The following is a 288358-nucleotide window of genomic DNA, read 5'->3' as shown; positions in this document are numbered from 1 at the left end:
CCCATACACAAGATTGATTCTGTGCTCTCTATGAAAGAGTTGTCACCAGACTCTTCTGGCAGCTACTTTTCAACAGGGAGAGCTAAGGGATCAGATGTTGAAACTCATGATACTGAATTCTTCTCTTAAAAGACACTGTGCCCCCCGGCAGGTCCGCTGCGGTTACGGTACTGGTGCACGGCGGTTCTGAGTGTTGGTACGGTCCGATTGGGGACACACGCCAGTCTTTGTCAATTGTGAGAGGTTAATAATGAAATAACGAAAAGGTTTGTGACGCCAGTTGGAATGTTTGGCCTGGTGTGACCGGACACTGATGAGGGTCCCTGGGAGTTAGGTGGTGATGGACAATGCCAGATGATTATCTCCTTCCCAACTTGGACTGGCTCCCAGGGGAGTTGGAGCAGGAATGGTGTAGCACAGAATAGTCAGAATTAGACAAGGAAGTGATCAGTTTGTTCCTTTTACTGCAGTTACAAAAACTTGAAAACTTCCATAAAATTCACATACAGGGGGTTGGTCAGACCTGCCTGGTGAGGGTTCGGTTTCTCTGCTGTGGCGTAGTGTAGCCTTCCTGCTGCCAATTTTACTTCTGGTAAACGATTCTTTGGATCACCAGGGATCCAAGGTAAACAGTTACTGGATCCGTGATCCCTTCCAGCAAGCAGGCAACGTGAATCCTGTCAGAACACTTCTTACAACAGTGTCCCTGATTCCACGCAGTTGCTGAATTCCTGGACAAAAGCTCTCTTCTGCTAGATATATAAAGACTGAGCATTCTCACAGTTTAGCACAGACTCTTGAAGTCTCTGTATTCCAGGGACTGGTACTCTGCCTTATGCAGCTGTCCTTGCAGAGACCATGCTGCTTCTCTCTACCTACAGGACCTCCATCTTCCTTCTTTTTCCTCAAAAACTACCACTTCTGAAACCTCTCCTTCTCTCTGAGGGATCTACACACTTCCTGGTTCAGGCAAAGGTATACAATCTGCCAGTAAGGGATCGGCAGAGAACTTAGCCCTCCCCATAGCTGGCAATACATATAAAAGTTTATTACACAAGCAGCCATTTTGTGACGCTACAGACAAAGGCGCCACAACATCATCCGCTGGGGAGAATCAGAAGGTCCCCATAAATATTAGACAGTCAGCTGATTGTGCCAATTTTGGCAGGTTTGGACAACTTTCATGTGTAAGGGGGACTTAATAGCGCTCTGGCACCAACCACATGAGGGGCAACTGTGGAAGCCGCTGAGTGCAGCTGAGCTATCTTGCTTTTGCAGCACCCGTAGGAGTAAATAGAAGCTATGTGAACTTAGTAGTGCAGCTTGAAAAGTTAGAAAAAGAGGACCCCACTGACCATAAGAGCTTACACTCAACTACGAGAGAGAAAAGTAAAGAAAAAGAATGAGAGAGAAAGGAAGAACTACAGAGAAAGAAGGAACAAGAGAGAAAGAGAGCAAAAGAAAGAGAAAGGGAGAGGGAAAGGAATAAAGAAAGGAAAAAAAGAGAAAGGAAGAACAACAGCAAGAGAGAAAGAAAGAAGGAGGGAGAAATAAACAATAAAATGACGGAAATAAAGAGAGAAAGGAATAGAGAGATGTTTACGATGCATGAATCGAATCTCAAAATGTTACAATTTGCGTCAAAGTGTGAATTTCAGGAACGTCGGCACAAACTCAATTCTCCAGATATTGATCCGCTTATCTCTCTTGTACGCTCCAATAGACACGCACAGTGTGAGAAAGACTAAATGCAACATTAAGGGATGAGGAGAAGGAAGCCCAGAAACTAGGGAAAGGGTGAGTGGGGACGCCTATGCAGATCTGATAACACCCTACCTGCCTTACCATCCCTAAATTGGTTCCTCACCAATCCACGGAGCAGGAAACCTAGAGCTAAACCCTGGATAGGGAGGGGTGGGATGTGCACTGGTCAGTCGCCACTGCAAACTAAAGACAAAAAGGTAGACAGACAAGGGGAATTAACTTTGCATGAGCAGACTCAGAGAGGCCACATCAAACGTCCTCAAACAGCTCCAGAGAGGAAGTTAGCCAACTGCTATAGTTCTGAGCCTTCACAATGGAAAAATGTGAATATCATCGGTGACTCTCTGCAGCAGACTGGGGATTTATAAACACCCAGGTCAAGGTGTGTCAACTAGAGCCGGAGGAAGGTTGCCACTGGGTCCAAGAGTCAGAAAGATTAAGGAGGCGTCTGTAATGCCAAACGCAGAGACCTTCTGCAGCCAGATGCAGGGCGACTGTCTGTAGCATCTGACACACCCGTGACAGCAACATTTTGGTTCAAAAGTTATACCTGGATCCCCATCCTAATTGCAAGTCACTGTCATGCTCATCCCCAGAACAGATCCTATACACCTCTCTATACAATCTTCACCCTGCAGACTGTTTTCACCTGGTAATAATTGCCGATTTACTGCCGTTCTCCTCCTCCCCTTTAACTAAACATTGTGTTGATGCTTCTAGAGTCGCTTTAACGCCCCACCATTTAGTCATATTAATCTACTTCCTCTAATCTCCAAATGCAGTTTCTTAAATTTTAAGCAGCGCAATCTCTTTCCAGTCCATGAACAGTCTTTTCAGAAGCTGAAAAAATCTGTCAAGATATCCATATTATCAGATTAAAACTTAATAGAGGCTCGGCTTAAATATTTAGCAGCGTAAGGGAGGGAGACTAAATACAGAGAATCATAAATGAAACAAGTGGCGGAATAGTAAAGACATCCGTGTGTGCAAAAAAAAATCTTAAATGCAAAAAAATGGCCATATTAAAGGGACACCAAATGCAGACATTTAAGTGTAAATTGAGCCAGAAATACAGTCGTCCTCACTGGTTCTTAGTCTGCAGCAATTTTTTCCATATTTCTGCAACAGTCTTGTAGAAAATTCGGCAAAAAACACCGAGCTTTCCCCTTAACCTTTTTACTTCTACTTTAAGCTGGGCAAAGGGGAGAGGCTCCTGCTGCAGATAGTTATATTACAGCCACATACAGGACAGTGCGGCAGAAGAGAGGGTGATGGCTGAGCTTTTAAAACACACAGAATATATATATTTCTTACATATATTTTTCAGTCTCAATTGTGACATGTGAGGGCAGGATCAATGAAAATATGGAAATTAAAGGAGGAAATGCAAGAAATATTCTTAAACTTTTCGTTCCTTCTTTGGGTTTAGGAACGTAAAAAATGCAAATACTGCAATGAAATATTAATGAGATACAACCAGTCAGTTGCTGATTGGCTGGAGTGGTCACATAACACATCAATGTCACGTCACCTGCCGGGATGACATGTCACCTGGTAGAATGACATCTCTTCGAGAGGTGAGTATACATTGGGGGTTTTTCACTATGGGGCCCTGAATTGTGAATTGGTTGTTTAGTAATGGACAATCCCGTTAACAACCCTCATGTATAATTCCTTGAAAATCTACATATTTAGGCCAGTTTTACACTGCACAGTTACAGCTACATGCATGCCAATAGGCAGTCACCTGATGGCCTGTACAGATTGGTCGACCAAGCCGGTATGCTCACAGAACAATCATTCCAAACCTATAGAACGGCATATTATCAGCAGCACATTTTACGTTTACACAGGACAATGTGCTGCCGATGACATTAATTTTTACAAAAATTATACCACCAGAATGAGTGTTTTGATTGTCTATTGGATGCTTGGTGGCTTGTTTAGATAGACTGAGAGGAACGAGTGTTCCTTCGAATGCTCATTTCCCAATTCCCAGTTCATCTAAATAAGCCCTAAATGTACCCCCATGCATGTTCTGTTGGGTTTCACAAAACCAGCATTTCTTTTCGAAAAGGGCTTATTTGGTCCATTTTGTGAAGTTGCCAGATGAACATCCAATGAACCAACAGCTCAAGTAACCATCACATCTATGACTATGAGTGGCCATGATTCCACAGGCTGGAAAAGATTGACCTTTTGTAAAATTTTTCCTCCGTCTATGTTCCACTAGGTTTGAAAGAGCCAGAATTGCTTTAGCTGTAGCTAATATTTGAACCATATGGGTGCCCTGGAAGACGTGTCAATTTTTTTTGGTGGGAATGGAAAATCGAGTTCACTTATTAGATGCGTATACTTTTTATCTGTAGATTCTTTTCTCACTTAATCAAAGAGGGCACCAGTGCTCTTTGGGGGTCGTTTCCACATTTACCGAAACAATAAAAATTGCAAAAGAGTCTAAAATGAATAATGAAACCAAGGCGTTGAATGTCTGCCCTGCCGATTGCCCCATTATGACCTAGGTCACTTATTCCGAACATACTAGATATATTTGTTTACACTACTTTTATTATATATTTTTTTCTATTACACCATTTTTGCTCATCTTATTTCCACTGTGACCACAGTGTGTGGAATCTGTTTGCGATGTTTCAATGTGCTTTCTATGCTAAGGTGACTTTAATCATTTAGACGCCCCCCCCGATGATTGATGAGAAAACATTCTACATTCTAAAGCTAAAACATGAATTTTTACCTCTTTTATTAGCACATTATCATTATTTTTTATTTGAACCCAACATGTATATTTCAAACAGATGTTTAAAGCCCGTACGGCAGAACTTTTACGCATTACCCGTCACACTATGAAAAATAAGACCTTAAGATTTACTCTAGCCAAAGCACTTAATCAAACAAGCATTAAATATGAGATAATTATATTGAATTAATTAGATAGATGAGTTGATCCCGTGAATGCAAATAACATCAAACCTGGGAATTTGTAGGTAATTTTTTAAGCTAATTTATGTTTTCACAACTTACGTACAGAAAGGAAGAAAAAGTCTGGCCTTTGTCTCCGGCTAGAGTCCATCATACCATCAGCCAAATGATAGATCAGACAATCTATTGGCCGGCAGCTATCTTGCCCGACTGACCCATACAAAGGAAGGCTCATTCTGCCAAGCTGTCTTGTGTCCTCTGACATAGCTGCTGCCAAACATCTCCGAAGGCTAGTATAAACAAAAAGGTATCCAAAAAAAATTCTATGGTGCAAAAACATCTTTCATTGATATGCTCAAAAAATTGTAGTGTGGCCCACGCGTTTCGAGCATTTAAAGGTCATCGAGTATGATTAAAAGCTTGTAGTGCTCAAATCTCAAATATTCTACAATTTTTAAAGCATGTTCATAAAAGAGGCTTTGCTGTAAAAAAAAACTTGGCTGTAGCTGGTTACCTTTTCATTTATGCTAATTGCTTTACCTGGCATCCGAGCCAAGGACTTTTCCATCCACCGTACCCTCTGAGGATTACTCAATTGTCCATACTGGTGAACAGATGTGTTCCGCCTTTCCTCTTCTTCTAGATCTCTCGCAGGTACTTAACTTGGAAAACTAAAAGATTGGCAGTCCAAAATCGGTTATGCCAGATTCTTATCTCCCCCAAGATCATCTCTCGAGGGAGGGTTGGTGACACTCTACACATAAGACTGATGTAGGGGAGCTTGGCCAATGTTAGTCTTCTACCGAAAATGTCTTCTGGTTGGGTTTCTGAATAAGACCAGAGCTGGTATTTTTATTGAAAGTGGTATAACTGTGAAATATATAAAAATATTCAAATTGTATGAATTGGATTTAGTTTAAGATGGGAACTCCTCAAGCTTTGTCCACCTAAAGACAACCTATATAATTTCATCTTAGCTAGTACTCTATCTTCTAGTTATGTGTTGTAACTTCACATTCATATTTTTTAGTTGTTGTTGCATCTTGACAAATTGAAAAGAAAACTGTATAAAAAAAACCCCAAAAACTAAAATAAAGACATCAATACTGATTTACATATTTTAAGGCAAAGTAGAAAGTCATCAATTAAATTTATTTCCGAGGTAGAACTGAGAACATTTTGCCCTGTCCTACCACAACATCTATCTTACGATCTAATCAGACAACCACATATGATGAAATTGCTCTTAAAAGGAATCTGTCAGCAGTTTTTGCCTTGTAATTTGAGAGCAGAATGTTGTGGAGGCGGAGACCCTGATTTCAGTGATGTGTCACTTACTAGGATGTGTTTTGCTGTTTCAATAAAATCAGTATTTTAATCAGCAGGAGATTATCACTACAGGACTAGGTGGGTGTCTCATGCTTCCTGGTCCACCCACAACCCCACCATTGATTAACAGCTTTCTGTGACTATACAGTGTGACTATAAAGAAGCCAATCAGTGGTGTGGGTGGGGTTGTAGACAGCTCAGCATTCTGAGCTCTGCTAGATCTGCAGCAGAGAAAATTGTGATTGTAAGACAACACAACTGCTGCACCCACTAAACTAAATTATTTCTAAGAAGAATGAAAGGTTTGAATGTTGATATTTAACATGAGCCACTGGGCCCCAAACACATACCATATTTGACCATTCTCACCATAATTTTTGAGCTTGGCTGATTCTTCTCTAACGTGTATAGAAGCTTAAAGATCCAACTATTTAGAAAAGACTGTAATCGCTTGATTTTCTTCATAAAAATATCAAATTTTTGTATTTAAATTGGGTTGGAAATCTTGACATTTTTAAAGTGTAAACTAAGCCACCCTATTCTCATCACTGACATCATTTACCCGTGCATGCAATTAATGGGGTTGACCCAACTGGAAAATCTCTGTCTACTTGCCTAACAATAACACATGTATGTGATAAACTCTGGGATTCTAATTTTGGGGTTCTCAGAATGAAGAACCAGTGCAAAGAGCTTTGGACTACATTGGACCGTCACCCGTTCCTTTGATTGGGAACCATACAACATTACAGAAATTCGCGGATAACCCATGATCCTTGTTGATATGACCCAGCGATGTATAATTGCAGGAGTCATATCTGCAATAATTTTCTACAACATTACCAAAGAAAAAGGTTTTCCACTTGAAACGATTCGGCTAAACGTAGAAGATCCATGGCTCAGGTAGACCTTCTGTTTTGAAGGCAACATCCATGGAGATAGACGAGAAAATCAGACGACACTCTCTTTGGTGCTGGTTGATTTCCGATTAAATTAAGAAACATCAGTTTCTTTTATTATTTAATCCCAGATTTAGTCACAGTATGAAAAGGTCTCATACAACATCTAATACATCTTCAAGACGTCATTGGTCTACAAAGAATGCATTGGACTCCAGTGGTGGTCTTGGCAGAGAATCCTGGCACTGCAACCATCATGACCAATTTCTCTTTAGGTGTCCGTGTCGTAGACTTTTCAAAAATAAGCGTTTCTAACACGTCGATGAGAGACAACATTTTTTTTTTCTTGTTCAATACCTTCCCTAAACAGCAGGAGAGAAGGCAATTTACCAGATCGCTTAGTTTTCTTTTCTTTTCCCACTTAAAATATGACTGATCTCCACCATTATATATGTGTTCACAAGGTTTCTCGGTTCTTTGGACACAGTTGGATCTCTTTATAACACATTTTCCAGTTAATTAGACTACTATGCTTAAAGACAAAAGCATGAGCGGTCCAAAATGAAGTCATTTCGTTTCTTTTGCCAAAGAGCTTGAAATCACATAACTTACTCCAGGTATCTAAAATGTAAAAAAAAAATGGCATAAAGCAGTAACTTAAAATAAAAATAGTTAAAAACTATTAAAAAATTAAATTTCCATTTCCTAGAATAGTTTATGCACTTTAACCCCTTCACTACCTTTGATGAGCTTGTACCTGTTTCTTCCCAGACACTTGATGGCTGATTTAATCAACCATCATGTGCCTCCTACAGTCACGGGTGCCGCAGAGGTTCGCCCGCGGCTGTAAACCAGTTAAACACCTTGGCCAATCTCTGACACGACCAGTGGGGAGCGCGTCATTCCATGCTCCCATCACCGTGCCCATAACGTGATCGCGGGACACCAATGGGTCGTCACAACACCTGGGGATTTGCTGATGACCACCAAAGTCTTCTCCTACAGCCTCCTGTGAACACTGGCCTGTGGGAGGCGTTGTGATTTTCACTATATATAGCGATGTATACAGTATGGGCGATCGGACAATCGTAGCTTGAAGTCCCCAAAGGGGACTATTAAATATAGTAAAAAGTGAAAAATAAAAAGTTTTCACAAATATGTGAAAAATGAAAAAAAAACAAAAGTTCAAATCACCCACATTTTGCACCATTAAAAATGAAAAAATACACATTATTTGGTATCACTGCATTCAGAAATGTCCGATCTTTCAAAATATACAATAAATTAATTTGATTGGTGAAAAAAATAACAACGCCAGATTTACGTGTTTTTTGATCGCCGCAACATTGCGATAAAAGACAATAGGAGGCGATCAAAACATCGCACCTATTCCAAAATGGTATCAGTAAAAACTTCAGCTGTGGGCACAAATAATAAGACCTCATACAGACCCATATCCTGAAAAATGTAAACATTATGGGACTCGAAAAATGGAAACAAAAGCAAAATTATTTTTTTTGCAAATTTCGGAATTTTTGAAGTTAAAGAAAAAAACTATACATATTTGGTGTCTGCATACTCGTACTGACCTAGAGAATCATATTGCCTTGGGAATTTTACCATATAGTGGACATGGCAAATAAAATACCCAAAAAACATTATGGAATTGCACTTTTTTTGCAATTTAAAGACACTTGGAATTTTCTTCACCTTTTCCTGTACACTAGATGGTAAAATAAATGGAGTCTTTCAAAAGTACAAGTTGTCCGCAAAAATTAAACCTCAAATGACTGTATGGCCAGAAAACTAAAGACAAAGTTGGAAGAATGGGAGGAAAGAAACGAAAACTGAAAAAAAAATGGGAAATCGACAGGTAATGAGAGGGTTAAAGATATTTCTCAAGTGTTCTTCTAAATACTTTAATTAAATGTAAATTAATTGTGTTATTAGAGATGAGAGAATGTTTGGAAATTCAAAATCTACAGTTTCACTAAATGTTGCACGAAAAATTGATTTTCTGCAAATGGAAAGTACTCCAAAGTCTTCCATTGCCCCATAAAGACATGTGTAACACTCTGACGTATCCTAGGACTGCATTCAACTCCTCTCAATCTCTTTAGCGTAAACATAGGCTTAGTAATGTCATAACGATCTCCACATATCTGTTCTGGTTATGGGAAGGTATGAGTGGACCTGTGGAAGTTCGAGTTCTGATACCTGGCCGAACTTTAGTCCAAAGTTTGGCTTGGATACCAGAGTTATACCCGAACTCCATTGGGGACCAGAACTTTGGAGCTGGAAAATCTCTTTCTCTCTCTCTCGAACTGTGAAAGCGACTTCCAGGAGAAGTCCGTGTTCGGAGTTCAACACCAGGTACGAACCCTGAACTCTACAGTTTGGTTTCGCTCATCTCTAGTTATGGGTAAACAAATGGTAAATGTTCTTCACTGCTTTGCTGTCACACACTATCTGGACAATTTCTTATGTTTAACGGCTTTTTCTCTTTATCTCTATTGCTAAACTGTGACGTTTGTTCACTATCCAGATTAACCATAAAGTAGCAGCTGCATTCCTTCCCTCTGCTTTTATACAGGCTACAATAGTCCCTTTTGTAATGTTATAGCTGCAAAACTGCACCCGAGGTCATGGGAGCCTTCTCGGCATGATAAAATCTTCGCTAATTTGTAAAATGTTAGGCGATTTTCACCAGGAAAACAGCAATTTAATCAAAATAGCCAGATTTAGTGAATTCAAAGTTTAATTTGCATTGATTCAATTCTCTCATTATTCTACATTACTTCACTATTACATTACATATTATTTGTGTTTAAATATTTTATAGTCTTTATACATTTATTAGAAATTTTCAAATGTTCTGCTAAATATTTAAATTATTTGTTTTAATTATTACTACTTTTTAAAATTAATTTAAATATTTTAATTAAAATTAAAAAAAAAACAGTGTTGATATATATTATATAGTCTTTCTTGTTTTTGGTATTCTGCCTGATTCCACCAGGCATCTACCTTATTTTAAACACTGACAAAACAAATTCGCATCGGAGAAAACAGTTGCAAGTGAAAAATGTAAATGATTTTTTTCTGCCAATTTTTTCCTTGGCTGGTAGGCCAATGTAGTGTAAAGTGTTGGCTCTAATCTTTAGCTAGCTAAAACATGAATTCTCAAGTGTAAGTGTATTTTTTTTTTAGTAAGCTGAAAAAGGAAATTTCAGGGTGCAAGACAAATTTGATTTCAAGAGTCAATCAAGACAAAGGAGCAAACATGATCGCAGAAATTAATTAAAAACAGGAAGAATTAGGGGGAAGAAAAGCAAATGAATTCTAAAATAGAATTTTCTCACGTTTGGACATTGGCCGTAGAGTAAAGAAGAAGAAAAGAAATCAAGTAAATAAATAATTTCCTCTTCTGGGGCCGTCTGAGTGCTCATTTGAAGGAATGCATTACATCAAGTGTCTGATTTCCCACATGGTGTAATCTCATTAGAGGAGAAGATGATTAACGTACATCACACCCTTGTTCCGAAAATTACGTAAGATCAGGTCCTTATTTTTGTTTTTGTGGGATATTTGTTTCCTAATTGTTTTCGCACTTACGGGTTACATTGACATGATGCTTTCAGACCATTAACTGGTCTATTTCTATTTTGTATGACGGAGAGATTATATTATAATTCAAGCTGTAGACTACAATTATTGTTTGCCATGTGTAAATAAAAAGCGTCTTATCAAGACAATCCCGTTTTGCATCAAAGCCAGGTCAGTGATCAACTGAGGTCCTAAAAAATCCAAGATTCCGAGGCACCAATGAAGATAATGATAAAACATAACCTTTATTCCATCGTTTAAAAACCACATGGTGAAATACAATTGAGGCAGACAAGTGAAGCAACATTTGGACCCAAGAAGGCCTTTTTCAAGCCAGAAGTACAGTAGAAATTACAGTCACATGGCTTTGTTTTATACCTATTTTCTCTGGTTCCTCAAAATCTTGGATTTTCAATGGCTTTGGACCTTGAAGGGGGTCTAACCGAGACAGCATGGAGCTACCAGCGGTGCATGAGAATTTGGACCTTGTGGGGGTCTAACCGAGTCAGCATGGAGCTACCAGTGGTGCATGAGAATTTGGACCTTGTGGGGGTCTAACCGAGTCAGCATGGAGCTACCAGTGGTGCATGAGAATTTGGACCATGTGGGGGTCTAACCATGGGAGCAAGGAGTTACCAGTGGTACATGAGAATTTGGAACTTGTGGGGGTCTAAAAAAGTCAGCACGGAGCTATCAATGGTGCATGAGCATTTGGACCTTGTAGGGGATCTAACCGAGTCAGCATGGAGTCACCAGTGGTGCGTGAAAATTTGGATTTTGTGGGAGGTCTAACCAAGTCAGCACAGAGCCACCATTGGTGCATGAGTATCACTCTTGGACTAATCAACTGAATTCCTATCTCAGAAAAGTTGGAAATCAGCAGCTGGTACTTGGGAAAAGTTATATTAAATGCCAACCCTTTTGTTGAAGTACAGCAAGAGAGAACCACTCTCGGCAAATGCCTCTCCAGTTTGGCAAGTGGAATAGACTACTAAGCAAAATATTACCCTATTCGACCATCAAATGCCCTATAAAGAGGATGAAACAAATTCTTTAAGGCAAATTAAAAGAAATTTTCTTTTAATAAAAGGGAATGACATCTGAGAACAAGCCCTTTCAATAAATAAACAGTTAACTTTTTTGCTAGCCAAAATGAAGAGCAATGGAGAGCAAAGAGCTGATTTTACCACTGCTGGCAAGATAGACAAGTATCTTTTATTAGAGCTTGCAGGCAGTGGTTTTATGAAGCTGATGTACTAGTTTGGCATTTTTTTATTGAATGGGATGAGAGGTTGGACAAAAAAAACTCTGGAAAACAAAGTGTAATAGGCTGGGTGGAGGAACCTCTGTGTCAAAGCCCAAGAAGACCTTGAGGGATGTGACTAGGAGCCTCACAAAATCTGACCACGGATATGCAGCAGTGAACGACACTGAAATCCAAGGAGATACAAGGGAGGTGGTCCAGGTGCTACTCCAGTACTGACCTTGAGTAAATGGCAACTGACCCCCTAGGAACAGGTAGCTGGGGTGGCTGAGGGAATGTCCAACAGATGATAAATTCATAATCTGTGTAATACAACAGACATCCCGAAAACATGATCTGTTGGTGGCTCTCGAGGACACGAGTTGAGGAACACAGACCTAGAGGCTGGTTGGCAATTGGAGGAATGGTGGCTATACAGGAGGGACAGCAGGTGGTGGAATGTCAGCACTAATGTTAGTCAGTCCCGTTGATATTGGCAGGTTTAGCTTACTTTAATTTAATTTAATATTTGTGCCCCACTTTAAATCTTCCTCACATACCAATCAGACTTTGTCTTGATGGACAATGCAATCAATGTCTATTTTATTTGTAAGATTTTTTTTTTTTTTTTCAGAAACAGCAGCACCCTCATCCACAGTCCAATTCCGAAATTATGACTTGGTTCCATTGGAATGAATAGCCTACGCTACAATACCAGACACAACCTCTTCGCAACGATGGCGCTGTTTCTGGAAAAAATGCAGACCTCTATTTTTTCCAACTGTTGCTTGCTTTGGAGCCATGTCCGTAGAGAAGGTGATACACGTAGTTACCTCCGTCTTTGTTCAGTAGTACATAGGTTTTATTTCTGCAGCTCTAGCTGTTAAGTGCATTTTCTTTTTTCAATCAGTTCTCTCTGTTTTAAGTCATTGGAAAATCTCTCCGGTTTATTGGTCCCTTTGAAATTTCTGAAATCTTATGCTGTGTAGCATGATGGGAGCGAAACGCACTATCCACATTAAATTATGTCATACACTATTTATCTTGGCTATGAACAAAATTAATACCAGTCTCCCAGACACTTAGAAATGTCTCTCCGGAGTTGTAAAGTGGCTGAAAATTAACTTCTGGTTTTCTAGACGTATTGCCCTATTGTCTTTGTAAGGAAGAGTCTTGGAAATTCGGGTTTTAATACTGCAGGGATAAAATTAGACCACTCTGAAATAAATGCTCTCTCAACATATCAATAGTATTGTGTTTGTTCGGCTTTTGCCTTCTGTCCTTTACAAAATACATTTGCGGATTGTGCTTTCTACCACTTTACAAGGAAAAACAACTGAAGATTTAATATAACCGAATAATTAGAATTTCATCCGATATTAGTCATATAACCAATATGTTAGTGTACGAGACTCGTGGGATCGGGGATGCACTTAAAGGGAAGGTGAAAATGGTCTATTGATTGAAAAACAATTATGTTGAATGTATTTATAAAAATGTTTGATAGCTTCTCTTCAATTTTCCATATCAATATCATATCAAATTAATAAGGAAATTAAAAAAAACCTGAAATCTAGCAATTTTTCACAATGACCACTAAGCCTAATATTACAGTCACACTCCTTGTTGAGTATGACTTTTCAGTAGTCTCATTATCACCACAGATAGGAAAAGACAACTTTTCTAGATACAGTAAATAACACAATGATCCACCAAGTAGTGGATAGACCCTTCTTAAATACTATAGCCCACCCCTGTATAATATAAAAAATATACACAGTACACTTACCTCCCTGACAGACACAATTACAGTGATTTTGGTGCTGTGGCTACAAATGCTCATGTGATATTTGTCATACAAGGGTTGCAGCCTTTCAGCGGCCACTGATAGGCTTTGGTCTTCACAGTTCCTTCATACATAACTCTGCGGCCGATCAGTGGCTCCTGATAGGCTGCAGCACTGACATGACATAATAGTCACAGCACCAAAGTTGCTGGAGTGGCACTGGTCCATTATTTTGCATGGAAACTAAAGCATTCAAGAAGTGGTTCAATGACTGATACCACCTCTATGTACAGGAGATGACACAGGATTCAGCTTTTACAATAGATGAAGTCACAGCTCACCTTCTCCTGTACAATGATTGAGAACACCTCTATATACATTAGATAACACAGGATCCACCATTGAGAATAGGTGGTGTCATAGCTCACCTCCTCCTCATGTACAATGACTTAACAACTATATATACAGTAGACCAGGGGTCCCCAACCGCCGGTCCGCGGCCCAGCACCGGGCTGCTGCAGTGCCCTTGCCGGTCCGCGGACACAGGGGGAGCCAGGGGCGGTCAGTGGCGTAGCGGGGGCTGGGGCGGCGTGCAGCAGTTCTTAGCGGCGGCCAGGGAGCGATCCAAGCAGCTCCGCTGCCTGCAAGAGGGAATAGCAGGAGCGGAGCTGCAAGGACCCGTCCAGCTTCCTGCCCACCGCCCGTGCTTCCTGTCTCTGACTGAGACAGAGAGGAGAGCGCGGCCGCTGCTGTGTCAGAGCGAGGAAGCCCGGGCGATGCTGCGACAGGTGAGAGGAGAGAGGTGGTGTCTGTGTGTGTGTAGCCTGGCCGTGTGTGTGTGTGTGTGTGTGTGTGTGTGTAGCCTGGCCCTGGAGGAGATGGGGACATGAGGAGAAGGCCATGAGGGGAGTGATGGAGAGACGGGAGTGATGGGGTGAAGGCAATGATGGGGAGAAGGGAGTGATGGGGTGAAGGCAATGATGGGGAGAGGGGAGTGATGGGATGAAGGCAATGATGGGGAGACAGCAGTGATGGGGTGAAGGCAATGATGGGGAGAAGGGAGTGATGGGGTGAAGGCAATGATGGGGAGAGGGAAGTGATGGGGTGAAGGCAATGATGGGGAGAAGGGAGTGTTGGGTGAAGGCAATGATGGGGAGACAGCAGTGATGGAGTGAAGGCAATGATGGGGAGAGGGGAGTGATGGGGTGAAGGCAATGATGGGGAGACAGCAGTGATGGGGTGAAGGCAATGATGGGGAGACAGCAGTGATGGGGTGAAGGCAATGATGGGGAGACAGCAGTGATGGGGTGAAGGCAATGATGGAGAGACGGCAGTGATGGGGTGAAGGCAATGATGGAGAGACGGCAGTGATGGGGTGAAGGCAATGATGGGGTAAAGGCAATGATGGGGAGAGGGGAGTAATGGGGTGAAGGCAATGATGGGGAGAAGGGAGTGATGGGGTGAAGGCAATGATGGGGAGACAGCAGTGATGGATTGAAGGCAATGATGGAGAGATGGCAGTGATGGGGTGAAGGCAATGATGGGGAGAAGGGGGTGATGGAGCACTCATTCAAAACCTATGGTGAGTTGAGTCACATTATAAAAGTTATTTAATTATAAGTATGCACTGCTACACTACAACTGCGTCCATAGCCTCGCCCCCTTATGACCAAAGCCCCGCCCCTGCCACACCTCCATCCCCGCCCTGCCGGGCCATGGAAGAATGGTCTTGCTTGAAACCGGTCCCTGGTGCAAAAAAGGTTGGGGACCACTGCACTAGACAACACAGGATCCACCAATCACAATAGGAAGTGTCTTAGCTCACCTCCTACTCCTGTACAATAACTGATAACACCTGTATATACAGTAAATAACACAGGATCCTCCATTTACAATAGATAAAGTCACAACTCACCTCCTCCTCCTGTACAATGACTAATAACACCTGGATGTTCGGGTCCGGCGGGGACACCACACCATTTTTTTAAATTATTTATTCCAATAATTAAAAAAACAGTGAGGGGACTCCTCTATTTTTGATAACCAGCCTTGCTGAAGCTGACAGCTGAGGGTTGCAGCCCCCAGCTGTGAGTTTTGCCTGGCTGGTTATCAAAAATGCTAAGGGAACCCACGCCGTTTTTTTAAAAAATTATTTATTTACAGCGCAGGAGAAGCGGATGAATACTCCCATCCGCCGCTCCTGCTCTCACTGTTATTAGCGGCAGCAGGCGTCGGACGATGGGAACTGTAGTTCCATCAGCTGACACCAGTGACCGGAGGTAAACTTTATACCTCCGATCACTGTCTTTGGACAGCGTGGGAACCGCGGCTCGCTGACCGGCGGGGATGATTTCACCACCGATCAGAAGCAGTGTTTGCCGTGCTGCCATGCACATGAGAAACACCTGGTGTTCGAGCTGCTGAACCCGAACAGTAACACGGACTTCCTGGTGAAGTCCGTGTTCGTTGTCCATGCCCGAACAGAAGGTGTTCGATACGGACGCCGAACTTTAAAGTTCGGGTTCGCCCATCTCTACAGATAACACCTATATACAGTAGATAATACAGGATCCACCATTCATAATAGGTGATGTCATGACTTTTTTTTTTACATATGTTTATTATGTAGTCTTGGGAGGCCTTAAGGCGATGTTCTCCAACTCCAGTCCTCAAGAACCACCAACAGATCATGTTTTTGGAATTTCCTTAGTATTGCACTGGTGAGAAATCAATCACTTGAGCAACACTAAGGAGATCGTGAAAACATGATCTGTTGGTGGCTCTTTATGGACATTGGATGGTCCAAAATAATCAGCTGTAGACAAGTACTGCTCGCTATGGTCTTAAAGACACATCTTCTCATTGCACACATGGTCCATACCTTATTTTCACATTTCCATCAGATACTAGGTGCAATTTTTGAGATACATTATTTTGTCATTCAACAAAACCAACTGTGCGGAACATAAAACAATTTCTATGTGCGATACAAAGACATGAACATGTTGTATTCTTCCCGCTGTTCTCCCGTAAACAGGTTAGATGCAATGCAGTATTTTGTTTCTCCGGATTTACTGAAGTGCAAAAGCCATAAAATGAGACACCATTAATACTGCTGTCTCCAGTTAAGCACTGTGGGGTTTGACTCATAACTGTACAAAGGGTCATTCGAGAGTCATGGAGGTGTCATCTGTGCTCAATAAGCTGTGTCAGAATCATCAAACCTCGTTTAGGAAAACCTCCATTTCATGTCAGCCTTCCACCGATCCAAGGGTTAACCATGAACCATTTAGGCTTGATAGCAGGGGATGAGATGGCTGTCGAATCCTAAAGTCGGACGAACGTTTGAGATTGAAAAACACATTTTATTATACCGGTGTGAATTCTCCGGATGAAAGGAAATGCAGAGAAGAAGGAAAAATAAAGAGTTGGTTCACAGGTTCCCGCACAGTGTGTCGGCATACACAGAACCATTGTGGTGTTCAGAGGTGAACTTTCCTTTGTGCGGGCGCCATGTCCCTCCACGTATTCGGCCTTCAGAAATCTATTCAGTGAGAAACCTGTGCATAAAAAAAATCGCTGCTTAATATACAATAAGTTCACATATTATTTCATGATTCGGTATTTTGTTTAACTGCTCAGTCGATGCTTTGGTCGTCTTAAAAGAGAGAAAGAGGAATGGAGCTAATGGCATTTCTGACCCAAATCGGTCTATCTCCAAAAGGTTTCATGATCAATACAACGACTCTAAACTGTTCCACTTGATGACCCACATCTCCTTCTCTATCTAATGTCCTAAATACCCCAATTTTATAGAGATAAATATGTTGACAAAGACTATATATGGCCAAGAAGGTGCTCTGTAGGAGCTATGGGCTTCATGGTGAGAGGGACACATCTCGGGCAGACCATAGGCCTTGGACCTAAAATGTGTAACCCAAAGTTCTTAGTTCTAAACACACAATATTGAAAAGAGCTCCAACTATAAGCTGCAGCTTCATGATAAAAAAGACCACAACTTAGGTTGTCCCCCATCATGGTCACCCAAAAGCATAACTTAAACATCCAGGAACCCAATGTAAAATCTATTCCTGGTTCCCCAATCATCACACATGGCTCTTGAGGGTGCTATACGCGCTAGGGTGTGAAGGACTCTCTGTTTAACCCAGAGACTAATTTATCTTGGCTTAAGTGCAAAATCTGTAAAAGGATTCACCAACTATCATTTAAAATTTCAGTATTGGACATTTTCAGCCTCCAGAGGGCCTGGCTTTGGAGTTGTAGAAACTGCAGTCATGAGTCAGACTGGAACATGGTTGCGTAAGTAAGAAAGATAAAAGACCAAGACTTTACGGATTTAAACAGAACATGGTTAATGGGGGTTTTATGAGAGATTTTTCATTGGCGTCAAGAAATTTTAATCTACACGTTTGACCTCAGGTTTCATGGCCTAGGTGCAACCACAATCTTTGCATCTCCAATTTTACGATTTAACCAACCAGCGGTTATTTGAATGACTGTTCACACAGAAATACCACAGTAAAAAATGTGCACTGAGCGATGTATAGTAGATCACTCAGTGCGCATTGGCTGCCATAGTTCTCAGCAGTATGAGAAGTCCTGTTTACACAGGACAATGTACCACCAAGAATGTAATGATAGCACAGGCATCCCTGCACAATTCCCTTTCCTCCCTCCGGCAGGGACACCAATTTTCTCGCTGATTCACCCTCTCTGGCCCGTTCCTCACTGCATCTGCTGCCTCCCAGCACTTGCGCACGGCGCGCAGATCTCCTGGGACTGTGCATATGGCACTCACACCCTGTTTCTTAAAGGGGCAGTGAACACATGCTTCTGAAAATCCCCAAGCCAATAGCTGAGAGATGTCTGATATTCAAGGCACCCCTCCTTATAGACAAGTACCTTAGCAAAATTGTTGATTAGTGTGTTTTCCTGCTACTCAGTCATAAGGTTCCGATACCTGTGTTCACTGACTCTGATCCTGTCCATTGTATCTGAACTTGATCCTGGCTGTCCTGCTGTATCTGTTCCTGGATCCTTCCAGCTTATATCTAGTCCTCAATAGAGTTGAGTGAATATGTTCGGAACCGGTCGCCGAATCTGAATTTTCCATATTTGTGCAATATTGGTACCCTATTCATGCCAAATTTATGTTTAATGATCGGTTCCGAACATATTCGTCCATTTCTACTCCCATTGACTCCAATTACGTTCGGCTGAGTTGGGAGAATATTGTAAAAACAATATTCTTCATCGATCATAATAGGAACTAATTTTTGAAAAATTTGCTCAACTCTAGTCTTGAAGTCTGATCTGCCTAGTACACACCATTATCATTACCCTCACCTGTCCAGTGTGAACCTGCACCTGTGATCCTGCATCCGAGTCTTCCCTGTGTTCCTGAATCTATCCTGTCCATGCCTGATCCAGTAACCATCCTGTCTACCAGCCATGCAGTCCTATATTGAACCAGCTCTGTCTAACCTCCTGTTAACCAGCTCTCCAAATCCAGCCCTGCTTCCATGCCCGTTAGGGGTCAACTGCTGTGTCTCCGGGTTCTGTCCTGAAGTAGCACATGGGTTCTACCTGGGCTCAAGTCTAACCACACTATTAGGTGCTCTAGCAAAGAACCTTCTCTTCTGGTATCTTTCTCTCCTCATTTAAGCATGCCATCATACATCCACTACTTAAAAAACCATCCCTCCACCAAAACTGTGCCGCTAACTATAGACCTGTCTCTAATCTTCCCTTCATCTCTAAACTCCTGGAACGCCTGGTCCACTCCCGTCTTATCCGCTATCTCTCAGAAAACTCTGTTCTCGACCCTCTCCAATCCGGTTTCCGCTCTTTACACTCCACTGAAACTGCCCTCACTAAAGTCTCTAATCATCTGCTAACAGCTAAATCAAATGGTCATTACTCCATGCTAATTCTATTGGATCTCTCTGCAGCATTCGACACTGTAGATCATCAGCTCCTCCTCACTATGCTCCGTTCCATTGGCCTCAAGGACACCGTTCTCTCCTGTTCTCCTCCTATCTCTCTGACCGCTCCTTTACTGTATCTTTTGCTGGTTCCTCCTCCTCTCACCTTCCCCTTACTGTTGGGGTTCCTCAAGGATCGGTTCTAGGCCCCCTCCTGTTCTCCTTGTACACTGCCCCCTATTGGTCAAACAATCAGTAGATTTGGTTTCCAGTACCATCTCTATGCTGATGACACCCAATTATACGCTTCTTCTCCTGACATCACGCCAGCCTTTCTAGAAAACACGGGCGATTGTCTAAACGCTGTGTCTAACATCATGTCCTCACTATATCTGAAACTGAACCTGTCAAAGACTGAACTCCTGGTGTTTCCTCCCTCTACTAATGTACCTATACCCAACACTGCCATTTCCGTGTGTGGTTCCACTATTACTCCCCAGCAACAGGCCCGCTGTCTTGGGGTCATACTTGATTCCGAGCTTTCCTTTGCCCCCCACATTCGATCACTGGCTCGCTCTTGTCATCTGCACCTCAAAAACATTTCTAGAATTCGACCTTTTCTTACTTTTGACTCTGCAAAAACTCTTACTGTTTCTCTTATTCATTCTCGTCTCGACTATTGTAACTCTCTTCTAATCGGTCTCCCTCTTACCAAACTCTCCCCTCTCCAATCTGTCTTGAATGCTGCAGCCAGGATCATATTCCTCACCAATCGTTACACCGATGCCTCTACCTTGTGCCAGTCCTTACACTGGCTATCCATCCACTCCAGAATCCAGTACAAACTTATTACCCTCACCCACAAAGCTCTTCATGGCTCAGCACCACCCTACATCTCCTCCCTTGTTTCAGTATACCACCCTACCCGCGCCCTCCATTCTGCTGATGACCTGAGGTTAGTATCCTCAATAGTCAGAACCTCCCACTCCCGTCTCCAAGACTTTACACGTGCCTCGCCAATTCTTTGGAATGCACTTCCGAGGTCAATACGATTAGTCCCCAATCCCCACAATTTTAAGCGTGCCCTGAAAACACATTTATTCAGACTGGCCTATCACCTCAACATATTAACCTAATCTATCCCTGTGTGGCACAGCCAAAAGTTTTTTACCATAACCAGGTTCCCCGCATCATGTTCCCACATGCTTTATGCATCCATCAGCCCTCTGTGTCTGTACTGTTACACACTTAACATTATGACTGGTCCATACAATCAGGGCAACTGTTACCACCCACCTTTTGTGTCTCCCTCTTTCCTCATAGACTGTAAGCTTGCGAGCAGGGCCCTCATTCCTCTTGGTATCTGTTATGATCTATGTGATTATTGTTATGCTGTAATGTCTATTGTCTGTACAAATCCCCTCTGAAATGTAAAGTGCTGCGGAATATGTCGGCGCTATAGAAATAAAATTTATTATTATTATTAACCAGATGGTCACTTAGTTTTGCGGCTCCAGGCTCTTCTCGGTCCGTATCAAAGAAAAATTATCTTTGTACACATTCATTTGATGATCTGCAGCCTGTTTACATAGCTGAATGGAGTGAGGGTCCATCATGAGCATTACCGCTTGATTTATTCTTAATGAGAATGCTCCTACTGAAATAAATAGAGAGGCAGTGGAAATGATTGACTTCTTTCTGGAGTGTGGGAAGAAACTGGAGAACCCAGAGGAAACCCACGCAAACACAGGGACAACATACCAGCTTGTTACAAATGTTGTTCTTTGTGGGATTTGAACCCAGGACACCAGTGTTAACCACTGAGCCGTCACTCTGCCCAAAGACTTGAAATTTTGAAGATGCAGTGACCCAGTCATCTTACCATCATTATTTGAACCCTTGTGAAATTTGCTCAGATCCTCACACTTGCCTAATTTGTCTTTTTCTTTTTCCAGTACATCATGTTCAAGAACTGTCTACTCACTTGCTACCTAATATACATAGCATCATCAGCGTAAATATCTTTCAGGGATTGAAGGGAGCTGGGTGGTAATACTTAGTAACCCAATATCTTTAATGTGTTAGCCATGTAAGAGCCTAAAATAACTTTTTTTATTTTTTGAGGGAGATTTTCTCTTTCATTCCCTATAATAACAAAAACAATACGAGTGACTTTCACTGATCTTCCAGGATTGTCTCGAGGTGACACAATGTACCTAAAATATCCACAAAAGTTTTAATTCATGAAATTTATCCATCCGGTAAACCTCATTCCATGGAGGTACAAAGCAGTTCTCAGCAATATTCATCCAGGGTGATTAAAGGTTCACATGAGTGATTTGCTCTATTGCACAATCCTAAGTGATGGACTTCAAGGAGGTCTGAATCACTCCATGACTCCAAGGTAGGAGCTCATTAATGATATCACAGTTCACTGTTATTTTACAAAACAAGATAAAGACAGTGATTTATTGAAGGTGACTAGAGAGAGAGAGTAGAGTAAACACAACCAGGCATCTCCACACCAGGAATGCATATACTGTTTTCACCACTTCTCCTCCCCTGTTTCCCTTTATAGCCCAGACAATCTGAATCATGCTTCTGAAATCTGAGTCTATCACTCCTTGCTCTCCCTTTCAGTTTAATTAACTGGAAAGAGGCTGGTTTGAATCTAATGTATCTAAAGAACTTCCATAGTAAAAAATGTCTTTTTCGTGGCATTACATTTTTTTGGTTCTATGTACACTTTTAGGTGATCTTATTCCACTATCCTAGCTCATTGATCTAATGAAACGGTTCATAGACAAAGAAAGCCTTTTTGACTAGGGATGGGAGAAACCCAAACGTTAAAGTTCAAAGTCTGTGTCCATGAACGGACCCCGAACGTGGACTTCTCCAGCAAGTCCATGCTACGGTTTAGGTTTGGCAGCCGGAACAAAGTTCGTTGAAAGGCTGATGCACAGCTAATCAACAAGCTTTGCCGATGTGAACACTTCTTGCTCAATCACCGCCATGACAAATATTGGCATGGCTGTGATTAGCAGGGGGGGCACACTATATACAAAAACAAAATGACGTGTGGCCCACTCTATTTGTAGTAACCAGCGCAAGTAAAGCTGACAGCTGTCAGATTTATATTGGCTAGTTGGCAAAAATAGAGAGATCCCACACTGTTTTTTTTTTTACATTATTTAAAATAATAATTAAAAAAAGGCATAGGGTCCCCACCCTCATTTTTAATAAATAGCCAATATAAAGCTGACAGCTGCAGGTCGCAGCCCGCAGCTGTCAGCTTTACCTACTTTGGTTAGCAATAATAGAGGGATCCCCATGCCTTTTTTTATTTTATTTTTCTATTGGACAGGCGCCAGCTGGTGAATATTATCATCGTATGCCTGTTCTCGCTGCTATCAGTGAGACCAGGTGTACAATGATGACAGTAGTACTCTTAGCTGATTCCTGTGACAGGCGGTAACCTTTTTACCTCTGGTCACAACTGCTGGCTCAAATGCTGTCATCTGAGTGGCAGTGTGGGAACTACAGTGCTCTGATCAGCGGTAACAAAGTTACCGCCAATCAGAGATAGTGTTTCTCTTGCTGTCACACAGATGACAGCATGGGAAACACTGGATTTTCAGGCACCCCATTCATTTGAATGGGGTCCGGGTTCTGGTTTGAGTTCAAGTACCGTTTTGATACCCGAACCAAACTTTTAAAAATGTTTGGCCAAACCTGATGGATCCAAACATCCACGGGTCCACCCATCACTATTTGTGGCATCTGCATATTCAGAGTTACTTATCAATGTGCTCTCATGGCCAAACAGAAGAACCTTACTACTTCAGGCGTTATACAGTCTAAGTCATTTAGAAAGTAGAGATATACTGCTCAGGAGATTTTAAAATCGTAAATAACTGATCTGCCACTGGTCACATTCACCAATCAACTGGTCAATAGGATCACTCCAATGAGAGACCTTCTCTAGTACATGAGAACGGTCACTGCACAGTGTACAAATCTTTACACTGTATACCTCAGGTGGCTATCAAACTGATCAGTAAGTGGTAGGGGTTGAACCCCAAACAATTTTTAGGCATTCAATATTTAAGTCATGGACATCTCCTTTTGCTTCCTTAAAGGCCCATGGTGCTACCCTATTGCTGAAATGAAAGTACTGAGAGTGTTGGCATGTTAATGAAGTATAGACATCTTGGAACTTGTGGGTTTATAATTTGGAGGTCATTTTGTGGTTCAAAGGTACAGCTAACGGATTTTGTAGACCGTTGGTCCTAAAGGGTTGACATTCTGGAATTAAATGGTTTAAGAAAAGGTTATTAGTGATGATATCTTGGCACTTCTAGTTTGGAATTTTGGAAATCATCTTAAGGGTTCAAATAGACCAATCACACTATTAGAGCTTTCATTTGACTTTAAAGTAGATTTTTCACAATGGACATGTAGTTGACTGATATAGGACCAAACAGAGTAGGGTAGGATTACTTGCTGTGATCTCACACATGGACTGCTGTCATGCAACCAAAGTGCTCAAGCTTGGATACTTATGTATTGGTAAAAAATAACATGACCATTCATAGAAAAAACTTGTGGCTAAATTTAGTCCAGGATTAATTGTTTACTAACCAGGAATTTCTGAAGATATTTAACAGCTGTGTACTATGTCCAGGATTTGCCTTTGAGGGGACAGATATCTCCCTTGTCTTTCTTTAAGAGATCTACATTGAAGGGGCACCTGTTCTCTTGAAATAATGTTACTAGATGACTTATCCCACAAACTCTCCAATGTGATTCTGAGAGGAAGGCTGGGTCCCACATTTCATCGGGACTAGGTGGTGGAAATTAGTAAATGTTTTCAACTCAGATCCATGGGTATCTGATCTACACGTCACAATTATAATATATAATTTGTGTTCATAATGGAACTTGTATGACACAAATTCCCTACAGACCAATGGTCAATTATCTAGGGTCACTTGGTCTAACATTATGATATTTTAAAGTGATTGTCCCTTTTGAATGTGCCCGGTAAGTCCATATAAAGATAAGAAGCTGGGGTCTCCGTCTATTAACTAGGACAGGGAGCCATCATAAAGAGTGACTCTTAAGGCCCCCATACATATTAACGTCAGATGAACTTACTCATTCTGATTCGACCAGCCCTTCATCCGGGGACATAATCTCGGTCATAGAGGTCACGACCGGGATTGGGCCCATGAGGATGGGAGGCTCACCGATGTAGAACAAACTTCAACTGGATGTGCATCCTCGACAGCTCTGCAATACACATTGCCGGCCAATCAGTGGCCATCAGCTGACGTCACCGTGCAAGTGACTGGGGGCACACACTAGTGATGTCATGCTTTCCCATCGCTTGCACATTGAAGTCAGCTGCTGGCTTCAGAAGAGGACGTAGAGCGCCGAAGGATCGGAGTTAAGGTGAGAAAAATCTTTTTTTTTTCCTTAAAAGGAAAAAGAGTTTTTCAAGATTATAAAGTCAAACATTTATCCAGGGATCATAAAACAAGTGAATTAACTGGATAAATGGAAAAAGGGGTAGGGAAAATGTGAGGAGGGAAGGGAAAAAAAAACTTTATTGGGCAGGAAAGCAGGGAAGAGAGATGAAAAGAATTTTTATTTTTTTAAGAGATACCATTTGATTCTATGTTTTTTTTTATAGAGTGTCACTTCTAATTGCAGAGGATAGTTTGAATGTGTTATGGGATGATATTTTATCTCTTATATCTTCAATTGAACGAATATTGGATAACTTAAAAATTGGTTTCCATTCAACAGATGTTTCATAACGAAAAAGGTATGAATCTGGAATTAGTAGGAAAGTCATCTATGTCTTGTGAAAAATAATAAAATGGGGGCTTCCCTAGAAATCTAGAAATATTTTATGTTGGTAATTTTCTTCTAATGAGCAATATTTGTTGCTTCAGACATAAAATCATTCATTTCGACCAACGATTGGCCTACAGACATTCTTAAACGTTTTAACCACCTGTTGACTATGTTGAATTTTTCAGTGACGATCCTTACTCCATTCCCTTAATTGTTAATAGGTGAACACTTGCTCAATCTAAGCATGCATGTGAATGGGAGAGTCAGGAGAGACAGATCTTGGCCAAAAGCTCATCAAAACCTGACAATGGGGATTCCACCACCTTAGAGTTGGTTGTTGGACACCCTACTCAAAGGAATGGTGTAAGGGCTCACCAGGTGAGGTGGATCTGCTAAGCCTCTGATCTAGGGGGGCATATGGACCACAGACATAGGTGTGGCTTGCAGAGGGCATGTGGAAATGAACTAACTGGAAACTAAGGAGCAGGCAGACAGATGGAGGAGAACTGAGCAGAGATGGATACAAGTTGACACAAAAAATTACAGATAATGAGCATACCAAACAAGGAAGACTAGAGTCTTAAATCCCAAGGCACAGGGGTGTGCCAATGACTTTTAATTAGGTATAGGGAGATGGTGTGATTGATTCCCACTGGGCAACCTGCAAAACCCAAAGTGGAGCCCAAGAGAGGGCAGCGGATCCAGGAGAAGAGAACAAATCCCGGGATACCTGGGACAGGTGTATATTAAGGGGGTTCTGAGATAACAACCTCTTTGCAATACCCTAATTGTTGTTCTGGCATGAAGTATTCCAATATACTGGATGATCTCTGTCCAGCAAAATATTCAATTTTAATCCATAGTAGTTAAAAAGTCTAGAATTTTGGGAGGCACAAATATACCTCAGTGGTACATCTTATTCAGGTCTCCTGAGAATTCAGATATAATTTTTAGGTTTTAACCTTTTGACAATTTCTTTTTGCCAGTAGGGTCCCTCAATGACTAAAATGGAACATTAAGGGGGTGCAGTGGAAGCAAAGGTTCTGATGCCTCAAAGGATCCAAAGGCATCATAGCCACATACCAAGACCAATATTAAATGACACGTAAAGAAAGGGAACCTAGAGATTTTGCACTGAGACTGAGGAGCTTCAAAATATACATCTGACCAAGAATAAGTTTAAGTTTATGCTGTTGATAATCTCCAAAATCGACTTATGTAAAACCTGGCAGAAAGTGTCCAATTTAACTGCAGAGCCTCTACAGGAGAGATGAGGAATTACACAGTTCCTGTTAAAAACAATGGGCTGTCCATGTAATGCACTCTGAATAATGGATGAGGATCCTGAACAACAAAACCTCGGCTTTTGACTCAGAATCCCCTAAAGAAGTTAATCCATAGAAACGTCTTGACACCACATCTTTATTTACACCCACATTTGCATTTCTAAAATCTGAGAATATATATTTCCTTCAGTCTAAATGATTTCCCGAAGGTCGATATCTTGATTTTTTTTTTCTTCTCACTTTGACAAGCATGGGTCACATAAAATATGAAGGCAAATTCCGTCCCACCAATTCTATAGATCTGTAGGCGGCTCGGCGCACTGAGCCAAAGGTTGATGCAAGTCAATGACTAGGTCAAATGTTACCACACCAATTTGTTAACATGTCTGAAGAAAAGGATTAATGGAAGTCTTCATCAGGAATCAATATGTTCTTCAGCTATAGTGCTAATACAAATATGACTTTACATAGAGTATATGTTCCTGCAAGGCCTCGTGCTTATAAAACCAGTACAGAAAATGTAGACAGGGAGAAGCGAGAGAGGAGGTGGAAAATCAGCTATGGTCTCCATCATTAATGGCTCTTGGCTATGCATCTAAACACTTTATTCTAAAGCTGCCCACAAACATGGAAGAAAAGTCAGCTGGACCTGCTGACATCGGTGGGACTCCCCAATTATCCGATGAGTCTGATGGATCCCAACTCTCCTCCACCATAAAATGTTGGTCGAAAGAAGGTTGAGTATGAGCATGAGCACTGTTATGTAGGCAATGTATGTTGATAATATTAGAAATACCATACAGCATTATTTTTTAGACCAGGGGTCTCAAACTAAAATGGGGTCTGGGGCTACTTAGAAAAATCCCATTAGGGCGTGGGCTACAGTGTGAAATTTAGGCTAAGGTTACACGTCAAGGTTTGCCCTATCTAGCTACTACATTGTGGTGTCAAACCTCGTCAGATGTCGGACCCCTTCTATCCTGAGATAGGTCAAATATTTTCAGCCAGGATAGCCCTTAACATGCAAAATGGATTGACTGCATGGCAGAAACAAATGGAATCAGAATGGCCCCTTGATCATTATGGGATCCATCTGGGTTCCGTTATGGGTCTGTTTTTAGAACAGAAAAAACAACAAAAGCAGACATGTAACAGAAGCCAGATGGACCCCATAATGATCAAGGGGGTTTCTGTTGTACAGCAAATCTGTTTTGCACATTACTTCCAAGTGTTTTTTCCAAAAATGGAAAAGACAATTGGAATTCTTATACACAAATGTTAAAGGGACCCAAATTTACTAAATATGCCCCAAACATTCAAATATCTTTTCATACCCATATACTCTTCTACCTACACTCTATTCCATATGGACATACATCTTCGAAATACATATGCATGAATTCCACATACATGTGCTCACACATGGAGATACGAGGGACCTCTGTGGCCAGCCGCACTGCAGTAACTTGCTCCTCTGTGACTGTCCCACACTCAGCGATGAATGCTTTGTGTTGACATTTCAGCAGACATGGCTATGTACAGCATGCTACGCCGGCGCAAAAAGGTGACCAATGCCTTTATACACTACTCAACACTGAAGTTGAAAAACCAAGATGGAAAAATTAAAATATGGAAATCACAGGATTGACGTTTTTAAGATCTGCAAGAGATGAAACAATGATAAATAAATGTTTATAATATCTTGATTTCTCTTACATCGAGTTTGAGCAGTACCTTATGCAGAAATGCAGGCAGTTACATGCCTTATATGATAGCATTGAGGTTATTAATGGTCGTTTGGTTGGAGGAATGTTCTGCCGCTAAATGTTCTTCTCATGAAAATCATCTAGATCCGCTGCTGGCAGCTCCTTTGTGCAATTGGCGACCAATGATGTCCAAAATGAGCTCAATGAGAGACAAGTCCAGAGACGCTGGAGGCCACAGTGGCTCTTTTAGGCCACACAGTCTTCTCATAGTAGCACCGGCAACATGAGACTTGGTATTATCATGTAGAAAGCTGCTAATGGGACACTTTAAAGAAATCGTTGTGCCACTGGTTCCACCACCAAATTAATCTAATCCTGAGCTGTTCATACACCTGAAGTAAAGACTAGAGGTTTAGTCACTTTTTAGAAAGTTTAACAAGTCGTCACAGTGATCTGCTTTCTTCCTCCAGTGTTGGAGCATCACTGGTCCCATTAACCCTCTTCTTTACACTTCAGCTCTGTTTACCCCTAACACTACCTACAGCTAGCCCCTTTTACCCACACGACTATTAATATTCTAATCCTAAAGGTTCACAAACTTTTGCCAGTCAGTCATGGGATACTGGATAAATTTCCTTAATAAACAAAATTTAGAGTTTATCTTTTTTTTATCTATTTTTAGATCTTGTGTGAAAATCTGATGTATTTTAGGTCACATTTATGCAGATATATGGCAAATTTTGAAAGGTTCACAAACTGTCAAGCACCATTGTATATGGAAACCGGCGGCAGATCCCTATGATCCTTGAAAACTAGTAAAAGCACAGGATCAAGTGATTGCTCTTTTCTAAGTGATCAGAGCACTTTTCCTTTTAGAAACTAAGTGATTTACGTTGACATTATGGGAGAAATGATCAGTAATATTAGTAATTCCATAGAGTAACATTATTTAGGCGTGTAGGCCGCATTTTGGTCATGCTACTATAGGAATCCTGCGTGACCTCAGCGTGCCACAATGGCCTGTAGCGTCTCCAGACCTGTCTGCCATTGTGCACTTCTGGGATCTCATTGGTCGGCAATTGCAAAGGGACCTGCCAGAAGTGGATCTTGATGATTTAGATCCACTTGACTTCTCTAACTCCTTCCTACATGCATTGGACCATTGACAGACATTGGACAACTCTTTCAAAAATTTCCAAATATGATGAAAACTTAGAATGTTCTGCCAGATGTTTCCTTTTTACGTAAATTTCTATATGTTGTAGTAAAGCAAACACAAAGGTCTCTAATAGTCCAACACATGGGGTTCCTTATAGTTTCTATCCAAGGATCATCATTTTGATTGACTTCAATCTTCAATCTGACTTCATGGTCCATCCTTGGACCATGGATGGAAATTGGACATTTTTTTTCAAAACCCTTCAAATATGATGGAAACTTAGAATCTTCTTCCAGATGTTTCTATTTTATATAGGTTTCTATATGTTGTAGTGAGGCAAACACAATGGTCTCTAACAGTCCAAAACATGTGGATCCTTATGCTTTCTATCCTAGGGTCATCATTTAGATTGACTTCAATCTTCAATCTGACTTCAGGGTCCATCCTTGGACCATGGATGGACATTGGACAACTCTTTCAAAACCCTTCAAATATGATCCCTCTCTATTCCCAGGCCATCATTTAGATTGACTTCACGTGTGTCGCTGTGAAATGATCTGAAGAAGAACCTCTATCTTCTTTTAAAAGCTAATGCATCACAATGTCCTTCATTTCCAGCTGGACCGTCAATCCGTGAAAAGCGGCAAAGTATACTGCCGGGTAATGTCACGGTGTTCTTGGAGTTTCTTAGCTATAGTTCTATCTCTGAAGCCCGATAAACCAGCTTGTATCAAAAGGAACAAAAGGACATCTTTTGTTGACGGAGACAAAAAAAAGAGATCACATCCTAAAAAGAGCTGAAATTCATGGCATGAACTGAGCGAGCCGGTTACTGCGAAGCTTGAAACACATTTCTCTGATGTCATTTTAACCCACAAGGAAACTTTACAATCCAAACAAGCAATCAACACACTACGCTGCAAACTTCTTGAAGGTCACGTCACGCACCCGGTCAATACTTCAGATTTGGATTCTTCCTAAATGTACAAAAATATTTCGCGAGATATTGATTTATTTTTTCTCCCGTTTTCTTCTTTTTTTTAAGTTTAATCAGTATTTATTGCTTTCAGAAAATATAATAACAGATTGAAAATTATGAAAAAAAGACAAAAAAAAACCCAAGATAAAAACATAAGCAAATGCATTACTTTTTTAATAAAAAATTATGTTAACTAAGTACCGTATGTTATTTTCCTGAACTATTGCTGTTGATTCATTTACTACAGGGCATTTACTTATGTTTTTATCTTGGGATTTGTCTGTTTAGCAGGTCAGTATGAACAGGTGCCTATACGCTACATGCACACCAACTTACAGTCCAGTTCATCTCTTTAGGTTTTATGTTAAAATTTTGGTACAATTATTTGATACCGATGCGGATTACATCCCAGAGCTGCATTCACAATTCTGCTAACAATCCATCCATTTTCCTATTATCTACTCAAAATCTATCAGTACGATGGTTCCCTATCTATGTATCTATCTATATACAATATATTTATGGTTCAATAAAAGATGCAGCAATATTCCGATTCCAAAACTGAACTCTGCAAAGGTTAAAGTCATCTCTTATCTATTTACTATCTATCATTTCCCCATCTTCAATCTATATGCATCATCTATCTATATCTCCATCTATCCAACATATATCACACTGTCTATTATCTGCTCCCCATCACATGATCTACTGGACATCTCCAATCCATTGGTATTATCTATGTAGAGAATCTATCTCATGATCTATTTATCTCTAGATATATTGATTAGATCATGAATATGTTACATAGTGGGAGCCTAGCCTTTTGGACACATATTGAATTGGTACAGAATAGATTGTGCAAAAAGGATGATTTCTTTATTAGCCCAAGTGGGGCATTTTGGTGCCATCACAGAACCTTTTTGCTGGCTTTAGAGAGGTTCTGTGATGGAACCACAACTTTGTCAAATGGGCTAATAAAAAAAGTCCTTCTTTATTCACAGTGTGTTTTATTCTACAGTATCTGTTATACATTCATGTATATCTCCATCCTTCTATATCTCCTTCCATTTCCACTCACCAATCAATCTATATCTCCATCCACCCATCTATACATCTCTATCCACCCATCTATACATCTCCATCCACCCATCTATAAATCTCCATCCACCCATCTATAAATCTCCATCCACCCATCTATATATCTCCATCCACCCATCTATACATCTCCATCCACCCATCTATACATCTCCATCCACCCATCTATATATCTTCATCCACACATCTCATATAGACATCTCCATCCACCCATCTAGAAATCTCCATCCACCCATCTAGACATCTCCATCCACCCACTTTATTCACAGTGTGTTTTATTCTACAGTATCTGTTATACATTCATGTATATCTCCATCCATCTGTATCTCCTTCAATTTCCACTCACCAATCAATCTATATCTCCATCCACCCATCTATACATCTCCATCCACCCATCTATACATCTCCATCCACCCATCTATACATCTCCATCCACCCATCTATATATCTTCATCCACCCATCTCATCTAGACATCTCCATCCACCCATCTAGACATCTCCATCCACCCATCTATACATCTCCATCCACCCATCTATACATCTCCATCCACCCATCTATACATCTCCATCCACCCATCTATACATCTCCATCCACCCATCTATACATCTCCATCTACCCACTTTATTCACAGTGTGTTTTATTCTACAGTATCTGTTATACATTCATGTATATCTCCATCCATCTGTATCTCCTTCAATTTCCACTCGCCAATCATTCTATATCTCCATCCACCCATCTATACATCTCCATCCACCCATCTATACATCTCCATCCACCCATCTATATATCTTCATCCACCCATCTCATCTAGACATCTCCATCCACCCATCTAGACATCTCCATCCACCCATCTAGACATCTCCATCCACCCATCTAGACATCTCCATCCACCCATCTAGACATCTCCATCCACCCATCTAGACATCTCCATCCACCCATCTAGACATCTCCATCCACCCATCTATGCATCTCCATCCACCCATCTATGCATCTCCATCCACCCATCTATACATCTCCATCCACCCATCTATACATCTCCATCCACCCATCTATACATCTCCATCCACCCATCTATACATCTCCATCCACCCATCTATACATCTCCATCCACCCATCTATACATCTCCATCCACCCATCTATACATCTTCATCCACCCATCTATACATCTCCATCCACCCATCTATACATCTCCATCCACCCACTTTATTCACAGTGTGTTTTATTCTACAGTATCTGTTATACATTCATGTATATCTCCATCCATCTGTATCTCCTTCAATTTCCACTCACCAATCAATCTATATCTCCATCCACCCATCTATACATCTCCATCCACCCATCTAGACATCTCCATCCACCCATCTATACATCTCCATCCACCCATCTAGACATCTCCATCCACCCATCTATACATCTCCATCCACCCATCTATACATCTCCATCCACCCATCTAGACATCTCCATCCACCCATCTAGACATCTCCATCCACCCATCTACACATCTCCATCCACCCATCTACACATCTCCATCCACCCATCTATACATCTCCATCCACCCATCTATACATCTTCATCCACCCATCTATACATCTCCATCCACCCATCTATATATCTTCATCCACCCATCTCATCTAGAAATCTCCATCCACCCATCTATACATCTCCATCCACCCATCTATACATCTCCATCCACCCATCTATACATCTCCATCCACCCATCTATACATCTCCATCCACCCATCTATACATCTCCATCCACCCATCTATACATCTTCATCCACCCATCTATACATCTCCTTCCACCCATCTATACATCTTCATCCACCCATCTATACATCTCCATCCACCCATCTATACATCTCCATCCACCCATCTATGCATCTCCATCCACCCATCTATGCATCTTCATCCACCCATCTATACATCTCCATCCACCCATCTATACATCTCCATCCACCCATCTATACATCTCCATCCACCCATCTATACATCTCCATCCACCCATCTATACATCTCCATCCACCCATCTATACATCTCCATCCACCCATCTATACATCTTCATCCACCCATCTATACATCTCCATCCACCCATCTATACATCTCCATCCACCCACTTTATTCACAGTGTGTTTTATTCTACAGTATCTGTTATACATTCATGTATATCTCCATCCATCTGTATCTCCTTCAATTTCCACTCACCAATCAATCTATATCTCCATCCACCCATCTATACATCTCCATCCACCCATCTAGACATCTCCATCCACCCATCTATACATCTCCATCCACCCATCTAGACATCTCCATCCACCCATCTATACATCTCCATCCACCCATCTATACATCTCCATCCACCCATCTAGACATCTCCATCCACCCATCTACACATCTCCATCCACCCATCTACACATCTCCATCCACCCATCTATACATCTCCATCCACCCATCTATACATCTCCATCCACCCATCTATACATCTTCATCCACCCATCTATACATCTCCATCCACCCATCTATATATCTTCATCCACCCATCTCATCTAGACATCTCCATCCACCCATCTATACATCTCCATCCACCCATCTATACATCTCCATCCACCCATCTATACATCTCCATCCACCCATCTATACATCTCCATCCACCCATCTATACATCTCCATCCACCCATCTATACATCTTCATCCACCCATCTATACATCTCCTTCCACCCATCTATACATCTTCATCCACCCATCTATACATCTCCATCCACCCATCTATACATCTCCATTCACCCATCTATACATCTTCATCCACCCATCTATACATCTTCATCCACCCATCTATACATCTCCTTCCACCCATCTATACATCTTCATCCACCCATCTATACATCTTCATCCACCCATCTATACATCTTCATCCACCCATCTATACATCTCCATCCACCCATCTATACATCTTCATCCACCCATCTATACATCTCCATCCACCCATCTATACATCTCCATCCACCCATCTACATCTTCATCCACCCATCTATACATCTCCTTCCACCCATCTATACATCTTCATCCACCCATCTATACATCTCCATCCACCCATCTATACATCTCCATTCACCCATCTATACATCTTCATCCACCCATCTATACATCTTCATCCACCCATCTATACATCTCCTTCCACCCATCTATACATCTTCATCCACCCATCTATACATCTTCATCCACCCATCTATACATCTCCATCCACCCATCTATACATCTCCATCCACCCACTTTATTCACAGTGTGTTTTATTCTACAGTATCTGTTATACATTCATGTATATCTCCATCCATCTGTATCTCCTTCAATTTCCACTCACTAATCAATCTATATCTCCATCCACCCATCTATACATCTCCATCCACCCATCTAGACATCTCCATCCACCCATCTATACATCTCCATCCACCCATCTAGACATCTCCATCCACCCATCTATACATCTCCATCCACCCATCTATACATCTCCATCCACCCATCTAGACATCTCCATCCACCCATCTACACATCTCCATCCACCCATCTATACATCTCCATCCACCCATCTATACATCTCCATCCACCCATCTATACATCTCCATCCACCCATCTATATATCTTCATCCACCCATCTCATCTAGACATCTCCATCCACCCATCTATACATCTCCATCCACCCATCTATACATCTCCATCCACCCATCTATACATCTCCATCCACCCATCTATCTATCTCCATCCACCCATCTATACATCTTCATCCACCCATCTATACATCTCCTTCCACCCATCTATACATCTTCATCCACCCATCTATACATCTCCATCCACCCATCTATACATCTCCATTCACCCATCTATACATCTTCATCCACCCATCTATACATCTTCATCCACCCATCTATACATCTCCTTCCACCCATCTATACATCTTCATCCACCCATCTATACATCTCCATCCACCCATCTATATATCTTCATCCACCCATCTCATCTAGACATCTCCATCCACCCATCTATACATCTCCATCCACCCATCTATACATCTCCATCCACCCATCTATACATCTCCATCCACCCATCTATACATCTCCATCCACCCATCTATACATCTTCATCCACCCATCTATACATCTCCTTCCACCCATCTATACATCTTCATCCACCCATCTATACATCTCCATTCACCCATCTATACATCTTCATCCACCCATCTATACATCTTCATCCACCCATCTATACATCTCCTTCCACCCATCTATACATCTTCATCCACCCATCTATACATCTTCATCCACCCATCTATACATCTTCATCCACCCATCTATACATCTCCATCCACCCATCTATACATCTCCATCCACCCATCTATACATCTCCATCCACCCATCTATACATCTCCATCCACCCATCTATACATCTTCATCCACCCATCTATACATCTCCTTCCACCCATCTATACATCTTCATCCACCCATCTATACATCTCCATCCACCCATCTATACATCTCCATTCACCCATCTATACATCTTCATCCACCCATCTATACATCTTCATCCACCCATCTATACATCTCCTTCCACCCATCTATACATCTTCATCCACCCATCTATACATCTCCATCCACCCATCTATACATCTCCATCCACCCATCTATACATCTCCATCCACCCATCTATACATCTCCATCCACCCATCTATACATCTCCATCCACCCATCTATACATCTCCATTCACCCATCTATACATCTTCATCCACCCATCTATACATCTTCATCCACCCATCTATACATCTCCTTCCACCCATCTATACATCTTCATCCACCCATCTATACATCTCCATCCACCCATCTATATATCTTCATCCACCCATCTCATCTAGACATCTCCATCCACCCATCTATACATCTCCATCCACCCATCTATACATCTCCATCCACCCATCTATACATCTTCATCCACCCATCTATACATCTCCTTCCACCCATCTATACATCTTCATCCACCCATCTATACATCTCCATCCACCCATCTATACATCTCCATTCACCCATCTATACATCTTCATCCACCCATCTATACATCTTCATCCACCCATCTATACATCTCCTTCCACCCATCTATACATCTTCATCCACCCATCTATACATCGTCATCCACCCATCTATACATCTTCATCCACCCATCTATACATCTCCATCCACCCATCTATACATCTTCATCCACCCATCTATACATCTCCATCCACCCATCTATACAACTCCATCCACCCATCTATACATCTCCATCCACCAATCTATACATCGTCATCCACCCATCTATAACATCTCCTTCCACCCATCTATACATCTTCATCCACCCATCTATACATCTCCATCCACCCATCTATACATCTCCATTCACCCATCTATACATCTTCATCCACCCATCTATACATCTTCATCCACCCATCTATACATCTCCTTCCACCCATCTATACATCTTCATCCACCCATCTATACATCTCCATCCACCCATCTATACATCTCCATCCACCCATCTATACATCTCCATCCATCTGCATCTTCCCATCCATCCATTTCTCTATCCATCTATATCTCCATTCATCTCCACTCACCCAATCTATATCTCCATCCACCCATCTATAACTCCATCCATCCATCTATATCTCCATCCATCCATATCTCCATCTATCTCCACTCACCCATCATTCTATATCTCCATCCACCCACCCATCTGTATCTCCATCCACCCATATCTCTAACCATCCATACATATCTTCATCCGTCATCCTTCCATCTATATCTCCATCCATCCATCATCCATACTTCCATACATCTATCCAACTATATCTCCATCGACCCATCTATTTCTCCAATCTCCAATAATCCATATCCCCATCCATATTTCCATCCATGCATCCATCCATAACTCCATCCATTCGTCCATCCATCCATACCTCCATCCATCTATCCATCCATCCGCTGCTAAGTTAAAGGCAATCTGTCAACAGATTTTTGCTATCCCATCTGAGAGAAACACATTGTAGGGGCAGAGAACCTGATTCCAGTGATGTTTCACTTACTGGGCTTTTTGCTATACCCTTTAGTATAATTATAGTTTTATGAGCTGCAGGTCTACAAGTTCTCCACATTCTGAGCAAAACTGCCAGTCATAGTTGATACCCCCCAATACAGAGCTCAGGAATATGGAGGACTACCTGGCAGCAGGATTACTAGTCCCTAGTGATAATCTCCTGCTGATAAAACTGACTGTTTTTAACTGTAAAACAAGCAGCTCAGTAAGTGACACATCACAGGAATCATGGTCTCAACCTCTACATGGTGATTCTCTCTGATTACGTGGAAAATACCTGGTGACTGATTCCCTTTAAGACTCAACCAACAGTTAACAGAATTCTGACTTTTTCCATTTCAATTTTAAGCGTAACGTTAATTAAAAACAAGTAAGAAATCAGGTGCGGTGAAAGCCAAGAGTGCTAAATAGTGATGTGCGACCGTGGTCTTACCTGACTAACGCCTGGAGAATCTTGAATTCTTTGTGCTTCTAATTTGCCCTAATTAATCCATTAAGAGGTGTCACATTCCCAACACTCATTTGGTTTCTCTAATTAAGACCCGGTATATTCCTGTCGTATCGGGCGACATGGCACGCGGCATTATTTTCATTATCTAAAGAATGTCACTAAGTGCTCCAAGCCGCGCCATTTCCAGCATCTGCTCCGCATGACAATGCCTCTGCCAACTCGGCGTCCTTAATGGAGATGGTGGAGGAGGTGCCAGGCGGCGATCAGAAAAGGGCAAGTATGGAGCTGGCAAAGATATGGGAATTCAGGGGGGTTGTATGTCAAAAATCAAAGAAAAAAATACAAAAAGGAAAACATTTTAATTAAAAGTAATGAGAAAATGAAATATTATGAACCACGTGGAGCTATAATATATCGCCTCAGCCTCATCACCCAACGTTACTTCTGAGCGGATCATGCAAGAACGACGAAAGGGTGAAATTCACAATGTAGACATGGACGGTCGGCTAGGAAGAGCGGGAGGCGACGCTCCGCGCCGATACCAGGAGTTATATAAGGTCAATATAAGAAACATAAGAGCAAACAGCTGAGGGAAGACCAGTAAGAAGGGTGGACTCGCCCTTGAACCTTTTCCTATGAACTACGTTCAACCTTGCATATGGCCTTCCTTGCAAAAAAAGAAAAACAATGACAGAGGGGTAATTTTGCCCTATTATCCTACAATGATGGAAAGTGAGTAGGGAACTAAGTCATGAGCCAGTACCAACAAGGGGTACCATTTTGATTTTTGCTTTGGGTCCATAGGAGGCAGTAAAATGGGTCTTATAAGAAAGTTGGCCCCACCAACACGACGTTCGATGGCTACAGGGTAATGTTGCCTTTCCTACAAAAGGAGGTGAAAGGAGTGGGGCGAGGGCATGCTGTGCCAACGCGGCATGGTGATGTGGCACTGAACAGCATTAGTATAGGGTTTAATAGCTTTTTTGCTGTGCCTTTATTGACACGATGTCGTGCAAGGTCGCCACAGGAGGAATGGATCTGTTGGCTTAGCTCTATTTCCCTTTTCTAGGGGTTGCACCAGTTGAGACTTAGCTATATTTGCCCTTTTTATGAGCAGTAAAAGAACTGCCACAGGATTTCCCTTTCAAAAAAGTTTCAAAAAGTGAGTATGGGAAAAATATTCTGCACCAACATGGTAGGTTTAAACCAGACATGGTTTTCATTGCCAAAAAAAATGGGGAGAAAAGGCCCAGAGTTTGGTCTTTTGGACCCACTCTGGAGCATCTGGGTTAATCAGTGATCATTTATAATCTGTGAATTAACTTTACAGTGAGCGTTTGATTTTCCTGCAGCGCCTCCACAGGGGACATAAAGTATTACACAGCACCTATTCTCGTGAATATGTTTTCTGCGTAATATAGGTTAGGACAGGTAAGGGGAGTCAGGCTGCGGAGGGATGACTACAGTTATCTTCAATGCTACAACTAACAATAACTCTGCTCCTTAGGTGTCCATACACCTTAGATCAGGGTTCCCCAACTCCAGTCCTCAAGGCCCACCAACAGGTCATGTTTTCAGGATTTCCTTAGTATTGCCCAGGTGATAATTGCATCACCTGTACAATACAAGGGAAATCCTGAAAACATGACCTGTTGGTGGGCCCTGAGGACTGGAGTTGGGGAACCCTGCCTTAGATGACTCAATTGTCCGACACCTTCATTTGCATGAACGCTTGGCTTGGCTGAGCATCCTCGTGTTCACTTTTCTGAACTCCTCTCATCTGGTATCTTTTCTGCCTGCAGAACCAAAGGACCAGGCGATTAAATTCACGTTGTTCGGTCCTCATCTCCTCTGACATCATCGGTCAGGTCAGAGTTGGCTGACCCCACCTAAAGCTATAGGATTGCCCAACTTCTTTCTACTGTGGGTTAGGGCCTTCAAGAAGGCTATAGGCAAGATTGGTATTGACAGAGATCAGTGGGACAGCCCGACCATGTCACATATTTGGGAGCCTCTCAACTCATCCGTGGTGAAGCACTTCAAGGGAGTTAAGGATAGGATAGATTGATTTCACACGCCTGATCCTTTTGCTTACGAAACAAGCAAATCAGCTGCTACCAGACAAGTTTGGCATGGCTTTTCCCCGCTTTCTACTGGGAACACATGCACGCTTGGAGATTAGGGGTTGAGTGAACGTTTGGCTGTCTGCTGTGTATTCTACATGATCTTGTATTTTTGGACAAGGTCTCTTTAGAACAAGTCAATACCAGCACTGCATTCCTGGAGGTGCCGGGCAACTTCATGGACTAAGTTCTTGCTTCATTGTTATAAGAACTTCTTAGCCGCTGAGATGTGAATAAATGAGATCTGTTAAAGTCATCCGAGCCTCTCTTATTGCTGCGCACTATAAAATATGAGGAGCAGGAGACATGCTGGATATTGCAGAGCATTAGAGATTACATATGTGCTCTGTGCTCCAATGAAACTGTCGCCCCAAAAGTGCTCTGCCATGAATATCGAAGAACTAATGGGGGGGGAGTCATGCAGCAAATGTGGAGTGAGGCCAAGAGGGATTTCATCCAGTGCTTTCAGGGAGGTGCACAGGAGCTTATTCCAAATTCTGCCAAAAATGCCGTCATCTCTAGTTCCACCCAGTGAGCACATTAGGAACACACAGGACATAATAGAAGAATGAATGCAGTGAGGGGGCTATAGAAACTTAGCAAATACGATCCTGGGGGCCTAATATCCACCCGACCACATAAGCGAGAAGGACTATAAGAAGATGAAGCAATGACTTCATAAATGCTGAGGTCACTGTGGATGGATCTCACCGCTCCGGCCAGCCATGTTGGCATTAAGCCAATGGATAAGGCCAAACAGTAAGATTTGTAGTGGTGAAAAAAGGGAAAAGGATATGGTCCAACACCATAGAAAAATGGATAAAAAGTTACATTTTATTGGGTGGAGCAATCAGGTATATATTTGTTAGAAAAGACAAGGCACCATTGGTCGCACTGCAATACAAGGGAATAAGGTCACCTTGAGACCACGACAAGTAAGTCACAAAAAGCCCCACCTCGTTGGATTTTTTTGCGACTTGCATGTCCAAGACGCGGTATTCTCGAGGTTGCAGTATATTTTCTGTATCCCCATCTGTGAAGATGAAATGTATCACACTGTAGGTCCAACTGTTTCGAAGCAATGGATTGTGCACATCGGATCAAGTAGAAGTATTAGGTCTTTATAGCCTCTGGAGGTGACCAAGAATTCATTGTCCACAAGCAAAGATCTTAGAAATGGTGGAAAAAAAATTGAAGCACAAAGAATATTAGAATTTTCCATGTTACAAGAATTAAACTTTTTTTTTTTTTTTTTACAAAACCTGAAAATTATTACAAACCATGAACCAGATTCTTTTGGCTCTTTTAGGTCTTTGCTGTTTTTTTTTTTGCGATGTTCCTATCTCCGCAGCAGGAGTGTAAATGCAGAACATGTTTTTATTTTACACCATGGGATGTTGCCGGTTGCAGTTTAGCCAAAATCAATGGGGGGACGTGCAGATGAGAAAGTAGTTATGTTTATTCTCTGGCGCGGGCTCCAATAACTTACAGCCCCCACATTCGCAAAGCCAAACTATGCAGGTGCCACCGGCTTATACAGATCTGACACCAGCTCGCGTTACATACGCTCGGAGGACGGGGACGCCATGTTTATGTTACTGACATCATTTATATTATGGCTCCACTTATGGCCATGATTTCATTTTCCTCTTGTCATTGCATTAGCTTTATGAGCTGAAGGTCACGGCTTCCTTTATTAGGTTTCATAGGAACGGCCTGAACCCTACTGTGACTTGGGCGTCCATTTCTTGGACTCTTGCTGCTAAAAAGTCTTTTCTTTAAAGGAATATTCCCGTCTTGGTAATATATGCTATAGAATGCTGTTTAATGGTAGTTTGTCCACAAACAATTTGCAAATTATCTCTACACAAGAGAATCAGGTCAACTTGCAGTTCCGGAACAATACTTGAAAGAGGCAAAGATTAGGAAGGAGCCATTTTGCTCCATGGAGCGTCATGTATCCTTCAGTCTACCCTTAAGTTACAAGTATACTTGCCAGTAGTCACTGATTTTCCAGGACTGTCCTAATGTTTTTGAAAATTTGGAGGTGGGGTTTCTGAAACTGTCCTAATATTTTGGAATGAGTCCCGGCAAATTTCTACATATACTTCAAGGTGGGATTCACATAAAATCCACCAACAAACCAGCAGTACCAGGTGGAGTTAGGGTGGTCCCAGGCAAGCGATTGGCGGGTCTAAAAATTCTGCCATCGGCAACATTTTTCTTGGGGAAAAAGAAATAGACCACAATGCTCTCGGATGTAACTTTGAAGTTCTTAGACCCTAAAGCAAAATCTGAAACAAATCCACCTACTAGTTAAGTGGTACTACTTATGATGTTGGTGTCTTCTAAGGAGTCCAGTAGACTACTGGGGGTCCTGGGATTAACATTACCCCATACCATCTCTACTAATGCACATGCTACTAGCGAGCAATCGGCTTGAAAACCATCTGCTTCGTAAGAAGTACCAAAGAGAGTGGAGGACACCATATGATTTTCTTCATAAGCAAATATTCATGCCTACTTCTGTTGTAATTCTATAAGTCCGGTTAGAAAGTTATAAGCATTGGCTTAATATCTTTCAAATCCACTAATTTTGGCAAGACAGACCAACCATCAAATTTATATGGTGGAGACTTAACTCTGTCCCAACATGTGAAAAAAGATAGGGCTGTTGGACATCAGCATGTCTGATCCCTATGTTTTCATGGGAAATGAGGCAACTCTAGAGGACCATGGCAGCAGCTTATACATTTGTAGCAGATATATTGTCTGAAGACTCCTAAAATGTGTATGGGGACATTCCCCAGCATTCAAATTCCTATAGAAAATTCTGTACAGACACTGAACCAGCAGGGAAGGCTGAAAGCTATGCGGATTTATGAATGCAGTAAACATAACCATACACTAAAAATATACATTGGCCAAACCTAATGATTTCATTGGGACCAGTCAAATATCTAATGTGTATTAAATGTCAATGTGTATTATGTCTAAGACAAAGGGGATCAGGCATGTTAAATTTCAACATGCCCAATTCTTTGTTATCAAGGGAAATATGCCAACTACAGAGATGTATTTCAGCATATTTTTCCTCCCCAAAGAAAACACATGCACATGATATTAGATGTAATATACTTACTTGTATTTAACTATTAGGCTCATCTGGTGAGATGTATCCCTGAACCCAAGGTCCGGGTCGGCACATGGGCGTCAGTGCAGCAGCTATGCATGGCACGCGGAACACGGACAGATGAAGGACTGAAAACCGAAGGTAGATGGGTGGAATGCTGGAATCTGTAGGCAAGCAGGTAGTATGCTGGAAACCACTGGCAGGTGGGAAACGTCCAAGAGACCACAGGAAGGCAGGCACGTGGAATGCTGTAAACAGCAGGCAAGCAGGAGACATCTAGGTAGCATGGTGGCTCAGTGGTTAGTGCTGCAGCCTTGCAGCGCTGGGGTCCTGGGTTCGAATCCCACCAAGGACAACATCTGCAAGGAGTTTGTATGTTCTCCCCGTGTTTGCGTGGGTTTCCTCCGGGCACTCCGGTTTCCTCCCACATTCCAAAGACATACTGATAGGGAATTTAGATTGTGAGCCCCATCGGGGACAGTGATGAAAATGTGTGCAAACTGTAAAGTGCTGCGGAATATGTTAGCGCTATATAAAAATAAAGATTATTATTATTAGGTAACCACTGGCAATCAGGTAGGATGCTGGAAATCGCTGGCAGACAGAAGACATCCAGGGAACTGCTTTCCAGGGAAATGCAGGCTGGCCGGAGATGTCCTGGAGACAGCAGGGAGCACAGCTGAGCAGGACAAGGTATATGGAGCAAGCCAACATCTTACCAATATTGAAGTCTGTGAATACCAAGACACAGGTGGCTTTGCCATATGCAAAGCACGAAGTAGAATACCACAGAATTAATTGAGTCTGTCAGCTGAAATTGACTGTTCAAACCAAGCACCCAAGCAGTGCACCCTTGGCATGCCCGAACAACTCAGTGCATATTGTCACTTACTCGTTTCCATTTATCTCCACCTTCTTTTTCTTTGATTGACAGCTCTGGATTTACAAGAATCAGGGAAAGACGGAAATAAATGGAAAACAAACAGGTGGGAAGGTGCACTGAACTGCTCGGCCACGCCAAGGATGCACTGAGTGTGTGTGCTTGGTTTGCACAGTTATTTTCTACTGACAAACTTTCCTTCATTGAATATGCCCCAGATCACCTCGATTCCTTCCTTTTGCTAATAAAAGATGGATATTACAACATTTTTCAGCTGTACATATGGCACTAATCCACAGCAAATGTGGACATTTCCACCAGATTGCACATTATTAGAGCCTTTGAATGTTGTGTGAGGAGTGTTGTTTTGGAAGAAGAGAGATAACAGAACTTAATAGGTTGTTTGTTTTGGACTTAATATCAGCTTTGAGTCTTATGGAGCCATTAGCTCATGAGCTGAAGTTGATGTGAAAAATATTAAATTCTCTCCAACCTTTAAAACTGGAGAAAAAGAAACATAATAAATATAAAAATCAAATCAAATATTATAGTTAAAATAGTTATTAATCAAGAAATGCTGAAAATTAAGGGGTCGACCTACATAAGAAACAAAGGGCATGATTGTTATATTTGTTAAACAGCGCCACTCTTGTGTGTGCGATGGAACTGATATTGCAGCTCAGTCCCGTTCACCTGAATGAGGATGTGCGGTAATACCAGACAGTCCGTGAAAAACCTGGCGCTATTTTCTAGACAACTAATCAGTCAATTTCCAATGTGCCACAAGAGACGAACTTCCCGTTAGTAATTTCTGACCGTCTTCTCGTTACAGTTGACTAACAACTGAAAATTTTGGAAACAATTGTGTAAACGGTGGAAATTCACCATTTCATTTGACATTTCTCTTATATCTAGCAGAAGGTTTCAGATTAAGGTGACGTTCTGACCTGTAGGGTGGGCTAGCAATGTTTTCACAGGTGTATTTTTCTTTGGGGTTCAAAAACAATTCGTCTGTCGAGACACTCCTTGATCCTACCGACAGCTGTCATCGGGGGCTACATTGACAGCAGCTAGAACATCAGTCATGGGTCTTTGTACAGACAGCTGATATAGGGTCAAAGGAGAGGGTGGTCTCAGATTAAGTTGTCCATAACTTTTTTTCCTTCTTGGTACCCAATACTCCATATTTCCTATGCTTTTCGAATTATTACAACAAGTTCTTCAGGAGAACCATAGAGATCCTGATCCAGAGGTTCTATTGAAGAAGGACCACAGAGAATAAACTATATTGTTAATACTCTTGCTTGATAGTGTCTCCTTGATAGGATGTAAACGACCAGCGCAGGTCACCTGCTATCTCCAAACTGCCCATATTACTATGTTGGATTTGCCAACCTGTGGAGCTACAGCAGCTGGAACCTTGTTTGATCCCATTTTAGTGTTGTGTCTCACACAACCATATCAGGTAAGAAAACCGCCCAATTGTCATTAATGTAATCTGGTTAACACCTTATTGCACTATATTTTGTTCCCTTAGCCGTTTCTGTTACTGGCGTGTGAAAGGCAACTTTAGTATTTGGAAGAAAGACATCCAAACATGGTGAGAACATACACACTCCAAGCTGGTGTTTGACCTGGCTGGTTGGCTTTAAGCCCTCAACGTTACTGTATTTTAAGTAAGCTTTGGAAACCTTTGTGAGGGTCCAAGAGATAGATGTTCCATAAATATTTTACAAAGGTTGGATGGAATGTAAGGGGTAAGGTTTCATCTTGTGGACAGTGACACGTCAGTATGAGGAGACTTAAATGCCTTGCATGCTTTTCTGGGAAATTAATATGCAAACTGTCTCTTCAGAGAGGAAGAGGACTTGAACTCTAGTGCTACCTTTTAGAAGTAGTAATCCTAAAAGTCAATGTCAACCCTTTAACGAGCGTTGCATTATGACTGAGACTAAAAGTCAAATCAGAATCTCAATTTGGCAGACACGGTGTTTCGAGACATTGCCCCTAGTTAGTGCAAAGTATGAGATCTGATTTGGTTAGAAGAGAGGCAAAGGTTTTGATCAAAGTGGTAAGGTTTCTCCTTGTGGAGAGTCACATGCCAGGCCTGGCATGCCAGTATGAGGAGACTTAAATGCCTTGCAAGCTTCTCTGGGACATTAAATATGCAAAGTGTCTCTTCAGAGAGGAAGAGGACTTGAATTCTATAGCGCCACCTATTGGAAGCAGCAATCCTACAAGTCAATATTGACCAGATGGAGAAATAGTTCAATAGTGTAGAGGAGCAGTGAGTAATATCAGGAGGGAAAACCATTTTTGTTTTGATTTTGGATCCACCACTTCTTGATAAATTCTTCTGAAAATTTACAGTCGAACAAAGCAAGACATTATTTATTTGAGCTGGAAACTACAGTCAACATTTCAGAATGGCACCTTAAATGCAGAAATACAATGAGGTCCCTTTAATGTTAGTCTCCTGTGTTCCTGGCATCATTAGTCATCTGGTCAGAAAGTGGTCAATATCTTACAGTCTATTTTTTTTCCTCTTCTGTAAGAATTGACCAGGCCGGTTTTCACACGTTATTGGTGTCAGCTGAAGTTGCAGGACAAAGGTCGATATCGCTACTGAACACAATTGAAAAGTTTTAGACTGTGTTTAGAAAAGTCCATTTATCAGGCGGTGGTGCGCTTTACAGTCCGGGACACAAGTCTCATATGAGTCATTTTAGGTTATAGGTGTCCATTGTGAAAGGGTGATTGCCGAGGACGCAAAAATAATAATGTCAGGTTTAGTAATGTACCAGAAAAGAAGTTGTCAAATTATACTAAGAATAATAAAATCATAGAATTAACAACACACACTCAATAAACTTTGCAGATTTACTCTATGTTTTCAGATAATTTTTCCTAAATTTTTAGTCCTTCATAAAATACATATTTGTTTTTATGTCTGTAAGGGAGGAGCTTTCTCATATACTCACTTCAATAAGGCCAGCAATTTCATCATTACCTTTCTGCGAATATTGTTAAAGGGAACCTGTCAGCAGGATTACGCCATCCAAATGATTTATACACGTATGTAGCTCTTTCAAAGACCAGTCCAACAATACCTTTACATGGAGAGTCTGTTCCTCCGTTTGAATTTATATGAAAATGAAGCTGTAGAGCTATGATAGATCTGAAGCCTCTGTCACTCCAGCTCTATTCCCTGCACAGTACAGCATCCTCCTGCTTGACTGTCAGCCTCTATGCTGTGTGACTTTAGGCAGAGGAGTAGTCAGTCAAGCAGGAGGAGGCGGCGCTGGGCGGGGAGTAGAGCTGGAGTGACAGAGGTTTCAGATCTAAAATAGCTCTTCAGTCTCATTTGCACATCAATTCAAGCGCTGATTTGTCCATAATGGAAAAATTGACTGGCCATATAAAGATATTGTTGGCCTTGTCTATGAAAATGCTACATGCATGTATAAATAGTTTTGGGTGTGACAGCATTTAAAAATTCCTATTTTTCAACAAAAAGTTAAATTCATTAGCACAACATGCTAGCAAACCGCTCAACAGACTACAACTCACATCCCAACCACAAATACATCTGCCAAAAAGGTCATCTCATCTTGGGATATGTTGAGCTAAAATAACAACTAAGAAAGGGTGCATCAACAAGCATGCCAGCACATACTGTATACAGAGTCAGACTGGCCCATCAGAGTACCGCAGGATCCTCCAGGAGTAGGAAGAGGCTTTGGATGACTTCTAACAATGCTGATTTCTCAAAGGCAGGGTTTGTTATAAGTGATGGATGGATCTGCCAAAAATTTGGGCCGGAAATTTAACTTGCATCAAATGCAAATCGAATAAACATTATTATGCTCTTGAATCTCGTAAGACCCCAGAGCATAGCAAACATAGTGAGCTAAAAGAAATTAAAGAAAAAAAAATAGTATACGACATGTGTAGTATACCTGTCTAGATGCCTCTGCTTGCTCCGGTCTCTCCTGAGTTTTTAATTAAAGCCATATCTTCTTTGGCATCTTCTTTCATTCTTCCCCAGCCTTTACTGCGCTGATTATGCTTTAGCTGATGTGAATATACTATTTGTTTGTTTTACTATTTAATCCATTTACAGTCTTCGCTGGATTCACAAGAAGCAAATCACCAAAAATTAGATTTAGGAGAATTCAAACTTTTGTAAAAATGTGATTAGCCCTAGACTAGTTCACTCATGGCAGAAAACAGTTGAGAAGTTACAGTCATCAACTCTAACCCTTATGACTCCAACACCAGATGTTTTGACAGTGCCCGCCAGTTCAGAAATCGAAATTGACTCGTTCTTCAGTTACTTAAATATTTCACCAAATTTTTGATACCTCATCTGAAAGCAGCATGATGTAGAGGCTAAGACACTGATTCCAGCAATGTATCACTTTGTATCATAACTGCTGCATTCAGTGAACTATCAGTTTTCTCTGCTGCAGATCTAGCAGAGCTCGGAACGCTGAGCTGTAAATAACTCCGCCCACACCACTGATTGGTTGCTTTCTGTGTACAGTGCATATTGACAGATAATCAGTAGTGATGAGCGAGTATACTTGTTGCTCGGGTGATCTCTGAGTATTTTGGCGTGCTCGAGATTTAGAATTTGTCGTTTCTGCTGCATGATTTGTAGACAGGTTGAATACATGTGGGAATTCCCTAACAAACAGACATTCCACACATGTATTCAGGCTGTCTAGCAGTCCTAAATGATGCAGATGAGGTGACGAAAACTAAACCTCAGAGCACGTCACAATACTCGGAGACCACCCGAGCATGCTAGGGGAGACCCAAGCAACGAGTATACTCGCTCATCACTAATAATCAGTAATGGGGATGTGGTTGGACTAGGAGGCACAAGAAATCTAGTCCTGCAGTGATAATCTCCTGCTGATAAAACACTGATTTTATTGAAACAACAGCACACAGCCTAGTAAGTCACACATCACTTGAATCAGGGTCCCCTATACCATGCTGCTATCGAATTACATAACAAAAACCTGTTAACAGATGATCATGCCCCTTCCAGTCACCTAACGATTAGCATGGGTTCCAACAAATGTTGGCGTCAACTCCATGCCAACATGGTCCCACAATATTAGACATGTAAGGACATTACCACCCTTCCCACCTCAAGTAAGAGGACGGACAGGTGGGCAACTTCTATGTCCTCTACTTCAAAAATGGAAAGTTTGTTGGTACGGACCAGCACCATTTTTGACATCTTATCGCCCACCCAACGAATGCTCTTTTTCTTCTCATTATTATCGTTCAGTGACATCCTCCAATGTCTATTCCGCTGCACGTCTTATATAATCCATTATATCCTACTAATAAACCAAGTCTCAACATTCATCCAAATTACACCGAGAGATCTTTTTCATAAAAAAAAATAAAAAAAATAACAAGTTTGATTTTCCCAGAGGAACGAAAAAGATCTTTACAATTCCAGCACAACAGTCAGTTACGACGCGGCATCAGAAGAAGAAACTGAGAAAATCTTTAAGCAAACATCATTAACACAGGCGTATTATGAAGACAAATTCTCAGTAAATGGAAGGTTTTATTTATTTCGCTTTTTTCTTTTTTTTTTTTCCGCTCTCTCGTACTTGCCACCGCCATTTAACTTGCTTGCTTTCTGAAAGAATAGCTGATGACTGCCACACAGCCCCTGCGCGTATAATTGAATGGTTTAAGCGGCGCATTGTATTATATGTACATTAGCAGCATCTCACAATAAACGGCTCTATTAAGACGAAAGTGGCGAGATCCACGCGGAGAACCGGGGGGGGGGAAAAAAAAAAAAACTGTGAGCGACAACCTATTTTCCTACCGTCGTTAGAACGCGGAATATTTCTGTAGATTTCAATCAAGCCTCTCGGGAAATTAGATATTGTCAAATAACGTGAGGAGAGCATCAATTTTTATTATTTTTATCCGTGTCCAATCAAGAATGGCAGAAGGAAATTGTGAGCTGTTCTGATATCATCATCATAATTAATACGAGGAGTCAGGAGACGAAAGAAGACACCATAGCAAAAAGTAATGAGATGCGCTCCTCCATCGTAAGCTTGAAATTCAGTCTCGAATTAGCAACCATACCAAGTGTTCCTTCAAAAAGTCCCATATCATGGATGGTCCACCCACCACCCAATTTCAACAACACCCTTGAGGTTCTGTAATGCTTTTTAGCTCTCTACAGTGTTGTAGGCCTTGAAAGCCATAGGAGGACCAGAAATACAGAAAGAAGAGGACCACTGTTCAAGAAAATCCACAACTGGACCTTTCTTTGGGTCTTTGACAAAAGCTGTTTGCTACACCTCCTCTGCGGTTGCACACGTTGCACAAAAAGTTTGTCCGCCCCTGAGTTACCCAAATCACAAACTTGACTTTTAAAATCTACACCGAGAGAAAAATATTTTAAGACACTCTTCAGGTGTACCCCCATTGGTTGCAACCCACCTCCACCTTGTACATGCACGGTATCTTGGATAGTCACCATAGTCCCGTAATCAGGTTACATTATCTATAGGCACCCAATCTCAGGAACGCAACTAGGTTTGGAGATGTTTCAAAAGGATCCTATGCTTAGATGCCTTTACCCAAGATACAATTTTGCTCCGATGCATCCATTGTGGTAAAACAGCTCACTCGGCTGGACACAGAGGTATAACCGGAACACTGTCTCTTTAGGAAAATGCTTGGATTATTGAAAATGGCATAAACCAAGCTTGGGAAAGTAAACACGGCCCTCTGGGTAAAACAAAGAAACAAAATACACAGTCCTTTACCTAGCGGGGATCAGCCCGCGAACAGGCAGCAATGTCCACGGTTCAGATTTATCACATACCTTCCTGGAGTGCTCCCTCTCCAGGCACACACTGAACACTGAAATCTCTGGCCTTCAGCCATTTAAGCCCTGACCATGTGACTCCGCCATCATATGACTGATCACATGATCTTGACATCACACAGGTCCTGTAAGAACACTGCAGGTGGAGATACGGTGAACCCCCTCCCACCCGCTCTATGCAGGTTCACTAAAACCAGCCCATCATATAACTTTATATAACTCGTCCCAACACGTAGTGTCCTGGAGGAAACCATTCTGGTTTTACATCACTGATGCCATCATACGCAGTGACACGTATCTCGCCTCCATCACTTCACCAGTGACTTTGTCCCATCATATTGAGACATACAATTCCAAAAATAGACCAGAACTCCATCCTAATGATCTACGTTCATGTCTTTCTCCTGAGCTAGCTTGGATTTTAGGTATAGGGAAAAGTATGTTAAAGAGATCCATAAACCTAGACATGAAATGTCATGAATCATGAGTCAACCCATTCTTCCTCTAAAAGGAGTCCAACAAGAATTTAAGTATTCTTTATATGCCAAATACACAGATCTTTGCTCAACATATCCTGAATTGAGAGGCACAGGATGACCAGCTTTGAAAAAAAAAATGATTTTTTTGATACTCTGTTGGGAGATGTTTACACTATATGTGTTTCTTTGTGGCCACCTGTTGGTTATGATGGGAGTTACATCCTGACGATGATTTTTCTAGTATCTTGCAGTTATATTCATTTATTGTCTTGAGAAATGAGAATCCTTTTAAAATATAAGGAAAAGGTAAAGTTGGACACATCGGTACAACTGTGGAACATCATCGAGAAGAGAAAGGCTTCATAACGATCAATATAAACATCTGTTAAAGGGGTTGTCCAAAACACATAGTAATATATCCATAAGTCATCAGTATGAGATTGCTGGGGTCCGATGCAACCACTGCACTGCAGATAGATGCAGACGGTGTATGAGTGTATGGATCTGGAACAGCAGGCTTTATATATTCATGTGATGGGCGAAGGGGCTTGAATAAGGTGTCTCGCGCTGTTAGACAGCAGCAACACAGGTAGGAATTGAAGAACAAACAGGCAATTCCTGCTTTCTAACAGCCGCGAGACATGCAGCCGAGGGCACTCAAACATTTTTTGAGCACTCGACAGCAATTTATTCGAACATGTTTGCTCATCACTAATATACTTTGAAAATCCAGTGCCGGCGGGAGTTGCAAACATCTGATTGATTGGAGCACCGATCTGATATTGTGATAGGTCTTTAATACGTTACTCTAAGACAACCTCTTAAAAGGGAACTAAATGGGGTTCATATTTTAAGAAAAAAGGCACCTCAATCAGACATCATTAGAAATTCTCACCATTGGCCATTTTCTGTACTTGCGCACCTGGCGTCTCTGGCGCGTACCACAGGGGATCCCAAAACACATCTTAAGGGGGTTATTGTAACAGCAAATATCTATTTACAAGATATATAACAAATGTTTGATCACTGGGGGTTTGTGGAGATCACCAACAATTGCAAAAATAAGGCGCATAAAAATTCATGTGTAAATGGAGTGGTAGTGAGCATGTGCGACCACCCCTCCTATAGTCAGTAAATAGAGCAGTGGTCGCACATGCTCACAAGCACTCCACTCACACAAAGGATTTTAAAACCTCCGACTGTAACGTCTCGGCCGGTGGGTCCCATCTCCAAAGTGCTGGGAGATCGGGTCCCACCTGTTCATGGACATTCCCCGGGTTCCCCCAGTGCTTCTCACCTTGTCCACATTCATTCCGGCTGCAGCGTCGGCCCGGCATATCTCCTCTTCTCTCCTCCTTCCTGGTCACAGGGGAATGAGCATAGGGCATGCGCGCGCACTGCTGTCTGAACATTTAAAAGGCCAGAAGTGTCATCCCAGCCAATCACTGTGGAATCTGTGAGCATTTAAGGTCCGCACTTCCTTTGGGAGGTGCCTGGGCGATTATGTGTCTTGTTTTCCAAATTGCCGTCCCCAGGTCCCAGTCCCACGCTTGTGCTTGCCTGTGTCCTGTCCATCTGCCACCTTCGCTCAGAGTCTGGCAGGATCTTCTGGTCCTCCTGGTACCTCTCCTCCGGCTTCCGGGACCTCCCGCTCCCTACCACAGTGTCTCTCCATCCCACAAAGGTCTGATCCTCCGGTCTTGGAACCGTCGCACTCGAGCCTTCCTTGGCCGTCTCCGGTACTCCCTCGGAGGTGTTTGGTGTCTCAGTCTGGGGGGTCCTCCCTGTGGGTACTCCATTGTTGTTATCCCTAATAAAGTCCTGCATTGACCTTACATCTGTGTCCGGCTGGTTCCTAGGCTTTAGCTTCCACAGACTTCTCTGTGGTTCAGTGGGTCCACTAACCTTCTTCCATCTGCCTCGGCGTGACACCGATCTCGTGACCTGTCGAGCTCCCTTCAGTCAGGATCTTATCAATAGATGATATATGTTGTTTGTTTATGGGACATTCCTTTTATAAGAGGAAACAACTGTTGCTGGGCAGAACTAAAAGGGACAAGTAGCAAAAAACGGAAAAGTTGTGAGGTTGAAGAGGATGGACCAAGTCCTTTCCCTTATGGCCCGATCTAAGCCCAACTCTGTATACCAGCTTTGCCTGAAGCTTTCCTTTATGTCACAGGCATAAATAGAGACCCTCTTTAAAGGCACAGGTATTAAAAAATAATCTCGTCAACAGTTTCTGCACATTGCAGCTATGTTCCTTTAAAGTGATCCGGGCTTAGCTGCTACTGCTGGTGCCATTTAATAAACTCATTAGCCTAATATCTACTTACAATTTGCATTATCGTGAGCAGTGTACACGTCGTTATTATTCAGTGTTATATTTATTATGTATTTTTCATCCCCGCGGCATCAGAAAATGACATCAGATCTGGTACATCCTGGATATCTGCTGGCGGCTGATTAATGAAGGGAACCTGGAGTGTATCACTTCTTCCAGAAAGTGATAACTAATTGTCTATTAATTCATTGATCGATATTCACGCGGCTGTAATTAGCTGCAGGGTCGGTTCCGCCACCATTGGAGGACAGAAGACGATCGGTAACTGTCACACCTGTATGTAACAGCTGTAATGTGACACAGGCGAGAAATATAAATTACCTGCCGCGGTTAAGACAAGACAGGCAACATATGGGGGGAGCTTAATGACAGTCCTAATAAGAGACTAATAAGGGTTAAAGGAGTTATTCCCATCATTAAAAGTTATCACCTATTTAAAGAAAATGACTTGCAGGTGATGCTGGTCCAAACTCTTGCACCCCTACTGTTACGAAGACCGGGCTCTGAAATGCCAGGTCAGAATGCAGCAGTGCCGTCAGAATGGCACGGTGCCATCAGAATGGAGCGATGCCGTCAGAATGGAGCGATGCCGTCAGAATGGAGCGGTGCCGTCAGAATGGAGCGATGCCGTCAGAATGGAGCGATGCCGTCAGAATGGAGCGATGCCGTCAGAATGGAGCGGTGCCGTCAGAATGGAGCGATGCCGTCAGAATGGAGCGATGCCGTCAGAATGGAGCGATGCCGTCAGAATGGAGCGATGCCGTCAGAATGGAGCGGTGCCGTCAGAATGGAGCGGTGCCGTCAGAATGGAGCGATGCCGTCAGAATGGAGCGATGCCGTCAGAATGGAGCGATGCCGTCAGAATGGAGCGATGCCGTCAGAATGAAGCGATGCCGTCAGAATGGAGCGATGCCGTCAGAATGGAGCGATGCCGTCAGAATGGAGCGGTGCCGTCAGAATGGAGCGATGCCGTCAGAATGGAGCGATGCCGTCAGAATGGAGCGATGCCGTCAGAATGAAGCGATGCCGTCAGAATGGAGCGATGCCGTCAGAATGAAGCGATGCCGTCAGAATGAAGCGATGCCGTCAGAATAGAGCGTCCGGTACGAACCCCAAAGTTTGCAGTTCGGCTTCACTCATCTCTACTCGACACTATATATATATATATTTTTTTTTTTCAATGCCCTGCTGCGGCTTCTGTAGAAAATCCCAATAAAGGACAAGTGACATCATGCTTCTATTTAAAAAGATGTGATGCAGCATCCGAGTTATTCTACGAATCATATTAAAATTATATTCATAAAACTTCCACATAAAATCAATCTCTTGAGCCGACAAGGTTCCCTTTTAGCACAGGAGTCCCCCCCTCCTCCAATGCTGGCACATACTGTAGGTGAGGTTCCTGATGGACCACAGAGGATGGCTGCTTCCTGAGTGCAGCTGGATGGAGGTGCTCCTCGGTATCTCTCACCCTTCAGCTCATCAAGTACTGACCTCAGTGTAACATCAATACATATCAATCAGACAGAGACAGCGGGCCATGATTCCTGGCTGCCCTGCGCTGTGACAGCCATATCCTCTCCTTATTAACCAATCTGCTGGAGAAACCCAGTCCTTGATGAGCCAAGATGAGAACAGAGAGCCTTGTTTACGTGCGTGTATTTTTATGATAGCACAGAGAGATGAGATGATGGAAGCGAATGGGTAGCCGGGGGATGCCGGATCAGGCATCAACCTTTTCACTTCTGAGAAAAAAAAAAAAATGATGAATACATCGACTGCCTATTTCAAGGCTCCTGAGCATGGAGAAAGCATGTATGGAATGAAAGAAATACCATTCACTCAATATTCTAACTTAAACCTATCATGTGGGTAATGCGAGGGGAAACACCCCACCGGAGCAACAGCTCGCATCGACCATTAGTCCTACTGCAAATCAGTCTTGTTCGACCATGCAACAAAACAGGTCGGGTAATTTTGACCTAGAAAGAATTTACTTATGTGTGAAACTCACATTTTTCATATTACCACAATCAAAATAAAATGTGAAGAAGCCAGAGATGATTTTTTAGAGCATCACAGCTGAAACAATGTCAATAACGTAATACCGTGTAATGTACTGCAGTTGTATGGCTCTCCAATACCAAATCAAAAATATATACTTCATCCCATATTGAATGTCATTCTTTTCCCATCCATGATTCATTCCAAAGACAACCAGAGAGATCACATTCCATGGACCAATCCCTATAGCCTTAGACAGCTTCGACCAGGCATAGTAAGCTATAGCTGGCTTGTATGGTGGGCACAGCTTACAGTGAGTCTGTCAGTAGGATCAACCCTCCTAAGCCGTCTATATGGGCATGTAGGTCAAAGAAAGCGGAATAAAATGATACCTTGATATCTACAGTCTGATGTCTTATTCCAAAGAAATACAGCCCAAAAATGACCCAACTCTAGACCACGAGATCATGAGAAAAAGCTGTGGTCTTTCTTCAGCCATATATGTGTGACGTTTTCTCTCTTCATACTGTGAGCCTTTCCCCAGCCATAAGACATGAGCGAACCCAAACTGTAATGTTCAGAGTTTGTACCAGATACCTAGTTTCCGGTGTTGAACTCTGAACACAGATTTCTGATGGGAGTCTATGTTAGGGTCCGGTGTTCTGAAGGAGAGAGAGTGACAAAGAGAGAGAGAACTCGATGAACCCGAACTTCCACAAGTCCCGTGCCCTCCGTTCTGCTGATGACCTGAGGTTAGCATCCTCAATAATCAGAACCTTCCACTCCCGTCTCCAAGACTATACACGTGCTGCGCCAATGCTTTGGAATGCACTTCCCAGGTCAATACGATTAGTCCCCAATCTCCACAATTTTAAGTGTGCCCTGAAAACGCATTTATTCAGACTGGCCTACCATCTCAACACATTAACCTAATCTATCCCTGTATGGCACAACCAAAAGTTTTACCATAACCAGGTTACCCGCATCATGTTCCCACTTGCTTTATGCATCCATCAGCCCTCTGTGTCTGTACTGTTACACACTTAACATTATGGCTGGTCCAAACAATCAGGGCAATTGTTACCACCCACCTTTCATGTCTCCCCTTTTTCCCTCATAGACTGTAAGCTTGCGAGCAGGGCCCTCATTCCTCTTGGTATCTGTTATGATCTACTGTATGTGATTATTGTTATGCTGTAATGTCTATTGTCTGTACAAATCCCCTCTGAAATGTAAAGTGCTGCGGAATATGTCGGCGCTATAGAAATAAAATGTATTATTATTAAGTCTGCTCATCCGTACCAGCCATGAACATTCACAGTGCATAAAGAAGACGGGAGCATACCTATAATAGGTGCAGGGGCTGCAATTGCACCCAGGCACTGGAACCTACAGAGCTCAAAAAGTTCCTTTGGCCAATATGAAAAGACCAATATTATTAAAGTGGGTATCTTAGACTTTGCAAACAACAAAAACTGTACCTAAGCACTAACAGGCAGGTAATTACAGACTGCAACTTACCTGCCTGTTGTGCATGGCGCCGTTCTCCCCCGAAAAAGAGCAGTCACAAACCGCTCCTGCCAGGGATTCAGCTACCTCTGCTGACACGACCGAGTTGGACTTCTGGCATCATTCTGACGGACAGCCGGCTACCCCAGTTCGGTAGCAGGGATCTGGCTGTCATTCACAATGACACTGGAAGTTCTGCCCCGTCGACAGAGTGGAGAGGAAAATAAGCCTCCGCTGTGTAGATGTGATGTCAGCAGAGGGTTCTAAATCCACAGGAAGAGCAGTATGTGACCACTCTGTGCCGGAGGAGAACGGCGCCATGCACAACAGACAGGTAAGCTGCAGTCTGTAATTACCTGCCTGTTAGTGCTTAGGTACAGTTTTTGCAAAGTCCCAGATACCCCCTTTAAAGACTTACAATAATTGGGGGCCTGTCGGAGCTTTTGCATTGGGTTCCATGAGCTCCAAGTTATGGCACTGAATGTAGCTTACACTCTATAATCAGTGATTAACCAATATAGATGAGCACATTTGTATACGACACAATAATAATTCAGTCAGATGGCTGTATAAAGTTGGAAAGCAATGCACAGACTGGCCGGCGGCACTACCTACCCGAGCATGACAGCTACATTGAAATACATGAAGCGGTCATGTACAGGTGGGCAGAGCCGCCGACCAGTCCGTACACTGCGTTCCGATCTTGCTCCGATTTATACGGCCGTCTGACTGCGTTCTTGTTAAAAACAATAAATCAATTAACATCTGACAGATTTGATTGCAATAAAAAAAAATCAATAAAATTAATCAGTGAAATTCTATTTAATCATTAAAGGAGCAGCCTGCAATAAGTGTGGCCAGCTGTCATCATCGTCACCCTGCCGGTCTATGACTCGCGTACCCTTTATTACATATGATGTAATTTATGTTATTATTTTTTCTCCCGCAGGACAATAAATAACTAGCGAGGAATTCCATAAGTCCTCAAAGAAAAAAAATATAAGACAACCGCTGTGCTTCCTGCCTGGCAGAAATGGAGCAAAACTAAATGACCCCAAAAGGTGACATATGTGGTCCTTGGAGATACCTACAAAGAGTGCACGCAGCAAAACTCAAAGTTCATCCGCTCTCCCGGGAAAAAAACATCTTTACTTGGGGAAAGAAAAGTCGAAATGTGATTTTTACCCGAGGAAAGAAATATCCTTTTGTTAAAAAAAAAAAGTCGTGAAACGCGCTGTGCTTCTTAGAAGGGAGGTACAGTACACAGCCATTCATGCCCGCTGTACTGTAAGTAAGTGAGGCCCGTATTCTGCCATCATGTGCAGCCATTAATTGGGGCAAACCATCCAGGCCTGGGATCCGCAGAAGGTCTGTAAACAAAAGCAGAGGATTAATCCAGGAAAACACCCCGTAGCGCCAAGTTCTCTGTGCATTGCATCACTCATGCAGCTGGGACACATTGGTAAATATCTCCATTCATGCCAGTGCCTGCACCAAAGATTAATCTTGGAATGATTGCTCTGCATCAGGAAACCCAATAGAGTATACGCTATGCCAGCGATACAAGCCTGGTCCATTGTACCCAGCAGACAGCGCTGCTCCGAGACCCAACAGCTAGCAATCTAATGTGCAAATAGGTACAGAATAAAATCCCAGCGAACGCCTCCTGATGCTGGAGAGGCTCATATTCTTTAACGTCTAATAAGCTAATAAACAATATGCAGTTGTGTTGTGATTATACTGTATATATATAACCCAGACCCCATTCACATTAATGAGGGGCCTGAACATCCATTCTTTGCCACGCTGCCATCTGCTCTGCATGACAGCACAGCAAACACAGGCTCTGATTGGTAGTAAGATTATTACTGTCCGTCAGAGACCTGCATTTCCCATGCTGAAAGATGACAGCATGAGACAGCATCTGTTATCAGCGGTAAAGGTTTACCACAGGTCACAGACGTCAGCTGCTGAGAGAGTACTACTACTATCAGCCTACGCCTGCTGTCGCGGATTATCAGCCAGTGACTGTGCTATAAATACATTTTTTTTTTTTTTAAATGACGTGGGGTCACTTCTATATCTGATATCCAGCTCAGGCAAAACTGACAGCTGTGGGCTGCAACCCTCAGCTGTCGGTTTTATCATGGCTGGTTATAAAGAATAGAGAGGTCCCTCGCATTTTTTCAAATTATTTAAATAAATGGACATAAGGTGAATTTCATGGTTGTTTATTATTTTCAGTTTTTTACTGGGGACAATGGCTTCAATGGAATGGGTGTAAAGTGGGTATAACAATATTTTTTTTATTATTTCAAATAAAGGAGTCAGTGTCTTATTTCAAATTAAGGACTTTATTCTGGCTGTGTATTTTTTACAATCTAACTATGGGGTCAGTAATTGAGAGGCGTCTTATAGATGCCTCTCCATTACTAACTTATGGGCTTGATGTCAGCGGCCATAAAACAGCTGACATCAACTGCACAAATATTACCTCACATGCCACCACACCAGGGCAAGTGGGAAGAGCCGGGCAAAGTGCGATCTAATAGATGTGCCTTTTCTGGGGAAGCTGCAAGCTGCTATTTTTATGGCCCCTTACCAGCCAGAGAATACCAGCCGCCAGCTGTTTGTTTTAGCTTGGCTAGTTTTCCAAAACATAGGGGACCCCACATCTTTTTTTTAATTATGTATTTAAATAATTAAAAAAATGGCATGGGGACCCCTCTATTTTTGATAACCAGCCATGATGAAGCTGAAAACTGAGAGTTGCAGCGCAAAGCTGTCACTTTTATCTGCGCTGGTTATCAAAAACAGAAGAGACAGGCACCGGCTGATGAATACTTCTATCAGCAGAGCCTGCTCTCACTTATCAGCGACAGCAGATGTAGGCTGATGGGAGTAGTACTCTCTCATCATCCGACACTTGTGATCGGCGGTAAACTTTTTATCACTGCTTTTGGCTCCTGATGTTGTGGGAACCCCAGCACTCTGACTAGCAGTAATAATTTAACAACCTATCAGAGCTGCTTGTGTTTCTTGTGCCTTCATGTAGATGACGGTGCGAGAAACACCCGGTGTTTGGTGTGTGGAACCTAAACAGTAACACAGACTTTCTGGAGAAGTCTGTGTTCAGGGTCCATGCCCAAACACTAGGTGTTCGGTACGGACCCCAAACTTTATTGTTTGGGTTCGCCCATCTCTAATTAGAAGTACACTCCAGAGGTAAAATTAAAAAAATGCTGTAGTGGTGCTTTAACTCATTCTTCAGCTACCAATAGAGATTATGGAAGGCAAACGTTGCAAAAATTGAAATTGCGAAAATTATTTTTAACCTCAAAAATATGCATATAAAGAACACCTCCCATCAAAGTTTTTATCCTCTTAATATATTGCAGTCATATTATACAGTGCTGTGTACTTACAGTTGCTCCTTTGCCTTTCTACCCAGATAATTCTCTTTTCTCTGCTCTATGTAGAAACAGGATGTCTCTTTGTCTGACATGAATCATCACCCACTTTTCACCTCCAGACCTAGCTGCTCCCTCCTCCCCCCCTGCCATAGATTTTTACAGTGATGACTCATGCAGTGAAAATTGACCTCCTGTTTCTACATACAGCTTAGAAGGAATCAGCTAGTCCGTTTTTCCATCGGGTGATGCCATAGATCTAATGGAAAAGACAAGAAGTAGCTGGGTAGAATGGCAAAATGAGCAATTGTAAGTACACACTGCTATATAAGATGATGATTGGGATATATTAAGAGGATATTAACTTTTATGGGTGTGCTAAGCTTTAAATTAAAAAAATTGCACCCCTTTCCTTGTTCTGCCTAATCAAGGCGTGATTTATCCCTGGCATGAATGTGCATACAAATGCAATAAAATACCATTCAAATGCTTTCCTTTTCTGATTGTTTTGTGTGTTTATTACTACGTTTCCTTGTTTATTTTTTTACAATTTTCTGTGTTGTTACTCTTTATTTTTATTATTAGTGTCATTATTTGGTGTTGTGCTTCGCCAGCTCTTTTTTTTTTTATGAGAAGCACCACAATCAAGAGTGAAAAAAAAAAGAAAACAAAAAAAAAAAAACAGGCTTTTTCTGAAGCTCAGCACTAGAGCGGTCCCATTTTTATGAATGAGAAGAAGCCATGATTAGCATATCTTGGACAGCCAGTGTAAATCCACTAGCCCAAATCGTCTGCTTGTCTATTGATCTGTGCACAGGAGAGTCTCAACTCTGCACCTTCTCTTGGCTGCAGCCTCTTCTGCATCCTCTGTGGTGCTGACCCGCCAGCAATTCTTAAACTCAACACTTTTTTTTAGTTTATTTGGCACAAAGTCGCCCAATCCACCACCAATAATAAAAAAAGACCTCTTCTCCCACCACCCACACTACCTCCTCCCCAGTAGTCAATCCCTCCAAATGAATGCTCAATACATGCAAATCTAAATTCCCCCCTAACCTTGGATGTAATGAAAGCAAAACACACATCCCACACACAGTGTTATCCCTCTTGGAGAAAGAACTGACTCCCCGGAATGCCATAACTTACACCCCCCTACACTCTCCCCCCTTTCCACATTTGTGGTGTTGCTCACATCATGAGTGCTCCCCTTTTTCTTTTTCCTCCTCTATATGCTGCCCTTTATTTTGTTGCTGCATAATCTGCTTTGCATCAATTCCATCTTTTTTTGCCTCACTTTATCCATGAAAGCATCTCTCAGATGTGTCATCGTCGGTGAGGGAGATGCAGAGAAGGGGGCTGAGGGTCACCTCAGATGGACACCGCTCCTCATCTTCACAAGTCAGGAGAGAGGCTGTGAGACCCCTTGCCTCTTGCAATTATTCATGTGATTCTGTTCTCACTGCCCCCCTCTCCTTCCCTCCGTCAGCAGCTTGCTCTCAGCCCTAGCCTTCCCCCTCCTTCTCTGTCTCTCTCTCTCTTTCTCTCTGTTGCATTCCTTGCCAGAAGCTCCAAGCTTCACTAGGATCTCCTTGCTGGGGCTGGAGTGTACAGGACTTTTTAGGATGCTGTTGGGTCTCCACAACCTTTGCATGTGACTGGGACCTTACAAATTCTTCTCTAGGGTGTCATCAAGAAGAAACCACCAAGGTAAGGAACCTTCCAACACAGAAGGGATCTCTTGTCTGTCTCCTTGTCTATTTGCATCTCTTTTTTTTCCTCTTGGGAGTTGAGGGTTTCTTCAGGATGCCACCTGGGATCTGATGTGTCCACTCCTTGGAGGAACTTATGAGCCAGGTTTGGGCTAGGAGGAGCAACTGTTTGTCCACCAAAGCCATCTCCTTAGACCTACAGTGGAAGCCTTGGGTACCTACTTCTCAGAGAGGAGAGATCTTATGGCTGCTGTTGGGCATTTTGGTTTCTTCTGATCACAAATTATGGCATCTGGTTTATTTCATTTTTTTTTGTTTTTTTGAGCACATGGTGGGCTTATTTGGATCTTCTAAGGAGATGACTTAATGGTGTGAGATTTGCAGAAGAACACATAACGGGATATTCTGGAGTATAAGAAAAAGAAAAAAAAATCCCTTTACGATATATTTGGCTCAGTTTTAACCAGCCGCGTGCCAGGAGGCATTCCAGTACATGGTACCCAAATGATCCATCCTTTTTTCTGGCACAGGGTTAACAGCAATGGCAAAAAAAAATTAAATAATTAAATTGCTTTTTCCCCTCTGCCTCGAAAAGGATCAACATTGCTCCCCTGTGGGATATTTCTTGGAAAAAATAAACTCTGCCAACTGCTCTTACCCCATGAAATGGTTAATCAGAGTTCTGTACCAGCTCCTTATTTACCAGGCTGCTTCATTTAATATAGGTATGTTTTTTGAGACTGTATAGGATTTTACTTATGCAGGGGATAGGCATCTGCTGTGTACCCAGGGCCCTTAGTTAACCCTTGTCTTGCAGGCCTTGGCATCTTAAGTGTTAACCATTCAGAAAATTAAAAAAAATATATATATATAAGATGCAAATCAATTCCCTTCCCTATGTATAAATATATATATTTATTTATATATTTTTTTGCATATATAATCGACAAGACATCATTTTGGGATGATGCATCCTTAGGGGGGTTCTTATTAACTAACTCTCTGCAGTAAGGGGAGCATTTAATAAGAACAGAATGCCACGGAATTCGACGCATGTAATCCTGCTTATGTATCAGAGAGATGCAGGGATTAAATTAAAAAGGATCCGTCTACATGTTGAAGACCCCCTGAGGGGTGCAGGGTCCTGCGGATTCGGTGTCTGCCCCCCCCCCCCCCCCTTCTGATGGCATTACATACAGTCTAGCACATATCATTAGCAGGAGATTGGCAGACCTGCATTGTGACTGTAGTGCACACTCGCATAGCCTTTCATAGGATCAAGGCTAACTGTTGTGGACACTACATCTTCCATGGAGAATAGAAATTTCTTCTGAATTATTTAATCGTGGAACAGTCCAGTGAGAAAGAATAACAGACTGATGAAAGAGAAGAAGGGTCCACACTGCCCCTGGCTGTGGCATACATTTCCCTATATCCTAGAGCCAGAAGATCCATAGGCTCCCCATCCTCCTCCTATACCTTCTGCTGCTTCCACTTAGCTCCTGGGTATTTAATTAATGCGAGCCAACCTTCAGCCTCTGTGTCTAAATCAATTTTGTTTTTCCCATTCAACACAAGTGGATGATTGTCAAGTGTCTTCGAAGATCTGGAAGAAATATTAAGAGTGCAAAATTGTGCATCTGTAGCTACAAGGTGGCCTCAAAGAGTTAAAAAAAAACTCACTCAGCTCTGCTACATCTGCATTTTTTTATGTTGTATTCCCCAGCTATGGATAGACCATAGTTTCGGAGTCATGTTCCGTTTTTTTTTTAGATGTTTTGCATTCCGAATCTAGTATCCGGTAAAAGGCGACGCCATAGGCTGTGGCGTTGTACAACCCGTGTAAAATTCTTGCACAGTGCCTAAATTATACTCAGAAGATGAGGCTAAGCGTAGACCCCCTCCCAAACATTCCTGATTATGCAGCAGGAATTTTTATTAGCAAAAGTGATATAATAACAGATGCGGTGATACAATGTATCCATTTGTTTACAACTTCACAGTAAACACAGAATTCTAAAGCCCTTAAAGGGACAGTAACTCCAAAGTATGCAACTTTTTTTTTTTTTTTTTTTTGGAACAGGAGGGATTCGGGATAAGGGAGACATTTTTTTTTTAGGACCTCCATTAAAAAATGGCCGCTCCTCCATAATAGGTGAATGAGCTCTAAGAGTTAGTGTGTCTTTAAGAATATAGCCATGGCATTACCATCGATCATCTAACCTTATGAGACCTTATATCTCGCCTTGGTTTCCATCCTCTGTACTTGTGATATAGTGTGGAGAGGAAAGGGACAGGAAGGCAGCAGCTTAAGTAGGGACCCCCGCTATCAGTGCCAGACTCTGAATCTTCCTCTTTTTTTTTTTAATAAGGGTTTTCAAGAATTTATTTCCAACTTCCGGGCCTAAAACACTGCTGGAGCATTAAATATGAATCACTCGCTGTACTTGCGTGTTTGATCATTTTTTTTTTTTTTACACAGAAGAATTTAGCAGAATCCACTTAATATGGTTCTAGACGAAACTAAAGTCAGATTATTTTTCTTAAACCTTAAAAAAATTAAAAAAAATCCCTGTAAGTCATAGGCCTTGAATCATCCTCTTTGGACATTAAAAATACTCTTTTTTTTAAATCCGTATAGCCTCCATTACAGCTTCCTCTGGGGTGGGACCATCAAGGTTTCCCTGTCCCTCCCCCCCGGTACAGCAGACAAGCCCTATGTAGCAACAGACTGGAGTGTCTTTAAGAAGTTGCGGCCAATGGCTGCTGCTCTATTTTTCCCCAAATTTGCACCAATTTTTCTTCTGCCCCGTTGGTGCAAAAAGTGCATGAGCTGGTTATTGAAGTCATTGATTAGCTATAAAAGTTTATAATAACTTTTGAAAAGTATTGTTGGAAAAAAATATATATTTTACGCCGTGTACTTTAAGTGAAAAGTTGAAGAAAACTTTAAAAACAAAACCCCAAACTTCTTTGTCTGTGGCTGAAGAGAGCGTCTGTAGCCAATTACCGGGCTCAGCCAATGAGGGCGCAGGACAGGCCCCCTACACAACCATCAGGCTTAGGCCCCAGCACTGCTCCATGGGCCGTATGGACAATGTCGCCTGTGTATTATCTGGGACCAGACGTATGGGGAAGGTGAAAGGACGACGGCGTGCCACAAGGGGATATTACTGCAGCGTTATTTAATAAGTCTGTTAGGAAACAAAAACATTGTGTATTGGTGAAGGGACGAGGAGTCGTGGGGACGGCGAGGGGATGCGACTGGGCCCAAACAATGGGAAAAGGCCGACTTCTGTCCTATTAATAAGGCAACATCGTTATTGTTAGATTTCAGTCTTACCCTTTAGTTGGAATGTGATTGTGACTTTCTGGTTTATTACAGATGTGAACTCACAGCTACGTTATATCCTAGATCAGCAAAGTTTCTAAAATTATTGGTCTGTCAGAGACTCCAACAGTACTTGTAACACTTTACTAAACACTCCATGACTAAAAACTGCCACTGAAAATTGTTTGTTGTCATATTTCTATTTACTATCTATTAATCTATTATCTATCATCTTTCATCTATCTATCATCTATCTATTATCGATCATCTATCTATTAATATATTATCTATCATCTATCCATTATCTATTATCTATCACCTATCTATTAATCTGTTATCTATTATCTATAATCTATCAATCTATTATCTATCATCTATCCATTATCTATCATCTATCATCTATCCATTAATCTATTATCTATCATCTATCCATTATTATCTATCTATTATCTATCATCTATAATCTATCTATCTATCCATCCATTATCTCTCTATCTTTGAGACTTTTTTCAGAATTTCCGCTCCTATGTTGCTTTCTCCCAGTTTTGACTACAGGCCGCAATGTTTCATAAGCCACAATCGGTATACCATATTCTTGTGCCCTTTTTCCTTCCAGATAAATATTATTTATTCAGTGCTTTGCATTATATATGGTGCTTATTTCATTGTTCATTCCTTACTTTCTCTGACTTTTTTCTGTCACGTGTGTATATGTGTGAATATATATATGTACACGCTTTATTCTGCAGTCCGATGTTCCATTAACCTTTCTTGTTTTTAAAAATGCGATTTACAGGCCACAATGGTAAAAAGAAATAAAGTAAAGGAGAAGTCCTGAGCAGATGTAAATGGAAAGCCCGGGGTGCTGTAATCCCGATTTGGCGCTCCGTGAGGCGCCGTTAGCGATTTCTGCGCTCTGGCCTCATTTCCTCACTGGTTCCTTCACATTGATTCCTCCAATAGGCCAGATACAATGTCTTTTTCATCTGGAAATACTTCAGACCGAGCAGTAAAGACAAAATTCCTGCAAGGCATATTGTTTTCATGGCTGTCAGAGACCCTGGAAAATGCACAAGTCCCCCCAGATTTTGGGGGGAGGGGGGTGAGAGAGGGGGTAGGGGGATGGGGGGGATTACAGCTACAGTATTTGCACATCTGGAAGTGATTCCCCCTCTCAGGTCGTCTGGTGTTTTCATTCCTTTTCCATGCGCACATCTTTTCACAATCTTCATATGATCCCCCCTCATTCCGAGGCTTAATGAAGGCCTTGTGTTGTTCCTTGCAGAAAATCTGCAGACTTGCGGTATCGTTGGCCTTACGGAACGGTGCGGAAGCCAAAACTTTACTTCTAGATGACGTTGGTGCACTGCAACACCCAAATTCAATGCGTCCAAGATCCTATCCCAATATGTAGTAGGTGTAATAATAATAATATTAGCAAATACCTCCCGTTAGGAATGTAGTACAGTTCTTCTGATAAGCTATGTCACTTACTCGTTCGCAGGGCATTGCAGAACCTTAGGTATCCATGGTTATGACCACTGGCAACTGTCACTATATGAGCGCTGAACACCATTGCCCTTCACTTGGAGTAAGCGACGTAGCTAATCAGAAGAACTATACTACATTCCAAATTGGAGGCATTTGCTAATATTATTATTATTACACGCACTACATATTGGGATAGGATCTTGGAGATGGAAATATGACTTTAAAGCAGGACCTCAACCATTTTCCTGCTACTTGGAGATGTCCATCAAGATTTGGCTAATACAAAATCTCCATCAGTTCCCCCTACTATAATTTGGTTCCAGTGCCGGGTGCAACATCACCCCCTGCCCCCCTATAGATATGCTCCTATAACAGCCCTAGTCCCATATCCAGGGCTTCTGGCACAGATAGAAAGACTTGTTGGCGCCGCCTACGCCATGGCATCAAACATCAGAACCTATGCCCCAAAATTCCCCCACTAACTAGACAACTAAGACCCCAGAATTAAAATTTAAGAGGTTCTCTAATATTAGTAAAAGCATTCCTGTTTTTTTTTTTTTTTTACCAAAAACAGTGCCACTCCTGTTTACAGTCTGTGACTAGTATTGCAGCCCAGCTCACCTAAAATAAATGGCGCCGAGCTGCAATACCACAAGCAGCCTGAGAACAGGAGTGGTGCTGTTTTCAGAAGACACCAGTAAAAACCAGGATATCATAGACAACATGGGTGATCCAGCCGTTATCGTTCTCAGGGACTATAGCGGAAAATTGGTGCCACCCCCAAGACGTTCCTATCCCAAAAAAAAAAGGGGCCAGGCGTTATTATCCTGATCATTGCGGGATTTTAGGGTTTTTTCTTTGATGAGGGATTATCGGGACATTAAGCATCGGAAGTGTCCAGCTGCCGTGCAACTACAGCTCCCAGCGTGCCTTGACGGCTATTAGTTGGTGTGCCTGCTGGGACTTGTAGTTCTGACCCCAGCTGCTGATCGCCACTTGCGTTCTTCATTTCCTGGGTTTCGGCAGCTTTTTACGCTGTCAGCTCGATCTGCGTTGTTGAGATGCGCAGCTTTCGTCGCCTTTGTAGCCTTTCTATATCGGTGCCGTATGCCACGGTGATGGTAATCAGAGCTGCGGGAGCCGGTGAGGTGTTGAGCGCACAATTGGATTACAAGGAAAAGTAGATTAGGGATCTATGGAAATAACCCCCTCTGTGCCAGTAGGAAGAAAGGAGAGCATAGTGGGGGTTGTAGTTATAATTTCCGCAAAGGTTGGGAATGTTGACTATTGCAAAAAAAAAAAAACTAAAATAGCCAAGGGGTGTGAATATAATGGATGCAGGGATTGCAGTGGCACCCAAGTCCTGGAGAATAGGGGGCAAAAGAGGTCCCATTGGCCCATATGTGAAGACCAATACTAGAGTCGGGCCCCCTGGGTGTAAACATAATGGGTGCAGGGGTACCAGAGCCCTGGAGAATAGGGGACACAAGAGGTCCCTTTAGCCCATATGAGAAGACCATTACTATAGTTGGGGGTCTTCAGGGTGTAAATATAAAGGGTGCAGGGGTTGCAGTGGCACCCAAGTCCTGGAGACTAGTGGGTACAAGAGGTTTCATGGACCCCCTATGTGAAGACCATTACTATAGTTGAGGGCCAAAGGGTGTAAATATAATTTGTGCAGTAGTTGCAGTTTCACCCAAGTTCTTGAGTCCTGGAGAATAGGGGTCACAAGAAGTCCCACTGGCCCATATGTGAAGACCACAACTATAGTTGTAGGCCAAAGGGTGTAAATATAATTTGTGCAGTTAAAAAATAGGAGAGTCAAGAGGTCCTATTGGCCCATATTTAAAAGACAGTTACCATAGTTGAGTGTCCTGGGGTGTAAATGTAATGGGTGCAGGGGTTGCAGTTGTACCCAAGTGCTGGAGAATAGGGGACACAGCCATTAACCCATATTTGAAGACCATTACTATAGTTGGGTGCCCAGGGCTGTGAATATAATGGGAGCAGGGATTGCAGTTCCAACAGAACCCTGGAGAATAGGGGACACGTGAGGTCACATTCACCCATATGTGAAGACCATTACTATAGTTGGGTGCTCAGGCATGTAAATATAATGGGAGCAGGGATTGCAGTGGCACGCAAGTCCTGGGGAATAGTAGGCACATGAGGTCCCATTGGGCCATATGAATACATCAATACTTTAGCTGAGGACCAAGGGGTGTAAATATAATGGGTGCAGAGGTTGCAGTTGTACCCAAGTGCTGGAGAATAGGGGCCACAAGAGGACCCATTCACCCATATTTGAAGACCGTTACTATAGTTGAGGTCCTATTAGCCCATATGGGAACACCAATACTATAGCTGGGGACCCAGGGATCTAAATAAAATGGGTGCCATGCAGTACTTACAGTTTCACCCAAAGCGAATGGGAGGTCCAAGAGGTCCCATTGGCCTATATGTGAAGAACAATACTATAGTTGGGGGTCCTGCTGGAGAGTTTTCATCTGGCGCCCACACGGGTTCAAGTTTTGGCACTGCTGATGACCCGGATCTTTACCTGAAACTATGATGTGTAGTGCGTTATCTGCTCCGAAGCGCTCTGATTGGATGCTACTTGTGGGCAATTGTGTGTAGCACTCCATGTTTTTTTTTTTTTTTTGCCTAAAGAGGTTTCCCTCTAATCCAGATAATGGACATGCAACTGGAATGCTTGGCTCTACTATATCTCGAACCAGGACTAATATACATGATTATACATGTGCCGAAAACAGGGTCCTAATGTCCCAGTTCATGAGATCAGTCCTTTATGGCATTTCCGATCAGGCTATGGTGGCAGTTGTAGCTTTGATACAGCTGTGGTTTTCTGGATTACTCTGCTGGGTATATAGGGATATTTGCCCACTTACCTAAGTTGCATTTGAAAGACATTGATCGGAGCAGAAAGCTCTTCAAACTAGTCTTTACAATGGGGTTATTGATCCATACCTTCATCATATGGATGCTTCACACAGCTACTCTGAGTAATGCAGGAGAAATTCTTAAAGGAGTGGAGAAAGTGATGCAGCAGACAACAGAATTGGGTTTATAAAGAGAGCAGAGATAAGTTTATGTGGCCTAACTCATCACAAAGTGATTTTTTCTCTACTCATGAAAACTATTACATTTCTTAACTTAAAGGGGATATGTCACTTACCATAAATATGTCATTTTCTTAACCTGCTATAAATGCAGCTGTCTTCCTGAATCCGGCAATGTTTTTATTTTGTTTCTGTGCCTCTCCATTGCTGAGATATGGTCCTCTCTTCTCTGTATGTAAATCTAATCTTTTCAGTCATCTGTGTGTAGCACTGAAGCAGACCACACCCACAGAGAAGAGTTGATGACCACGCCCACTTTGCTTACAAGACCAGATTTACTCACAGGAAAGAGGAGGCCATATCTCAAGAACCGAGAGGCGCAGGAACAAAAGAAAGACATTGCTGGATTTAGGAGACCAGCACCATTTACCTCACATACAAAAATCATATACTTATGGAAAAAGACAAGTCCCCTTAAAATATAGTATGCTGCTTAATTTTCTTTCATGAGTGCAGTAAAGCTAAATTTGTTGTTTGTCATCTTAATACTGGACTGTTAAAGGATATTTTCACCTTCAAGACAGTAATATCACAACTACTACACACATCACTGCTGCAGCCAATCACTGAGCTCAGTGGCTCATGCGATCTGCATAAGCAAAGCTCAGTGATTGACTGCAGTTCTGATATCATTATGTCATTGTTACAGCCAATACACAAAGGCTGGAGCAGCGAGGAACTTGCACTGGACTGGAGGAGAAAAAGTGCTATCTGACGCCAATCGTTTATGGACCAATTTCTTGAAATTCAGCTCAGCTACATCGGTATGATTCTCCAGTTATTGCTCTTCTCTATGTGAACGACCCTATAATCAACGTAGGAATTGATGATGCTTCCATGAAAGCCTATTAGTCCTCCATTATATTGTCTTTAGTAGCAGCCGACTGAGCCGCAGTATAATAAGAGGGTCGACTTCAGCAGAATACCCGAAATTTCCATGGCAGAAGCAATTATTTTAGGTTTATGAGAAAAAGGCTTTATTTTTGGAGAGATTTCTAATTTTAGGTGGTGATGATGAAGCCCTTATGACTTTGTGACCCTTGGATTATTTTTCCTAGAACTTATGGGAATGGCTAAATGGAGAACGTGTGTGTCCTGGTCGTGCTGGGGGCAGAATGGAGACTGGGATGCGATGCTGTAGAAACTTTACTATCGACCACTTGTAAAAGCAGGCAGAGATGTAGCCCAGCATAGTAACAGTGTTCCCACAACTTTCTAAAGGACCATCTAATGGGTGAAAGTACTGGGCGACAATGGTGTCTAGTATTTTGGTGTAATCTATGGATCACTCAGCAGTTGTGTCGGACTGGGCTGCCAAGGGCCCACCGGTAATGATCTCCAGGGTCCCACTTTTCAGTTACATGTAAATGTGACATTATCCTCCATCACAAATGTAAATGAAGTAGGAAGATTGGGAAATGAATAAGATGCTGCTGTCTGTACATAGTGATATCAGTATATTGTGCCAAGTAATAATAATAATAATAATTTTATTTCTATAGCGCCAGCATATTCCGCAGCACTATACATTATAGAGGGGACTTCAACAGACAATAGACATTACAGTATATCAATAAACACAGATCAAAACAGATACCAAGAGGAGTGAGGGCCCTGCTCGCAAGCTTACAGTCTATGAGGTAAAAGGGAGACACAAAAGGTGGGTGGTAACAATTGCTTTTATTGTTTGGACCTTCCCTAGTCTAAGAATTGGGTGTTCCTGTTGCTGCATGAACCAGTTAACAGTCTAAATATGTAACAGTACAGACACAGAGGGCTATGAAATGCAAAAAGCATGTGAGAACATGATGCGAGGAACCTGGTTATGGTAAAAATTTTGAATGAACCACACAGGGATAGATTAGGGTAATGCATTGAGGCGATAGGCCAGTCTGAATAAATGCGTTTTTAAGGCACGCTTAAAACTGGGGGATTGGGGATTAATCGTATTAACCTGGGTAGTGCATTTCAAAGAGAAAAAGAAAAGTCTTGGAGACGGGAGTGGGAGGTTCTGACTATTGAGGATGCTAACCTCAGGTCATCAGCAGAACGGAGGGCGCAGGTAGGGTGGTAGGCTGAGACGAGGGAGGAGATGTAGGGTGATGCTGAGCCATAGAGGGCTTTGTGGGTGAGGGCAATAAGTTTATACTGAATTCTGGAGTGGATGGGTAGCCAGTGTAAGGACTGGCACAAGGTAGAGGCATCGGTGTAACGATTGACGAAGAATATGATCCTGGCTGCAGCATTCAAGACAGATTTGACAGGGGAGAGTTTGGTAAGAGGGAGACCGATTAGAAGAGAGTTACAATAGTCCAGACGAGAATGAATAAGAGAAACAGTAAGAGTTTTTGCAGAGTTGAAAGTAAGAAAAGGTCAAATACTAGAAATGTTTTTGAGGTGCAGATAAGAGCGAGCCAGTGATCGGATGTGGGGAGTGAATGAAAGCTCGGAATCAAGTATGACCCCAAGACAGCGGGCATGTTGCTGGTGAGTAATGGTGGAATCACACACGGAAATGGCAATGTCAGGTATAGGTAGGTAGGTAGAGGGAGGAAACACAAGGAGTTCAGCTTTTAACAGGTTCAGTTTCAGATATAGTGAGGACATGATGTTAGACACAGCGTTTAGACAAACGCCGGTGTTTTCTAGAAAGGCTGGCGGGATGTCAGGAGAAGAAGCGTATAATTGGGTGTCATCAGCATAGAGATGGTACTGGAAACCAAATCTACTGATTATACTGCCCCTATTGGTCAAGCAAAGAGAAGAGGAGGGGGCCTAGGACTTGATCCCAGCACTGCTCATATAGAGAGTGATGGCCCGTTCCTGCACAGGGGCCCAACGGAGGATTCTTCTCTTCTTCTGTGTGCCAGTCCAAGCCTGCCTAGTGGAGGTGAGGAGTGTGTAGTTCTAGTGTGATGTCATATCACACACGTGGCCATACATCATACGTACATGGTGACATTTTGGTTGGAAAAGGATACCTAGCAGCCCGGTTACTTTGAATTTTGAGACATTTAATGGGTACAATGACAAAGTAAATAATAGATTATAGATAGATAGATAGATAGATAGATAGATAGATAGATAGATAGATAATAGAAAGATGGATGGATGATAGATGGATAATAGAAAGATAGATGGATAATAGATATATAAATAAACAATAGATAGATAGATAGATAGATAGATAGATAGATAGATAGATAGATAGATAGATAATGGAGATATATATATATATATATATATATATATATATATACAGATAAATAAATAGATAAATAGATAGATAATATATAGATAGATAGATGATAATAGATAATAAATAGATAATAGATAGATGATAGATAATAGATAGAAAATAGATAGATAGATAATAGATAGATAGATGGATAATAGATAGATAATAGATAGCTAGATAGAGATAGATACATAGATAGATAGATAATAGATAGATAGATGATAAATAGATGATAGATAAATAGATAGATAGATGATAAATAGATGATAGATAAATAGATAGATAAGACTTGTGTCTTAGACTTTATCTTTACATATCAATAGATAATAAAGACTGATAGATTTATGCACAAATGAACAGAGAGATAAATGGATAATCAGACAGACAGGTCAGCAGATTATAGATGATGGGTCAATAGATACTATAAGATCTAGAGATAATGTGTAGTTATGATACATTAATCTGTAAATATCGGATTATTTCTTGCACAGAGCCGTCACACTCCGCTTCCCATGATTACATCCGTCATTTATTAATGGCCTTGGCTTTTCATTAACCCTTAACCCTGCGTGCTGGTTACACTTTAAGAATTGTTGTCCACCATTGTCCAAACCTGAATAATCGCGATAATATCATGTTATTTGCCACAAAACCCGTCGTCTACGATGTTTGCGCCGAGTCTGCAGAGCATCACGTGTGAGCAGAGCCGTCCTCTGGAGGTGAAAGAGTTAAATGTGAACGTTGATCCTTCAATGAACATGGAGTAACTTAATAGCCTTCGATTCTTCTTTTTGAACCTAAGAGTAATCACTAGAGGGCAGTAATGTTCTTCCATAAATCTCGGCTAGTGGCCTCTGCGCCGCTGTCTCAGGGCAGTATGAGAAGATGGTTTGTTACCTCCAGCGATGTACAAAGTCTCTGGGGAGGCAGAATTCAATCTAGCTGTGCTCCGGCCTAATGCTCAAGCAGTTTGTCAGGATTAACATCTTTCTGGTCGGTGGTTCTTCTCACCTGTAGCGTTATATTAGCGCCTCACAGTGTGATACAAAGTTTTGGGGGAATTACACAACTTTAGATTGTCCGAGTAGTTTGTCAGCTGGAGTGAAGGTTACGAGATAATGCTACCGGCGGCAGCGATTCCTAGAGATTTACAGATTATTTCCGTTCATGGGAAAGAATTGGAGACGAGAGGCGCACTAAGGGGAAAAATGGTGAGAAGATATAACGGAGCCATCAGGAAACTTTATATAAGTGACAGAAAATTCACCCTATAGCGTTGCCTCACCTTTGATGAACTCACACGTATGAAGTGATGCCTAAAAAGGACCCATCACTTGGTATAAATATATCATTTTTCTTTATACGGTGTAAATCCCGCTGTTCTCACGAATCCGGCGTTGTTTTTCTTTTGATCCTGTTGCTCTGCATTCCTGAGATATGGCCCCTTCTTCTTTGCATCTATTTCTAGTCCTTTAAGTGGGCGTGGTCCTCAAAAACACTCCGATAGAGAAGAGTTGATGACCAGGCCCAATTGGCTAAGAAAGAGGATTGATAATTGTTCAGGCCATATCTCAGGAACGAAAGAAAAGCAAAGCCGGATTCAGGAGAAAAGAGGCATTTATACCAGGTAGAAGAAAAAGGAGTGGTTCACATGTCTCTGGTCTACTGGAATACTCACATGGCTATGGGACAAGGAGCCTGTGAATTGATGTGCTATTGACTTATCAATACCATAACATTCCATGGAGATAATTTCTTCAATTGTTTCAGGGCCCAGTGAGAAGAGCGCTGAACTTACATTTCTTCTCCGTGAGTGATATGAATCTTTGATGTTCATCCTGGTATAGGCACAAACTACGAGGCCTTCTGTTTCAGAAGAGTGGTCGTTAAGTTTGATCTTCCTATTGGTAACTCACTGTAGGATAGTAAGAGTCTAAGAACAAGTTACTTATATATTGTTCCTGATAAATTCGTTTGTTGGAGACCTTCAACCATTGATGTAACCACCGTTTTTGGATCCATGTTATTTTATCAATATCACACAGAGACCGCTTCTTAAGTTACTTTGGGGCCCCATGAAGAAGGTGAACAGGGCTTAGATTGACATATTTCTCTTCTCCATGGATTTTAAGAACCTATGATGGTCTTCCTTCTCTTTGCGTTAGCAACAACATGCTTCAAGGTTGTGCCGCAAGGGATGGATGTAGGGGCAAACAAGGGAACATCTATCCCAGAAGAGTGGTCATCAAGTTTGATCTTTCTGTGGGAAACTCACTGTGGGATTGTAAGCCTACATGAGCAAGTAGGTTGATCTCTTTCCTTCTCCATGGATTGTAAGAATCCATGATGGTCTTCCTTCTCTTTGTATTAGCAACAACATGCTTCAGGGTTGTGTTGCAGGGAATGGATATAGAGGACAACTAGTGACCATCTATCCCAGAAGAGTGGCCATGAAGTTTGGTTTTTCTGTGGGAAACTCACTGTAGGTTTTTAAGCCAATATGAGCAAGTTACCTCCTCATAAGTTTGGCGCTGGATACCTTCAGCCAGTTTTTGGATCCATTTTTTTATATAATTTCCATATAGAAATATAAATTCTTAAGTTACTCTGGGGCCCATAACGAAGGGGAGCAGGGCTTAGGTTGAGCTTTTTCTCTTCTCCATATATGGTAAGATTCTACATTGCTGTTCCTTTTGTTTATGTTGGAAAGAATATACTTGAGGGTTGTGCCACAAGGAATGGGAGTAGGGGCTAATAAGATAGAAGGTATCTCGGAAGAGTTGTCATCAAGATTGCCCTTTCGATTGGAAACAGATTGTAGGCTTGTAAGTGTATATGAAAAAGTTCTCGTGGTAAGATTTGTGTTTGAGACTTGAACCATTGATAAAGCCAGTTTTTGGATCCATTTTGTCTATCAATAACTTATAGAAATAGGTTCTTATGCTACTCTTGGGCTAAAGAAGTAGAAGACCAGGGCTGTAGTTGACCTATTTCTCATCTCCATGGATGGTAAGAATCTAAGATGGTCTTCTTTCTCGCTATGCTAGCAAGAATGTGCTTCAGGGTGGGGGCAAACAATGGACCTTCTATCTCAGAAGAGTGGTCATCAAGATTGCTCTTCCTCTCGGAAACTAACTGTAGGATTGTTAGCCAGTATGAACAAAGGTAAAACCGTTGCTCTCTTTCCATTTCTAGGGAGAGCTGTGTGGGCCACATAGATATGAGGTGAGCTGCTGATGGCAGAACATAGAGAAGATTATTTAGTTTCTATCTGGAAGCTTCATTGCTCCTTTTTTGTGCGAATGAAAGCAGTCGATCAACTGAATCAGCAGAAGATTTTATCAAAGCTGTTAATAGTATTGTAATGAATTCGGAGATGAAGTGGAAGAAATCAATGCAGAGGAAGTATGTGGATGGGAGCTTTAAAAGGTGTCTGTTGGAGTATGACTGAGAATGTGCGTTCCTGTGATGCACGCACTTAGCACAAGCAGAACATACGGCCTTCGTTGGAGATCGGTGGGATGTGAAAAGTGCTTATTAAAGGACAAGTCGAAGCTTTTATTTTCTACTGAATTGGAAATGAGGGAGAAGCGAGGGCGGGAGAGGGCTCACGGTACCATCCAGTATCTCCTGATATACCGGTACTGTCTTTTTATGGTTTTAATTAGGCTTTGTTTAATTTGTGCTGGATGCCAAAATGTTCTAAAAACGTCAACTAGACAATGAAACATTGCTATGACTGGATGTGGGTGAACATGCCATTGAGTCAGCCTTTGCAGCTTCTCTGGGCCCGTGGAGAAGGAGAACATTTGCTCAGATCGGCATAAACTTTTTGTTCATGAAAAACCAAATAATTCCATTCATCGACCAGCGAAGATTATCTACCTGTGCTTGTCGTGACCTTACCTCCTATAAGGAATAAAAGAAGTGCTGTCAACATGAGACCTCCTGTCCCGGAATGTTTAGATATCATTAGGCACGGACTGGCCCACACGAAGGAAGGTGAATCCTCCGGTGGGACCACCTTCTCCCAGTATGAGCAGCAGTTACTGATACACTTGATTAACTACGCATTTAATACTTTACCCAGTTTATTATTATTATTACAGGTACATTTATGGATAAGGGGAATGTAATATCTACAGGTAGCTGAAGAGTGGGCCCCCAGAGTCAATGTTACTAGTGGACCAGAACAGGACCCTTAAGGCAAGACAATGGATCTTTTCTCCATTTATGGATATCTTAATAGGAACAAGCCGATGATATTTATGCATTGTGTGAATGGGGTCATCTATCTATTCTATTATTTCTAAACACTTTACTTTGTATCTCCATTCCTACTCCACCCACACACACACAAATGATGCACCATTTGAAAGGTAAACTTGCCCCCTTCAGCAAGAAAATAGCCAAACAAACCACACATCCACAATTTGATCACAAAATACAGTTTAAGCATTAATTTTCATAAACCTGCAGTAAGGAAAAATGACTGGCAGGTGGCACCACAGTACCCCAAGGCACACTACCGCAAAGCTACTTACAGATATCACAAACGAATCCAAAAATTTGCCTTGGGGGCTTTACAGCTTGCCGAGCTGCTTGCCCAGCCTATTTTAGCCAAATTGGAGGATTGCACACTACACTGCAGGTGAGGCACATATGCAAAACACATTTGTAAACATGCACTGCCTATTGAATTGCACACTTGCTCCATTCATACTGCACCCACACAAATAAATGATACACCATTTGAAAGGTCAAATCACTTGCAGGTGGCAGCACACTGCCCCAAAGCACACTACCAAAAAGCTGCTTACAGATATCACAAACAAATCCAAACATTTGCCTTGGGGTCTTTCCAGCTTGCTCAAGTGCTTCAGGCACATTGGAGGATTGCACACTTCACTGCAGGTGAGTCACATATGCAAACACATTTGTAAACATGCACTGCTTTTTTGGTGATTACTTTGCCCCACACACACAAATGGTGAGTCACATAGGCAAACACATTTGCAAACATGCACTGCTGTTTTGGTGATTACTTCACCCCACACACACAAATGGTGAGTCACATATGCAAACATTTGCATACATGCACTGCTTTTTCGGTGATTACTTCGCCCCACAAACACACAATACACCATTTGTAAGGTAAACTTGCTCCCTTCAGCAAGAAAAGAGCCAAACAAACCACACATTCCTGATTTTATCACTAAATATAGTTTAAACATTCATTTTCAGAAACCTGCAGAAAGACACAATGACCTGCAGGTGGCACTTCAATCGGAAGACATTTTTTGGCCTCTACTTATCACCCCAATTTATTGTATTACCAACCTACATTTATAAATACCTGTCTGTGTTCATCATCTCATGAAATAAATTTACATTTCACCAGCTTGCTTTTTCCAAAATTACCTGCGCCCCCGATGACCAATGTGCGAAAATTTCGCACGGGCCAAGCTAGTATGTACCATTCGTGATCAGAGTGGCTTTTATTGGGTATGCAAGACACAGAGACCAATGATTTTGCATGGTGCACTGGAATTTCCCTAATGTCCATGCTCAGAAGGTGGAGCGTATGAATTAAACATGATACCTAATGCATTTATTTTAACTAGCTTTTCTAAGATGTATTTGTTTGTTTTTTTGGGCTTATTATTTCCTAATAGGGTTTGTAATGGGGAGGAAGGTTCATATTGGATGCCTATGGTATTTATCACTCTCTGGGAGCATTCACCTCAGAATACATAACATGTCGGCAATTCCCGGGCTGTGAATAATCCAATAATAAAGCATCTTGTAAATGCAATAATGTATTCAGAGGCTGGCGACAACAAAAAAATAAAATATATATATATGATGCCACCCCTCCCCCCATTATAAACACACATAATTAGCTCTCACACACTTTTAGCACTGGATCCTTTCTTTACATTTTTTTAAAAAACACCCTGTTTAGCAAGTTTTTCATTAATAGATGTTTTTTAGGTTGGGACTTAGCAATTGAAATCAACATTTTTGGTAAAAAAAACATGAACTACGGAATCAGATGTTTATTTCAGATGCTGTTACACATTACGTCAGTGATGTCTTGCTACAGGTAGAGCAGAGCTGAGAATGCAAATTGGTACAGCTCGTGGGAATATGTGTTATGAATGTTTTTCCATCGAACTCTTAAGTAAATTTTAGTGCGTTATCTGAAATGAGGTTGTCTTATAAAGATGGGATGGAGCAGCTTAGGGCCGTTCTGGTAAAATCAACTGATGGATGTCCAAGCCTTTATCAGAAGAGGGTGGAGAAGGGAGACATAAAGAGCCAAATTTTAACTTAGAAAACGTTTATTAAATATACAAAGAGACAGAGAAAATCCAATCCAACACCATAGAAACAAGCAGACGGGTTTCAGACAAAGTTCTTAATGAATACGGACTGTGTCTGAAACGAGTCTGCTTTTTTTATATGATGCTGGATTGGATTTTTTCTGGCGTTTTGTACATTTTATGAAAGTTTTTCTAAGTTAGAACAAACTCACAATCTAAAATGGTACAGATTTTAAGTGCTGGAATTCCGTGCCAAGTATACAACGCATGAACCCAACCTAACTCTCTGGTCCTCTTCAACTTTCACTCCCTGAGTTTAGATCATGCGGAGTTCTGTAGAAATTAGGGATGAGCGGACCCGTGGAAGTTCGGGCTCAGTGGATTCGGACAAACTTTTGTCCAAAGTTCGGTTTGGGTACCAGAACTTGACCTTGAACCCGAACCTCATATAAGTCAATGAGGACCAGAACGTTGGTGCAGTAATATAGCTGTAAAATGGTCATAGTAAGGGTTAGGTATTTGCAAAAGGGAGCAAAATAGGAGTAAGAGCAAGAAAAGTGAGCTGCAAACAAGTTTGTGTAGTGAATTTTTTTTAAATAAAAAAATAAAAAATAATTTTGTAACAGGAGGCAGAGGTCCAAGTGGAGAAATCAAACATTGCCTTGCTTTTGCACTTTACTGTACTAGTTAATAAATAAATAAGTGAAAAAAATTATGTGCCATCACCCCTATTTTTAATTACTAGCCATGGGAAAGCAAACAGCTGTAAGCTGGTCTTATTTTGCTGGGCCAATATCCATGGAGCTTCCCAGCCTATTAATATTGGCCCCCAGCTGCCTGCTTTGCCTTTGCTGGTTATAAGTAGAAATCCTAAGACATTCTAATTCTAATACTGAGCTGAGATTCATTACAAAATGAGCTCTGTTACATAAATGTCTATTTGAGGGTCAGACGGGGGTAGTCTCATCACTGTGTGCATCCTGCAGCCCATTGATGCTATATACAGTCACTGTACTGAGATGTTCTTTTTGGGCCGAGGCCTGGAGCATCGAGAATTGTCACCAATTCTCTTTGAAAACTTAAAATTTCCAGAACGCAGAACTTTTTTTAATGAGAACTCGGAGGCACTTCCTTGCGCTAATGAAGGCAAACATTTCATTGGTTGTGTCAGATCTTCCATTATAAGAATCCTTCAGGCGTGTGCTCCTTAAATATAGTGACAGTCTCACTGTAACTTATACAGCTGTAAACTGTCTGTTAACCTCGCCAATTTCATTGCCCCAACACCTAGAGGGCATAATGTAATCAAAAACTCCTCTCCCTGCTTCGACGCACAATGAAATCTTACTTCTGGGGATATGAAGTGTAGCAGCATTTGATCTTACTCTGGGAGTCATTATTTTATTATACGAGCTCGGTATAGACATTAGTTGCCTTTGATCTCTGGAAACGTTGATGACTGACAGAAAGGATCGGACGCAAAGTAGATATAGCAAAGCTCAGTTTTTTGTTTTTTCTTATTTTTAACTCTAACTTTGCATTTTATTTGGTTTACCTGCATTGTTAGGTAAAACCAAAGAGTATGCATTACTGTATTGCGATGGGCAAATTCCAAACTCAGTGTCAGACTGAGGTTCTGAAGGTCCACCAGTAACTTTGGCCTATGCTTCTGTAAAATAACTAACTAGGTAGATCAATAAATTAATGATGAGTCTGTACATAGTGAATAAAGTATAGTGTGTTAAGCACTGCTCATCTAAAGAGTTGTTGGGCCCACCGGGGAATTCTCCTGTTCTCCCGTGTGCCAGTCCGTACCTGACTTTATGGATGTGGTCCATGGTGCATACGACAGGTGTCAATGTGGCTACCTGTGCCCCCGAAAATGGCCGTGTCATTAGCATATAACCCTAAACTTGTAGCAGCACCCAAAAAGGAAAACCATATATGCCTTAAAGGAAGATTGTGCTGCAGATTTTACTCTTTGGTCACATCCACACAATCAGCATTTGGTCAGTATTCTATATCGGTATTGGGAAGCCAAACTCAGGAGTCGGAGAAAAATACAGATGGGGTGACGTGTTTCTATTATACTTTTCCCCTGATGTTTCCACTCTTAATTTTGGCTTACAGATACTGATGTAAAATACTGACCAAATACTGAACGTGTGAACGTGGCCTAACGCGCAGAAATGGTGACAAAAAAGTACACACCGGATTTGCAATGCTTGAATTTAGTCTTAATGTGAGGCCACGTTCACACGTTCAGTATTTGGTCGGTATTTGACATCAGTATTTGTAAAGGTGCACACGTACGAAATTTCTTGAAAAACGGGGTCCGGACACATGTGCCGACAGGGCTATAGACTATAATTGTGATGACAGAAGGAACGTGCGCTCTGACATCCATCATTTTCGGTAGTGTACGCCTACAGGAGGCGGACACTCTGATATAGAAGACTGCGTCGGAGTGTCCACCTCCTGTAGGTGCACAGTTCCGAAAATTATGCAAGTGTGCGCTCTGCCACGACCAGTATAGGCTATAGGCTCCGTTGGCGCAAGCATCCGGACCCCGTTTTTCGGGGAATTTTAGACGTATACTCCGACTGGAACACAGAACGTAATGTGAAAAGCCAGATTGCACACGGATGACAAGTGAGAAAAAAAAATCATCCCGCTATCCTGGATGAGAACGGGAGAGATTGTTTTATGCGCTAGTGTATGTGAACCCTACGAAACATTGGTACCAAGTTATTTTTTAATGCCTAAAGCTGGATTATCATATTGAGAATTTGGTGCAGATTTTATGTACTGATTTCTAACCTGAAATCCTCAGCTTTTCAGCACCTAAAATCCAGACTTATTCATAAGTTTTATCTGTATTTTTCATTGAAAAATCCCTTAAAAAAAAAAACACAAAATGCTGGGCCAACCAGGCCAGTGGATTAACCTACAGATTTAGGATTCACTTTCACATGAATGTGTAAAAACACTAGAAACACCGTGACTGTTTTATTTTTTGTTGCATTTTTTACACATATCGAAGCTATTTAGCAGTAAATATGGTTACAGGCCTCAATTTTCAAAGCCTTGGTTATCAATATTGTCTAAGGTTAAGGCCATTTTGTTGTTGCCCATAGCAACCAAATAAAGCTCAACTTTCACTTTTTAACCCGATGTGGAAAAATGAGAGCTGAATTAGGTTTGGTAGCTATGGGCAACAGAGCTGTTAACTTTTAGATAACTTGGATTAATGAGGTCACAGACTGAGGAAAATTTTCGAAACGCAAAAACCGTCTTTGCTGCCCATAGCAACCAATCGCAGTGCAGCTTTCATTTTTCCAGGGTAAGATGCAAAATGAACGCTGCGCAGGGATTGGTTGCTAGGGGCAAGAAAGTTGTTTTAAGATAGTAGTTGCTATGGGCAACAAAGATGGTTTTGCTAAAATCTGTGGAATCATTAGTCCAAGTTATCTAATTGTTAGCCTCTTTGTTGCCTGTAGAAACCAATCCTAATTCCGCTGTCATTTTTCCAAATCAGTTTACGAAATGGAAGCTGAGCCCTAATTGTTGCTATGGGCAACAAACAAAATGGCCGGTTTTGGTAAACGGCTCTTAGAGGCCTCAACTATAATTGAGGCCTCATTTATTAAGACAGTCTAATCTTAGGCCCGTCTTTGCTGCCCATAGCAACAGATGAGCTCAAGCTTTTAATTTTGAACCCTCTGTGTAGAAATCAAAGATGAACTCTGGCGCTAACTTTTAGATCATTTGGATTGAGGTCAAAAATTTAGGAAACTGGACAAAAGTCTATTCCAAACAGCGCTCAGAAATGAGGAGGGGGAAGGGAGAAGATATGTCCTCCTGCAGGGTTTTGTGGTGAGTATAGGAACCCCATTGCGAGAGGGTGTCCTTAATTTCACAAAAGTGGCAGTGTATATAGGTCAAGATGCCACCTCACAAAATTAATGCAAACGCATAAGCATATAGTTCTATTCAACAATCTGCAAATAATGACCAGAATTTAGGTTGTTAGGAAAGCTGGATGCACTGATCCTAACAGGAAAGCTGTGTGCCTTGTGTCCCGGGCTGCAGTGTATTTAGTTAGACAATACATACACCAGATTGCCAGCACATGTGTATAAATACTGTTCCGTACAATTAAGCAAAAAAAGCTCAAGCTGTTACCTTGGATTTTAGTGGCGAGTGGCTGGAAAAGTTGGGTGCGCTAAACTTGCTGTTACTTTAAGAGCTGGGTGCACGGTGTCCGGCCTGTAGCGTAGAGAGATGGCGCTGTCCATCCGTGCCGGCCTAGAAACACATGTGGCGCCGGTGGAAAGAGTCCACTGTGTTGGCACGCAGTGACCGCCGCCAGGAGCCGCGGGGATACTGTGGAAGCTTTGTGGCCTGAGAGGGTGGGTGGAGTTAATTGGAAAGTAACAGGAAACTGAAAGAGTACCTGGGTCCTATACCCTCCTAGCACTGACCTGTGTGAGTCTAGCTGTAAGGCCGGGGTCACACTTGTGAGAAACTCGCACGAGTCTCGCGTCTCAATACCCGGCACTGCCGCTGGCACTCGGGACCGAAGTGTGTGGCTGCATGTATTTCTATGCAGCTGAGCGCTCTGGTCCCGAGTGCCAACGGCAGTGCTGAGCATGGAGATGAAAGACTCTCGTGAGTTTCTCGCAAGTGTGACCCCAGCATTAGACCGGTGTCAGACTTACGAGTACATTGTGAGAAATTGGCGCATCAATACCCATAGAAATACATGCAGCCACACACTCCGGTCCCGAGTGTCGGGTATTGAGATGCGAGACTCGTGAAAGTTCCTTGCAAGTGTGACCCCGGCCTAACAGCACGTATCCGCGGATCCGCAGTTGATTGAGCCTAAGTTTGGGCAATAATAATATGACCATACGCCGCCCTGGTCGGTGGCAGACATGTGGAACAATATTGCCGAATGACCCAAGTGGTAAAAACACATAATAGGGCTGCTGATGCCACACCCCTACCTGAAATCAGGTATATGGGAATATAAAAGGGAAATTAGGACCCACTCTCTCAGGCCACAAGGCTTCCACAGTATTGCCGCATGTCCTTGGTGGCTCCTGGCGGCGGTCACTGCACATCAAGACAGTGGACTCCTTCCACCGGTGCTGCGTGTTTCTAGGCTGACATGGATGGACACCACCGTATTCACTACAGACAAACAGCAACATCTCTCTACTTTACAGGCCGGACACCGTGCACCCAGCTCTTAAAGTAATAGCAAGTTTAGTGTACCTATTTTTTTTTCCCAGCCACTCGCCACTAAAATCCAAGGTAACAGCTTAAGCTTTTGCTTAATTGTACCTAACAGCATTTATACACATGTGCTGGCAATCTGGTGTACGTATCGTTTAAATAAATTGCGGCCCTGGACACAAGGCGCCCAGTTTTCCTGTTAAAATCAGTGCATCCAGCTTTCCTAGCAACTCAAATTCTGGGCATTATTTGCAGATTGTTGTACAGAACTATATGCTTATGCTTTTGCATTAATTTATGTGAGGTAGTATCTTGACCTATATAATACACTGCCACTTTTGTGAAATTAAGGACACCCTCTTGCAGTGACGTTTTAAACTCAGCGGGAGTATTGTCGTATACTCACCACAAAACCCTGCAGGAGGACATACCTTCTCCATCCCCCCCCCCATTTCTGATCTCTGTTTGGAATATACTTCTGTCTTTTTTCTACATTATTTGACAGGAAGGATGTAAGGAAGTTTTTACCCAATAGAAAGGACTTGGGAATGACCATAGGGCTCTCGTATGTATTGGGCATTTTTTTTTTTTTTTTCAGTTTTTCTTCCGGATTCCAGTTGGTGTTCTCCCACCGTCACATGCTGCTGCCTGCATTTTACATACTTGTCACATTCATCGTTTTGCGAGAAATGACTGGAAGATCAGATAATTTCGGAATCAAAATGAGAAATAAAAAAAAAAAAACAGTTTGCAGTAATAATGGCTGTCGTAACACAGCCGCCGAGTGGAGATGTGACATGGAGCAGGCATTGCCACCTCTCTCTTGAGGTGTAGATGAAGGTCATCCAAGGTGCCGGGTGAAGTAATTACCCATTATCCAGGGGTCTGTAAGGCCATAGTCTGTGCTAAAGATGTGGAGCAGATTGTCACATTCATCACATTACTAGCCACACTCCTATCAGTCTGTGCAGCTCCAGCACAAGATATGTTTTACGCAGGAATCGAACAGGGTATACGGTGATGTAGCAGATACGAGTTGGTTGGCAATGTATTTTCTATAGCAATGAAAATAAAATGACTTATTTGATAATTTAGGCTCTTCAGGTTCTCATATTTAGATCCAGCAGAACTCAAACAAACGCAGGTAGAACATCAAAACATCATCTTTAGTTGGTTTCAAGCATAAAATGCCAGCGCCAGTGACCGATGTGCCCGAACGAGTTCCCAATCTGTCCAGAGATCCCTTGGCAGCATTTGCTTTACATGTATAGTGGATGAGAAAGCTTTAGGTAGGGAGTGGGATCTATTTTATTTACCCATTACGACCTGTGATGAGAGCAAGTGCTCGTTACTCGAGTTTGCCCAGGGTGCTCGGGTAAGCCCCAGGCATCGCGGGTGCTTGAATGACATCTCTGTCCAGGGTTCTGGATTTATTTAAGAGACCCTTATTACTGCCTGTGTTAGTTTTGATTATACTATATGTTCTAGGGTCCTGTATTTGTTTGGGAGTCTGATCCGGTCTGCATTTATTTTGGTGTCTGACGTGTGGTCCAGATTTATTTTGGAGGCATAATCTAAAGCAGTGTTCCCCAACTCCAGTCCTCAAGAGCCATCAACAGGTCATGTTTTCACAATTTCCCTTTGAATTGCACAGGTGAGATCTCCTCACCTGCCACAGGCAATAATTCCACCACCTGGGCGATACTAATGAAATCCTTAAAATCTGACCTGTTGGTGGCTCTTGAGGACTGGAGTTGGGGAACACTGGTCTAAGGTTTGCATATAATTTTTTGATGCGGTCTATGTTTATTTTAGGGTCTGTATTTATCTAAGCGGTCTGCTATTTAAAAGCCTAAAGTCCATTTTCCAAAGTCGCCTCAGTGGTTAGTAGAGATGAGCGAATATGTTCGGTAAACCATCACCGAATCCAAATTCGTGCCATATCGGTACCTGAATTTGTTTGACGATCATTTCCAAACATATTTGCTCATCTCTACTTCCACTGACTCCAATGGCATTCGTCTATGTTCGGCAAATATTGCAAATACGGCGATCGTAATCCGAACCGAATATTGAAAAATTTGCTCATCTCTAGTGGTTAACACTGTTGCTTTGCATCTCTGGAGGTCCTGGGTTCAAATCCCACCAATAACATCAACTGCATTAATTTTGTACATCCTCCCTGTGACTTTTTGGGTACCCCCAAAAGAATAAATGTAAGTCTTATACTGTACATAGTATGTGCGATATAAGAAGAATGGATGGAAGAGTGAAGAGTATAGCCATAAGATGCAAATTTTATGCACAGTAGGTGGGGGTTCGTTACAGATATTGCATTCTTCTGGGTAAAGGAAGATAACAAATTTTCAACATGGGTCTGGACATTGTATTACTTTATGTAAAGAATGAAGTTTATTATCTGTGCTATAAATGTTCTGTCTTCTATAAGCAGTGTGAGCTTACAGATGGCTTTCTCAGACTAAACAGTTTTAGGAAAGGTCATGGTTGGGTGAGCGTGAAGCCTGTGCTCCAGTAGGTGGTCTACACGGAGATGAGCCTGGGAGTCTAATTCTGCTGTCAACTCCTTTCTCTCTAAATTACTAAGAGCCTTTGAATGAAAGGTAGGGCTGATACTGTTATCTCATCCACAGACACAGGCCTCATCCTGCACCTCGTCAAATGGTGGCTTTCGATTCTCTGTGACACTTTTCTTTGAGAGAATCCTCTATCTGCCGAGTTTCGCAGCTTTTTATAGAAACCCTTTTCAAATTGAATTTAAAAGCTGCCGAGTGAGAATCTTCCTTTTACTTTGTGGCCACTTGATTGCACTCTCAGCTTCAGGAGAAAAATGTGCATAGATATAAATTCAGACAGGAAGGCTGGGATACTGCGTGTGGTCCCATCAGTCTCGAGTCCTTAGGTGACTCCATGTAGAAGTCATTGTGGCTCCTACTGGCATCCATCGCAATTTCAATTTTTAGGTCTCTAGGGTGAATCTAAAGTTAATAGTGATGAGCTAGTATGCTTGTTACTCGAGATTTCTGAGCATGCTTGGGTGTTCTCTCAGTTTTTTGGACGTGCTGGGAGATTTAGTTTGTGTCGCCACAGCAGCATGATATGTGACTGCTAGACAGCCTGAATACATGTGAGGATTACCTGTTTGTTAGGAAATCCCCACATGTATCCAGGCTGTCTAGCAGCCGCAAATCATGCAGTTGCGACAACACAAACTAAATCTCCGAGCACGACCAAACTACGCGGAGATAACACGAGCATGCTCGGAAATCTTGAGTAATGCGCATACTCTCTCATCACTAAAAGATAACAATTTAATATATATTGGGAAATTGCTTTACTTGTTACTTAAAAGGCAAATTTGGAGCTTTTTTTCTTGTGGCACACCCCTGCTTAAATGACAAGTCAAGCTATAAAGCTGGCCTAAGGGTTGAAGTGCAAAGTGGGGATAAGCATATTAGCTGCACAAAGACAGACCTTTGCAAGGTCATATTGACTGAATAGATTTATTTTATACAAGGGGGCTGTCCTTAGTTCTCAAGGCCCGCCCATGCTTACTTTAAAAGTATTTCTATTGAAGTGCAAGCTAAGGATATCAACTCCAAGGCAAACTTACAGCATTGACTAATAAGTTTGGTAACATCAGGCTTTTTATCCCCATTATGATACAATATTCGATCCATTTACTTGCCTTAATCCTGTTTTCCTCTGCACTCCAGCAGTTCTGAGATGAGTGCAGTGCTGCAGGCATTCCTTCCCAGTGCCTTTTCCCTCTTATGTGTAGAGGAAAAGCGTCACTACTGAGCATGTACATAAAGTGCAGCACAGATTCATCTCCACTAAAAGCCATGATCCTTAGATCAGGAATATAACAGACTTTTAAAGAACATTCCATAACTTTCCCAAATTCTTATGAAAATGTATTCAGCACATCCTGCATTGTACTACTGTACCCAATTTATTATATATTTTTGGAGTCATAGTTGGTCCTTTTTATACGGACTTCACCACTCTGTCTCTGCAGCACTGTGTGTGACTACCTTCCTTGCCTCTTATGTTCGGGATGTAGCATATTACATGTTTGCTTTGTTTTGTTTTTTATCTCTGATGATTCCTTACGCTCTCACTTTCTCTCCGTTTCTGGAGGGATTCTGTTACTCATGCTAGGCAGCGAATTGTGTAGTGAGCAGTAGAACATTTTCCTTGTACTCAAGGGGTAAGCAGATATAAATACATTAAGCATTTGTATTGTTTGATCTCCTTCCTCTTGTCACACTCCTGCATATAACAATGGTTGAAACATTTTTATTTTTTTAGCGTACATATGCATTCGAAAGAAAATCACATTAGCACCTTTTGAGACCGGAAGTAATGCAGGGCAATGCATTTTTAGTAGATTTGATCTATTTAATGATGTTTAAATGTGCAGGAGAGGACTAGGACCTTTGTCATCAGGTCACACCCCTGCTTATATCAACTGTCTTCTAATAAAACTGGCCTTAGATTATAGGTGCATGCTAGACGTAGGGAAATTAGTCTATGGTGGCAGCGATAAAAGCAGGCGTCAACCGAATAGATCTTTTTGTTTAATTACTTCTATAAGGAGAGAAGGGGGCTTCACGTTAATAGGGGCATGCCCCTGCTTAAACTGCATTTTTATTAAACTGTCCTTAGAGAGTAATAATGCATGCTAGAAAGACTTGTGCACTAAAGAATTTCGCCCTGTGGATGTATGGACTAATGCATGGGTAGATAAAATGGAAGAATCAGAACGAGCCCCTTTTCTTGGTCTTGGTGTACATTTTTCTCCCTTTTTTGGAGGGCTATAAAGACCCCTGTACGGGTTCACACTTTCAAAAGAGAATGGGCCTAAGGCCAGTTAGAACTCTTCTGTCCATTGGCTCCGCAGTAAGTAAGTTTCTGTGAAGAGCTGTGGACCATGTTGGCCCTCTAGAAATATCAGAGATGAGTGATACGTTTAGATTTGTTTTATTCTGCTCTTTTTTTTCCCCCCTCACTTTCTATAATTGGGTTGGCCTTTCTGCACAGTTCATCGCAGCTTGAAAGTGACACGGAAACATAGAAAGTGCCATTTTATCCTGCAAAAGTTTGAGCCGCGAACAGTTGCTGGTAAAACGTTCGTGTGTCAGCTTCTCGCTTCCTGTCGTGCTCCCCTCGGATTTACATTGTACTAAACTGAGCATAAAGGACTCAAATCTCAAGGAGTTTGACACATAGAAAGGATGTGGAACAGGCAAAAGCGTTCAACCTAAGAATCACTCCGACATTTATTTTCACCACCATGCTTATTGCGAGGAGGTGAAAGACCACTAAATATTGACTGTCCTCATTTCCTCGTAGAACGGAATTAAAGATTTATGATTCTGGAAGAGATGTGTTATTACACTCTCGTACGGTTATTTGTCTATCCATCTATCTCATATCTATTATCCATCTCTTTCTCTAGGCTATGGAAAAAGTGTACTAGCTACGAAATGTCCTCCTGTCTTTAGTCTCCATTTCAAAAACTGCATAAAGTAATATGCCTTTAATATTTTTCGACTATTTTAGCCTTGATCCCTGCCAGTAATTTTGAGAGCCTTGGGATAATGGATTAATGAACAATATTAAATTTGAGTCATCCATTAGTACCTTATGGACATGTTACCAATATGTTTCCATTTCTGTCTCGAAACCACTTTAGCGTCGGATGCCTGTGCAACGGTATATCCATAGGGAAGAGGGTTAATAATAATACAAAAATGTATAGCAAGTAATGGAAACCCACCCCGACCACAGAGATCTGAATGACGAGCATCCGCATATTGATCCAGTGTCAATGTATTAAATATAAGGAGTTTTTTTTTTCCAAAAACCCACAGAAACCCTAAAGTATTAATTTGTCAGTAGCATTGTCTGTGTAGCTGAGTGTAGAAAAGCTTCTGCAATGGGGTTAAAGCTTTGTAAACCAGGTCTTGACTAAGAGTGGTGTGAATACTAATGGGTCTCTTACTAAACACCATAGTTATCACACACTTAAAGAGGATCGATCACTTGCCAAAGTGGAGACCCTCTTTAATAGATGACCATTAATACATTATGCCATTGTTCCCCAGAATCTGGTACGGTTTTTGTTTTGTTTCTGCTCCTCTTCGCTCCTGAGATATGGCCTCCTCTCTCTTGTATATAAATCTAGCCCCTTTTTTGTGGTCCTCAAACACACACATAGAACACATAGAATAGCTAACGGGGGTATTCTTAATTTTGGAATCTAAACAGATGGGTATAGCTTCTCAATCACTGGGGGTCTGATCACTGTCAACACCACCGATTACAAGAAACGCCATGTGGATGGAGTTGTGCCGTGGTCAGTCATGAGCACTGCCGCTCAATCCATTCTTGTGGGAATGTTGAAGACTGGCCGAGTGCAGCTCTCGGGTGTCTGTGGTGGTCCTGTTAAGAATGAATTGGATAGGCAATGAGCACGATTGACCACAATAACATTCATACGGGGCTCTTCAGAGCCTCAGACTTTGGGATCAGTGGAGGTCCCAGTGGTCAGACTCTTTGTAATCGGGAAGTTATCCTTTATCCTGCTGATAAGGGATAATTTCCAAACTTTAATACCTTTTAATGGACAACACCCTCTTGGATAAAAAGACTTGATTTACCTACAAGAGACATAAGATATCTCCGCTATGGAGACACACTGGTCAAGCTGGTGGTAGAGTTGACAAGGGACCTACTTTGACTTATGTCTCAAGAGCTACAAAAAAAACTATACCTGGGTCTTTGGGGATAACTTTGCTGGCTTTCTCTTCTCTAAGGCTGAGTTCACCTTTGGTTTTTAAATTTTGTTTTAATGCTTTGTTGTAGAAGAAAAACTGAATTAATGCTCCTTCGCAAGATCTGTTGCATGACGTTCTCCAAGGGTTAAGGTGTTAAATCTACAAGACCCTAGGTGTCCATTTTTTAACAAAATATATATCTACAGTATAAGCTGCTATATTTTGTCAAATGTGAGATATTATACAGCGGATCCCCCAACGCAAAGGTTCTAACTTGTAGAGTTACTTTAGTTATAATAAGTCCATGGTTGTTTTTTTGCATCAATATTACTAAGTACTTGTATACTTGGTCACCTGACGAGGCTGTGGACGTAACTTCATCATTGAAGTGCGGGCCATTTCTAAAGAATGTGAGTCGTTTTGTTGCATTTTATATTTTAGCAACATAACAATGTACCAGAACATCCTGAATATAGAAAAGTAACAAAAGAGTGAAGTAAACAAGGATAAACCTTCATCCAGTAAGTTGTCCTCACCAAGCAGAAGGTCATGGTCTCTGAGAATGGGTGCATTGAAAACGCTCTGTGAATTAAAGTCAGTGCCCCCATCCCTGAAAGCCATTTTGCTTTTTTTTCCAACTAAATGGATCCAAAATTCTGCACTGAAAAAATTTCTTAGTACATATGTGTCTTGACTCCTTACCTTCCTTCTTCGTGCTACATATCTCGATATAAATAACTCAAGGGCACCAGTTTCTTTGAAAAAAACCATGATTTTTCGATACTTTGCTCCGAGATGTTTATTCTATGAGTGTCTATGAGGTTGTCGAACAGCCATGAGATATGGAGATGCCGGGACTTTAACAGTTTTCTAGCACGTCGAGAACACTTGGTTAGCAAACGAACATGCTCGGATAACACCTTATCCCAGCACGTTCGATCATCATTAATCAGAATGTATAAGACCACTGACATATCACCTACCTCTCAGTCGTGTCTAAACCAGGGTTCCCCAACTCCAGTCCTCAAGGCCAACCAACAGATCATGTTTTCAGGATTTCCTTTGTATTGCACAAGTGAAGCAATTATTACCTGAGCAATACTAAAGCCCCCGTTACACACTGCGATATCGCTAGCAATATCGCTGTAAAGTCACCGATTTTGTGACGTAGCAGCGCTATTGCTAGCGATATCGCTATGTGTGATACTTACCTCCGACCGCTCCCCCGCTGGTTATCGCTGATCGCGCGAGAAGCTCCTGGACCATTCCTCGGTCACTTCCTGCGGCGCTTCCTGTGGCGCCGACGAGCGACGCATGGAGCCGGGCGGGAGGACGCAGGATCGCCATGTCTGACAGGTAAGTAGCGATCCCCGACCCCTGCGATGTCGCTGGTGAGATCTGCCTGTGTGGCAGCTCACTAGCGACCACCTAGCGATGCACCAGCGATCCTGACCGCGTCATATCGCTGGTCGGGATCGCTGGTGCATCGCTAGGTGTAACGGTACCCTTAGGAAATCCTGAAAACATGATCTGTTGGTGGGCCTTGAGGACTGGAGATTGGGAACCCTGCTCTAAACTGTCTCGTGTAGTGCCGTGTGGCAATCACCACAACAGCAGCACCTTGCCATCAGTTGGAGCAACCCAAATGCCCCACAGCCACCATGATGTAAATCAAGCCCCCCATGACTCCAGGTCACATCATCCAACAGGAACAGCAAGAAGGTGAGCTTTCTTTAGAGGTTTATGCTTAGTGTCGGTGCTCTGTGGTGGCCATTGTTGATTTGGTGCCATTTCTGTAGGGTGGTGTGACCGGGTGCATGGTCGCTGCTCACCTGATAAGTTATGGATCCACTAAGAAGTTCCTTGTGATGTGTCAGCGGACTTATCCATTTTGATCAAATTGATAACCAAGATCGTGTTCAGATTCGTAAACTTTTCTGATCAATGTATAATATCTGGTTTTCTTTTTCTACATTTTTGATATTCTTTTCTCGTGGTCTTTGTTTCCATAAGTGACGTCAAGTACCTACTTGGCCACTCGGAAGCATAGTTGGCGCAGACGCATGAGTGGTTCCATTGGTGAGAAAGAACGTTTTGGCCTGCCCATGGTCAATATATTAAAAAATATATCTATAAAATAAGAATAAAAAGTCATTTAGAAACTTAGTCCCAGACAAGCCCTTTAATTAAACTGAACCATAAGGTTATTTACTGTAAGAATCTTCCAGTTCGAAAGTGATTTCATGGGAGGAAAACCATTTCCATGGCTTCCATGGTTATGATGTCGGGGAAAAAGGAAACTCAGCTGTTAGTGTTTTTGAGATAAGGCACATGCCTGCGCTATTACCACGGAGGGAGGAATTGATTAACAGTACCACACTTCATTAACATTGCTGTTTCTCAATCATAATAATTGTGCCTCTTTCTGAAAACATCGAGTGTAACCGGTTTTATTTCAAGCAAATCAATCTAATGCATCGAAATTTACATAATTCCCCCTCATTGCATTTATCAGGCGGCATACTTTTTAAATTACATTGTCTGCATAATCTGTAATCAATGTGTTAAGAGCACGAAGTTTATTCATTCGCTTTGGCTTGTGTTTGGGATATTATCATAATATGCCGCCGTTTTTCCATTTTTTTTTTGTTCTGTGCCCATTATGCCACTTTAATATGACCCTTTTTACGTGGCGCTCAATATTTCAACAAACCACCCCTGAGCCTCTTATGCCGGGTGTACGGCAGCTATTTGTTTATGTAGTCCCATAATGTCTCTCCAATCGGGTTTTAGCTGGAAATACTGTATACAACAAGGGCGGTGGAAAAAAATCTAGAACATAAAAAAAATGCGGTAATTAAAGAATAGCTTGATTTAAAAAAAAAAAAACAAAAACAAACAGTTTCAAATATTTATCGGAGAATTATCATTTTAAAGGAGACTCCAGGATCCTTTGATCTTTAGCTAGAGCATAAGGGTTCCTAAAACGTGATACTCAACATGTTTATGAATTACGTAGGCAAGTTATTAAGTGCAATGGATAACTTGTAATTCTTCATTCATTCTGTGGTGGAGCTGCAGGAGATTTGGACAACTACTAACAGGTTCCCCAGCAGAATAGAGGTGATTGTGGTACACCAATAAATGAGATTAAAAAGGACCTAAAAAAATTGAGTTAAAAATTCCTGAGCCACCCTGATTCTGACGTTCTTTTCCATCTTGCACTGCGTCGTTCCATTGCAGAGATATGATCATTTGTTTTTTTTGGAGTGCATTATGTGGGATCTCTGCTTGCAGTCCAACTGGAACTTCAGAGTCTTCTCTGCGGGTGTCCTCTTTCATCCTTCCTTCCCACACAACCAGTCACGGATCAGAATCTGATCTAGCAGTTTATCAGTCTCAGATTGACAGCATCTGACAGGGAAGGATGAAAGCATACTCCCCCAGACAAGACTCTGAAGGAAATGCCCAGTTGGACTGTAAGCAGAGATTTCACAAACCGCACTCCAGAGGAAACAAATATGAATATCTCTGCAAAGGAGCGATGCAGTGCAAAATGGAAAAGATCAACAGAATCAGGAGAGCTTAGTGTTTCACTAGATTATTTTCATCTAGTGACAGGTCCTCTTTAGCATCTAGAGAACTTCTAAAGCTGGTCTGACAATCGAGACAGCTGTTGGCTAAACTTTAGTGACAGACAACTATCTCTCTAGATTTCCTCATACACATGAGTGCTCAGCTTGGCTGAGCATTCATGTTTTTACAACTGGGAGAAAAGAAAAAGTATCTGGCAGTGGTTTATCTCCCATAAAATTATGAATCTTGCGTTAAAATTCCAATTTCTGTTCCTTCCCTCCATTGACATCCAGATTACGTCAGAACGGAGTCAAGAGCCCTCTCCCTGATACTAATCAGATGGCCAGGTGGTTCTTCTGAAATCAGCTTGTTCGGTTGACTGTCATCTAATGTGTATGGGGAGGTTAGTTTATGGTCGGTGGTCGTATAATCCATCGCACAGTATAAATTAAGTTTAACTCGTAACCAGAAGCTAAGGTGGCCTTATATTTTAAGAAATGCTATTAAACCTGCAAGACGGGGACGATCAGTTATTATGTATAGGGACTTTGTAACTGGCAGAATATTAGGGTATAGAAGGATCACGTATGTTTAGTTTTAACATGCATGATCCTTTTTCTCAACTGAGTGGAGACTGCATGTGTGTGGAAGGGTTTAGAAAAAAAACTGTCAAATGAGCATTTGGCTCACAACTATCAGTCATATATGGACATCTTAACCTTTTCGTATACTATATAACTACTACTATGATTCCTTCACAATGTCATATCTGGTTTCTCAGCACAGCTAAGCCACCACCATGGCAGACGTAGAGCGTCTTACTTTTCATGGAAAAAATATAAATGGTCCCCAGAACTACTAAAAGTGTCAGTCATTCTTTAGCTGTAGTCCCAATGAGAACTTCTCCCGTGGCTAGTTTATATATACTTTTCATTAACTTGATCATGATGTGCATTCAAAACATGGTCACTTCTACTTCAACCTTATAGTTTTATGGTTGAAAGAAAACACATGTCTATTGAGACTAACCTTTATATGTCTAACATCTCAAAACTGGCATCTTTTTTTCGTGGGGATGGTTAGGCTCGGCTTGGTCAACAATTAATTTGGTGATCTTCATAGTCATAGCATCAGAAGCCAAAATACAGTTGTTGAAAACATGACTTTCGTAGACTATTGATATCTTAAGGACATCTTTGTCCAAAGATTTTCTACCTTTAATGATTTATACTGAAAAGAGAACTGTCAGCTCTTGAAACTCACATTTTCTCTTCACAAGTCACAGAGGCACAATTGTATTTTACCTAGGTTCTCAGCTTTTTTGCCTGCAGTTTTCTTAAGTGTCTGGGGACAATTTTGATGTTTGAATAAGGTGAACTATATCAAAATTGACACTTGTGTTGCCTGCAAAGACAAGCTGAATATTATGACTTGGTTGTGTTAACAAGGCAAGGTTTCCCAAAAGAGCTACAAATATATATACACTCTGGATTTTATTTCTTCTTATGAAACATTACAAAAACAGTTGAGTTTTTCTTATTTAATATAATGAATGCATCTTAGTTGACTTAGTATGGACTTAGACAAGTAAAGCTATCATTGACGGAAGATGGTGGGCAGATCTTTTGTATAAAGACCCAATGCTTGGTTGTCCATACCAAAAATGTTGTATCCGAAACTTCAGCAGCCCTAAGAATGTATACTTTAATATATCCAAGATGGCCGTGAATACCAGAAGACATCTATAACCACCTCTGGGCAAGATCACTTTGAAATCCTTGCCAGTGACTAAGCAAGGTTTTATTTTACTTTAGCATATGTCATTTAGAATTGTAGGTGTTTCAGTGGCGCTGGGTGTGGTAGCCTGAAAGCACTTAATAGGGTTTCCACAGACAGGCTCTGTTTACAAGGTCACAGGAGTTCACATGTTAACACTGTACAAGGATGTGGATTTATACAGGGGCCCCAAGGTTGTGTCCACAGAGTAGCTGCTGGTCAGACGAGCAGGCTGACAGGGAATGGTCAGGAAACCTCATCCATACGAAAAGGTCCAAGACAGGATCTGAAACATTTGGCATGGGAATGGTCAAAATACATGCAAAGGTCATAAATAGAAATCAAACAGGCTGATCAGGAGCTGAGTAACTGGCGTGAACCACAGTAAACGTAAAGTAACTGGCAACTCCCAGCAGTATAATAGTATATATTAGGAGTTCCATTACCTGCCGCATACACACCCATACTGCCAGACTGGGCAGCACCGTAGGTCCCAGCCACAAAAACATCTCTGGCTTAACAGAGCCTGTGCTGCCTAGAACTTCTGAACCTGATGTCTCCTCCATCACCAGAGCTGCCCACTGAATGAATATGGCAGCGGTTGCTACCAGTAGCAGATGTTGCAGGAGCAAATCCAAGTGGAGATGTGACAGTATGGTTCCATTTTTTCAATCATGTCTTGACAATCCCAGGTTTCCATTGACATTACAAAAGGTCCCAGTTCTTGTGGCTCTCCAGACGTAACATCTGACATGCCAAATGCAGGTTATCACAGGATATAGAAGTTGTATTTGTCACTTTTCACCCCTCAGCTTGTCTGGGATACAGTTACTGACAGCGCAGCCATCCAATCAGGTACAGGGGTGTGAAGAAGCTGTTGGTGCTTTGATTGACAACTCGATCATCCAGTCTGGTGCAGGGGCATGCTGAGCTGTCGGCGTGTTGATTGACAGCTCGGCAGTCCAATCTGAGACTAGGAGGCGCTAACTTCTCCAGGTGTTCATTGTCCCAGGTGATTGCCAGGCAACTTAACTGAGCTGTTTCTCCCAGACCTCTGCCAGACGTACATTCAGCTACGTATGGTTTGTTCTCTGTGCTTTGTGTTCTGTATATTGATGTTTCGTTGCCTGACCTTGGACCTCCTTCTGACCATATGTCTTTTTAACTGCTTCTGCTCTGATCCACTATCTCCTGGTATTCTGACCTCAGAATGTTACCGGACTACGTTTTTTGTCTCTTCCTTCTGTTTATGATGTACCCTCCTGGCTTCTGATCTTAGGCTCCTTACTATCCTGACTCATGGCTTGGTCATGAGAAGTGACTGGTGTCACAGTAGTTTACAGTAGCTGTTGAACCATAGGTTACAGACCTTCAATACAAATATTCAGAATACATTATTAACAAAAGCAAGATGTCATCAAGTCCATTGGGATCTCTCCAGTCCTGCAATCAATCTCCAGTACAAATCACACTCAGACCTCGATGATTAAATCAGCAGATTTGTTTTTTCTTTTTATATCCACTTCAAAGCTACATAAAAAACTGTTCATAATGGCAAACAAGTATGAAATGGTAACACACTTTCAGAGTGGCAAAAAGCACATCTGGACCCAAAACGCGGTGGATGTATTGAAGTTGTATTTTCATACTTGTTTGCCATTATGAAAAGTTTTGACGTGGCTTTGACGTGAATAAAAATAGAAAAAAAAATCTTCTTATTTAACCATCTTGGTCCGAGTATGATATCCTGGCCATAGGTTGCAGACCTCATGTTAAATATTCCAAGGCATTATTGGTGATTGCCCCTTAATGGATAGTAGTCATTGGTATTGCACTTTCATAATCCAAGGGTTGAAATCTCTATATTCTCTATTAGATTTACAGAATATTTTATTTGCATTATGTTTCCAGAGATCACACGTCAGTCCTTATCTGGTAAGATGTGAAATCCAATTTTGAATAGACCCAAGTGTTTTTTTTTTTTTACATACTTTTGAACTTTCTCCTACAAATTTAAGGAATATAGTAAAGCACTTAAAGGGCATCTGTCAGTAGGATCAACCTTCCTAAGCCGTCTATATGAAGATGTGGGTTATAGAAACTTAAATGAACTGATATCTTGATATCTGTGATCCGACTACTTATTCCAGAGAAAGGCCAGACATGCAATCATGACCGAAAGTGTTCCATAAAATTAAGTATTTTTTCAAGAAAATTATTGAAATAACACATTTTATTATATACATTTATTTCCTTTGTGTGTATTGGAATAGCACAAACAAAACAGAAAAAAAAGGCAAATTGGACATCATTTCTCGCAAAACTTAAAAAATGGTCAGGACAAAATTTTTGACACCTTTCCAAAATTGTGGGTGTACAACTCTGTTTCAAGCATGTGATGCTCATTCAAACTCACCTGTGAGAAGTAACAGGTGTGGGCAATATGAAAATCACATCTAAAACCTGGTAAAAAGGGGAGAAGTTGATTCAATCTTTGCATTGTGTGCCACACTAAGCATGGAGAACAGAAAGAGGAGAAGAGAACTGTGAGGACTTGAGAACCAAAATTGTTTAACAGTATTAACAATCTCAAGGTTACAAGTCCATCTCCAGAGATCTTCATGTTCCTTTGTCCACTGTGCACAACATAATCAAGAACTTTACAACTGTAGCTAATCTCTCTGGACGTGGAAGACAGAAAAAATTGATGAGAGGATGCAATGCAGGATAGTCAGGATGGTGGATAAGCAGCCCCAATCAAGTTCCAAAGAAATTCAATCAAGCCTGCAGGCTCAGGGTGGATCAGTCTCAGTGCAAACTATCCGACAACATTGAAGGAAATGAAACGCTATGACAGAAGACCCAGAAGGACCCCACTGTTGACACAGATACATAAAGCAGTTAGACTGCAGTTTGCCAAGATATACATGAGTAGGCCAAAATCCTTCTAGGAAAGTGTCTTGTAGACATATGAGATCAAGATAGAGTTTTTTTTTAGTAAAGCTCGTCAATCTGCTTTTTACTAAAACTGGAATGTGGACTACAAAAAAAATGATCACAGGACCTACAGTCAAATATGTTGGAGGTTGAAAGATGTTTTGGGGTTGTTTTGATGCCTCTGGCACTGGATGCATTGATTATGTGCAAGCCATCATGAAATCTGAAGATTAAAAAAGGATTTGGGGCCGCAATGTAGTGCAGTGTGTCAGAAAACTGGGTTTGTGTCTTAGGTCTTTGCTGGTCTTCCAGCCAGACAATAACCCCAATCATACTCCAAGAAGCACAGAGAAATGCATGGAAACAAAGCACTGGAGAGCTCTGAAGTGGCAGCAATGAGTCCGGATCTAAATCCCATTGAACATCTTTGTAGAGATCTTAAAATTGTTGTTGGGAGAAGACGCCTTCACATATGAGAGACCTGGAGCAGTTTACAAAAGAAGAGTGCTCCAAAATTCCAGCTGAGAGGTGTAAGAAGCTTGTTGATGATTATAGGAAGTGATTGATCGCAGTTATTTATTCAAAAGGGTGTGAAACCAAATATTAAGTTTAGGGTGCCAACAATTTTGTCCTGCCCATTTTTTTTTTTTTTTGGGGGGGAGGAAGGGGGGGTTGTGATACGATGTCCAATTTGCTTTCTCTGCTTTTTTGTGTTGTTCCAATACACGCAAAGGAAATAATCATGTGCATAACAAAAGTGTGTGATTGCATCAACTTTCTGGGAAAAATAATTCATTTTCTGGAACAAATTTAAGGGTGCCAACACTTTTGGCCATGACTGTAGATCTCCATGAGAATCTGCCTCGAGAGCTTATTTTAATTTAAAGGGGGCGTTACCAGTAGGAAACATGTAATGACTGACAGTCTGCTCTCCTGATCTCATGGCAAAGCTATATATGGTTAGAATTGTCAACTGTGCAAACTGTTTGCTTCAAAAATATTAATCACATTTAGAATGTAAGAGGTTGCAGCCAGTATTGGGGGCCTGGGTTAGAATTCAGCCAAGGAGAATACGTGCATGGATTGTGAAAGTCCTTCTGTTTTTCTGAGGAATTCATTAGAGTACTCTATTTTCTATCAAATGCCCCCAAATAACCTTGTAGATATTAATCAATGAGGTTCCAGCTCCTAAATCCACATTATATTTAGGAGCTGGGATCTCATTGACAAACAAGACTTTGTATAAGTAAGCTGGCTTTCTTTTAAAAGCTATGCACCTTCATTAAGACCAACCAAATGTCATGTTCGTTGTAGCCCGTGTGAGCCAAGTGGCTGCAGACTTGGCCAGACTTTTTTCTATTAGTCAGAGCTTTAGTTAGGCTTTCTTTCACCTTGAGAAGCAGACTAAGTGGTAGGACTAACGTAAGTTCCCTGACCCTAGTAATATATTCACTAGCCGCCCCCTTCATATGTTCTCGTCATCGCTCCAGTCCCACGCCGCGATCTGATGTTGGCATCTTCTTACTGACCGGAAGTCAGTAGCTCTCAAAGTCTATCAGAGCCTCAATTATGGCCTCGCTCTCCCTCTCATAGACTTACATTGAGTTGTGACTTCCGGCTCACCCAGCAAACACCGGAGCGATCCGGCAGATCACAACCTGTAGATGATGACCGGACTTGCGCTGATAACAGATGAAGATGGCGGCTGGTAAGTACCCTGGCCCAGGAAAACTAACTTGCCAATGCTCCCTCACGCACCCAGCAGCTAAAGCACATGCCCCAGTTGGTCACACTAGCTCTGCTCCAAAAGGTATCAACATCTATTTATTCCAAAAGTAGTTAATATAGACATTTTTTCTCTGTATCCAAACCTTAAATGGGTTGTCTGACCTTAAAAAAAAAAAAAAGTGTATGTAAGGAAGAGATAGTAACATAATAAAAGAAAGTATATTCTCCCACTAACTCGTGTAGCTCCAACACAGGCCACTGCAATGGTCTCGGAAGGAAGCCAAGACATCACCCTCTTCAGTCACCCGAATCCTGAAGCCAGTCCTCAAGGGTCACGTGATTGCGGAACTAGACGTCACCACCTCCTATCTTGCCGGTGACCTCCTAGAGCCATGGAGGCTAGAGTGGTTGAGTGTTTATTTTTTATCATGTTTTTACTATGTCTATCTTTTGTAAAAAATTTTTTTGAATGTCGGATAACCCGCTATAAAAAACTTATTTTCCCAATCCTGTCTCACTAATATGAAAGCGCCCAAAGAAATGTCTTACAATAACCGTGTATATTTGCATAGTAGGAAAAGAAGCTCGAAAACAAGACTTCTCCTCCGTTGATCTGTCTCGAGCCAAGTAAACTATTGCCCTGTGCAGACAGTCTGATTGAAATAAACAGACTGGGTAAGAAACTAGTCTTGACACTGGCTTGGGTCATGCTCCGAATACCGAGTGGGTAGAGCATTGATTCAGAGGGATGCCATCTGAATTAAAACTCCTCGGCTCTTCAATACAGAAGTCTATTAAAATTCTCCCTAACCCTCTTCATTGAGTCACTCGCCTTGTCCTCTCCCTTTCCACCACCGCGTGTATCTCATACATTCTTAGTGATACTCACCAGTTAGAGCATTATGGACTACGAGAGGCCAGCGTTGTATAATTTTAGGGGACGTTTGCTACCTAATGTGGCAGACAAGAGGTTAAACAAGGAACCTGGGATAACACCTGTTAAAAGGCATCACAGCAGCAGTACGGGAGGTGTTGCTAAGCAACTTCCCGAAAATTTACAAGGCAGCCTGCCTAGCTAAGGGAATATAAAAGTTCTCCGAGTGACTACAGGAAACTCTTTAATTTTTTTTTTTTTAATTTGACTGCTGATTTTATACCACTGGGGGTGTACTATTATTATGCAGCTATTTATACCTTACTTTCCAAAGCTTACATGACTGGCAACAAGGAGATGAGTGGCTTTGAAAAGTACTGAAGACCCTCTCCAGAAGGGAGAATTGGGGATTGCAACCCGAATGACGGAGAGGATTCATGTTAGAATGCAAATATATCCCCAAAGATTGACATTTCTTACCGTCTTTGTTCTGTGGGTGGCGCGGTCTTAATATTCAGCAGAATTAGAGGTCATGGAAGGTCACGTTCTTGTCTTGTAGAAATCTAGTTTTCTACTGTGGTTTTTAGTATTATCAAACTTTTTTTTTACATTTATAAAGTAATTGTACTGAAATACAATGTATACTCTAGGAGCAGATGTTCTTGCTGATTAGACAAAATCAAAGGTTCGTTTTCCCTCCCAAATCGACAATTGCAAATTTGATATATAGAATTGCATCTCTCGCTCTTACTATTACTAGAGGTCTTCAAGATTCCTAACCACCATTTATTTGTCTGTAAGCATTGGTGCACATCCCATAGGACTTCCTTTCTACATTTATATGTACCAATATCATACTTGCCTTGCCACTTCCAAACACCCTTCATTCCACTTACACTATTGGGAAGCCAGGTCTTCATCGTCAGACACAGAATCCAGGGTCTAAACAGAGCAAAGCTTCTGTAAGTGATAATTTTCAGGAGGTATGGCGAGACTTTGGTATTTTCCAACTTCTCTAAACATCTAGGAGAACTCTCCAATTACCAGGAGCCTCTTGAACATTTCATAAGGGTTAGATCTGATGCTGGGTATCTAGGAGGTTTCTTTGGGAGCCTTCCAAATGTTTCAGGGAAGTTGGCTAGTATGGATTTAATGACATTTGTCTAGGAGATCTCTCCTTTCTCCAGCACCCTTCCAAACATTTCAGGAGAGTTAGTAAGATAAATCTGCTATCATACTCTTCTCTACTGTACACCCCTTATGTTGAAGTTTGAGATAGCTTGGTGGAATGTCCATGAGGTCCCATCACACAACTCAACATCCACATTACTAGTAATTTTAATTATTATTCCTGGTTGATGACCAGAAGTTTGTTTTTTCTTTGAATCACTTCCTCTTTATAGAACCCTAGATCAGAAACAGTGGAAATGAATGTAGTTTGCTGCCATGATTGGACCTCTCATAGATTTTGAAAAAAGCTTTGTGTTGAACTTACTTAACCTTGATCTACATATTTCATGGTATTTGGTGATTTGTAGAGATGAGCAAACTCGAACTGTAAAGTTCGAGGTTCATACCTAGGTATCCGGTGCTGAACTTCAATCACCGAATTCTCCAGGAAGTCCGTTTTACAATTCTGGAGTCCAGGGAAGAGAGAGAGCGATTTTCCACCTCCAATTTTCAGGTCCCCATTAGGTCAATGGGGTTCAGGTTCAGATTAAAGTACTGGTACTCGAACCGAACTTCTGACTAAAATACGTTCTGTACCAGAACCCGAACTTCCAAGGGTCTGTTTATTCATAGTGATTTGTTCATGGAGGCCAAGTCTTTCCTTATTTATATCTAGTGCTAAAGAAGCTATTTCTGTCCACCCCAGATGAAGCTATTGGCGAAACGTGTGTCAAGTGCACGTTACTGCGTGTATTCTTCTTTGCCACTTGGTATTCTTTACTTTGGATATTACCTATTGATTTTTGTACCCCTCCCTCTTCTTGGTTCTGTCTCTGATTTTTTTTAGCATATTTCAATATTGTGATCCAATATCCTCTGATGTACTTTTTGTTGCACGTACTTTTTATTATTCTTTCTTAGTGTACAACAAATATGACTTTATCCTACCCTTTGTTGGATTCACCCATCATATGTTTTTTCACGTGTCTGCATAGCGGTTTTTAACATTTTGTAATTGCACTGTTTTTGTATACTTAAATACTATTTGTGTACATTTCTGGAGAGTCTTGGACCTTTTTATGTATATTTTTTCTTATTCCCAGTAGATGCTTGACGTGGGTTGGAATATATTGGGTATTTCTTTCCCCTAATTTGAGTAAATTAGTAACTATCACATCAAGGTTGTTTTACGTTCCTTTGGATCAATACTAAAGGATAATCTTATAACATCCCGGGTACTGCAATTTCGCAACACCTAGTGAGTCAGTAGTTGTAGACCATTTCTGCAGGATTTTAGATAGAACTTCATGGACAATTTTTATGTCCATTGACACCCTGTTTGTGTCCCTTTTTGATCAATTTATTTTGTGACATCTAATCTCTTGCGCCAGATAACAGAGGATACATTTAACCTTGTCATATACTTTTTACTGTGTGTTTTAATCCAGAGATTTCTATTAATGGATGAACATTGTTCTAACAATGGGAAGAAGAAAAATTAAAGAAGGAACCCATGCCTTCTGAATGGTTGCATTACTATAAAAGTGAGGATGAAAATGTTTGTAGCTTTTCTTCTAGTAATGGTGCTATCCATGTCCTATTTTTTCCAGGACATGTCCTCCTTTTACAAGTAGTTGCCCTGCTGGGATTTTTACAGTTTTGTCCTAACTCCCTCTTCCCCTGTGCACTGTGCATTGTGTTCCAGGTGCGTGCCTAGTGTGTACATGCGCGCACTCTCCTGCTTTTAAAAGGGGCAGCGTCCACATGATAAAAATGCCCCCAGCTAACAACTGGGAGGAATGTATTTTGTTGTGAGTTCATTTTCCCCTTCACCATTGAGGTCTGATGAACTCCCTCTTCTGGTGAAGGAAGGTAGTGAGGCTGATTACCAAGCACCTGAGCAGGATGATGATGACTGGGTGACTGGAATTGCTGACTGGATATAAGGCAGCCGACGCCCTTCTGCCTTGCTGGTGATTTCTCTGAGGGATTCCAGGAGACCAGTCTGATTCCTGCTCCTCAAAAGCTAAGTTTTCTGCTCTGCTTTTTGCATTTTTGTTTTGGTTTTGTTTTGCCTTGTTTTTCTGGATTTCTGCCATTCCCTGCTGGGGTGAGCTGAATTCCTTTTTGCTCTGTCTTCAGAAAATACCTGAGTACTGATATAGTCTTTTTGAAGCCTAGCGTCTTCAGGGCTTTTTTCCCTATCAGTCTGTTGGCTCTTGTTTTGATAGGGTTTTGGCGGATTGCAGACAGCAGCTTTTCTATCCTGTCCTATTTAGTTAGCTTGTGCCCCATCATTTGCTCAGCCTATCTTTCTATCGGTGTGAGTGTTTTTTCATCTTGCTTCACTGTCATTATATGTTGGGGGCTGCCTATTGCTTTGGGGTCTGCTCTGGGGCAGTTTAGATTTCCCTTTCTGTCTTTAGGCTATTTAGTTCTCCGGCTGTGATCGAGGGGTCTAGGGCACCGTAGGAACCCCCCACAGCTACTGCTAGTTGTTGTTGATAGGTTCAGGGGTCTGCAATCCGATAGCTGCCAACTTCTCTGGTTTTCTGGACTTAGCTAGTATTAGCGTTTTTGACTCCTACGGTGACTCATTCATAACAGTATTTATTGTAATCCGTTGCAAGGTGTCTCCTGGCCAATAGCTAGGAGACATCTTGTATAAAAGGCACCCACCCCAATAGGGAGGTGCCTAAGAAACCCCTATAGTTTAGTCTTAGTGGTGCCGGTGTGTGTAACTGTATGTTGCCATGTTCCCCGTCCTTAGTCTATTGTAGCTTTTCCTGTATTCTGCGTTCCCACTAACCTAGTATAGCTTGTCTGTGTTCCTGTAGCTACTTCGGCAGTAACCTGTTCCTGATACCACATCTGGGTTACCTATTCCTGGTCTCCTGGTCCCAGTGTGGTGAGTTCTGTGTCTGTTGTGTCCGATTCTAGTGTGGCCAGCTCCAGAACTGTTTCCTGATAGGTTCTTCAATATCCAAGTTGTCCTTACTGTCCGTCAATGTCCGTTACATGCTTGTCAGTGACCTTGGTCACGATTACCCATGTCAGCAAACCTGACCCCTGGGATCGGCAGCTGTACCGATGCCTGCCTGGGAGTGGTAACTGGCAGCTACCTGCATCCCATTCTGTCTCCACCATCAGGGGCTCCAGTGAACACTAGGTAGCCGCTTAGCTACACCCCTTCCTTGGCTGGTCCGGCCCTGTGGCACAGTAGGGCCAGAAACCTCTTACGCCACCTGCGGGTGTGACAGACATAGTATATTTTGTTATTTGCATGTGTTGATGGTCATTTTGTTAGGTAGTTTATAGAGGTAGTCCCTACAGCACCACCATAGGACAAATGAAGCTTGACCCTTTTTCCATTTAGAATTAATGAATCAATAAATAGCTAAGCTTTAATTTTTTAATAATTTTGTCCAGCATGTAAACTTGTGGAACTTTGCAAATATCTTTGAATTTTAAATTACCGTACTATTTTTTTATACTCAGAGTGAGGTTTATGAGATTGAAAACCTGAATACGAAATGTGGTAAATGTCACTTGCTTTCCACATTTTAGCAGGTGAAAATGAAAAAGACTCACAGGGAACCTGTATGTTACTGAAACATAGAAAAATCATTTTCGTTTCCATTTTTCCCTTCTTTTGATTGTTATGTTAGTTGGCATAGGAGTTAATAGTTTTTTTTTGGGGACTCCAGTATTAATGATGTATTCAATTCGTAGGTTATCAGCATGAGATCTTTTGGGTTCAGCTCTTGACACCAGCATCGATCAGATGATTGAAAGTCCTACAGCGTACTGAATGTGTCACAGCTCCGTTGATTGGGTAGAGGACACAAGTGGTACTGCAAGCTTTTTGACATTCTCTTGAGCCAATTTCCTATTGTTATACTAGACTGCTTTATTCCACAGCATTGCAATACATATTGGTGGGGATCACAATCTAATTTCCCCATACACAATTTAGGACCGGCTAACTTACGAGTATAGTTTTTGGGAATACTTTTCAGTCCTTATCAATCTCCTGAGAAAGGACAGACTTGCCCAATTTATTTGTTTTTAACTTGGCTAGCACTGTTTGTGGGACATGATCTTCATAAAGCACATTCTACTAAAGGCACCGCTTACTGTGGGCACTCTGGTACTCATTATAGCGCACTCAAACTGTGCGGCTGGTTTTGCTTGGCTGTTTTTGGAAGTTTGGAACTGACGGTCTTCAGTAAGGAAGAGGGTCTCAAACTGTCCCTGGAGCTGGGACCCTAACTATCCCTGTCCAGGGGGTACTCTTAAAAGGTAGAGATGCCAGAGTCTCCGACCTTACTATACTCTTGTAAAAACCCTAATCTGTCTCCTCCACCACCCATGAGGCATGGGGCAGAAATTTAGGACCGGCTAACTTACGAGTATAGTTTTTGGGAATACTTTTCAGTCCTTGTCAATCTCCCGAGAAAGGACAGACTTGCCCAATTTATTTGTTTTTAACTTGGCTAGCACTGTTTGTGGGGCATGATCTTCATAAAGCACATTCTACTAAAGGCACCGCTTACTTTGGGCACTCTGGTACTCATTATAGGGCACTCAAACTGTGCGGCTGGTTTTGCTTGGCTGTTTTTGGAAGTTTGGAACTGACGGTCTTCAGAGAGGTAGAGATGCCAGAGTCTCCGACCTTACTATGCTCTTGTAAAAACCCTAATCTGTCTCCTCCGCCACCCATGAGGCATGGGGCAGAAATGAAAGGTTAACCAGATACAAAGACAAAACAGGGATATCAGAAAACCTCTATCATACAAAAGTACTAACCAACAATAGGGAGGAGGATAGGGAGTAATGAACTGAATGGGAAAAAGGGACCAGGAGATAAACACACAGATACAACAGCAAACTACAGACCACCACAAGTCCAACTCCAAGTGTCAACTACTTAACTTCAGCACAGAGCACAGGAAGATGAATCTTTCACCAGCAGGAACAAAACACCCAGAGCCTGCGTGTGTGTGTGTATATATATATATATATATATATATATATATATATATACACTCACTGGCCACTTTATTAGGTACACCTGTCCAACTGTGTGTTAAGACTTAATTTCTAATCAGCCAATCACATGGCGGCAACTCAGTGCATTTAGGCATGTAGACATGGTCAAGACAATCTCCTGCAGTTCAAACCGAGCATCAGTATGGGGAAGAAAGGTGATTTGAGTGCCTTTGAACGTGGCATGATTGTTGGTGCCAGAAGGGCTGGTCTGAGAATTTCAGAAACTGCTGATCTACTGGGATTTTCACGCACAACCATCTCTAGGGTTTACAGAGAATGGTCCGAAAAAGAAAAAAAATCCAGTGAGCGGCAGTTCTGTGGCCGGAAATGCCATGTTGATGCCAGAGGTCAGAGGAGAATGGGCAGACTGGTTCGAGCTGATAGAAAGGCAACAGTGACTCAAATTGCCACCCGTTACAACCAAGGTAGGCAGAAGAGCATCTCTGAACGCACAGTGCGTCGAACTTTGAGGCAGATGGGCTACAGCAGCAGAAGACCACACTGGGTACCACTCCTCTCAGCTAAGAACAGGAAACTGAGGCTACAATTTGCACAAGCTCATCGAAATTGGACAGTAGAAGATTGGAAAAACGTTGCCTGGTCTGATGAGTCTCGATTTCTGCTGCGACATTCGGATGGTAGGGTCAGAATTTGGCGTAAACAACATGAAAGCATGGATCCATCCTGCCTTGTATCAACGGTTCAGGCTGGTGGTGGTGGTGTCATGGTGTGGGGAATTTTTTCTGGGCACTCTTTGGGCCCCTTGGTACCAATTGAGCATCGTTGCAACGCCACAGCCTACCTGAGTATTGTTGCTGACCATGTCCATCCCTTTATGACCACAATGTACCCAACATCTGATGGCCACTTTCAGCAGGATAATGCGCCATGTCATAAAGCTCGAATCATCTCAGATTGGTTTCTTGAACATGACAATGAGTTCACTGTACTCAAATGGCCTCCTCAGTCACCAGATCTCAATCCAATAGAGCATCTTTGGGATGTGGTGGAACGGGAGATTCGCATCAGGGATGTGCAGCCGACAAATCTGCGCCAACTGTGTGATGCCATCATGTCAATATGGTCCAAAATCTCTGAGGAATGCTTCCAGCACCTTGTTGAATCTCTGCCACGAAGAATTGAGGCAGTTCTGAAGGCAAAAGGGGGTCCAACCACTTACTAGCATGGTGTACCTAATAAAGTGGCCAGTGAGTGTGTATATATATATATATATATATATATATATATATATATATATATTTTATTTTTTTTTTTTTTTTAAGCTGGAGAGTGTAAAGGGTAAGCAGTTGTAGTGGAGAACAACCAGGCTGTATGGTCTCAGCCAGCATGGATGGAGCCCTTAACCCTCTCAGCACTGAAGGAAAGGGAAATCGTTTAAATTAGGACATGATCACACCATCTCTAAAGAGGACTTCAATTCATTACCCAACAATGTGACCGTGACAGGCAGTGTAACTCCAAGTTTTCCATGGGGACGTGACACCCTCGACACTAGCATTGCTTATGGAGACATTTCCTGTGTGACAGTATATGGTGGCATATTGATACTGTTTATGGGGGCACTTGTTCCCTGGCACTGTGTACTGGGGCAAGCTGACATGGTAAGTCTGAGGCTACATATTGACTTAGGCCACTACACAGGTCATGCTGACAAAGATCAATCTATGTCACTACTACATGATGCAGATGAATGGGGTCGCAAAAGGATTAAATCAGCCGGATTCGCAAAGGCAGGAGCACGGCATATGATCTGTGTGTACTTCATATGTCAAAGGGTTTAAAATAAACCACAGCTGTAGCAGAAGGATTTTCAGAAAAATGGAAAAAACCTTTTAAAAAGAGCAAGAAGGCTTTCTTAGTAAATTCTTGAGAATGGGACCAATGTGTAACTAGAGCTCTGAGACCCTTGACTGTACATGTTATGCCAGCAATGGGGTCTTTAACAACACACTAGCCTAAAAGCCCCTTAAAATGTCCCTAATTTTTCAAATCTATTGCTGAAGTCCATTTGCGTGACAAACTCGGCTCCGCTACATCCACGCTTCACTTCTATTTATGCTGCATCTCCTGCGCGTAGACGGTTAATACATCACTAATTGCTCCACGGTCCCATCTTGATTGGCACGATCCAAACATGGTTTCAGCTTCCTACGAAAAAGTTTCCCTCCGCAGAAAAATGATTTACAAGTGATTGACGGAAGCAAAGTTTTTCGTAGGTGCTTTATGTAATCAAATAGCGCAACCCGGGAGGAGAAATCCATTTCATTGATTTCGGCCCGAGGTGCATAATTTAATAGAAGTTTACTGGAAGTTTGCTGCCTGAATTGGTATTAATATGGGCATAAGTGGCCCTTTTACAGTAAATGTCTTCCCCTTCTCCCTCTTGATGGATAGATAGGTATCATCTCTTTGTATCTATTTTCCACCGTGAGGCCGCAAACATTGGGATTTTGTATTAAGGTCTTTATGAGGCTATCCTCCGCCGAGAGTGATATCGTCCGTGGGGTTTAGTTTAATTTGCGCGTAATTTGCTTCCTATCTCTTCGGATAGTGCGTGCCCCCCGGCCTACATCGTGTAATAAAAGGTTAATGGAATTATTATATATCCTATGTGATAACAAGATATCTTCCATTACGGGAAAAGGAAAGTAATGCGGCCAAGAAGGATCCCGAGACATATCCGGGAACACACAAAATGACCTCACCACAATAACGGGTAATAATTAATCCACCGCTCGTTAGTAATTATTAAAATGTCACGTTTCCACGCCCGTATTACTGGTAGAAGACTTCTAATATGACGGGGCTGTGTACTACTCTTTAAAGAGGTCGACATTTGTATTTTTCCTCCTTTTTGTGTTTTTTTGCCCCACATGATTAGGCCAGTCGGTTATAAAGCTCTTTTAGAGACATGTTTGGATTATTTAGGTGTTGTGTAAAGATATTTTCTTGATAGGAAACCTATGGAAAAACAAAACGCTATTTCTAAAACAAGGCCCCAAACTGTAGGCCTCACATACTGTACAATATAGATGTTTCCCATAGCAACCAATCACAGCACAGCTTTCATCTTCCCAGAGCTGTTTATGAAATGAAAGCGGAGTTCTCATTGGTCGCTATGGGCAACAAGTGTGTCTTTTGATAAATGAGGCCTAGATTGTTTGGATTGTAGTGTTTTTGTGGTAGTAAGGGTAGGGTGGGTTTTTTTTTTTTTGCATTATTGCAAGTCCTAAAAGAAATATAGCCGGCATGTCCGTTCAATGAAGAGATATATATTTTCTTATTTATTTCCCCATGTACAGTAATAAAAAAAAAAGTCATAAAATCACTTGTATTTGCTCTCAGGCATATCCTTGTATACATTATTAAATCTCTATGACATTGTACAGTACATAGTAGAATTTCCAGAAAAACAAAATTTGTACGTAAAGGATGCTGCCATAAAAAAACAAAACAAAACAAAAAAAACATTTATCTATGAGAAAAACGGTCTTTGTTGCTCATAGCAACCAACCAGACGTCATCTTTCATTTTTAAAACAGCTCGGATAAAATAAAAGCTGCATTGTGGTTGGTTGCTAGGGGTAACTTTTTTTTTTTTTTAACTTTTAGACAGGTTTTATAAATGTGCCCCATTTGGAGATGTGCGAATGTCGGGCAGCTTCATTCAAATCAACAAATAGATTCGAATTGGTATGAATAACATTGAATCTTCCCTAAAAAGGCATTTATTATGCTGTTAGGTCTCTACAGACCCCAAAGAATAATAAATGGAGGGCTGGGAAGGGGTTCAAAAATAAAAGGTTATGCTCATCTATCCTATGCCTGACTTTCCCCTGTCCTTCCACCACAGCTTCCCGCCTGACCCTCTACTCGTTTCAGACCAATCTTATGAACGGTCTTTAGTCCAGATTTTCTGGCTTGACTGGACCTCACGTGTTCAAGTAGGGCATGAAACGCGTCAGTGACGTGGTCATATGGGTGGTTACGCATGTCATTCAAGTCAGAGTATGAGACTTAGTTGGCGCTGGAAGAGTAAGGCTGAAAGATGTGGCAGAGACCTGAGGAACAGTGATGAGCGAATGTGCTCGGATAAGGTCCTGTTTGTTAGACAGCCACAACACATGCATGGATTGCCTAACAGCCGCGAGATATGAAGCCGCGGGGACTCGAACATATTTTTCGGGCACGCCAAAGTCACCCGGTTAGTACCCGAGCATGCTTTGATAAGACCTCATCTAAGCACCTTCGCTTTTGACTACCGAGGAGGCAAGAAAGTTGAAGGGTGGATATAGGAAAGGTGAATATGGTCTTTTATTATTTGTAAACCTATTCCCAGCTTTCAAAAGAATCCAAGGAAATGGCGGCCGGCTGATATTGGATCATTAACCCTTTTTTTCTTGCATTTTTTTCTATAGGTTTCTTTGTAGGATCTGAAATAACGCATTTACAAAATTTGTTTGGGGGGCAAAATTCGGGAACAAAATTTGGAGCAGAGCTTGTTCATGGAGACAGGATCCTCTTTCCTTCCCACCTTTTCTGGATCCCCTACATCCTACAGATACAAAAGGATTAAAAGGGTTGTCTGGTGAAAACAAGTTCACTTTTCGACAGGATAGGTGACAACTTATTTATGGCGGAGGTCTAATCGCTAGGAACCTCACCGATCGGCACAATGCGGCACTTGTATCCCCATTACAATGGAAAGGCAGGGGACTTGATAGACCATCTCTCCTTTAGTCTGTGGGTCTGTGCTTGGCTTTTTCGAGAATTACTTCAGCTGCGGCCGGGCATCTGATCTACTGCTCCATTTTGTAGGAGCATAAAAAGTTCACCGTCGGCGATAAAAAGCCCACAATTTGCCAAACAGTCCTAGTGATTGGGCCCCCACTGATCAGTAAATTTTCACCTATCCCCCCGGATAGCTAAAAACTTGTTTTCACCGACTGCCTATTTAATCCTTTCCATTATTTGAACTCTATTTTAATTGAAATGGCGCTCCGTTTCCCTACAACAACTCCCGGTGCCATTCCGTCAGATTTCCATTCCCTTTTTAGGAACATTCAGACTGTGGATATTTCAGATGAGCGATAATGGAGCTTTGCTTTCATAAGGTAGCATTAGTCACAATTTTGCCAACCGTGCCCACATCTCCTAATGGTCGCTGACTACAGCTCATCATCCTGCACAGGGAGCGTCACTTTGTCTTTGGCGCGGGAGTTCGCTTCGTGGACACCTGTAATTGTCACTTCCCCATTTGCAGCGGCTGACCTCTTTATTCCAGCGATCATATTAACTCTTCTGTGAATGAGATGTTAAGCGCCATTCACACAGGGATTAGGATCGCTGTTACGGTGGTGAGTTGACCTTGCCTCCACCCGCCATGCACAGAGCAGATGAGAAATGCCGCTGATCACTGACTACTGCCGAAAGAGATAGGAGAAATAGGCAGAAGGACAAAAGGGCATTTATCATAGTAAAAGCAGATGTACATGCCCTACATAGCACTCATTATTCAACGTCACGCCTTACAAAGTGTATATATAGCATGTGCGCTGCATACAGATGTAGCAGAGCTGAATTTTCCATTGAGGCAGCATGGGATTTAACGGCAATGAATGTAAAAACTACAAATGATACGCTTTATGATAAAATCAGATCTGCTGCAGAAAGTTAGATGAATTGTTAGACACGGCCTCATGGGTGCGGGATTAGGAGACATTCGGTAGAAATTGAAAAGTAATTGTTAGAGATATTTGTTTATGAACGTCTCAAAAAAAAAATTGTGGCCACCAGAATTCAGAATTTTCAGGATGCGTTTTGCAAGAATCCAGAAAAATTCTTGACAGCTGAAAGCTCACGAGTCCAAGTGTAATCAGTTTCAGTCCACCCAGCTTCACTTACAGCTGCTGGTTGTACTGAGTGGTGAGAAATAGCAGCGGGGAGGAGGCACACTGAGGAAGTGTCAATCAGGCTAGGTGGGTGGAGATTCAGTAGCAGCAAATGGAAAAGTCATTGAGGAGTTGTCAGTCAGGATAGCTGTGGAGAGATTCAGCAGCATAAGGAAGGATTACTGAGAAGCTGACAATCAAGCCCATGAGATTAAGCAGCAGAGAGGAGGGACACTGAGAATCTATCAATCATGCTGGGTGGGTAGAGATTCAGCAGCAGCAGGAAGGAGGGACACTAAGAATCAATCAGGCAAGGTTTAAAGTGATTCAGTAGCAGGGAGGAGGGACAGTGTCAATTAAGCTCATGGGTGGAGATTAAGCAGGAGGGAGGAGGGACATTGAAAATCTGTCAATCGGGCTGGGTAGAGATTAAGCAGTAGCAGGATGGAAGGACATTGAGAATCTGGGTCAGTAGAGATTCAGCAGCAGCATGGAGGAGGGATTCTGTGAATCTTAATCAGATAAGGTTTGAAGAGATTCAGTAGCAGGGAGGAGGAACAGTGTTGATTAAGCTCATGGGTGGAGATTGAGCAGCAGGGAGGAGGGACACTGAGAATCTGTCAATCAGGCTGGGTGGGTAGAGATTTTGCAGCAGCATGGAGGAGGGGGTTCTGAGACTCTTTCAATCAGGCAAGGTTTGAAGAGATTCAGCAGCAGAGAGGAGAGTGTGTCTATTAAGGTCATGGGTGGAGATTAATGCTGCACGGAGGAGGGGCAATGAGAATCTGCCAATCAGGAAGGATGGGTGGAGATTCAGCAGCAGCAGGAAGGAGAGACATTGAGAATCTGTCAGTCAGGTTGGATGGGTAGAGATTCAGTAGCAGCAGGAAGGAGGGACACTGAGAATCAATCAGGCAAGTTTGAAGAGATTCAGCAGCACCAGGGAGGAGGGACACTTGAGGAGCTGTGTTACAAACTAGGCAGACAAAGTCTAAGTTTAAACTTTCAAACAGGATTATACAGCTATTCTGGTATGGATTGTCAAAGTAAGTACACGAGCTTCATCAGGTCTAAGAAATCTATTTAATTATGTATTCAGTTTGTAATTTGAAATCTGAGGAGAAATACTGTTAGTATTTTCTTACACACCTGCCACCTGGATAGGTGACGATTGCTGCTTAACTCAGTTTGAGAAAACTTAAAATTGCATTAAAAATTAATGTCTTCGTCCATAGGGGACACTTATATTTCCTGCTAATGAGCAGCGATGGCCGTAGCCACACGGTGTCTATCACTTCCTAGTAAATAATTCCTCGCAGGTGATACTTTTAGGTTGATGGTATTAGTAAGGACTAGTATCCGGTGGAGGCGCGTCTGGTACATTGTATTCATAGAGGGAGTATTATGTTTGCCGAAATTACACGTTGGCAACGTGTGCGATGCAGAATGCCGCAGACCGGGGATAGAAGAACGAGGCGAAACGCGAGATACAAATTATTATTGTTGTTACTGTAAGGGAGACATTTGTCTTACAGGATGATCACTTAGTAAACGACAGGTAATGAATCTTTAGCTCCTGTAATGGAGTCATTGAGATAACTACTTTACAGCAGACTCTTCACATTTGGAGATTCTTGACAGATTTGGGTCTGGTTGTTCAGCTGAAGATTACAGGCAGCAGATCTATCGCACACGATAATATATCACTTTTTATCAGAACCCGGCTGCAGATTTGTACGCATCTTCAAGAATACAATGAACTTGCCGAGGTGTTTAGATGTCGTGCTCCACTGCCACGTCTTAAAGATAAGGAGGCCAGATGAACAATAGAATATTAAAAATAAATAAATGTCATTATGTTGGTATTTTGTTTTACATAGTAGACGGCCCGGTATGTAAAGTCTGAGGATTAATGGTGCTTACGGTGGAGGACCAAGTAGGATCAAAACAAGATGTTCCTATTCACACTTTCTTAATGAAACGCTTAGAAAATGAAAAACATAATTATTACTTATCTCTAAAATTTTTACCATAATTCTGTGCAAATCAAGCCCACTCACCATCACCAGTCCATGTGGTAAGGCTCGGACTGGCCCACAGGAGAACAGGAGAATCCTCCGGTGGGCCCCTCTGCAGGAACGGGCCATCAGTACTTGGCACAATAAACGACTAGATTCACTATGTCAAAATCTTTGTAATTTAAAAATCAACCCAGTTTATTGGGACAGGAATTTGTTAAGGAGGATAAATTCTTATTTGCATGTAGCTGAAACGTGGGACCCTGAAGTTGATGTTAACGGTGGGCTCTTGTCAACCCAGTCCGACACTGCATGCGGTGTAAAAGAAAAGAAAATATAAAGAAAAAAGGAGAAAAAAAAAAAAAAAAAAGACGTTCCTTCTCATTGTGTATGACTCCTCAACTTTGATAGATAATAGATAGATAATAAAAAGATAGAGTAAAGAAATGAAGGAAGAAAAGAAAGAAGGAGGGTATGTAAGAAAACATAAAATTTAAAATAAAGGATAGAGGGAGGTAAGGAAGAAAAAAGAGGAAGGAAATAAATTAAAAGAATAAGGAAGGAATGATGAACATTTGTGAAGATAAAGAGAAGCAAGACAAAAGGAAGTAAGAAGGAAGGATGTACATAAGAACGATGTAAGAAGCAAGGAAAGACAGAAAAAAAGACAGACAAAGGAAATTAGGAAGGGCAATATATAAAAAGGAGTGAAGGAAGAACAGTTTGAGAAGATAGATGAAAGGAAGAAAAGAAGGAAATAAGGAGCAAAGGAAACTAGAGAGAAGTATAGGCAGACTTACGGAAAGAAAGAAATGAGGAGGTAAGGACAAAGATAGAATGAGAAGAAGGCAGAAAGGACTGATGAATATTTGAGAAGATATAAAGAACAAAAAGAAAGAAATATAAAGCAAGAAAGAAAGACAGGAGAAGATAAGCTTTGAGCAAGTTGTTAAGCCAGCTGTATGATATCTTTTGGTGCAGCTCGTTACCACAAACCCCCGGATTTACCTGGATCTTACTTTACATAAGTGTGAAGATGTAGGAGATATAAAAATGTTTTAATGGAAGCAAGCTTTCGTACAATACAGGTGGATAGGGCAGGGTTGGAGTGGAGATCTCAGACAAGGTCAGGCATAAGTGGACCTGACTTCTCCCAAGTCGTCCATTCTTTCCATAGATCCAATACCAGCAGATATCTACGGCGTCCGGCTTTTTATTAGGGAATTATACTTGGACAATGCCGGACATTTGTAGATGAAGCCGATAAGCTCTCCGATGGACAAGGATAGTTTTGTTCGACACAAAAATTCTATTGTCCGCTCCTCAAGTTGTCGAGTGTGTGCGGAGCGCCGGATTTGCTGTGACGTTATAATGAGTCTTTCAGCTGCAAGCCTAAGAAGCAGAGAGATTTTCGTTCCTCTTCTTTCCAGGCCCAGTAATCTTTTTATCGTTCAAGTACAATGCAGGATTCAGTGGCTGTTTGGGGCATAAGACTGTCCATTTAACATTACTTATTCTGAATTAATACCCTCCATTACCATGTGCTTTAAACACCGAGCAAAATGCTAAGGGTGTCACTTGAGATTAGGCTGCTGTGAAGATACGACTTACTTACTGAGCGCTAGACCCTTTCATGAATAAAGGGGTTACGTGCCCCCCGTCATGGCTATTTAGATCCATTCCAATAAGTCGGCTTTACAAATAAAATGATCCATAAGAACGTAAGGGGGGCATTTAGTAACAACTTTTCTCCTTCAATGGTTTTCCAGCTACAGAAAATTGGTTCCCAGTATATATTCATAAAATGAGGACACTTGCTAATGTACATGTGTTTCCATTTCCATGTATAAGAATCATGTGCCCTTCCAAAGTCGGGTCGGTCTTTTTATTGTGTTGACATGGGTCCAGGACAATAAGAGCAGTCGCCACTCCCGGTGTGTCGGTGAATTAGTTATAACATAGCTGATAACATTTCTGGATTTGTCAGACCTGTCTGAAAGTTGAGTAGTCCTGCCCAGGTTGGGGCATTTCCAGGTGGGTTTGGGAACGTTCCAGGATTGGCTTTGATAAGTATGACCATGAAGTGGTTGTTCTCCTGAGTTCACTGAAGAAATAATATTCTGAAATAGCTGTTGACTGAACCTTCGTAACAACTGCCTCATACACGCAAGATCTTGGCTTGGAGTAGAATCCTTCTTCCACAAGAAATCTTCTAAAGAGGGAGAGACTGGAGGGCCTCATCCATGTGAAGTGTCTGGCCAGTCCGACCGAAATTGACTTGTTCAGATGACTTTCATCTAATAAGCATAGTGACCTTAAATGGGTGGTCCGATGAAGAGAAGTTATCACCTCTCCATGGGATAGGTGATAACAGATTGGTGGGAGTCCAACTACTTGGACCTCAACCAGTCAGAAGAACCGGGCTCTAATCCAACGTGGATAAAAGTGCCCCGTTCTTCTGACTGATTGAGGTTCCAGTAACCATGCACCCACCAATCTATGTCATCACCTATCGTTTGAATATGACAGGTTTCTCATCCTTAGTCCTAGTTTTCTTCACAACATACCATATTGGCTTCTACACTGATGCTAATCTTTTGAGGTCTACATGGTGTCCATGCTAATCTTCGTTGGATCCTGTTCATATTGTTTATCCACTGCAATAGAAACCTATACATCGCCCGACAGTTTTCTTTTTTCAAAGCTGATCCCTTGGTAAATTATCAAGGTATATTATAAATTGGCAGCAATGACCTCATGTCACTTGTGAAGGTAATGTGTTCTTTTCAGATCCATGGTTATTAAAGAGATGAAAGACATGCAATTTAATATGACTGAAACGCAAACTTCAAAGGGAATCTGATAATTCTGTTAATATTATTCTACCTGCCGCATACATGAGATAAAGTAGAATAAGATTGCCAGGAAACAAACTAGAATGGAGCCAAATATTTTTTTTAATCACGTTTGCTCGTCATGAGATGATAATCCAAAAATTATATACCGTAGGTTATTTCTGAATAAACCCATAAAAATAGACCCTAAAGGCAAGTGACTGGCTCCAGAGTCAGATACATATAGGGTTGTCTTCGACTAGTCCTTTGGGGCTTATTGTTTTGTCAAAGTTTGAGCCTATCAGTGGACACCCTGGTTTTCTGGTGGAATAGGCCAACCCAAACCCAGATTCCACACCATAAATGAAATTCTGAAGTTTCAACTCGGGTTGGATCAGTTTTAAAAGGATTTGGGATTGAAACGTCACCTGCAGAAAACTTAAAAAGGAGGAACGTTCACTTGATTTTTAATTTAATTTTTTAGTTTAAACTGTGTACCTCTTCCAATTGCCACCCCCTCCGCTCATTCTGCAGCAGTTTTTCTTTTTCTTCTATGCCCCAACGTTCCAAAGTTATGCCCGCCCCAGTACTAAAAGGAGTCCTTTTTCTTCTCTACAATGTTTACAAATCAAAAAACAGCTGCATTATAGAGGGGGAAAAGCAACTGCCCACAGGGGTCACAGTTACAGCCCGTTTCAGCATGTTCTTGCATGTTTTCCGGAGATATTTGACTCACCTGACCTCACTAAGTCTACAGTCTTCTCGTCTCTTTCTGCTGTTGGAGCACCAGAGCACAGGAGTGCAGCAGAGCTGGAACCCAACTGTATTACAGGTGAGGCACTAAATTAAAAATTTAATAGAAAGATCCTCTTTGAGCTGGGACTACACATTGGATATCCGATGATCGAATGTTAGTTTAGCTGACCCCTATCTCTTCCGACCTCACCATACAGATGTACAATAAGTCCATCCAAAAATGCATATATTCGAAATGAAGAGAAAGAAATGAGCCACTAGCAGAAACCTCCAGAAGAAGCTTTTCTCCTGTGGAACTAAATAAAATTCAACTACTCGCTACTTCTTTCCTCCCAACAAGGAGTTGGCCAGTCTTGACGAAACCGGTAGGTTTGGCCAGTATTAATTTGACGTGTAAGGCCAGTTTTACAAGTCTTTGAGGGATAAGATGGCTGAAGCTACTTTAGACCATTAGGTGTTCCAACCAACTGATCTGCTTGTCTACATCAGCAGTGTTGAATCGGGATTTTCAGACATCATAAATCTCTTATAGTCTTGCTCTACAAAATGTTTGGAACATCCTCTACACAGAAATTTGCCACTGAAAAAATTTACGAAAATTTTATGCAGAATTTATTGTTCCGTCCTAAAACCAGGCCTGGGAGTCTCATTACTGAAGATCTCGCTTTTCTATACATTTCTAAATGTCATTATATAATTTCTAAATATAAATTAGAGCTCGACCTGAAAAGTAACACATTTCTAATGAGCTGTCTCTGTTGTGTTACCTTTTGGTTGAGAAGAGACAGAAAGTGTAGAGACACCTTGATGTACTTGTAGAAGTGTGTGAGAAGACTGAGCATTGAAGCCTTTGAGATGCAAGAAATATCTATACTTTCGATAATGACTTTCCACTCAGAATAAAAAACTGATGAGATCTGGAACCATAGAAAGGTAGAGTGTAGATGAGCCATATTTTAAGCCCTCATTGATGTATTTGGAGGGTAAATGATCGTATCTAGAGATGAGCAGATCAGGCAAAATTTGATTTTGAAATGTTTAAGGCTTGGGGGCTATTCAGACTCCAGAGCTTAATAATTGAGAGGTGTAAAAAATAAAAAAAAGTTGTCATCCCTTACAGTTCACCTCTCCAGATTCTCCCACTGCTAAATGCTAGAAGTCCAATCCTCCGGGTCCACACCTCAATCATGTCGCATCTCTCAACCTACTGTTGACTCTAGGCCGAGGCTTCCGGCCACGAGCATGCCCAGGAAATAACTACGCATGCACAGGGACCTCTGAAGCCCACTACCAGAAGTCGCGGCCTACTGTTTACTCCAGGCCAGGAATTCCAAGTAGTCCCCGAAGAACGTGTAGTGAACTCTGGGACCTGCTCACTGCCAGGAGCCCTAACCCAGAGTGAACACTGGGCTGGAGATGCAACACAATGGAGGCGTGAAAGACTGGACAGCGGCCAGGGAGCTATGGGGCATCCGAAGAGGTGAGCCGTAAGGTAAGTGTGTTTTTTTTTTTTTTTTTATTTCTTTTTAACCTTTTGCCAGCCCTCCATTTTTCAGCAAGATGGAGGCCTCAGCTGGATGCCATTTTGCTGAATTTGCCCAAAGCAAATTCCAAATTATTTCTATTCTCCAAAACACAGATGTTTGTAAGGTTCAAGTAGGCAAAAATGTGCCCATCACAATCAACATTATAGAAGAAAAGATCTAAAGAGGGCTAAAGGATTATGCAGATGGGATTTAGGGTACAACATCACCTGAAAAGAAATGTGTGATCACGAAATTATTTATTGCCAAGATCACATTTGTACAATAAATCCGTATTTTAATACATTTTTCTGAAATTATCTACATTAAAATTATGTTCTGTAATTTTGCAGTTTTCATCCTGGCTACTGAGCCTTCTTTCTTTGCAGCAATCAGCTCAATATCATCACAGATTGTGAAAGGGGACACCTACATATAGAGAACACAAGATCCAACATTCACTATGGGTAATGTGTCACAACTTATCTCCTCCCCCTCCTGTACAATGACTGATAACACCTCTATATAGAGTACATAACACAGAATCCACCATTCACAATAGGTGATGTCACAGCTCACCTCCTCCTCCTGTACAATGACTCATAACACCTCTATATAGAGTACATAACACAGAATCCACCATCCACAATAGGTGATGTCACAGCTCACCTCCTCCTCCTGTACAATGACTGATATCACCTCTATATACAGTAGATAACACAGAATCCACCATTCACAATAGGTGATGTCACAGCTCACCTCCTCCTCCTGTACAATTACTGATAACACCTCTATATAGAGTACATAACACAGAATCCACCATCCACAATAGGTGATATCACCGCTCACCTCCTCCCTCCTGTACAATGACTGATAACACCTCTATATAGAGTAGATAACGCAGAATCCACCATTCACAATAGGTGATGTCACAGCTCACCTCCTCCCTCCTGTACAATGACTGATAACACCTCTATATAGAGTAGATAACACAGAATCCACCATTCACAATAGGTAATGTCACAGCTCACCTCCTCCTCCTGTACAATGACTGATATCAACTCTATATAGAGTAGATAACACAGAATCCACCATTCACAATAGGTGATGTCACAGCTCACCTCCTCCTCCTGTACAATGACTGATAACACCTCTATATACAGTAGATAGCACAGGATCCACCATTCACAATAGGTGATGTCACAGCTCACCTCCTCCTCCTGTACAATGACTGATAACACCTCTATATAGAGTAGATAACAGAATCCACCATTCACAATAGGTGATGTCACAGCTCACCTCCTCCTCCTGTACAATTACTGATAACACCTCTATATACAGTAGATAACACAGGATCCACCATTTACAATAGGTGATATCACAGCTCACCTTCTCCTGTACAATGACTGATAACACCTCTATATACAGTAGATAATCTCAATCATATGCAAAATAAAGCAAAATATAATGTGCAACCCCTTCTCTTTCCAGTCCCTCCTCACATGATCATAAGAGTTACTTCTCAGATTTTGGGTTGAGGTGGGGACCATAGTGTTAATTGGACTGTCCATCCTGGAGAGACTCCTGGAAATGCTGCCATCCTCCATAAGTGGCATTTGTCTTATTGGCAGTCCGATGACGATAACCTCCCTCTGTTCTTGCACCGCGGGATGGCACTGGAATTAAGATGAGCTGCCGAGCATCGATCTGTGCAGAGGAATATGAACACAGGTGCGCTTTATGCAAATCCCCCCGAGTCCAATATCTCCGAGCGCCAATACTGAAAACAGCAAATGAAAAATCTTCCGCAATTTCAATAACTCCTTGCCACACAATGTAATATTCTGACATCCATCTTCTGGAGAGGTGTCAGGATGCTCCTCTGAAGAAAAGAGAAAAAAGAATTTTCCATGCACAGATGCTTTGGGGTCATTGTTGTGGATTTTAGTTGGCAAATTGCATGATTGACGGACCATCGGGTCACTAAAACCCGTCCACAAAGTGGGTTGTGTAATGCCAGGACTCTGAAAGGCCAAGATCAGAGTTTCTCAAAAATAAAATCTACATTTTTAATAGTTTAATTTTAGAATTTAAATGTATTTATACAAGCCAGCCCCTTTATTTCTAATAGAGAAGGGGCCTGGTTTTTAAATGAGCAGTCAACTCTCCGCCGTCTTGTACTGGCTAAAGAAACTCTCTCCTGTGTCGAGCATCTCGCCAGAAATTGCCTTTACCATAACAGAAGAGATAGCGGTCTCAGGTCAGTCTGTGTGTGAATGAACTGGTTGGTTATTGAAAGGGCTGAGTAAATGTTCCATTCAAAAGCTAAGCCAGCCTCCTTTTCTGTCTGTGCACTGACAGTGTTAGAGAAAGGGCCTGGCATAGTTGGCTGGTGAATGGGATGGCTGACTGTTCATTTCTTCCCTGTCTGTGCACTTGCAGTGTTAGATAAATGGCTTGGCTTAAATGTCTGGCTGGTGAAGGGGATGGCTGACTGTTCATTTCAATAGCTAAACCAGCCTCCTTCCCTGTCTGTGCACTTGCAGTGTTAGATAAATGGCTTGGCTTAGCTGTCTGACTGGTGAAGGGGATGGCTGACTGTTCATTTCAATAGCTAAACCAGCCTCCTTCCCTGTCTGTGCACTTGCAGTGTTAGATAAATGGCCTGGCTTAGCTGTCTGGCTGGCGAAGGGGATGGCTGACTGTTCATTTCAATAGCTAAACCAGCCTCCTTCCCTGTCTGTGCACTTGCAGTGTTAGATAAATGGCCTGGCTTAGCTGTCTGGCTGGTGAAGGGGATGGCTGACTGTTCATTTCAATAAGTAAGCCAGCCTCCTTCTCTTTCTGTGTATTGGTGGTGTTAGAGAAAAGGCTTGTCTTAGCTGTCTGAGCTGTCTGTCTGGTGAAGAGAATGCTGACTGTTCATTTTAATAGCTAAGCCAGCCTCCTTCTCTTTCTGTGTATTGGTGGTGTTAGAGAAAAGGCTTGTCTTAGCATTCTCTTCACCAGACAGACAGCTCAGACAGCTGACTGTTCATTTTAATAGCTAAGCCAGCCTCCTTCCCTGCCTGTGCACTTGCAGTGTTAGATAAATGGCTTGGCTTAAATGTCTGGCTGGTGAAGGGGATGGCTGACTGTTCATTTCAATAGCTAAACCAGCCTCCTTCCCTGTCTGTGCACTTGCAGTGTTAGATAAATGGCTTGGCTTAGCTGTCTGGCTGGTGAAGGGGATGGTTGACTGTTCATTTCAATAGCTAAACCAGCCTCCTTCCCTGTCTGTGCACTTGCAGTGTTAGATAAATGGCCTGGCTTAGCTGTCTGGCTGGTGAAGGGGATGACTGACTGTTCATTTCAATAGCTAAACCAGCCTCCTTCCCTGTCTGTGCACTTGCAGTGTTAGATAAATGGCCTGGCTTAGCTGTCTGGCTGGTGAAGGGGATGGCTGACTGTTCATTTCAATAGCTAAACCAGCCTCCTTCCCTGTCTGTGCACTTGCAGTGTTAGATAAATGGCCTGGCTTAGCTGTCTGGCTGGTGAAGGGGATGGCTGACTGTTCATTTCAATAGCTAAACCAGCCTCCTTCCCTGTCTGTGCACTTGCAGTGTTAGATAAATGGCCTGGCTTAGCTGTCTGGCTGGTGAAGGGGATGGCTGACTGTTCATTTCAATAGCTAAACCAGCCTCCTTCCCTGTCTGTGCACTTGCAGTGTTAGATAAATGGCCTGGCTTAGCTGTCTGGCTGGTGAAGGGGATGGCTGACTATTCATTTCAATAGCTAAACCAGCCTCCTTCCCTGTCTGTGCACTTGCAGTGTTAGATAAATGGCCTGGCTTAGCTGTCTGGCTGGTGAAGGGGATGGCTGACTGTTCATTTCAATAGCTAAACCAGCCTCCTTCCCTGTCTGTGCACTTGCAGTGTTAGATAAATGGCCTGGCTTAGCTGTCTGGCTGGTGAAGGGGATGGCTGACTGTTCATTTCAATAAGTAAGCCAGCCTCCTTCTCTTTCTGTGTATTGGTGGTGTTAGAGAAAAGGCTTGTCTTAGCTGTCTGAGCTGTCTGTCTGGTGAAGAGAATGCTGACTGTTCATTTTAATAGCTAAGCCAGCCTCCTTCTCTTTCTGTGTATTGGTGGTGTTAGAGAAAAGGCTTGTCTTAGCATTCTCTTCACCAGACAGACAGCTCAGACAGCTGACTGTTCATTTTAATAGCTAAGCCAGCCTCCTTCCCTGCCTGTGCACTTGCAGTGTTAGATAAATGGCCTGGCTTAGCTGTCTGGCTGGTGAAGGGGATGGCTGACTTTTCATTTCAATAGCTAAACCAGCCTCCTTCCCTGTCTGTGCACTTGCAGTGTTAGATAAATGGCCTGGCTTAGCTGTCTGGCTGGTGAAGGGGATGGCTGACTGTTCATTTCAATAGCTAAACCAGCCTCCTTCCCTGTCTGTGCACTTGCAGTGTTAGATAAATGGCCTGGCTTAGCTGTCTGGCTGGTGAAGGGGATGGCTGACTGTTCATTTCAATAGCTAAACCAGCCTCCTTCCCTGTCTGTGCACTTGCAGTGTTAGATAAATGGCCTGGCTTAGCTGTCTGGCTGGTGAAGGGGATGGCTGACTATTCATTTCAATAGCTAAACCAGCCTCCTTCCCTGTCTGTGCACTTGCAGTGTTAGATAAATGGCCTGGCTTAGCTGTCTGGCTGGTGAAGGGGATGGCTGACTGTTCATTTCAATAGCTAAACCAGCCTCCTTCCCTGTCTGTGCACTTGCAGTGTTAGATAAATGGCCTGGCTTAGCTGTCTGGCTGGTGAAGGGGATGGCTGACTGTTCATTTCAATAGCTAAACCAGCCTCCTTCCCTGTCTGTGCACTTGCAGTGTTAGATAAATGGCCTGGCTTAGCTGTCTGGCTGGTGAAGGGGATGGCTGACTGTTCATTTCAATAGCTAAACCAGCCTCCTTCCCTGTCTGTGCACTTGCAGTGTTAGATAAATGGCCTGGCTTAGCTGTCTGGCTGGTGAAGGGGATGGCTGACTATTCATTTCAATAGCTAAACCAGCCTCCTTCCCTGTCTGTGCACTTGCAGTGTTAGATAAATGGCCTGGCTTAGCTGTCTGGCTGGTGAAGGGGATGGCTGACTGTTCATTTCAATAGCTAAACCAGCCTCCTTCCCTGTCTGTGCACTTGCAGTGTTAGATAAATGGCCTGGCTTAGCTGTCTGGCTGGTGAAGGGGATGGCTGACTGTTCATTTCAATAGCTAAACCAGCCTCCTTCCCTGTCTGTGCACTTGCAGTGTTAGATAAATGGCCTGGCTTAGCTGTCTGGCTGGTGAAGGGGATGGCTGACTATTCATTTCAATAGCTAAACCAGCCTCCTTCCCTGTCTGTGCACTTGCAGTGTTAGATAAATGGCCTGGCTTAGCTGTCTGGCTGGTGAAGGGGATGGCTGACTGTTCATTTCAATAGCTAAACCAGCCTCCTTCCCTGTCTGTGCACTTGCAGTGTTAGATAAATGGCCTGGCTTAGCTGTCTGGCTGGTGAAGGGGATGGCTGACTGTTCATTTCAATAGCTAAACCAGCCTCCTTCCCTGTCTGTGCACTTGCAGTGTTAGATAAATGGCCTGGCTTAGCTGTCTGGCTGGTGAAGGGGATGGCTGACTATTCATTTCAATAGCTAAACCAGCCTCCTTCCCTGTCTGTGCACTTGCAGTGTTAGATAAATGGCCTGGCTTAGCTGTCTGGCTGGTGAAGGGGATGGCTGACTGTTCATTTCAATAAGTAAGCCAGCCTCCTTCTCTTTCTGTGTATTGGTGGTGTTAGAGAAAAGGCTTGTCTTAGCTGTCTGAGCTGTCTGTCTGGTGAAGAGAATGCTGACTGTTCATTTTAATAGCTAAGCCAGCCTCCTTCTCTTTCTGTGTATTGGTGGTGTTAGAGAAAAGGCTTGTCTTAGCATTCTCTTCACCAGACAGACATCTCAGACAGCTGACTGTTCATTTTAATAGCTAAGCCAGCCTCCTTCCCTGCCTGTGCACTCATGGTGTTAGAAAAATGGCCTGGCTTAGCTATCGGTGAAGGGCATGAGCTGATTGACTGCTCATTCCAATAGCTTAGCTAGCTCTCTTATTTGACTATGAACTGACTGTGCAAGAGAAAGAGGCTGGTTTTGCTATTGAAGTGAGCAGTAATCCAGCTTCTGGAACTCCCTCTCTCCTGTTCTGAAAAGTGGAGTTGCTGTCTCGGGTGATGTTGTGTGGGTATGGGCTTGCAGACTGGCTGGCTGATGAAGGGGCTGGCTGCCTGTTCATTTCAAAAGCAAAGCAAGACCCCTTATTTGTCTATGAATTGGCTGTGCAATAAAAAGGGGGCTGGCTTAGCTATTGAAATGAGCAATAATCCAACTTGCAGAACACACTCTCTCCTTTGTTGAGAAGTGGAGTTGCCTTAGAGAGATATCAGTCTCAGGTGAGACTGAGTGTGAATGTGATTGGAGACTTGCTGGCTAATGGTGGGGCTGGCCGACTGTTCTTTCCAATAGCTAAGCAAGCCCCCTTATTTGTCTATACATTGTCTGTGGAAGAAAAGGGGGTTGGCCTAGTTACAGAAGTGAGCAATAATCCAGTTTGCAGAGGAGCTGGCTGACTGTTCTTTCCAATAGCTACGGAAGCACCCTTATTTTGTGTTGGCTGTGCAAGAGAAGGGGGTTGGCTTAGATATTGACATAAGCAGTCCTCCTTCCTTCACAATCTCCTGAGAAGTGGCGTTGCCTTATCTGAGATTGGAGGGGATATTGGACTAGGCTTCCATAACCTTGAACAAAGAATCAGTTTGCAGCCCTAGCTCTGTTTTTAAAGGGAACCTGTCAGCGGATTATTGCTATTTAATCTGAGAGCAGCATAATATAGGGCAATATAGCCTGATTCCAGTGATGTGTCACTTTCTAGGCTTTGTGCAATAGTTTCCATACAATCAATGCTTTATCAGAAGGACATTATCAGTAGAGGACTAGGTCTCACATGCAGGTCAGTCAGGCTAATCTGTGTAACTGTGGCGCCCCTGAGGCTCAGTCGCCACAGAGGTACTGTACCTCCTCCTGAGGTGTGGTGCCCCACCATCCAGGTAAGTTGGAGGCTCCTGACCACGCTCCAACACTCGCACCCCACAACAGAGTAATTCAGCAAAGCCACATTGCGGCTCCTTGCTTAGAGAGTAGCAGAGCACCTTTGGTGGATCCCTGCTTGGAACACGAAACGTGCTGGGAGGTGGGTGGAGTTGAGAATACATAAAAGACTGGGAAGGTTTAGGATTACAGGTCAGTCTGGGAGAGGAAGTCACTCGGAGAGGAGTGAGGAAAGAAGATCCCCGAGAGAGGGATGGAGGAAGGAGGTGCTGCAGCAGACCTGAGTGACCTGGGTCTGCTGGCACGGGAAAGGAAAGAAGGAGAAAGACATTGAACTGAAACCTGATCTTCCATAAGAGAGAGAGATTAGAACGGAACGAAGGAGTAAAAGGGAACAGAGGACGTGGGTTAGAGGATGAACCCTGCCTAGAAGTTCTAAGCGCAAGGCCGGGGCCCGGTCCCCGAGGTTGTATGGACACTAATGGTTCTACAGCAGACACCGGTGGAGTAGTGAGCTGTAAATGCACTACTCCCAGCTAAGACTTGGGGGCACAACAGCAACTTGGATAGTGAGCCGGGACTCAGGAGTAAGTAGCCCCCGGATCAGGCTACAGCTGTCTGCTGTACAAGTAGAGTTCTTGGGAACATCTGTCAGGAGGCACTCCAGTGTAACTCAGTACTGGGAGTACTTCACACTTAAAGGCGCTATAGAGGAGACGTTCAGAAAGGCACATATGTTGGTGGAGCGTTGGAAGGGAGCATTCCATCTTGCCTGGAGGTTGACTGAGTCCCTGACCCGGAGGACACGGCACGGAGGCAGGCACCTGTGTGTACTACAGACTGTGAGTAAAGCTTTGGAACTGCAAGCCCTGGTGTCCTCCATTCATTCTTGCGCCAACGCATCCAGCCAAGCTACATCTGGGTGCCAGCTTCTACACCGCATGTGCCTCTCCTCTAACTCCACATCTACACTGCCCTGGGGCTACAGCTCCACCTGTGGGGAGCTTCACCATCTTGGCTGCAACACACCACCAGCCCCAGAGGATCTGCATGCAGCGTCAGCCTAACATCTCACTTGCCGAACACCACAGGTGGCGTCACGAACTTTTCATTCAAATCATTACATTCCCCCATTACTTGGGCGCCCAGGGCCACGGACCGGGTCCCCACTGCTGTGACACATCCCGCTGATACCAGCCCGGTATCGAGTACCCCACAGCCCTGGGAGGGCACCCCTAACCATGCCCCCACCACTGATTGGCAGCTTGCTGACAGTGTACACAAGAAGCTGAATCAGTGGTGTGAGCAGGGTTATACCCAGGATCAGCATTTTGACCACTGCTACATGTACAGCAGAGAAAACAGGGATTTTATCAAAACTGCACCAAGCAGCCCAGTGATACATGGCTGGAATAAGGGTATATGCCCTATGTTGTGCTGCTCTTAGATTACATAAGAAAAACCTTCTGACAGATTCCCTTTAAATACCCTGTACAAGACAAAATGGCTTGATGACCCCTCTCCTGTCACTCATCACCTACCCGGCTTCTCCCCAGCCGCAGTGATGTATTTCTTTGTTGTCACGCTGCAGCTGAGCAGGTAAATGCAACCTTCACAAGATTGCAGCAGAGTGGAGGGAAGACTGAAATACTGCTAAGAGCAGACCAGCAGCACTGCAGCGAGGCTACCACCAGGTGGCAGCAGAATAGTCAAACAAGCCTGGTCGATACCAGAGAGTAGCGCAGTACCAAGGGAAATACCAAACACAGAGTCAGAGACACGCCGAAAAGGTCAGTAGCAGTCAGAAGCAGAAATACCAGAAGCAAGAGACAGGATCAGGTCAGAGCCAAAGCAGAGTCGGGTACCGGGGAATCCAAACACACAAGGAAATACAGAGACTAGTGTTGAGCGATACTTTCCGATATAGAGAGATATCGGATCGGATTGGATCGGACCGATACCCGAAAAGTATTGGGTATCGCCGATTCCGATACCGGAAGTCCCATTCAAGTCAATGGGACAGAAATATCGGAATTAAAAAAACCCTTTCTTTACTTGCACATCCAGTTCGGGAGGGGGGAAGAGTGTGGGCGGTGCGTGGGCGGACACTGTGCGTGTCTGTGTGTGCGGGCGTGGTCTGTGCGGGCCTCTCGGGGGTCTGTACGGGCCTAACGGGGGTCTGTGCCGGCTGCCGGGGGTCTGTACCGGCTGCCCGGGGTCTGTACGGGCCTGCCGGGGGCCTATGCTGGCTGCCGGGGGTCTGTACGGGCCTGCCGGGGGTCTGTGCCAACTGCCGGGGGTCTGTGCAGGCATCGTCCGATGGGACTACAAGTCCCATCGGGCTATGCCTGCTACAATGACAATGATTGACACATTAGCCAATGATGGGACAGTAGTAGTCCCATCATCCTGCTAATGTGTTGAATGTTAAAAAAAAAACATACATACTACATTCTACATACATACTACATACTGTACATACTACATACATATAACATACAACATACATACTACATATATACTACATTCATACAGCATACATACTACATATATACTACATACATTCATACAATACATACATACTACATACATACTACATATATACTACATTCATACAACATACATACTACATATATACTACATATATACTACATTCATACAGCATACATACATACATACCACATGCATACTAAATATATACGACATTCATACAGCATACATACATACATACTACATACATACTACATATATACTACATTCATACAGCATACATACATACATACAACATACTACATACATGATACATAAATACTACATTCATACAGCATACATACTACATATATACTACATTCATACAATATACATACATACTACATATATACTACATTCATACAGCATACATACATACTGTACATACTACATTCATACAGCATACATACATACTACATACATACCATATATATACTACATTCATACAACATACATACATATATACTACATTCATACAATACATACATACTACATGCATACTAAATATATACGACATTCATACAGCATACATACATACAACATACTACATACATGCTACATAAATACTACATTCATACAGCATACATACTACATATATACTACATTCATACAGCATACATACATACCACATGCATACTACATATATACTACATTCATACAGCATACATACATACTACATACATACTACATATATACTACATTCATACAACATACATACAACATGCTACAGACATACTACATACATATATGAAAAGAGAGAAGCCAGCGCTGCCGATGGTCAGAACGCATAACATGAAGTGCAATGCACATATTGACATCTAACTGTAATCAAAATGAGACATTTGGCAAAATATTGATCAATACATTGAGCCACCCCGCCGCGCCAAGGCAATCTCATACTACATATATACTACATTCATACATACTACATATATACTACATTCATACAGCATACATGCATACATAGTACATAGTGCACTGCAGGAGATCGTCGTGGGACACTCGTGGATTTCTGCGGATCAAGGAGTTTATCGGATGTTTTCTTTTTCATATTTTTTTAACATTAGATGACACTGGCTTCGGGGATCAAAGTGACAAGTGATGGTGAGTATGTACTCTATGTTGTATGTACTGTATGTCTATATGTATGTATTGTATGAATGTATTGTATGTAGTATGTCTGTAGCATGTTGTATGTATGTATGTTGTATGAATGTAGTATATATGTATGTAGTATGTATGTTGTATGAATGTAGTATATATGTATGTAGTATGTATGTTGTATGAATGTAGTATATATGTTGTATGAATGTAGTATATATGTAGTAAGTATGTATGAATGTAGTATATATGTAGTATGTATGTATGTTGTATGAATGTAGTATATATGTAGTATGTATGTTGTATGAATGTAGTATATATGTAGTATGAATGTAGTATATATGTAGTAAGTATGTATGTATGAATGTAGTATATATGTAGTATGTATGTATGTTGTATGAATGTAGTATATATGTAGTATGTATGTATGTTGTATGAATGTAGTATATATGTTGTATGAATGTAGTATATATGTAGTAAGTATGTATGTATGAATGTAGTATATATGTAGTATGTATGTATGTTGTATGAATGTAGTATATATGTAGTATGTATGTTGTATGAATGTAGTATATATGTAGTATGTATGTTGTATGAATGTAGTATATATGTATTATGTATATAGTATGTATGTATGTTGTATGAATGTAGTATATATGTAGTATGTATGCATGCTGTATGAATGTAGTATATATGTAGTATGTATGTTGTATGAATGTAGTATATATGTAGTATATATGTAGTATGTATGTTGTATGAATGTATGTTGTATGAATGTAGTATATATGAAGTATGTATGTAGTATGTATGTAGTGTGTAGTATACACTCACTGGCCACTTTATTAGGTACACCTGTCCAACTGTGTGTTAAGACTTAATTTCTAATCAGCCAATCACATGGCGGCAACTCAGTGCATTTAGGCATGTAGACATGGTCAAGACAATCTCCTGCAGTTCAAACCGAGCATCAGTATGGGGAAGAAAGGTGATTTGAGTGCCTTTGAACGTGGCATGATTGTTGGTGCCAGAAGGGCTGGTCTGAGTATTTCAGAAACTGCTGATCTACTGGGATTTTCACGCACAACCATCTCTAGGGTTTACAGAGAATGGTCCGAAAAAGAAAAAAAATCCAGTGAGCGGCAGTTCTGTGGCCGGAAATGCCATGTTGATGCCAGAGGTCAGAGGAGAATGGGCAGACTGGTTCGAGCTGATAGAAAGGCAACAGTGACTCAAATTGCCACCCGTTACAACCAAGGTAGGCAGAAGAGCATCTCTGAACGCACAGTGCGTCGAACTTTGAGGCAGATGGGCTACAGCAGCAGAAGACCACACCGGGTACCACTCCTCTCAGCTAAGAACAGGAAACTGAGGCTACAATTTGCACAAGCTCATCGAAATTGGACAGTAGAAGATTGGAAAAACGTTGCCTGGTCTGATGAGTCTCGATTTCTGCTGCGACATTGGGATGGTAGGGTCAGAATTTGGCGTAAACAACATGAAAGCATGGATCCATCCTGCCTTGTATCAACGGTTCAGGCTGGTGGTGGTGGTGTCATGGTGTGGGGAATTTTTTCTGGGCACTCTTTGGGCCCCTTGGTACCAATTGAGCATCGTTGCAACGCCACAGCCTACCTGAGTATTGTTGCTGACCATGTCCATCCCTTTATGACCACAATGTACCCAACATCTGATGGCTACTTTCAGCAGGATAATGCGCCATGTCATAAAGCTCGAATCATCTCAGATTGGTTTCTTGAACATGACAATGAGTTTACTGTACTCAAATGGCCTCCTCAGTCACCAGATCTCAATCCAATAGAGCATCTTTGGGATGTGGTGGAACGGGAGATTCGCATCAGGGATGTGCAGCCGACAAATCTGCGCCAACTGTGTGATGCCATCATGTCAATATGGTCCAAAATCTCTGAGGAATGCTTCCAGCACCTTGTTGAATCTCTGCCACGAAGAATTGAGGCAGTTCTGAAGGCAAAAGGGGGTCCAACCCCTTACTAGCATGGTGTACCTAATAAAGTGGCCAGTGAGTGTATATGTTGTATATATGTAGTATGTGTGTATGTATGTATTTTTTTTTACATTCAACACATTAGCCGGATGATGGGACTACTACTGTCCCATCATTGGTTAATGTGTCAATCACTGTCATTGTAGCAGGCATAGCCCGATGGGACTTGTAGTCCCATCGGACGATGCCTGCACACACAAGACCCCCGGCAGGCCCGCACAGACCCCCGGCAGTCGGCACAGACCCCCGGCAGGCCCGCACAGACCCCCGGCAGGCCCGCACAGACCCCCGGCAGGCCCGCACAGACCCCCGGCAGGCCCGCACAGACCCCCGGCAGCCAACACAGGCCCCTGGCAGTTGGCACAGACCGCGCATCAGATGACGTCATTTCGGCAGCCAATCAGAGCCACAGCAGTGGCTCATTGCATTATGGGGACTTCAGATTCCGGTATCCCATACTGAAAAAATATCGGTACTCGGTATCGGAATTCCGATACAGCGAATATCGGCCGATACCCGATATTTGCAGTATCGGAATGCCCAACACTAGCAGACGGGACGGGCAGAGAACACAGCCACAAGCAAAGTCAGCTAAGCGCAGCAGGACAAACCAGGGGTTCTCCAGAGTCAGCTACACAAGCCATGGGCAGGAAATATAACTGACACAGCCTGCAGGAAGCAGCGCAGAGAAACAGCCGACCTGACAACCAGAGAAAAGTTAACCCCTGAATGACCAGACCGGGAAAAGGAGAGACAGGAAAAACCCGGTCTGGATCATGACATTTGTGTCTTTAATAGCAAATCCGGCAGAGATATGAGAAGGAAGCTGATCTTCTGGAAAAGCTAGATGACCCGCCCCTGAGGAGCTGTACTGGCTTCCATATTAGCTTTTTATCCCAGAAAGTAGACGATAACGACTCAGGAATTAGCATTTTCAGGGTTTTTTTTTTTTTTTTTACATTTTTGCTTCATTTTGCTCTAATGAGACCGAGCGTCACTCATCGTGTCACTGTTCCTGGAGAGACTTTGGAAGTAAATCATCTCCTTAAAGTATCACCTTTGCAAACAGTTTCACATTAGTTAAAGTGCTGCGTCAATGATATTCCTCTTGACAGCGTGGGAGATATTCACCCACAGAGTGCAAGCGTTGGGTAACCTGGAACTAGCGATTAGCAGTTCTCATCTCCCCCGGTCAGGTCGGACGCGGACGTCTGATTGGAGGTTCGGGGGGGGGGGGCAACCGCTCGCTTTGCCGCGTCTGAAAAGAGATATTGTTCCTGCAAAATAAAAATATTTAGAAATTGCTTTTTTTTTCTTCTCTTTTAGATTTATAGGAAACATTTGCCTGTTTTTGTTGGAGTTAATCTGAAAAAAATGTAATGAAAGGTTTAAACTAGCGTTAGTCACACATAGGCAATTAATTCAGCATTGTTAATGGTGGATGCATGCCACAGCCGCTTCAATGGGCTGCGATTTCAAAGGCGTCTTTGCTAAATACGGTGATTTTCTGTGCACTTAGAGGGTGACTGTTTAATACTGCGAATTTAATGTGCATTTCAAGGGCGCCGATCCCTTACTATGTGTCTGCAAAGTGTGATGGGCTTTAATGCCCCGCCGCTGCGTTTGGTAGAGGGTACGTTACTTACTCCTTCCCACCAGTAGTACCAAGGTCACACCGGCCCACCGCAGTACGCCCCAATGGTCCGGCTACAGTCAAACCCACCTGTAGACCATTTTAGAGCCAATCCCTTACCACGGGGATCGAATGAAAGAATTCACAAATATCCCATTTTTAAGTGATTGTGTAGTCAGAAAATGACCGATTGTTCCAAACGGGCTTTGTGTGACAGGTATTTTGTTTTCGAGATGGATTCTTTTCATATCAAGATCTTAGTTTAGATTTGTAATCTTGCAATTTTCACACTGACCACCAGGGCTTTTTTTTTTTTAGACACATTCTTTTAGGAAGAGTTTACAACAGTTTCGCTATCATCAGAGGCAGAGTTACATTGACCGATAATACCTCTATGCACCACTAGTAACATAGGATCTTCCAATCAGAATTTTTAATGTCACAGCTCACCTCCTCCTGTAACACCTGATAACACCTCTATATACAGTAGATAACACAGGATCCACCATTCACAATAGGTGATGTCACAGCTCACCTCCTCATGTACAATGACTGATAACACCTCTATATACAGTAGATAACACAGGATCCACCATTCACATTAGGTGATGTCACAGCTCACCTCCTCCCTCTCCTGTACAATGACTGATGACACCTCTATATACAATAGATAATACAGGATCCACCATTCACAATAGGTGATGTCACAGCTCACCTCCTCCTGTACAATGACTGATAACACCTCTATATACAGTAGATAACACAGGATCCACCATTCACAATAGGTGATGTCACAGCTCACCTCCACCCTCTCCTGTACAATGACTGATGACACCTCTATATACAGTAGATAACACAGGATCCACCATTCACAATAGGTGATGTCACAGCTCACCTCCCTCTCCTGTACAATGACTGATGACACCTCTATATACAGGAGATAACATAGAATCCATCATTCACAATAGGTGATGTCACAGCTCACTCCCTCCCCTTGTACAATGATTGATAACACCTCTATACAATGCTGAAATCATAAGAACTTCCATTCACAATAGGTGATGTCACAAGCTCACCTCCCCCCTCCTGTACAATGACTGTTAATACCTCTACATACAGTTGATAACACAGGATTCACTATTCCCAGTAGGTGATGTCACAGCTCACCCCCTCCTCCACCTGTAAAATGACATAGCACCTCTATATACAGTAGATGACACAGGATCCACCATTCAAAATCTGTGCTATCACAGCTCAACACCCTTTTCATTTTACAATGACCTTTGAACATGCTCATTAGATGCCTCAATAAAAAAAACGGAGGAGTCTGTTCATTGCTACTAATGTGCATGTGTATTTCCTGAAACAGGAAGTTAGAGTGTAAAGAAACTCAAATGGCCAGTATGAGAATTACAAGATTTCTAATAATTATTTTAATAGAGATTGTGACATCGAAGAAAAAAAAGTCAGCATTTTTATAAAATATACATTTAATTCAAAAACTTGATTTAAACAAGAGGTCAATGTAATGTTGGATGGGATCATAGAAAATTCTCTCTTTAAAAGTGTAGCTAAATAAACTTGTTTTCATTTATTGTTCAGCCTTTGCCTTGACACCCTCTCCCTCTAACACCATACAGTGCTGTTTTAGCTCCCTAGGAACCTGCTTTGAACTGCTGCTCTGCAAGAATTCATACTCGATTTACAAACCATCTGTTCCATGCCCTGTACAGTGTGTCTATGCTGGAAGTAATGATCCGGGTCACTCGTGTGTCTTGGTCAACATTGCAAACATCAGGCCTTGCACAATGATCAGCATTCAACCTTCGGTGCTTGACCTGTGGCATCCAGTTATCGGGTCTCAACTGAAGAAGACTAGGCTCGGGTCTTGACTGGTGCCACCTGGGCCTCTAGTTTTAACCGACAGTCTAGACTTCGATGCTTGCCCTTCAATGTACCGTTGGTCTTGGTCCCCAGCCACTCCCCAGTTGCTCTGCCTCTGCGTTCCATCGCTCACACGTCCTTCCTCTCACTGATGGAGCCATCTGCCTTCCTGCCTTGAAAGAATCCTAAAAAAAAAGGTCTGAGTAAATCGCCCTTCCTAATTACCATACAAATCCAACAAAATCGGAAGAAAAAGGCGCATATCAATAGACGTAAATGCAATTAATTTTATTAATGCCCATAATAACATGATGACAAAAAGAGAAGAAACAAACAGGTGTGACAACGCCAAGTATAGTACACTCAGGTTTACATCACATGAGCTATAAAAATGGAATTACATATATGCACAATATAATACATGTACCTATTAAAATCCACTAGCGGAAGTGCACAGAAACATTTATGCCATATGGCAACCCACAACTCCAATGAAAAGGGGGTATGTGAACAAAATACAGCCTCTAGTGCGGTATATCCCCCAATGATATGATAATAAATGTCATTGGAGAAGTCCGGGGTAAGTATACAGAACAATATTTACATATGATGCACAGTTAGTGCACAAATAATTGTACCAATACTCGCTAAAGAGATAGCCCAGAAGTAGCAAACGTGTCAATCTATTAGTAAAGTGCTGCGTGCATACCTGGCGGTAAGAACAGAACCCTGATGCGCGTTTCGCGTCTGCTTCCTCAGGGGGTTGTGTTTGTTTCTTCTTTGTCATCCTTTTATTATGAGCATTAATAAAATTAATTGCATTTACGTCTATTGATATGTGCCTTTTTCTTCCGGTTTTGTTGGATTTGCCTTCCCACCTTGTTGCTCCACCCTTTTATCTTTGATAACTGCGCCACAGATACCACCTGACCTGGTCCTCTCTTCAAATTCATCCCCTCTGGAAACGCTACCTCCATCTTCTGGTTCCACCTTACTCAGCTTGTTCAGTAGATGGCAATATTTAGTCACAAGTGCCGTGGAACTTTGATGAACCCTATCTTTGACTCCTCACCCCCTTACACATCCCTGGAATCAGGGTCTCAGCCCCTACATTATGCTGCTCACAGGTTCCCTTTAAGTAGGAATTTTCATTTTCCTGTAATGCGTCATTGTCCACAACAAACCATATTAGCGCGATAATATCTCATACTCAACTGGGAAATGATTTGAATTGCAGGACATTTGGGGGTTAATTGTATCTTAATAGCGTGCGTCTTCTGATTGGCCGCGGCTGACATATTGCACGTAACCATTCGCTGCATTCTATTAACCTTGTTGAGTGTTGTCGGCTTCTCGCTGTTCGTTTTTAATTGTGTTTGATACTTTGGCATATTGTAATAACAGCTTGTAATTAGGATGCGAGCAGAAACCCCAGAACTATGAGCAAAGACGTGGAAATCTGACAGTAAAAACGTAGATGTCAAGTGCTGCATCCTGCGCTTAGTACATTTTGCGTGCTTTTGTTACATTTTATTATTTTTATTCGTAGTAGTAAATAGAAGATTACCTTTTTCGGCGCTTCCGGGGAACAAGGATGGCTAAAGATGAGATAATTAGTTTGGACTGAAAAAAAGTTCCCAAGAGCACCTGTGCTTGGTTTGAACAGTCATATTGTGCTCACGGACTCCTTTAAAACATTGATGGGGGACTTGGTAGATTTTAAACATAACCATGGAAGCATAAGAGAGGAGGTTGAATTTTTAAGGGAATCTGTCACCAGTTTTTGCTACCTCATCTGAGAGCAGCATAATGTAGGAAAGGAGACCCTGATTCCAGCGATGTTTCACTTAGCTTACTGGGTGCAGAAGTTATGGCACAGAGTTTTTAGATGTAGCATAGCTCAAAAGCCGCCCACACCAGGGTCTCTATGTTCATTGTCTATTGTCAGTGAGCTGCTTATCAGAGGAAAGAACGTGGTCGGGCCAAGGCTCATGTGACCAGTGGGCCAAGCATTGTATGGAAACATATCTGTACCTTTCCTTGAGAAAGCACATCTAGAACGCGCGTCGGGGCATTGATTCGCTCCCTATTAAGCACTTTATTTACTGAGTAACAATTTGGCACCTTTGTAAGCACTGTCACTTTAATCTTGCTGTTTTCCTGACGGCACTTAACTTATTCTCATACACTTATATGGAGCGTTTACTATAAAGTGCGTTTATATGTATTGTATTGAACTCTGATGTTTTTGCCCTACCTTGTTTATCCTTGATTGACCTTACCAAAATGAATAATAAGTGATCCATTTTAAATTATTTGAATGATAAAAAAGGTTATTTTATTCGATCCTTTCTATAGTGGTGTTTGTTTACTCCATCTGGGTTACATTTTTTATGGGAGTACTCCACTATTTACTTCGTTTATTAATTCAGGGGGGATTATACATTACTCAGCCCCAGCCTATATCCATTATGAGGTTTGGTTTTTTTTTTACATTTTTTATATTGATATTGTATGGAAACAACAGCCCGCAGCCTAATAAAGGGACACATCGCTGAATTCAGAATTTTAGCTGCTACAGCATGCCGTCCTCAAATTACATAGCGGAAACCTTCTGACGGATTCCCTTTATTGTGCTGATCACTGGCTCTAAGTGACTTTGGGAAACTGATTGTAAATGTGTGAATAAGATGCTGGGATTATGTATCAAGCTGTCAGCCAATGAGGAGTTGTGTTTGCAAGGTTTTTAATGTTATTCACATCGGCCAATAGCAAGTCTAGTTGTGCAGAAGCGAGAATGCCCTTCTATTCCGCACATGGTAATGTACATTGCTGTTTGCGCTAATAAAGGCGCCGGAAAGGATGCAAAATTCAAGAAAAAGGCAGCCCATATTTACCAAAATTAGTGCACTGCAGCCCCCACGATCAAGGTGGAGGCGGCACTGGTGCAAAATACTGGAAACACGACCATTCACATCGACCATTCATGAAGGGGTTAGCTGCTTAGTATTAAAAATGCACACGGGGTAAGGCTTGTTTAGGGAACCGGTCTCACAGATACATGTAATGAATTGTCTAAACTTTTAGGTTGAGCAAAGAAATAAGGCTATAGATAAAGGAAAATTTATTGGGGGAAAATAAGTGCAGTTCTGAATCTGTGCTAAAAAAAAAAAAAAAATCAAAGCAATTGCAGCATCGTCCTGGATAATGCAGAGCTCTCATCCAGCATGTATTACAGAGAGAGAAAGATTGTTCACATCCAGCCTGTATTCCTGGAAAGGACACTCCAAGATCAGAAAAATCTGGAACCTGGATCAGCCTGCAAACTACATATTCGGGAGGAAAAATGGAAGGAGAGGAGGAATTATGTGAATACATTCATTGGGGGCGGGGATGTTATTGTTGTCACACTATATTAATTTGTGTGATATAATTTAGGCACTTTATTGCACTTTTAATGGGCAGCCTGTAAAGTTCCTATTGTGATAAATAATATATAGACACTATGGTGGTATTATTAAGGTACTGAAGTGTGTTGCATGTTTATTGAGCGCTCAATGGCAGTGTTACTTGGGTACTTTTTGTTTCGGTATTATATTTTGTGTAGCATGAATTTGCAATTCTCTAGCACCACCATTAGTCACCGAATGGCCGTTTTTTGATGCTGTTTACGGGGATTGCTTTGGCACAATATTAATGTTTGTGCTATAAATTAGGCATGGTGTGTTATTTGAATGCATTTTTGCTTTTTACTTAGTTACAGTTGGGTTTAGGTTTATTTTGCTTCTTGTAGATTTTGAATAGATTAGGCATTGCATAAGCTTTAAATAGGGAGTCTATAAAGCTGTATTAAGGTATTATTTTGGTACTAGGTTTCATGCTTATTGAATATATGGTACTTAGTTAACATGTGAAAGCCATCCCACCCCTTCACGGTGACCATAATTGGGACAGTCCTAACCCTAATATTAAAAACCTTACTGTTTGTCAAGTGACATGGATGTTGATAGGGGCGGAGAGGGACTGCGTCCAACTAGAGAACACAGCCATGGGAGACCACATCAACATAGTGCCCAGCTCAAAGGAAAGGCGGCCACCCCTTTATATGCACAGCCCTTATCCACCTGCATGTCACTTGACAAACGGTAAGGTTTTTAATATTAGAGTTAGGACTGTCCCAATTATGGTCGCCGTGACGAGGTAAGATGGCTTTCGCATTTCCTTTTTTTTTTTTTTTTAATCAAAAAACGTTATCTAAGTACCGTATATTATTTTCATGCACTGTGCTGTTTATTTATTTACTGCAGGGAATTTAATCATTGTGTTTCAATCTTTGTTTTTTCTGTTTAGTGTCTAGTGTGAACGTACGCTTACATGCTGCATGCACACCAGATTATATCCCTGTAAAATACCCTTGTTTTTTTTTTTTTTTCATTTTGGGTAGTATATTACAACATTACTAGGGCACTGTATGGTGGTATGCTAGGCACTGTATAGCATGTTTAATAGGCGCTGCAAAGTGGTATTATTTAGGCATTTTATTTCACTTTTAGAAGGCACTACATGGTGGAGTTACTTAGACATTGCATAGCCCTTTTAGGAAACACTGTATGAGGGTAGTATTTAATAATTGAATAGTACTTATACTGAGCCCTGCATGGCGGTATCATTTAGACACTATACATAGCACATTTAGCAGTCACTGCATAGTTATATTAGACATTGTATATTTTAGCATGCAAATTGCCTCTTCAGAAAGAAAGAGGACTTTTACTCTACAGCGCCACTTATTGGTAGTAGCGATCCTACAAGTCACAATCAGCCCTTTAATGAGTCTTGTAATATGACTTAGGATAAAAGCCAAATCAGAATCTCAATTTGCAGACACGGTGTTTCGAGCTATTGGCTCTCGTCAGTGCAAAGTATGAGATCTGATTTGGCTAGGTGAGAGGCTCTGGACTGAGGTCTAAGGGGTAAGGTTTCATATATTTTAGTAGGCACTGTATGGTGGTATTACTCCGGCCTTATATACCTCTTTCAGAAGGTACTGTTTTGTGGTGTTATTTAGGCATTGTAAAGCCATTTTATTAGTGGGTACTGTTTAGTGGTATTATTTAGCACTTTTTATTAGTGGGCACTGTATGATGGTTTTATTTAGGCCTTGTATAGTCCTTTGAGTAGGCACTGTATGGCGGTATTACAGTATTTAGGCCTTGCATATTCTTTTTAGTAGGCTCTATATCGTGGTATTATTTAGGCCTTGTATAGTCCTTTTAGCAGACACTTTATGGTCATATTATTTAGGCCTTGTATAGTCCTTTTAGTAGGCACTGTATGGTGGTATTATTTAGGCCTTGTATAGTCCTATTAGTAGGCACTGTATGGTGGTATTATTTAGGCCTTGTATAGTCCTATTAGTAGGCACTGTATGGTGGTATTATTTAGGCCTTGTATAGTCCTATTAGTAGGCACTGTATGGTGGTATTATTTAGGCCTTGTATAGTCCTTTTAGTCGGCACTGTATGGTGGTATTATTTAGGCCTCGAATTGTCCTTTTAGTAGGCACTGTATGGTGGTATTATTTAGGTCTTGTGTAGCCCTATTAGTAGGCACTGTATGGTGGTATTATTTAGGTCTTGTGTAGCCCTATTAGTAGGCATTGTATGGTGGTATTATTTAGGCCTCGTATAGTCCTTATAGTAGGCACTGTATGGTGGTATTATTTAGGCCTTGTTTAACCCTTTTATTAGTAGGCACTGTATGGTGGTATTATTTAGGTCTTGTGTAGCCCTATTAGTAGGCACTTTATGGTGGTATTATTTAGGCCTTGTATAGTCCTTATAGCACACACTTTATGGTGGTATTATTTAGGCATCGTAGCACTTATACTGAGCTCTGTACAGCATTTGAGCAATTTACGTTGGTATCATTTGGGCACTGTATGATGGTTGTATTTAAGTTCTGCATTGTACATATCTGGGTACTTTATTAGATATTATCGAGACACTGTTTGGCAGAATTTAGGCACTTTTATTAGACACTCTATGGGGGTATAATTTAGCCATTGCATAGCATTTTAGTGTGCTTTGTATAGTAGTGTTTTTTAGGTGCGGTTTCTGTGCTCTGATTTGACGGTATTAATGTTTTAGCGATGATGATATGTTGTATTGCTCTGTATGGCACATTGTACCAGCAGCACTCTATGGCAATGATATTATTTTCATGATCTTATGTATTTTCCTCCTCCCACCCAGCGTTCGCTCCAGGGAGCTTTTTTATATGTTGTTTCTGGCCCAGCATGCATACATTATATTGTCTCGTATGATGAGCACTTCCTGCCGGTAATGTATTCAGGATACGTTCCTTCGTATGCCTGTACATTAAAGCCAGATAAAAGGGAACGGGGGTCTATGTTCGCTGCCGACCCTCTTAGTGACATTCGTCGAGTCTCGGCTTTAATACTCTGCCCATTAGTGACTGCATAAAATGGAACCGTCTTGTTTACGGAGCTGCGCTCATTTATTGTGTCACTAGTGAGGCTCGGCAAGCACCAAGACTGCACATTTATTCTATGTACAAACAAGAAAAAAAATCGGAAATGTATGCCCATATGTCAATGTAAACGGAGAAGCGTCTAATCCTAATCCCAGCAGTGACTCCAAACCAAGAACTGCCTGTCACTCACTTTTCAAGGATTCTTCCTATCTAGTATAGCGGTTTTTTTAATCCATTTCCAGCCATTTCCTTAAAGAGGGTTTTTCCCAAAAACAAAGTTAAACTTAAACTTGATTTTAATCAATAGATCTTAGAATAATAATAAGTTTCACAATTGGATGTGTCTAAAGAAAATGTTCCTGTGCTGAGATAATCTTATAAATGTGCCGCTGCTGTGTAATGGCTGTGTCTGCAGGAACATGGTCGGATCATTCCACAGCTCCTGGTCAGGGGAAGACTGAAGAGAGTGCAGAGATAGCCCAGCCGAGGGATCGCAGCTGATTCTTTTTGTGGTAAAACGTTTCCTTACCTCGTTTTTAACAAACCTTTTACCTCAAAGAAAGAATTATTTGTGATCCTGTGGTGTAATGTCTGTATATTCTTTTGCTTCCTCCCTTGCCCAGCAATGTGGTATGATCAGACCATGTTCCTGCAGACACAGACATTAAACACACAAAAAAAAATAAAAAATCTGAGCTGGAGGATGACTTTAATACATGCATGATGTAAGAGCATGTTCACACTGGCCATAGAAACGAGCAAAACCAAAGAAAAGACAATGCGTGCATATACCCTAATGAAAATAAATAAGCAAAAAGCAAGTCCATTAAATAATTAACATAGGGTACTTAGTAAACACTGTTTTTGATCAAAAGTGAGCTGTGATTTCAGCTGTGATATTTACTGTATATAGAGGTATTATCAGTCATTATACAGGAGGAGGAGGAGGTGAGCTGTGACATTACCTATTGTGAATGGTGGATCCTGTGTCATATACTGTATATAGAGGTGTTTTCAGTCATTGTACAGGAGGGGCAGGAGGTGAGCTGTGATATCACCTATTGTGAATGGTGGATCCTGTGTTATCAGTCATTGTACAGGAGGAGGAGGAGAGTTGTGACATCTATTGTGATTGGTGGATCTTGCATTATCAGCTGTGTACAGAGGTGTTATTCATCATTGTAACCCTGTGTTAGGTTTGGTGGATCGCACTAAATAAAATAAATAATGAAGTGCGATCGCAACCCGGGGTCCACCGTGCAGAGATATAAAACTGCAGCTAATGTGAACAACGACGAACTAAAGACAGCGAGCGAAGTCCTTAACAGAACTGTGTTAACCCCACGCAGTATGAACAGAACGCACAATACTCAGCTCTGATAGCTTCACAGAGAGGTAGAGCTAAAGGGTTGCGCTCGCTCTGTAACTGACCCGTGCCAATCGCACACGTGACCGAAACAGATGCGGAGTCTCAAGAAAAATACAAAAACTGACGCTAGCTACAAACCCTGTAGACTTCACAGGGGAGCACAGCTCTATGGTTGGAACTTGCCCTATACGTCCACTGTGCTAACCGCACACATGTGGGAAACAGATGCTAAGCCAAACGGGTACAAAAAGCCCTAACTGGCCAAAACTCAGGAGGTAACTAAACACACACGTCCATACAGAGTGGTAGAGTATTCACCCACACACACCAACCATAAATAATACTAGTGCATCTGCGTGCGCCACTGAGGACCTTTTATACATCAGGGTCATGTCCAGACGGACAGGACCTTGCCCGTGGACCGATCCGGAGCTGCCACATCACCAGAGCAGCTGACGTCCAACCTTCAATAGGAAGATGCCACATCACGAACTTGCTCAATAAGCAGATCTATGGACTTAGCCTCCAGAGCACAAGGCTGTACCTGTATGCCACTGGTTACTAAAGGCTTAGCTGGAGAGTCAGCAGTAACAAAATGCATGGCATGAACCTGAGCAAGAAACCGGGACCGACGTCTGCGCTGAGCAGCAGTCTCAGCGGCCGGACCCCAATAGGAGACTGCAGGACCTGACAAGGCTTGGGTTCCATTCCGTGCAGAAGGAAAATCCCAACGCCTAACACCCTGCGCCTGATTATAAGAACCCTGTTGAAAACTCTTCCTGACAGGATGTATGAATCTGGTGTAACCCCAGTGGCCAATGTGAAAATTACAAGATTACTCCTTTTGTTTTTAATAAGGGCTGAGATCATTTAAATATTTCTTAAAAAACTTGTAACCAATAGTTAATTTTCTGACAAATGATGTTAAATCTTTAACTTCAAGGGAAACTCCACAATAAATATTTTATATGATATTAGTTGGTTCAACATCAAAACTAAGATTTATTATATTTGTATATAACACAGAAAGTCAATTTTCACGCCCAACACTAGCAAAGAGGCAATTTTTGACGAAAGGGGAATTCCTTGAAATGTGGAAATACCCTTAAAGCAGATATTGAATACCAAGACTCAGATAATCTTTACTGAAGGCTTTCTAAATATTTCCGCCATGACTCCTCTGCTCCGTTAGTTAATGGTTGATGTGTTAGGAAACACGGTGCTGTTCTGGTCAGTTACATATTGTGTATTAACCTGGATGATAGTCAGTGGTGGTGAGGTTTATTGCTCGATTGGCCGTGTGCATCTACAATAATGCATGAGAGTGCACCCATTGTGATCCAAGGTTATTCATTATATGAAGTGTCCCTGAGATCACCGGTTAGAAACGAGATTTTATATATATATATATATATATATATATATATATATATATATATATATATATATATATATACACAGTATATAGCAGCAATTTTAATTTGTGAGCTGCTGAATATATTGACACTATATAAACGAGTTATAAAAAATGTATAAAAATTCTGGAATGGAATAGCTAACGAATTACATGGTAAATTCCGTTGAACTTGATTGCCTCTAGTGGTTGTATGTGGTGCTGCAATTGGGATTTTATTTATTTTTCTTTTCAGGATAATGATGCAAATTTATCAAAATTGATGTTTTTATTCCAGTTTGAAAAAAAAATAGATAATTGGAGAAAATTTGTGCCAAATTTGCATCATTTTCTGGTGTGAAACATCATAAATATTGTCTAAAAACGGTTGGCCTTTTCACCTACACTTCTGATAAGACGTCATAACGTATGCTGCCCCACGTGACTGTGTGGGGTGACACACATTGTGACATAGTGATGTCAGAGTCTAGGCAGTCAAAGGATAAGTAACTGGTGCCAGAGTAGAACAGGTGCCTTTAGAAGCCAGTGTACAACTGGCTACAGGCTCGGACTGGCCCATGGGTGAACTGGAGAATCCCCTGGTGTGCCCCACGTCTATGAGAAATAGTTGGCACAATACATTTGGTTCACAATGTACAGACTTGGGCAGCATCTGATCATTCATTTAACAAACTGCCCCCTTTATTATGATATAGAAACAGGCAAACTCGTGAATGAGGGTATTATGATATTTGCGCGTAGTTGAGCAGTGGACACTCCAAAGTCTGTTATTGGTGGTCCTTTTCGGCATTCCAGTCTGGCCCTGAATTGCTGGGATATGTGGCAGAAGGGATGGGCCGGTTGAATATGAATTTTTCTTGACCCCCTAGTCCATCCATTCTGTTCGTTACGCTTGGGTTCGGGAGACCTCAAAACATAATGGACAGCTTTTTGGCGCTCATTCAATTCACATCAAATAAATTTGAAGCAAAAAACAAAACTTACCCGCCAAATTTGATAAGATTTGCCGAATTCAAATTTTGGCAAATTTGCCGAATTCAAATTTTGGCAAATTTGCTCCTCTCCAAATATTCTTTTTAATCAAAGTAGCCTTTATGTTTATTTTGTATGCGTCATACTTACATTTTTTTTAATTGTTTTCAGGGTCAATAGAGGATAACCGGAAGGAAGAAAGAAGAGCGTTATGGATATAACCTTTGGGATGACCTTTAGCTGTTGGATTTGCTACTAACTTGTGGTTTTGCACTATCCCGAGTGGCTTAAAAGAAGGAACAAGGATTGTCGAGCCAATACTACCAAAAATGAAGGACTTTTGTTTACATGGTTTCCTTTTATGCCTGGGCATCGCATATTGTAGTCATGTCACGTCCACAAGAAGAAGCAGTAAATTAAGGCAATCATATCATGGTCACCATGAAAAGGGCAAAGAAGGACAAGTCTTACATAGATCCAAGAGGGGATGGGTATGGAATCAGTTTTTCGTAATAGAGGAATACACCGGCCCTGATCCTGTGCTCGTTGGAAGGGTAAGACGTATTTACATTATTACTACTATCCTTAGGATGAAAAGTATAAGGTTATAATTTCCACATATTGTAGATGTAATATACACGTACAGTAATGTTAACCCAAAAATATCACAGAGAAAAATAATTCAAACTTATGAGCTTATACGTAACGGTTTTTTTTACGGCTTTGCACTACATACTTTGACCTCCAGAGGTCACTGTTTTCCTGTAAATTATTTGTCTTGTTGGAAACTGCTCTGGTGATAGAGGTGTGATTTGAAACTCCAATGCAAAAATCGACCAAAACGGGGGATCCTAATTGTTACATGTCAGTGACGTAGATGATGTCTTCTCGTGAGTCAGTGGGGTAATCGGACCCCCTCAGGGCCTGGGTGCCATAAGAACCTGTGTAAAAATTGTAGTTCTGCCCTTGTGCTGTTGAATTTTTTATGATAAATGTTGCAATTGCTACAGGTAGGCATTAAAGGGGTTGTCCAGTCTTATATTGATGACCTAGCTTTTGGATAGACCATTAGCGAGGGTCCAACACTCACCAATGCCACCATTTAGCTGTTTTCCTGTGGCATATAAACACTGAGCAGATATTGATGACTTATCCTAAGGGAGTTGCCTGATTCCAGTGATGTGTCTCTTACTGGGCTGCTTGGCGCAGTTTTGATAAAATCCTTGTTTTCTCTGCTGTAGCTATATCAGTGCTCAGAATGTTCAGCTGTGTATAACCACGCCCACACCTCTGATTGGAAGCTTCCTGTGTACACTGTCAGCAAGCTGCCAATCAGCGCTGGGGGCATGGTTACACAGATTAGCAGGACTGCCTGGCACATGACACCTAGTCCTGCAGTGATAATCTCCTGCTGATAAAACACTGTTTGCATTGAAACGACAGCAAGATGCTGAGCAAGTGGCACATCCCTGGAATGAAGGTCTTGGACCTTATATTATGCTGTCTCAGATTACATAGCAAAACCGATACATCATATTCTAAAGTTTTAGGATATCATTACTTGTTAGTAAAATGACATGAAGGGTTAATATTTGAATGGAGCGGTAATGGGTTTGAGGTCATTTTTCGATTGGATTCACAAGTGGTTTATTGTCTCTTTCGTCTGTCGGCGTTAACGACTTGTCACTGACGACGATGCTGTTGTTGTTTTTTGTGCTGTCGTAGTTTGTTGTTGTAGTGACATTACAAGGTGACGGAGTCAAGGTCTTGTTGTGGCTTAGTCATTTATCACATCCGGTGGCGCCTTATAGAGAGACGCCATCTATGCTGTATATTGATATATAATGAAGAATTAAAATTCCTTCTAGTCTACGAGTTCCAAAAAAGCTTCTCTCAAGCGACTTTCCACCTAAAAGCAGCACTTTCTTTTTTAACGCTGGAGTGACGCTTTTAATGTAAACCCCCCTTCTTATATTCACTCTTCGGGGTGTTCCCCGTTTTTCGGTGCCGTTCCGGTCCCGCAAAGCCATCTTGTGACAGCAGCTTCTGTCTGACCATAAATCAGAAGATCTCAGTGCAAGTTTATGAGAGCCAGAATGAGACTCAGACTTGTATTGAAAACTTACCCCCGACGCGCGCCACAAAACATTGAAGCTGCCGGCAGGTCACTTTTCTCCAGAGAACGAAGGAAGCAATGCTGAAAAAGGATGAAGGTGGCAGGTGAATATATGAGGAGTTACTATAAAGCACCACTCCAGCAGTGCAATAATAAAAAAAACGTTGGAGTGGTGCTTTAAAGAGGTTCAGGATTGGAAAAACACGGACGCCTATTGCAAATTTCAGCTTTCAGCAGAATTGCCGGCTCTCAAACATGGTGGGAAAATAAGCCATATTACTCTGGGCATACAGCAGTCTTGTTTTCATCATCATAGAGGATTACAGAAAAGAACAGAAACAAAGCGGAGAAGTATCAGCAAACAATGGACAGGGCTCCACCTACTGCCTGCTCAATGCAGTCCCTACAGCCGCAACTGTCGTGTGCTCCAACACTACCGTCTTCTGAAAATGATACCAAATGTTTCTACAAGTTATGTCTGGTATGACAGATTAGCTCCATTGAAATAAATGAGGAAAAGCTGCAGTACCACACACAACCTGTAGATAGGGGTGGCACTGTTTTTAGAAGGCGGCTACCATGTTTTCTTAAACCTGGAAAACTTCGATAAAAATACTCCTGCTCATGAAGTTGCCCATAGCAATTAGATATTGACTAACAGATATGGCAAGTGACAGACAAAATAGTGGCTACAGCTATTGATGTGAAAAGGGGGCGAATATGCAGTACCTGTCCGCTGCCACTATACAGTTGGTGGAGCTGTGCAACTCCATAACTGAGCACTTCCACTCACCACAACAGCTGATCGGCGGGAGTGCTGGGTATCACAACCCCACCGATCAGACATTGATGCCCTATCCAAAGAATAGGCTGTCAATGTTCAAGCCCTGGACAATCCCTTTAAAATAAGGGATACATTTTAGATTTATCAAGTAATTGACATTTCTGTCTATGGCAACCTCTAGGGTGCACTTTAGAGATTACCAGCGTCACTGTCTCCATCTTTGGGCAAATCAAACATGAAGAGGAAGTCCAGTCTGGAGCTGATCTCGGTGCTGCAGTTTCATTTTGATTAATACCATGCAGGATTCACATCTGCACTGCTCAGTACTGTCGTTTAATGCGCTCCATTCTGCTGATGCTACTTCTCTCTCTGAGCAATGGAAAGGAAAGCTGGAGTCCGTCTCTGGGTGCCATGCAGTGTGCATAGGAGACATCTTAGCAGATCCCTCCAGCTCAAAGTCATTTGCAAATTAGAGATGGAGACCTTAGAGTGAAAAACTGTTGAAAAATGCAGACTACAAGGCATATAATGTCCAGCAGTACTTTTATTCCTTATGTACACACACGACAACTTGTTGAGAAAAGTTCTTTGAAAGTACAGGAACACTATCAATAATCTAATAGTTAAATCAAATCTTTCAGTAGGTTTTTGTTATATAATCTGAGAGCAGCACAATGTAGGGAAAGAGATCTTGATTCCAGGGATGTGTCATTTGCTCAGCAGTTTTCTGTAGTTTCAATACAAATCAGTGTTTTATCAGCAGGAGATTATCACTGCAGGACTAGGTGTCACGTGCCAGGCAGTCCAGTTGATTTGTTTAACTCCGCCCCCACCACTGATTGGCAGCTTGCTTTTCAACGCACATTGTACACAGTAAGCTACCAATCAGATTTGGGCGGGGTTATACACAGATAAGCATTCGAGCCCTGCTACATCGACAGCAGAGAAAACAGGGATTCTAACAGTACACCAAGCAGCCCAGTAAGTGATACATCGCTGGAATCAGTGTCTCTGCCTCTACATTATGCCGCTCTCAGTTTCCATAGAAAAAAACCTGGTGACAGATACCATTTAACCCCTTCAAAACATATGAAGTATATTTACGTCAAAGGTTATGTAACGACTGATGCAGGCTTAGACGCTGAGCCCACATCTTTCTCCGCACTTGATGGCTGATGTATATAACAGCCTTTGATGGAGTTGTGCTCCACCCACAGCTATTAACCAGTTAAATCCCGCTGTCAATCACTGACAGCGGGATTTAACACATGCTAACCGTAACACACGCTAGCCATAATATACGCTAGCCGTAAGCGCATCACAAATCCTGCCCATTAACTTCCCCATCACGTGATCTCAGGAAGCCAATGGCTTGTCATGACAGCTGGTGGTCTGCAGAAGATTCCCGTGCCTATCATTATGAATCTCCTGTGAATGCCGGATTGTGGCCGGCAATCATAAGATATTGTGATTAATTAATCCGATCGGTAAATAGCTTAACAAGAAAAAAGTCAACACCAGAATTACATTTTTTTTTATCTCTGCAATATAGCAATAATAGTCATAGACATTGTATCTACCATCAGCGCAGGGTACTAAAAATAAGCCCTCACCCGGCCCCAGACCATGAAAAAATGGAGACCCCGCGGTTCTCACAAAATGGTGGCAAACTTTTTTTCATACAAATTTTTGATTTTTTTTCACCACTTAAATAAAAAAAATAATAACCTAGACATGTTTGGTATCAGCGTACTCGTACGGACCTGGAGAATCACAATAGCAGGTCAGTTTTACCATGTAGTTAACATGGTAAATAAAAAAAACAAAAAAACAATTTTGGAATTTGCAATTTTTTGCAATTTCTCCATACTTGGAATTTTTTTTCCCAGTTTCCCGTACACTATACGGTAAAATCAATGGTGTCCTTGAAAAGTACAACTCGTCCTGAAAAAAACAAGCCCCCACATGGCCATATTGATGGAAAAAAAAATTTTGACTTAGAAGGGAAAAAAAATGAAAGGGAAAAAAAAAATGGAAAAAAAAAAAAATCGCAAGGTGATGAAGTGGTTGATTTTTTTCCTCCTGCAAATTTAAAGGGGGTATCAGGGTTTTTCTGCAAAAACCTTAAGGAAGTTACATCATGATTTTTATGGAGGGGTGTTAAACTTTATCAGCATGCGCAAGAGACAAAAATGCAGCAAAAAATACAGCAAAACCTGCTTTTTTGTAAGCAGTTTTTTTTTTTTTTTTACTGCCAAGAGGGCGGGTTTTGCCTGCAGAAAAAAAATGCAGCAAAAGCACAATGTGTGAACATAGCTTTACTTTCCAAGTAAGGTTTTTATTGATGTCAACGCGTTTCAGCACATTTTTCAAAGTAAAAAAACAAATGTCATTGGCGCTTTTATTCATAAGCATTGTTGTATTTGGTGCTTTTTTTTTTATACAAGAAGGTAATGGAATTGGAAAATAAATCTGACTACGCCCATAAGAATAAGTATAAAATCGGATGTTCCCAGTTATGGGTGTGTTTTTTACAGACTTGAGTCGGAGCTGACGGCTTAGGATCACACCCTTTTTCCTAGAGGAATCCTAACACTCCATCGTTAATGAATTCTGACAATCGACGTATCAGGAAACTGCTATAAAGACATATGAAGAAATTAATCAGCGCAGAATTTAGGACTGTGGTGTGGTGACCTCTGTTGTAGCTAGGGGGCACTGTGGGCGCTTCAGGATATGCTTGGAGGCATAATTATGATGGTGAATTAGGGTCTGGCATTATTGTAAATGGCCGGTATGTGTCGCAGAGGTTCTCTGCGCTGTAAGCCCAAAATGATATGGTTATGCTGGGACTTCTAGTTCCCCAAGAGCTAGGCGGGAATTGACTAACCAAACATGCACCGCCCATCCATGGGGGTGGTTATAACCATCTAATATGACTGAGGTCTGGTCACATGGTCAGCGAGTGTGTGTACCTGAATGGTTCAGGGTGCAAGGTCCTGGAAGGTCAGTGTTGGAAGATCCTGGGAGTAGGATCGGATTCCTGGAGCACACGGGGAGACCTTGGACCTTGTGGAATGGGTGTTGGACGAATGTCCTGAATAGCACCCGGACAGGCCACGTGTGTTTGCGGAGTCTGTGAAAACACTGTTTGGGGGAGCTACCTTCCCTCTGAGGATCTGGACTATCGGTAGTGCACTGGATGCAAGGATGGTGATCCCAGTTTGGTAGCTTCCCCAGGAACCAGAACTGACAGGAGGTCAGTCTGTGGAGCAGGAGCTCCAGAGAGGTAACCCTGGGCATGGGGAAAGAACTATGTACACTGGCAAAGGTCCATTATTGAACTGTGTGGTCACCAGCTGACTGGAGAAAGTCAGGCGTGACTAGTGAATGCTTGGTAAAGCTTATGTGATCAAGTAATGGACTATGTGTAAGCCGGTGATGTGCAACCTGGCTTATAGCACAGTTTATGGCGCTTAAATAAACTGTATGGACTGTTTCATGTGAAAAACCTGACTACGTTAATCCGCTGCCAAGCGAGTGTTCCCCAACACACATAGTTGGCGCTATGCTACAGGACCTAAAAATGACAAAGATAAAAAGGTGGAAATTTACTTCACATGACTCTCGCTGATGTGTATATTTCAGTAGCGTTGAGGTTAATTAGGCTCTGTTTTAATAACGCTGACGGACTGAGAGTTGGATTCAAGAGACGTTAGGATTTATGAAAATAGTTTGTGCATACAAAAATGATTACTCAGATAAAGCGAATATTTCCCATACAAGACCTTGCCGAGCCTCCTGCCAGGCTGGGGTAAATAGATGGGATCGTTTATACAATGCTCAGCCGTTCCATACCGCTTTATTGCTGAGGTTTGATTGTTTGATGCTTATTCTCCGTTGGGCGTCAAGAAAATGTTTATCAGCGAAATCATCCCTATATTGGGTGATTCGTAGATAATCTAGGAGGCGCAGGCTTTGCAAGCTGAAGGAGGCTCCATGGACCTCTTGAAACTTGATTATTCTCTAAGTGGGGTGATTCATTATTGAAATTCATGTCCATGTGGCCACCATGGTCTAAGGAGAGAGAAGACCCTTTGCAGCTCAGTCCTGAACCTACACAAGCATGTGGTGTCTTGAAAATAACAAAATGGTACTAGATTCTACTCTCTTGGGCGGGGATCCCCAACCTGTGACTCGAGACCTCATGGGACCAAAATATGGGGCTTGCTGCTGTCTTCCAGCTTAGCACCAGGTCTAAGCCCGCTTCATTTTGGGTTCTTGCTTAGTGGTCACTTCAGACCTTTCATCTGAGCCCCCGTGCAAAACGGGATTCAGGTGTATGTGCCAAATGGCCTATTGACTATAGTGGTGCTGAGAGAGTCCACATGTGCTTTGTCGTGCACCATTTTTGGTCAGTCTACCAGGTCTGCGTGTCCACCTCAGACCGAAAATGATGCAAGACAGAGAACACGTCGACTGTCAGTACCATTATAGTTAGTGGACCCGTTGGTGCATATGCCAGAAGAGGAGGGCTAGATGCACAAATACTAGCCCAAATGGGGCTAAGGTGGGAACCCATGTGTTAGGCGTTGGATTCCTGATGCTGCACAGCGGGAATCCAGAGCCAGACATCCTGTGGTCTCCCATTCTCCTCCGACCGCTCCGGGTGCTGCTCCGCAATCACGGCGAGCCAGGCGTGCTGCTCAGACTCACCCTGACAGCCTGGATGTTGCTGCCACCTCTGGTGCAGCAATGGTAGCGCAACCTTTTCTGCAGGGAACCGCTCCAGATGTTAAGTCCTCCTGCCATGCTACTGGGCATGCCCATAAGGTGACCTCTCACTGGAGAGCAGGGGTCACATTTTCAGGTCCTGTGTCGGATCTGATTGGTCCTTTCCAGGGTACTGGAAGGTCCCGGAAGCGCATGGCTATAAAAAGCCCGCATGGCGGCTCGGCCATGCGCTAGTGTAGCATATTATGCTGTGTGTGTATGGTGATGGATGCATGGACTGGTGACTGACTCATTGGAAACCCCTACCCTCTGATACTACGAGTGGTGACTGAGTGTGTACTTAGGTCACCGCCAGGTAGTGGCAAGCTACACGCCACTGTGCGTTCAACGCCTACACTAGCATCCGTCGGTGCCTGGTTTTCGGCGCTGACGCTTGCGGCTATAGTTGCCGCTACGCTGCATTAACAGCAGCTATTGGTGTTCGCGGCTGCGACGCCACACGCCGGCTCCTGTGACGTTAACAGGGCTAGCGTCTTTACATTTATTTATGCCAAGCGACTCTGTGTCTGAACAGAGCCGCTCCTAGCATTCGGGTGACGTTAACCCGTGCGCACTACTTCACCTTCTGGTGCATCTGCCATTGTCCAGCAGTGGTCTAGTCAACAACCGCATAGTGGACCCCGGACGGCGAACGCACCTCCTATTATTTATATTTAGTGCGTTCCGCTGTCCCCAACACCCTGGATGCAAGTACAGTGCATCGGTGGGATTATGGGGGAAGTGTTGGCTGTCATACTGGTATTGGGGGCTCTTGGTGTCACTACTGTGGGGGGGGCTGAAAGTCTCTACTCAGGGGGCTCTTGATGCGCCTTGCGACCATCTGTCAGAGCTGATTGTGGCTCTCAAGGTAAGAAAGGTTGTGAAGTACTGCTTTTTAGTGTTGAGCATTCCGATACCGCAAGTATCGGGTATCGGCCGATACTTGCTGTATCGGAATTCCGATACCGACTTCCGATATTTTTTCAATATCGGAATTCGGCATCGGAATCGGAAGTTCAGTTGATTGACGGCCTGACGTCATCATGATGCGCAGTGTGTGCGCATCATGATGCGCCGTCATTTCGGGCCTTCCGGGGGTCTCTGCCGGCCTGCTGGGGGGCTGTGCCGGCCTGCCGGGGGGCTGTGCCGGCCTGCCGGGGGGCTGTGCCGGCCTGCCGGGGGGCTGTACTGGCCTGCCGGGGGGTTGTGCCGGCCTGCCGGTGGTCTGTGCACCCTGTGGGGGTCTGTACCGGCCTGCCGGGGGGCTGTGCCGGCCTGCCGGGGGGCTGTGCTGATGTCCGGGGGTCTGTGCAAGCATCGTCCGATGGGACTACAAGTCCCATCGGGCGATGCCTGCTACCATGACAGTGATTGACACATTAGCCAATGATGGGACAGTAGTAGTCCCATCATCCGGCTAATGTGTTAAATGTTAAAAAAAAAAAAAAAAAAAAAAATACTACATGCATGCTACATACATACTACATGCATGCTACATATATACTACATACATACTACATACATGCTACATACATACTGCATGCTACATACATACTACATACATACTACATACATACTACATACATACTACATATATACTACATACATACTACATATATACTACATACATACTACATACATGCTACATGCATACTGCATGCTACATACATACTACATACATACATACTACATACATACTACATACATACTACATATATACTACATACATACTACATACATGCTACATACATACTGCATGCTACATACATACTACATACATACTACATACATACTACATATATACTACATACATACTACATACATGCTACATACATACTGCATGCTACATACATACTACATACATACATACTACATACATACTACATATATACTACATACATACTACATACATGCTACATACATACTGCATGCTACATACATACTACATACATACTACATGCATGCTACATACATACCACATACATACTACATGCTACATACATACCACATATATACTACATACATACAATACATTCATACAATACATACATAGACATACAGTACATATAACATAGAGTAACATACTTACCAATACTTGTCACATTGTTCCCCGAAGCCATTGTCTATTCCGGGATAAATATTAACATAACAAACCACAAAAATACTCACCCACGATCCGAAGCAGTCCACGAGTGTGTCCCACGACGATCTTGGGTAGAGAACTGCAGCATCAGATGATGCTGCCGTTCTCTACGGGCTGTAGGAATCCAATGACGGAAGGTAGGTATCCTTCCGCACTGTATTCCTCCGCCACTTAAAAAAAAAAAGTCCCTAGTCTCACTTTATGCCATTGCTGTGTGGGAAATTCCCACACAGCAATGGCATAAAGTGAGACTAGGGACTTTTTTTTTTTAAGTGGCGGAGGAATACAGTGCGGAAGGATACCTACCTTCCGTCATTGGATTCCTACAGCCCGTAGAGAACGGCAGCATCATCTGATGCTGCCGTTCTCTACCCAAGATCGTCGTGGGACACACTCGTGGACTGCTTCGGATCGTGGGTGAGTATTTTTGTGGTTTGTTATGTTAATATTTATCCCGGAATAGACAATGGCTTCGGGGAACAATGTGACAAGTATTGGTAAGTATGTTACTCTATGTTATATGTACTGTATGTCTATGTATGTATTGTATGAATGTATTGTATGTATGTAGTATATATGTGGTATGTATGTAGCATGTAGTATGTATGTGGTATGTATGTAGCATGCATGTAGTATGTATGTGGTATGTATGTAGCATGTATGTAGCATGCATGTAGTATGTATGTAGTATGTATGTAGTATGTATGTAGTATATATGTAGTATGTAGTATGAATGTAGTATATATGTAGTATGTATGTAGTATGTATGTAGCATGCATGTAGCATGCATGTACTATGTAGCATGTAGTATGTATGTAGCATGCATGTAGTATGTAGCATGTAGTATGTATGTAGCATGCATGTAGTATATATGTAGTATGTATGTAGTATGTATGTAGCATGCATGTAGTATGTATGTAGCATGTAGTATGTAGCATGCATGTAGTATATATGTAGTATGTAGCATGTAGTATGTATGTAGCATGCATGTAGTATATATGTGTTATGTATGTAGCATGTAGCATGCATGTAGCATGCATGTAGTATGTATGTAGTATATATGTGGTATGTATGTAGCATGCAGTATGTATGTAGCATGCATGTAGTATATATGTAGTATGTATGTTGCATGTAGTATTTATGTAGTATGAATGTAGCATGTATGTAGTATGTAGTATGAATGTAGCATGTATGTAGTATGCATGTTGTATGTATGTAGCATGTAATTTTTTTTTTTTTTTTTTTTTTTTTACATTTAACACATTAGCCGGATGATGGGACTACTACTGTCCCATCATTGGCTAATGTGTCAATCACTGTCATGGTAGCAGGCATCGCCCGATGGGACTTGTAGTCCCATCGGACGATGCCTGCACAGACCCCCGGAGCCTGCACAGACCACCGGCAGGCCGGCACAGCCCCCCGGCAGGCCGGCACAGCCCCCCGGCAGGCCGGCACAGCCCCCCGGAGCCTGCACAGACCACCGGCAGGCCGGCACAGACCACCAGAGCCTGCACAGACCCCCTGGCAGGCCGGCACAGCCCCCCGAAAGGCCCGTACAGACCCCAGAGAGGCTGTACAAGGGCAGGAAAGGGTTTTTCTTATTCCGATACCGGAAGTCCCATAGACTTGAATGGGACTTCCGGTATCGGAATCGGCGATACCGATACTTTTTTTAAAGATCGGCCGATACCATCCGATACGATACTTTGAAGTATCGGACGGTATCGCTCAACTCTACTGCTTTTGGGAATAATGTGAAATTGTCAAGAAGCATCTGGAAATAAAGCCACAAGTCCTGATTTTACTAGGAAGGACAGTCCTACGAGTAGGGAGCTTACAGTGGATATGTTTTAGTGAAGTCAAAGCATACCGGTCACTCAGGTTAAGTTATAATGTGGGTACATTAGGAATAATTTCTGGCCGTTATACGACTTATATCTTGTATTTTTCACCGTTTGACCCTTTGTAGTCTGCCTCCAGTTGTCTCTGAGCTGGTGGGTAGAGACTAGCTGCTGTGATGTCTCCTATGGGTAGCACACACATAAGATGGATACTGGCTCTTCTCGGTCCATAGCACACAAACAAGCAGCCACAGTATCAGCATGGAGAAAGTTATACACCAGTACTGAGCTGCGTTGCTGTGAATCTAGCACTGAAGTAAAATAAATTTCTTAGAAGCCATACCACAGTCTGCTTTTGTCTGAAGTATTGACTCATAGATGGAGAAAGAAGATTTATTTAATACATTGTGTTACAAAGTTTCTTATATTTGCTTGTACTATGTAAAATCTGTTGGCTGAGAGTATTAATATAATGTATGGATGCCAGTGATATTCCAGAGTGGCATATAGCCACATCTCATCTTAATCCTTATGTCTTGAGTGTACAGTGGTTACATAGATGATCTCTCTGGAGAACCTTTCCTATCCTATATACTTATAGCCCATTGATGTGAACAGGCACCGTGTAATCCATCCCTTCTTTCGTGGTGGCACTGCAGGGAAATCAAACACTTGTTAAGAACTTTGAAATTCCTTTAATCTGGCTTCCAATATTCTAGAACTGTTGATAGTCCAGAGCTTGTTTTAGGTACATGACTGAATGATAATCTGGAATCTTAGAAAACCAGAAGTAAAATGTATCCCAATGGGATAGAGGATAACTTGCTGATGACTGATGGTATCTCTACCGCCCTTCTTGGCATGGAGTAGATGTGTGCAGTGCATGGTCGTCCACCTCTGCTCCGTTCCTGGTCAATGAGACTTTCAGAAAAAGCACAGTACAGTTCTCAACTTTTTCCAGCAGTCCTATGGTCAATGAATGAGAGAGCATGCACACATCTTCTCTATCGAAGACGGGGCTGCGGAGACCCATTCCAGAGACCCAATCGCGGCATCGTTGGTGTTCCCAGCCGTCAGATCCCCAGCAATCCAGCAAGTAATCTGCTATCCCATGGATAAATAGTAGAATAAGTAGTAGCTTCTCCTATTGAATTTATCTCTTATTTTACTTTTTGCTGTCCTCCTGGAGGCTTGTAAGTACATTTTAACATTTTTCTATGACTCTTCACTCATCCAGACCATGTAAAATTCCCTTACCTGTCCGGTCCCTTTAAAGGAAATCTGTCACCAGGTTTTTACTGCCTAATCTGAGAGCGGCATAATGTAGGAACAGAGACATTGATTCCTGTGATGCTTGCTGTAATTTTTATAACATCACTGATTTCTTAGCAGGAGATTATCACTAGAGGACTAGTAAGCCTGCTGCTGTGTAGTCCAACCATGCCCCCCACCACTGATTGGCAGCTTTATGCCTATGAACAGTGTTTACAGAAAGCTGCCAATCAATGGTGGGGGAGGGGTTATACAGAGCTCAGCATTGATAGAACTGGTAGATCTGCAACAAATATAATGGGGATTTAATCAAAACTGCAGCAAGCATCCCAGTAAGCGATTCATCGCTGGATACAGGGTCTTTGCCCCTATATTACGCTGTTCTTATACCGTAGCAAAACATGGTGACAGATTCCCTTTAACGCCAGATTAAAGGAATTTTATTCCAAATCCATCAAGTGATATAGCTATTTGTTAGTATTTAATTCCCTTTAAAGGGGTTGTCAGGGATTTTAACATTGATGACTTATCCTTAGGATAGGTCACTAATGTTTGATCGGTGGAGGTGTGACACCTGTCATCTCTGGCGATGATCCGCTCCCAGCGTTGGCTTGAACTGCTCCATCACCGGAATAGTGGTCGCGGCTGAGTACTGCACATCTGCCCCCTTATTGATTTGAATAGGGGTAGACATGCAATATCCAGCCACGGCCACTATACAGTAGACGGCGCTGTGCTGTCCAGCCGAAACCGTGAGCAGCTGATCGACGGGAGTGCCGGCTGTCACACCTCCACCGATCAGACATTGACCCAAGGATAGGCCATCATTGTTAAAATCCCGGTATAGTTCATTTATAGGGGTCTACCATTACTGCATGAATCGGCAATAGTTCTGTCCAAAAATGGTGAGAGAGCTGAGACTATATTTGTGGATAATTGATCAATTTTTTTTCACTTTTTATTTTGCTGTATGACACTTTACCTTCATTTTTGACTTTTTCTTATTTTAATTTTATTTTTTTTTTCATCTAAGTAAATCTGCACTAAGCCTTAAAGTATCAGATTTATTCTCAGTGTTCAAGGTTAGAAATTATATTAGAGACAATTTATTTATTTTTTTTATTTTTTTTTAACATGGTGGCCTACGGGTGATGTATAATAATCTAAGTTTTCCTAGCGAATTCCTTAGATGAAAGCCATATTAGTTAATGGGGATGAATGACTGTGACGAATTCCATACAATGGGATCCTTTATCCACAGTCTATAATGGTGACACATATATTATACCTTGTAAGAAGATCATAAAGCACCTAGATAAGAGTAAATCTGAAGACAAGGTTTGAGGTCTCCACTTTATAAATTCTGGTGTATGGTGTTTCTCCAACCAAACCAGGACCTGTCACTAGCCATAAATATGTATTTTTATTAACATGGTGTAAATGCCGATGTTCTCTCGAATCTGGGGATGTTTTTCTTTTGTTCCTACGCCTTTCTGTTCCTGAGATATGGCCCCTACTTCGCTGTATATAAATCTACTCTTTTTCTTTAGTGGGTGTGGTCAACTCTTCTCTGTAGACATCTACTTGAGAACTCCACCCAGTTGGCCAATAAAATTACACAAAGGAAAAAAAGACCATATTTCAGGAACAGAGAGTGGCAGAAAAAAAAGAAAAACAACGCCGGATTCAGGAGATTAGTGGCTTTTAGACCAGATTTTGAAAAATTACATACTTTTAGAAAGTGACAGGACTTCTTTAATGTATTGTAGTTTTTAGAAAAAGGAAGGTTATTAGCCTCCTTGCCCCATTTTCGCTCCATAAGCTTAGTGTCCATTCTGACTTGAGATTAAGACCTGAATAAATTGAGATTAACTGCTTGTTAAAGTCATGCTTGACAACCACAGTGAAAAGTTTGTGGTTGGCAATACTGTGTATGTATGATGTTAATTTATCATTTATCTAATATACGGAAATGTATGAAATGACGGATTCTGATGATTTTTTTTATTTTGCACAGCTTCATTCAGATGTCGATTCTGGGGATGGGAAGATTAAGTACATACTCTCAGGGGAAGGCGCTGGGACCATTTTCGTTATCGATGACAAATCAGGGAACATTCACGCAACAAAGACTTTAGACCGAGAAGAAAGAGCTCAGTACACATTAATGGCGCAAGCAGTTGACCGAGAAACGAATAAGCCCCTGGAACCACCTTCAGAATTTATTGTGAAAGTCCAGGACATCAATGATAATCCTCCGGAATTCTTACAAGAAAACTATCATGCGAATGTGCCAGAGATGTCCAGTGTGGGTACGTTCATACCACTATAATTATTCATAGATCTCCTGAATGAGTCACTGTGTACATACATCACATATCCTGAGTTATCTCTTGTATTATACTCCAGAGCTGCACTCACTATTCTGCTGGTGCAGTCACTGTGTACATACATTACTGATCCTGAGTTACATCCTGTACTATACTCCAGAGCTGCACTCACTATTCTGCTGGTGCAGTCACTGTGTACATACATTATATTACTGATCCTGAGTTACATCCTGTATTATACCCCAGAGCTGCACTCACTATTCTGCTGGTGCAGTCACTGTGTACATACATTACATTACTGATCCTGAGTTACATCCTGTATTATACTCCAGAACTGCACTCACTATTCTGCTGGTGCAGTCACTGTGTACATACATTATATTACTGATCCTGAGTTACATCCTGTATTATACCTCAGAGCTGCACTCACTATTCTGCTGGTGCAGTCACTGTGTACATACATTATATTACTGATCCTGAGTTACATCCTGTATTATACCCCAGAGCTGCACTCACTATTCTGCTGGTGCAGTCACTGTGTACATACATTACATTACTGATCCTGAGTTACATCCTGTATTATACTCCAGAACTGCACTCACTATTCTGCTGGTGCAGTCACTGTGTACATACATTATATTACTGATCCTGAGTTACATCCTGTATTATACCTCAGAGCTGCACTCACTATTCTGCTGGTGCAGTCACTGTGTACATACATTACATTACTGATCCTGAGTTACATCCTGTATTATACTCCAGAACTGCACTCACTATTCTGCTGGTGCAGTCACTGTGTACATACATTATATTACTGATCCTGAGTTACATCCTGTATTATACCTCAGAGCTGCACTCACTATTCTGCTGGTGCAGTCACTGTGTACATACATTATATTACTGATCCTGAGTTACATCCTGTATTATACCCCAGAGCTGCACTCACTATTCTGCTGGTGCAGTCACTGTGTACATACATTACATTACTGATCCTGAGTTACATCCTGTATTATACTCCAGAGCTGCACTCACTATTCTGCTGGTATAGTCACTGAGTATATACATTACATTACTGATCCTGATTTAAATCCTGTATTATACCCCAGAGCTGCACTCACTATTCTGCTGGTGCAGTCACTGAGTACATACATTACTGATCCTGAGTTACACCCCAGAGCTGCACTCACTATTCTGCTGGTACAGTCACTGAGTACATACATTATTGATCCTGAGTTACAGCCTGTATTGTACCCCAGAGCTGCACTCACTATCCTGCTGGTGCAGTCACTGTGTACATACTTTACTGATCCTGAGTTACATCCTGTATTATACCCCAGAGCTGCACTCACTATTCTGCTGGTACAGTCACTGTGTACATGCATTACATTACTGATCCAGAGTTACATCCTGTATTATACCCCAGAGCAGCACTCACCATTCTGCTGGTGCAGTCACTATGTACATACATTACTGATCCTGCAAAAACATCCTGTATTATACTCCAGAGCTGCACTCACTATTCTGCTGGTGCAGTCACTGTATACATACATTACATTACAGATCCTGAGTTACATCCTGTATTATACCCCAGAGCTGCACTCACTATTCTGCTGGTGCAGTCACTGTGTACATACATTACTGATCCTGAGTTACATCCTGTATTATACTCCAGAGCTGCACACACTATTCTGCTGGTGGAGTCACTGTGTACATACATTACTGATCCTGAGTTACAGCCTGTATTATACCCCAGAGCTGCACTCACTATCCTGCTGGTGCAGTCACTGTGTACATACTTTACTGATCCTGAGTTACATCCTGTATTATACCCCAGAGCTGCACTCACTATTCTGCTGGTACAGTCACTGTGTACATGCATTACATTACTGATCCAGAGTTACATCCTGTATTATACCCCAGAGCAGCACTCACCATTCTGCTGGTGCAGTCACTATGTACATACATTACTGATCCTGCAAAAACATCCTGTATTATACTCCAGAGCTGCACTCACTATTCTGCTGGTGCAGTCACTGTATACATACATTACATTACAGATCCTGAGTTACATCCTGTTTTATACCCCAGAGCTGCACTCACTATTCTGCTGGTGCAGTCACTGTGTACATACATTACTGATCCTGAGTTACATCCTGTATTATACTCCAGAGCTGCACACACTATTCTTCTGGTGGAGTCACTGTGTACATACATTACTGATCCTGAGTTACATCCTGTATTATACTCCAGAGCTGCACTCACTATTCTGCTGGTGCAGTCACGGTGTACATACATTACTGATCCTGAGTTACAGCCTGTATTATACCCCAGAGCTGCCCCCACTATTCTGCTGGTGCATTCACTGTATACATACATTACATTACTGATCCTGAGTTACATCCTGTATTATACTCCAGAGCTGCACTCACTATTCTGCTGGTACAGTCACTGAGTACATACATTACATTACTGATCCTGAGTTACATCCTGTATTATACCCCAGAGCTGCGCTTGCTATTCTGCTGGTGCAGTCACTGTGTACATACATTACATTGTGATCCTGAGTTACATCCTGTATTATACCCCAGAGCTGCACTCACTATTCTGCTGGTGCAGTCACTGTGTGCATACATTACATTACTGATCCTGAGTTACATCCTGTATTATACTCCAGAGCTGCACTCACTATTATGCTGGTGCAGTCACTGAGTACATACATTACTGATCCAGAGTTACATCCTGTATTATACCCCAGAGCTGCACTCACTATTCTGCTGGTGCAGTTACTGTGTACATACATTACTGATCGTGAGTTACATCCTGTATTATACCCCAGAGCTGCACTCACTATTCTGCTGGTGCAGTCACTGTGTACATACATTACATTACTGATCCTGAGTTACATCCTGTATTATATCCCAGAGCTGCACTCACTATTCTGCTGGTGCAGTCACTGTGTACATACATTACATTACTGATCCAGAGTTACATCCTGTATTATACACCAGAGCTGCACTCACTATTCTGCTGGTACAGTCACTGTGTACATGCATTACATTACTGATCCAGAGTTACATCCTGTATTATACCCCAGAGCAGCACTCACCATTCTGCTGGTGCAGTCACTATGTACATACATTACTGATCCTGCAAAAACATCCTGTATTATACTCCAGAGCTGCACTCACTATTCTGCTGGTGCAGTCACTGTATACATACATTACATTACAGATCCTGAGTTACATCCTGTATTATACCCCAGAGCTGCACTCACTATTCTGCTGGTGCAGTCACTGTGTACATACATTACTGATCCTGAGTTACATCCTGTATTATACTCCAGAGCTGCACACACTATTCTTCTGGTGGAGTCACTGTGTACATACATTACTGATCCTGAGTTACATCCTGTATTATACTCCAGAGCTGCACTCACTATTCTGCTGGTGCAGTCACGGTGTACATACATTACTGATCCTGAGTTACAGCCTGTATTATACCCCAGAGCTGCCCCCACTATTCTGCTGGTGCAGTCACTGTATACATACATTACATTACTGATCCTGAGTTACATCCTGTATTATACTCCAGAGCTGCACTCACTATTCTGCTGGTAGAGTCACTGAGTACATACATTACATTACTGATCCTGAGTTACATCCTGTATTATACCCCAGAGCTGCACTCACTATTCTGCTGGTGCAGTCACTGTGTGCATACATTACATTACTGATCCTGAGTTACATCCTGTATTATACTCCAGAGCTGCACTCACTATTATGCTGGTGCAGTCACTGAGTACATACATTACTGATCCTGAGTTACATCCTGTATTATACCCCAGAGCTGCACTCACTATTCTGCTGGTGCAGTTACTGTGTACATACATTACTGATCGTGAGTTACATCCTGTATTATACCCCAGAGCTGCACTCACTATTCTGCTGGTGCAGTCACTGTGTACATACATTACATTACTGATCCAGAGTTACATCCTGTATTATACACCAGAGCTGCACTCACTATTCTGCTGGTACAGTCACTGTGTACATGCATTACATTACTGATCCAGAGTTACATCCTGTGTTATACCCCAGAGCAGCACTCACCATTCTGCTGGTGCAGTCACTATGTACATACATTACTGATCCTGCAAAAACATCCTGTATTATACTCCAGAGCTGCACTCACTATTCTGCTGGTGCAGTCACTGTATACATACATTACATTACTGATCCTGAGTTACATCCTGTATTATACCCCAGAGCTGCACACACTATTCTGCTGGTGGAGTCACTGTGTACATACATTACTGATCCTGAGTTACATCCTGTATTATACTCCAGAGCTGCACACACTATTCTGCTGGTGGAGTCACTGTGTACATACATTACTGATCCTGAGTTACATCCTGTATTATACCCCAGAGCTGCACTCACTATTCTGCTGGTGCAGTTACTGTGTACATACATTACTGATCGTGAGTTACATCCTGTATTATACCCCAGAGCTGCACTCACTATTCTGCTGGTGCAGTCACTGTGTACATACATTACATTACTGATCCTGAGTTACATCCTGTATTATATCCCAGAGCTGCACTCACTATTCTGCTGGTGCAGTCACTGTGTACATACATTACATTACTGATCCAGAGTTACATCCTGTATTATACACCAGAGCTGCACTCACTATTCTGCTGGTACAGTCACTGTGTACATGCATTACATTACTGATCCAGAGTTACATCCTGTGTTATACCCCAGAGCAGCACTCACCATTCTGCTGGTGCAGTCACTATGTACATACATTACTGATCCTGCAAAAACATCCTGTATTATACTCCAGAGCTGCACTCACTATTCTGCTGGTGCAGTCACTGTATACATACATTACATTACTGATCCTGAGTTACATCCTGTATTATACCCCAGAGCTGCACTCACTATTCTGCTGGTGCAGTCACTGTGTACATACATTACTGATCCTGAGTTACATCCTGTATTATACTCCAGAGCTGCACACACTATTCTGCTGGTGGAGTCACTGTGTACATACATTACTGATCCTGAGTTACATCCTGTATTATACTCCAGAGCTGCACACACTATTCTGCTGGTGCAGTCACTGTGTACATACATTACTGATCCTGAGTTACATCCTGTATTATACTCCAGAGCTGCACTCACTATTCTGCTGGTATAGTCAATGAGTACATACATTACATTACTGATCCTGATTTAAATCCTGTATTATACCCCAGAGCTGCACTCACTATTCTGCTGGTGCAGTCACTGAGTACATACATTATTGATCCTGAGTTACAGCCTGCATTATACCCCAGAGCTGCACTCACTATTCTGCTGGTGCAGTCACTGAGTACATACATTACTGATCCTGAGTTACACCCCAGAGCTGCACTCACTATTCTGCTGGTACAGTCACTGAGCACATACATTAATGATCCTGAGTTACAGCCTGTATTATACCCCAGAGCTGCACTCACTATCCTGCTGGTGCAGTCACTGTGTACATACATTACTGATCCTGAGTTACATCCTGTATTATACCCCAGAGCTGCACTCACCATTCTGCTGGTGCAGTCACTGTGTACATGCATTACATTACTGATCCAGAGTTACATCCTGTATTATACCCCAGAGCAGCACTCACCATTCTGCTGGTGCAGTCACTATGTACATACATTACTGATCTTGCAAAAACATCCTGTATTATACTCCAGAGCTGCACTCACTATTCTGCTGGTGCAGTCATTGTATACATACATTACATTACTGATCCTGAGTTACATCCTGTATTATACCCCAGAGCTGCACTCACTATTCTGCTGGTGCAGTTACTGTGTACATACATTACTGATCCTGAGTTACATCCTGTATTATACTCCAGAGCTGCACTCACTATTCTGCTGGTACAGTCACTGTGTACATACATTACATTACTGATCCTGAGTTACATCCTGTATTATACCCCAGAGCTGCACTCACTATTCTGCTGGTGCAGTCACTGTGTACATACATTACTGATCCTGAGTTACATCCTGTATTATACTCCAGAGCTGCACTCACTATTCTGCTGGTGCAGTCACTGTGTACATACATTACTGATCCTGAGTTACAGCCTGTATTATACCCCAGAGCTGCCCCCACTATTCTGGTGCAGTCACTGTATACATACATTACATTACTGATCCTGAGTTACATCCTGTATTATACCCCAGAGCTGCACTCACTATTCTGCTGGTGCAGTCACTGTGTGCATACATTATATTACTGATCCTGAGTTACATCCTGTATTATACTCCAGAGCTGCACTCACTATTATGCTGGTGCAGTCACTGAGTACATACATTACTGATCCTGAGTTGCATCCTGTATTATACCCCAGAGCTGCACTCACTATTCTGCTGGTGCAGTCACTGTGTACATACATTACTGATCGTGAGTTACATCTTGTATTATACCCCAGAGCTGCACTCACTATTCTGCTGGTGCAGTCACTGTGTACATACATTACATTACTGATCCTGAGTTACATCCTGTATTATATCCCAGAGCTGCACTCACTATTCTGCTGGTGCAGTCACTGTGTACATACATTACATTACTGACCCTGAGTTACATCCTCTATTATACTCCAGAGCTGCACTCACCATTCTGCTGGTGCAGTCACTGTGTACATACATTACATTACTGACCCTGAGTTACATCCTGTATTATACTCCAGAGCTGCACTCACTATTCTGCTGGTGCAGTCACTGTGCACATACATACATTACTGATCCTGAGTTACATCCTGTATTATACTCCAGAGCTGCACTCACTATTCTGCTGGTACAGTCACTGTGTACATACATTACATTACTGATCCTGAGTTACATCCTGTATTATACTCCAGAGCTGCACTCACTATTCTGCTGGTGCTGTCACTGTGTACATACATTACATTACTGATCCTGAGTTACATCCTTTATTATACTCCAGAGCTGCACTCACTATTATGCTGGTGCAGTCACTGAGTACATACATTACTGATCCTGAGTTACATACTTTATTATACCCCAGAGCTGCACTCACTATTCTGCTGGTGCAGTCACTGTGTACATACATTACTGATCCTGAGTTACATCCTGTATTATACCCCAGAGCTGCACTCACTATTCTGCTGGTGCAGTCACTGTGTACATACATTACTGATCCTGAGTTACATCCTGTATTATACCCCAGAGCTGCACTCACTATTCTGCTGGTGCAGTCACTGTGTACATAAATTACATTACTGATCCTGAGTTACATCCTGTATTATATCCCAGAGCTGCACTCACTATTCTGCTGGTGCAGTCACTATGTACATACATTACATTACTGATCCTGAGTTACATCCTCTATTATACTCCAGAGCTGCACTCACTCTTCTGCTGGAGCAGTCACTGTGTACATACATTACATTACTGATCCTGAGTTACCTCCTGTATTATACTCCAGAGCTGCACTCACTATTCTGCTGGTGCAGTCACTGTGTACATACATTACATTACTGATCCTGAGTTACATCCTGTATTATATCCCAGAGCTGCGCTCACTATACTGCTGGTGCAGTCACTGTGCACATACATTACATTACTGATCCTGAGTTACATCCTCTATTATACTCCAGAGCTGCACTCACTATTCTGCTGGTACAGTCACTGTGTACATACATTACTGATCCTGAGTTACATCCTCTATTATACTCCAGAGCTGCACTCACTATTCTGCTGGTACAGTCACTGTGTACATACATTACTGATCCTTAGTTACATCCTGTATTATACCCCAGAGCTGCACTCACTATTCTGCTGGTACAGTCACTGTGTACATACATTACTGATCCTGAGTTACCTCCTGTATTATACTCCAGAGCTGCACTCACTATTCTGCTGGTACAGTCACTGTGTACATACATTACTGATCCTGAGTTACATCCTCTATTATACTCCAGAGCTGTATATATAATTCTGCCTGCTGTCAGTAATCTTGTAGTCAGTGGCACCTGATTTCTTAGATGTAATAGCTCATCAGTGTCTCAGTGGTAGACTATACTTTCCAAGATCTGTATTATCAGAGCAATTTTCTATGGAATAAATGGTGAAGGATTGCTGCTCTGAAGCCTAAAGAATTGTGACTTGAGCATTGAATGGTAGCATACTCTGTACCTTATAATTAGCAGATGATGTGCAATGAATGCTCTTACATTAATTACATTTTATGCAGGCTATTCCTAGATATATCTAGAAGGTGTGAACAATGGATGTCTGGTGCTTACAGCAGGTGAATAGCGGATATCTGCCAGAATCACGACTGAGTGCGGCCTCCGAAATAGCACAAATTACCTCGTTTTCCTAACATTCCTCTACAATGTATAACCTCGTATTTTCTCCCACATCTTACAGGAACGTCAGTGATACAGGTAACAGCATCAGACGCAGATGACCCCACCTATGGTAACAGTGCGAAGCTCGTCTACAGCATTCTTGAAGGGCAACCGTATTTTTCCGTGGAAGCACAAACAGGTAAATTAATAAGGACTTTGCGAAAATAATTTCAGTTTTTCACAACTTTTTGATAGTTTATAAAAATTAAAAGTAGTTTGTAGATGTGGAGTGGGCCAAAAATCCGACCGAGAGGAGTAAAGAGCTAGTTTAGGGTTATAGGGAGCAATTGATTGTGGTTATTTATTCCAAAGGATTTACAGCCAAATAGTAGGGTGAGGGTGTCAATTTTGATAGATAATTTGTGCTTTAAGCCCACAAATTAAAAAAAATAATTATTGAAAACCAGGATGTAATTTTCCTAGTTCTTCTTCTCTGCGGCAGTGAAGGTTATAACATATAGAGGTTCGCTGTCGGCCGATATCTGCTGATCGCCCCTGCCAGTACACAGAAGCCGCACGCTTATTCTAGGCCGTGCAGTTCCTATCGCTTTAAATGCTACCCACAATGGAGGCCACACGGGAAGCCTATTGGAGAGGTTGAGCAAAATGTGTTGGAGGATTAGTCCTAAGTTTATTGCTTGTTACCATGACAGTGTGACCTCAGAATCATAGCGAGGGTCAGAGTAAAATGCCAGAGGTCACTTTCTATTCCATCACTCACAAAGCCGTCTTTATCTGATCTGTGAGTGAAGTCACGCCAAAAATCGAGATTTGCGTTTTCTTTTATTTGGGGGAATTTGTTTTACTAAAATAGTGACATTGGGTTTTTTTTTTTTACATTAAATTTTATTTCACAAAATATATCAAAATATTGACTACAGGAATGATGACTTCTGCTAGGACCTTGGTCTGGTTATCTAATACATGAGTGATGACTTCTGTTAGGTCCTTGGTCCGGGTATGTAATACATGAGTGATGACTTCTGTTAGGTCCTTGGTCCGGTATGTAATACATAAGTGATGACTTCTGTTAGGTCCTTGGTCCGGGTATGTAATACATAAGTGATGACTTCTGTTAGGTCCTTGGTCCGGGTATGTAATACATAAGTGATGACTTCTGTTAGGTCCTTGGTCCGGTATGTAATACATAAGTTATGATTTCTGTTAGGTCCTTGGTCCGGTATGTAATACATAAGTTATGATTTCTGTTAGGTCCTTGGTCCGGGTATGTAATACATAAGTTATGATTTCTGTTAGGTCCTTGGTCCGGTATGTAATACATGAGTGATGACTTCTGTTAGGTCCTTGGTCCGGTATGTAATACATAAGTGATGACTTCTGTTAGGTCCTTGGTCCGGGTATGTAATACATAAGTTATGATTTCTGTTAGGTCCTTGGTCCGGTATGTAATACATGAGTGATGACTTCTGTTAGGTCCTTGGTCCGGTATGTAATACATAAGTGATGACTTCTGTTAGGTCCTTGGTCCGGTATGTAATACATAAGTTATGATTTCTGTTAGGTCCTTGGTCCGGTATGTAATACATAAGTTATGATTTCTGTTAGGTCCTTGGTCCGGGTATGTAATACATAAGTGATGACTTCTGTTAGGTCCTTGGTCCGGTATGTAATACATGAGTGATGACTTCTGTTAGGTCCTTGGTCCGGGTATGTAATACATAAGTGATGACTTCTGTTAGGTCCTTGGTCCGGTATGTAATACATAAGTTATGATTTCTGTTAGGTCCTTGGTCCGGTATGTAATACATAAGTTATGATTTCTGTTAGGTCCTTGGTCCGGGTATGTAATACATAAGTGATGACTTCTGTTAGGTCCTTGGTCCGGTATGTAATACATGAGTGATGACTTCTGTTAGGTCCTTGGTCCGGGTATGTAATACATAAGTGATGACTTCTGTTAGGTCCTTGGTCCGGTATGTAATACATAAGTTATGATTTCTGTTAGGTCCTTGGTCCGGGTATGTAATACATAAGTGATGACTTCTGTTAGGTCCTTGGTCAGGTATGTAATACATGAGTGATGACTTCTGTTAGGTCCTTGGTCCGGGTATGTAATACATGAGTGATGACTTCTGTTAGGTCCTTGGTCCGGGTATGTAATACATAAGTGATGACTTCTGTTAGGTCCTTGGTCCGGTATGTAATACATGAGTGATGACTTCTGTTAGGTCCTTGGTCCGGTATGTAATACATAAGTGATGACTTCTGTTAGGTCCTTGGTCCGGTATGTAATACATGAGTGATGACTTCTGTTAGGTCCTTGGTCCGGGTATGTAATACATGAGTGATGACTAGTGTTGAGCGATACCATCCGATATTCAGAAATATCGGATCGGATTGGATCGGCCCGATGCACAAAAAGTATCGGGTATCGCCGATTCCGATCCCAGAAGTCCCATTCAAGTCAATGGGACAGAAATATCGGAATTAAAAAAAAACCCTTTCTTGCCTTGTACATCCTGTTCGGGAGGGGGGAAGAGTGTGGGCGGTGCGTGGGCGGACACTGTGCGTGTCTGTCTGTGCCTCTCTGGGGTCTGTGCCGACTGTCGGGGGGCCTGTGCCGGCTGCCGATGGTCTGTACTGGCCTCTCGGGGATCTGTGCCGACTGTCGGGGGCCTGTGCCGGCTGCCGGTGGTCTGTATGGGCCTCTCAGGGGTCTGTACAGGCCTGTCGGGGGCCTGTGCCGGCTGCCGGTGGTCTGTACGGGCCTCTCGGGGGTCTGTGCCGGCTGTCGGTGGTCTGTGTGGGCCTGCTGGGGGTCTTGTGTGTGTGCCGGCATTGACCGATGGGACTACAAGTCCCATCGGGCGATGCCTGCTACAATGAAAGTGATTGACACATTAGCCAATGATGGGACAGTAGTAGTCCCATCATCCGGCTAATGTGTTGAATGTAAAAAAAAAAAAAAAAAAAAAATACATACTACATTCATACAACATACATACATACTACATACATGCTACATATATACTACATTCATACAACAGACGTACTACATACATGCGACATATATACTACATTCATAAAACATACATACTACATACATGCTACATATATACTACATTCACACAACATACATACTACATACATGCTACATATATACTACATTCATACAGCACATACATACTACATTCATACTACATACATGCTACATACATGCTACATACATGCTACATACATGCTACATACATACAACATACATACTACATTCATACAACATACATACATACTACATACATGCTACATATATACTACATTCATTCAACATACATACTACATACATACTACATATATACTACATTCATACAACATACATACTACATACATGCTACATGTATACTACATACATGCTACATGTATACTACATACATACTACATGTATACTGCATTCATACAACATACATACTGCATACAATACATACATATAGACATACAGTACATATAACAGAGTACATACCATTACTTGTCACTTTGATCCCTGAAGCCAGTGTCATCTGTGGAAAAATATGAAAATAACAAACAATATACTCCCTGATCCGCAGAAATCCACGCGTGTCCCACGCCAATCTTTCGTGGAGAACAGCAGCATCAGCTGATGCGACCGCTCTCTACGGGGCTCCAGGAATCCAGTGACGGGAGGTAGGTATCCTTCCGCACTGTATTCCTCCGCCACTGTAAAAAAATAGTCCCTAGTCTCACTTTATGGCAAATGCTGCGTGGGAACTTTTTCACACAGCAATGCCAAAAGTGAGACTAGGGACTATTTTTTTTTACAGTGACGGAGGAATACAGTGCGGAAGGATACCTACCTCCCGTCACTGGATTCCTGGAGCCCCGTAGAGAGCGGTCGCATCAGCTGATGCTGCTGTTCTCCACGAGAGATCAGCGTGGGACACTCATGGATTTCTGCGGATCAGGGAGTATATTGTTTGTTATTTTCATATTTTTTCATAGATGACACTGGCTTCGGGGATCAAAGTGACAAGTGATGGTATGTTCTTTATGTTATATGTACTGTATGTCTATGTATGTATTTTATGAATGTATTTTATGCAGTATGTATGTAGTATGTATGCAGTATGTAGTATGTATGTATGTTGTATGAATGTAGTATATATGTAGTATGTATGTATGTATGTTGTATGAATGTAGCATATATGTAGTATGTATGTAGTATGTATGTATGTTGTATGAATGTTGTATATATGTAGCATGTATGTAGTATGTATGTATGCTGTATGAATGTAGTATATATGTAGCATGTATGTAGTATGTATGTATGTTGTATGAATGTAGTATATATTATTATTAGTATTATTATAGCGCCATTTATTTAATGGCGCTTTACATGTAAGGAGGAGTATACATAGTAAAAACAAGTACAATAATGTTAAACAATACAAGTCATAACTGGTACAGGAGGCGAGAGGACCCTGCCCGCAAAGGCTCACAATCTACAAATATGTAGCTTGTATGTAGTATGTATGTATGTTGTATGAATGTAGTATACATGTAGTATGTAGTATGAATGTAGTATATATGTAGTATGTATGTATGTTGTATGAATGTAGTATATATGTAGCATGTATGTATGTTGTATGAATGTAGTATATATGTAGTATGTTTTTTGTTTTTTTTACATTCAACACATAAGCCGGATGATGGGACTACTGTCCCATCATTGGCTAATGTGTCAATCACTGTCATTGTAACAGGCATCGCTCGATGGGACTTGTAGTCCCATCGGACGTTGCCCGCACAGACCACCGACAGCCGGCACAGGACCCCCGAGAGGCCCGTACAGACCACGGACAGCCGGCACAGACCCCCCGCAGTCGGCACAGACCCGCATCATGATGTGCACAGACCGCGCATCACGATGACATCATTTCAGCAGCCAATCACAGCCACAACAGTGGCTCATTGCATTATGGGGACTTCCGATTCCGGTATCCGATATTGAAAAAATATCGGTACTCGGTATCGGAATTCCGATACAGCGAATATTGGCCGATACCCGATATTTGCAGTATCGGAATGCTCAACACTAGTGATGACTAGTGTTGAGCATTCCGATACTGCAAATATCGGGTATCGGCCGATATATTCGCTGTATCGGAATTCCGATACCGAGTAACGATATTTTTGTGGCTGTGATTGGCTGCTGAAATGATGTCATCGTGATGCGCGGTCTGTGCGCATCATGATGCGCGGTCTGTGCGCATCATGATGCGCGGACTGTGCCGACTGCGGGGGGTCTGTGCCGACTGTCGGGGGTCTGTGCCGGCTGCCGGTGGTCTGTACGAGCCTCTCGGGGGTCTGTACAGGCCTGTCGGGGGCATGTGCCGGCGGTCTGAACGGGCCTCTCGGGGACCTGTGCTGGCTGCCGGTGGTCTGTACGGGCCTCTCGGGGGTCTGTACAGGCCTGACGGGGGCCTGTGCCGGCTGCCGGTGGTCTGTACGGGCCTCTCGGGGGCCTGTGCCGGCTGCCGGTGGTCTGTACGGGCCTCTTGGGGGTCTGTACAGGCCTGTCGGGGGCCTGTGCCGGCTGCTGGTGGTCTGTACGGGCCTCTCGAGGGCCTGTGCCGGCTGTCGGTGGTCTGTGCGGGCCTGCCGGGGGTCTTGTGTGTGTGCAGGCATTGTCCGATGGGACTACAAGTCCCATCGGGCGATGCCCCCGAGAGGCCTGTACAGACCCCCGAGAGGCCCGTACAGACCACCGGCAGCCGGCCCAGGCCCCCAACAGTCGGCACAGACCCCCCGAGAGGCCCCTACAGACCACCGGCAGCCGGCACAGGCCCCCGGCAGCCGGCACAGACCACCGACAGCCAGCACAGGCCCACGAGAGGCCCATACTGACCACCGACAGCCGGCACAGGCCCCCAACAGGCCTGTACAGACCCCCGAGAGCCCATACAGACCCCCGGCAGCTGGCACAGGCCCCCGACAGTCGGCACAGACCCCGAGAGGCCCCTACAGACCACCGGCAGCCGACACAGGCCCCCGACAGTCTGCACAGACCCCCGAGAGGCCCGTGCAGACCACCGGCAGCCGGCACAGGCTCCCGACAGTCTGCACAGACCCCCGAGAGGCCCGTGCAGACCACCGGCAGCCGGCACAGGCCCCCGACAGTCGGCACAGACCCCCGAGAGGCCCGCACAGACCCCGCCTGTACACACAGACGCACAGTGTCCGCCTATGCACCGCCCACACTCTTCCCCCCCTCCCGAACAGGATGTACAAGGCAAGAAAGGGTTTTTTTTAATTCCGATATTTCTGTCCCATTGACTTGAATGGGACTTCCGGGATCGGAATCGGCGATACCCTATACTTTTTGTGTATCGGGCCAATCCAATCCGATCCGATATTTCTGAATATCAGATGGTATCGCTCAATACTAGTGATGACTTCTGTTAGGTCCTTGGTCCGGGTATGTAATACATGAGTGATTACATCTGTTAGGTCCTTGGTCCGGTTATCTAATACATAAGAGATGACTTCTGTTAGGTCCTTGGTCCAGGTTTGTAATACATGAGTGATGACTTCTGTTAGGTCCTTGGTCTGGGTATGTAATACATAAGTGTTGACTTTTGTTAGGACCTAGGTCCGGTTATCTAATATATGAGTGATGACTTCTGTTTGTACTTGGTCCATACATACCTATGTAATACATGAGGACTGACTTCTGTTAGGACCTTGGCCCGGTTGGTTATCTAATACATGAGTAATGACTAATGACTTCTCTTAGGACCTTGGTCTGGGCATGTTTTACATCCTGGTATCTAACACATGAGTGATGACTTCTGTTAGGACCTTGATCTGGGTATCTAATATAGGAATGATGTCTTTGGTTAGCACCTTCGTCCAGGTGTCTAATACGCGAGTGCGGATTTCTGTTTGGACTTAGTCCGTATATCTAATACATGAGTGATGACTTCATTTTAGACCTTCATCCTGGGAACTAATAGAGGAGTTTTGTGTTTTGTTTTCTGTTGAAACTTTCCCTGAGCTCCGTGTAATTGAAGTGCATTATATTATTAAAAAAAATTATATGTACTTTATCATGTACTTTTTATGTGCTTTTTTTTTTTTTTAATTTATTTAATTATTATTATTTTTTTTTTTTTAATTCTTTCTCCAGGAATCATAAGGACGGCGCTGCCAAACATGGACCGAGAAGCCAAGGAGCAATACCACGTCGTGATCCAAGCAAAGGACATGGGAGGACACATGGGAGGACTCTCAGGGACGACAAAAGTGACGATAACACTGACCGACGTCAATGACAACCCGCCAAAGTTTCCTCAAAGTGAGTGGATGGGGTTCCTTTTTTGTACCATTAGTAGAAGAAGATCTATGCCGTATTCTTTCATGTCAAGGTTCTCTCTTGGACTTCATTTGCACGATTTATCCTTACAGGTGCGTACCCCATGTCCGTGTCTGAAGCATCTGTTCCAGGGGATGAGGTCGGACGATTGAAAGCCAAAGATCCTGATTTGGAAGAAAATGGGCAGATAAAGTATCGTATCCTTGATGGTGATGGGGCAGAAGTTTTTGAAATCACAACGGACTATCAGACCCAAGAAGGAGTCGTGAAGCTAAAAAAGGTAAAGGGTCAGGTTGTGAACTTTAGGATGAGTTATCAATATCAGATCAGTGAATGTCCAACTCCCGACAACCCTCACTGATCAACTGCCTGACCACCAATGACAGTTTCTCACCTCCTCACATTGTGTAGTGGCCACTAATGGTATTACAAGCACTCTCCCATTACCTTGTATTTGAGTGAGCCTGCAGTACCATTCACGGCCACTACATAACGTACAGAGCTGTGCCACTTCCAGTGCACCCCTCCCCTTCAATCATCTGATCGATGATGGTGTTGAGAGTCAGATCCCCCACAATCTAATATTAAGGGGGTTGTCTCTTTCAAAGACTCAAAAGGCTCAGGTTGATTAAAGAAACAATTTGTTACTGACACTCTTGGGATCCAGCACTCTTTCTAGCCACTACTCTAGTCTTTTTTGATTGGCTGCAGCAGTGACATCACTGCGCTCATCAACACTCCTGATATAGCCGTCGTGAGAGTCTAAGCTCAGTGATTGGTTACAGCTCTGTCTACATGACTTCACCAGTATGACCAATAAACGGAGACCGAAGCAGCAGCAAAAGGCAATACTGGAACTAGTGAAGAGTTTGTTTTTATGCCTCACTGACCCCCTAAATGCATCAATCTTTAAAGAGGAACAGCACCTTTAATGACCTGTCCTTAAAATGGTTAATCAGTATTAAATTTTAAAAAAAATTCCTTTAAAGTACATTTTCACATTATTTTCATGTTTTATTCTACACAGACTTAAAGTTCTGTTTAGAAATGTTTCTTTGTCTTTTTTGGTGGCCAGAACATCACTTTTCTATTGTAGAATCTTAATCCCTATGTGGTTAAATTTAAATATTTAAAATAGCCCCACCTACCAATAGGGGGAGCTACGGAGCTTACGGTCTACAGTATTATAATTACTTTCCATTATAAGACGTATATAGTAAGCATCCCCTAGTTGTGGCTTAAGGAAACCAAACTGCTTTGCTTTATTTCTATGCCCTGCATAAAGTATATGGATCTCTGTATCAGAAAAAAAAAGTTAGTAGTTAAAGAATTGTCACTCAAGCATAAGTGGCCGATTTCTGTCTCTTATTTTATTCCTGCAGCTCCCATGGGTATTCCACTTTTTCTTTTTTGAAATGTGCCAGAGATAGGAGCCTTTTTACTCCATTCTTATTTTTAGGATCTTCACCAATAATAATGCAAGAAGAGCCTAAAGACACGCCCCTGAGGATCCACTGAGCACCGAATTAAAAAAGTCTAGAGCTCTGGAAGTACGGATATTAAAAAAAGGAAAAAGCAGAATACAAAATTTAGCTATTTTTAACCCAATAGGTCCTTTTTAAGTAACAAATCAGTCTGGAACTGTAAAAGTTAATATAATATAAGGTTCTCCTTCAACTATCATGTCTTATTCACACTAGTCACACTTGATTATTGAAGGACATATTGACTTCATGAGTTCTCCGTGCCAACCACTAAACTTTTTTTTTTTGTTCTTACAGACAGTAGATTATGAAACCAAGAAGTTCTATAGTATGAAGGTGGAGGCAGCTAATGTCCACATAGACCCAAGGTTTCTCAGTAGAGGACCATTTAAAGACACTGCAACAGTGAAGATCTCCATAGAAGATGCAGATGAACCACCATTATTTTTGGAAAAAAGCTACACTTTGGAAGTACTCGAGAACGCACCGCCTGACACCTTAGTTGGGAGAGTTCATGCCAAGGATCCTGATGCAGCAAACACTCAGATAAGGTACAGGTAGTGTTTATTTTTCTCAAAATGCCTGTACCTAAATTTAGAAAACTTTTTCCAGATTCCTCTATATCGGTCTGGACAAAGTTGATTATTATTGGTTATGGTTACAGTTGGTTTTGCCTCTGGTAGTTTGGTCCATCTGGACATCTTTTTCATTGACATCCACCTCTCGATCAGCTGAACTTCTCAATCATAATTAGCAACACTAAGGAGCAGTCAGGTAAGGTGGGGAAAGATTCAGCAGCAGCAGGGAGGAGGGACACTGAAGATCTTTCAGTCAGGCTTAGTAGGTGGACATTTAGCAGCAGCAAGGAAGAGGGACACTGTGGAGCTGTCAGTCTTGGGAGTGAAGATTCAGTAGCAGTAGGGAGGAGGGACACTGAGGAGCTGTCAGTCAGGCTTGGTGGGGGAGATCCAGCAGCAGGAAGGAGGAACACTGAGTTGTCAGTCAGGATTGGTGAGCGGAGATTCAGCAGCAGCAGGGAGAAGGGTTACTGAGGAGCTGTTAGTCAAGCTTAGTGGGTGCAATTTCAGCAGCAGGGAGGAGGGAAACTGAAGAGCTGCCAGTCCGGCTTGGTGGGTGGGGATACAGCAACAGGGATGAGGGACACTGAGGAGCTTTCAGTCAGGCTTAGAAGGTGGACATTTAGCAGCAGCAAGGAAGAGGGACACTGGAGCTGTCAGGCTTGGCAGTGGAGATTCAGCAGCAGGAGGGAGGAGGGACACTGAGGAGCTGTCGGAAGGCTTGGTGGATGGAGATTCAGCAGCAGCAGGAACAAAGACTCTACGGAGCTATCAGACTAGAAGAGCAATGAATCAGCAGCAGAAAGGAGTGGGAACACTGAAGAGCTGGCAGTCAGGCTTTCATAAAGAATCATAAAGCCATTCTGATATTGATTTTCAAAATGATTACACCTGCCCCATCAAGTCTAAGATCGTAGGCAGTTTGCAATTTGAAATCTGATTACAGATCCCCTTAAATCTGTAAAGCAGTCATGTGATTTACATATTTTTCCCTTTATGAGACCAGGATGATACACATATGATGCGCCTCATTAACAATACTTTTTTTTTGTAAAGTCTGGGGGCTGAATGTAATTGCAGAACTGAATCATTAAAACCCAGTTGCCACCATGAATAAATAACATGCACGCCCAGACAACGGCAAGATGCTTCTCCTGGAGATCTCCTGTCTCCGAAGCCAATGTATTTTGCACGGTACTTAAATCTTAAACCGCTTAGTTAATGTAAACACTCAGTCACGAGATTGTTAAGCCGGTATCATTTAGTTAGAGCTCACAATGAAAATGAAAGGTACTTAATGTCCCATTGAGATTATACAGGACTGCCAACATGAACTACATTACATCTCTCAAATTGATGCCGCTAACCTCGGCTCTGACACAGTAGACAGAGTGACGGGGTTATGGATTAGTGAACCCAACTCTTGTTTCATTAATGGATTCCTTGGCGAATGTGGAGGCTTGTAAGGTCGCCTGGTTATTGATGATCAGGAGCAGAGGTTGATTATCCACTTACATTTATTGACGTGCAGACCAATAAGCCGTATGTGTTGTGTTTACAAAAATCATTAAAAACACATCTGTTGGAATGCATTGGCAGCTACCCCTTCGCACCAATACTGCTGGTCATACAAGTTTATGATATACAAAGGTTTAAACACAATGTATAGCCAGAATGCGTGAAGTAATATAAGGAATGTTGACATTTGGCGCCCCAAGTGGTGATATTTGGTACTACAGCTTTAAGAGGGGCAGGCTGTGTTGGCTTGTATAGATTACATATGAACTTGGACCCGGTATGGACATCGATTAATGTAGATGCGTCCCCAGATTTCATATTATATAGATCTTAGTCCTGGTGAAACTTGTGTTCTCAGTTTAAAAGTCAATATCAGAACAGCTTTGTAAAGGATCATACTTTATCTAAGACCATGTAGTCTGATTAACTGTTTCTCAGCGTTCTTCCTCTCTGCTGCTGCGGTACCTCCAGTCATCTAACCTGATTGACAGCTTCTCAGTATCCCTTCACCCTGCCGCATCTCCAACCTCTTAGCCTGATTGACTGCTTCTCAGTGTCCCTCCACCCTGCTGCAACTCCAACCACCTAGCTTGATAGAGAAATTTCTCAATGTCCATTCCCCCTGCTGCAACTACAACCACTTAGTTTGACAGTTTCTCAGTGTCTCTCTTCTCAGAAGCATCTCCAGTCACCTACCCTGATTAACAGTTTCTCAGTGTCCCTCCTCACTGCTGCATATCCAACCACCTAGCCTGATTGACAGATTCTCAATGTCCATTGTCCCTGATGCAACTCCAACCACTTAGTTTGACAGCTCCTCAATGTCCCACCTCCCTGCTGCAGCTCCAACCACTCCAATGCATACTGTTTGCATTATGAGATCTGGTAACACCAGCTTTAAGTAGTCATTAATTTTAATATAAGATATGAAAGTTAGTCTATACCGACAAGTCAGTGCCATTCTAGGAAATTAATGGTGTTAACGCAGTGAACAGGCTCTTGCTAATACATTGGTAGTGTGCTGGATGTCCGTATATTTTCTCTGCCATTATTGACTATCTCAAGATATCAAAAAACTTATGTTATGTAGGTTGAAAAAAAAAACAGGTCCATAAAGTTCAACATTTCTCTGTCATTTATACATTATTTATGTCTAGACTTTCCGTACAATTTTAAAACAGGAGGTCCATAATTGAATCAAATATTCAACATGTGTCATTGCCAGGTATCTATAAAGCAATAAAATGATATTGGGAATCACAGGATTTTATCTAATTTTTTAAGCACCCTAAAATCATCATTGCTTTTGCAGCTGCTGCCTGACATTGAGTGCTACTGCTTGACATACTTGTAACCAGAATACCCAAGTCTTCATCTTGCTCTGTGAATGTCGGTTTTATGTCAGGCTAGAATATTTTCCCGTATCGTAGACAACACAATGTAGCGGAATATCTTTTTACACTATTTTTGTCTTTAACTGATCACTCAATAGGTCATAAAATAAATTCCTCTTTGTTCCCAAAATACATACAACACACAAATGTAACTGGAAAAAAAAAAAATCGTGGGGTTAGAGGACACAAAGAAACATTGTGAAATGTGTTCTGGCCACAAAATTTAAAGTTCTCAGTCTCCAATTGCTGGTAAAGTATCAAATATGATATCAGGAACAGGATTTAAACTCTCGAAAGTTCTGGAAAAATATAGTATGAAGGACAATAAGAAAATGTAGGTGTAGGAAAAGAACACCAAGAAACTACTTTTTTGAGTAGACCTCACCTAGAACCATTTTTTTCTTGAATTTCGTTAGATATTGGACATATTAGTCATCTGTGATAGACCAAGCCTTCAGTAGACCATTTTCTCAAAAGTTTTGAGTGGTCATCTGAAAGAGGTTTCACAAAAAGTCCAAAGAAAGAATTTCCCAGGAACGTTCATCCAGTCTAGGGGGAACTTCAATATGGCACCTTGAAAAAGATATATTCGAGGGCAATTTTTGTATAATGTAGTATCACATCTACGTACATCTCCTACTTATCTGTCCTCTTGGCTTGACGTATCCCAAGTTGAGTCTTTCGAGATCGTTACCTTTGATTTTGGAACACTCTTTCTGCAGGGCATGTACATACTATGTTTATCGGTACATGTGGGGGTTACTGTAGCATATCCAGGGTTTTGCTAATCTGCTGTGATAATGATCATTTGTATTGTGTGAAATTATAGTCCTTAAAGGGGTTTATGCCAAGTGTCTTCATCCTCGCCTCAAAAAAATAGGCTCTGCATAGACTTGAGGTTAAGCATTCTTTCTCAGTGTATTTGGCTATCTTTGGAAGTCCAAGAGAACTGAACTTGGCTATCTTTGGTAGTTCCATAGAGGATGAATAAATTGGACTTAGACATGCTCGACCTCCTCATCATGCAGATGGGGCTCTACAGGGCACCATTATAGGGATTGAGGGGAAGAAGTGGTAGTCACCCATATCCTATAGGTCATCAATTGTTAAGTTCTGGATAGCCCCTTTTAATACAACTCTTAATTTAAAACTGCTTTTCTGTTGTGTCTTCCCGGTGGCACATCCGTTCCGTAGCCCATTGCTCTGTCCCCCAGAAAGTGATCAAAGAGTGGCAATAGGTTGAAAACTCACATTCATGTCCCCAATGGGGACTAACAAATAAATTGCAATGTAGAAAAAAAGTTACAAAAATAAATTAAATTTAAATCATTCTGCTGTTCTTTAGATAAAAATAATGGCATTGAAATAAAAAAATCAATAAAATAGAAGAATATTCCATACTGATGTACAAAATGATTTATCCTATGGGGTAAAAGAAAGCAAAAGGAGATAAAAATGAAAATGGAAAAATGAAAATAATTTCTAAACTGGGACAAATCCTTTAAGAAAAGAGCGTTCCATAATTTATTAGATCCATTTAATTAAATTTACATATTAAATATCTCAGCTGTAGTTATGGGATGTAGTTTTAGACTTTGTTTGCCTTTTTTTTGCTTGAGCAATTTCAGTTCTCTCTCCGAACTGTGAGTTTGTCACTAACAAATCTCTCCAGCCTGTTGGCGGTGTCTTCTGTGGGTGTAAACAGCCCTTTATTAATGTTTTCATTTGTTTGCAGCCTAATAAATGACACAACCCCATACGCTGGCCATAAAATGAATTTCTATGAGAAGGTCCTCTATATATTTTTCTGACATCCCAATGCCTGGGAGATATTCTTTTCCCTTGAGTTTTAGTTTAAGTATTCAGAACGCTATTACCTCTGCCTATAGCTCTATGATAATCTTGCTGTGCTTAATATTGCTGAACGCATTAAAATTATGGAAGTTCTACAATGCAGGCTTGGAAAATTTTACCCACCACCACTTCTCTGAAGCCTGTATACACTCGGTGACAGTAATAACGTATATTTTGAAGAGTTTTTATCAAGATTTTAAGTTATCCCTTTTGACAAAATAGGGGATAACTTGAAAAATTGCTGAGGGTCCAACCGTTGGGACCACAAAGAATGAGGATGAAGAGCCTCGTCTAAATCAATTGGAGGTTGAGCATGCGCACCTCCACATTCTACATTCTCGAAGGTACTGCCCGGGATAACCAAGTTCAGGATCACTTGGGTTCCCAATGGATGGACCTTCAACAATCAGTAAATTATTCCCTATTCTATCGATAGGGAAAAACTGGAACTCTTGGTACAACCTCTTTAAATTTTGTTTGCAGTTTACAGTGTCCACACACTTTCAATTGTGGTTCGGCTGGCACCTATTTTGCCCAACTCTCCCATATGTGGGGGGGGGTTCTCTGCCAAGCACTCCTGTATTTTCTACTTGAAAGACGCTGCAGACCCCTTTTTATCTCAAGAACAACAAAAGGACTGGAAGTTTGGTATTGGACGAGCCTGATTTTACCTTCCCTGATATAATTTGTTAGTTCAGAGTTGGGTACCCTCATACACATCAAAGAGCTGAGCCAATGTCTAAAGTGTATGGGGGTGCCCAACTCTCAGTTTTACTTTTCAAAGGTTTTAGTTTTCACTTTCACCTTCAGATGACCTTACATATTAAAGTTGTTGGACATTTAAAAAATATTTAAATGTTGGAACTCTTATAATTGTGTTTGAAGTCTTCTAATTTCTCAAAGCAAAGGTAGAACATGAAAACTACTTTAATTACTGAAGAAATACAGTATTTGCTGGTCTGCCATTGCGCCATCCTCTATCACCTCAAATCCTAAAGTTTTGGTAGGGGTTCATTTCTCAGGACTCTCATTTCTGTGTCTTCAGTCAGTCTCATAGTTTTCTTAGCACCAGGACCACATGAAACTGCCAGAATTACTTGGAAACTAGAGTACTTTGTGGTTCATGATGGAGCGTGATTAGAGGGTCAATCACCTTAAGCCATAAATTCTTGGTAGGGGACTTATTTCTCTAGGTCCTCATTCATCACGCCTCCCGTTGGTCTTATTTCTTTTGAAAACACTAGAATTCTATGATATCACCTGAATATTTCTATATATACACTATATGGTTAGAAAATTAGCCACCAATCTCAGTCTCTTACGAAAAACCCCTTGATTTTCCAGACCTTATTCATGTACAGATATGTCTTTCCTTAACTTTTCTCGAAACCTGACATATCCCAAGATGTATGGTATGGCGTGAGATGTTAAGCAAGCATGAATAAAAATGTACACATCCAATGGATGCCTTGATGGATACCATCTGTCAGCCATCTGTTAGCCATATTGTCCACTGTTAAATAAAACAAATGGTTTTGACTGGATGGATGTGATGGATGTGTTTGACGGATGCCATCCGTCGGCCATCTGTAGGCCTTCTTCATCCATAGGCTCCCATGGTTAGAAAAGTTTTGTGGTTTACAGAAAGGCGGGAGGTTGTATTGAATGGATATGATGACAAATTGTATACAGTTCATGAAGAGTTAAGGGTGGAAACATCTGTACAAAAAAGTCAATTTTCTTGATAAGCTAGAAATACTGAATGTCTTATAGAAAAGTAACATTTGCCACCAAAATCCATTGATTTCCGTAAACAATTTTTAGCAAAGTGAAAAATGAATTCAATATTAGTTTTAAAAATATTTAGATTGTTCCATTTATGGTCAGTTCTGAGGAAGGGGTTGAGGTCCGGGCTCTGTGTGGCTAGTCATGTTCTTTCACATCAAACCTACCCAACTGTTGACCTTACTTTGTGCACTGGTTCACAGATGCTAAAAAAAAAAAAAAAAAAGAAAAGGGCCTTCCGCAAATCTTTCCCACAAAGTTGGAAGCATACAATTGTCCAAAATGTCTCTGTATGCTAAAGCATTGCAGATGTTGTCTGACATGGAACATTTGATGACCAATCTTTGGAATAGGTCATCATGAAATCAGTTGGAGTCCAATACCTGGATCCACCACCAGTTTGCTGGAAATCTGCACAGGCGGTGGTTGGATTTTAATAGTGAATGGGGTGGAACGCTCCAACCCCATACAGATACTGTGGTTTATCTCATTAATCTGCCAGGAAGGCAACATTCTCCTGGCATTTGGACGGTCACACTCCTCCATCAGATGGCAAATAAAGAAGTGTGATCAGTCACTGCATAGAACACATTTCCGCCGGAGTCCAGTGGTGGCAGCTTTACACCACTCCATCCAACGCTCAGCATTGTGCATGATGATGTACGGCTACATGCAGCTGCTCGGTCATGCACCTCCCGGTGGTTGGTGCAGTGTTTGTACTAATGTTAATACCAGAGTAGGTCAGGTCTACAGTTATGGAGTCAGCAGAGCGTTGGTGAATTTTCTGCCCTCTGCTCCTCAGTACTCGGTAACTGCTCTGTAACATTACGGGGTCACCACTTCGTGGCTGAGTTGCTGCGGTTCCTTCCACTTCCCAATATCATCACTCACAGGTGAAGGGGGAAGATATAGGAGGAAGAAATGTCATGAATGGACTTGTTACACCGGTGGCTATTATTACATCACCGCACTGGTATCAGTGAGCTCTGCACCACCGGCCGTTCTGTCACATGTTAGTATTGACAGATAGCATGACCAAGTTGCTGGATGTTACACACCATGTTTGATGGGCTGGATATTATATTCTGGGGCAATGTGGTCTGATGTTAATCACTGTGGGCAAGGGGTCGGATGATGTACATTGGGGGGGTAAGGGACCAACCAGATGTTATATACTGGGTCAATGGCGATGGATGTTATTCACTGGGTCCCTGGGGCCCGATGTTATATACCTGTGCCAATGGACTCACAAAAACAAACATTCTTAATTCAATAAGTAAGGCTTGTGTCCCAATACTTTTCTCCATGTAGTGTAGCAATACATTAAAGCAAATGATGAAAGTCAATCATTCATGCAACTGTTGCTCATCGTGGGAGAAAGAACATCAAGTACAAGATCAGTTCACTGACTATTCTGTACTATATGATATTTGGCATTACATTTTCTTTTTTCATTAATAGCAAGGAAAGCAGATCCTGATGTAGCAAAATGTTCCCTACATGCAGACATGAATAAATGATGAAGCTAAATTTCCTTTTAAAAGTTGTTTGATAGATTCCATTAATATTCTGATTTCGCCATGCGTGCTGCTGGGAAACTACTCTCGAATGAATCTTTAATATCTAACACACGAGCATCAGGCTGCTTAGTAATTTTCTTGTCTAATTACCCTGCGATCATCTTCTTTAGGTATTCAATCGATCGGCACACTGACCTTGACAGATACTTCAACATCCAAGATGATGGTGTCATCAAAACCACAAAGCCTTTGGATAGAGAGGAAACCGCTTGGCACAACATCTCCGTGATAGCAACTGAAGGCAGTACGTATTCCCCAGGTGGGGTGAATTTATTATCTAAGATGCTCGTAGAAAGCGATTGAAAGTGTTTCCTGCATCCAAGATGTTTCCTGCACACTCAGTCTAGGAAGAAATCACTCATACAAGAGATGAACGCATTGAATTGATCTCCTGAGTGGCTTGACCTTATTTGGTTGTGTATGTGAGATATCTACAATGTGGGTTGTGTTAATATTACATCATGGATTACTTGTGTAATAGTTGATTGGAATTTTATTTTCCAATTCAAATTACTTTTTTATGGAATAAAAATAGAAATGGAGATAATTCAGTCGAGAAACATCTCAAAAGAGCCAAGAGTAGAGTAAAACACATGAGGCACTTAGTCTAGTCAAGCACTTGATATGAAGATGGGAAGGTGCCTTAGTGATTGGTGTTTGGATGCACGTAGGATATATGTAGCGGAGTCTTCAATAAGTTGAGCTCCATAGTCAGAGGGTAAAAGAAGAGCAAGAAAGTAAGGAGAAATGGAGACCAAAGGTTATAGAGAGACAATAGAAGCCTAAGGACATCACTGGGGTAAGATGACATAAGTTTGTGGCCAAGGAAAATCCAAGGATGCCTTATTTAAGAAGCACAAATTTAGCAACTTCCATCACGACCCTCTGCACTCTTCTCCATTTGTGTAGCAGCACACGTGGTGGAGTCTTCAGTAAGTTGAACTCCTTAGTCAACTGTGGGGAAAAGAAGAGCAAGGAATAAAAGTACAGAGAAAGTGAGACCAAGGGTTATAGAGGGACAATAGAAGTTTAAGGACGTAACTGGGGGAAGATGATATAAGATTTTGGCCAAGGAGACACCAAGTATGTCTTATTTAAGAGGTACAAGTGTAGCAGCTTCCATCATGACCCTCAACGCTCTTCTCCGTGAATCACTGCACGTAGAATCTACGTAGCTGAGTCTTCAATTGACCTTCGTAGGCAACAGTGGTAAAAAGAACAAGAAATTAGATAAGGAGAAAGGGAGACCAAGGATGATAGAGGGACAATAGAAGCCTAAGGGTATCACAGGGGGAAAATGATATAAGGTTTTGGCCAAGGAAGTGCAACTGCAGCAGCTTCCATCACAACCCTCTGCACTCTTCAACATTTGTGTAGCACTGCCGCTCTTGCTCACTTTGAATGAACAAAGCCCTGAGAAAATAGTGTGGGTGCACTACGCCGTAGTGGCACCACATGTGTATGACATTTTTTTTTATATGTAGACAGTGTTATGTTAAATATGATTAAGTAGGAAGCAGGATTGATATTTTTAGCAGAGACTGTGCTTGTATCGGGCAAGTACTGGGGCCAACTATACCCAAGGACCATCTGAGGGTCCACCAATGCAGACTACATGTATTTGAGCTGGCTCAAGAGCTGAGCCTGCTCTACACAGGGCAAGTGGTGGCTGTGATGGACAGGTGGCACCTAAGTTTATCTGCCTCTTTCAGATCTAGCTGCAGTTGCAGCAGTTTAACCCCTTACAGCAGGGGTGGGGAACCTTTTTCCATCCGGGGGCCATTTGGAAATTTCTACCATCATTCGAGGGTCACACAAAAATGATCACCTTGAAAATTACCCCGGTATATTTAGTCTAACAATTAATTACGGTAACTCACCCTTAATGTGACGGCTGGAGCTGCTTCTCCATCACTGGGGGCTATATATATCACAGATGGTAGGATACACAGTACTCGGGGGGAGGGGGGATATACAGCACTTTCAGGGGAAAATGCAGCACTGGGAAATATACACATCACTTGGGCACATACAGCTGTGGGGGGATATATAGCACTGGGGGGGGGACAGGGATTGTCGGTGAGGCTCATAGATCACCGGGGGGGACACGAAGATCACAGGGGTGGGGGACAGAGATCACAGGGGTGCATGTAGCTGGGGGGTACATAGCTTTGAGTGACAGATCACAGGGGGCACATGGGAGCACAAAGATCACAGGGGGTACATAGCAGGGGGCACAAAGCTGGGAGCCACAAATATCACAGGGGTGCACATAGCTGGGGGCACAGAGATCACGGGGGCATATAGGTAGGGGGCACAGATCATGGGGAAAAAAAAAAATCACAGGGGGCACATAGATCATAGGGGAAACAAAGCTGGGAGCCAAAGATATCACAGGGGTGCACATAGCTGGGGGCACAGATCACGGGGGCATATAGCTGGAGGGCACAGATCACAGGGGGCATAGATATCACATGAGGAAACAGCTGGGGGGGCACAGATTGAGGGCACAGAGATCACAGGGGGGCATAGATCACAGGGGGTATATATAGGTGGGGGGCACAGATCACATGTGGAAACACAGCTGGGGGGCACATAGCTTTGGGGCACAGATTACAAGTAGAAAAGCTCCACTTTGGTCAGACCTCATCTGGAATATTGTGTCCAGTTTTGGGCACTACATTTTAAAAAAGACATCAACAAACTGGAGCAAGTTCAGAAAAGAGCGACCAGAATGGTGACTGGTCTGCAAACCCTGTCTTATGAGGAAAGGTTGCAGGATTTGGGAATGTTTAGTTTGCAAAAGAGAAGACTGAGAGGAGACTTAATAGCTGTCTACAAATATCTAAAGGGCTGTCACATTGTAGAAGGATCAACTTTATTCTCATTTGCACAAGGAAAGACTAGAAGCAATGGGATGAAGCTGAATGGGAGGAGACACAGATTAGATGTTAGAAAAAACTTTTTGACAGTTAGAGTGATCAATGAGTGGAACAGGCTGCCACGAGAAGTGGTGAGTTCTCCTTCAATGGAAGTCTTCAAACAGAGGCTGGACAGATATCTGTCTGGGATGATTGAGTGAATCCTGCTTTGAGCAGGGGGTTGGACCAGATGGCCCAGGAGGTCCCTTCCAACTCTACGATTCTATGATTTTAAGCAAACAGCTGCCAGCACAGAGATCCCCAGGGAGGCACAGAGCTGTGGGCACGCACAGAGATCGCTGTGGACTCTCTGGCAGCATCTCCTCTTCCGGGACATGTGGATGGGAGAGCATTGGGCGCTAATCCTGCCCATCCAGACGCTAACCCCACCCACCCAGACGACATCATTCATGTGCAGGGCAAGCAGCGTTTTGTAATGAACGCTGCGTGCCGTGCACTTGGGGGTTAAAGGGGCAGCAGCTGACAGGATACAGCTGCCGCACAAGCATTGGGGACTCCAGGGACCTGCCCGCGGGCTGCATGAAAAGCCACTGTGGGCCACATGCGGCCCCGAGGTTCCCCACCCCTGCCTTACAGTATGTTGACAGTGCGTTATTTTTTTTCATGTACTCAAATTTTAAAAAAAAAACCGCATCAAGAAAAGTTGCTTTTTTTTGGTCCAAATGATATTTTGTTAACATTTCCTGAAGCTTCTAATATCGTTTTCTGACAAATTTTTTAGCATATCATTTTGTTGATAATTTTCTCACATTCTTTCTACATCTATTTGATGCGAAACTGCTTTCAAAATGCTCAAAGAGAAGCCCTCATATTTTCTGGGCATTTCTTAGCCTTTGCATTTAATTGTTTTGTAAGGTATGGAGCAGTTTCATAGCAGCAAATGCCTGAAAAATGGTCTGCTCACTTTTAAGCTTTTTTTTTTTTTTTTTTTTGAAAGCGGTTGAAAACACTCAAAACATCACGCATATGAATGTAGCGCCATTTTACAATAGAAATGAAGAGGAAGAGTCTTTCAAGTTTTTTCAAAGTGCTTTTTGAGGCTTTTTTTTGGAACGGACCCACTAAAAAAACTGCTGAAAAAAAAATCCACAGTGTTAATATATCCTTATCCATATATCCAGTATGCGCACAAGGCTTTTATTTTGAAGCGGTCAGAAATGACAGATTTTGTGGAGAGACTGCTTCAGAAAACGCACCTTCTTTGGGGGGGGAGTATGTGGAAGAATTTTTAATTTCTTGGTGCATTTTTCAAATTTTTTTTTTACACGTTTTAGAGTTTTATCTTACTCTTTTTTGGAGCCTTTTAATCGGACGGTGCCTTGTTTGGAGAAGATTAAGAACGAACATGCATTTCCACCGGGTTTTTTTTTTGAAAATGTAAAGCTAAAAAAATGCTTAACAAACAGAACATATGAACAAAAAGAGGTTTTACAATAGAAAGCAATAAGAAGCTTTTTTTGTGTGAATTTATCATGCATTTTTTTTCGGCGGAGCTGCCCCAAAAACTCCTTAAAAAACTGAGCACTTACCCTTTAGATGATGATGGAGCTATCGTTTGCAGAATCTTAACTTTTGACGAGGCATTTAAAGGGCATAGAGGACTATTTTTTTTTTACTGGGGGGCCTAGGGCTAACAGACAAGTAGTTCCTATATGCCTGCCTGTTGTGCCTGGCACTGATATCTGCTGGCTCAAAGCAGTCACAGACCGCTCCTACCGGTTTTTCAACATGGCATCACATTGACAGAGCAGCAGCTTCTCTTCCACTCTGCTCTGTTGTCCGCTGACATCATGCTGATTGACAGCTAGCTCCCTGCTGCCTAACTGCGGGGAGGCAGCTATTATTCACCTTGACTTTAGCAGTCTCTTTCCTTTCACAGAGCAGTCTAGAAGAAGAAACACCAAGGTTTCTTACCGGTAGCCATTTTTTCCAGAGCCCATGATGGCACACATGAATATACAGGTGCCGTCATGGGAGACGGGAAAACACCAAGGTTACTTACCGGTAGCCGGTTTTTCCGGAGCCTATGATGGCACACATGAATATACAGGTGCTTTCATGGGAGACGGGAAAACACCAAGGTTACTTCCCGGTAGCCGGTTTTTCCGGAGCCCATGATGGCACACATGAATATACAGGTGCCGTCATGGGAGACGGGAAAACACCAAGGTTACTTACCGGTAGCCGGTTTTTCCGGAGCCCATGATGGCACACATGAATACACAGGTGCTTTCATGGGAGACGGGAAAACACCAAGGTTACTTCCCGGTAGCCGTTTTTTCCGGAGCCCATGATGGCACACATGAACATACAGGTGCCGTCATGGGAGACTGAAAAACACCAAGGTTACTTACCGGTAGCTGGTTTTCCCAGAGCCCATGACGGCACCTGTATATTCATGTGTGCCGTCATGGGAGACGGGAAAAAGATGCGCTGTTGTCGTAGAGCAGCTGAATCATCGACAGGAGCGGCCAGTGACCTCTCTGTGCTGGCAATCGGTAAAACAGGCAGGTAGTTAGGTATGGATTAATAAATAATGTCACTTACCCCATGTGCAGGGCATTGCAGTAGCTTAGGTATCCACATGGTTGTGACCACTAACTGTCACTATAAGTGGACAACCATAGATATCTGAGCTACTGCAATGCCCTGCACATGGGGTAGGAGCTATAGCTAATTAGAAGAACTAGACTACATTTTTAATTGGTGGTATTTGCTAATATTACTATTACACCTACTACTTATTGGGAGAGGATCTCGGAGATGGGAATACCCCTTTAAATAGTCTCTTCGCCTTTTAATGCTCACTGTTGCAGAGTAGCACAGTCATGTTTGATAGAGGTTTCACCCCTCGATGTATGGCCAAGGAAATAGATTGACACTCACATATGACAAGTGTTCATCCTCTTGTCTAGTACTCAAGTCAAAAGGTTTCATACAACCCTTTTTGCCGAATAGTCTGAAGCTGAATTTACAGCTCTGGAGACTTCAGAGCTGAAATCTCTCAGCATTGCTGAAGTGCAGACTTCAGGAGGAAATACATGATGAATTTGATCAGATCTTGGCTAAGCTGCTAGAGATCTGTCACTTCCTACGATGATCAGCAGAATTGTGAATGCAGCTCTGGAGTGATCGGGGTCAGAAGAGGTAAATGTAATATATACTACTGCTTCATATATAGTAAATTCATTCTATATATTATATAAACAATACAAATTTGCTGAAAAGTGTAAGAGTATGGCGACTCTAACAAAATAATTTTCCCGTCAGGCCATGAATGGTAATGACAGTTATCAGTCTAAATATCAATAATGTTTGTACCTAATGCAAATATTCCTTATTGAGGCTTCTTTCGAGACTCTGATTAGTAACCCCTTTGGACTTTAAATAAAACATGTTTTTCCTGTGCTCACTTTCCATCATTTAAACTAATATTTTCTTACATCCACAGCAAACATTGGTCATTCAACAAGCGTGCCCGTGACAATTAAAATTTTGGATACAAATGACAACGCTCCAGAATTTCCAAAGCCCTATGAAGCCTCTGTATGTGAGAACGCACAAGCAAACAAGGTAGTTTCCGATGGCTCAGGAGCCTTAAAATGTCGGTTCAATGGTAAAAAACCTTAAGGCTATGTGCCCACTCCCTGCATGAGTCATCATTAGAACTACAATTCTACATCACTTCAAAGTCCCTGGCAGAGGGGGAGGGGGATCAGCTGGGTCAGGAGTTGAAGGTGGGGGATGACTCCCACAGAGAAAAGAGAGTTCTTATTTCTACATAGAGAAGAATAGAATTAAATGGGTAGAAAGTCAAAATGAGCAATTGTAAGTACACCGCGCTTTATAATATAATGATTGCAATGTATTAAGAGGATCAAAACTTTGATGGGAGAAGGAGTACTTCTTTAAAGTGCTTGACAATATTTTTTGTTAAAAGTTTCTCGACAGAAAATCAATTATAGGAGGTCCACTGGGATCATAGTAGGTCCACAGGTAGGAAACTTAATTTATAGCTGTAATCTGCAGAGGAACTTGGCATCAAGTGTTCAGTTGTCCTGCAGTGCCTCTGCAGGGAAAATGAAGCATTACACGTTGCCCCATTAAATTCTGTCTAGTTTATGGTGATGCACTAATGGGCCAAGTCCTCCAAAGTGAGGGACATACTTTGTAAACTCTGTTCACACTTTGGATGATAGAGGAGGGTCCTAAATGGACCTTCAGTGACTAAAGGGATAAATGAAGGTCCTTAAATAATAACAAGTGAATCCACAGTCAGTGATTGGAGATGGGTGAATTGATTCAGCCATATCAGTATTTCATGACTATTTAATGGGAGCTTTGAGAACTATTTTTACCTGCATCCCCAGATCCTCTATTGATTAGTCGGACCATGACAAGTTCACCACACTCCCAATGTCATGCCAGGCCGGCTAATCAAAAGCGGATCCTAGGATGTCAGAAGGTAGGTGGCAATTTGCAGGGCTTCCATTCACTGACCACCCTGTAAATTGGTCCTGTGAATGTTTCGTGAGTGATGTCTCAGATAGTAAACCAGATGTCACAATACAAACTGCAATTATTGAACAGATGAAATCTTAGTCCTAAAGAGGGCTGGTGTACTTACTTTGAAAATCCATGGCTGTATAATTATTTGTGAGTTTCCCTGTCTAGTATGAAAGCAAGCACTTTATGAGTCCAGCTCTAGATGCTCCTTTTAATTTGGAGATTATACAGACATTCTATTATGGATTTTCACTGGAAGTACACCAGTCCCAACAGGTTTGAGAGATCTATTCAATGATATATACAGTTTGCATTGTGAAATCTGGTGGCATATCTGCTTTAAAAGGTTGTCAACTAGTATTGATTTTCAACAAGGTCAGCGCAGTATTGTATCGATCCTTCTATGTGACCTCCAAACTGTTTCAGACGATGATTGTGTTGAACTTCGTGATCCGTCTACTCATCTGATTTTGTTAGTAATGATCATGGGTATACACGGAAACGCTTGTGTATTCCGAGAATCGGAGTAATTAGAAAGAGCAGAGTTTGGCTTGAAGAGATTGGAAAAGATTAGAAAAAAAACTTTGACCTAAAAACAAATGTCAAAGCCATGTGTGACATATTGTAACTCTGCATCGGCTCGTGGACAGTCCCTTTAAGAACAGGTGGCCACCACCATTAATGAGGTATACGATGTACAAAGATGCAAAGCTGTTATGTATTGTGGAGTGAACTGAAAATATTTTAATTTTTCTTCCCACACAGAAATTTTTCACAGTAACAGCGGTAGATAAAGATGACACCGCGAATGGCCACCGATTCTTTTTCAGTTTTCCAAAAGAAATTATGCATCAGCATGCAAATTTTACCATAAGAGACCAAAAAGGTTTGTCCAAGAAAATTCTCTGTGTTTGTCTTATTTGGTTTGTGGACGCTTTTTTTTTTTTTTTATTATGGAGAGCAGTGCTTACCTCCCCCCCCCCCCAAAAAAAAAATATATATATTTGGTGGCAAACAGTGGTTTCCCAAATATGTTCAAAACTAATTTTGCTCACTTGGTCCTTAAAGGAGTTGTCAGGCATTAGAAAAAAGTTAAAATTTTTGAGGAACAGCACCAGTTTTGTCAATGGAATGTACCTAGTATTACATCTCAGCCCTTTTCAATGAATTGTGACGCTGACTAGTCACTACTCACAGTCAATACATGAGACTGTGGATTCAGGAAGTTCGGGATCAAATATAAGGAGTGTACATCAAAGCCATAAGTGCAAGCAAAACAGACAAAAGGCAAAGTCCGAGGACAGGCAACAAAAACCAGATGATGTCAAAGGCAAAGGGGCAAGACAAATGAATAGTCAAGTGGCAAAGTCTAATATCAGGCAACAAAGATCAGAGTATGTCATAGGCAAAGGGGCAAGACAAATGAATAGTTAAATGGCAAAGTCCGAGGTCAGGCAATAAAGATCAGAACAGCAGAACACAGAGCATAAGGAACACAAATCACTGAGTAAAAGCTACGACTGGCAACGGCCTGACCATTGTCAGCTAGCCAAATAGCCAGGCCATAAGGGTGTGTGCACACGCTGCGGATTTTGCTGCAGTGTACAGTACAATAATATCCTATGGATATTAAAAACTGCAGTGCAGACGGTGCGGATTTTTCCACGCGGTTTTCCTGCGGTTTCTAAACCGCAGAAAGAATTGACATGTCAATTCTTTCTGCGGATTCCACTACGGTTTACCATCTTCTCCATTGTGGAGGTGAAAAACCGCAGGGCAAAACCACAGGCTAATCCGCAGGTAAAACCGCAGGTCTTTTGACCTTCAGATTTACCTGCGGATTTTACAGAATCCGCGCTGCCAAATCCGGACCCCAATCCGCAGCGTGTGCACGTACCCTAAGACAGGCTATTTGTCTTTTGCAGCTGACACCAACTTTCAACTCTGTCTAGTCATTCATGTTTCCCTCTGATCAGAGACACTTGACTCTACAGTCATCCATTTAGGACTTGACACTTTACTATATAATTCCCTGAGAAAATTCTCTTTTCAAAGTGAATTATACAAAGATATACATTTATCATGCTAAATAGGCATATAATATATTTTTATTTTCAAGTGATTTGGTGATACAAATAACAAGAAAATTAAAGTGGATTAATTTTTCTTCAATCTCAGGACAGCATGTAATAGAGAAATGGATTCTGAGCTTAGAAATATATAGTTTTCTATGGTTTAATTAAGCATTTTTATGTAAAAAAAAAAAAAAAAGCTAATACTACCCAGAATTACAAGGGTGAGCTTGCGAGTCAATCTATCTCCACCCACAAAGGTTGATTGGTGAGCTTGCTCTGTAAACACCAATTAAACAGTGTGGGCGGGGCAACAGGACACTCATGCTTAGTCTATCCATTTTAGACAGAGTTTTACATAAAAATATTGATTAAAACCATGGAAAATTATATATTCCCGAACTCGGCATCTTGCTCTCTTTCTGGTGCCACCTTCAGATGGGAGCTTTTGGAACAGCTCTGTGTTAAAGTCAAGTATAAGTAGGGGGAAGACATTGATTTATGTCAATAATGGCCATACCTACTTTATCTTTATAGTGTAGGCCATTTCTATTGATATACATGAACGCTGACAATTGATAGATGAATAAGGATAAATAAATGTGTTGGGTTTCCGTATTCTTGTCATCAAGCATCAGCCCGGTTTAGTTTGAGATTAGGAAGTTTTTTGCAGGCAAATTACTGTTTGAAAAATGGCATCATAAACAGTGCAGACAAGTATAAAATCTATGATATGCGAGTCCATTATTGACCTTTAAAGTGAATATATTTCCCTAATTTCCCTTTAATAGAGTTCTTTTTACTGTGTTCAAGAAGTAATTACATGATGCAGTAACCAAAGAAAGAGGCAATAACAGCCGGCGTCCTCTTTTAGTGGCCTCTTACGGTAGTAAGTTTAACATCACAAACTGTATTTTGCATACTAAAATACACGGGATAATTGGAAATATTGTGCCGCGTTTCATTCTGTGCCGCCATACCCATCGCCGTGTAAATAAACACTGCATCTTCAGAAATATTTTGCTTTCCAAATTGATTTTTTTCTTTTTTTTTTTCACCAAGTCTCCGATGAAAATTCTTTTGTGCAGCACTTTCCATTATTTAGACGTACATCAATAGACCTTTTATAGATGGCAGGATTCCTATTGGAGAAAATAACATACTATCAAAATGTATGAGATTAGACAAAGCCGGGCCGCGGGTGCTCCTGCCTTATATAAATTAAATTGATGGCAATAAGAAAAAGTTGTACATGATAGATTGTACTTTTGTAGTTGAAAGAAAGAACAGAAGTGATTTGACAGACTCTCAGGAGGAGCAGTATCACCAAGTTTTCTATATATTGTCTTCATTAATATTGTGTTATGCAATTTGAAACTGTACATAAGATAAACAGACAAATATATAGATAATAGATGGATGGATGATAGATAGGTGGATGGATGAATGATAGATGGACAGATGGATGATGGATGGACAGATGGATGATGGATGGACAGATGGATGATGGATGGATGATAGATGGACAGATGGATGCTAGATGATAGATGGATGGATGAATGATAGATGGACGGATGGATGATGGATGGACGGATGATAGATGGACAGAAGGATGGTAGATGATGGATGGATGATAGATGGATGGATAATAGATGATGGATAATAGATGATGGATGATAGATGGATGGATGGATGAATGAATGATAGATGGATGGATGAATGATAGATGGACGGATGGATGATGAATGGATGATAGATGGATGGATGAATGATAGATGGACGGATGGATGATGGATGGATGATAGGTGGACGGATGAATGATAGCTGGACGGATGGATGATAGATGGACGGATGGATGATAGATGATGGATGCTAGATGATGGATGGATGATGGATGGATGATAGAGGATGGATGGATGATAGATGATGGATGGATGATGAATGGATGATAGATGATGGATGATAGATGATGGATGGATGATAGATGGATGGATGGATGATAGCTGGATGGATGGATGATAGATGATGGATGGATGATGAATGGATGATAGATGATGGATGATAGAGGATGGATGGATGATAGATGGATGGATGGATGATAGATGATGGATGGATGGATGATGAATGGATGATAGATGGATGATAGATAAATAATACAAAATAGATAGCTCTCTAGTCATCAATGTTGCAGGATGAATCTTATGTATGAATATCTAGTTGAGTACATTACAGAATCTTTAGTGTTGGTGAGTATACAGCCAATCCCATTCGATATATTTGATTTTATGCCGATTTTGGAATGAGTAGATTTCCTTATGTGAGTGTGATCGTCTCCCGTTTCTTTGCTTCGTGTAGATAACACAGCGGACATTTACACCGGACCAGCATCCTTCAGTCGTCAGAAGCAAAAGATGCACTTACTACCAATTGTAATCAAGGACGGTGGCGTCCCTCAGATGAGCAGCACGAATACCCTCACCGTTCGCATATGTAGCTGTAGTAGTGACGAAACCATCCTCTCCTGCAACGAAGAACCACTCTCTCTCAATGCAGGGCTCAGCACGGGGGCACTGATTGCCATTCTTGCTTGCATCGTCATATTATTAGGCAAGTTAAAGCTGGGTCATTTTTAGAGTTGAGAGAATCTTTTGAAATCTGCCAAATTTAATTCTGAAATTTAGTAAGTTTGTAGCAAATCGATGTGCTGTGAAAGTAAAGTTCTCCAATTGTTCTGGAAAGACATGTGTAACACTCAATGGTTCCTGGGACTGTATTCAACCACTTTCAAGCTCTTTAAATCAAACAGTCTTAGTAATGTCCAAGCGACCTCAACATACAGTACATGCCTGTAGGTAAATATATGGTAGCGGTTTTTAATTGCTGGGCTGTCACACAGTATCTGTACATAGTCTTCATTTTTTATGGCTTTCTCTCTTTATCTGTGTGGCTAAACTGTGAGGTCCTTTCACTATCCCGTTTCAGCACAAAATAGCTGCTGCATTCCCTGCCTCTGCTTTTATACAATTTTTCACCATTTCCATGAACCTTTCTCCAATCATCACTAATTGTCAGACAATTTTCAGCACCACAATCAGTACAGGATGTACATGTGAACCCCACCTTAGTTTTCCTCTTAACCTGACACCTGCTGATAAGCTTTATATAAACCTAGAAAAACGTTATAATCCTATAGATTTGGAAAGGATAAAACCGCCTAATTTAAAGGCAACCCGAGAACAGATTTCTGTTGCCCAAACTACAAGCAGCGTGATTCAGACACCTGCTGATTTTTGCAGCTGTGTATATTTTACTCTGAAACACTGTGGTAATCGAGGCAGGACCCGCTCCCCAAAACTGACAGGTCTCTCCCTATAAACACTACATATATTGAGACACCTGTCAGTTTAGGGGAGCAAAGTGGTGAGAACATACATGAAAATATACACGGCTGCAGTAATGTATGCATAGACTTCTATGGGCATCTATAGCCCCTTCCTTTGTCTTGCTTTACCTATAAAAACGTGTTAGAGTGGTCAGCTGTAGAGATGAGCAAATCTCAAAATTTATTTTGGGCAGATTCCCAAATTAGTTCCTCCGATTGCTGCTTATTATGCCCTGAGATCTATCCAGACTCAAAGGCATAACCCAAGGGGAGGGAACAGGTTAAAAAAAATTAAAAGCACATTACAGTCACCAGTCTTTGCACTTCCGTCACCAACACAGCCCTTTGTTCTTGGTCCTCCATGAGGGTCTTTGGGTCCTTTGAACCTCTACATGGTCATGTGGCGTAGGAAATATGCCATTGATGTCAATGTCATGCATCTATCCCTACTTGACCTCATGGACTTCAACCCTAAGAAAACCAAAGACTCACATGAAGAACCAAACATGGTGGGAAGCTTTTCAGGAGTACTAGAGACAAGCCATTTCATTTGCGCTACTTTGAGTTTACGCTGGTCCTCCATGGAAGCCAATCTTCATTGTTGCACTTCACATCACAACTTATGTCATGACGTTGCAGGGCATAGAAAGCAGCAGGGGCATCTAGGCTGCTCGGCCGAGGGAGAGAATATCCCGATGAGACAACATACCACTACGTGGTGGCACTCCAGTATAGCCTTCGGCCCAAAATTCTTTTGCGTGTTAGAGTCCTTGAGTAAACCAAATTATTGATTCGTACTGCACACATATATAATATAAATGACTTGTCTTCTTCTCCACCTACAGTGATTGTGGTGTTGTTTGTAGCTTTGAGAAGAGAAAAGAAGGAGCCCCTTATCGTCTTTGAAGAAGAAGACATTCGCGAAAACATAATCACTTATGATGATGAAGGTGGAGGAGAGGAGGACACTGAAGCCTTTGACATCGCAACTCTACAAAATCCTGATGGGATTAATGGGTTTATACCACGAAAAGATATAAAACCAGAGTACCAGTACTCTCCACGAGATCTTGGTTTAAGACAAGTTCCCAACAGTGTCGACGTGGACGATTTCATAAACACAAGGATACATGAAGCTGACAATGACCCGACAGCCCCGCCCTATGACTCCATCCAAATCTATGGATACGAAGGGCGAGGTTCCATAGCAGGGTCACTCAGCTCTTTAGAGTCAGCGTCTACGGATTCAGATCTGGACTACGATTATCTACAAAACTGGGGACCTCGCTTTAAGAAACTAGCAGACTTATATGGTTCCAAAGACACTTGCGAAGACGACTCTTAACGATAAAATACTAAACTTGGCCTTAAGAACTACGTAATGTTCTCAAAAAATCCAGAGAAAACATTAACAGGTATTTTTTTTAAAGGAAAGAATAAATAAAAATATAAAAAAAGGCTTCTTCGACCTCTCATGGTTTACAGACGGAAATTCTTCCAAGGATCTTCGAAGTGGTGGTGAATACTGTGAAAACCCTACAACCTGTGTTCAAGTTATCAGTCACCTGGGACAAAACCACTTGTAAAGTGCAGTTGATATGGGAAAGTATAAGGGGAGGAAACACTCGATTTGAAGGGGAGATATTTTACAGTAGGTAACGTAACCATCCCAACTTACGTCAAAAAAAAGCTTCCACAATAAGAAAGGATAACAGTCTTGAGCTGTAATGTCGCCTTAAACTATGGACACTTTATATGTAGTGCATTTTTAAACTTGAAAAGAAAAAAAATATGAAAAAAACAATATAATATTCAGCCAGCTTCAACTCATATAATGTATGTACAGTAAAATGTACAATTATAATGTCTCTTGAGCATCAGACTTGTTACTGCTGATTCTTGTAAATCTTTTTTGCTTATAATCCCGTCTTAAAAACTAATACGTGCCAGAATCGCACCCCTATTTCTATGTCATTTTTAATGTATCTATTTGTACAATTTTAAAATTCTTATTTTAGTATACATACAAAATATCAGTATTCTGACATGTTACGGCATCACACTTATATTTTATGAACATCGTACTGTTGCTTTAATATGTGCTTCAATATAAGAAGCAAACTTTGAAATAAAATTGACTTTTTTATTTTTGTTTTGTGATTTGTAGGCGTGTTACACAGTTTTGTAGTATTGAGTTACATTTTCAGTTTTTTTATTTTGAGTTTCTTTTTACTTTATTTTTTACAAATTATTTTTTTGTTAAAGGGGTTTGTATTATTTAAATGTTAACACTAATAGACCCAAGGTGGGTTATTAAAAGAGCAACCAAAAAACACTTAAGGTCCCTATATACATTAGATATCTTAGATATACATTAGATAGGAGATATCTTTCCCTACTCATCCCATATAGAATCATAGAATCATAGAATCATAGAATCGTAGAGTTGGAAGGGACCTCCTGGGCCATCTGGTCCAACCCCCTGCTCAAAGCAGGATTCGCTAAATCATCCCAGTCAGATGTCTGTCCAGCCTCTGTTTGAAGACTTCCATTGAAGGAGAACTCACCACTTCTTGTGGCAGCCTGTTCCACTCGTTGATCACTCTAACTGTCAAAAAGTTTTTTCTAATATCTAATCTGTGTCTCCTCCCATTCAGTTTCATCCCATTGCTTCTAGTCTTTCCTTGTGCAAATGAGAATAAAGTTGATCCTTCTACAATGTGACAGCCCTTTCGATATTTGTAGACAGCTATTAAGTCTCCTCTCAGTCTTCTCTTTTGCAAACTAAACATTCCCAAATCCTGCAACCTTTCCTCATAAGACAGGGTTTGCAGACCGGTCACCATTTTGGTCGCTCTTTTCTGAACTTGCTCCAGTTTGTTGATGTCTTTTTTAAAATGTGGTGCCCAAAACTGGACACAATATTCCAGATGAGGTCTGACCAAAGAGGAGTAGAGGGAAATAATGACTTCACGTGATCTAGACTGTATGCTTCTGTTAATACATCCTAGAATTGCATTTGCCTTTTTTGCTGCTGCATCACACTGTTGACTCATATTCAGTCTGTGATCTATTAGTATACCCAAGTCTTTTTCACATGTGCTGTCACTTAGCCCTATTCCTCCCATTCTATATATGCTTTTTTCATTTTTATTGCCCAGATGTAGTACTTTGCATTTCTCCCTGTTAAAAACCATTCTGTTAGTTGCTGCCCACTTCTCCAGTTTATTTAAATCTTTTTGAATCCTCTCTCTATCTTCTCTAGTATTAGCTATCCCTCCTAGCTTTGTGTCATCAGCAAATTTAATCAGTTTACCCTCAATTCCTTCATCTAAATCGTTGATAAAGATGTTGAACAATACAGGGCCCAGGACAGAGCCCTGTGGTACCCCACTTGAGACATTCTTCCAACTGGATGTGTAGCCATTTACGACCACTCTTTGGGTCCGATCACTAAGCCAGTTATGAATCCACCTAACAGTTGCCTTGTCCATTCCATACTTAGTCATTTTTTCAATAAGGATTGTATGAGAGACTTTGTCAAATGCTTTGCTGAAGTCTAGATATACTATATCTACAGCATTTCCTTGATCCACCCAATCAGTGATACCGTCATAGAAGGAAATTAAGTTAGTCTGACATGACTTATTAGTTACAAACCCATGCTGACTCTGTTTAATCACTTCATTCTTATCCAGGTATTGACATACATGTTGTTTAATAATTTGTTCAAAGATCTTTCCTGGTATAGAAGTCAGACTCACCGGCCTATAGTTGCCTGGGTCCACCTTCTTCCCCTTTTTGAAGATAGGAACAACATTTGCTCTTCTCCAGTCTTCTGGCACTTCTCCTGTTCTCCAAGAATTTTCAAAGATTATGGAGAGGGGTTCAAAAATGTCTTCTGCTATCTCCTTCAGTACTCTGGGGTGTAATTCATCTGGACCTGGAGATTTGAATTCATTTAGGTTAGCTAAGTGTTTCCTCACTATCTTTCTGTTTATAGATATCCTGGATTCTTCCATTCCCTTAATAGGACAGTGAATAACAGTTGATGTTACATTTCCTTTCTGAGAGAAAACAGATGCAAAATAGGAATTTAAAAGTTCAGCCTTCTCAACATCCTGTCTTACCATTTCATCATTTTCATCCTGTAAAAATCCTATAGCATCTTTGACTTTTCTTTTACTTTTGACATATCCCCAAAATCCTTTATTATTGCTTTTGACATCTCTTGCAAGCCTCAATTCATTTTCAGCTTTAGATAATCTGATTTGTGCCCTGCAGGTTCTGCAGACAGCATTATATTCTTCTTTAGATATGCCTCCCTCTTTCCATTTTATAAACTTTTTTTCTTCCTTTTTAGCATGTGCTTAAGTTCTGTGTTCATCCATCCTGGTTTCCTTAAATGCTTCCTATTCTTCCCTCTTTTCGGAATTGTTAACAACTGTGCTTTGAGAATTTCATTTTTCAAGATTTCCCATCCTTCCTGGACATTTTTGTCTTTAAGGATATCCAGCCATACATGACTGTTTGGTTCAGCTAAACATTTGTGTATTTCCAAAGGGGAGATTGGAGGAAAATGTGGACAGACAAGTTTGGCAGTGGTTTATTTCTTTAAAATCCAACCTTTTGTTTTAAGCTTCAATCTGCCTGACCCTTATCTTTCCAGATATATGATATTTGGGGATTAGTTCGGAGACCCCCATGCTCAGACCATCACTCAATCCTACAGCTATCAGTTGGCTCAGCTGACTTTAGGCTAATGTACTCACCTTCTGGACCAGCAGTTCTCCAATCGGTACTGCATCCTTGCCAGTCTCAGTGGATCAAAATCCACAAGGGGCATCATGTGACCACTGCAGCAGTCACCCGATGCCTTCCACTTCCTGTTGAATGAGGATGTAGTACCAAATGTGGAGTAGTTTCAATAGTTTTGGTCCTACTATTATTCTCTTTTTTTTATTTATAACCCTAATTTGGACCCATTAACAGATTCTAAAGTAGGCGACAGGCTCTGAGTGTAGTCGATGCTGAGGATTTGTACTTGGTAAATGGGGTAAAAGAGGATGGGACCTGATAGTGAATAGAATCAAAAGTGATTGCAGCTGAACTGATTATAAATGAATAAGGTTAAAGCAAAGAGTAATAGGATGATGGTAAAAAGGGTGATACAGGGTTTTAAAGGGAAAGAGGAGTTGTGATGGCAAAGATAATAAGGGTAGGTATATAGGGAGACGGGGAAGGGTTCAAGTTAAAAGAAATCAAGAATGGCATGCTCATCTTTTCATGGCTGTCTTTTTATCACCTGTAAACTCTCACTCCCATCAGCCTACACCTGCTGTCACTGAAAGTTCTCACGCAGCGGTGCTGTGAGTGAGTACACCGGGATTCAGCTATGAACTCCAGTGAACTCATGAGAGCTTAGCGCTAGACACTGACCGATGACAGATGTTTTTGGGGTGCCGAACCTGAACAGTAACCTGGACTTCCTGGAGAAGTCTGTTTTTTGGGGCCCATGCCTCAACACTAGGTGTTTGGAACGGATCCCAACCTTTAATGTTTGGGTTCCCCCATCCCTACACCTTTCTATTCCCCATTCTCCCCACCTGTTTTCCCAATTTGTCCTATGCCGCCCTGCTATTTTTCTTTTACCCATTACCCAACCTATCATATTTTCTTTTTACCATTTCCTTTAATTGTGTTAGCCAACCTTAGAAGTATTGGATATTAATTTTTCCATATTGTTCTTACTTTAGTTATACTAAGCTATAGATTGGTTCCAATGGTAATTTCCAGATATTGCTTAGAAAGAGTGAATCAACCCAAGGGGGATATGAGCCCACAACCTCATCACAAGGTGGTAACCTTAACCTCCAAGCCGCCACTGATTTGACGTTGCGATGTATTCTTGTGAGCTTTAACCTGTCTCTTTTCAATATTACAAAGCAGGGTGTTTTAGTTGTATTAAAATGATGGTGGTCCTTCAGATAGGACCACTGGACTATCAAATGCCACATTGGTGAAGAAATTAAAGTCTCAAAATGGAGTATACCATCCTAGGTGGTTCAGAAGGTAAATGTACCCACGTATGCTTTGTTGTTTTTACAGTTTTCTTATTTATGCAGTTAAAGATTCCGTAAAAAGGCAGAATCAAGGAAAATGTGGAAGTAGTGTCTCGGCTAGGAGTGTTCGTCTGTCAGGGAGCACTTAAAAAGGTTGGTTCCTCTTATGTCATGTCACCTTTTATTCATAGCCTGTTAAAAAAATGCTCATTTTAAAGCATTTAATAACTTAATTTTAAGCACTTAATAACTGTCTACAAATATCTCAAGGGCTGTCACATTGTAGAAGGATCATCTTTATTCTCATTTGCACAAGGAAGAACTAGAAGCAATGGGATGAAACTGAATGTGAGGAGACACAGATTAGATATTAGAAAAAACTTTTTGACAGAGTTATCAATGAGTGGAACAGGCTGCCACGAGAGGTGGTGAGTTCTCCTTCAATAGAAGTCTTCAAACAGAGGCTGGACAGACATCTGTCTGGGATGATTTAGTGAATTCTGCTTTGAGCAGGGGGTTGGACCAAATGGCCCAGGAGGTCCCTTCCAACTCTACGATTCTATGAAAGAATTGAAAACAAGTTAAAACATTCAGGTGATCCATCAGGTAAATGTGCACAACGGCGAGTGCAAGTTTTTGGAGAGTTTGACCCCGATGCATCCTATTTTATAGTTTGCTTTTTTGTGCCTTTTACAGTTAAAGATCAAGTAGAAAAGAGGGAAATGTGAAAGTGTCCTCACAGCTTGGAGCGTAGGTCTGTGTTGAGCTCTGCAACGTTGACTCTACTTGGAACTTCTCACTTTTTTATCCAGTTAAAAAATGGACTCTAAAATCCTGATAAAGGTTCCAAACCACGTGGTTCTGATTGTGTAGTTTTCTTCTTTGTTCAGCTTACAAATCAAAGTAATACTCTAGACACTTTCCTTTGGGGGGTTCGTATGGATAAGGTTGTGAAACTGAGGAGCTCCAACCGAACTGTTTCTAGCTGTTGAAAAATATATAACTTCCATCATATCCTGACGTACTGGAAGATGTTATGTAAAAGCTGTAGAATCAGTTTTAGTATCACTGCTTTAGACCTCTTAGGACCTCTTGAGACCTTTATATGCCTTTATGGTATGAGTGACCTCAACCTGTCTGATTCTAATTTGTAGAGCTGAAGAATCATTCTCTTCACCTTGATTGGCCTGAGAAGATTCATCCTTTCTGTGCTTTGAAGGCCAAAACAATATGTTTCTTAGCTCCAAGCCATGGGAAATGTCCTACCGAATGCACTTCCTAGAAAGAATTACGATTAGATTCTTATGGGAGATAGCCATTCCCCCCCCCCCCCCCCCAAGCACTATACTTTGCTCTCCGAATTGACATGTTGATGCCTAGGAGCTCTCTCAACATCTCAGCTTGTACAAGCCTGGTCATCTTACTTTGCAGGTTAAGTCTGCCACAATAGATTATCGCATCGGTGATGAATTCTTACCTACTGTACCCAATACACCATGAAGAATAGACTAAAAAAACACATCTAATGGGATTTTTTTTTAATCTAAAAAAATGACTGCAAAAATGAAAATTATCAATAAATTAAAGATTAACTCAAACTTCATATCACCCTGTCACCCATGTTTTTACTTTCCGTCTAATGTTCATGAGGTCCACCTCACAAGCCCATCAATAAAAAGATTCTCAAAAATATTTGCCAGGATCCTTACATGATAAGGAAATGTAATTATGGGAACGATTGTTTAACCATTGATGGGTGGAAGCCTCAAGGAACCGGCGTGGTACTCATTAAAGTGGATTCTTCTAATTACTGTTTGGTGCAAAAGTAGAACGTCTAGTTGACTATGCCAGACTAAAAACACCGTCAAGATGTTCTTCTCATTTTATATTACATGTCCTAATTGTCATAGTGTTTCTCAGGTTGGAGACCCTCTTCTTATATTTTATATAAGAATCATATGGAGACAATATGGTCTTGATCTTGACCTTTTTTGCTGCTCAAATTTCTAATTAAAGGTTAATGTACAATTGGTTTATATTAATTCCCTGAAACTGGTCCATCAGCCACATCAGTCATGTGTGACTGCTGGACAGGAGCCATTAAAGCCGCTTCTTTACCAACAGCGTTGGAGACTTTTCTGTTGATTAGCCAGCCTACGTGACGTTGCTGTGAAGCTGGTAGTGCTCCTGGACCAGATTTCCCAGTCTCCTGTCCTCATGGCTTCCAACATGTCATGTTTCCAGGATTTCCTTAGTATTGTAAGGATGATGGAAGTATCATCAAGTCATCAGGATTTCTCCCACCTTGTGCAACACCATGGAAATCCTGAAAACATGACCTGTTGGAGGCCACGAGGACTGGAGCTTTGGAGACAAATGTCCTGACCTCCCCAAAAAATGGACGTTTCTCATTCGACCTCATGGACCTTAATCTGACCTGACCACTAGTGATGAGCGAATATATTTGTTACTCGATATTTCCAGAGCATGCTCGGGTGATCTCCGAGTATTTGGATATGTTTGGAGATTTAGTTTCTGTAGCCGTAGCTGCATGATATGTGGCTGATAGACAGCCTGAATACACGTGGAGATTTCCTAACAAACAGGCAATTCCCACATGTATTCAGGCTGTCTATCAGCCACATATCATGCAGCTATGGCGACAAACAATCTCCGAGTATATCCAAATACTCGGAGACCACCCTAGCATGCTCGGGAAATCTCAAGTAACGAGTATACTTGCTCATCACTTCTCAACACCTTTCATGGCCACTTATAGGAGGGGAAGGCACACATGCACTTGAAGTGTATGGGAGTTATCGAGAAAGTGATTGGTCTTCAAAAAAAGATGGATGCATGTGTGGCGGTAACTCCACCTTTTTTGGCTGGATAAGATCATTCAACAACCATCGTAAAATTTGGGTAGTGAATAATCCGGCGCACATTAGCCCTCTTTAACATATTCCTTATCATCTGGCCTTGATTATTCTCAACCTAATATATGTTCCATTGAATTCATCCCCGGGTCAAATCTATGATTAATTTATATTTCAATTTTTATACGGTCCTTATTGTTTAGTCATGGTTAATCTGAAGAGATGATCCAATTGTGCTCATATACCATTCAGCATGTTATAGAGTTTTTAAAGGGAATCTGTCAGCAAGTTTTTGCTATGTAATCTGAGAGTAGAAAAATGTAGGGGCTAAGACCCTGATTCCAGTGATGTGTCACTTACTGGGCTGTGTGTTGCTGTTTTAATAAAATCAGCGTTTTATCAGCAGGAGATTATAACAGGACTAGGTGTCATGTGCCTCCTAGTCCAACCACGCCCCCAGCACTGATTAGGTCAAAGCAAAGTAAACACAGGTAGCTGCCAATCAGTGGTGTGGACGGGGGTATACAGGGTTCAGCATTCCGAGTTCTGTTAGATTTTGATTTGTAGCAGAGAAAACTGATTGCATCAAAACTACAGCAAGCAGCCTGACAGGTGACAATCAGGATCTCTACCCTATGCTTTCAGATTACATAAAAACATGCTGACAGATTCCCTTTAACATTACCAAGGTATCAGTATTGATCCCTGTTCCCTACTTTCAATGATCCATCAGTGAGCTTGCTCTGACAAGAGCGTTTCTAGCTCTGTCATCTGCCTTTTACGGAGTTTCTCAACTGCTTTATGACCACTGCAAAGTTCAGCCAATAAATCCGCAGAGAGGAGCTAAAAGAAAAAAAAAATGCTCACAGATGGATTCTCAGTTAACTCATTCAATGACCAAGTAATTTATTTTCACATAGAAGATGTATCCTTCGTGAAAATGATTAATATGTAGAAACGTATGTTTAGATTTCTGTACAGAATTTCTTTTACCAGGAATTATTTGAGCAAACTTATTAGAATAAAAGCAAATAAAAGCAACCTCCCTCCTCATCCTCCAACGGGATTCATCATTCGGCATGGGATCTATTAAACTCGAGCTCTCGGGGAGTTATTTTCAGTCCAGTTCCTGAAATAACACCAAGTATGAACATGTCATAATTAAAGTGTAAAATATTGCAGCTAAATAAAGCCGATATTAACAAAAAAAAGGAGACAAAATGTCAGTGCCAAGAATGATATCGAAAAAAGTTATTTAAGGCAAATCTGCTTATAATGTGTCAGCAGAAAATGAATCAGGTCTACTGCTACATTTACACTGTAAATCAAGACATGGATGTCCCATATAATACAGTATCCTAAAATGCCGTATCCTGTACCCCCGCCGTAATCACCATATAACACCAAGTCCTATTACTGGACCATACATCATAGCAACATATGAAATACCACAGTACCTTACCATAAAAACACAATACCGTATCCGGTAACCCCCCAATAATTACCATATACCACCAGCCCAGTTACAGGACCACGCATCATAGTAATATATAAGCAACTAGCTGAAGAGCCTGGCATTGCCGGGCATAGTAACTAACTAAAGTTAGTTTAACAAATTATTATATATATATATATATATATATATATATACACACACACACACACACACACACTGAGCGTAGAGCCCCGCCTACTCCGCATAGCGACATTCACTATAATATCCCATCAACTGGAGCCACAGAACTACTACCCCTAATATCCCACATAATTTAGTCAGCCAGAGCTAGCGGACTACTATCCCTAATATCCCACATCATCCCATCAAAGCCACCGGACTACTACCTCTAATATCCCACATCATCCCGTCAGCCAGAGCCACCGGACAACTACCACTAATACTCCACATCATCCCGTCAGCCAGAGCCACCGGACAACTACCACTAATACTCCACATCATCCCGTCACAGCTGCCGGACTACTACCCCTAATATCCCACATCATCCCATCAAAGCCACCGGACTACTACCCCTAATATCCCACATCATCCCATCAGCCAGAGCCACCGGACAACTACCACTAATATCCCACATCATCCCATCAGCCAGAGCTACCAGACTACTACCCCTAATATCCCACATCATCCCATCAGCCAGAGCCACCGGACAACTACCACTAATATCCCACATCATCCCGTCACAGCTGTTGGACTACTACCCCTAATATCCCACATCATCCCATCAGCCAGAGCCACTGGACTACTACCCCTAATATCCCACATCATCCCATCAGCCAGAGCCACTGGACTACTACCCCTAATATCCCACATCATCCCATCAGCCAGAGCCACCGGACAACTACCACTAATATCCCACATCATCCCGTCAGCCAGAGCCACCGGACTACTACCCCTAATATCCCACATCATCCCGTCACAGCCGTCGGACTACTACCCCTAATATCCCACATCGTCCCATCAGCCAGAGCCACTGGACTACTACCCCTAATATCCCACATCATCCCATCAGCCAGAGCCACCGGACTACTACCCTAATATCTCACATCATCCCGTCAGCCAGAGCCACCGGACTACTACCCCTAATATCCCACATCGTCCCATCAGCCAGAGCCACTGGACTACTACCCCTAATATCCCACATCATCCCATCAGCCAGAGCCACCGGACTACTACTCCTAATATCTCACATCCTCCCATCAGCCAGAGCCACCGGACTACTACCCCTAATATTCCACATCATCCCGTCAGCCTGGGGTCAGAATCAGAGCACTGAGTGGAACGGTCCTAACTTCCATACTGGGGCTCCCTCTAAGAGAGGCCTGGGGTCAAAACCAAAGCGCTGGATGGATTTGCCCAGACTTCCATACCAATGATCCCTTTCATAGAACCCTGGGGTCAGAATCAGAGAGCTGAGGGATTTGCCCTAACTTCCGTACCGGAGATCCCTTTAAGAGGAAAGATGTGCCTATGGGATTGAGGATGTGTGATGGGTATATGGGCACGGGTGGGGGAATTCATATCGGTCATGTGTTCTCTGCTCCTTTCTGCATGGCAGACAATGGCTGGGAGTAGAGTTGAGCGACTTTGGTCGGATCGGGTTTCATGAAACAAAATTTGTTTCAGATGAAACTGGTCCGACTAGGGCAAAAAAAAGTCGGACTTTCGTCCGAAACCCGACCCCAATGCAAACCAATGGGGAATAAAAGTCGGCATTGAGTGGATGAATGTCATCCGCTCAATGCCGACTTATTTCCCATTGACTTGCATTGGGGTCGGGTTTCGGACGAAACTCCGACTTTTTTTGCCCTAGTCGGACCAGTTTCATCTGAAACAAATTTTGTTTCATGAAACCCGATCCGACCAGTCGCTCAACTCTAGCTGGGAGCTTATGTTCTCGGGGATGCTAGATTTCTCCCACCATGGCAGTGTCTGCTGAGGTGTCGTCATGGAGTGAGAAAACTATTGCTCATAGCAACCAATCACAGCTCAGCTTCTTTTAAACAGCTCTGGTGAAATGAAAGATGCTTCGTGATTGGTTGGTGATACACATATATACGGTATATCACAGTACCTTACCATGAAACACAATACCGTATCCTATAACCCCTCCATAACTGCCATATACCACTGGATCATAGGTGTTTTTTCATCTTTTTTTTCCTCTGCTGACAAAACCTTCTGTCTTTTTTTAGCATCTTTGCAGCGTTGGTCTGCAGCCAAATCCTTCTGTCACTTGCTCTTTCATCTCACTCTCTCGCATGAGCTCATACTCTCTCAAGCACTCACTGCCACACTTTCTCTTGCAAGTTCACTTGCACACTTTCACACTCTCTCATGCTATCTTGCTCTCTCGCATTCTCTAGCTCTCTCCCACTTAAGCGCACTGTGGCTCTCTTGCAGTCTCATTCTTTTACTCTCTAGCACTCTTGCTCTTCTCTCTACTCTATAGCGCTCTCATGCTATTTAGCTCTTTTCCTCTCTTGCACTCATGCATACTCTGTCTCACTTTACCCTCTATCGTCCTCTCGATCTCTATAGCTTATGCTCTTGTGCACTCTCGTTGTCTCTTTCTATCCCTCCCATGTTCTCTCTATCACTAACTCTCTATAAATATTTCTTGATCACTATATCTCTCTCTAGCACCATCGCACTCTCTAAATATCTATCACTGTTGCTCTTTATCTCTATCACTTATGTCGCTATCTCTTTAGATCTTTCTATAGCTCTCACTATCACTCTATCACTATCCCTCTATATATCTTTCTATAGCTCTACATCTATCACTATATCTGCATTTAGTATTATGCATTTATATAGCACCATTTATCCCATGGCGCTTTTCATGTGAAAAGGGGAAATATAGACAAGTATAATAAACGTGTAAGACAACACAAGAACATAAGGAGAGGAGACCCTGCCCATGAGGGCTCACAGTCTACAGGGATGGGTGAGGATACAGTAGGAGAGGGTAGAGCAGGTCGTGCGGTGGTACAGTAGACCGAGGATCATTGCAGGCTGTAGGCTTGTCGGAACAGGTGGGTCTTCAGGTTCTTCTTGAAGGTTTCCGTTGATGGTGAGAGTCTAATGTGTTGCGGCAGAGAGTTCCAGAGTATGGGGGAAGCACGGGAGAAGTCTTGTATGCGCTTGTGGGAAGAAGAGATAATGGGGGAGTAGAGAAGGAGATCTTGAGATGATCGAAGGTTGCGTGCGGGTAGGTACCTAGAGACCATGTCACAGATGTATGGAGGAGACCGGTTGTGGATGGCTTTGTATGTCATGGTTAGGGTTTTGAATTGGAGCCTCTGGGCAAAAGGAAGCCAGTAAAGGGCCTGGCATAGGGGGGGAGGCTGGGGAATAGCGGGGAGACAGGTGGATTAGTCGGGCAGCATAGTGTTGGATGGACTGGAGCGGAGCCAGAGTGCTGGAGGGGAGGCCAGAGAGTAGGAGGTTGCAGTAGTCAAGTCTATCATTTTCTCTCTTTATATATATATATACACAGATCTCATAGCAATTTCTCTCCAATCTTTCCTTAGCTCCACATCTGTCACTCAGCCATCGTTGCATGTGACCAGTATCTGAACGACAGCTCCATTATTGGGAATTGAAAGGTTTGGTTTTAGGACGATCACCAAAAATGAGGAGGACGTGAACTGGCTTTAACTAGACCCTAAAAAAACTATGAAAAACTCCAGTCCAGTAGCCACCTCCTTCTACTTCCTACCTGCCCGGTAGCCCGCCACGAGGTCATGCATACAATCGGGGATGCAGCAGGTAATAGAGCATTTATTTTAGAGACTTAAAATTAACTTTCATTCTATCAACTCAACTATAGTTTATGATATTTTCTATAACCGTCTTAATATAAATGATTTTCACATTTTTTTTTTCCCAAAGAATAAAGAAAATCAGATGGAAAAAAAAGATCACCACTGGCTTATGTCATGGAGCTCACATACACTTCAAAATCCCAGGGAATAGAAATATTCTCGCTGTGGTTTCGGATCAGGAGAGGTCAGCCCGTCTAGCCTTTGTTGAGTGCGGATTAAAAGTGATTTTGATACTTGGCAAAGGATTACTGGTTGTGAAATATTCTGAAATCCTTTAAGAGATGTTTAAAATCCCAGTTAAGTGAGAGGTTAGAGTTTTAAAGCAAGAGAAGAAAAATAAATTGGAGACAAAAAAAACAGATATTTTTTTTTTCTTTCTCCGTGTAAGAAAATAATAGAGAGTTATCTACCTTAAGGACAAAGTTTTTACTGTTTCAACTACAAGTGATTAATGGAGCACGGCGACTTTAGCAAAAACCAAAACATTACCGGGGAAATCTACATTTTAGAGTATTTCTTACTTTTCCTGCAAAATTTCCAACTTTGATGTTTCTATCCTGTTTACTTTTCAAATTGAATATATTGATTTAGTAACACCTTCGATGCAGCATTATTGGATCGATAAGTGGCCATCTATTGGAAAACAGAAAGTAACGTTGGTTAGAAACGGCTAAAATCCCACCCATGCTCCAAATAAATGTTGGCTTGACAAAGGGTTCTTGTACTCTTTGAGAATGCCACTGCCAAAAATTGGGAGCCCTCCAAAACATGTTTGACTATTATTGGATCCTGTCGATATTGCCAGGTTTGGCCAACTTTGTTGTCAAGTGCATGGGGGCCTTTACAATGACCGGATGGGAACAAAATGTATATCCATTTTTAATTACATGCGGCGTCATATTTTTATCCCGACACAAAGGCCAGATGTCCAGTCAGTAATATATAATGTGAAATTACTAGATATATGATCGATTTCAACCACTGAGAAAGAAAATCAACTTGAAAATTTAAGTTCGAAAGGTCCCTTTGTGCTGTGAATGGGAATAACGTTTGGGCACTTCTTGGTTGAATCTGATCATGTGGCATATCAAATTCATAGAATAGAAAGTAAAAAAAAAAAAAAAGTCCCCCTGATGCCTTAGGGTTGAACAGTCCCCCATGCTATGAACCACACATTAATCGTGCCCTCTCTTCCATATAGTAATAGTGATCCCTCTGTGCTTTCACATTCACACGTTATGCTCCTCCGTATAGTAATATTTCCTCCTCTGTTTCTATATAATAGTGCTCTTCTATGCCTCGATAGAGTAATAGTGCCCCCTTCTGTGCCTCCATATAGTATTAAGTGCCTCCTCTGATGCTCCATATAGCCCCTATATTGTCTCCATATATTAACAATAGTCTCCTCCATGAAGTAGTAGTGTTTCCTTATGTGCCTCTATATAGTAATATTGCCCCCTTTGTCTATATAATAGTGTTCTTCAATGCCTTGATATAGTAATAGTGCTCCTTTCTGTGCCTCCATATAGTATTAAGTGCTCCATCTGAGGCCCCATATAGCCTCCTCCATGAAGCAGTATTGTTTCCTTATGTGCCTCCATATAGTCATAGCACCTTCTGTAGTAATAGTGACCCCCACTGTGACTCCATATACTAATAGTACCCACCCTGTGTCTCCTTATTGAAAAAGTGCTATTTTCGGTGCATGCCTCCCTTTTTGCCTCCATTTAGAAATAGTACCTACTGTGTCCCCCAATAAAAAAAAAGTAGAACTCACCTCACCCTACTCCTCTCCATTCTGCAGCCCAGCGAAGACAACACAATGAAGTCATGTAAATGAATTACCTGAGGTCCCAAGCATGACAACTGAATTATAGCAGTCCACAGACCTGAAGGAGCCTATGTCCTGCCAGAGGGAGTGGGCGAGCAGTTAGCTGGTGGATCTCTGCTCTGTCATAATGTTTAATAGTACACAACAGACCCTGAGGACACAAATTAAATCACATGTGATGTGGACCCAAGCGCGTCTCACTTCCTGAATGGCCTACGTGACATCTGCCAGAATTTCCAGATGGACAGTCCGGTCCTGATTTAATTATAAAGAAATCCCTTCTGTTGCCAGTCTGAGATTGAATTGTCTTCATCTCAAACTGTCTGCTGGCCAGGACCTGTTACGATGAAAGTCTTGGTTGACCAGAAGAAGCCCCCCTGGCCCTTTAGTGTGTCTTTAGTGTACCTTGGAGACACATTCATTTGCAAGTGATGTGAACCCAAGCGTTTCACTTCCTGACTGGCCTACATGGAATCTGCCAGAATTTCCAGATGGGCAGTCTGTTCCTGATTCCATTATAAAGAAATTCCTTCTGTTGCCAGTCTGAGATTGAGTTGTCTTCATCTCAAACTCTGTTGGCCAGGACATTTTACAATAAAAGTCTTGATCGACCAGAGAATGTGTAGTATGACAAATCAACCTTGCCAAGATAAGTTTCAAAAGTAGATGAATTTTCAGATATTTGTTAACATGAACTGATTAGCAATACACTGAAAAAGCAGAATGGCAAAATCTGTATTCGTTCCTTACGGTGTGTGCCTGAAATACCGTATGTATTAATCTTGTCCAGTTCCTACAATTTATGTAAGAAAAACAAGAGAAGTGTCTGTAAGAATGTTATATATATATTTTTTTTTAAAGCAAAACGTAAAAAGCTTACAAATGTCATTTGGATTTGTAAGAAGTAGAAACCGCAGGAAGTCAGTAAGTACAGCGTGACCCACATCAGTATTCAACAACGATAACTGCTTCAAGAAACTTTCAGTTAAAAAATATGAAAGATAAAGTGTTGTGGTCAGAATAATGTAATAATAATGAGAAATGGCTGGATTTAGTCATATTCTGATGGTTTTATGTTGTGGCTTTTATTTTTAACATTTGCAAGTAACTTCAAAAACTTCTATAAAAATTCAATGGTTTATGAATTTGAATTGAACTACAAAGCTCCAGTTTTATTTTAAAAAAAGTTTGTGCCCCTTTTGTGCTTTTTGTTCTGTATTTTGACAAGTATTGTTGCATCATTTAAACCTGCTCCTTCTAGTGTCTATGTTGTAATTTTTGAATTATCAAAAGTGCAATCGTAAAGGGGTTCTTCAAAATTAAAATTACCCCCATCACATAATTCATTAGGGCAGCCCGTCTGAGACCTGTGTCAGGGTGGGTTGCAGTTTGAAGAAACTGCTCCTGTGTCTCAACTGGCAGAAGAGCTGTAAGCACACACACCGTGGAGCTTTGGGAAAAGATATTGACTGGAGAAGAAAAACATTTTCTCCTCAAGGCGGACATAGCAAAGGATTTTTTCTCCAGCCTCAGTCCAAGTTGCTTAGTCAGCTAAGGAGAAGATGTAGATCTCTTCACACATTTCTCCGGTGGCAGTTCTTTTATGTGTGTTAATACTATAGCTCCTCTGTCAGTTGAGCCACATGGATCTGTAGTTGTGTTTCGTCAAACTACAGCCTGTCCTGATAAATAACTAGATTGGGTTGCTGCTTGAGCTATGTGATGGTGTAATATTTTAGTACATTCTTTGAGAAGCCCTTTAATGCCTAAAGACAATTATACATCACATAATTGTATAGGCACAGGCAGCACTGTCTTTGTTTCTCCCCAAAAATCAAATAGTTGCAGATAGCGCTCTGTTTTACTTATACATAATAAAAGGAATGTACAGTACTGTCTGCTCATTCCATCCTGAAAATGAGGTAGGCGGAGAAAGAACTAGTCCCTGATCCTTGTAAATTATATAAATAACACTGCCTCTTTTCTTATTGTTGTAGGTGCAGATAATAGCGCCTGTCATTTCCTGAAAAAATTGTAGGCATAGATTTTACTGCCTCCATCTTTTCCTGAAAGGGCCCCGTCACACACAGTGAGATCGCTAGAGAGATCGCTGATTTTGTGACACATCAGCTATCTCCCCAGTGATCGCGCTGTGTGTGAAATCCATCAGCGACTGCCCCCCCGCCAGGTATCGCTGATCGCGCTCCATCGTCCTGGGCCATTTTTTGATCGTTGGTCTCCCGCTGACCAGCACGCATCGTGTGGCAGCAGGAGACCAATGATTAGCGACGCTGCATGCTGGTATCTAGGGTAAACAGCAGGTAACTAAGAGCCACGCAGCTCTTAGATACCTGTTGTTTGCCCTAGATACCAGCTTGCTCGCTGGTCCTGATCGCTGGTGAGTGTCTATGTGACAGGTCACCAGCGATCAGCCTATGTCCCAGCGATCCCATCCATGTCGGATCATTGGTGGGATTGCTAGGACATCGTTGTGTGTAACGGGGCCTATAATATTTTAGGTACAGATACTACTGGTTCCCTGACACTGTAAGGCCGGGGTCACACAGCGTTTAGGCAGTCTGTTAGATGGACTGCATTACACCGTGGAATAACGCGGTGTAACTCAGTCCGTTAACGCTGCCATTCAGCCCCATTGTCAGGCGCATTGCGACGCAAGCCATAGCGGCATGCGTTCGCGATGTGCCATCATTAACTGACGGAGCCTTGGATGCGGGCTGCAGCGTCTGAGGCTCAGTCACCACTAGTGCAGATGATTCATCTGCGCTAGCGGGTATAGCATAATGTGATCGTGTTATGCTATACCGTTAACGCAGCCCGACAACGCTATGCGTTGAACGGGCTGCTTAATGTAATGTGAACCTAGTCTAAGTATTGTAGGAACAGATAATACCAATTCATTGTCTTTTCTTGCAAATTTTGTAGGTACAGATAGTACTGGTTCCCGGTCTTTTCGTGTACATTTTGCGCAGATACCGCTAAGTTTACCTTAACACAGCTAACAGCACTGGGATATCACTGCAATTTGACACCATATATAACTGATCAATGGCTTGTGCAACGTTCTCTCAATCCTATCAAGATAACTTTTTGCGACAAGTCATCATGATGGGGCTCTCTTTTTCAAGGTGAACTTGGGTAAATCTGTAAGAACAGATATTGCTGCTTTCTTGTATTTTCCTGTATATTTTATAGGAACACAGTACTGCCCCCCATCTCCTCCTGTAAATTATATAAATTAAGATAATACTGCCTCCCAATTTCCTCCTGTAAATTACTGTATATAAGTACAGATAGCATTGCCTACCCATCTCCCCCTGTAAATGATGTAATCGCAGATAGTACTGCCTCCCTATCTCCTCCTATATTGTCAGAAATTGTACTGCTTCCCTATCTCTTCCTATAGATAATGTTTTCATAAATAGTACCACCTCCCTATTGCCTCCTGTAACTTATACAAGTACAGACATATCCGTAAGGATGTGATACCCGGCACAACCACCAATCAGCAGTTCCTGTTGCAAGCGGTGACCAAATGTGCTCAGTTGCAGAGCGTAAAACCACAGCTCCATCAACTGCATAGTGGCCACAGCAGGTACTGCAAATCCATCACATATTCCTTTGCATAGGGGGCAGATGAGCATTATTGGGCCATGATCACTATACAATTGATAATGGTATGCTGTGAAGTTTGTCAACTGATCACATCCAGTCGAGACTGGGAAGAGATGATGAGCGGGGTTCCTGGGTGTCACACACCCATCGACATGGTATTGATGATGTAGCCACATTGATAGTCCATCAGTAGAAATGTCCAAGACATTATATAAAGCATTTTGTTTAGTGATTTACGAATGTTCTTGGATAAGACGTTAGCCAACCATGCTCGTGTGCTAACCGAGTGTCTTCAGCGTGCTCAAAAAATACATTCAAGTCCCAGCGGGCTGGTTGACCGCCGCAACAGATGCAGGGGTTGGCCTTACAAACAGGCACGCCATGGCTGTGTTGGGGCTGTCAAACAGCTGCGGGGACTTCAACATTTTTAGAGCATGCTGAAGACACTTGGTTAGCTCCCAAGCATGGTTGTATACACCTTAACACAGCACGTTCGCCCATCACTGATCTTGTCTCTTCCTACTTCACACGTTGCCCTCTACTCTATTCCTACAATGCTAAGTATTGAAAAAATAATTCCTTAGAAACCAGACACAAAGAATGGCTGTAGAGCTCGGAAATGGAATGATTTACATTTCTGAATATAAGTTTAAATTACCGCTAATGGGAAGAATACGGTATATCTCAACATGTATCAAGAAATATGGAGGGTTGGCATTCTCCGAGTCATCTATTATGTAGGGGGCTTATATGGCAATAGTAAAGGTCGGAAACGTGCCTTTAACTCTTCTTGTTTAAGCCGGAGGAGCACAATGATGAAAAGCAGCGATTTCACACTTCGCGCTATTTAACTACAAGCAAACAATAAAAAAGTAGAAAGAGAATGAGACGGCCTTATGAGATCAATACTTCATTCTCTATTGTACTGTTCTAGTCGGGGATGCTTTAAGTCTCCCACTAAAACATTCCTTGACACAGACTTGCATCACTTTAGAAGAAAATAGCACCACCAGAGCTGGCTGCAAAATTGTTACCGGTGATACATGCCGTTACCGATGATACATCTCGCATTCTACGCTAGATAGGATTGATAGAGTCTATTGTAGCCTTGTAGAGTCTTGCAATAAATTCACTATAGAAGCCAACACCAGTCATATTGTGAAAGGTTTACATACCCTTCCATGGCATTATATATAGTAACCCTGTCTTTTAGCCTTTTTATGCGCCTCGTATATGGATTGACTTGAGCATTACAAAGTGATCTTTCGCGAGACATTATCCGACTTCAGGGCTCACACTGGAGCTCACCATTCTCCAGGGAATTTTATGATGCTTTTAACCTTTGTCTTGATATCTATGCAATGCACTCCCAAGAAGCTTTGTGCCATCTCTTATCTATCCAATTCATAAAAAAAAAAAAAAAAAATTGTCACCGTGCCTTAGAATACTATTAAGCCGAATCTTCGTTCCGGCTTTTTACTCGTTTGCAGTGGCGTTGATGAGCACTTGGTGGTCTGCGCCGGAACACAAAGGAGAGACTTATCTTTTATCAGAAATCATTTGGTTTTCAACACATAAAACGCCCCGTTGAGCTTTTGTTTCACTCCTTTGCACAATGCCGGTCTGAGGGCTATAGAATTCCATTAAAGAAAAACCGACGCTGTTCATTTTTAACGAAAATGACGTGACCTACGTGTGTCTACATCTTAAAGATAGGAGAATGAAAAGGAGGAAATAAGCTGCATGGAAAATCAGAAAAACAGAATTATATAAAGAATTAAAGGAGTTGTCCACTTGGAGACAGGCCCATTTTTTCCGACAGCATGGATAAGGGCTAATACAAGTCTATGGATCATTGCCATTCATATGCCGTCTATGTACGCTGTGTTTAACATTGCAAAAGTGTAGACGAAGCATTGCAATTACATTCTTTCTGTATCCATACTGGAAAAACACAGATGGCATGCTGATCCAAAACACTGACACAGATACTGGTTTTTCGGTGCCAGTGTTTTACAAACGTGTGAATGGGGCCTTAAGAAAATACGACTACAACACTCTAAAATACCAAAACACAACAGGTACTTATCCTCCCTGGATCCAACTCCGGTGCCTCTGCCACTACTTTGGTCTCAGTGTTTTGGCTGAAACCAAAATAGCAAACAGTGCAGGTACTCACTCTCCCTGTATCACATCTGACTCCCTGCCACTGATCCAGTCTCAGTGATTAGGCTGAAGCCAAAATAACAAAAAGAGCATGTATTCACCCTCCCTGGGTCCTTTCCGACTCCCTGCCGATTCTCCAGTCTCAATGTTTTGGCTGAAACCAAAAGGAAAAAAGTATGTACTCACTCTCCCTGGGTCCCTTCCAACTCCACGTCACTGCTCCAGTCTCAGGTATTTTGGCTGACACCGAAATAAGTGCAGGAACTCATCCTCCCCGTGTCTTTTCTGATTCCCCACCGCTGCTTCTGTCTAAGTGGTTTGACTGTAGTGGTGACATCACGTCAACATCGGGCATCACTGCTGTAGTTTATCTCTGTGCTCAAAGTAGACAGCAAAATCCACTGTGCTCAGTGATTGGCTACAACGTTGATGTACCCTATCGAGTTGATGTCACTGCAGCAGGTAAGAGACGGGAACAGCGTTGGGGACTCGGATGGGACCCAGTAAGGCCAAGAACCTGCTCTATTTTAGATATTTTACAGCATCTGGGCCCCACTTCATTGAATCCCTTTAATAAGAAACTAAATAAGTGTAACAATCATTTTGCCACTTTATTAGAAAAGAGTGGATAGATTTGTAGCAAATCAAATTTGTCAAATTTCCCAAAAAGGATGGATTTACCAGAATCTGAATTTTTCTTGAGGGGTGGACTTGATTAGCACAAATCTAACAAAATGGTCTCTATTTAGTTGCCATTTTGCTGTATTTTTTGAGCGGGAAGGGGTTAATTAATAAAAGACTACACTCGACTTTTAGTTCCACCTGTCCAATTGCCACAGTTCCCCGATTTCTCTCTGGTCCTTGGATCTTCTGACACTGACTAGACCACACACGGTCATGTGAAGAACGACGCACTTCATTGTTGTCAATCATCATTGTCATATGTGACCGTGTAAGACCAAGTTAACGCCGGAAGGTTTAAAGACTTTAAGGAACAAGTGAAGGACCAGGCAGGGAATGGTCATGGCAGGATAGGTGAGTGACTGCACTGTGGCAGGTGAGAATAATCTTTTATTACTTTTTAACCTCCTCCATTTATTATGATCTAGGGTCTGAAGAGAACTCAGAAGCAGATTCGATTTGAACCAAACTTTATTCAGATCATAGACTCCATGGGACTCATCGAGAGAACCTGGATGAATCAAATTTTGAGTGATTTTCATTTCTAAATTGTTATTTTTAGTTATTTCAGTATTAATTAATGGTAGTAATATTAGCATTATCATCGCATCATTATATACAGTTTAATTTTTTCTTTAGTATGGTTGGAGAGAGATATGATCCTCACATTCTCCATGTTTTTTTTCGTTTAATTCTTGCGAGTGAAATTTAATTTAATTAAATTGCAGTTGACTTCAATATAGTACCATGCTATATATTGATTAAAAGTAACCCCTTTACACAACAGACATTATTAAATGTCACAAGCTGACGGCAGCTTGACTTGTAAAATCCGCATTGCAGGATGTTGGAGGTTATTGTAATTGAATATAAAATAAATAATTTTCAATGGTATTGTCGTCAGGTCTGTTCGAGGCCACAGGCTCTAAAAGGATGTCTTGGGCAGACTTGATACAAGCCACTCACTCTGGCAAATTTTAGAGGAACCCCAACCATCACACTTTAACCCCTTTACAGGGATCTGGCTTTACAACTGGGTCCAGTGGATTGCTTCTACAGAAAGGGTGCTGTCCAGAAGAGCGAACCAGAGGCAAGAAGGATCATCAAACAGGGGCAAGTCAAGAAGTCATATTAACAAAAAAACAAATAGTCAAAACTCACATTGAGGTCAGAAAACAAGAAGGAATCAGTAAAACATCAGAAGCAAGGACAGGACCACAAACCAGGTAGCAGAACTAATTGACTGGCAGTGGAAGTCAGTCTCAGGGGTTTAAATAGCAGGCAGCCCCATCCAGTACTCTCAGAGAGGAACAATCAAAACTTGACCATTAACCATATAGTTCCTTGATCTCAGCACTAAAAGTCTGTCCCAGGAAGAAAACAGGATCTTTGGTGTCAAGCATCACCAGCAGCAAAAGTGCGGCTACACCAAACCACCGGAACAGAAACCGGTACAGATATTACAATTGTATAGAAAAAACCCTATTTTTGAGCACTTTGTGTGTTTAATATTTGGCATTTGAAAATGATTATAAGAATCTCTCAGTAGTGCAGCATCTGTCCAATATAGAAGTTTATTTACATTATCATTTAAGGTGTGATTCTAATTTTCTTGTAGTCAGTTACACAGAATATTTCACATCCATACAACTTTGTATCCAAAGTGAAATGTATATTAGTAAAACCCCATGGTCTTATAATGATATTAATGGTGTTCCGGCTTGGTGTCTGATGAATTGCTTCTCCAGTCACCTTACCGCTGCAGCCAATCACAGACAGCAGCGGTCCTGTTGCTGTTGAAATAGTGACATTTCCTCTTCCTGTATCAGTGCAGCTTTCTGAGGCAGTCTGCACTGAATCCAGGTGGGTGCCAGTAGATGAGTCGTGTAGTGTGTTTTTTTTTTCTTTTTCACACTGCCACGCCCATGGGTAACTTTTTTGCATGAACAACCCCTTTAAGATTTAAAGTATTTCAAACCATAGTAAATTTGGCAACAAACCATCTGAACTCCCAGATCATAAAAAAATGGATATATAACATAACACATTCCTGTCCATTCATTATACAGAAATATTCCGGGTTGTGGTGTCCAATATATAAACGGAAACCAGAAAACCACACAAATCCAAAAAAACACAGAAAATTGGTGCCCAGAACTTAAATAAACGTTGAATGTTTTTGGACACAAGACTATAATCATGGGCACATTTATTCTTTCATGATTCAACTCATCCTACAATTATACAAATCTCTATATAACAATAGTAACTCAACATTACATACAAACGACCATAAACTATCATAACCACACGAAAGAGGAAACCTTCAAAGTAAAACACCACTTACTAGGCCAAAATTATGTGCCTAATAATACATCTTGTTTTTTTATGGGTCTGGAATAAGTTTTTCTTTTACAGAGTCCAAAATCCCATTTCTAGTCGCAGAGTTAAAGAGAACCAGTCACCAGGTCAAAAGTGGCCAGTTTTTTTTGTATTTTATTCTCTTTGCTCTCCTGAGTATCTGTTTTTGTGTTTTTAAAATCCACCATATGGTTCCACAGATATGGTCATTTTTATTTAGTGCTAATTGATATGGTCTTTACTAAGGGAGCGTGGTGTTATGAGTTCATTCTCTCCTTCACCTCTGATGTCTGATGAACTCCCTCTGCTGGTGAAAGGAGGTAGTGAAATTGATCTGGATGGGAAGAACCTGTCATCTGAACAGGTGGAGTGTGATTGGACATCCGGAATTTCTGAGTGTATATAAGGCAGCCGACGCCCTGCAGGGTTGCTGGTGATCCTTTCTGCTCTGAGCTCTGGCATCCAGTTTAGTTCCTGTCTACTAAAAGCTAAGTTTTTGCTCTGCTATTTTTCCATGAGATTGTGTCTGTTTACTTAGTGTTTGTGTTCAGCCTGCCCTGGTTGGGACGAGCTGAACTCCATTTTTGTCTCTGATCAGTTGATCTCTTTGCTCTGTCTTCAGAATATACCTGAGTGCTGATATAGTGATTTTGAAGTCTAGTGACTTCAGGGCCTTTTCTATCAGACGTGTTGGACATTATTTTTGGCAGGGCTTTTTGCGTGATTGCAGCCAGCATCTTTTCTGTCCTTTCCTATCTAGTTAGTTGGGCCCCATCATTTGCTCAGCCTGTCTTTCTGTCTGTGTTTGTTTTTTCATCCGTTTTTCACCGACAATACATGTTGGGGGCTGTCTATTGCTTTGAGGTCTGCTCTGGGGCAGTTTAGATTTCCCCTTTCTTTCTTTAGGCTTATTTAGCTCTCCGGCTGTGATGAGGGGTCTAGGGCACCGTAGAACCCCCCACGGCTACTGTTAGTTGTGGTGAATAGGATCAGGAGTCTGCAATCCGCTAGCTACCAACCTCTCCGGTTTTCTGGACTTAGCTTGTGTTTTTGTTTTTACCTCCTCCGGTGACTCATTCATAACAGCGTGGCTCACAAGCTCCTCCAGGGCGTGTCACAGGCTCCTCCAGGGTGTGTGAGAAGGAGAGAAAGCCATAAAACACTTACAGAAACTGTGACAACCCAGCACTGAAAATCAACTGTGCCCCACTTACCATAAGCCAGAGCTTAAAAAATGAGACCTCAGTGCTCAGGGCAATTGGAACAAATCAGATTTATTTTACATTTTGGGAAGCTCAAATGATTCGCTGATCTCGAATTTAGACGTCTGTTCAAGTACTTTTGTCTAAAGAGCATATTTTCAACTTGAACTGCTTCTTTTCTAGGATTGATATTTTTAATGTAGGATTAGCCTCCAGAAAAGATTGCTGTTATGTTTATTATATTACGAGTTATTTTCCGTTGTGTTTTTTTCGTCGCCATTTTTGCCTCTTGCTCATTACAAGTAGCTCTTGGAAAATTTTCTTGGCAGTTTAAGATAGGATAATGTTTTCAATTTATTTTTAGATTGTTTTTATTCCCAAGGGAAAAGGTTTGATGAAAATTAAATACGCTGTTAGTCATTATGTTGTTCAATTAAACTGCAATTTCTAGTACAAATTGTAATTTTTGTGCCAGTTCTTGACTGAGAGATGGAAATGCCATTAGTGGATGTTGTGATTTTTTTTTTAACCTTGCTTTGTGTAACCACAGAACACAAGAGGTAAAGAAAGGGTCAGTGTGGGAAAATGGTTGCACTAGTAATGAGTACTAAAATCGTTCTCTTCTGCTTCTTAAACACTTCTTATTTAACCATGATCTAATGTTTTTAAAGCAAAATGATCATATAATCAACTTCACAATACAAGAAAAAAGGGCCTTCATTTATCAGAACTGCCTACTGGAAAAACATTTCTTCCACAAAGCAACCAATCACAATGTAGCTTACATTTTACTAGAGCATTTTAAGAACTCTGAGCTCTGATTGGTCACTAATTTCCTACGTTTAGACCTACATTTTATGCATTATTTGATGGTTGTGCCACTCAAGACTGGATTAGCCATAGTAGTCGCAGAACATTGACTTCTACTCACTAATGACCAAACCTTGTTGAGTCCCTAATGACCAATGATTGCTTCCACTAACTGTATAGTCATAGCCCTGCAACTACTTTCTGTAGACATAGCCATGCCTTCTTTCCTGTAAAGCGACATAGCTCTCCCCCCACTTCCTGTAGAAAGACAACCATTCCTCAAGTTCTGCAGAGCCACATAGCCCTCTGACTATTTCATGTAGAGAGACATAGCCCTGCCTCCACTATCTGTAGAGAGACAGCCTTCCAACCACTTCCTGTACAGAGACATAGCCCTTCCCCCACTAACTGTAGAGAGACAGCCTTCCAGCCACTTCCTGTACCGAGACATAGCCCTTCCCCCACTAACTGTAGAGACAGCCTTCCAACCACTTCCTGTACAGAGACATAGCCCTGCCCCCACTAACTGTAGAGAGCCTTCCATCCACTTTCTGTACAGAGACATAGCCTTTACCCCACTAACTATAGAGAGACAGCCTTCCAACCACTTCCTGTACAGAGACATAGCCCTTCCCCCACTAACTGTAGAGTGACAGCATTCCAACCACATCAAGAACAGAGGACATATCCCTTCCCCCACTAACTGTAGAGAGACGGCCTTCCAGTCACTTCCTGCAGAGACATAGCCCTGCCCCCGCTAACTGTAGTGAGACAGCCCTCCACCCACTTCCTGTACAGAGACATAGCCCTGCCCTCACTTACTGTAGAGAGACAGCCTTTACCCCACTTCCTGTACAGAGACATAGCCCTGCCCCCACTAACTGTAGAGAGACAGCCTTCCACCCACTTCCTGTACAGAGACATACCTCTGTCCCCACTAACTGTAGAGAGACAGCCTTCCACCCACTTCCTGTACAGAGACATACCTCTGCCCCCACTAACTGTAGAGAGACAGCCTTCCACCCACTTCCTGTACAGAGACATAGCCCTGCCCCCACTAACTGCAGAGAGACAGCCTTCCAACCACTTCCTGTACAGAGACATAGCCCTGCCCCCACTAACTGTAGAGAGACAGCCTTTCAACCACTTCCTGTACAGAGACATAGCCCTGCCCCCACTAACTGTAGAGAGCCTTCCATCCACTTTCTGTACAGAGACATAGCCTTTACCCCACTAACTGTAGAGAGACAGCCTTCCAACCACTTCCTGTACAGAGACATAGCCCTTCCCCCACTAACTGTAGAGTGACAGCAACCCAACCACATCAAGAACAGAGGACATATCCCTTCCCCCACTAACTGTAGAGAGACGGCCTTCCAGTCACTTCCTGCAGAGACATAGCCCTGCCCCCGCTAACTGTAGTGAGACAGCCTTCCACCCACTTCCTGTACAGAGACATAGCCCTGCCCCCACTTACTGTAGAGAGATAGCCTTTACCCCACTTCCTGTACAGAGACATAGCCCTGCCCCCACTAACTGTAGAGAGACAGCCTTCCACCCACTTCCTGTACAGAGACATACCTCTGTCCCCACTAACTGTAGAGAGACAGCCTTCCACCCACTTCCTGTACAGAGACATACCTCTGCCCCCACTAACTGTAGAGAGACAGCCTTCCACCCACTTCCTGTACAGAGACATAGCCCTGCCCCCACTAACTGTAGAGAGACAGCCTTCCAACCACTTCCTGTACAGAGACATAGCCCTGCCCCCACTAACTGTAGAGAGCCTTCCATCCACTTTCTGTACAGAGACATAGCCTTTACCCCACTAACTATAGAGAGACAGCCTTCCAACCACTTCCTGTACAGAGACATAGCCCTTCCCCCACTAACTGTAGAGTGACAGCATTCCAACCACATCAAGAACAGAGGACATATCCCTTCCCCCACTAACTGTAGAGAGACGGCCTTCCAGTCACTTCCTGCAGAGACATAGCCCTGCCCCCGCTAACTGTAGTGAGACAGCCCTCCACCCACTTCCTGTACAGAGACATAGCCCTGCCCTCACTTACTGTAGAGAGACAGCCTTTACCCCACTTCCTGTACAGAGACATAGCCCTGCCCCCACTAACTGTAGAGAGACAGCCTTCCACCCACTTCCTGTACAGAGACATACCTCTGTCCCCACTAACTGTAGAGAGACAGCCTTCCACCCACTTCCTGTACAGAGACATACCTCTGCCCCCACTAACTGTAGAGAGACAGCCTTCCACCCACTTCCTGTACAGAGACATAGCCCTGCCCCCACTAACTGCAGAGAGACAGCCTTCCAACCACTTCCTGTACAGAGACATAGCCCTGCCCCCACTAACTGTAGAGAGACAGCCTTTCAACCACTTCCTGTACAGAGACATAGCCCTGCCCCCACTAACTGTAGAGAGCCTTCCATCCACTTTCTGTACAGAGACATAGCCTTTACCCCACTAACTGTAGAGAGACAGCCTTCCAACCACTTCCTGTACAGAGACATAGCCCTTCCCCCACTAACTGTAGAGTGACAGCAACCCAACCACATCAAGAACAGAGGACATATCCCTTCCCCCACTAACTGTAGAGAGACGGCCTTCCAGTCACTTCCTGCAGAGACATAGCCCTGCCCCCGCTAACTGTAGTGAGACAGCCTTCCACCCACTTCCTGTACAGAGACATAGCCCTGCCCCCACTTACTGTAGAGAGATAGCCTTTACCCCACTTCCTGTACAGAGACATAGCCCTGCCCCCACTAACTGTAGAGAGACAGCCTTCCACCCACTTCCTGTACAGAGACATACCTCTGTCCCCACTAACTGTAGAGAGACAGCCTTCCACCCACTTCCTGTACAGAGACATACCTCTGCCCCCACTAACTGTAGAGAGACAGCCTTCCACCCACTTCCTGTACAGAGACATAGCCCTGCCCCCACTAACTGTAGAGAGACAGCCTTCCAACCACTTCCTGTACAGAGACATAGCCCTGCCCCCACTAACTGTAGAGAGACAGCCTTCCAACCACTTCCTGTACAGAGACATAGCCCTGCCCCCACTAACTGTAGAGAGACAGCCTTCCAACCACTTCCTGTACAGAGACATAGCCCTGCCCCCACTAACTGTAGAGAGACAGCCTTCCAGCCACTTCCTGTACAGAGACATAGCCCTGCCCCCACTAACTGTAGAGAGACAGCCTTCCAGCCACTTCCTGTACAGAGACATAGCCCTGCCCCCACTAACTGTAGAGAGATATAGCCTTGCCCTCATTTCCTGTAGGGAAATCTAGATCAGCCTCCACTTCCTGTAGGGAGACAGACTTAACATGTCTGAAGTTGTGTGGGAAAACCCATGTTTATATAGAAATTTACCAGATTTTCTGCCTGGAGGTTGGAGAGTGTGAAGGGTGGGGGATAATTTTAATTTTTACTAGTGAACCCTTCTGTATATGCCACAGAATAGCTTGACATTTACGACCACGTGTAATATGCATTTTAAGAAACATTTCTACCCCTGATGTCAATATTGGTGACGCCCAAATTGTAAAATAAACCTCCTGGAAAATGGCGAGTCAAAAAAACACCCAGAAACCACGTTCTTACAGCCAAAAGGATAAAGGTATGAAAACAATTAGGATCTTTTGTCAAATTAATTAAATTCTAACGTGTAGCAATCTCAATGGGTTTGGTCTAGCAGAGGTACGGCATTCTTTTCTGTGTAACCAGGAGCAGCGAGCTTGGTAACGGATGAAGCCTCTGCATGCTGATGGCGAGTCCACGCTCATTTATTGTCTGATGGGGACAATTCTTCAATCTCACTGAAGGTGATGAGAGCCAATAATAAAGTAAAGTGAAGCCTCTGGAAATGAATTAGACAAAACCTAATATAAAGTAATGTATTGGCATAAATTCGGCAATTTCACAACGCGATGAATAATCCCATTTTTCCTGGGTTTATAATCTTTCATAATCACATACAGTTTACAGGCACAAAATACCTTCTACGTAAAGATTATTAATTCCTTATCAGTCAGAATTTCAATCTATGGACAAAACAAAATTCAGGGTTTTGGTTTTTTTGTATGCAAATTGCCTCTTCGAAGAAGAAGAGATCTTGAACTCTATAGCGTCACCTGTTGGAAGCAGCGATCCTTCCTACAAATCATTATCGACTCTTTAAGGAGTCTTGAAATATGACTTAGGATAAAAGAAAAATCAGAACCTCAATTTGCAGACAGTGTTTCAGGGTATTACACTGAGGAGGGGCAAAGTATGATAACTAATTTGGCTAGGTGAGAGGCTCTGGACTGAGGTCGGAGGGGTAATGTTTCTCCTTGTGTAGAGTGACATACCGGCACTGGCAGGCCAAGGTAAGGAGGTTTATTCGCGGTGCAATACTCCTGTGGGAAATTTAATATGCAACTTGACTCTTCAGAGAGGAAGAGAACTTGAACTCTATAGCGCCACCTGTTGGAAGCAGCAAACCTACAAGTCATTATCAACCCTTTAACAAATCTTGCAATATAACTAGCCAATTCAGTTCTCAAACATTGCACTGATGAGGGGCAATAGCCCAAAACGTCGTGTCTGCAAATTGAGATTCTGATTTGGCTTTTATCCCAAATCATATTGCAAGGGTTGATAGTGACTTGTAGGATTGCTGCTTCCAACTGTTGGCGCTATAGAATTCAAGACCTTTTCCTCTTTGAAGAGGCAATTTGCATATTAAATTTCTCAGTGGATCATTTCATTGGATTATTGTGTATTCTGGTCCAGTTACATGAGTCTTGTAGAGAAACTCTTCTTTCTGGTATTTAGAAGAGATACTCCAGCAGAGGATCCCATATTATAAGGTCTAATAGGGCATATGGATGATGGCTATCTTCATGAGACCACCCTTTTAGCTTGGATGATGCAAGTCTGGATACAAGAAAGCGACCATTTCTGGATAAAAGCAATCACATTTTACTAATCTTATGTTATGTACTACATATAACCATTGCCAGAGCTAAACAAGTTGGCTACAAAAAGTTTTCTAGATCACAGCATTATAAGTCTTAAGCAGGAGAACTTTTCTTCAACTTTAGGAGGCTCAATATATACCTAGTATTCACTATTAAGGACATGGAAACCCATTGTAAGGGGAAACAATCAATGTTCTTATTGTCTTCCCTGCTGTATTTCCTAACCTACAATTTACACAGTCCCTTCACTGTGGATGGTGATAAGGAGCCCACTGTCGAGATGGACTTGACACACAATGCTCCAGGTGCACACACGTCAAGGATCGTGCTCCCTTCTTGGGCTCCAGCACAGAAATTAATGATTGTCATCCAAGAGGTGACAGAATTCATGTGGGTGGTCTGCCTTTCATAACCCTTAGTCATTAAGCTTTTGTTGTGAGGTAGCCCTCCTTCTTGAAGCTCAAACATTTTTACATTCCAGACCATTGACAGCAGCTAGACCATAAATTTACCCCATTTTGTTTTTATTGGTCTCATTCTCAGCATAGTCTATTGTATATTTTTATTATGGTGTTTGGAATATTCCACTTCAGATCTGGATTCACACATTTGCCAGCAGTATGGGGACACATGGAACAAAGGTGCCCTTATGCTAAAAAAACATCTCAACACTTCTAAAGTAAACTCATGCTCCACTTCTGAAAACATACGTGAAGTCAGTGTTACTGGGACTATACGAGTTCAAGAACAGATGCTGCAAATAGATGATGGGTGTATTTCCCTCATGGACGTGTACAAAATATTAATAGATAAGGATCCATTTCTATTCCTGACCTTTTGTCCTTGGCTCTCTCCATTCTATTGGAGCTTGAAAAACGGTTAAGATCTTTCCCTTCAGTTACTGACAGCGTACACTGTGGTAATGTTCTTGAGATAGATGCTGGTCCCAGTGATATGCCATAAATGCCCCATAAGAGATAACACTACAACTCTTAGACAAGTTAAATAAGCAAAAACATTTCAATTAACTTGTAGGCCAAATTGTAGGAGAGTTGAAGATGCATGCTCCATTCACCAAAGTCAAATTCACGGTCAACTTGAGACCAAAAAATCCAATAGAAATAGATTTCCTGCAATGGTTGCACTGCATTTGCAGTAGGATGTCAATGCAACCCAAGTATCAATCTTTAGATGCTATATGTCACCAAAATCTTAATGATTGTGTGGTAGTGGCCCGGATTGGGGGGTGGTCCAATTCTTACCGCGCACAGACGACACAGATTTCCAGGTACAACAGGTCCGAGCTTATTGGCCGTCCTCCTGACGACCGTAGCCATACACCGCAGCACCTTTACAGCTCTCCGTATTCAGGTCTGGGTAGCTTCACCTTCCTTCAGTCGTAGTGATGTTCCTTGCGGATCTTTCGCTGGGGCTGCCCAAGGCATATCTACCGCCAGTGCTTCACCAGTCCAAGGTCGTCGTCCAATCGGAACCCCCGGGGCCTCGTCTGTCCTGCGGTTCTTTGTGTCAGGGCCACCTTCCTGACCATCTCTTCCCATCAGTCCCCTGGTCGAGATCTCCACCGTTGTCAGTCCTCCGTACTGAGTCTTCTCCTCCTGAGCTCCTCCCGTGACTAGCCAAGAACCCTGTCCTGTCCTATTTATACCCTTCTTTGGAATTTCCATCCTGGGTTCCTATCTCCCCACCCCCCATGACTAAGCATAGCCCTAAGCTGCTGACAAGTCCTGTTTTCATGCTCCCCTCTGCAATCTTGTGGTCAAATCTAGGTATTGCATTCCTTTTTCATCTTCCCAGCTGTTTCCTTTCTGTCATTACAAATATCCGTCTATAGTGCACAAACCGTCCCTTCTTCCTCCAGTCAAGTCTGCCCGTCAAGTCACCTTCCCCACAATGGGATGACAATAAATCTACACAAACATTATTTATAAAGCACCATTGATTCCATGGTGCTGTACATGAGAAGGGGTTACATACAAATTACAGATATCACTTACAGTAAAGCTAACAATGATAGACTGATACAAAGGGGACCCTGCCTTTTCAGGCTTACATACTACAGGATGGTGGTGAAGGAGACAGTAGGTTGGCGGGTTGCAGCAGTTGGTTGAGGTGATACCTCCGGTAGTGGTGAGGAGGTAGCGGGGTCATTGCAGACTGTAAGCTTTCATGAAGAGGTGGGTTTACAGGTTCTGTCTGAAGGATCCAAATGTGGTTGATGGTCGGACATGTTGTGGTAAAGAGTTCCGGAGAATGGGAATATTCGGGAGAAGACTTGGAGGCAGTTGGGTGAGGAGCGAATAAGTGTGGAGGAGAGAAGGTCTTGGGAGATTATTTCAGAGACATATGGAGGAGACAGGTTATAGATGGCCTTGTAGGTCAGTATTAGTAATTTGATCGGGATACGCTGAGGGAATGGGAGCCAGTGAAGAGATTTGCAGAGGGGAGAAGCGGAGGAGTTGTGAGGAGAGAGCTGAATTAGTCAGGCAGCAGAGTTAAGGATGGACTGGAGAGGTGCGAGGGTGTTAGCAGGGAGACCACAGAAAAGGATGTTGCAGTAGTCGAGGCAGGAGATGAGGGCATGCACAAGCATTTTAGTAGATTGAGGGTTGATGCAATCATGCATCTATTTACAGATGGGTACACAAGAGCAGGTTTTGTCCTTCCTTACCTTCTTGTCTATACATATTCTTAGATGAGTGGTGTAAAATTACGAGTTTTGAAAAAAATTACCGATAGTCTGAATAATTGTTTCTTCCATACGTGTCTATATGTAACGACTGATTGGTTATGACTAGAGTTGAGCAACTTTTGATTTTTTAGGGTCGCGTTTCGTTTCGTGAAACCCGACTTTTCCAAAAGTCGGGTCGAGCAAGATCGTCCGATTATAGGGAAAAGTCGGGGTCGTCCCGAAACACGAAACCCAATGTAAGTCAATGGGGAATAAAAGTCGGCAGTGAGAGGAGGACAGGAAACACACCTACAGTGCCCATTTGAATGCCAAAAGCATCAATTCTTCTTACTTAAGCTTGTCAACCTTAATTAACTTCATAATACAAGTTACGCACTGAAAAATGGGGGTTATTTGGCTACAGAATGTGGGGGGGAGGGCTGGCTCCAGGTTTTCATGTGCCCTGGGCGAAAGAGCGCCCCTTTAACACATACCACAACTCATCATGCTCCGATACGGCAGAGAAATAGCGGTATAGTACAATGAAAAATACCTCACTTTTTACATCTCATGACGAGGCCCATCTATTTCTCCATACAGAATCATTGGTCCCATATAATGTTTGAAACAGTATATGATGAGCTCCACATAATGCTACAGTATATGTTGGTCCCCATGGATGAAGCTCTACCTTCTTATGGGCCCAAATAATGCTCCAAACATAATGGGCCCCATTTCTAATGCTCTAGTGTATAATGGGCCCTGTAAATGCTGCTCCAGTGTCTGATGTCCACCTTTGGAATGTTCCAGTGTATGGTGGGCCCCATCTATCATTCTCAGACGGTGTTAGGCCCAGTATGGATTGCACGTGAATGCACAAAGGTTAGAAAGGGTACCGTATCCCCAGATAACATGTATGGATAGCGTACACATTCAAAATATATGTCTCAGGAGGCAGGCTCAGACGGTGTTAGGCCCAGTATGGATTGCACGTGATTGCACAAAGGTTAGAAAGGGTACCGTATCCCCAGATAACATGTATGGATAGCGTACACATTCAAAATATATGTCTCAGGAGGCAGGCTCAGACGGTGTTAGGCCCAGTATGGATTGCACAAAGGTTAGAAAGGGTACCGTATCCCCGGATAACATGTATGGATAGCGTACACATTCAAAATATATGTCTCAGGAGGCAGGCTCAGACGGTGTTAGGCCCAGTATGGATTGCACGTGATTGCACAAAGGTTATGGATTTGACGGCCCAGATTACACAGCGGAGGAGCAGGGAGAGGTAAAGATTGCAAATGCTGGGGCCCTGCCCAAGCAAGGGGGGCCCACTCGTGGGCGTCGGTACTGGCACTGGGCCCCTCATAGTACAGCGGTGTGTCTGACGGCGGGTGTGCACCACCACCGTCAGAGACACTTGATTGCACTATGAGAGACCCTGTGCCAGTGCCTGCGCCCAAGAGTCGGCCTACCCACCTGTCCAGGGCAACGGCACTCGCACGGTTTCGTGCGCTAGGTGGTGACCCCGGCCATGGGGGGGAGGCAGCACAGTTAGGGAGTTTTAGAAAGTGGCATATGTTGATGTTGGACATTCAGCTGATGCAAAAGGTGAAATAGGTGAAGTACCAGGAAGAGGTGGACCAAAGCAAGCCATTTTTCTGTCACCCTATGTGTCATCAGGGGAAGGTGGGACAAAATCCTTGGAAACCCATGCGTGGTTCATTTTAATGAAGGTTAGATCATCCACATTTTGGGTTGACAGACGGGTCCTTTTTTCTGTCAGGATTGATCCAGCTGCACTGAAGACTCTTTCCGATAGCACACTTGCAGCTGGGCAAGCGAGCTCCTGTAAGGCATATTGGGCCAATTCAGGCCAGGTGTCCAGTTTAGCGGCCCAATAGTCAAAGGGGAATGACCTGTGTGGGAGAACATCGATATGGGAGGAAAAGTAGTTTGTAACCATAGTTGACAACTGCTGTCTCCTGTCACTTTCCATCGATGCAGTATTACCAGTTGTGTGAGCGGTATTTGAAAAATCAGTCCACAACATTGTCATGAAACCCCTGTCTCCAACGCCACTTCTGCTGTGTGCACCACGAACACCTCTGCCAAGCTGCCCCCGGCCCGTACGGCTCGTGTGAGAACCATCACCGCTGCTGTGTGCTGGGAATGCCTCAAGCAACCGATTTACCAGAGTTGCTTGTTTATTAGCCAATATTAGGTCAAGGTTCTCCTGTGGCATGATGTTTTGTAATTTGCCTTTATAGCGTGGATCCAGGATGCTGGCCAACCAGTAGTCGTCATCGTTCATCATTTTGGCAATGCGGGGGTCCCTTTTTAGGATCCGCAAGGCATAATCTGACATGTGGGCCAATGTTCCCGGTGTCAATGATGCACTGCGAGTGCTGGGTGGAGGAGCACTTTCTGGCAAATCCACATCCCTCCAGTCACGCACAAACCCTGTACCAGACCTTGCCACGCCAACATTTTCACTTACCCCACGAGATGCATCCTCCTCCCCTAAGTAATCATCCCCATCATCATCCTCCTCCTCCTCTTCTTCCTCCACCTCGTCCAGGAGAGGTCCCTGAGCAGACAATGGCTGAATGTCATCAAGGATTCCCTCCTCCTCTTCCTCCTCATCAACATTGGCTGCAGCCGCCTGCTCCTTAAGGTGCGTCAAAGTTTGCATGAGCAGACGCATAAGTGGGATGCTCATGCTTAGGATGGCGTCGTCTGCACTTACCAGCCGTGTGCATTCCTCAAAACACTGAAGGACTTTACAAAGGTCTTTCAGCTTCGACCACTGCACACCTGTCAACTCCATGTCTGCTCTCAAAGTGCCTGGCCGTGTATCCTCCCACAAATGCATTATGGCCTGCCTCTGCTCGCACAGCCGATCCACCATGTGCAGGGTGGAGTTCCACCTTGTTGCAATGTCGATAATGAGGCGGTGGTTGGGAAGGTGGAGCAATCTCTGCAGCTTCTGCATACGAACGGAGTGTACAGGCGACCGGCGGATGTGCGCGCACAGTCTTCGCACCTTCTGGAGCAGGGCTGTTAACTCCGGATAATTTTTGAGGAAGCACTGCACCACCAGGTTCAAGGTGTGAGCCAAGCAAGGTATGTGGCTGAGTTTTGAAAGGGCTATGGCTGCCACAAAATTACGGCCGTTATCACTAACTACCTTGCCTGCCTCAAGATGTACACTGCCCAGCCATGACTCAGTTTGTCGCTTCAAGTACTCGGACAGCACCTCGGCGGTGTGTCTGTCGCCCAAACACATCATCTGCAACACAGCCTGCTGACGCTTTCCACTAGCTGCTCGATAGGGGGGACACATCGTGTGCAACAGTGGCAGCTGCAGATGGAGTGCTCGTACGACTGCGCTCTGTGGACGAGCTTTCGCTTCTGGAGGAGGAGGAGGGTCGAACGCCTACAGCCAACTGTTTCCTATACCGTGGGCTAGGCAGCACTGTCCCACCACCGCTGTCCCCTGTGGACCCTGCATCCACCACATTAACCCAGTGCGCAGTGATGGACACGTAACGGCCCTGGCCATGCCGACTGGACCATGCATCGGTTGTGAGGTGCACCTTTCCGCTCACTGACTGCTTGAGTGCATGGACAATGCGGTCTTTCACATGATGGTGGAGGGCTGGGATGGCTTTGCGAGAGAAGAAGTGGCGACTGGGTAGGTCATAGCGTGGTTCTGCATAGGCCATGAGTTCGCGGAAAGCTGTGCTTTCCACCAACCGAAAGGGCATCATCTCAAACGAGATTAGTTTGGCAATGTGGGCATTCAAACCCAGTGTACGTGGATGAGAGACTGAGTACTTTCTTGACCTACTCAGTGTCTGGGAGGGTGAGCTGGACTTGAGAGCTGCATATGGTGGAAGTAGAGGTGGACAGGGCAGACAGAGAGGGTTGATGATGGTGATGGAGTTGATGTTCTTTCTGATGGCCTAGAATCAGTCTTTCGTTGATATAACAGTGGGATTCCCTGACTGCTGTGGTCTTGCAACGACACCTCAACATTTGCTGCTGTGCTAACCGGTGGGCTTACAGTGGGGGAAACAATGTAGCGTTGCTGACTACCTTCGTTGTGATCAGTTGCACATGTGGCACTTGAGGTTTGGTGTTGTGTCCACGCTTGCAAGTGCATGCTGGTTAAATGTCTAAGCATGCAACTGGTATTCAAATTTTTCAGATTTTTCCCTCGGCTAAAGGTCTTTGCACACTTCTTACAGATAACCTTGGCCTGATCATGAGGATTTTGTTCAAAAAAGTGCCACACTGCACTCTTCCTACTTTGGCAGACATTTTGCGGCCTAGCACGCTGTGATCTTTTGACCATCTGGACAAGCTGTCCAGCAACTCTTGATGTTTGGAACCTGTCTTTGGAGTGCTCCGGGCCTGCCAGATAACAGCTGTTGCGATGTCGATGTCTGCTGTGGATGCTCCTCATCTGAGCTATTGGAAGCAGCACCCTCTTCCCCCAATGGATGCCAATCTGGGTCAACAACTGGGTCATCCATCACCTCCTCTTCTATGTCATGTGCACCTTCCTCTGTGTCACCGTGTATGGTGGTATAGTGTGCGGGAAGGGGCACCTGAGTCTCATCAGGGTCAGAATCTGGCTCTGTACACTGCGAGGACAATGTAGTGCTCTGAGTGAATGTACCAGCAGAATCATCCATCAGCGGCTGTGCATCAGTGCACTCCATGTCAGATTCATCTTGGCCTGGGTAATTCACCATTTCACTTGATAATCCAGGCATGGTATGTGAAAACAGCTCCATGGAGTAATCAGTAGTATGGCCTGCGTCATCCTTCAATCTTGGTTGGGGTGAAGGACACAAGGAAAGGTGTGGTTCATGAACATGAGCCTCCAATGACGACTCCGTGCTTTTACTTTTTACAACTGAAGAAGAGGAGGCGATAGAGCTGGAGGCTGAGTCAGCAATGTAAGACAAAACTTTTTCCTGATGTTCTGGCTTTAAAAGCGGTTTGCCAACTCCTAGAAAACTAAGCGTTCGAGGCCTTGTGTAGCCAGACGATGACGCAGGGTCAGCACCTCCTGCATTCGGTCCTATTTTGCTCTTGCCACTACCATCAGATCCACCACCAACATCATCATTACCAGCTGCCAACCCCCGCCCAATTCCACGGCCTCTTCCACCAGCCTTCCTCATTTTTGGTAGAAATGTAGACAAAATCCAACAAACTATATAGTAATGTAAAACAAGGTACAAGGTGTCTATAGGACAGGGGAGATTTTGAATTTCTGCAGACACTTGTGGACAGTGGACACTTTTGGATTGTGTGAGGCCCACTGATATCTGAGCGCTATGTGACAGGCTCGATGGCACAGCTGTGACCAAAGTGACTAGAGGATAAGGGAGATTTGAATCTCTGCACACACTTTTGGACACTGGACACTTTTGGATTGTGTGAGGCCCAATGAATATCTGAGCGCTATGTGACAGGCTCGATGGCAGAGCTGTGACCAAAGTGACTAGAGGATAAGGGAGATTTTGAATCTCTGCACACACTTTTGGACACTGGATGGACACTTTTGGATTGTGTGAGGCCCACTGAATATCTGAGCGCTATGTGACAGGCTCGATGGCACAGCTGTGACAAAAGTGACTAGAGGATAAGGGAGATTGGATTGCTTTTAAAAAAGCAGTTTGCGGAGCAGTGGGTAAACAGCAATGCAGGAATGTCAGGAAGCCTTAGAAGGCAGCCCAACAACCAACACCACTGATACACCACTATATAGCCTCCCCTTGCACTGCACACACAGTGACTGGTGTGTTGTGCAGGCCAAATCGCTAGCAGCAGAAGCAGTTTTTTTTGTCTTCTTCCCTGCCTAACGCTCTCCCTACAGAATCAGCAGCAACCTCTCCCTATACTAAGATCGGCAGAAGTAAGATGGCGGTCGGCGTGCACGCCCTTTTATACCCCCTGTGACGCCCACCAAAGCAAGCCAATCACTTGCATGCCCTTCTGAAAGATGGTGGTGACCCGTGCCTATGTCATCACGTTGCCCACAGTGTCCGTGGATCCTGATTGGCTGAAAAAGAGCGCAAAACAAACTTTTGAAACGCGACTTTGGCGCATAAGTCGCCGACCTCGTGGCCGACCTCATCCTAGGGTCGGGTTTCGTTTCATGAAACCCGACTTTGCCAAAAGTCGGCGACTTTTGAAATTTTTCGACCCGTTTCGCTCAACTCTAGTTATGACATGAATTGTGGCCTTATGAGAGCTTTTAGCACAAGGACACATAGCTACTTATCAATTTTTCTACGGCGTGAGTAGGATCAATAATCCTAAGCAATTTCCCCAAGTCTAATTTTTTAGCATGTTATGGTTCCCCAATAATAGTATCTGCCTCATTACATATTCATACTTTGTACCTCAGGAAGCACTGCCTGGTCTATAATTTGAATCCAGGAAATTGACATCTGAATCCAGGCAAATGGCTGACTTTCACCGATCTCTAATGTATCCTGTGCTCAGTGAGTAACATCATGGCATCTCATGAGGCCAAAGGAGTCAAAGACCACCGCAAAGGTGGAAGATCGGACTGGAATAAACTACATGTGCAGAGCAGAGGGGGATTTGGATAGTAATCTCATTATATATATATATATATACACACACACACACACAGTCATGGCCAAAAGTATTGACACCCCTGCAATTCTGTCAGATAATACTCAGTTTCTTCCTGAAAATGATTGCAAACACAAATTCTTTGGTATTATTATCTTCATTTAATATGTCTTAAATGAAAAAACACAAAAAGAATTGTCCTAAAGCCAAATTGGATATAATTCCACACCAAACATAAAAAAGAGGGTGGACAAAAGTATTGGCACTGTTCGAAAAATCATGTGATGCTTCTCTAATTTGTGTAATTAACAGCACCTGTAACTTACCTGTGGCACCTAACAGGTGTTGGCAATAACTAAATCACACTTGCAGCCAGTTGACATGGATTAAAGTTGACTCAACCTCTGTCCTGTGTCCTTGTGTGTACCACATTGAGCATGGAGAAAAGAAAGAAGACCAAAGAACTGTCTGAGGACTTGAGAAACCAAATTGTGAGGAAGCATGAGCAATCTCAAGGCTACAAGTCCATCTCCAAAGACCTGAATGTTCCTGTGTCTACCGTGCGCAGTGTCATCAAGAAGTGTAAAGCCCATGGCACTGTGGCTAACCTCCCTAGATGTGGACGGAAAAGAAAAATTGACAAGAGATTTCAACGCAAGATTGTGCGGATGTTGGATAAAGAACCTCCACTAACATCCAAACAAGTTCAAGCTGCCCTGCAGTCCGAGGGTACAACGGTGTCAACCCGTACTATCCGTCGGCATCTGAATGAAAAGGGACTGTATGGTAGGAGACCCAGGAAGACTCCACTTCTTACCCCGAGACATAAAAAAGCCAGGCTGGAGTTTGCCAAAACTTACCTGAAAAAGCCTAAAACATTTTGGAAGAATGTTCTTTGGTCAGATGAGACAAAAGTAGAGCTTTTAGGGCAAAAGCATCAACATAGAGTTTACAGGAGAAAAAAGAGGCATTCAAAGAAAAGTACACGGTCCCTACAGTCAAACATGGCAGAGGTTCCCTGATGTTTTGGGGCTGCTTTGCTGCCTCTGGCACTGGACTGCTTGACCGTGTGCATGGCATTATGAAGTCAGAAGACTACCAACAAATTTTGCAGCATAATTTAGGGCCCAGTGTGAGAAAGCTGGGTCTACCTCAGAGGTCATGGGTCTTCCAGCAGGACAATAACCCAAAACACACTTCAAAAAGCACTAGAAAATGGTTTGAGAGAAAGCACTGGAGACTTCTAAGGTGGCCAGCAATGAGTCCAGACCTGAATCCCATAGAACACCTGTGGAGAGATCTAAAAATGGCAGTTTGGAGAAGGCACCCTTCAAATATCAGGGACCTGGAGTAGTTTGCCAAAGAAGAATGGTCTAAAATTCCAGCAGAGCATTGTAAGAAACTCATTGATGGTTACCGGAAGCGGTTGGTCGCAGTTATTTTGGCTAAAGGTTGTGCAACCAAGTATTAGGCTGAGGGTGCCAATACTTTTGTCCGGCCCATTTTTGGAGTTTTGTGTGAAATCATCAATGTTTTGCTTCATTCTCTTTTGTGTTTTTTCATTTAAGACAAATTAAATGAAGATAATACCAAAGAATTTGTGTTTGCAATCATTTTCAGGAAGAAACTGAATATTATCTGACAGAATTGCAGGGGTGTCAATACTTTTGGCCATGACTGTATATATATATATATATATATATATATATATATATATATATATATATATATATATATATATACACACACACACTTTCTTAAAGCTTTAAAGGGGTATATTCCCATCCCCGAGATCCTATACCAATATATTAGGTGTAATGATAATGTAGGAATCAGCAGCGCTGAAGTGCGATAAGGAGTGCAGCGTAGCTAGACAAAAAACCACAGGTTTGTCAAAAATGTGTGTGTATAACAAATTAAATCAGGTTTGCGCACAGTAATCTCTCCCAATTGAAAACATGGGGGTAAATAGGAAATTTAATATTAGACCATATGAGTGCACAAAAAGGTTAATTGCACAATGCCCAATAGGATATTAGCTCTAGGCCCAAAGATAAATATAAGGAAGGGACAGTGCAAGAAAAAGTAACTTTCCCGGCAGTACCTACAAAGGAAAACCTTAGGCGGAAAAAACGCTAATTAGACCTACCGGTAATTGTGTTTCCAGGAATCCATCCTGACAGCACACCTGGAGGACGTTCTTCTCATCCATAGTGGGACAGGAAACCACGAGAGTTTAAAAGGACCCTCCCCCTACCATCCCACAGTGATTTCACAAAGTAACACCTCTGGATGGATTCAGACAAAAAAGAAATTTTATTCAAATCAACATTTTCCATACACATGTTACATCACAATTGCATGGCCATGTTTGTCGGGAGGGAACTTATAGTGCTATCAGGATGGATTCCTGGAAACACAATTACCGGTAGGTCTAATTACCACTTCCCAGGTCACCACCTGACAGCACACCTGGAGTAGTACCAAAGAATATTGGTCCTAGGGTGGGACTACCGCGTGGAGTACCTTGCTCCCAAATGCCAATTGTGCGGAGGCCACGTCTAACTTATAGTGTTTAGAAAACGTACTGAGACTGGCCCAAGATGCGGCTCTGCAGATCTGCTCTGCCGAGGCTCCGCCCCTCTCTGCCCATGATGTGGCCATGGCCCTAGTTGAGTGGGCCCTAAGGCTCCCCGGGGGGCTCTGACCCTGTGCTCTATATGTTGTGCTAATAATGGATTTAATCCACCTTGCTATTGTGGATTTCGATGCCTTTTTCCCCTTATTAGGGCCTCTGAACTGGACAAAGATTACTATCCTGCCTCCATGGCCTGGTTGATTCCAGGTATCGGAGCACTGTTTCCCTAACATCCAGGTTATGGTAAGCTTCCTCCTTGCTATTTTTAGGAAACTGACAAAATGAGGGGAGCACTACCTCCTGATTCATGTTCGAATCTGAGATCACCTTGGGGAGAAAAGCCGAGTCGAGTTTCAGGACTAACCGGTCGTCGAATATTTGTAAGTAGGGATCATGAACCGATAGGGCCTGGAGTTCCCCTAGTCTTTTGGCTGATGTAACAGCCACTAAGAACGCTGTCTTCAGAGAGAGGTTAGGGAGAGAGATGATAGGGTTGTGTCATAGAACACGCTTAAGGCCACAATCTGCACTCTCAGGGTGCTGGGTCTGAGGCCTTTTTGAACCCTGCCTGTAGGAAGTCAAGGGTCTTCGGGATGTGGGGTTGGTCAGTTTCGACTGTCGCCTCTCCACAGAAGCTGCAACATTTTTTCCAAATTTTGTTATATATTGCTGCTGTTATGGGCTTCCTACTTGCTTGGAGAGTGGATATAACTTCATCCGGTAGACCCTTTGTTCTTAGGACCTGCCGCTCAGGATCCAGGCTGATAGCTTGAGGGCTTCTGGCCTTTTGTGGAAGACCGGACCCTGGTGAAGAAGGTCTTCTCTTACTGGACGAAGAATGGGATCTTCCCGTGATATCTTCCCGAGTAGAGGAAACCAGCTTCTTCTTGGCCAGTAGGGAACCACCAATATGACCCTGGCTCTGTCCTCGTAGATCTTCCTGAGAACCCTTGGGATGAGAGTTAGAGGTGGGAAGGCATACAGTAGGCCCGTGTTCCACAGTTGCGACAGAGCGTCTATCCCTGTCGGGTTTCCTGCCGGGTTTAGGGAGTAAAAGGCTCTGACCTTTGTATTCCCCTTGTCCGCAAACAGGTCTATTTCTGGTTGTCTACAGCGATCGCACAGGCTGCTGAATACTTTGTTGAGCTCCCAGTCCGTTGCGGTTATTCTTCTGCTGAGAAAGTCCGCAACCTGGTTGCTGGTGCCTTCCAGATGTACTGCCGAGATTGAGAGGACCTCTCTTTCCGCCCATCTGAAGATCTGGTCTGCTAAGCCCTGTAGCACCGGGTGCTTTGGTCCGCCCTGATGGCGGAGAAAGGCTACTGTTGTGGTATTGTCCGAGAATATCTTGACATGCCTGCTCTTCACCCGAGGCCAGGCGACGAGTAGTACCTTCCAGACCGCTTTTAGCTCTCTGCAGTTGGAGGACCTGTTGCTGTCCTCTCGACTCCACCGCCCCTGATAATACTCTCCTCCGATGTGTCCCCCCCACCGTACAGACTTGCGTCCGTGGTTACTACGATCTCTGGGGACTGAATCCATGAGACACCGGTTTTTAGGTTTCTCTGGATGGTCCACCACAGTAGCGACCTTCTGACCTGGGGGATTAACTGGATTTTCTTGTCCAGTAAGACCTGCCTTCTGTCCCAGGATGCTAGGGCTGCCCGTTGTAGTTTGCGGTAGTGGAATTGACTCCATCTGACTCAGGAGATACACGAAGTCATCAGTCCCAGAATCCTCATTGCGTCTCTGATCGACACTCGGTTCTTTGAGAATTGGCGGATCTTCTTTGGTATGTTGGTCTGCTTTTCTTCTGGAAGATAGGACAGTCTTCTTTCCAAATCCAGCATGACCCCTAAAAATTTTATTCTGGGCTTGGGTATAAGATCTGATTTCGACCAATTTATTATCCAACCCAACTTTTGCAGTGTGGCGATTGAGGACTGACAGTCGACTGAGCTGGGCTGCTGAATCTGCTACTTTCAAGAAGTTGTCTAAGTACGGGACCACTGTGATGTTTTGGGCTCTTAGATAGACCACAACCTCTACCATTACCTTTGTGAAAATTCTTGGGGCTGATGCTAGGCCGAAAGGGAGACAGCGAAACTGATAGTGGTGAACCCTGCCCTCCTTTTCGACCGCAAACCTGAGATATTTTGGTGGTCTGGGGGGATGGGGACGTGGTAATATGCGCTTTTTAGATCTAATGTGCACATTACCACCGCTTCTCCCAGGAGTGGAATCGTGGATCTTATTGATTCCATCTTGAAGCGTTTGTAGGATACCCACTTGTTTAATGGCTTGAGATTTATTATGGTCCTGGTCTCCCCCGACGGTTTTTTTATCGCGAAGAGGCTCGAGTAGTGTCCCCTTCCCTCTTCTTGTGTGGGAACTGGTATGATTGCCTGCATTTCTAGGAGGTCCCGGATATCTAACCACATGGGGGAGGCCAGAGTCGAGAGCTGGTCACTAGGAACCTGTTTGAGGGTAGGGAGCTGAATTCTATCTTGTATCCTTGAGAAATTACTTGCAGTACCCAGGGGCTGGTGGTAACCTCCCGCCATTCTTCTCTGAACCTGAGCAGTCGCCCCCCCTACACTGGTGGCGTAATTTCTTCCGGGATCTAGATGGTATCTCTGCTCCTATTTCTACCCTCACCCCCTTTTGGGTAGCTCCACCGACCTGACTTCCCCTTCCCTCTGTAGTCCGTTCTCTGATTGTAACGGGGTCTACGAAAGGGCTGATACCTCTTACGTTTCTCTTCAGGGAACCCTTTTTTTTTCGTCTGACGCCTTCTCTAAGATATCATCAAGCACAGGTCCGAAGACTCTACCCCCTGAGAAGGGAATTGAGCACAGTTTATTCTTTGACTGCATGTCACCCGACCAACTTTTAAGCCAGATAGCTCTTCTGGCTGTGTTGGACAATGATTGGGTTCTGGCCGTAAAGGTAACGGACTCTGCTGAGGCGTCAGCCAAAAACCCTGTGGCTAGTTTTAGTAAGGGAAGGGAATTTAGAATAGTTTCCCTCGGAGTTCTATCTTGACAGATGCTCCTCTAAATCATCTATCCATAGATGCATGGAGCGTGCCATTGATGTCGCGGCTATATTTGTTTTTATTACTGCCGCTGAACTCTCCCAGGCCATCTTCAAGAGCCTGTCTGCCTTCCGATCTAGGGGCTCCTTTAAGCTTGAGGAGTCTTCGAACGGAATGGCTGTCTCTTTTGATACCCTTGCTACTGGGATATCGATTTTAGGGACCTCTTCCCAGACCTTGACCTCTTCTGGGTCAAACGGCAGGCGAAGCCTGAAGTCTCGGGGGATAGTCAGTTTTTTCTCGGCTTCCTCCTATTCATCCAATATCATGGCCCGTATATGGGTATTTACTGGGAAGACCATTGAGGTCTGGGAGTGCAGACCCCCGAACATCTCATCCTGTATTGAGAGGGTAGTCGGGGGTTCCTCAATCTGCATAGTATGCCAGACTTCCCCCCAATAGCTCATCCGTATCGCCGGATGCAAAGAGATACTTTCTTCCTCTTTCTGGGTGCTCCCTGATCTCCTCCTCCACCTCTGCGTCTGATTCGGACAGGATGTCCTCAGAAGGCGTGCCCGACTCCCTCTTTCTGGATGCCTGAGGGTTCATCTGCGGGGCTTGGGACATGGCTCCGGACACCGAAGCTTGTACTTCCTCTCTAATTATTGCCCTCATGTTAGACATGAGCGTAGCCTGTTTTTCCCCCATTATGCGCTTTGTATATGCATCGCAGAGGGTTTTTTGCCATGTGTCCTTTAGCTTCTTAGAGCAGACAGGACACTTATCTTTCTTCTTCCTTTGAGGTGGAGGTTCCCCCCTGGAACACAAAGTACGTGTTCTGTGGGGTCTGTCTTACTGGGGCCCTGCCATGACCTCATATGAGGCTGCTCACGTGACCCTGGCTTTCCGTTCCTGTCTCCGTCTTCGCCTGGTCCTCCATCATCGATGGATAAGGTTTCCTGTGGCTGTCTGCCTGTGGAGACATCAAACCGTGTAAGTGGCCGGGAGGTGGTGTCCGTTCCTTACACCGCAGGGCCCTGCATACCGCTGTTGTTGCATCTTCTGTCCTGCCGCGCTGCCGATCCGCTCCACTGCTCAGAGTCTGCCCCCTCTCAGCGATGCAGGCACTTCCTGAATGCAGGGTGGGCACCTTTAATGACACGATCAGAAGTGACGTCCGGGCCCGGTGACGCGACCGGAAGTGACGTCCGGGTCTGGTGACGCGACCGCAAGTGACGTCCGGGTCGGAAGCCCGCCTCCTGGATGGCGCATGCGCACGCGCTCTGTATGGCGCTTCTGGCTCTCCCAGGCATGGCGCTGTTACCGCTTACAGCGAGAAGGGGGAGAGGTGCAGCGATCCTCTGCCGGGGTCCGATTGCGGGGCACGTGGGGTCCATAGAGGCGGCCCCGGTCCTACATCGGTGGTGGCAGTGGCGTCCGGGGTCGAGAGCCCTCCCGTCGGGAGGAAGCGACCCCTTCTCCAGGAGCAGCACTACACTGGAGGGGCTGAGGGACCCTGTGCCAGGTTTCAGCTTGCAGAGTTTTCCCGGTAGGAAGGGAAAGGCTGAGGCCCCCGATCCTGACCCTCTGCGCGGAACGGCTGGATCTTCCTCTCGTCGTTCCTATCCACAGTGGGACAAGAAAAACACTGTGGGATGGTCCTTTTAAACTCTCGTGGTTTCCTGTCCCATTACGGATGAGAAGGACGTCCTCCAGGTGTGTTGTCAGGTGGTGACCTGGAAAATTTTTTTTTCAGTTAATGACAAGGAGCAGTAAAACTTATGTTGTAAGGCGCCTATAAGAAATAGTTAGTGGAATATCAGATGATAGGCAAACTATGCATGGGAAGCACCACTACGGCAAGGTTGGCTTTTAGGCAGTGAAAGAGCAAGTTTAGCAAAATGAAACTCCACTTAATAATGGTCCTAAGTAGTCCCAAAACAGAGGCTAGTGGTGAAAAAGTCTCACATTGAAGTGATCGGGTTAAATCACTCCCCAAGTCTAAGGAAACCTGCCCCGGCCAGTGGCAGTTGCTGTATAATATTGAAGATAGCCCATTCACAGGCCTAGATATTACGGTGGGTTACCTTCACAGGCTGAAGAATGAAAGTGAAAGCATCCCGGTAGCTGCTGTCTGTAGCTGAGTCCTCGCTGTATGCGATGGTTGGAACAGGACCTGGCATGACGTGGGTGGTCATGTGACCCCCACGTGACTGAAGCGGACTGCTGGCTTCGGATGAGTACCGATAGCAGAAAGGACCCAAAGACACCAACGCGTTTCGGAAAGTACGCTTTCCTTCGTCAGGGTTGTTTTACTGCTTTTTGTCATTAAGCAAAATTTTTTTTCCCCGCCGTAAGGTTTTCTTTTGTAGGTACTGCCGGGAAAGTCACCCTTTTTCTTGTATTGAAGGTTATAACCACTCATAGTGACACATAGCAGTTCGTTAACCATGGATACCCAAGTTAAAACAATGCCCTGCACATGGGGGTAAGAGACCAAGTGAATCAGAATATTACTTATACTATTAAACCTTCTACATATTGGGACCCATTCTTGGAGATGTGAATACCATTATTTCATGGGGACTGGATAGACCTCAGAGTCATAAAAATCAATGCAAATCCAAGTTCGCAACTAAATTGAGAAAATCTGACAATTTTGGAATTCTTTAGTCATGACTAAAGTCAGTACACCCTAGATAAAGTACTAGTGTTACAATATATCATAAATTTCAACCCACCCACGTCAATGCCCCCCACTCTTGTTGCCCATATGGTTCAGTTCCTAAAGCTGGCAGATGTGTCCAGTAATATTACATTCCATAGACCTCTAACACTGAGCCCTTTATGTTTCAGAAGCCAGTTGCACCCCATCATGCTATGATGCACCCTGTGACTTAAAGCCATACAGACCGCATAATATTTCGGGTTAGGTAGACATTCAACACACTTTTTGCATACAAATTTGATTTCTTCCCTTTCTATATATGGCCTTTCATTAGAATGCAGCATTGAAAGCGCTGAAGATTTATGCCTATATATCGGCTGAGTAAATATCCTGACGAGCTGCCCAATGCATTCTGGGTAAAGTCATCCAATCTTCTGTATATTTTTACAAGCATATATTTCAACACTTGGCAGCCATTCAGTGGGAACATATGTTTTCTGCATTAAGCAATAGCCATAAAAGGAATGACGTGTCGAGAATTAGGGAAATCAGATGTTTTTCTTGGTTTCGCCTTGGCGGAGAAATGGATCTCCCTATTTTTACAGACGTCTGTTTAAGACTTCAAACGGCTGAGAAACCTGACCACAGGGTCGTATCTGTGGAAAACAAGGCTATGTATGCATAGAAGTATATAAAAGGATGGAGCTAAGCTGCGAGAGCGCACACATACAAATCTGGACAAAAAAAATGCACAATAAATTCAAAATATAACAAGCATCAAAGAGTACGATGGCAATGAAGAATGCCTAAAAATTATGCTTTCACCAAAAATTTGGCAGGACAATAAAAATATGAAAATATGAACATTTTAATTAAAAAAAAACAAAAAAAAAAAAAAAACAAACAACAACAATTAGCCAGAATCGCTTAAGAATATTGAAAACAACCCCCAACCAAAGACACCATGACAATGGTAAATCCCATGTTGGCAATTTGTTATAAATCAATAAAGTACAGTATTCACTAAAAATGCAAAAGTTAAAGTACAAAGAGTAAATTTGTCATGTTTATTAAAACATGATGAAAAAATTCAGAGCACCATGGCTGAGATACTTCAAAACTTTCAGCCAATATATGAATGCATAATTGTGATATTAAAAAAGGACTCAAACAGAAAACAGTAATACCATTTATAACAACTACCCACACATTAAATGTAAACATCCAAAAGTGAGGGATGAAACTCAATATGGAAACACCTCAAAAAAAAAAACTTGCATTAAGCATAGTACCCACTGCACACCATAATTAGCTGACTATATGACTCACACTGCCCAGTACCTTGACGCGTGTTTTGCATATAGCTTCATTAGGGGGTACTGGCAATACCACACAATATATGGACAGGTTTTCACATGTTTTCCTTAAAGGGAATCCGTAACTTCATTTTTCGAGTATCAGCTGCCGGCACCGCCATCAGGGGCTTATCTTCAGCATTCTGTAATGCTGTGGACAAGCTCCCTATGTAACCTGAAAGATAAGAAAAATGAGTTCGATTATACTCACCCAGGGGTCCGGTCCGCCGATGGGTGTCGTGGTCCAGTCCGGCGCCTCCCATCTTCTAACAGTGACGTCCTCTTTGCTACCCGTCGTGGCTCCTGCGCAGGCGCACTGCTCTGCCCTGTTGAAGGCAGAGCAGAATATTGCAGTGCGCAGGCACCGGACCTCTCCCTGAGCACTGCAGTATTCTGCTCTGCCCTCAACAGGGCAGAGCACTGCCCCTGCGCAGGAGCCACGACAGGCAGCAAAGAAGAGGATGTCACTGTTAGAAGATGGGAGGCACCGGACCGCGACACCCATCGGACCAAAACCAGACCGCCCCTGGGTGAGTTTAATATAACTCATTTTTCTTATGTTTCAGGTTACATCGGGGGCTTATCTACAGCATTACAGAATGCTGTAGATAAGCCCCTGATGTCGGTGCCGGCAGCTGATACTCGAAAAATGGGGTGACAGATTCCCTTTAACCTCTACAGACCCCTAAGCTTGGGGAATAGTAAGCAGATTTCTAACATTGTATAATTCATAGAATCGTAGAGTTGGAAGGGACCTCCTGGGCCATCTGGTCCAACCCCCTGCTCAAAGCAGGATTCGCTAAATCATCCCAGTCAGATGTCTGTCCAGCCTCTGTTTGAAGACTTCCATTGAAGGAGAACTCACCACTTCTCGTGGCAGCCTGTTCCACTCATTGATCACTCTAACTGTCAAAAAGTTTTTTCTAATATCTAATCTGTGTCTCTTCCCATTCAGTTTCATCCCATTGCTTCTAGTCTTTCCTTGTGCAAATGAGAATAAAGTTGATCCTTCTACAATGTGACAGCCCTTTAGATATTTGTAGACAGCTATTAAGTCTCCTCTCAGTCTTCTCTTTTGCAAACTAAACATTCCCAAATCCTGCAACCTTTCCTCATAAGACAGGGTTTGCAGACCGGTCAATTACTAGATTGTTGAATAATTTACCCAATTTATTCTAGGGTTGGATTCTTTGCTACTTTATAGAAAAGCACAAGCAGGAATTACAACATAGAAACCTGTCAGATCGATGATGGGTCAGAAGAATAAATTGCAACATTGAACCTAGATGGGAAGGGGTCAAAGCTTCTATCAGTAGTTACAAGAGGAAGCCTAGATAGTTGGAGGGTAAGGCTCGTATCAGAAATTTTTAATGGGGAACCCAGATGGAAAGGAGGTGGAGCTGATGTCAGAAATTACAGCGGGATGCTTCTAATTGTTGGCCAACACCACCATGTATAATGATCCATTTACCAATTGGTGGCATGGTGCCACCACTAATTGGTAAACTTTTACTTATCGGCTTTCATTTAAATGACTTTACACAGGCCGACCACAGTTAAGGATGACACTTTGACCCAATGAATGAGTGTTTTGTGCGTTCATTGGGTGATCTGAGCCTGTTTACATGGCAAGTTAACAGAGAAACGAGCCTTTATAGCAACGCTCATTCCCAATTATCTTGCAGCTTAAAGGGGTTGTCCAGTCTAAATTGATATACTTATACCTATTGATATACCTATAAATGCCTCATGCTTACGCACTGTGCAGATTCATTTGTTTTTGAACCGGGAATGGTGGTGATGTATGCGTTAGGCATACTATCGGGCAGAACTCATCTAGTGAGTGTGGCCTCGCTCCTTGCACTTGGACTACTTTGGACCTCCACTACTACACCAGGGCTTGATGTCAGCTGTGATTTGTCAACAGCTGGCATCAACCCCAACTACTATTACTCCAAGTGCCAACTTAACAGGGCACACGGGAAGAGCAAATGCAAAGTGCTAGAATTGTGGGGAGGCTGCAAGCTGGTATTTTTAGGCTGAGAAGGGCCCAATAACTATGAAACTTCCCATCCTGATATTATAACCCCCCCTGCTGTCTGCTTTACCTTTGTTTATCAAAAATGGGGGGACGCAATGTCATTTTTTTCATTTTAATACATTATGAAAGTCACTGGCTTTGTAGAGTAAGGGAGGTACGGGTCACTGTTAGTGATGAGCTCGTATACTCCTTACTCGAGTTTCCCTGAGGGTGGTCTCTGAGTTTTGGTGTGTTCGGAAATTTAGTTTGTGCTGTCACAGCTGCATGATTTGCAGCTGCTAGACAGGCTGAATACATGTCAGAGCTGCTTGTTTGCTAGGCAATCCCCTCATGTATTCAGGCTGGCTAGCAGCCACAATATCAAGCAGCTGAGGCGACAAAAACTAAGTCTCCAAGCACGTCAAAATAATTGTAGGACACCCGAGCATGCTCAGGGAAACCCAAGTAATGAGTATACGCGCTCATCACTAGTCATTGCGCATGCAGCGATCAGTGATGTGAAACCGGAGTGTTTTTGTGTTTCCAGCACACTAGGTGCTGAGAAGCCTTGTTCAGAGTTTAATGGGCCGATTTAATGTGAGCACCAGCACTGCGGGAGGGAGGGTGCTCACCATACCCATTTTCCATGCAGGACCTGCAGGTGTTTAAGGACCTGCAGTGACCTCATGATCACGTGACCAGTACATGTGATATATACCTGGACCTGTGATTCAGTCTGTGTGGTGTATTGGTAGAGAGGTGGAACTCCCACGTGGCTCCCATAGGAGCTAAGGACGCTGTGTGTGTTACCTGCAGTGAAGCCTACCGGACAAGAACTGATAGATGCTTTGTTTTACCATTATGCCAAAAAAGCTGTTTATTTTTCTGAACCCTGCTGAGGTTTCTGCTGTCTAAAATAAACCATCAGGTAAACTACTACCAGAACTATTCCTGTGACTACCTTGTGAAGCAGCGGAGTGAGTCAGCCCCTCAACATATACAGTAAATTACACAAACTAAGCAGTAATTCTATCTCATGGATAACTATCACCCATCTATTGATCCATCTATATTTTTGCACATCCTTAAACATCCAAACATTTCTAATTTCTATTCCGCATTCTCCTCTGCTATGTGTCACATGGAAGGCACACGGATGCCACATACATACTCACGGATGCCACATGGATGGCCGCACATGTACCACAAGTATTTTACATGGACACACAACCTTGATAACACCAGTAGTGGTTATTCCAGTATGGGTAAATCAGGATGTGTGAAGTGGACCTTAAAATGCTCCATATTTTTGCTTCTTAATTTTGGAAAAGTTTGAGGAAAATACCAACCTTTAAACCCTCTACTGAAGCCACATCCATTTTTGAGCCAACCACTAAGTGTCTTAGACACATAATATGCCCAAAACTGTATTTGCAGCAAAATACAACATAATTTGGCACATTTTCCACCATAGTTGATGAGCACTGAAAACATACTTAAAGTTATCATGCTGGCTATTTTGTGCATTTACAGTGAGTCCAGACATTGCTTCAGTATATACCCGTGAATCCATTTTTAACAAAGCAATGCAGAATTCTAATGCAGCAATTTAAATGCATGCTTGATGCAATCTACTATAATGGTGCAGTTTAGTCGTTGAACATTTGGGGCTGGTTGGTAACATTCTGATCACTTATCTCCATTTAATGCGATGCCGTTCACATTTCCATTCAGTGGCTGACAATTTCCTTTTCGGAATTGTTTTGTTGAATAGAAGCCTTCTGAGGCAATTGCTTTTTTGTTTGGTCGGATCTTGAAATCTAAAATTCTCTTCATCTTGGTTGAGCTGTGAATGGTTTCCTGCGCCTAGGGAGCAGAGCCTGGTATGGATGATGTATTCAGGTTTATCTGAAGTCACACATCTAATAAACATGGAAGCAGATTGACAGATAAGATTGTCCCTTTTGTGCTAAGTAATGAGCAGAAATAGGAATTCCAGAACCTTTGCAGTGCACTAATGTTACCACCATTTCTATGTGTCATCCATGCATTTTAGCATTTTCCACTTATGGGAGGAACTTGTCTAACTCCATCTGTAGCTAGCTTTTTTGGATTACTATGCCAAAACTGCATTGAAGACCGATAAACATGGCTGTACACCATAGACAGCAATCAGTCAGTTGTAAGACAGCTCTTCCTTTTGTGACAGGGTCACTGGCACAGTATGAGGATAGATGTGTCACTGGGCATAATGGCATCAGTGATGTGAAATCAATATATTTTCTTCCGGCACACTGTTGAGAGGGTTAAATTAAAATTGCAGGCACAAGTTGGTTTTAAGTGGACATCTATAGAGTGGGTGGGAAGGTGTCCATCATATCTCCACCTGCAGAGTCGACACAGCCGTGTGCTAACATTACAGTCATGTGATCAGTCACATGGTCTCGGTTTAAATGGCTGGCATTGAGAGGCAGTCTGGGTGTTTTTGGAGAGAAAAGACTCCAAACCGGTGGCTCCAGGTGGAGCTGAATACACATGGTGGTGTGAGGGCAAATCCCTCAGACAATCGGACTTTGTTATAGGTTATCTTTTCATTTTGACGTTACGCCAGAAAAGCATGTGTTTGACACAAGGAGTCATTTCCAGACTCTTCTGATGGCAACATACTTTTTGAAAACAAAATGGATCAGCCTTGATGAAATCCAACATGCTTGACTCTTATTCCCCAAATTCGAAATTAAGTAGTGAGTCGGGTTGCCGCCATACACGTTAAATGGTTTTGTGGTCGAGCCAAAATATTCAAAGAAAAGATAAATAATGGCTGCCTAAACACTGCCATACACAATGAATAAAAGTCAACTGAAGCTGCTGATATTGGTGAGGAGACATGAAGGTGCTACCAGTTACTTGAGGACCTTTCTTACCGGAAAACAAAAGAATCAAGAGTTGAAGTGATAATATGCAGATACTTTTATCTCATCTGTTGTATGAGAGTTGAAAGGTCTTCATGCACAGTGGTCGGCCAGTTGGTCCTGCAAATGGAATTACAGTAGTTAGGAAGACTTTCATCTAATGTGTAGCTGGGCCTTTTTATGCTTAATCCTTTTATTCTGCAGGTAGATTACCTCTCCTATAGAAAAGACATGACTGATCCACCAAGCTGAGAGTTCAAGGATAGAGCAGACCCAGCTGAGCAGACACCTGCCCTTGGAAAGCTATATATACAAAATGTCCAGCTCAAAAAAGGGGAGCAACGCCCCTGTTTGTACAAAGTACAATTTAGGGCTACCACGGTACCCTGGGTGTTATGGGGGGGGTCTCACCTCTCTAGGGCGCTGTGCCTCCACCCGAATCTTGATTGGAGCTCTGTCTCTGGGGCTGCAGAAGGACAGTTATCTTCTGCCAGGGGCTGATTCAGGAAGCCCCTGCCACAGCTTGGTACACACTCAGGAAACAGGAGTAAAACAATTTAAACAGATTTATTGCTATGCAGCAGAATTGAGGTGGGTTTAAAGCAGGGTTCCCCAACCCCAGTCCTCAAGGCCCACCAACAGATCATGTTTTCAGGATTTCCTTAGTATTGCTCAAGTGATAATTGCATCACCTGTGCAATACAAAGGAAATCCTGAAAACATGATCTGTTGGTGGGCCTTGAGGACTGGAGTTGGGGAACCCTGGTTTAAAGGAATAAGCATACAATGCAATTAACGGTGCTCTATAAAAGTCATATACACATCACAAATTCAACTCCAACCCTGCAAATATAACATGGCAGGTTCCCCTCTCTTTTTTATTGACTCAGTCCAAACGTTGGGGCCCAGTTGCCACGGATGTTAGCGTGGAAAGTAGCAACCGTGGGTGCACTTAGATGAATGTTGCTCTCAATAGTCTAGGTTGCCATGTCCTCACTGTGAATAGCGCTGATAGAACCACAAGTCTCAGAAGGGCACTCACTGTCTCTAACAGCCAGAAGATTCTTTGGACTCCAGCTGGGGGCTGCAGGATTTAGATTTTTATGCGATGGGAGTGCCAGCAGGACTCTCTGGATCTTTGGTCTCTCCAGCAACATGGGCATCTCCGCAGGGTCCCCCACACTCTGCAACTTAGGGGAATCAAGATCCACACCGCTCTGTCTCTCATAGCAAGCAACAGCCACGATCTCCCTCCTCTGCACATTTACTTTCTTCACATCGTCCTCCCCCCAAGTCCCTTCTTCTCTCTTCTTCCATCACCTCACTGAAACAAGGATCCCTGGGAATTGTAGTCTTCTGCCACTCAGGAGAAAAACGATTAGTGTCTGTAGGTCCCTGTTTAACAGCCACTGCAAAACTTCTTAGGGTCTGTAAGTTCCAATATGTCAGTAGATGCTCTGACAGTTCCCTGTGCAGGTGTTACACAAAAAACTGAGCAAGCATTTGTCAACTGTCATGTAAGCAGTTTGATCACCTTGAGTGCTCGGAGAAAAGGGAAGATGGGGTAGAGGGCAGGAGTTTATGTATATAGATGAGTGACCAAATATTAACCACAATGCATTGAAGCTTAGAGAGTAAGTACATTCAGACATTGCAGTTAGGTTGTGATTAAAATTGCCCCAAAACCAAAAGGTAATATTTGAAACTGTTGTGGTGTTTACAGGTTTAAACTGCAGAAAAATTGCATACATTGTACATGTATTTTTTGATTTAGCTTTATGGTACATCAAATGCTACATCTGAGGTTACCCTTATAACCTGTTTCAGATATCCGTGTATCATGGGATGAGTACGGATCATGGGGCACGGACCAGCAACAGGTCTTTTAACCTGAACTTGACAGCCTTACAGTGGGGAAAATAAGTATTTGATACACTGTTGATTTTTCAAGTTCTCCCACCTACAAAAAATGGAGAGGTCTAATTTTTTTTATTCGAAGGTACACTTCAACTATGAGAGACAATCTAAAAATGAAATATAAAAACAAAATCACAATGTATGATTTTTACAGTATTAAATAGCATTTTATTGCATGAAGTATTTGATCACCAACCAACTAGCAAGAATTCTGTCTCAGACCTGTTAGTTTTTCTTTAAGAAGCCTCTTAATCTGCACTCATTACCTGTATTAATTGCACCTGTTTGAGCTTGTTATCTATACCTGTCCACACACTCAATCACACTCCAATTTCTCCACCATGGCCAAGACCAAAGAGCTGACTAAGGACACCAGGGAAAATATTGTAGACCTGAACAAGGTTGGGATGTGCTACAGGACAATAGGCAAGCAGCTTGGTGAGAAGGCAACACCTGTTGGCACAATTATTAGAACATGGAAGACACACAAGGTGACTGTCAATCTTCCTCAGTCTGGGGCTACATTGGAGATCTTGTCTCTTGGGGTAATGATGATTCTGAGAAAGGTCAGGATTCAGCCCATACTACATTGGAGGACCTGGTCAATGACCTGAAGAGAGCTGGGACCACAGTCTCGAAAACTACAGTTAGTAACACACTAGGCGATCATGGATTAAAATCCTGCAGGGCACACAAGGCCCCCCCTGTTCACAACAGAATATGTTTTGGTCTGTTTGAAGTTAACCAATGACCATCTGGATGATCCAGATGAGACATGGGAGAAGGTCATGTCGTCAGATGAGACCAAACTAGAACTCCAATCACTCTGCAAAATGCACAGGACTAGTGCATTGTAATGAAGGGAGGATGGATGGGGCTATGTTTTGTAAGATTTTGGCCAACAACCTTCTTCCCTCAGGAAGAGCTATGAAGATGGGTCGTAGCTGGGTCTTCCAGCATGACAGAAACCTGAAACACAGCCGGGGCAACTAAGGAGTGGCTTCATAAGAAGCATTTCAAGGTCCTGGAGTGGCCTAACCAGTCTCCAGACCTGAACTCAATATAAAATCTTTTGAGGGAGCTGAAACTCAATGATGCCCAGTAACAGTGTAGCTAAGGGTTATTATGACAAGTGCATGTCTACATGACTTATTACCCAATATGAATGCCAAAGTATGATGGAATTACTAATTAGCATGATGGAACATTCCTGTCTATGTTTAGGATAGTTCACTGTTCAATGGAATGGCCAAAATGTAACCATTAAGGGTTCCAGAACTTTATCTTTGCCAATCCTCTTCTGAAACCGCTAAAGAAGCTAAGTGACGGCTTGGCTATTGGAATGAGCAGTCAGCCAGCCCCCTTTACCAACCGCTCTGGTCATGTGCGAAACCTCATGGAGACCTACCGGGACCCAGAACTGCAACTTATTTCTAAAGACTGTGAAACCTTAAATTGTGAAGTTTTATGGCAAGTTACATAACTTACTATTTTATACATTGCCTCATTAGAAGTCTACACTTTCTAAATCTACCATAACTTATTCTGCACAGTAAATGACTCAAATCCATTTGTTTTTAACAGTAAAACTTTTTTTTTTTTTTTTTTTAAAACTACTGTATATAAATTTTCTGAAAACAAAATCGTACTGACCTGAAGAATCAAGTTATCAGGCCATTTTTACAGCAAAGTAAAAAAAAGTATTCAGAATGAATTCTGGAAACAATGGATCTTAATTTTTTTTCACCATTTCAAACCACAAAAATGTAATTTTTCTAATTTTTCAGTACATTATAAGCTTAAAAAATGGCACAATCCAAAAAAACAAACACGGCTCACATGGCTGCGCCGATGGGAAAAAAATAAATTTCTGGCTCTTTGAAGATGGGGAACAAAAAAACAAACAAAGAAGGAAAAAATAGAGACAGCGGGAAAAGGCTAAAGTGCACAAAATTGCAGTAATTAAGATTTTGCAGCAAACAATTCTATTCCAATTGGATTCAGCCAGATAGATCCATCCATCAGACTCAAGGATCAGTTATACCGAGAAAGTGACAAAAGACTATTCAATAACATGGAGAAAAAATGTAATTCCGAGACCATAACCTTTAACTTAATCCCTTATATAGATATGAATTCCAGGACTCTTTAAAGCATCTTGGGTTTTTCTTCCTTTTGCTTTATATATATTTTTTTTTTATAGAAAACTGATAAGCAGATGGAAAAAGTCTGTTTATAAGTTTAATAGGACCAGCATGGTAAAGGCATGAAAGATTTTCCTGCTAGCTGCTAACAAATCTAGAAAAGGCAGACAACACAATTCTATTAGCCTTGGGCAAAATTGAAGAGAGAAATGATTTTGATGTGGACATGAAAGCAATTTCCCATCATATCATATTAGCAATCTATTGTATTAGTTTTTATTTGCTCTGCTACAGAGATGCCTGCTTGGCCTATCCAGGAACAAAAAAAAAAAAAAAGAAAATGGCTGAAGTTGCCGGATGAGCACTTTTCTCCAAATAAACTTTGTTGGCACGCTTTGCGTAAAATGTTAACACTTTGAAAAATTGAGAAAATTCTAAAAAAAGGAAATGTTTTTTGACAACTTGCAATTGGTTGTAGACTTGTAAAATGAAATTATAGCAAACTTTATGCTGTAATTGTACAGTGAAGGAAATAGTTTATCCCTTGCTGATTTTGTAAGTTTGCCCACTGACAAACATGAACAGTCTAATTTAAAGGGTAGGTTAATTTTAACAATGAGATATAGAATATCAAAAATAAAACCCAGAAAATCAAAATTTAGTACCCATAGCCTGTGATTAGTGTTGAGCATTCCGATACCGCAAGTATCGGGTATCGGCCGATATTCACTATTGGAATTCCGATACCGAGTTCCGATACTTTTAGCATATCGAATACCGGAATCAGAAGTTCCCATAATGCTCTGAGCCAGTTGATTTGATTCAGCCAATGACAATCCTCAGAAGTGTGGGCACATCCTGTTAGGCATGTAGGCATGTTAACTAATGGTATGGCTGTGATTGGCTCCTGAAATGATGTCATGATGCACTATAAAAGCCGCCACCATTTCGGGTTCACTCTGCTGTGAATTCAGTTAGGGACAGGCTGCTGTTCAAGATTGTGAGGGACAGTTAGAGATAGTGATTTTCACAATCATAATGTGCTTTACCCAGGCTACATAATCCACCACTGTAGCTTTCTTTTGCCTTGCAGCAGTGTTCACAGCTGTCTGCAAGGTCTGTGTGAGTGCAGCTCACGCTGAGTAGTGTGTCCTGCAGCCACGTCTGGTTGTAGGCCGCTCAGCGTGTCACTGCCTCATACATATTTTTCTTTTTTTGCTGCTCATTTTTCATTCTCCTATTAGTGTGCACTGTGCATCCATCCGTATCCATATACGTTGGATGCAAACACTATAGGATTAGACAGCGGAGCCTCTCTGCAGCCTTTCAGTGCTAGTACCCAGTTTGCTGCACTGTTCACGGCTGTCTGAGAAGTCTCTGTGTGTGAGTGCAGCTCACGCTGAGTAGTGTGTCCTGCAGCTACGTCTGGTTGTAGGCCGCTCAGCGTGCGTCACTGCCTCACACATTTCTTTTATTGCAGCTCATTTTTTATTCTCCTATTCGTGTGCATCCATCCGTATCCATCTACATTGGTTGGCTGCAAACACTATATAGGGGTAGATAGAGGAGCCTTTTTCTGGCTTGTGCCCTTCAGCTGCAGCCAGATTAGTATTACCCTATTTTTTGGAGCCTCATCTTTTGCATTGTAGGTTACCTTCCTGCATTGTAATAGCTCCAAAAAGTTTGTGATACTATCGCTTTCAAATCTTTGGTCACATCCTTTTAGTTTTTTTTTTAAAAAAACCAAAACACAAAATAAAGTTCACCAAACACTCCATTTGACAGTTGTGTAGGCCACATTAGCTCCTATTGTAGTCCACACACTTCATAAAATTAGTGTTTCTTATACCTGTTACCAGCTGTTCAGGAATAAGCTCACTAAGCCCCCCCTTTGTACTTTTCTGCCTATCTTTATCAGTCTACCAAGATGAAGAAGGCAGGGAGCAAGGCACGTGGGTGTGGAGTTTCAGAAGGGAGAGGACGTGGGGATTCTGCAGGGAGAGGACGTGGGGATTCTGCAGGGAGAGGACGTGGGGATTCTGCAGGGAGAGGACGTGGGGATTCTGCAGGGAGAGGACGTGGGGATTCTGCAGGGAGAGGACGTGGGGATTCTGCAGGGAGAGGACGTGGGGATTCTGTGCCTGCTGCGGGCACCAGTGAGTCAGCATCCCCCAGTTTTAGCAGGCAACAGTCCTTTATGTGCAGCTTTGTAGGACCTCGCCGTACCCCACTGCTGCGGGAGGAACAAATTGAAGCTGTTGTCGGATGGATGGCAGCTAACGCATCGACTTCAATGACTTCCATGTCCTCTCAGGGCCAGAGCACTGAAGAGCAACCATCTGTCTCTTCACCACCTGCCAAAGTGCCCAGGCAGTCAGAGAGCCCTGGACAGGAGCCGTCACAGTCTCTACTTCTGTTCTCTGAATCTGTTGGCTTGGAAATAGGCAGCCAGCCAAGCAGCATTCCAGAATGTGAAGAGGGAGTATGCAGTGATGTGCAACTTCTTTGTCCCTCTGAATCTGAAGAGGCGGGTGGGGGCCAATGCCAGATGACGACGAGACTCAGGTGCCACTTTCTGGTGCATACGGTGCTGGCGAGACAGCCCAGGAGAAGCAGGTGTTGGAAGAGGGGATTGTAGATGATGAGGTCCTTGACCCATCATGGCGTGAGGAACAGGAAGGTGGTGGGAGCAGCTCTTAGGAAGAGATTCCCCGAACGGCCAAAACAGGTGGGAGAGGGAGGGGGCAGACTTGGTTGCCTGTAGCCTCCACTTCGGCACCCGTTAGGAGCATTCCTCTTTCAAAAGGCAAAACGGGCGCTCCCAAGACTTGCAGTGTGTGGTCCTTTTTTGACACAGTTGCAGATGACATTTGCTTTGTCAAATGCAAGCTGTGTCATCAGAAAGTCAAAAGAGGGAAAAACGACAGCAACCTCAATACCACAAATATGTGGAAACATGTGCGGACCAAGCACGAGGTGGAGTTACACAGACACACTGAAGACGTAGGCCAATGTACAGCACCACCTACTACCTCTTCAGCTCGTGTTGGGGGCTTTCCCTCCAGCTCACACACAGCTGGTTCGGCTTCCTCACAGGATCGCCAAGGAAGAACCTCTGGCACTGTTGTCCGGAGACCCAGTGACATTCCACCCACAGCACCATGTTCCCAGTCATCCTCACACTCCCAGGCCACTCTACAGCCATCGGTAGCACAGGCATGGGATAAAAGGCGGCCATACTCGGCAAACCATCCCCGAGCACAGGCTCTGAACGCTGGCAGTGCCAAACTACTGGCCCTTGAAATGCTCTCATTCAGGCTGGTGGAGACGGACACCTTCCGGAACTTCATGGCATTGGCAGTCCCACAATACACCGTGCCCAGCCGCTTTTATTTCAGCAGGCAAGCCATCCCTGCCCTGCAAAAACATGTGGAGGGAAAAATAAAACATGCGCTACCAAACGCCGTCAGAAGCAAGGTCCACCTGACCACCGATGCGTGGACCAGTAACCATGGACAGGGACAATACCTTTCCCTCACTGCCCATTGGGTCAATGTTGTGGAGCCGGGTACAGATCTGGAGAGTGGCGCTGTACGTGTTCTGCCAATTCCACGAATTGCAGGAATCCAGTCTCTACACATTGACTCCTGCTCAAGTTCCTCAGAAACAGCGCTGCAGGAGCCTGTTACGACCGATATGAGCACAGCCGTGGTCAAACGTCAACAGGCCGTACTCAAATTAATTTCTTTGGGGAATCGAAGCCACACAGCGCAGGAGCTCTGGAATGCCATCAAGCAGGAGAGCGACGTGTGGTTTGTGCCAGCGAATCTCCAGCCGGGCTTGGTAGTGTGTGACAATGGCCGAAATCTGGTGGCAACTCTGGGCCTAGGCAACCTCACTCACATCCCATGTCTGGCACATGTGCTGAGCTTGGTCATGCAGAGCTTTCTGAGGGACTATCCGGATCTTGATGCACTGCTGCACAAGGTCCGCATAGAGTGCGCTCACTTGCGAAGTTACAGCACGGCAAGATCGTGCCTTGCTGCTCTGCAGCGCCGATTACGCCTTCCGGAACATCGCATCATATGTGACCTACCCACCAGGTGGAATTCAACGTTACATATGTTGGAGCGGTTGTGTGAGCAGCAGGCAGCAGTCATGGAGTACCAGCTGCATCAGGCGCAAAGTCACACTGTGCGCCGGACACACTTCAGCACCATTGAGTGGGCCTCTATGAAGGACATCTGCCTCATTTTGCGTGCCTTGGATGATTCCACGTGGATGGCGAGTGCAGATGATGCACTAGTCAGCATGACTGTCCCCCTTATCTGCCTGCTTCAAAAAAAACACTGCAAGCACTAAGGGAGGAGGTTTTGGAAGAGGTGGAGGATGAGGAGTCACAAATGCCATCTGCTTCTGGACAGTCTGTGCTATGTGGTTCCTCACAAAGGCCTAGGCAGGGGACACTGAGGATGATGAGGAGGAGTTAGACACCTCTCCAGATGAGGGAGGTACACAATGCCCTAGTCAGTATGTACAGCGAGGATGGGGTGATGCAGAGCAGGCAGAGATGACGACTCAAGCAGGGGACAGCGTTTCTTTGGCAGTTGGGAGTCAGCAGCACATGGTTGATTTCATGCTGCAGTGCCTGAGAAACGACCGCCGCATCGCCCACATTCTCAACACAACTGATTATTGGGTGTACACCCTCCTAGATCCTCACTACCGGGACAACTTACAAAGCCTCATACCACCGTTGAACCGGGAGCGTAAACGGCAGGAGTACCAAGACACTGGTGAAGTCCATGTTCTCCATTCCACCCGACAGCAGTGCTGCTAGTGCTTAACAAAGAAGCTCTGTGCGTCGAGGCAGTGGAGGAAGCTTGGCACAAAGAGGGAGCAGAGGCAGCACCTCAGCACAAGGCAAGACCACTATGGCCCAAATGTGGCAAAGTTTTGTGTGTCCGCCACAAATGTCTACACCATCACAGACAGCTCCAGTCAGCAGGAGGCAACGTTTCCGTCAGATGGTGACAGACTACATGTCTTGCCCTGTCAGTGTACTCCCAGATGGCTCTTCCCCCTTCAAGTTTCGAGTCTCAAAGCTGGATACATGGCCAGAGGTTAGCCAGTATGCATTGGAGGTGCTGGCTTGCCCTGCTGCCAGTGTATTATCAGAACGCGGCTTTAGTGCCACAGGTGGTGTACTAACAGACTGTCGCACGTGACTATCCTCCGATAACGTTGACCGGCTTACTTTTCTGAAAATGAACAAGGCCTGGATCTCACCAGAATTTGCCAGTCCTCTACCAGAATAAATAATTGGTTTGCAACAGTATCCAGGTCTCCTGTTGTGTTCATGCTTCTACCACCTGAACTATAATCCCTGGGCTTCAACACAGCCAGTTGTCGCTCAGAAGTGCCGTCTGCACAGAGAAAAACACAAGTTCCTGTGTTAGTGGGGTTCAGTAACACCATCTGCTCCCCTGCTGTGTGGACAGCAAAGTCTCCTGCTCCCTCCACAATCGAACTACTACTGATTTTTTTCCGTGCTCCACTTAGGCCTCTGGCTCCACTCTCTCTAGTATTTCCCCTGGCCTCCAACCCCACCAGTTGCTGCTCTGAAGTGGCATCTGCACAACACACACTTGTTCCTGTGTTACTGGAGCTCAGTCACGTCAGTTGATCCCCTGATGTGTGTCCGGCAAAGTCTCCTGCTCTGTCCACATTGTCCACATTCCCACTACTAGTAATGGGAATGTGGACAGAGCAGGAGACATTGCCGGACACACATCAGGGGATCAACTGACGTGACTGAGCCCCAGTAACTCAGGAACAAGTGTGGATTGTGCAGACGCCACTTCAGAGCAGTAACTGGCGGGGTTGGAGGCCAGGGGAAATACAAGAGACAGTGGAGCACGGTTACAATCAGTAGTAGTCTACAACCCATATGAAACTTGCTGCAAGTTGGCCTCCGCCTGCTGCATGATTGATCCTGGGCTTCAACACAGCCAGTTGTCGCTCGGAAGTGCTGTCCGCACAGAGAAAAACACTAGCTCCTGTGTTAGTGGGGTTCAGTAACGTCTGCTGTTCCCCTGCTGTGTGGACGGCAATGTCTCCTGCTGCCTCCACATTCAAAAACCATCAGGCCTCTGCCTGCTCCATGCTTGATCCTGGGCTCCAACAACGCCAGTTGGTGTTCAGAAGTGCCGTCTTCACAGAGTAAAACACACTAGCTCCTGTGTTAGTGGGGTTAAGTAAAGTCAGCTGCTCCCCTGCTGTGTGGATGAGAGTCTCCTGCTGCCTCCAAAATCACACTACATCTTATTTACTACTTGCTCCAAGTAGGCCTCAGCCTGCTGCATGATTGACCCTGGGCTCCAACATCGCCAGTTGCTGCTCAGAAGTGTCTTTGGCACGGATACTCCCTCCTGCCCAGCCTGGTTCCAGCACGCCTGCTCTTTCCGGGTAGTGTCAACGTCACTTTGCCACCAACACATTGTCCTGCCGTGTTGCGGTCGGGTTAGCCGAGTCTATAGTGCCTGCAGTGTAGGTGCTTCCTATGTGGGCTGTGGGTTCTGGTAATAATGGCTGGTTCCGTAGTGCCAATAGGACAAGCACCCCCTGTTGTACTGTGTGTTTCGGTAACTGCGTCCTGCTCGCGGCCTTGCAACTTTGTTTATTATGGGTACCTTGTGCTACCCATCCGGGTTCCAGCACCATCAGCTGGTTCTCGGCAGTGCCTTTGGCTTAGGTGCCTACATCTCGGTATCCGAGTTCCAGCAACGTCTGCTGGTCCTTGGTAGTGCTTTCTAGCTCAGGTACCTCCTGCTTAGTAACCGTGTTCCAGCACCGTCAGCTGGTCCACGGTTGTGCCATTGGCTCTTGTTCCTTCTGCTACCCATCCGGGTTCCAGCACCATCAGCTGGTTCTCAGCAGTGCCTTTGGCCTAGGTGCCTCCTTCTTGGTATCCAAGTTCCACCTACGTCAGCTGGTCCTTGGTAGTGCTTTGTAGCTCAGGTACCTCCTGCTTAGTAACCATGTTCCAGCACAGTCAGCTGGTCCATGGTTGTGCCATTGGCTCTTGTTCCTTCTGCTGCACCTCTGGGTTCCAGCACCATCAGCTGGTCCTCGCTAGTTCTATTTGCTCTTGTTCCTTCTGCTACCCATCCGGGTTCCAGTACCGTCAGCTGGTTCTCGGCAGTTCAGCCTTCTTGTACCTTCTGCTACTTTTCCAAGTTCAAGCTTGTGGAAATGGTTTTTGGTTCTCACTTTGGATCTCCCTGACGATGACCCTGAAGACGACGACCCTGAAGACCACACCAAAGATGACCAAAAAGATGACCCTGAAGAAGATGACCAAGAGGACAAAGAGCATGAAGACAACCACCAAGATGCAGAACAGCAAGAGAGAAGACCAAGAAGCAGAAAAACCAAAAGCAGAAGAACATTAAGCATTAGACTAAAAATCAGAGCAAATGATATTATCTAAATTATAAGCAGAAAAGGACTAAGCAGTGTATGGGGGTGAGTCCGTTCCTCCTCATGGTGCCCCTGGAAAATGGCTGCTGCTGCAGGCCAAACTGAACACGGACAAATCCTGTTGTAAATATTTTGTGACAGGCAGAACAGAAGGTGTAATCTTCAAACTTTTATCGATAACTACAGGAATGCCTGTCACAAATAAGAATATGATGAATTAGAAGAATAGGAAGATGAAGTAGAATATGAAGAATAATCGTTGAATAAGAATATGAATAATGTACAAAAAAAAAGAATAGGAAGAAGGTGAAGATGAAGTAGATGAAGTTGATGAAAAAGATGCTGCTGCTGCTGAGGATCATGAAGGAGAAAGTGTAAGAACTAGAAGTAAAAAAGAAGGTGAAGAGCATGGAAGTAGTGAAACATACATATCTGACAAAATATAAAAGAGGTTAACAGTCAATATCTTTGTAACTCCCAACATCTTTAAAAAATATATATATAATTCCTGCTATTCCATTTGATTGGGCTAAACCTCTATGGCTTTAATGTCTCCTACAACTCCCACAATACATTCTACATTATTCTTAGTTGTTTTTCTTCATGTAGAATTAACCTACAAGGAACGAAAGGTTTTTTTTTATTCCGATATTTCTGTTCCATTGACTTGTATGGGACTTCCGGGATCAGAATAGGCGATACCCGATACTTTTTTTTTTTTTAGATCAGCCGATCCAATCCGATCCGATATTTTTCAATATTGGGTGGTATCGCTCAACACTACCTGTGATATAACAGATCCCAGTACAGTGGTGGGCCAATCACTCGCATTTTTACGGTCGCCTATCTTTAAGAGCTAAAGCCTAAGGCAACCTGAACAATCTAAGACACTTAGGGGACCGTTACACACAACGAAATTGTGAACGATATCGTTGCAACGTCACCAGTTTAGTGACGTTGCGGCAATGTCAAAATGACATCGCTGTATGTGACATGTAGCAACGATCAGATGTCTGATCGTTAATCGTTGCTTAATGCTCTGGGCCATAATTTTGTTGTTGGTCTCCCGCTGGGCAGTACACATAGCTGCCTAGTGAAAGCTCCAACATCATCCTGGGCTATTTAGGGCCCCATTCTGGTGCTGATACCACTTGCATGATGACAGCCAGAAAACTAATTTCTGCTGCCCATTTACTTTGATGAAATACAGCATCATAAATGGTCCAGCGACCCGCCTGCCCTCTACACCATGGGCTACAAGGTACACAACCAACAGAGCACACTAGGCCATGGGCTACAAGGAACAACCAACGTAGAGAACACTAGGCAATGGGCTACAAGGTACACAACCAATGTAGAGCACACTACACCCATGGGCTACAAGGTACACAACCAACATTGAGCATACTAGACCATGGGCTGCAAGGTACACAACCAACAGAGCACACACGACACCATGAGCTACAAGGTATACAACCAACAGAGCACAGTATATTACAGTTTAATGTAGCATAGAGATGACATATTGCATGACAATTACAACACAACCAATACAAGATTGCTTTCAAGGGAGAAAATAGAAACCGAATTACCGGTAAGACTAATTCTAGGAACCTTCCACGACAGCCATATCGGAAGATGTCTTCCCACCCTAATGGGGGACAGGAAATGCACGAGAGGTCAAATATCCCTCCCCTTCCTGCTATCTCCAGTGTTTTTTCTGGACACACTAGCATGTATAGTTACAACCAAGGTGTAGGAATCATCCAATAATAGTATCAGATAGGGAGGGAAATTAGTGCTGTTGTGGAAGCTTCCTAGAAACCGAATTACCGGTAAGACTAATTCAATTTTCTCTAGTCACCTTCCACGACAGCCATATTGGAAAAATACCAACAACTAAATTCTTAGGGAGGGACAACAGCCTGCAGAACATATCTGCCAAACGTTAAATCCCTGTTGAAATTTAGTGTATAGTGGCTGGTGAATGTATGTACAGACAACCAGGTGGCAGCTCTGCATATCTGCTCAGAAGATGCGTTCCCTCCTCCTGCCCATGATGTTGATACTGACAAGTAGAGTGGGCTTTCAGAGATGTAGGAGGAGGAATGTTCTGTGACGAGTAGGTGAGGCTGATAGCTTGCCTGATCCAATTCGTGATTGCAATTTTTGCCGCCTTTTTGCCTTTATTCCGACCGGAAATTTGAATTAATAAAATCTGGTCAATCCTCCAACTCTCCATCTGCTGGAGGTAGAAGAGAACTATTCTACAGACGTCAAGGGTGTTAAAGGCTTCTTTCGTGTTGGAGGGGTTTGTACAGAAGGAAGGTAATACAATGTCCTGGAACCTATGAACGTTTGAGACTACCTTAGGCATAAAGGAGGGATTTAACCTTAGGAAGATGCTATCTTCTGTGATGGTCAAGTATGGCTCCTGTATTGAAAGGGCCTGTAATTCTATGCGCCTTGCGGTAGTAATTGCTACCAAAAACAGTTTTTAGTGTTAAGTTTTCCAGAGCCGTGGAAGACAGTGGCTCAAACGATTCCCTGGTCAAGCCTTTGAGAACTAGGTTCAAGTCCCATGGAGAAACTTTCTACGGAGTCTGGGACGGATTATAGTTGCTGAGGTTATGAATAGCTTGATCCAACGATGGCTTGCCAGATCTTGATTGTAAAATGAAGAGCTGATATCTGTACCTTAAGTGTTCTAGGACTGAGCCCTAGAACTAAGCCGTCTTGAAGAAATTCTAAGATCTGTGTGATTAGGATGGAAGGGGTACAGGGCCCTTAGGGAACACCAAGATGAGAACATTTTCCAAATCTTCCCGTAAATGGCATTAGCCTAGAATGGCCGGTGGCCCTGTAGAGTTTGGATCACTTCCTCGGAAAGGCCTTAAGCCATTAGAATTCCAGCTTCAGTAGCCAGGCCGCAAGGTTCATTCTGTGCAGGTCTGGGTGCAGTAGAGGGTTTTAGTAAAGGAGACTGACCCTCTAGGGGCAGAAGTATTGGGCCTTCCTGAGCCACATTCCGTAGGGCTCCATACCAGCTTTTCCCTGGCCACAAGGGAGCCACTAGGATTGTAGCGACTTGTTCTGCCCGTATCTTCTGTAGTGTTCTCGCTACCGTGGGAATCGAAGGGAAGGTGTAAGCCAGATTGAACTGCCACAGATGGGAGAAAGCATCTACTCCCCATGCTCAGTCAGTGGGACTGAGGGAAAGTTTCCACCTTTGCGTTTTGACCGCTGGCAAAAAGTGTACACATCAGGATTTCCCCACCTTGACACCAGAGGCAAAAATACTGTTTGGTCTAGGCTCCATTCCCTGAAATAAACATCCTTCCTGCTGAGGAAGTTCGCCTGCTGATATGGACAACAGACGTTTCTCGGCCCAGCAAAAATTTCTTGCAGCTACCAATTTTTTGGTTGAAGAATTTCGTGCCCTCTTGGTGTCGGATGTAGGACACTGTAGTCGCATTGTCTGGGCAGACACGTACATGATGATTTGGACAAGGGTTGATGCTGCTTTCAACGCTTCCACATTTTTCAGTTCTCTTACATTTGAGGAGCTGGCTCTGACGTCTGGGGGCCATACCCCCTGAAAGTGTGATTTCTCCACTATAGCACCCCAGACTCTGGCGTTTGTGGTGACAATTTACAGGGAGAGCTGATCCCAGCTGACGCCCTGCTGGAGGTTCTGGTAGTCCAGCCACCATAGGAGAGATGCCTTCAACATGCCAGGAAGAGAGGTTCTCTTGGTTAGAGGAACACCGGAGTACATAGGACCGAAGGAACAGAGTATGGGCTTGAGCCCAGGAAACAGTTTGGATGCACACTAAGCAAACCTAGGATGGACATAGAGTCTCAGGGTTGGTGCTCTGGTCTCCGAACCTGGAGGACCTCTGAACAATGTCAAGTTGTCGTTCCCTGGGTAAGAAAGATGTTCACCTTTTTGAGTCCAGGAGTATCCCTAAGAACGTCTTCCCAGACAAAGGAAGAAGGTCTGATTTCTCCAGGTTGGGGATCCAACCCAAGGACTGTAAAATCTCCAGGGACTTTTCTACGTCCTGGTTCAGGCGAGAAATGGATGGAGCCCTTATTAGAAGGTCGTCTAGGTGTGAGACAATGCAAATCCCCTGCTGGCAAATGAAGATCAATGCCTTTGCCATTATCTTGGTAAACACTCGAGGGGCTGATGACACCCCAAATGGCAATACATTGAACTGGCAGTGGTTGACCCGGGGACCCCGGAAAACCGCAAACCTAAGGAATTCCCTATGGTCTGGATGAATCGGGACATGATAGTATGCGTCCCTCAGGTCTATTGTGGCCAACACCCAATTTGTCCTATGAGGGGGACCCTGAATCTGTACTTTACCACTTGGTTCAAGGGTTTTAAGATTATAACCCTTCTTTCCTGAGGGTTTTACAATTATGAAGAGGCGAGAGTAGTGGCCTATGCCCATCTCCTGTCGATTTGCCCGCTGGTCTCCCATTCTGTCCCAGACCTGCTCCAAGCTGCCTAGCAATTGACACCTGACGGGAGCAGTCACGCACAGCATGGAACTGGGGAGATCACCTTGAAGAAGTGTCTATGTCTGACAGCAATGATTTTTAGAGGTATGCCTGCAAGGACATCACTCTTAGGCATTGAGGGAGAGGACTCTCGAACCTCATTCTCAGTCCATCGTGAAAGGTGCGAATAACCCATTGGTTTGAGGTTATGAATTGCAACAATGAAATTCAAGGGTCGGCCCCCGACCGGAGAACCGTGAATTCTGGGAGGACTGGTCACGGGGAGGGAGAAAAAAAAAAAAAATCGTTTCCTAGGTTCCGGAAGAGACTTTATCAGTTGCTTTCTCTAGGATATCATCCAGAGCTGGGCCACATAATTTCCCTGAAAGGGAAACGTATAGACGTTTGACGAAGTCTCCTCCCCCAGCTTTCAGCTACAGCGTTCCCCTGGCTGAGTTGGAGAGGTAAATGCATGACCCATGACCTGCGATTGCAGGCTGGTCTCCCATTCGGGTCCCGGCCCAGGCTCTACACACGTAGGAGGCTATATTGGCCTTAAGCAGGGCGGTGGAGACGAAAAAATCGTTTCCTAGGTTCCGGAAGAATCAGCTGCTTTCTCTAGGATATCATCCAGAGCTGGGCCACATAATTTCCCTGAAAGGGAAACGTATAGACGTTTGACAAAGACTCCTCCCCCAGCTTTCAGCCACAGAGTTCCCCTGGCTGAGTTGGAGAGGTAAATGCATGACCCGTGACCTGCGATTGCAGGCTGGTCTCCCATTCGGGTCCCAGCCCAGGCTCAAGCTGCTTAGCCGCTACCTGATTAACCTAGAAGGGCCGGTTGGCACTGCAGATTTTGCCGCTACCCGGACGGACTTAGCGGAAGCATCTGCTAGGAACCCTGTCGCTTTTGTAATAGGGAAAGAGTCAAGGATTTCTTCCCTGGAGGTCACCTGAGTGAGGTGACCCTCCGGCATACGCCACCAGCAGACAGGGACCCAGCTACACACGTAGAGGCTATATTGGCCTTAAGCAGGGTGGTGGAGGCATCCCAGGATTTCCTGAGCAAGTATGCCATTGAGAGTTGCCCTTAAATGGAAAAGCTGGTCTCCTGCACGTTCACTTTAGGGACTTCCCATAAGGAGCCATCTCCGTCCAAGGGAAAAACTGATTCCTCAATTCTGAGGTGACACCAAGTCTCTCTCGGGAGGGGCCCATTACCAGCCGTGAAGGTTTCAGCCCCTCCAAACATCTCATCTTATATAGAGAATTCCACTTCCTACTCCCGTACTAACTAATCTGGTCTCTCATTCCCATCCCGGCCCAGCCTCAAGCTGCTTAGCGGCCGTGACGAATGTAGTCACGCTCAGCATAGAATGTCCGGAGGCACCTTCGGAAGAGAGATAGTATTCCCAGATCTGAGGGTGGAAGTGGAACCTTCATTTTCCCAAGCATCCTCTGAGTTAGAGGTATCAAATTCACCAGAGTCAGATTCCACAGGTGTCGATTTCCTCCTAGCAGGAGGGGGCTGTGGCTGGGAAAATGTCATCATAGAAGATTGGACTTCTTGTCCAATGAGAGTTTTTATACTGTCAAGAAGGGAGGGCTGCTCTGTACGCAATACATCGGTGCAGGGCTGACAAAGCTACTCCTATATGAAGAGGGAGGCCTGGAACCACACCTGGTTTATTTGTTTTAGGGTCAGAGGCCTTGTCTCCCTATAAGAGAGAAAGAAGGCATACTAAGCCACCTCCGAGACTACTCTGGACAGAAAAGGGGGGACCCACCCCACTACTTACAGTAGGAGGGTGATGCTGTGCTCCGCGGTAGAAGGCAGTAAAGGTTTGTTGCTGTCCATGGTCAGTCTGCCACAGTCACTGTACAAATAATGGCCTTACCTGGACACACCTAGACCAGGATTAGATTAACCAAGGTCCATCCAGCGTGTTGTGTGCTCCTCCTCCCCTCGGTCCACGGGTGGGGGTCATTTCAATCACCCCTCCCCACAGCTGAATTCCCCAGCTGCTCAGTGGCTGCCCCTGCACACTTGGCAGTGCTCCATTCTGGTCCCCGCCCACCTCAAGCTGCTTAGCGGCTGCCTGACGAGAGCAGCCATGCTCAGCCCAGAAGGGTCGGAGGCTGGGGCCCCAGACCGCGCCAGCAGTCTGGTAACTGCAGGCTGCACGTACATTCCCGCCTGGCACGCAGGTAGAAGGCTAACCGGAAGTTTGGTGCCAGTTCCGATGCCAGCTCCGGTGTGCACCCGGATCGCATGCCGCATGGGGAGGTGGACGCCGGGGAGCTCCAGGAGGACCCTGGCCACACAGCACCGCCCCGCATTATCCTGCTGAGGGGTCGCAGGAGGGACAGGCAAGGGTCCCGAGTACCACCAAAGTGGAGACGGGAGCAGGCATCCTACAGAGGAGAACAGAGCCCCCCGACCGTTGACTGCCTGGTGTTACAGGTATCTGATGTTGTAGTGCCTCCGGTCACCGGCCACGGCAGCACTATCAGGACCTCTTCATGCCCCATAGGGGAGAGGAAAAGCACTGGAGATAGCAGGAAGGGGAGGGTTATTTAACCTCTTGTGCATTTCCTGTCCCCCATTAGGGCGGGGAGACATCCTCTGATATGGCTGTCATGGAAGGTGACTAGAGAAACATGAAGTTTATTTAGGGGCAGACATACTAGTGATGGGATTGTGCAGGCATACAGGGGCCCTCTTGTGTATCCGCTAGTGGGTTTAATCCGACCCTAACATGTTCTCTTAAGGTCATGTTATTTCTACAGTAATGCTTCAAAATAGCATCTGGAATTCAAGGCTATTTGGAAAAATTACTTTAGGTGCTTATTGGTGAACATAAAAGTCATGAAATATCCACTTTGTGAACCCAGGTCTTCAGAATCTGTAATAGACAGTATACCAGAGAAAATATGACTCACATTGCAGTCTACTGTTCTACTGCTGGTAGAATGGCGGCATAATGCTTTCACATCTGTACAATGGTGCTTATAACTCCCAGTGCATTGTGATATTCAAGGCCAGATTGGAAGCCAAGGTCTGAAGGCCACTGAGGGAAACTGTGCCGCATGCAAACGGAGATATTTGACTAATGCCTTTGTATTGTCTAAGGAACAAGAGTTTTACATATTATTCTAACATGATCCTTGTTAATAATAATAATGGGACCCATAAGTATTTCTACATGAATTTACATGATCTCTATAATTTATTCACAGGAGAATTGAGAACTTAATTTCAGCATATGCAGCATTAACCAGCTCCTGTAATTTATTCTCATTGAGAACTTGTATTTTTTGCTCTGAATGAAGCACGGATTGACAGATATACATGATGAAATTAATATGCACAGTATTAGACATACAGACACATTTTTATTAAAGCATATTATAGGGTTTCAATGCATAGCAGATGTAACACCCCAAAATTATGGAGCACCATAGCCCAAATTACAATTGACAATGCCATACCCTATGGTAATTTGAAAGTGATAGGCCCCAAAATGAGCAAAGGAAACACCATATATTTTCTTTAAATGCAAACCCCAGTATTTTAATTGTCTTTAGAATGTTATGAAACAATAAAATGAAAAACAGTTGAGTCAAGTAAACTCCCAAAACAGAAATGAGCAACAATGTTCTTCACCAAGTTTCCTCAGTGGTTTAGGAACCATATGTGGCTCTTGGACCCAGCAGCATGTGGCTTTCACGACTTTGTACCTGTGTTAGGGTAGTTTCACATTTACGTTTAAGGCCGCAGCGACGGCCTGCGCACGGCTGCCGCTAAGCCCCGCCCCCTGCCGCACCTCCGCCGGTAGCTCCGCCTACGGGCGCATGACGCTGCATGCGTCCTGCATCCCCTATCTTTAGCACTGGGGATGCAGGCCGAGCGCATGTATGCATTTGGCGGCGCATGCGTCTTTTTGACGGTGCACCGACCAGCGCCAAACGCAGCCTGTAGCAGTTTGGTGCGGTCAGCGCAGCGTCAAAAGGACGCATGCGCCGCCAAACACATACCTGCGCTTGGCCTGCATCACCAGTGCAAAAGATAGGGGACACAGGACGCATGCAGCGTCATGCGCCCGTAGGTGGAGCTACAGGTGGAGGCATGGCAGGGGGCGGGGCTTAGCGGCGGCCGTGCGCAGCCCGACGCTGAGGCCGTAAACGCTAATGTGAAACTAGCCTTATCTTGTAAAGCCACCAGCAACATGAGGAGAGTTGGTAAAACATTGTTGGGAGGTCCTACATATTTAAAAACGATTTCTATTGGTCATATTTTTGGACGGATACCACTGGTCATTTCAGAAGGTCATCTAGAATAGATTGGAATGCCCTTAATTATTAAAGGACTCATTTTTAGAGATGTAATATAACTTGAAGCTTCGTGGCCTCTAGTTTCCCTTAAATCATTTTTTACTACTTGCCAGTAGAACTGATTTTGATGGGACAATCTTAAGCGCTGGACTACAATAGAGGTTGAGTTTATAAAACTTTTACTGAAAAATTGGCGTTTATGGAAAGGGTATTGAAAGATTTCAAAGTCAGGACATAAAGGGGAATCTATTAGTAAAACTTTCTAAAAGAAACCAAAAAAGTACCTTCAAGATTTGATGTGATGAAACATCGCCAATGATATCGATTTCATGATCTTCCAGTGTTGAGTGGCTCCAAAATTAGCATGTAATTCATATTCAAATAAGCCTTGTAAGTGCATGGTGGGAAGATATGTATACTTGAAGTCCTTGCTTATCTTCTCTTACAACCACTGGCACTGCCTCCATTTCTTGATGGTCAGTGGAAGCAGAGGCTACTCTGCTTTCTAATGTTGCTTTCATAGCCTGTATAAAAGCAGAGGCAGAGAATGTAGCAGCCATATTTTGTTAAAGCACTTCAGCGTTCCACTTATGCAAGTTCTCTGACCCTAGAATTATACTCACCAGCCAATGTCTTTAGCTTTTTCCCGGCACCATTCCGGTCTGCCATCTTGTGACCACAACTTGTGACTGACCAGAAACCAGAGGCAACAGGCTCTCAATCTAAGTCTATTAGACCCTCATTCAGGCTCTATCAGACTTGCATTGAGTTGTGACTTCCAGATCGCCCAGCAATACTGGAGCAATCTGGCAGGTCAAAATCTGCAGAAAGATGACCAGAGTGGCACCAATAGCAGAAGATTGTGGTAAGTATGATAGGTGCAGGGAACTTTGATTAGTGGCATCATTCTTGGGGATAAAATTAAAAAAAAATACTAGAGTGGTGATTTAGATCTGGGATGTCTCAGTTTATCAACAGAGGTAGAGAGAAAGCTTTAAAATACTGAAACATTACATATAGTGTAATAAAGATTACAGTGTGTGTGACAGGACAGATGTGAAAATCAACTACCATCTGCATGCACATAGTCACCCTGTCTTTGAGGTCACTGACATTACAAAGGCTGTGTTGGCATTAACGAGCTTAAAAATAAATCATAAGAGTCCTAGTTGACCTCAGTGTTAGGCTAGTTTTACATTTGCGCTTTATGGCGCAGCGACGGCCTGCGCACGGCCGCCGCTAAGCCCCGCCCCCTGCCGGCTCCCTGCCCGCCCCATCCGGTCATCGCCTCCTACTAGCGCACATGGGCGCTTGCGATCTGCGCACCGTATCTTTAGCATAGGGTGCGCAGATCGTGCGCTGGACGTGCGCTAGCAGGATTTTGCCGTGCGCTGCGCACTTTTGAAGGTGCGCCGTGCGTGCCGAAATGCAACATGCTGTGTTCGGCGCACATGGGAGCACCTTCAAAAGTGCGCAGCGCATGGCCAGCGCACGATCTACGCACCCTATGCTAAAGATAGGGTGCGCAGATTGCAAGCGCCCATGTGCGCTAGTAGGAGGCGATGACCGGATGGGGCGGGCAGGGAGCCGGCAGGGGGCGGGGCTTAGCGGCGGCTGTGCACAGGCCGTCGCTGCGCTATAAAGCGCAAATGTGAAACTAGCCTTACACGGGTGCTTTCTAGGCTTTGCAAAACCTGCGATTCATAGCAAATCATTTAGCTGTGAATCAAGTTTTTGGGAAATATTTGCCGACTGGTGGATTCAAATTTCAAATGTTTTACCAATTTCTAGCCTTTACGCTAGAGAGCGGCTTTAGCTGCCGTAGTCTAGGCCATTAAAGGTTTTTTTTCTTGTTTTGGAGAACCTCTGACCCAGGAGTAGTTTTTTTTAAATGTGCTTTACTTGCTCTACCCTGGTTGAGTCTCCTGATATTCTGGTGTCCTATTGTTTTCAGTACTGAAATCATGTCAGTGCTGCAGCTAATCTGTAAGCTCAGTGGCTCAGAGCATTCTCGTTGTTACGTCAGCGCTGCAGAAAATAACAGACACCGAGAGCAGCGGTGGAGACTCAGCGCTTGACCCAGTCGTGATTGGTCTCATTTAGTGATGATCTAGTTAGACTCTTGGATGTGTTCAATTCGAATAACGAGCATAATGGATGTGAGTGGGAAATTCAAACATTTTTCTGGAGGACCCTTGCTCATGGACAAGAGAAAATTAGAGATCCTGGCTGAGAGAAGAGTCCCTGCGCTCCTTTCAAGGGAATACCCAGCTTCAGTGCGGTGAAAGAGAACACACATCCCTGGAGTTCTACAGCTCCCAATGAGTCTGGCTAACAGAAGAGTCCATGTGCTCCTATCAGGGGAATACTCTGCTTACAGTACAGCATGCGGCTCAGATGATTCAAACGAGCTTCTTACGGGGACTCTAGCACCACCCGATACTCAATTGAGCACCTCAATGCCCGGTCAAATATCAAGCAGTGCCGAGTACGCTCACCCATCACTAGTCTCATTGTATCTTTCGCGAGTTACTGCATTTTTGGCAAACTTGGAACTGAGGACTAGGATTTAGAGTCCTGGGAAAATATTGGTGATGGAACAATCATGGTCTCTTCTGTCCTGGGCGTCAAAACTCAGCTACATAATGGGAATGCTTTGACCCTTACTAGTGATAAGCGAGTATATTCGTTGCTTGGGTGGTCTCCGAGTATTTTGGCGTGCTTGGAGATTTAGTTTTCGTCACCTCAGTTACATAATTTGCGACTTGTAGACAGCTTGAATACATGTGAGGAATGCCTGTTTGTTAGGGAATTCCCACATGTATTCAGCCTGTCTACAAATCGCAAATCATGCAGCTGAGACGAGGAAAACTAAATTTCCGAGCACACCAAAATACTCGGAGGACACCTGAGCACACTCGGGGAGACCCGAACAACAATGCTACTCGCCCATCACGAACCCTTACCCTTTATGATTCAAAATAGCAATGTATTGTTAAAAAGTTGAGTTTTTCCACCTTTTCAAGTGAGAAGAATCAAAAGGAAGATATGTACGTCATTTGCTACCTGTCATTTTATTTTAAGTCGTGCCATTAGTAAAAACCCGTTGCTATGGCAAGGGAGGAAAAAAAGATTATTGCCCTCTGTTTCCAGTCTATTGTAAATTAACTTGAACAGTATTATTCACAAAGAAATAATGTGAGGAGCACAGAGAAAATCTATACATTGTAATGAAATGTTGAATAGGACGTGAAGACCTATGCATGAGCGGAGATAACATGAAATAAATTTTTTATTATACCAATTTATGACTACTACTACTGTAGACAGAAAAATATTGTAAATTGGTTTTCGGATGTCTTTAAACTGGGTGTTCCAAGTCTAGAACACTCATCACAATCTCTGGAAAAGTCATGAGGTTTTTTTGGAGGGGGTCCAGGAGGGTGGACTTTCACCAACTGAACTTTATATAGAAAGTCTTAGAGAATCCCTTTAACCCTGCCATGACCTTGGAGTTATTAGTTTTTGAATTTCAGTTTTTAGCTCCCTTTCTTCCCAAAGTCAAAGCTTATTTTTCATTTTTCCATCAATATGGCCGTTTGAGGGCTTGCTTTCTGCGGGACGAGTTGTACTTTAGAACAACACTATTGGTTTGATCATATTGTAGACGAGAAAAACAGGAAAAAAAATTCCAAGTGCGGTGAAATTGCAAATTAAAAAAAAAGAAAGCGGAATTGCACTTTAACAATGTTTTCGAAATGCTAAAACTGACCTGGCAATATGATTCTCCAGATCAATACGAGTTCACATGTGTTGTTTTTTTTTTATATAAATGGTAAAAAAATTAAAAAAAAGTTTGAAAAAAAATGGCGCCATTTTCCGAGACTCGTAGTGGATCTGGGGCTGGGTGAGGGCTTATTTTTTGCGAACCGAGCTGACAATTTTATTGATACCATTTTGATGTAGATACGATGCTTTAATTGCCCGTTATTGCATTTTATAGCAATGTTTTGGGGACCAAAAAAAACAATTCTGGCGTTTGACTGTTTCTCATTACGCCGTTAACCGATCGGATTAATTTTTTTTAAATTTTGATCGATCAGGAGTTTCTGAATGCAGCCATACCAAATATGCGTATTCTTAATTTTTTATTGTTTTATTTTGAAGGGGGCGAAAGGGGGGTGATTTGAACATTATTTTTTTCATTGTTTTAATATTTAAAACAATTTTACTTTTTGCATGCTTCAGTAGGCTCCATGGGAGACAAAGCTGGGATCATCTGATCGCTTGTGCTACACATAGCATCAGCCCTGCTATGAGTAGCTAAAATGATCATCTGCTATAAGCGACAACCACAGGGCAGCGCTTGTAGCAGATCGGCAAAGACAACCATAGAGGTCTTTGGCAGACCCCTTGGTTGCCATTTCAACATGTCGGCACCCTGCAGTCATGTGACATGGGTGCAGATAGGCAGGACTAATGACATGCTTCCTTCACGGCCATGTTAAATGCAGCTGTCGGAGGTAGACAGCAGCATTTAACATGTTAACAGCCGTGGGTGGATTGCGATTCTACCACAGCTGTTAGGGGCACATAGCTCCTGAAATCAGCTGACGCGCTAGAAACCATGTGGGCTCAGCACCCGAGCAAGCATGGAACACAGGGACACAACCTATGCCGTATGAACTGTATATGTCATAGGTCGTGAAGGGATAAAAAGTATTTTCCATTTCTAAAGTTAAATTTATATTGCAAATAATGTTCACATCACGATAATCTTGCAGACTAAACTAGCTGATGTTCACCCAATGAAATAGCAAAACGTTCATTCATTGGGGAAATGATATTTTGATTTGCACTATGGATTATCACTCGATAGATCATCCTGTGTAAACAGGACCCATGCTGCCGAAAACAATGCTGCTTATTGATCTGGCTTCTGAAAGTTACTCATTTTTGCAGTTTAAATCATTACCTTATTTTGCCTACTCCTTTCCCAAACACGGTATTGAAACTGCTGTTTTCTCTGCCTACTTCAAGCTCACTAATCATCTGCTTTCACCTGCTTCTTAGAAAGAAGCCCTACTCTATTTGCAATCAAAATACTGAACTCTCCATGTCAGAGAGAGGGGACCAAAGAGGCTAAGACAGGGAACATCCTGTTGTGCTCTGGGCTGCAGTTAAAAGCAGACACTTAAGGAGCTTGAAATAAGCAGCTAAAATAGCACTTGTAATGTTTGGGAGATAAGTAGGCAAAATATGGTAATGAAGTACAGCATTCTACAAAAATTCATAATTTTGCAAGTGTTGATGAATAATTAAATGAAAAAAGTTAAGTTACCCCCTAAAAATCTTATTTTAAAATTTGTTGGAAAGGCGGATGCCATTAATAAATTTGCATCTATATCCAAATATTATATCAAAATTCACATAGATGAATATATTATCTTGCCATCTTTTATTGTATTTTCTTATATATGTCATTGTCTAGCATTAGATATATTTCTTTTTATTTCACTTTTTCAATTTTTGAACAGATTTTGGTATTTACTCTCTACGGGATGTAACAAATTGAATAGAGGATCTCAGTCATAGCCGGCTTATCTCAGCTCAGTATCTCATAATATGCTTTCTCTTTTTTTGTACTCCTCTAGAGAGAACTGGCTTAGGAAGTGATTCCTGTGCGTAGTGTTCTGATATTCATCAGCCAGCGCAGGCACTTTCAAAATGAAATCTTACTTCAAAAGACAAAAGATATGTCTATCAGCCATTATTAGCAACACAACATTTAGAGGCAACCAAAATCTTTGGTTCAGCGAGGGTGTACCTTAAGATATCGAAAACTTGTAAAAAAAAAAAAATCTAATAAAACATTAATAGGATATATCAGGACTTTTTATGTAGCGCCTTTAAATCTAGATCTGATCCATAATGTAAAAAATTATAGACCTGCCTAAAAAAGTGTATGAGTGGTAAGAAAGTACATGATTTGTCCCACCCCTGAGGATATGCTCCACCCCTGCCTTATTAATCCAACACTAAAAAGTGCAATTTGGATAGGACGAATACCTATCACTAGAGTTGAGCGACTTTTGTTTTTTTAGGGTCGAGTTTCGTTTCATGAAACCTGACTTTTCCAAAAGTCGGGTCGAGCAAAATCGGCCGACTATAGGGAAAAGTCGGGGGTCCGACCGAAACACGGAACACAATGTAAGTCAATGGGGAATTAAAGACGGCAGTGAGAGGAGGACAGGATACACCTACAGTGCCCATTTGAATGCCAAAAGCATCAATTCTTATTACTTAAGCTTGTCAACCTTAATTTACTTCATAATGCTAGTTACGCACTGAAAATTGGGGGTTATTTGGCTACAGTTGTGGGGGGGTAGGGCTGGCTCCAGATTTTCGTGGGCCCAGGGCCAAAGAGCGCCCCTTTAACACATACCACAACTAACGATGCTCCGATACAGCAGAGAAATAGCAGTATAGTACAATGAAAAATACTTCACTTCTTACATCTCATGACTGATATCCATTTTAAATTCTCCAATACCTCCAAAAAGGGACAGTATATAACTCCATACAGTATTATGGCCAGCGCTTAGTGCGCTATGCAGAGTAATGAGGCCCATATATTTCTCCATATGGAATCATTCATCCCATATAATGTTTCAAACCGTATATGATGAGCTCCACATAATGCTATAGTATGTTGGTCCCAATGGATGAAGCTCCACTGTCTTATGGGCCCAAATAATGCTCCATATATAATGGGCCCCATTTCTACTGCTCTAGTGTATAATGGGCCCTGTAAATGCTGCTCCAGTGTCTGATGTCCACCTTTGGAATGCTCCAGTGTATGGTGGGCCCCATATATCATTCACCAGAGTATAGTGCTCCCCAAAAATTGCTGTCCCAACATTGAAAACAATTACATAAGTCTCCTTGCTAGGGAATCCCTGCACTACTCTGAACTCCTTGTCGTCCCCATCTTCCATCTCACTGAACTTGGCTGTTTAGGCCCTCCCACCGGCAGAGACTTTTGCGTACTATGCGGTGCCCTGTGCCAGTGCCATCGCCCATGAGTATGCCCCTCCACTTGCTCAAGGAACCTGCACTTTCATCTGCACCTTCCTATTTGTCACAGTGTAAGGTGGTATAGTATGTGGGAACGGGGAACCTGAGTTTCCTCTGGGTCAGATACTGGCAGTGTAGAGTGCGAGGGGAATGTAGTGGTCTGGGTCAATGTACCAGCAGCATCATCAAGCAGTGGCTAGGCCTCAGTGCACTTGTGGCGTCCCCAAGAGTACGGTCGCAACTGTGGCATTACCTTCCTCCTAGGGAGTGTGTTGTCAAGCTTGGGAGCAATGAAGGATCTCTCTAGCAGTGAAACCAACACACAACACATTTCCCACTCCAGGCTAGCAGGGAGACCTCTGAACCTGACTGCTGAGGAGCTGCTCTCTGTGGTTGGGAGGAAGTAAATTAGGGCACTCTGTGCAGGGAAGGGGAAGTGTGTGGATGTGAGAAGGGGAGCTGGAGGATGAGCAGAGTTAAGGCTCACTCCTAGCTGGAGCGCATGGTCCAGATTCCGGTCTCCGAGTTTGTAGGGACACTGACATTCAAGCAGCAGAAACCAGGGGAAGTAGCAGCTATAAATGCTCTGTACCCAACTAAGGCTCGGAGGCCCCAGCATCGACGTGTGGGAGCCAGAAGGAAAAGGCTACAGCTGTCTGCCATACAAGTAAAGTCTGAGGAACATCTGTTAGACAGGAGACGCTTCAGTGAACCACTGTCCTGTAAGTGCTTCCCCCACAAGCGCTAGAAAGGAAACGTTCAGGAAGGTACATGTTGGCGGAGTGTTGGAAGGGAGCTTTCCATTTTGGTCCCGGAGGTTGGCTGAGGTCCTGACCCGGAGGACACAGCATGGAGGCAGGCATCTGTGTAACCTGCAGACTGAGTAAAGCTTTGAAACTGCACGCTCTGGTGTCCTACAGTTATTCCAGCACCGCTACATCTGGGTACCAGCACCTACACCGCCTGTGCCTTTCCCCCATCACTACATCTACACTTCCCTGGGACTCCAGCTCCACCTGTGGGGAGCTTCACCATCTTTGCTGCACAACACCATCAGTCCCAGAGGATTTGCATGCAGCGTCGGCCTAAAATCTATGTTGCCGAACACCACAGGTGGCGTCAAACTATCTATATAAACTCTTTACCATTATACCACGCCATTTACATGGGCGCCCAGGGCCACCGTCCGGGTCACCGCTGCTGACACATCCCACTGACACCGGCCCGGTACCGAGTACCCCACAGCCCTGGGAGGTTGACTCATATGCCGACTGCTGATCGGGCGGCGTTATTCCACGAACCTCCAAACAGCGTCCATGAAGGCAAAGTTTTTGGTTCCGGGGGCAGTATGATTGCAAAGCTGAACCTTAAAGGAATGTCCAAAAGGGCACCATCAGGAGTGGAGCCTGTGGCTTAATTGGACTCCACCCGGGAAACCACAACCATGCCACCTAAAGAAAAGATGCACACTTTGAAAGCTTTGTCGATTCTGTGTGTGGTGTGGTATGTGTGTTTGTAGTTGTGCTAGCGATTTCTCAGCTTTATTCCGTTAACAACCGAGACTCTGGCATGCCCCCGCAGTACGCGTCAAGCTTACTAGAGGGATAAGCGAGGCTCTGGCACGTGAGATCGAGCAATAACAGGTCTAGCATTCCCGTACATGTCCAGGGCTGCATGCACGCTACACTGAAAGGACCAGCTTTTGTCGCTTACAGGTGCAGATAACCTGCTGAACTCCGTTAGTGATGGGGATCTGGGATTCAGATTATTCCCCGCGAACGATGATTTCCCAGTAAGTTCAGGTCAACTGCAATTCCCGAGTTAGGCCTAACCGTCATTTCTGAAAAAATTACGTGTCCAAACCACAGGTGCTGAAGCTTGCTTAACAGCTCGGCAGCCGTTCTCAGGCCCAGTATGGATCCAACAACATTGTAGAAAGTTGATAAAGGGTACAGTTTCACCGGATAAC

The 288358-nt window shown here is 42.8% G+C and overlaps 1 protein-coding gene and 1 long non-coding RNA gene across 4 annotated transcripts in view; one reads left to right on the top strand and one right to left on the bottom strand.

Annotated features, from left to right (window-relative positions):
• Positions 1–62290: 62290 nt before the first annotated feature.
• On the top strand, positions 62291–205170 carry CDH11 (cadherin 11). 3 transcript variants are annotated; one of them, XM_073582915.1, is made up of 12 exons: positions 62291–62634; positions 149058–149440; positions 163836–164130; positions 172601–172720; positions 179744–179911; positions 180022–180209; positions 181711–181964; positions 190233–190381; positions 196516–196637; positions 198336–198456; positions 201998–202249; positions 203870–205170. In XM_073582915.1, exons 2-12 carry the CDS (start codon positions 149216–149218, stop codon positions 204367–204369), a joined length of 2394 nt encoding a protein of 797 aa, XP_073439016.1. In that variant the 5' UTR covers positions 62291–62634; positions 149058–149215; the 3' UTR covers positions 204370–205170. The 3 variants fall into 3 exon arrangements, with proteins under 3 accessions (XP_073439016.1, XP_073439023.1, XP_073439024.1); XM_073582922.1 differs by having other exon boundaries at positions 62293–62634; positions 190233–190366; XM_073582923.1 differs by lacking the exons at positions 62291–62634; positions 149058–149440 and adding an exon at positions 154791–155075.
• Positions 205171–256857: 51687 nt separating this feature from the next.
• Positions 256858–288358, bottom strand: part of LOC141096373 (uncharacterized) — a 149787-nt gene continuing 118286 nt past the window's right edge. Inside the window, exons 3-5 of the long non-coding RNA XR_012233678.1 lie at positions 279597–279836; positions 259334–259455; positions 256858–259042 (exon numbers count right to left, since the gene is read on the bottom strand). This is a non-coding gene — a long non-coding RNA (uncharacterized lncRNA). The remainder of the gene's footprint in view (positions 259043–259333; positions 259456–279596; positions 279837–288358) is intronic.

Source organism: Dendrobates tinctorius, unplaced genomic scaffold (assembly GCF_039654945.1).
Source record: "Dendrobates tinctorius isolate UK_male_01 unplaced genomic scaffold, ASM3965494v1 ptg000009l, whole genome shotgun sequence".
Lineage (NCBI taxonomy): Eukaryota > Metazoa > Chordata > Amphibia > Anura > Dendrobatidae > Dendrobates > Dendrobates tinctorius.
The sequence above is the reverse complement of the archived record's forward strand: the minus strand, read 5'-3'. Positions and strand labels throughout refer to the sequence as shown.

What these genes read in the sequence shown, in the direction of transcription:
- CDH11 (XM_073582915.1), top strand. Translation starts at nt 149,216, where the DNA reads ATGAAGGACTTTTGTTTACATGGTTTCCTTTTATGCCTGGGCATCGCA. An exon ending in AGAACGCACAAGCAAACAAG is followed by an intron (nt 196,638 to 198,335) that starts GTAGTTTCCGAT and finishes CTTCCCACACAG; the next exon opens with AAATTTTTCACAGTAACAGC. An exon ending in TTGCATCGTCATATTATTAG is followed by an intron (nt 202,250 to 203,869) that starts GCAAGTTAAAGC and finishes CTCCACCTACAG; the next exon opens with TGATTGTGGTGTTGTTTGTA.